This window comes from Emydura macquarii, unplaced genomic scaffold (assembly GCF_026122565.2).
Source record: "Emydura macquarii macquarii isolate MOO-44397 ecotype Brisbane River unplaced genomic scaffold, CSIRO-AGI_Emac_v2 contig_1045, whole genome shotgun sequence".
NCBI classification, from domain to species: domain Eukaryota; kingdom Metazoa; phylum Chordata; order Testudines; family Chelidae; genus Emydura; species Emydura macquarii.
Window position 1 is genome coordinate 13,070,466 of NW_027131182.1, and position 288,358 is coordinate 13,358,823.

A 288,358-nucleotide genomic window follows, 5' to 3' on the forward strand; every position below is an offset into this window, starting at 1 on the left:
TGCAAGAAGGTTTAAGATAGAGTAGGACAGATCTGGCTCTCTCTCTCATCCTCCTGCTGGCAGCTTTTCTATTCACAGTCGTGCCCCTCTTTTCTCCACCACCTTTAAAAATGTTACATCATTTTATATTCACTTGTGCTTACCCACCACTGTTGAATTTATACTCCATAAATATCTCCTCTGAATTGCATCCACAGTCTAGAGGTACAGTTGCTGCCAATGACAATTTACAATCACCTCCCTCCCCTCTTATATGACTTCTAAACAAATCACAAGGGAATTGGGCCCACAGAAATTAACACAATTTAGATGAAGACAAAGTCTTTCAGTGCTTTTCTATCTTTGGAATCACTACATGGCACAAACTGGTAGGGGTGTTATTTATACTTGATTAACAATTTGACTGGGGCCTTTGAGAGCTATTGCAATGTAAATGGTGTCCTGACCCTGAGCCACTGTGCTTGGCTCTGTACAAATGCACAGTAAAATAAGGCAAAAACAATGAGAGTCCTGTAGCACTTTAAAGACTAACACATTTAATTTCTGCAGGCATAAGCTTTCGTGGGCTATAACCCACTTCATCAGATGTAAGGAATAGAAATCAGATAGGAAGTATATATATAAAGTGTTCTTCTTGTATGGTAGATACTTAATGATGTGTTGGAGAGATTTTAGCTGGGGGCTGTAGGTGATGGCTAGTGGTGTTCTGTTGTTTTTTTTTTTTTTGTTGGGTCTGTCCTGTAGTAGGTGACTTCTGGGTACCCATCTGGCTCTGTCAATTTTTTTCTTCAACACATCATTAAAGATCTACAACCTATACTAGCAGATGATTCCTCACTCGCTCAAGCTGTGGGAGGCAGACCTATCCTTGCTTACAGATAGTCCCCCAACCTGAAGCAAGTACTCACCAGCAACTGTACATCATACAAGAAGAACACTAACCCAGGATCCTATCCCTGCAACAAACCCCGTTGCCATCTCTGCCCACACGTCGACTCTAGTGACACCATCACAGGTCCTAACCACATCAGCCACACCATAAGACATTCATACACCTGCACATCTACTAATGTAATATATGCCATCATATGCCAGCAATGCCCCTCTGCCATGTACATTGGCCAGATCGAACTGTCACTATGCAAAAGAATAAATCAGACATAAAAAATGGTAACATCCATAAACCAGTAGGAGAGCACTGCAATCTCCCAGGACACTCCGTAGCTGACTTGAAAGTTGCCATACTTCTATAAAAAAACTTCAAAAACAGACTTCAAAGAGAACCTGCAGAGCTGGAACTCATCTGCAAACTTGACACAACCAAACTGGGTCTGAATAGGGAGTTGGAATGGTTATCTCATTGCAAGAATTGTCACTGTTCACACATTCTCATCTTCTAATCAATAATTGGGAATAGGCCTCAACTACTCTAACTGAATGGACTTTGCTTATACCTACCTTCCCCATTGTTGTTCCTTACGGGGGGGGGGGGGGGGAGTGTGCATGCGTGCGTGCACCTCCTATCTGATTTCTATTCCTTACATCTGACAAAGTCGGTTATAGCCCACGAAAGCTTAGGCCTGCAGAAATTAAATGTGTTACTCTTTAAAGTGCTACAGGACTCTCATTGTTTTTGCTGTATACAGACTAACACAGCTACCTCTCCAGTAAAATACAGGATGACCTTCATCTCTGATGCAGCATTGGGGCTCACTGCTACATCTATTGAGACAGCCCGAAGGACTTAAATTGTTCCCACTCTTGTACACAACCCCCCACTCCAATGTCTTGTCTTCCTACAGGGGAATGTACCCTCCTGCCCTGAGCCACCAGGGTGGGGGGACCTTTTCTTCTTAGCCTCCCACAAAGGCGCCATCCTCTGCCTGCTCAAATTCTCAAGAGCCTCAACACCCCGCCCGCCAGGTGGGCTTTGCACACATCTTCCACGTTAAGCCCACTAGCATTGGCGCACCAGTGCCATTACCCCGGCACGGCCCCCCGCAGCGAGCATCCCTCCCAACCTCCTCTCACCACAACCGAGGGGCAGCCTTCTCCCCTCACAAGGGACTTTGTCGTGCTGGCCTATGCCCCAAGGCCCCTGCCTTTCTCTGTGGTGACTACACTTCCTCGCTCGCTCAGCCTCTCCCAAGCTGCCTCCCATTCAAACTGTCACTGAGTGGCACACCTACCCAGCCCACCAACAGCCAAGCGCGTAACTACAGTACGCATGCGCCACCAGACAAGCGCGCCCAACACAAAACCGTTCACCCTCAACCCGCCATGTAAAACACGCGCGCCTAGCAGAACGCACTCTCGCCAAACTCTTCAGCGTAGATGTTCCACTGCGCATGCGTACTTCACAAGGCGCCCTACTCCCGTCACGTACTTCCGAGCCCCATCTTTCTCCATAGCGCATGCGTTAGATACCGCCCGTTTGTCACCATGGTAACGGGACGCGGAGCCGGGGCCGGGTGAGTGGGGTTTGTCCGCAGCCGCCATGTCGGAGATTCTGTGCGAGTGGCTGAACCAGGAGGTGAAGCTGTCCCGGCCCGTGGGTAAGTTAGGGGTCCCGACGTCTGGGTCCTGAGCGCCGTGGCGGTGATACGAGGGGCTTGTGCCCATAGGGGACGGTACTGCAACTGGGGATGCAGGGCCCGTGGGTGCTCACAGACCACCGCGTAGAGTCTGCCTAGGCGGTGCCTACAGGGGCCCCCTCAGGTGTGTCTGTTCGTCGGGACCCTGTGGGTTGGAGTTCGTTCGGGCAGCACGTACAGATGCAAGGGAGTTGCTGCCCGCAAGGGAGTCCCAGATGGCAGTACACCCCGGCCTGCTCCACAGCAAGCCGGCCTCAGTATTAATGCACATGTAGAGAGATGGGATCCATGCGTCGACATGGGTGGGAGTCACTTTGAGGAGACTTTGAGGTCTAAGAGACTGGTGAGGTTGTCTCGGGGTCTGCAGGCAAGTCTGGGAACTGGAGGAAGTCGGGGTAGCAGAAGGGTTCTGCTGCTGGGCTGGGAGTTGGGTTGTCGGCAGTGTTATTCATACACTGATTATAGCTGGAGTAGGGTTTGTTCACTGTGATACATTCAACTGAAAATACAGTCTCCCTGATTTTCTTCCATGCTTATCTGAATTCTGAGATTTCAAACCAGGATTTACCTAGGGACCTATTGGTATACCTTCCTGCAGAAGCCACATGCAATATGGGAGTTACTGACCTTGAATAATGCTAATGGAAATAATAGTGCTACATGATAGTTCTGGCTGATCTATAAAGGAATTCACCCTCTTTCCTCACACCCAAATAAAGGGCTAAAACCAGTTGTGGATTCTAGTTTTCCCCCACAAAAAATTACAACATAATCTCTTTACAATCTCTAAAATAATTTTTGTGAGAAAAATGATGATTCTCCTCTAGGCCATGTGGACTCCAGTGCCATGAAAAGTTTCAATTACATCGATTAATAAGGACTTGAGGATAGAAAGTACCTGAATTTATATTTACACAGTAGTTCCTGCTCTTTGAATTATGACTTTTGAGAAGCACCTACTCCATAATTAGAAAGAAATATCCTACTTAAAATCAGACATATTAAAACATACTTACTGGCTGGTTTTGTTTCTGTTAGTGTTTTAGCACCAGGAGAATTAGTAACTGTAACCTGTCAAGTATTAGTTTTGCAGCCAAATGTAAACAATTAAAATAGTGTAATTTACTTTGTTGATATTGAGATTTAGATTTTGGAGTAGATTATGGAATTTGTCTCTTAATAGAGTTATATAACATAAGTACTGGCTACTTGAAGGCCATTTCTAATCCTAAAGTTATTTTAACATAGTAATTTCATTAACAAAAATTTAAAATTAGCTTACAATGTAAAGATTTTATAACCGCAATAATAAGTTGAACTAAAACTTAGATATAAGTCTCTGATGTTGTACAAATACTGTAATGATCTCTAATATTATTCATATGGTATTTTGTATTTTTTTTACTATTGCTTGTTTTTTAACCCAGATCCAAAATCATTCCCAAAAGAATTTTCTACTGGCTATCTGATTGGAGAAATTCTGCACAAATATGAGCTTCAGGATGACTTTAACCAATTTTCACAAAGCAGGTTTGTAACTTAAGGCACAGCTGATGCATGTAATATATCTCCTATGTAACTTATACAAGATTTTTATTTATCACTGAGGATTTCTTAGTGATACCTAACAGGATCTGATAAAGTTATATACCAGTCATTAGTTAGCTACATATCAGTTGTGTTAGTTGCACTAATTAGCTGCATACTTCCGAAGGATCTGATCATTCATGAAATGTTTACTGGGAAGATGTACTAGGATGATGGCAGCACAATTAATGTTAATCAACATGGTCCTATGGAAAACAGGTATTTGATTTAGTACTGCATGAACTTCTGATTAAAAAATTAACACTGCAGAAAATTGATGTAACATATTAAATAGGTTAAAAACTGGCTAACTGATAAATTGTAGATCCCCAAAATGGGAAAATAATCATTCTATGCTGTATTTCTAGTGGAGTCTTGCAAGGATCTGTTCTTATACCAATTCTATTTAATATCTATAAAGTTATTGCTGATAAAGTTTGCTGATGACACAAAAGTTGGTGGAGTGGTAATTAAGGAAGGGTTAGTTATACAGAGAGATTTGAATCACTTGGTAAGCTTGGTTTATTAAAACACATGTTCAAATGCAAGGTCATATATCTAGGAACAAAAAAAGTAGGTCTTAATTACAGGATGGGTGGCCATTATCCTGGAAAACAGTGACTTTTAAAAGGCCTCAGGGGTCATGATGGATAACCAGTTGATCATGAGTTGCCACTAGAATGCAGTGGCCAAATGGGCTAGCACAATCTTTGATTTATAAGCAAGAGGAATATCAAGTAGGGAAGTCGCATTATCTCCATATTCGGCATTAATGAGACCATTACTGGTGTATTGTGTCCAGTTCTGGTGCCCACACTTCAAAAAGAATGTTGAAAAGTTGAAAATGGCTCAGGAAGTGAGTTATAAGAATGGTTTGAGGTTTGGCAAATTTCACTGTCAAGCAGATTTAAGAAGCTCAATCTATTTTGCTTATCCAACAGAAAGTTAGGAGGTGACTTGATAACAATCTATAAGTAGCTATCTCGGGAGAAGATTTCAGATAGTGGAGGGCATTTTAATCTAGCAGACAAAGACATAATGAGATCCAGTGGCTGGAAACTGAAACTAGATAAATCCAGATGGGATATAAAGTATAATTTTTTTTTTAATAGTGAGGGAAATTTCTCTTTGGAACAATTTACCTAGGGATATGTTGGATTTTCCATCATACAAAGTGTTTAAATTAAAATTGGATGTCTTTCTAAAAGTTATGCTCTAGCTCAGCAATTCCTAAACTGTATTGGGTCATACACCACCTTTTAAAAAAATTGTTGTGAAGTGATTTGATGGAACATCAATCTCACATATCACTAGTGGTATACAAACCACGGTTTGGGGACCCCTGGGTTGGGGAATCCCAGGAATTATGGCTTCATGCATGAATTATTGGGTGAATATCTATGGTCTGGGTTAAGCAGGAGATCAGACTAGATGGTCATAATAGTCCCTTCTGGCCATGAAATATATTAATCTAGCATTCTCCCATAGCAGACCCTAAGCATTGAGGGAAGAGGTAACTCCAAAAAACACTGCACTTTTAAGTTCACAGTTGTTTCCTCTTAAGGACTGTATTAAACTTCTGCCTCCCAGGCCTAGTTCCTCTTTCTAGTGACTATATAGGTTTCAATCAGTCTTTTAAAATAAATAAATAAATAAATAAGGGAGAAAAAAACCCCAATCTCAGTAACACTTCCTTTCATTTGTGTGGTACCTGGCATGTCTATATCATGCTCAGTAACTAGCTTTCCTTCTCTTGTTTTTGGGACACTAAGAAGCCTTATCTGCTTCAGAGCTCCATCATTTAACTCTGGCCTGCCTGCTCTGAAGCTTCATGGGTTTCTAACTCTGTCACACTTCCTACCATTATGTCCCCTGATAGGTAAAATACCCTATCACAGATGGTAAAACACAAATAAGTAAAAAATCTAATAAGATCTTAATGTAAGTTTGTGAAAATGAAGGTCTGTTTGATACTGGTTACTCTGCAAGGAGAACTCTTCAGAATAGTATATCTTTACTGAATCATGTTATAGAAAGATCTTAGCTTCTCCATAGCTAACTGTGAAACAAAGTCATAAGCCTGATTTTCTCCTTCCCTTTCTTATATTTGCCAGATCAAAGCCAAACCATTTGAAATTTAACAGGGTGATATTTTGGCAGGGCTTGATTTTTGGGAGAGGTACTTTTGAAAGTGATATGACAAGGTGTTATGGGGTCTAAATGATGAAGTCCTCATCTACTTTTGGAAGTTTTTCTAATGTCTCTTTGGCTGGACATAATTCAAGTGGCTTGGCCTAGAAATTTCAAATTAATATTTAGTATAGTCTCCCTAGTCTGTTGCCTTTGACTATGTTTGGAAGATAATTCTTTTGTTGTTATTAGTGGTTTCCATATACTTCAAAAACCCACATGACCAATGTTTGCTTTAAAAAGCATATGTGGTCTCACAGATCTGTGAAGTTCTGCTGGTACTCATCCTCCAACATCTACTCTCAAACTTAAAGGAAAGGTACAAGGAGATGGACTGGAGGCTACCTTTTCCATGGCTGCTGGTGGTGATGTTGGAGGGTTATGGGGAATGTACATTGCTTTTTCTGTTTGAATCAACAAGCAAAATGTTGGCTCTGTTCTTCCTTTCAATTTTCTCACTTCTTTATATGACCATCCTTTTAATGTCTGATTTTTTTCACCTTACGGGATCTCCATACTACATATCTGTATAGATATACTTTATGTGTGCAATATATTATCCGTAGAGCTGGTGGGAAAACTGAATTTTTTTCGCTCTAAAAAATTCATGGGATAATTGTCCCTTCCAAATTTTTTCGTGGAAGAATTTGGGTTTTCAGCAGGAAATTTCAAAACAAAATGTTTTGTTTTTAATTTCATTTTGAAATATTAAAATGAAAATTATTGTTTTGACTTAATGTCATGTTGGTTTGTGGAAACAGAAACATTTCAGTCTCCTGCATTGGGAGTTTTCTCTCCAGAGGATGACTTTATGGTAGCAACCCAGAACTAAACCGAAGGCATCATCACATCCTAGTGTACTACACTTTTGTCTGCTTCTGAACCTTCATCCAGCTAATGATCTGCTGCTCTTCCTCAGATAAGCAATTCTCCCCACTTTTCTTAAAACACATGGCTGAAGTAAGCAACCACGTATCAATCAGAGGCATGTCCCTCATTCTTTTAACATATCCATCAGAATGCACTTCTGATGTAAATTAGGCAGAAATGGGAATCTATAATAAATTTCCCATTGACTGGGTAAAGGACATTGTAATAAAATATTCTAATGAAATTAATAGTAGGGTGGAGCTTCTATCTAATGACATATCCACATAACAAATTAAGGTGTGATTATAGAACAGGTAAGCATACTTATACTCTAGGTAGCGCAAGTAACAGTGGTAATGAAGGCGTGACAGCATACACTTCAGCACAGGCTATCTGCCCCAGTACAAACCCATCAGGGACCCTGGGTACATAATTGTGTTGTTAGTCTGCAGTGAAGTCCTTGCTGCCATGTCTTCACTATTAGCCTTGCTAGCTAAATTAAAGCACTATCCACAGTGCAATCTAATTAAAGAGCTTTTTCAACCAGTTGTATAGCTTTTTAAAGTCAATCAAACAAAAAAACCTAGATTGTTTTTAGACTCCTGTAAAGCTTTTATATTTTGAATTGTTTCTATTGAGAGTGTATCAATGAATAATCCATTATTTCCGTATTCACCATGCACATTACAACCTACTTTTAACTCATGTTCAAAGCCAGTTTTTTCCATATATCCTGATGTAGTGGTATATAACATGACAGTGCTTGCTGCAGCAAGCTGAACTTTCAGATAGTGTTTCTAATGGTCCATCCTGGCTTTAAGATCTATTAAACTAAACTCTATGAAGTGCAAAGTAACATAATATTTAGCAGTATGTATAGTATTTTTGAATAGCAAAACACCATACTACATATAGTTTTGTTTTTTAAACATATAGGGTCGCAAACTCTAAACTTAACAATTTTTCTCGCCTGGAACCAACACTTCAACTCCTTGGTGTGCATTTTGACCAGAATGAGGCCCAAAATATCATGACTGAACAGCATGGGGCTGCAACCAAGCTTCTGTATCAACTGTATGTTGCCCTAGAAAAAAAGAAAAAGGCAGGGCTCACAGGAGTAGCCATGGAAACAATGAGACCTGCAGCACCTGCAAAGCTCAAGTGTATTGAGAGTGAGTTGTATCGAGAGGTAGGTTAAGTTTGTCTGTCATATACATCACTAGATAATCATCCGCCTAAAATGCAGCACATTTCCATATACCTTTTGGGTAAGAAAAACAAAACAAACAAACAAAAACCTTTCAGTTCACTTAACTCAACATTCTGTTCACTATACAATACCTATGTGAAACATCTGAGAGAGATGCTTAGTTTTCCCTTCTCTTCATTGGTTCACAGGCAGGCCAATCAACTTCAAGATTCTCTGCTTCCCTGGCTTTGTCTCTTTCAATTTATTGCTTATATTCTTCCCCAGGCTTCTTTTTGCATCAAAGTAGATAACAACACAGGCCAGTAGTTTTATAGCAGCTGCCCTCTTATTCTTCTCAGCAGTAAAATTTGAATGCTGAAACTGAGCAAAGTTGAAGACAGAGAAGATGGTCAGGATTGTAGATCCTTCCAGAGCACACACTCCTTGACCTCATTAGTAGTGCTCACAGTGGGCAGACCACAATCCCGCATCAGGAGAGCAATTTGAATAAGCTGTATGTTGTGAATCAAATTCATCCCTGGTTTATATGCTGTTCGCTGGCACAAAATCAGACATAGATCTCCATTGGCAGAACGATCACCAAGGAGAGTGGGAGCAGCCATAATATCCCTTCACCAACAAGGTTGCATGTGGATAGTACACACCAAAAAGGGATAAGAGGTGCAACTAAAGTAACAATTAACCCCTGATTAGCATTTCCTGCAATTGTCTGAGTTCATCTGTTCAAAACACTAATTGACCTCCTTTAATTTACAAGTCTCTATGTCAATTTCAGCAAATCTGACAATTTTTCTGAAAAAAAAATTCCTGTATTTCTAGTTATTGTTCTGTGTACTTCAGTATATGAGAAATGCCTATTCAAAACCATTTTCTAAAATGTCCCTTTAAGACATTTTTGAGTTTTGGAGATAGATTAATGTTTAATTGGTTAAATGTAATATTTGTGTTTCTGTTCTATCTCTGAGATATCTTGATATTATTTCATTGTAGCGGCTTAGAAACCTAACGCCACGGCAGACTGACTTGAGACTGAAGCAGGTTTCGGAGCATTTTGAAATGAAATCTAAGCACATGGAAAATAAAACAGCACGTATACACTTTGCAGAACAACAGAAAGTTAAAAAATTCCAGGAGGAGCAAAGAGTCCAAGACATTGAAAAGGTAAAAAGTCCATTTATTTTTTCATACCAAGACTCCAATCCTACACATGTTTATTTATGTTAACTTTAAGTGTGTTGTTAGTTCTGTTGAAGCCAGCAAGTCTACTCATTAGGTCCCTTTATATTTCTCCCACACAATCATATATTGATGGAAAATCAGAAAAAAGTGAAACATCTTGACAAACATTAAGATGTGGCTGTGTAACCAATAATATTTTATAAATCATTTAAAATATTAATATTTTATACACACACACGCAACAGGACAATAGAGTGTTTGGTGTATTTGTATGTTTGTATATTGCCATTATTCAAGTGGATTGTTAGGAATAAGGACAAAGGGCAAATGCCACCAGCACATGAGAAGTAATATTCAAACCTGACACACAACATGAAGAGTTTTACTGTGATTATAAAGTGGGTCTTATCAGTGTAAGAAAAAGAAAAAAGTATCTTTATCTATCTAAACATTCTTCCCAAAAGCAAATGTAAATGACTGTTAAAATAAAAAAACCCACTTATCTTTGATATAATACTCTGTTTTGGGGTTGTTTTGTTTATGTATTTTTATATGTTTAATCTCAGGAGGTAAATTTGCTTTTTCCAATCATGCTCAACCTCTTACCTATACATGTGTATATATACCTAACCTTATGTAGTTTGCTTGATGATGTCACTTTGCTATTGGTCCCATTTCCTGACCCCCTGATTCAGTTTCACCTTTTTCCTGCTTTATATTCACAATTTATGGCCAAAATCTTGGATATGAAGATAGCTTCAAACAACTGATCAAAAAGGGACTGGAGAATTGGTGCCTGACTGTATTTGAAGTGCTGCTTGGAGATATCACATGAGGCACCTGTTGCTTCTAAAGAGGAAAAATAATTATTTTTAGAAGAGAATTGGAAGCCTGTCAGCATACTGTTGTCCTTCAGTTCAGACCAGCACTTCAGTATCATTGTACGGAAGCAGTTCTTCAGTCCTTTAATTTCAGATTCAGCAGTTAGTTTTTTATCCAATTTAATGCTAAAAACCTTTTGAGAGAGAGAAATAAGAATGGTGAAAGGGGAAAGCAGAAGAGACAAAAAAACTGCAAAAAGCAGAGGAGACATAGGAAAAATGATGAGGGTCTATGCCACTTTCTCTCAGAAGAAGAAGAGAAATGAAAAAAGAGAAATGTTAACACATGGAACTGTCAGTGAAACAATACAGTCTTTAATTATTATATTACCAGTTTTTAATGTTAAAATATACATATTACAAATTTTGATTATTAAAAAATCTTTCATTTGACAGATCACTAGTCATTTTTGTGGAGGCACACTGATATTATCTGTAATGGAGTTCAGTAAACAAAAGTAGTGTGACACTAAGGTCTATCTCCTTCTCTCCGTGGTGACACAAAATGGGGAAGGCCACAGAGTAGTGCACTCTCACAGTGGTGGGGAAGGGAGACATGTGGCTCTTAGTACTTGGGAGTGCAAGGTTGGCAGTGCCAGCAGCTTTCTGGGGTGCCTGTCTGCACTGGGTGGGGATGAGGTGAAGACCCTGATACCAGCACACCAGTAAAACTGCACATTGAGAGTGCTGGATGTATCTTTGGAAAAATGTAGCAAGGGACATTTCTTTGTGTACTATTTCCCACCCCTACCAGCACCTAGGATGCATTGTGCATTGTGAAGAGATACACCTTCTAATACAAATGTTTGAATAGTATACCTCCCTCCCCAACATGGACCAACCACATGGGTAGCTTAAATGAGGTGATAGTATGCTAGGATATTGCCATGGCTGTTGATCAGTTAGAAAGTTAGTTTACAAGATATATTTTTGGCCCAAAGAAAAGATTGTTTCACATGTATATCGGGGACTGACAAATCAGGAGAACTCAAAATGCAGTCATTAAGACTTAATTATAGACAGGATATAGAGATGGGCTGTTTGGTTTCACTTTTTTAATGTTCTATTTTTTGAAAAATGATTTTCATCATAAGTTTTTGTAGCACAGTATGCAAGATTGGAACTTCAAGTACTTTCTGCTTATAAGAATTTTTATATGGATGAATTACAATACTTGTCTAGAATATTTGTGCATAAATTCAAGTTACTGAACAGATTTATACTGGATGTTCAGCATCGCATAGGAAGAAGGAGACAAAATGAAATAATGGCCAGAATTCAAGCAGCTATTATACAGATTCCAAAACCACCACCAAACCGTAGCCTGAAAGCTAATGAAGCCCAAAAATTGTTAAAGAAGAAAAAAGAAGCAGAAGTAAGTGTTAACTTTAGTAACACTAAATTTTAAAAAGCAAGCAAAATCATAGTAGAAATCTTCTGTTACAGATGATGTGCATACCAAATGATACTGATAGATTTAACTGATTTCAGTAATTACACTAGCATAAAACTGGTCTAATGCAATAGTGAATCAGGCCCAGTAATCTCTAAGGCAGAGGTCCCCAAACTGTGGGGTGGGCCCCTGTAGAGAGGGTGTGGAGGAACGTTTTGGGGGATGCAGAAGTTTTGGGACCCCTGCTCTAAGGGCTTGATCCTGCCCACTTTACTCAGGGAAAACTCCCACTGACCTCAATGAGAGTTCTTTCAGAGTAAGTAGAACAGAATCAGGCTTTAAATTAAACCTTGGTAATGTTTTAGGATTCACTTTAGCCACTTTGAAATCAGTGGAAAAACACCCCTAGTCTTTAATGGAGGTTGGATCAAGCCCTTAGTCATTTCCTCATGATTTGTGACTGTTTTACTTCTGCGTTGTAATTTATTAACTCTTACAATATGCTGTATGTCATTTACAACAGAAACACTAGTAAGATTTAAAACTATAGTTGTCTCATATCAAAGCAAGGAAGACAGAAGATTTTTTTTTGGCTGGATTGTTTTATGTTACACTACCATATGTAATACATTTAAAGCTTGTTGGAGAGTGCTTCCCATTCAGAAATTTGAATCATGTACTTAGGACTAAGTGGGCCAATTCTACCCAGACTCACATTTTGTACAACCAAATCTAGTTGAGAAGTTTGAAGGGGGTGAGGGAAGAGAGAGAATTTAGTTAGCCTTATTCTCTTTTGGAATTACCAAATGAGTTGGGTTACACAGGTGTAAAATAGGACTGAATTTGGATTACTGAATCTAAATGACAACATACTTGGCAAAGAATAGCATGCTTCAAAAACCCTGAACGGGACTCTTCAACAGGGCTTGAACTGACCTTTCACAGTAGTCTAGCACAGTGGTTCTCAACCAGGTTGTACACGTACCCCTAAGGGGACACAGAGGTCTTCCAGGGGGTACTTATCTAGATCAGTGTTTCACAACCATGGGATTTTGATCACTACGGAGATCGAGGGACAGGTTTAGGGGGTTGCAAGTGCAAGGCCAGCGTTAGGGAGTGGCAAACAGGGCAATTGCTTGGGGCCCCAGGCCACAGGCGGCCCCGCAAAGCTAAGTTACTTGTTTCAGCCTCAGGCGGCGAGGTTTGGGCTTCAGCCCTTCCACCTTGGGCTCCAGCTTCAGACAAGGCTCACAGGTGAAAAATAGGCTCAAGTATCACACTGAAATGTACGTATAATACTTATATTCCAATTGATTTATTTTATAATTGTATGGTTAAAAATGAGAAAATACGCCATTTTTCAGTAATAGTGTGTTATGACACTTTTGTATTTTTATTTCTGATTTTGTAAGCAAGTAATTTTTAAGTGAGGTGAAACTTGGGGTACGCAAGACAAATCAGACTTCTGAAAGTGGTACAGTAGTCTGGAAAGGTTGAGAACCACTGGTCTCTAACAAAACATATTGTGCAGAATGGAAGACTGCAAAACTCCAGACGCTGTTTTTGCAATGGGTTGACTTGTATATAGGAAAAGATGAAAATACAGGAAAGTGAATGTGTAGGAGCATTAGATAAGCTTGTCTTCTGTCACCCCTAGACTAGTTGATGTGTAATATGTTCTCAATATAATTTATTCTTATTAAAATGATATTCAAATTCTCTATAATAGTTACAGTACAAATACAAATTAACAGTTGAATCCATCTTGTATGGTTTTAGTAAAGGTAAGAAAATTGAAATGTCTGTGCTGTTCCTCTAGCATGTATACCTGGAAATTAAGACATTTGAGAAGTTTATGAGGAAAGAGAGCCCTACTTCTAGTAGCACCCAAGTCATTGACAGGTAATGTTTGCACAAAGTTAATATCAGTGAAACTGTGGTCACCGAAAAAATAAATCTTCACCAGTTTTGTGGTTCTATTAATGAAAATGTTCACCCACTATTACCTGTTTTTCATTTTTATTTCAAAGTATACCTCATTTTTTACTTCTAAATTTTGCAGTCAGACATAGGCATTAATATTCCTAAAGAGCCTTTTTCACTTGCTTATAACTTTCACCTTTAGGCTCATGTTTTCCAGGTCTCGTCTCAATGTTGTTTGGAGAGCTATAGTACTTTTTTTTTAAAGTAGCCCACATTTTTTCCTCTCAAAAAAGGTTTTGTGTCTGAGATGTTTAGAGCAGAAACTTAATGTTTTTACAAAAGTAATCTGTAGGTTGTGCCTTCCCATGTGCCTTCCCATGATACTGTGATAATTTCTTTTGTTTTGGCCAACTGTTAAGAGTTTGAAACATACATCATATACAGTCACATTGACTTTAAAAAAATTGTTGTATTAACAGTCTTACAGTGTACTGTTGTCACTGTGCATTATGTGTGAAGATGCATAAGGATTGAAATCTTTCACTGTGTACCTTGAAGCCTCAATCCTGCACAGACTTACACATGTGCTTACTTCTACAGACTGTGAGTAGTTCCATTGACTTGAAGCTGATGTAAAGTTAAATGTATGCATAAGTCTGGAGGACTGGAGCTTGAATGAGGTAGGGCTACTTATGGGTGTACATGAACTTTTGCCTCACTGAAGCTCTGATCCTGCAAACACTTAAGCATGTGTTTAACTTTGCACATGTGAGTAGTCCCAGTGAAGTCATTGAGCCTGCCCACATGCATTAGGTTACAGGAATCAGTTCAGCTAATTTATCCACTAGTTCACCATGTTTTCTTGGGCAAATAATTCCTTAAATATGATAGAGAGACTAAGATTCATGTTTCCAGATTTAATATTTAGGCAGATATTTTATGCACAGGAGTAAATCCCATTTTTAATTGATTATTCCAAAACTTATATTTTGCATTGGAGAAAAACATTTTGTGTAACTAAGACAGATGAGAGCTGTTTCAAGCTATCTTATTCTTGAGTTTAATCACTGTATTTTGCACTAGTCATCTGAAGACTTTTTTCAACATGGACTTCTGCCTCTAATTTGGCCATGCAAGGAGCTTCCAATTTCATATTGCTAGAACCTTAATGCCTGCATAAAATAGCTGTAGAAGTAGGTGCTCAGATACTGCGTTGATGAGTATAGTATAAGAAGCTCTGTAGAATAGAACAGAATAAAATAGAAGCATCAGATGATTTGTCTGGTTAAGAAACTGTATGTACTGGGCATTGAGAAGCCTTGGAAGAAAGACACCTGCCATTGGTGTGCCCTTCCTGTGCTTTAGTAGGAGACTGCAAATAATATAAAGTGGCTTCAGGAGCCATTCAGTGCCTTTCTAAAGGGGATGCTTAGATTTTTCTGGTATGGTTTTAGGTTGAGGAAACATAAACCATGTTCCTCGTTGCCCAGTGTATCAATACATACTGTGTTGGTATCCAGGGCACATACGGTATGAGTGAGTTATTTTTGGGCCCAGTGCCAGAGTCTACTTTCCTTGAAAAGTTAAGGTTGGTGAGAACTAAGCACCAGCCACAGAAAGTTAAGGAGGTATCTCTGGCACCAATTTCATCCCCTGCCCAGTTAAGGAAAGCACAACAGAACCTGAGAGCTCCTGACAGGATAGTCCCTCCCTTGGAAAAGGTGTACTCCTTTTCTTTGCCCCTAGTGGGGCATAATAGAAACTCCTTTCCTTCCCATCCTACTCCTCTTCCTTGGGCAGCACAGTGGAAATCAGGAAGAGTCTCTGGACAGGTATCTGTAAGGTATGGCAGGAAATGACATAGGGTTCATAGGGAACATCCTTCTTGGTACCCCTCTCCCGCTGTCTGTCTCTAGCCTGAGTACTCATATCTTATCAGCCTTATTCCTACTGGCAGAGACTTTAGATATACAAGCCCTATAGTTCTACTATGCAGTGCCGCAGGAAACGACAGCAAAGGTGGATCCTTTAGGCCTGCTTAGAGAGGCTACATGGAAGCAGCCAGTCAGAGCCCAGCAGGCTCAGATCAGCAGTGGTGCAGAGGAAACCTCACAAAGTCCTGGACATCATGCACCCTTCTACACCTGGCAGGCTCACCATGCCTGTAAACAAAGGATGGTTGGAACCTGCAAAAGACTTGTGGTACATACCAAATCCATTTGGCTACATCCAAGTGAGCTGACAGGATGTACCAAGTCCACTAGAGCTCAGTCAGCCTCTGCTGCCTGTTTGAAGAATGTCCTTATTTCTGAAACCTGTAGGGCAGCTACATGGAGCTTGGTTCACATATTTACAAGACACTACTGTTTGTAGACTCTTCCAGTTTGATCCCACTTTGATAGGGCTGTCCTGCAGTCGTTATTTAAGTAGGTCCCCTCCAAGTAGACAACTGCTTGTTAGTCACCAAGAGTGGAATCCATGTGGACAACCACATGAAAAAAAAGAATGGCTACTAGCCTTACAGTAACATTGATTCTTTGAGATGTATTTTCCATACTGATTCCATGACTCACCTTCCTTCCCCAATCCTGTGTAGTCCTAATTCTCTGGGATTCTGTACTTGGCCTGCTAATCTCTCAATTGGGGGACACAAAGACATTTAGGGGGCAGGTGTGAACCCAAATGACACTGGTGGCCAAAATAATCTGAACTCGTGTGCATGTGGTACATGTGCACCAAGAGTGGAATCCACATAGATAGCATTTCTCAAAGAATCACACCTACTGCAAGGTAAATAGCCGTTTTTTTGATATTCAACATGTATCTTCTTAGCAATGTACAGGACACCTTGCAGATGCAGGAGTTAGACACAACAGCTCCAGACACCACAGCCCAGGCAACTTCTGAACTGTTGAGCACTTACTCAGATGATGAATATATTAGAAAAATTCAGAAACGTCTAGAGGAAGACAGTTTTGCCCGGGAGCAACGAGAAAAAAGACGACGGAAGATGTTAATGGAACAGCTAATAGCCCACGAAGCACAAGAGGTGAGGTATTTGTGCCAATGTGCTGTATTGAATGCAGAATTACCAATCTGCATGGAAAAATAAAACAACAAATTGATGTTTTAGTCACATCCTAACAGCAGTCTTTAGCTATCTTATTATTTTCAGAATTACAGAAAAAGCTGGACTTCTTATAATTCAAAAAGCTGGTGATGTCATCCTCATCTCACATTTCTCTTACATGGGAGTATCAGCAATGGTGATTTACTGCAGTCCTAAGAGGCAAATGTTTTGCTACTGCATGTAATGATGTTGGGAATATCAAATGGAAAGTTGCTGGTGTGCTGGAACTTTGCATGTTTGATCTCAGCCTCGCGGTGACATTATTGTTTTTGGAGTGTTTGAAACAAACTCTGTTCAGATGTTTTTATTTGGTAAATGAAGAAAAATATATCTATAAATATATAGCTATAGAGAGAGAGAAATACTTGTGCCCAATCCTCAAATTGTGTTTGCTGTCATAGTTCAACTGAAGTCAATCCAGTTAAGATGCTTTACCAGCTGAAGATCTGGACCCAGAAATACTTTTCCCAAAAAATAACAAAAAATGGTTGAACTTAAAACTTTCAAACTTTATTCATGGTCAGCTCTCACGAAAGGGTAGACACTTGCTAAGTTTAAAATAGATAAACAATGAAGTTAAATGATTAAAATCTTGCTTTTGTTCATTCGGTAAAAGTTGGTAAATATTTAGAGCTTGATTATGACTTTCTAAAGTGGCTGTGCAACAATGTAGGGGGAGGCAAGGATTTCCCATATCCCTTGCATAGCTGCATTAGAGCTACCCAGATCTTAGTGCAGGGTGCTGGTAAGGGATGGGAGCAGACAAAAATGGCTGGCTGCATGGAGAGGTATGCTGTGTCCCAAAATGGGTTTTGCAGGTTACTTCCCTTAAACCCCCCACCTCCCTCAGGTTTATTTAGCCCCAGAGAGTTGTCTAAGGCACAATGCCTCCCAGTGCTCCCCTCAGGACATTGGCTCTATGAACCTCCCCTTATTTAGTGCTGTGTCTAGAGGCACAATCTGATCTTTTGCTAGATTACTTTCTCCACAGCTACTACACTGATTTTTGCATGTGTGTCTGCATAATTGTGACCTTTAAAACTTGTGGAGCTGTACAAAACAACTGCACTTTACTTTAGTGATAGAGTCAAACTATAGTCTCATTGCTTTTTTATAAAATCAGAAAATGAAATATTAACCAGACATTGAATGCAAACACCTACATAACACAAAAAATATGAAAATGCAAATATTGAGATTCTGAGTCTCATTATTCTCTGACTTTTCCTGTGACTTCAATGGATTTTGCATAAAGGAGTGGCTATAAATAGCATGTTAGCTTGGCCAAATTTCATATATGTAATTTCTTTATTACTGCTTCAGCATGTAAAATCCATAAGGATTCAAAATACACTATTTTAATGTGAGTTAAGATTGACTTTTGTATTTCTTTACTTTTAATATTCATATTTTATCCTTAGGCCTCAATCTGCAAAAAGTTTCAGAAATCTTTACTGAATGTGTTCACAGGATCAGGGCCTTAATATTTCAACAGTTTGGGATTTTGTATACGTAGGGTTAAAATACAAATACACCTACATTTTAAAACAAAGTATTTGAAAAGCAGTCTCTTTGTCACTTAAGTATGTCACTTAAGTTTACATGATGAAATTCTGTCCTCATTGAAGACAGTGGGGCCACACTGCATAAAGTTAAGTACGTGAATGAGTATCTCTTGACTTATGTATCTGAGTTTTGGAATTATTAATAATTCAAGAAATTATTGATGTTAATATGGGAGACAATCAGACACTAATTTCACCATACATTCCTTTATTAAGGCCAAATGGTATTTTATATAATTGCTTTAAAAGTGCCTAATAGCCTAAATTAAGCAGTCGCTACACCGAATACAGTAGCAAGGTATTGATAAGCATGTGATCAGTATACTTACAAATAGGCCAGACCTAGGAAAAATAGTCTTATCCTGGCATGCTCCAGCATGATCAGGTAGCATCTGACAAAGAATGCTTAAATGTATAACTTTTTATATCAAACAAATGATGTCATAGACAATTACCTCCTTAGCTAACAACTAATTTGAGACAACTCACCGTAATTTTTAATTTTAATTCAGATAAAATTTACAACCTTCTTTCTTCCCAGGGTTTTTTCTCCTTATCTCTTCCCCTCCTTTCTGCTGACAAACAGCTTTTTTATTGCACCAGGCTTCACACAGGCTACTTTTAGGATAACACTGGTATGTGAGGTAGGAAGGTCCATATTGGCTCTTTTAAAGACAGGATTTTTTGGTCTGATTTAAAACCACCTGCAGTTGCCCCCATCAGTTAGAAACCCTCTTTTTAGAAACTTTCCCTTATCTTATGAATTATTTTTTGAACCAAACATCCTCTCTACTTCACTCTTTCTGGCCTTATAACTCATTATTTTCAAGGCCTTTCTTTTACTTGCTAGTTACCGCCTTTCTTTACAACACCTATTCCTTTAACCAAACTTAAAGTAACTTTAATTTTATAGTTTTATATTTATTCTACACAGGCCATATACCCATGTATTATTTATTACACTTGTTGTATGGGACTAGCCACAGTGCATTAACTTAAGCACATGCATAAGTCTTTGAAGAAGTAGGCCTTTCCTGTGAAGATCTGAGTTCAGATTTCTGTGCTTCCCCTTTCACAGTGATGACAGTGTAAATAAATAAAACAGCATGAAGCTGTTCCATTCATCTTTAAATTAAAGATGCAAATAGAAATATAGTAATACACAAAATATGAATAGTAATATACAGGTTTATGGGTGATACATAAACATAGACTTAATGTGTTTGGCCACTGGATGTCACTGTTATCCCAAATAGATAAATTTTAAGAGACTTGCCTTTTTACCATGTATCTTTCAAACAATCACCATTATAAACCCATTTCAGAAATGCTGCAATATAAAACTGAAGTTATGATTTTGTCCAGTACCATATTTTAGGTCTCTTTTACATTTTGGTTTTGATGGTTGTTAATTCTTCCTAGATTGTGCTACATTTTTTCCTATTTACTTGGTTTGTTTAATTTGGTGCTTAAGAAAGGGAGAGGCTACGAGTGTTGGCAAGATGCAGACATAAAGCAAGTAAATGCTGTACAAATTTCCATACAGTGGGCTTGATCCTGCACCCATTTAAGTTCGTGGCAAAACCCCCTATGACTTCAGTCCTCCAGGGTCAGGCACTGTATGCCAGTACACTTCAGTCCTGACTTGCAACACCACTATTATGCTAGATCTGGGTCTACTTTGAATAGAACATAGAGTTGATTAAGAGTTTTCTTATTAGGTTGAATGGAGCTAAGATAAAACCACTGAACTAATTTTTAATTTTAAACTAAATTGTGATTATACCCAGGTCTGCAGAAATGGCAGCGAACCTTCAAAGGGGAATGTGCAATAACCAGCTATGCTACTGAAACGTCAAGAAAATTGACAGGTTGCAAGTTTCATAGATAAATCCCCCATCAGTCTACATGCTACAGGGATGGGCACCCTTAAAATGATTACTTAAATGAGCCTTAGTAACATAGTAAAATAGCACTTGTGTGATTTATGACAATGTATCATAGAGTACAATCATTTGAAAATTTCACAAGACATGAACAAGACAAATTCTTTTTTGGGTGTCATCTGAGACACTCATGGCATGCACCAGTGGGTGCAGCCTAGTGCCCATTGAGCTCTCATATGTGCCTCTTACCTCTTTTCTCTGCATTAGTATTCTGAGGGTGAGACTATAAAATGAACCACAATGATCATCTAGTCTGACTACCTGTATAACAGAGCCATAGAACTCCTCTGAAATAATTCCTATCTGAACTAGAGCAAGTCTCAGAGAAAAAACATCTAATCTTGATTAGATTTAAAAATTGCCTGTGATGGAGAATCTGCCACAATCCTTGATAAATTGTTCTAATGCTTGCCCTCCAGATATTTTCTGGGATCAAGAAAGATAGAAAGATTAAACTGATAATAGGTTTTATGAAGCTCAATGCCTTTATCAGAAGTTTCAGTTTCTGTATGTTGATTCTAGCATCCAATATACCCTCCCATACCACTCTAGATTAGTTTGTAGCTCTTCATCCAAAGGATGTATGCTTGTGTATCTCCCTCAGACCAAGTCACTGCACGTATCTCCGTTTAATGGTTGGACAAGAACATTTCCTGTGCAAAGTCTTACCCTTTTGGCCTGTCTGCTGCCCCCAGGTGATTTACAAAGTACCCATCTGTGGTAGTGACTCTTTTAAGACAGCAGAGTATTTTCATTTACCCTTATTTAGACAATTGGCTCATCAAAACCTCATAAAAAGCTGCCCCTTTCAAAAATATACATACACATATTCCCTCTTCAAGTGGTTAGAATTCTGGATAAATATGAAAAAAATCCCTTCTGCTTTCTACACAGAGAATCCCTTTTGTAGAAGCAGTTCTTGACTCTCAAGAGGATAGAGTTTATCTGCTAGAAGAGAGATAACTGAAGCTTCAGTCTGCCAAAAGAAGGTTGTAATGGGGGACACCCACATCTTGAGCTGCTGCGTGCACTACAGTAGGGCTTTTCCCACTCCTGGCATCCCCTGTAGGTTGTCAGTCTCACTTGGCAGGTCTTCAGTGGCTCAGCCTTTCATCCATGTCATACAATCAAAATGAAACCCTTCTCGGATAGCAAAATTGTCTGTCTGCCCTCACCAGAGTCTTCAGCCCATGCTCTGGGCCCTTTAAATTCAGCCTTTTGCTCAGACTTCCAAACAAGACTTGTCCCTTTCTTGGGGTTTACACCACTTCTCCAAGGTTGATCCAATAAAAGATATTACCTCACTCACCTTGTCTCTCCAATGTCCTGGGAATGACATCGCTACTACAACACTGCATCCATCTACATTAGGCATGCTTCAGCCCAGGGCTGAGTAGGACTTTCCTTGCCATTAAGATCCAGGCTGCTGAAGGCATGCTGGGGCCAGGTCCAAGTACTAGAATGGAGAGGCACCTGTTCTTAATGCCCTTGCTGTATTGTGAGGGAGGAAGCTGCCTGAATCAAAACCAGAGGGGATGTAAATATAGAGAAGAGTAGATTAGGACAGGAACCTTTGGTGGGGGAGAACTGGGACTGAATATGAGTTGTGGGATGGGGTCAGGAGAAGAGAGGGAAACTGGGACTGGGAGTTGGGGAGTGGAACAGAATTACCTGAAGCACAAAAATGTCAAGTCAAAACTGCCGCTTTGCACATAGGATTTTCTTCAGTCTGTGTTTAAATTAATTTTAGCTGCCAAAATTTTAAGAAAATTGATTTCTGTTGAGTATCACAATTAAAAGATTTTTAAAGTGGACACGTATTACTTTATAAGACCAAAATTATATTACTTATAGCATCATAAATAGAAATGTATGTTTTAGCCTATATATGTTGAATAGGCATAGATGAAGACTCTCATGCTATTTTATATAAACCTTTATATCAGCATACAGAATTTTCTAACACTAATCCATGAAATAATTAATCCCTATTAACATAGTTTTCAATATTTTATTTTTTTAGGAGGCTTATCGGGAAGAGCAACTTATTAACCGATTAATGAGACAATCCCAGCAGGAGCGGAGGATTGCTGTTCAACTCATGCATGTTCGGCATGAAAAAGAAGTGCTATGGCAGAACAGAATTTTCAGAGAAAAACAGTATGAGGAAAGACGACTGAAAGAGTTCCAAGAAGCTCTTGACAGAGAAGCGGTAAAAGATTAATTATTCAATATATTATAATGGGGAGCTTTGTCTACCTCCCATACATATGAGCCCAGATTTTTAAGGTATTTAGGCATTGTTCCATTCAGTGTTGCAAGGCCTAAGTGACTTAGGAGCCTAAGTCTCATTTTCAAAAATGACTTAGGTACTTGGAAGCCTAAGTCCGAATGAATATGTTATGCCAAATGTTATGCATCCAGCAGGGCATGATACTTACACATTCACCCTTTCTAGCCCATGTCCCCTCACTCTCTCCCTCTCCCCAAAAAATAAACTTAATTTGCATGAGGAATCTCATGAATTCAGGAGTCTGTGGGTATTGATCAGGGTTACACCTCCTGGTCACCAGGGCCCAATGTGCCCTTGGGAGTGCTGATAGCCAAGCTGCTATTCCTCCTTTCTGATTTATATGCAAAAATTTTGGGAGGGTGGAGAGTGGGGTTATGTTCATATGGGCCTCTGCATACATTTCTAAAGCTCAAATAGCATCAGCATCTTTGTATTAATTCTTTGCAGATCAGGCCCTTGCTGTTTAAACTGTCTGTCACATCTTCTAAAATGTATTTAATGGCTGAAATCCTGGCCCAGTTGACATCGACAGATGTTTTGGTATTGACTGAACTGGAGCTAGGATTTCTTCCAGTATCTGCATGACTGTTCTTCATGAATAGCAAATGTGTTCTCTCCATGTTTTAAGGTTAAAATAGCTTTACTTCAGCATATTAGTAATAATTTTGCAAAAAACAGGGACTGAAAGTCTTCAGAGGTTATATTCAGACTTCTGCAGGTCTTAATTTGTTATTACCTGTTATATATCATTTGATTAATGCATCTGATAAAAAATGTTTTCAATTCTTGAATCAAATCCCGCAAGTTCATTTTCTTTTTAAAGATTACTTTAAGCATTTTTAAACTTTTTTTTTATTGCTATGCCCATGCAAGTTACTTTACAATCTAATTAAAAAGTTGCTTTTGAAAAAAAAATCTTTAGGCTCTTGCAAAACAAGAAAAAATTGATTATGAGGAACAGACTGGCAAAGAAAGAGACCTTCATGAGAAAATTGCAGCTGAAAGAGCAGAGGCTCGATATAAAAAGCATTATTCCATGTGTTGGGAAATGATTGACCAAATTATTGATCTGTCAACCAAAACAGGAGAATATCGAATGTTGACAAACAAGTAAGTACATTTCAGAAGTCAGAGAAAATGAATGTATAAGAAACAGAATAAAGGGAAAGGAAAATTTAATGAGACATTATTTCATGAAATATGTTCCCTTGTGAATGTCCTGCTCTGTAGTTGTGCTTAATACTGAAAACAAGCGTATAATTTAAAAGGTTATTATAGAATCATGAGTTCTGTTCCCATACACAATGTACTAGAGCTAATGTTACTATGGAAAAATTAAACCCCACTCCACAATACTAATTCCTTTCAAATGGAAATACTTTTCAATAATATTTCCACATTTTTGCAGATGAAGTATTAATAATAATAATAATTATAATAAATTATATATTATATTTGTAATACAACCTTTTGTTCTGAAGGATCACAATGTACTTAATATAGATATTAAGTTTACAAAGGATTTTCAGATCCTTCAGGATAAAAGGCACTAAGGACAATGTATACTTTACAAATTACTTCCCTCACATCAGCAATGGAGCCACCTGTAGGGTGGAACAGCAACTATTTAAGAAGCCCAAGAAATCAGAACATAATGCTTTCATGTGAAGCTTTCCTACCTGGTCTGGATCAAATGCTACAATGCCTTAGTTTCCTTTCAGATCATTGCTTCAATTTCCTCTTGCTTTCACGTAGCTGGATGCTTCAGTGAGTTGGCAATTTGGCCATCTGGCCAAGTCAAGTATTCCTCCCTTTCTAAGACAAATAAAAGTTCAAAACGAAGGATTTCGCCAAACAAACGTTCACCCATTCTGAGCTAAGCCCTTCTCTTTAATAGCTAGGATTCCACACCAGTTCTTTGCCCCTCCCTGGTCCACAGTTTGTCAGCCTTCAGTATTGGCTTCACTGATAGACTTCTCCATCCACAGGCTAAACAAATCTTTCAGCCACACTCAGTGTAGTCCTCAGTAATCCTTCATCCTTACTGGGCTAAACAGTCCTTTCTCCAGGGTATGCTGTCATCTTCCCCACTTGAAAGAGGAAAGTAAAAGAGAACTTCCTTTCATCCTCTCTGGAAGCCTTAGCCTGGGACCTCTAAACAAGAGCTAGTTTTCTCACTGAGTCTCCTGCCCGTACTGTTACTTTCTTATCATACTTTTTTCTTCCCCTGGTCTCTCCTTGGTCCAGAAACCTTTACCTCTCCTTAGTCCCTGGCTCATAGTCTTTTCAATCACACTCTTACTCTTCTCCAGTTCCTTCTCCTGCCTGCCTTTATTACTTCTCTAAGGCCCTCTCACTGGCTTTTGGCCACACTCCCCTCTCCTCCTGCTCCAGCAACCTGATCTCTGGAAACACCATTGGCAGTCTTGGTCTGCAACTCAGTTTGGTCCACATTGAAACATCTCTCCAACAAGCTGCTACACTCTCCAGCCTTCTCTCACTACTGGGAAAACAAGTGATTGTATATAATCCTGTTCCATTCCCCAAAAGGCTTTGCTGTAGCTTGCAGCCACACAATCCTTCTGAGGAATACAACCCACAGAGTAAAAACAACGAGAGTCCTGTAGCACCTTAAAGACTAACAAATTCCTGCGGGCATAAGCTTTCGTGGGCTGCAGCCCACTTTGTCAGATGCATGAAATGGAAATCACAGATAGGAGGTATATATATACTCCACCCCTCTGGAGCCCACCAGAGTGCTTATTTTAAAAAGCCGTAACTGGACCTCAATCTGCTTTGAAAAGGACAACACATTCTGTGACAGACTGAAATAATACTGTATGCATCTGAAACTGCAAGGTGAATATAATTAGACAAATTTGAATTGTTCAGGATACCAGGTTTAATGTCCTAACTCTTGCAAAAGAGCTATTGGATACCAGGATGTAAGTAAGCCATTTAGAAAATGGAACCTTTAGTGGCTTTCAGAAAAAAATCTAAGGATCAGCCCATCTTGGCTCAAAGACTGTGTAAGTGGATAAGATTATGCATTCAGTCATGTAATGAGCTAGTTGAACAGGGCTCACTAAACTAAGAGGATAGCGGCTTCGACAACATGTATAAACCATGTGCCATTATTTGAAATCTTTAAGGCTACTTAATAAGGCTTCCTTCTCAAATCACCGTTTTCATGACATGGTATCAAGATCAGATACTGGATTTACGAAGGCAGTGTTTCAGTTATTGTTTAACTAATAGGGATCCTCAACCCATCTGCCTGGAGAGATCACTGCTAGCTAGTCTTAACTCAGGATATAGTTAATAATGAGTTAACAGGATATAACCTCAAGTTGTTGTTCATCTTGTTATACTGAAATTTTAAATTAAATATTCAACTTTTAAGTGAAAGTAGAGGAAAAGCCCACATACAAGATGAACTGTCAAATTGCTGAAAGGTACTATGTTTTTAAAATATTTTTGATCCTTCCTTCATTATGTAAGTGTAAAAGCGTTCTCCCCTTCTTTCACCTCACCTTCTCATTACCTCTCTCATCTCCTTTTTCTCCTTATAGGTCAGTACAGCTCTTAAGAGACATTGAAAAATAACTATACAGTGATTATGCCGAGCCCTGCACTATGGCTTTTAGACAGTCAGAGTACATCCTGTATGATTTTTAAGAAATAATCATTCAGTTATTGTCTATATATCAACACTCTGGAAACTATGAGATTTCAGAGAACTGAGTATTTGGTAGACCCGGGGAGGACTGAATGTTTGTTTTTAAAACTGTAGAGTATCCCTGGACTCAGGCTAAGGCCATTGCATTTCAGTATAATTGGAATTAATACTCTTACACTGTGAAAATATGAATAATATGTAATTTTAATAAGATGTCCTTCTTTTGAATTTTTTATTTTTCTCTCTATGTGGAAAAGCAAACAAGTTCTCTAAGCAGCACAGGTCAGGCCCGGATGGGGGGGTTACAGTGGTTTAAATTTTTGTGCCCTTCCAATCCTATGCTGCTCATGTGGCTGTATGGCCCACAACATAATTTAGACAGCCCTGAGGGCTTTTCTACATTACAGCAACCTCCTTGGGCTACCATAAGGACCACAGTTTTGCTTGGAATCTCCACAGTGTTATATGCTATGTCCCCACGCCAACATGCCCACTGCATCAGGGCTTGTGATATGATCCTCAGAAAGCAGTCTTGCAGCTGTCTCCACCATGTCTGTGTGCGGGAAATCCTGTCCTGGTCGGATTTGGGGCCTTAAAGCCTCCTTTATATTGTTCCAGCCCTTTTACACAGCATAAAGGGGTTAGAATGGTGGTGAAGATTTCACCCTGGAATATAAATCTAAAACTCCATTGCCCTGAAAGAATAACTGTTACGTTAAAAGATTAAGAGCAAAAGATTAAAGAAAAAATATGCATTTATAAATTTATGGCCTAGTAGATATTTCATATGAATTGTATTTCAACATTGCAATATTCAACATCGCAGTCACATTTTGTGGGTGATTTTCCTTGTCAATGTGCAGCCATGACTCCAACGTAAATTAGTATAGCAGGTACGTGAACTGAATGGTGAATATGCTATATAATATGTTTCAAATGCATATACAGATCAAGATTGTATCACCATTCTCACTGTCACAGAAGGTAAATTTTGTCAGTATTTCCATACACTCCCTTGTGCAAGATGCAAACTGTATATTTTTAATGTTCAAAGGTAATATGCGCAAAACATATTTATAGCATAACACTCAGTTATCTCAGATCTCTAGTTAAAAATAAGAAAATCCAAATAGATGAAGTTGTTGTGCCAGAATGATAATGCTATCTGCTAACAGTTTTAAGCTGTGCCCTTTTATGGTCATATATTTAAATCACAGCTGTTTTTTAAAATATAAAGTGCAAGGTAATTATTATAAGGTATTCCTATGTATTTTGACAATAGTATAATTCAGCTTCAATTTGAGCACACCTGTTGAATACAGGCTGTTTGTGTTACTGATGTTACTTAGCCTGTTGATTGAGCAACCATGGAATTTCTACATATGATGAGATGTGTTCAGGTTCTTTGTTTTATCTTTAATAATAAAAACACTTATTCCATTTTTTATATCTTCTTTAGTTTATTTTCTATAAACACCTTTCTTTTCTAATGGAAACATAATGAGGTTGAATAACATATTATCATAGACTAATATTAGCATGTAGAGTAGGCATTTCTGGACACATCTTGCCTCCCTCCTTTTGTTGGTGTGGAAGACTCTGAGTGCAGGAAAACTGCAGAAGGAGTGGATTAGGATGTGGAGTCCACATCTTTTGGGTACACCAGGGTACGTCTCCACAGATCCTCCAATGAGTGTTTCCACATCAAGGATGTAAGTTTTGGAGTGGCAGTGGGGCAAGAGACAATAGATTTGCTACTACACAGTTTCAGCAACCAAATACAGCACACTGACACATTATGTGGTGATACAGAGGCCACTGTGTCTATGGTAACAGCTGCAGAGCAGGCTGGCTACAACTGTGCAGCCTTTAGGGAGCATTCTGTCTTCGACCCAAATCCCACAGAAATTCTAGTGTAATGCTTGTTTACTTCGGCTGCATGTTTGGTGCAGAATTGGGTCCATAATTCTAAAAATAGGTGACTTGTTAGTATTGTTTGACAACTGATTTGGTTTGTTTTTACTTCTGCAGCCTAATTCCAAATAAACTGATGCGTGATTGGAAAGAACTTTTTTTTAATGGAAAACCAATATATGAACAAGCTTTGATCAAACCTTTGCCAACTGAGCCAACTCCAGAACAACTTGTAGAGCTGGATAAAATGAATTTGCTAGATGAGAAAGATTATGTTGAATATAAGGTACCCCTAACTGACATGGCATAATGAAAGAAAATGCACCTTGTTTACTCATGACAGCCGACAATTTGTTGTGATGTTATAATACATTTTGGGTCTTTTTTTTACAGTTTATGATATTAAAATTTGATATACATTTTCATGTAGTTATGTATGTTTTCTCATTAACTTCATATTCATCTGGGAGTAAATAATATTTTATATCACTAGCATTTGAAAGCCTATGCAACCTTGAAAATCTTAATCCTTTGGCCTTGTGTGGAGTAATACATCTCATACTGTGTATGAACCACTGATGTTACTATCAAGAGTACCTACAACATGTGAAATCCCAGTGCAATTATTTTTAAGTGGAAATTAAAGTGTAAATTAATGCCACCACATTAGAAAATGTAACACAAAGTAGTCAGCAAAAATCCCAAAACAAAATAAAAACTGCCTGTTACAAAATCTGGTAGTCCTTTTTATACCATTTACAACAATTTGTGAATTAAACCTTTCTAGTGGAATTTTATAACATTTGGTAATCCATTTATTTTAATAAGATAACATTTTTAAAAAGCAGTTTTGAGAGAGAGATTATTACGGCATGGTCACAACAATATCAGTCAAGTGACAGTTTTTCAGATCCAATTATCTGTTTTCTGCAGTTTCAAACCACAATGTAATTTAACAATTGAAAGTAGGAGTAAGAGTGTTGAACTGCTTTGGCCAAAATATACTACATAGTTATTTCCCTCAAATTCAGTATTATTTATTCTCTTGTTTGAAAAAGAAGCCTTTATGTTTTGAATCATTTCTGACAATCTGTTTGGCATAATATAGCACAATCATTGTAAATAACTTGTGTTTCTGTCTTTGTTGTTTGGGAAATGATTACCACACGATATGTGCTTTTTACCCACATCCTGAACCAATTGGTACATACTCTTTTGCAGTAAGTAGTAAACTTTTGTTAGGAGTTGCTGTGGTGTATGTCTGACAGCTTAGTTTATTTTGTTTCAATCTTTGAGTATGTTCTTTGTCAAATGAAAGTAATTTACAAGATACCTGTTCATAGAGCATTAACCTGTATGATAAATTTGAAAATAACCTTCCTTAGAAGAACAAAGGCAAATGTACTCTGTGGTGGTCAGGGAGGAAGCTAGATGGTTGAGGGTTAGTAGTGGTATATCAAGTCTTTGAGTAAGTGTCTCATTTACCTTGAGAAGCTCTACACCAGTTTGACAGAATGCAGGAACATTAAAACTGATGTAAATTTAATTTATTCACCCTTTAAGGCCTCCTTTCACTGCAAGTGGTATAAAGGGATCTTAGTATAAAGAAAACCCAGGCCCTTTCACCTCTAGGTTTCCAGTCCTTCACCATTCCAGTCCATTCCAGTCCTTTACCATTCCATTCCATTCCTTGTCACTAAACATTTGGTGTTCTCAATTCAGTTTCCAGTTAACTTGCAATTAATTGGTAATAAGTACATGGCAGATTATTGACCATAGCTTTAATAACTGTTTAAAGTGACATGCAAATTTATGAAATGTTATATAAGTTTTTTATAATAACCGTTAATTTAAAAAAATATCTAAAGTAATTGCATAAATCTTAGCAGGCCAATCAACACATCAGTCATCATATAATGAATTAGGACAGACAGCAGTAGAACTTTGTTTTACATGAATATTGAGCTTATGCAAGAAAAATAATTAATAATTAGTGTAGCAATTTTTTTAGCTGTTTGCATTATTTTCAAGTGACATACTGTACAATAACTCATTTGTTCTAAAAAGAGCATAGTCACTATTCACTAGAATCATTTAGCAAATCAAGTTGGTTACAGACATTTGAACAGAGAGCAAACAGAAATAAAACCAAAGTTGATGAAAGAAGAGCATGATTTACACCAGCTAGCACAAGATTGAGAATCTGATTCACTGGAGTTCTAATTATGACTATGCTGTCTAAACGTTGACTCTGTCTGATCACGGCAAGTCACTTAACCCCAAATTTTCAAATACAGGCCTTAATTTTCATTGTGGCCCAACTTTAGACACTTAGCATCAAAACAGAAGTGGGTATTGAGGGAAGGATATGAAAAAGATATACCTCCCTGCCCTATCATATTTGTGCTTTCATCCTGATTACCCCCTATGCGTGCATCAAACATCAATCCTCTTTTCATTCAGATCCCTCCTTAAAATTTACTACTTCCACAGAGCCTATCAATGATAATCCATCTCAGTTAGTTCTGTTAGAAGTAAGTAACATATCACAACACATATTTGAAGAAAAAAAAACTTCAGAATCATGTATTTTCACCATCATCTGAACTTCCAGTTTCTTATGCATCTGAACCATTCTGTTTGTTTAAATTAGGGGCAAATACTAAAGACCTTACTATTTTTTTAAAATTAGGTTTTAGGCAAACTCCCATTAAAATTAGTCTCAGTTCGCTTGAATTAAAGACTTCAAAATTATAAGCTCTTTAATACAGGAACTATAGTTTGTTCTATATACTGTACTGTGCTGAACATGCTTGTTAAAGGTGAGAAAAATGTTGATCTGCTAAAATTATATATATTGGGAAATTGAATAGTAATGCACACAGTTCAAATGAACTTTGGTGTAACAATGGATTGTATAATTAGAGAATATAAGGAAGTCATCAGTCAGCAATTCATGAACATGTCTCCTTACAATATCATGTTCAATTCAGATAAACAAACATTTTTCTGGAGCTGCAGTGACCTCACCAAGCATGCTGACATACAAATAAGTATATTTAACAGCATATTTGAATTATATCCCAAACTCTTGTGCTATGGCAGTAACTTTTGATGTCAGAGATTGAAACAGTGATCTTAAGAGAATAAAAGTGAAGACAGGAACACAGGCAGGTATTTATTGGCTTACAAATATTGTGACACCAATATAAGAAGTACATCTGATAAAACAGGAAAGTATGGCAAAGCACTGTAATACCTGAACTAATTACTGTAGTGCATTCTACAATGGACTGCTCTGGAAGAATATGTGTAAGCTGCAGCACTTGTAGATTGCAGTTGCTTATTTGTTAAACAGAGTCAGTGACAATGAACACATTACACTATTTCTCCTAGATCTACACAGAATTTCAGTTCATTTCCAGGTGTAATTCAAGGTACTGACTTTGATCTATATATCCCTATATGACTTGAGTCCTAGCTATCTGAAAGACTGCCTCTCCCTTGTGAGCCATCATGACAATTTAGGGCAGCAGAAGCACACAAGCTAACAGTCCTTAGACTTAGAAGCCAAGAGATTGGTGCCTGGGTGATCTTAATGGAGAATTCCTGCAGTATGGAATTCACTTTTTCCAGTGGTCTGATAGTCTATGGCTACACTGCAGCTAAGAGCATGCCTCCCAGCCCAGGCAGACTGACATGCTAGCTCTGGTCAACTTAGTGTGCTAAAAATAGCTATTTGGATGTTGTAGCGGCATAGGCTAGCCATGTGAGCTCAGACCCAGGGGGTCAGGCAGGCTGGTACTTGGGCAGCTAGCCTGTGCTACCACCCTTGCTGCAATGTCCATGCTGCTATTGTTAGCACATGAGCTCAAGTGGAGCTAACGTATCTACCAGGGTTGTGAGGCATGCTCCCAGTGGCACTAAAAATGTATCCATAGAGCTCATGTAAGTTGACCCATGTTTTCTCTCATATATTGATGGAGGTGGTGTAGATAAGTGTGGGATTTGCTTTTCGGACATGTCCTTTCCATTTCCTGTTAAAAAGTAAAAGTTGTATGTCACTATTAAATTTTTTACATTTGCCTTGAAATATGTTAGAGGGCACATTTTATAACTCAAAATAAGTTTTGCCATTTAAAATATAGGCCACATTTTAATTTACACTAATAATGTAGTTATATTTATTCACATGTAGTTACATCTTACATGGGGTGCACCATATGAAAATGTCAGCACAAATCAGGTTTATATTTTAATAGTGTGAAATACATTGTGACAACATCTATTTGTTAATAGACATAGGACAATAACTACATTTTACCTGTAGTGTGATTGAATAAATATTGTGTCTTCCAGTAGTGCTCAGAAGTAGAACTGGCTGACATAAAGGATTGATAATGAAGTGTTTAACCTATAGATTACAAACCTGAATCTAGCTCAGGTTATTAATAGCCAAAACGTGTCCTTTAGAACCTGTTTAATGGCCTGTGTTCTCAATAACTCTTAAAACAGAGTTAGAATTATCCTGCCCTAATAAAATGTTCCTTTTTCTTTTGTTAGTATCAGCCACAACCAGTTCAACACCAGGAATGCTTTGCAGGGATAGCTGTACTAGTATAGTATACCAACAAAGTGCTCCTGGTGTGGACACAGCTGACACCCGTAAAACTATGCTTTTGCCAGCAGTGATTATTCTAACCCTCCCTCCACTCGCAAGCAGCAAAAAATGCAGTTTTGCTTCTATAACTGCATCATTCCTAGGCACTTTTGCCGGCTGAGCTTTGTCAGTCAGAGATTATACCTCATCACACCCTTGGCCGATGTAACTGCCAGCAAAAGTTTGAAGTGTGGACCTGGCCCACATTTCTCATTGGTATTTTCCTTCCTTAAAACACTGTGTTATTTAGTTTATGTAGATTAAACAAACACCTGTGAAATAAATAATTTACAATGTGTTACTGAAAGTTTAAGCAAGATGTTGATATATGGTAATAGGAAAGCAGTGTTGTCTAGTGTTTAAAGTAGGGGGCTGAAGTCAGGACTCCTGGGTTCTGTGCCTAACTCTGCCACTGACTTGTTTTTTGCATTGGTCAAATTACTTAATTACTCTGTAAAATAGATAAAAATGGAACAGTCTGTAAAATGGATAAAATAATACATGCCTACCTAAAATAGATTTTAATGAGGTTTAATTAATAAGTGTTTGTAAAGCCCTGTGATATTTTTGGATGAAATACAGCGCTCTAGCAGTGCAAAATATTCATTATTTATTTATTTATTCATGTATTTATTGTATTTATCTTTAAAAAGATGAAAGACAAAGCATAGTCACAAATTATTCTCTGATTTGTTTTTGATACAGCTTATGAGAGGGGAATGGTGCCCACCTGAAGAGCACAGTGGAAGCAAACCTCCACATAATAATAATATATTGGGTCATGCAGTTCATAGATTGATGGACATTGTCTACCCGCCAAAGCCTGAACCACCACCACCTGTATTTCCTGCATTTCGTATCCAGGGGTGTATTTTAGGAAAGCTTTTTAGTGGAAAAAGCACCTGTGTAAAGTTCTTGGAAGAAGGTAGAAGGTTGTTTTTCTCTAGACTTTTTTTATTGTTTGTTTGTTTATACTCCCTTAAGCCCCAGTCTTATAATGAGCTTTTTGTGGTCAGACCGCTGCACCCATGTAGCAGTCATTGAAAGACAGGATCCTCAGATGCATCAGAACTTACAAGGTCTGGCTCAGTGTAATTTATTCTCCACCTTCCAAAGTAAAATGAAAAGTTCATGAATGTAAAAGTTCATCATTAATTCATTGTGTCTCATAGCTTTACTATCATTCCTAGGCACTTTTGCCAGCTGAGCTTTGTCAGTCAGAGATTATACCTCATCACACCCTTGGCCGATGTAACTGCCAGCAAAAGTTTGAAGTGTGGACCTGGCCCACATTTCTCATGGGTATTTTCCTTCCTTAAAACAGAATGTATTAAGTAAAAAACATGAGAAATATTTTCACAGAACTTCTCTGTAGACAGATAGAAAATGGCCAACAGACTAATTGCATAGTTACCAATGTACATTGTACAGGCTGTAGTCTAGTGACAGTGGGAACAAACTCCAATAAAAACCCAAACCAAAAGTAGTTTGCATTGCATTTAATAAAGCTGCCTTGTCAGAATTAATTTAATTGCATTTAATAATCTCTCACATTCTTCCCAAAATGTAAACCTATCACAGTAATGTTTTTCTGTCTATTAGCTTGCAACATTCAGGTATTGTGTGTTGATACTCTGGTCCAGGAGACCATCAAAGCTTTCCATGAGAGTGAAATGAAAAGTGAAAGCAATTTGATTCCACAAGAAGCAGAGGGTTCTAGGAAACAAAAACAAGTAAGCTCAAGTACATTTTGGTTTTAACTGTTCTAAGGAGCAGTGACATGGGGTGGGTTAGGAGGAAAGTTCATTGTTCACGTTTCTCCCTTTTTAAGATGAGTCAGGTATAGACAACTTGCACGGGCAACTTTTAATTCTGACATTTCCTAACTTTTGAGTGCTTGGCTTTGATACTTTGATAATGTTCTTTTGATGTTCTTTTTACCATCAGCAGACTCTTTGTCCCAATCTACTTTTATTTCCCCATGTCCTGCTTTGTCCCCTCTATATTCAAATCAGACTCCTTCCTGCTCCCTTTCTGCCTGGGTACCAGCAGGGGGAGTCATTAAGAGCACAGGATAGACAGCCCCCTTGCTGTCTGTTCCAGGTCCCAGCCCTACTACCTTGACTCAGAGCAGTTCTCCAGGAACAACAGTTACCTCCGTAGCCCTGTAGCATGCTCAGTCCTTCTGTGGGGATGGCACATGCACAGTCTGGTCAGCACTGAGAGCTGTCAGAGACTCAAGCATGCTCAGGAGGATGTAGTCTTCTGAGGTTTTAACTATTAAGCTCTAACACACTAGCACACTTTTTTCAAAGTCTTATAATTTGCCTAAATTTAGGTGGATTGTCATGGGGATGGAAAAAGGACAGGCACAAGGACCAGAGCATTTCAAAGAAAAGGTCACCATAATTTTTTAACATGAGCAACACAATGTATTTTTCCTTAACCTCAGTCTTGGAAACATCTGAACCCTTTTGTCTTAAATTTTCCCAAATAGGTATATAGAAAATTTCAGACCAAATAGTTAAAGTTTGGAAAAATTATAAGTAACTGAAAACAAGCCAGATAATGAGGAGTGCTAGGCAAGGTGATGATACTAGTCCTGCCTATAAGAAAGTCTTGTTAGTCCACATGGTGTGGAAATGTCTAGTAATAATCCCACAATAGGATGTTCTGTTAAGAGGAGGAACCTTACACTGAATAGAGGCACGGAAAGGAATACAAATCTGATTGTCATTTATTATATGAATGCACTGAAAATCTTGAATCTCTGGAGAAAGGGATTATTTTTAAGAACCACAATGACAAAAAAATAACTTAGACTCATAATGGAAGAGTAAATCAACCCCATCTATAGAATTGTAATTAATGTGTTATTGCCATGCAAGAATGCTCCATTTGGATATGAGAAAATGCCAGAATACTCCTTTGTGCAGTGTGACAAAATGATGATTTCAATTTCAATTGCAAACCCTTCTTAGATTTATATAGAACCTGATCCTGCTCCCATGGAAGTAAATGGCAAAATGCCCACTATTTCAATGGTGCAGGACCAGGACCATAGTGAATAGAGGACAACTGAAGTGATCATTGCTTTTGTGTAAATTTGAGTGGTGTCATGAGAAAACAACAACCCTCTCTTTCCTGTCACTCCATCACCAACTTTCACTTGCTTTTAAGTTAGCATCTATTTCAAAATATTACTTACATTCATCTTTCCAGGCTGACATTAATAACTTTTTCTTACTGTCTTACTATAGATTGTTCTGCTGTTATGCACCTGGTGATCCATTTACTTATGTGTTTAAATAACTGTGAATATTCAATAAAATACTTTAAAACGTCCAAAAACTATTTTTGCTTAATGTTATGAAAACTAAGAAACATGGTTTGTGATTGTTTAATTTATAAAAGGTCCTGAAGAGTTCCCCTTCAACTTCAGCATCAAAGGTTTCTGAGACAGTGCCAAAGAGCACATCACTTGATGGAACCAAAGGTAAAAATGTGTAGAGTTAATTAGATTTAAAAAAAACATTTTGGTGGCCGTATTTGAATGGAAAAAAAGAGGATATCTCCATCCCTTGCTTTATTTTTTAGTGCCCACTACAGCTCACGCTTTGCAAAAGTTCCCTTTATAACTCTTATTTCCGCATACTCATAGTTTTCCAAAGTGTTCATCTTTGTGATTGAAACTTTTTTTGTCTCCTGTCTGAAGGTAATTTTTTTGAAAATTTGAGCAAAACTTTCTCAGCCATCCTTGTATTATGATATTGTGGTTGAAAATAATCTTTTCCCTTGGTCAGAAAAATTTAACCTCACATTTTTTGAATATGTCTCCAGCAAAAACTTTTTGAAGTTTGAAACTTGAAACTTGTCATGGAAATAGCCCCCAAACCTGTGAACACATACCTAACTTTAGAAACACGTGTAGACTCATAGAAGTCAATGAGACTATTTGTGTGTGTAAACTCAAGCATGTGCATAAGTGTTTATAGGATTGAAGCCATGGTCCCCACTGACTATTTGTGGCATCACATAGTGTGTGGAGGAGAAAAAAACCAAAATAATTATTATTTTATATTTGGAGAGTAACAACAGTATGTTGGGTGCTTTATAGAGAGGTATGAAGACAAGGATCCTGCCCTGAAAAGTTTGCAGTCCTGAAAACCCTTTGTCCTGTGGGTAGTCCTTACTAATGCAAGTTGCCCCACTAAAGTCAGTTCTCAGAAGTAAAGTCTATTCATGTGAGTAAGAGTTTGCTGGATTGTCCCTTAAAATAAACAAATAAATAAACTGAAAACGAGAAATTATAGTAAAATAATTACAGATAACAAGCTCCTTGTGATAGTGTCTGTGCTTTCCTCTGTGTTCTGACCAGAACAGATAACATTGACAGCATTTATTAAATGAAAATATTATGTAATGATATTATGTATTCATAATAATAATTATTAATAAATGTTAGAATAATAAAAGTCATATTTGCTAATGTTTTGCTATTACTAGGTGATGGTCTTGAAAGAAAAGAATCTTCTCATCAACAAATGAAGTCAAGCGAGAGTAAGGATGAATTATCCAAAGTATGTAAACTGATTTTGACTTCCATCATGTACAGATATTTGAAGTGTAGTCTTTGTCTGTATATTAAACAAAACAGATTAACAGTGCACTTTTATCTTACTATTTTTCATTTATTGACCATGCCACAGGCTCTTATTTCTATATAAAATATGAAAAGTCATAACTTTACTGAAAGTTACTAAACAAATTTGTATTTGTTTTCTTTGTTGGCTTTTGATAATCAGAATTATCCACAAATATCTCTTCATCTCATATCTCCCATGCTTTTAAATATATATATATAGCTACATCCAGAACATTCCCAGAATTTGTTAATATATTGGTCCTACCAATATTAAAATGTTTATTCCTTAGGGCTAGATTTTGTTAACCTTACACAAGGTAGTACTTTATTCAACAAGCAGTTGCTTTGACTCCAATTTGGGCATAAGGATATGGGAATATCCTGAAGACCTATAGAGAACATGCTTCTGGTGACACCAACCAAAAGAAATGTTGCTGTAAAAGCCTCAATCTTGATTCCAATCTTACAGTAGTATAAATCAAGACTGGGCTACACTGAAGTCAGTAGAGTTACATTAGTGTAAAACCAGAGTGAGATCAGAATCAGGCTTCTTAACTTTGAATTGCTGGATTTTTAAATGATTCATTTTTCAACCTTAACATTATCTAACATTAATTTTTTCATGTAATGACCAAGATCCTAGGGCACTTTACACTTATTGAGGAACTTGCCCTTTATTGATAATTGAGTAAGTGTTTTAAAAGTGCAGTATAATGCATACACTTAACATTTAGTGCTCTGAACTTCCTGAACATGATATTAATAGTACATATCATTTTAACTGCTGTTTTCCACAGCTATCTGTTCGTGCCCGTCTTGGTGCAGCATCAGAGAAATTGTTGAAGAAAGGAAAAAATATTCCTGATGAATTGCTAGTTGACATCATGGTGGAGGCTATTAAGTATGAAATAGTGTAGTTTGCTTTCAAATATAATTATATTGTTTCTCAGGGGCTGGTACTGCCATTTTTGCTCATGGTGAATATACCTGACTCCACGAGTAGTCCCATTGAAATAGATGGAGCTATTCATGGAATAGTTTTCAACTCCTTTGAACTAATGGGCAAGTCAATCAAGGCCTGCACCTTCTAGTTTGTCAAGATCTGAATACAGAAATCTGTTATTTACTACTGTAGTTCCACATATTGGTGGAGAACAAAAAATTGTCATCTATTCTCATGGTATAAAGATCAGTCCCACAATGGTTATTCCAGAAAATGTCAGTCTTTTTGTTTTGTTTGCTTTTAGTCCTGATTTCTGAATTTTTCTGTTTGGAAAATCTTTTGATTTACAATGTTAATTTTAATGACATACATTGATATTTTATGGAATGTTCAGGATATGTTGTTCTACCTAATTTAAAATCAAAGAATTACAGGAAAACCCTTCATTATAAATATTAATATTATATACATGTTAATATTAAGTTAAAGTAGTTTGTCTATATGTTTATAGTTCCTTGTTTTTGTTTAGACAAACACCACAGCAGAAGGGATGGATCATGGATGGATTTCCAATGACAATAAACCAGGCAAAACTACTTGAAAAAGCACTTACAGGGAGAGATCCGGACAAAGCAGAAACAAAGGATGAGAAGTCTAAAAAGCCCTCCCTGGTTATAGACCCAGCAGCCCCAAAAGATCCTCCTTTATCCCCACCTGCATTTGATTTTGCTCTGTTATTAGATATTTCAGACACCACAGTGCTGAAACGCATGACTGGCTTGAAGTGTGAGTTATACTTCACAGCATACATTTAAAAAAACTTAGTAACACCCATATCATGATAAAATGTGAAATGCAAAGTACTTCTGACATTAAGAGAGCTGAAGTCATTAATGTACTGCATGGTTGCCATACCTTTGCAACACCAAGGATCAGATTGGTTTTGTGCCATGAGTTTGTGGGCTGAATTTTAAATCACATAAAAAATTACATAATTTTTGTCACAAATACCAGAAAGTCATAAAAATGTACTTGTATCTTCCCTGATGATGATGATCATGATGATGGATAGGAATTATGTGTAGTTTAGATTCATCATCAGCTTTGTTCTCTACCTGCAGTTGTAAGAAGAGGAAAGCTATTGGCTGCATTTTAATTTTTTGCAGGCTCCTTTTGGCCTCTGGCTGCACATTGTGTGCTCCTGCTATAGTACAAAGCTAAATATATATGACACGCTAATCACAACAGTTATCTCAAGATTTACCAGAATGTCTCACATTAACTTATACTCAATGGAGCAAAAAGTCATTATTGAGAAATTTCTCTAAATCTCACTATATGTCAAACAATCGTAGACTTTTTTTCTTAATTTTCAATGTGCCTGCCGCCAAAAAATGATGTGTTTGTTTATTTGTTTAAATCTGCATTATATTGGCACAAACTGATATGCATTATCCCATGTAATTTAATGAAGTAGTACATAGAAAAAATATAGGATAGAAATCTGACTTATTATTCAGATGCACACAACATCATTCTTTGAGGGCCACATATTGCAATGAATGAAAACTAGGAAAGATGCAAAAGGAAGAGGGAAGGTGCAACCTGAGCTAGTGGCACCACTAATCCCCACACTGATCTCTGCCTCCAGAGTGTATGTTCATTTACTCCTGTAGAGATGTAGGAATAATTATTTTTGACAAAATAGCCAAAGCACACTGTATTGTAGACTAGAATCAAAGATAAGGGGGGCAATACATGGCCACCCCCACACTTCACTCAGACCACAAATTCTTTGTCACCTTACACATGATGGCTATGAAGGGACATATCTTGAAGAGAACCTTTGTTGTCCAAACTGAAAGGAAAATGCCCCTTAAACTTCAAAAGAATAACACGGGGCTTGTCTTTACTGCCACAGTTTCCTCAAGTTAGTGTACTTGACTTAGCCTGAGTGGAGTATCTTGTCTTGAGTGAAACTGGGTGATTGGGCAACAAAATAGCAGATGAAATTCGATGTTGATAAATGCAAAGTAATGCACATCGGAAAACGATAATTCTAACTATACATATAAAATTATGGGTTCTAAATTAACTGTTACCACTCAAAAAAGAGATCTTGGAGTCACTGTGGGTAGTTCTCTGAAAACATCCATTCAGTATGCAACAGTCAAAAAAGCTAACAATGTTTGGAATCATTAGGAAAGGGATAGATAATAAGACAGAAAATATCATATTGCCTCTGTATAAGTCCATGGTACACCCATATCTTGAATAATGTGTGCAGATCTGGTCGCGCATCTCAAAAAGATATATAGAAATTGGAAAAGATACAGAAAAGAGCAACTAAAATGATTAGGGGCATGGAAAAGCTTCCATATGATGAGAGATTAATAAGACTGAGACTTTTCAGCATGGAAAATAAATGACTAAGGGAGGGTCTGATAGAGGTCTATAAAATCATGGCTGGTGTGGAGAAAGTAAATAAGGAAGTATTACTTATTCTTTCTCATAACACAAAAACTAGGTGTCACCAAATGAAATTAATAGGCAGCAGGTTTAAAATGGGAAGTATTTCTTCATACAAAGCACAGTCAACCTTTGGAACTCCTTGCCAGGGCATGTTGCGAAGGCAAAGACGTAACGGGACTCAAAAAGGGACTAGATAAGTTCATGGAGGATAGGCTATTTGCCAGGATAGGCAGGGACTGCTGTTTGTCAGAGGCTGGCAATGGCTGATGGGATGGATCACTTGATGATCACCTGTTCTATTCATTCCCTCAGAAGACAGGATACTGGGCGAGATGGACCATTGGTCTGACCCAGTATGGTGGTTCTCATGAGATGGCCACACACAGTAATTTGAGTAGCAGCACTGAGTGGTTGAATTGGCAGCTGATGAGTTGCTGTTACAGGAGCTGCTGCATCCCTACTGTATTACTAGTTTAAGCATCAGCATCACTTGAGTTTCCATCTATACCCTTTGATCAATTAGCTCAGGCCAGCTAGCTTGAGCTTAAAGCACCCCTTAACTCTAGCTAGAGATTTTTGTGTGCATACAGGAGTTTTGTTTAAGGATAAAACTTGAGTTATAACTAGAACTAACAATAACTAGAGCTAACAAGAAAGAGAAGACAAGGCCTTAGAATGTTAGTCTTGCAATTCTCCATAATTTAACGGGATTGTGCTGCTAAAGCACTTTGAAAATTTGACAGTAAATCCATAGTCCCAGGAACCCAAAGAGAATGTATTCCTAATACATCTGTATTACCTGTATTACCATCTCCTTTTTGTTAAATGTATGGAGCCAGTTTTAAAAATAAAGGAGTGGAGTAGCCAGTTGATGTTTTCCTTTTGATGAACTTTTTAACAGGAACACAGAATAAGATTTTATACAGTAATTTGTTTCAGTGGTTTCTGATATTTTCTACTCAACAGATAAATCAGGATCATCTCAGATTCAGTTGGAAGACAGTGATCAAGCTTCAGATGTTGAACTCAAAGAAAATGAGAAAATTGATTTAGTCAAGGACCAGATACACCATAGGTTTGTTATATTTAGTACAGTAAAGCTCAGCTTCAGCAGAGCATTGAAGCATGTCATTAACTTTAAGCACAGAGTAGTCAGAGTATACTTCACTTCTAATTACACCATTCATGTGCTTAAAGTTAAGGAAGTCCTTAAGAAATTTGCTGAATGGAACCCAAGTAGGTATCCTCATTTATTGGTATAATATAAATGATTCCCAAAGATTATAATTCATATACTCTGCTTTTCAAAGTCTTCAAAATATTTTTTTTCCAAATTCACATCAAAACAGCCATTTACTTATTTATATTATGTGATACATACATGCATTCTGTGTCTAAATTTGGTTTAGGGGATTAGATTTCCAAAAATGCCCTTTCTTTTATCTTTCTCTTTTTATATACAAAAACAGTATTATACTTTCTTTTTAAATCTTTTGTACTAAATATTTAATTTTGTATAATGATCAAATTTAAAGGGATAACAACCTGCATTTCTGAATTTGTAATTAATTTATATTATATTAATAATTATTGATTTTTTAAATGATGATGTAATAGAAAATTTGTTTAACCTATGGCCTGATCTACACGGGGAGTTAAATGTGTTTGTTGGGTTGGGAATAAGATTTTATTTTCCACTCTTTGTTTTAAGATTTTGATTTTAAAGTTATACATTGATATGATTTCACAGAATTGCAGGCTTTCTAGACACCTGGCCAAAACTAGAGAAATGGTTTTCAGTGCAGCAAAATATTCTAGTGAAAGTCAATGGCGAGATGAAAGAGAACCTTCTGTGTAAAAGGATAAAGGAAATCATACTGGAAGAAATTGCCAAAAAACAGAATAAAAGTAAGCTTTTTAAATTTGTTTTTCATATAGAGACTTTAATATTAAAATATGTTGTTGGGTCTTTATAATTCAGTAGGGAGTTGTGTAAAAAAAAAATCTCAGTGCCATTGAAAGATATCATGTTTTTGCAGGTTTATGGAAAAGTGACACATTTTTCATTCTGACTGCATATTTTTTATATAGACAAACATTTTTTAACTATGTGCTTTATTGACAAAGATCAGAATTATACTGCAGAAGTAAACAAATTTACTTCATTAGATGGAATTGTGTTATTAGATGGAATTGTGTTATTTGCCCATTCACTGGCAGAAATGGCAAAACTTTGCTTTGGATCAGACTCACAAAAATACCAAAGTGGAAATTTTTATACTTGTTCAGTTGTTGTGTATATTGATTTAAATATATGTTAAACCTGGATCAGATTCTGTTCCCAGACACACTGGTATAAATTTGGAATAACTTAATTGAAGTTACTCTAGTTTTACACTGGTATAACTGAGAGAAAAAATTGTCAAGTTAACAGAGCATATTTTAGCAATCTCCACAAATATACAGCTTGTGCAAATGCAAATGGATGCACCCATTTTAAAGATTGCTTTCTTTTAATGATCATTCATTTAAATACATAAAACAAAAGTAAAAACATTTGTTGTTCACACAGGTATTTTATAAGATATGATAGTGAATAATCTTCAAGATTTTTGCTTACATTGTTGTTTCAAAAATTAATAATATGATTGCAGTGCCTTTTTTATCATATTGTGTGTTTTATTGAAATTATGTTGAAGGAAAAGAACTGGAGAAAAAAGAAGCTGAAAAAAAGCAAGAAATTCCCACCACTTTGCCACAAGCTGAGACACTAATTGTTCTACCAGATAAAAATAAGGAAACTGAATCTCCTTCTGAAGATAAGGAGCCTATGCCCACAAAATCCAAAACACCCAAAGGTTTGTGAGCCATAGTGAACTTATTTATAGAGCTTTTTCTAAGTTGTTTGGAACAGATCCTGGGAAATAAATACTTTCAGTATTTCAAAAAAGATTAACTAGAGCCTATTTCCTATTAAGTAACTGTCCCAAACCTCTTCCACCTTCTACCTTTTCCAATTATTAGTCAGTTTCATATCTTCTCATAGATAATTTGAGAAGAGGTTCTAAAATGTTCAAAAGCAGCTGTCCGGCAGATATAACTTACTTCCTTTAGGTAACTGAGTATTAATTTCAGCTTTTTCCTGTGTTAAACCTCAGAGTTAGTACCTCACTGTCTGGGACAGCACAATGTGTGTACAAGTTTTCATTATCAACATATTAATATACCAGTTTCTCTCTAATGCTAACACTTCAGAAATGCTGGTAACTCTACATATTAAAGGTATGTCTGTTGTATGTCTCTGTGTGGGTTTTTTTTTTAACTTTCCTTAGAGCCACCCAAAAAGTCAGAATCCTTTAAAGACAAAAAAGGAAAGAAAGATGAAGCACCCAAGGGAAAAGAAGCAGCAAATAAGCCAGGTTAAGTAAACTTTTGCATATTTTTACTGTTTTAACTTAAAGGATGTATAGTTATTACTTATCTTCCACTCCTCTCTTCAAAAATAGTGTTAACAGTTAATTAGCTTGCAAGGCATACTGAGATAGGGACAATTTGGTGTAGGGAGATTCAGCCATTTCATGACGAATTCTTGTAAATGTCACACATGACAAATAATTGGATAAAATGTTTCCAAAGAACCACATGCTTGACTTAGTCTTCTGCATTTATGTGCATGAGCTTTGGTGTGAAATCCTGGCCCCACTGCAATCAACAGTAAAACTCCCATTGATTTAAGTGGAGCAAGGATTTCACCCTTGGAGTCTGGAGGTGCTGCAGAGCACTCATGTCCTGTTGGGCAATAATCCTTTGGGTCACTCAACAACAAGCAATTCAGGTTTTGTGTTAATGGATTCCAAATGTAGTCCAATTCTGTTCTCATAGGCCAGTGGGATGATGTGAGCACAGCAGGGTTATGAATGCAGGGATGTTAAGATAGAGAGCTCTAGAAGGAGCTTTAAGGCATTGACAGGCACATGGTGTGGAGAAACGAGATATTCTCAACATGTTTAGTACAGATATCCTTGCAGTACTTTATTTTGGCCATCAACTTATCTGCTTTCTGTCACACTAAGTCAGCATTTTCAGAAGCAGCCGATACTAGCTATGCTATTATTGGACATACAGATTTGTCACATCTATGAGGCAGTAAACCAAGAAATGTCTTCACTAAAAATTTAAACACAAAAAATGGGACCATTGTATAACATTAAAAGAAGCTTATTGTACACAACATGGACCCATTCAATTCTCTACTCAGTATAGCCAACATTATTTTACCATACCTTATGTTCTTGTCTGACTGCTCCCAGAGCGAAATTATTTGACTGGATCACCCTCCTAAAGTAGTACAAAGGTGGAATGCAGGTGACAATTGCAAATCTTGCAGCACTTACGGTTCTCATGGATGGTTTTCTTAAATGGTTTTCCACATTTTCCTGCAGGACCCACTAGATTCTTTTTTTTCCTGACTCCCAGCCTGAATGATCTTTTCTGATTCCCTTCTTTACTTTATTAACTTTATCTTCCTTTATCTGCCTTTGTCTTTCCCCCAGTCCTTGTACCACTCACTTTCTGCTCCTTCCATACTTCTCAGTTTTCCCTCAGTGTAGGTGTTTTTGTTTCTTTCCCTTTCCCTATATATCTGTTTTTTCTTCTTCTTCATTTATTCATCTTCTTCTTCCCCCTTTTAATCTGCCAATACCATCTCCCTGCCCTTCCTGTTGCCTGTTCCTTTCTCATTCCTTAACAATTTAAAAAATACCAAGTCTTTAGAAAGTGAACCAGTAGTGAGAGTGATTGTAAGTACACATTCTTTCCTTTTTCTTGTGCTAGCAGCCTTTCAGACTATTGTGCTGTGTGTCCCCACTTGCAGGGCTATGACGTTTGCTTTACTTTACACTTTGCAGTACATGTAAAGTTAAGAGTGGAATGCATATCAAATGAAGTGCACTATGAGTAACCACAAAATCCAGGGGTAATTGAATTGAAAAACAGCATCTTCCCATGAAGTCATGAGGTACCTCAAAGGATTATTGGTTTTAGGAATTATTTCAGTCTGACTCCAGCTCTTCCAAGCCCTGCTGTGTAGAAACTGTAAATATTTACAATGTCCAAGCTCCATCAAGCAGTAATTACAAGGTGATACCTTGAAATCATGGTAACTATACTGTCGGTGATAATGGTAACAATACCATTTACCTTTTATTAACAGGGCAAGTAATTTGTTTCATTATTTTTCTATTTCTTCCACATCAGAGGCTTTAAAATTTCAACATTTATTTGAAGGCAACTAAGCAACTTAGGTGTCTAGATCCATGTATTTGTTCTTATGTAAAATATATTTGAGTGTACTAATTGTGCATTCATATTTAAGGTTCTATTCAAGGAAAATCACCAGGAAAAAAATCTTCACCCGCTACACCTGAAGATCTACCTCCTCCCACCTCTGTAGGACCACCAGCAATTAAACCAGGATCAGATGAATGGGTTTATATAGATGAGCCGCTTCCCAAGGTGCAACAATTCAAGATTAGGAATCTTTCTATGACTATACTTTTCTCAGTGTTTTTACATTGAGTTCTTCATAAACTTTTTGTCCATTACAAGTGAATTCATTTTAAAAGATATTTCTAATATGTAATGAATGCAGAAGAGATGGTAGTATGAATTATAAATACCTAAAGAGATGAATAGCAATTACAATTTTAATAATATGCTACAAGTCAGTGTAGAGGATTGAAAATATTTGATCATGACATATGTTAAACATTTATAGATAATTCCTCAGAGTGACAATGAACAATAGCACATGGTTGACAAGACGGTAACACTTTAATATCATGAAAGATTTACCCAGAGTAAACATTATGTTTTGGCAGAGTATTTGTAATACATTATAATTTAAAAAAAGGAAATACATTGTTAACTTGATGTCCAGAAATAACCTCTTTCCTATACTTGGTGGTGGTGTATTTGGACAGGCTGTATGAAGTATATGAACTAATGATTTGTGTATTTTAATAATTGACAGGAAATACCTCAATTTTTAGTACCTTATTGGGAAACAGTAGAAAATACATATGAAAATACCATCAAAACTATACTTAGATGTCTAAGAGAAGAATGGCATTCTGTGATTCATTACTTAGCAGATACTAGGTGAGTAACAGTAGTTTATTGCATTAGAATTCACATTTTATATGAATTTTATTTTTATTTTATTATTCCTTTAGCACACTATATATATTTTAGCACTAAAACTCTTTTGACTCACTGTTCACAGAAACCATTTCAAGGATTACCTGAAACGTCCAGACCATAAACAGGAGTTTGTATCTCAGTGGCAATCTGATTATAACTCCATTGCTGATGACTTGTGGGAAGATGAGGAAACAAAAGCAGAATTACATCAAAGGGTTACTGTAAGTAAATGGCAAATGTTTCAATTTATCTAAGCCTGAATCTTTGTATATCTTTTGTGATTTGAATTCACATAGGATAATATTCATAGTAATATGAATGTCCTTAGTTCTAACTTTTCACCATTAGTATTCCTTATTTAGAATACAGTACTTCTCTATTATTCCTTTGCTTTTTTATCCATTTCTTTCTCATTATGTGACTTTCCTCTCCCTTTAGTATTTAGATAGTACTGCCCTGGTAACCTTCTCTCCTTTTCTCCATACCCCAGCATTCATTCAACAATTTGCTCTATGAAATAGACATTTCTGAAGAGCGAGCAATTTGTGGAATAAGTATTTGTCTCTATTCTTTGTCCTTTAAAAACGAATAAAATGGTAAGGTTTTTTATTTCATGAATACTGTCATTTCACACTGGGGTCCCAACCTACTCGGGTCCTTCACAACAGAGGTAGGAGAGAGAAGATGAGAGATGCCTCAAGCTACATGAGACATAGATGCATGTACCCTGTCACCTTGAATTACAGTCCTCAGGTCCAATGCCCAGGCAACCCATGGGGTTACAGAGATCTTAGCTGGACCTTTACTACCTCAGCAGCTGCACTGGAATCTGGTGAAGATGCAACAGCTGTAATTTAAAACCCCAAACCAGATCTCCTAGATGGTAGATGGAAGGTGAAAAAACCCACATAGCAGTTTGCCAATTTTGGCATATGGGAAAAATCTCTTCTGGACCCCAAACTGGTGATCAGTCTAGGCTTCAGCATCACTAGAATTACAGTAACTAGATTTAAAGTAGGAAGGGGCTGAAACAGAGAGCCCACAATGGCTATCCTGCTTAAGCAACAATTATATCAACCCTTCTCATTCTCCACCATCACCAAACAGAACCAGCTTTGGCTCCACCCCTGCCACCCAATGGCAGCAGCAGTGGATGGTACAGGCCTCCGAGCCTACGCCTCTGATCTAGCATGTCCCCAGCCTCCCACACTAAGAATGAGGAGGGAAGGGAGAAGCAATCCCCACATGCTGAAAGAAAAGGGGTAGGAGGAAAGAGAAAGAAAAGTAGAAGGGCCACATGGAACATATCCTCATCCTTTTCCAGGTGCACTCTCACATTTAAAGGCCAGTGCAGGTGCAGATCAGCTCCAAAGCTGTTTGCCATAAGTGGCTTTTGGCCCAGCAAAAATGATATCCTGATTCCCAGAACTGTGAAGGTTACAGCCTCCAACACCACGAGTTCTCACTGCAGTATTGGGGAAAGCCAAGCTCATGCTAGTTGTGCATCCATACAAGGCAGGTTGTGTAATACACGTGGTGTCTTCTTCCTTCACAGTCAATCCATGCCTCTGGTGCGTCTCCAAGGCTAGATTTAGTGAGCTTCATGGCATAGTCGATAACTTTTTTGGCCAGGTTTTTTTTTTTTTTATTGACCTTTATTATACTGAGGAAAAGGTGTTTAATTATGGGATTGAAGTAAGGTGCCTTTGCCATGCACACCAATGTCATTTTTTAAATACATGAAAGATACCCTAAGATTTTACACATCAGTTATTTGCAATAGTAATTGTATTTGTACTTTAGGACCTGAGAGACCGTCTCTGGGATATTTGTGAAAACAGAAGGGAAGAAGCAGAGCAAGAACGTAGTGATATCATGAATGATGGCTGGTTACCAGATCATATGGGAATCTTGATGAACCATTTCTTTTCACTTATGCAGGTATGGTAAATAGCTAAATCAATATAGTCCTGATCCTGCCCAGGCAAACTCTTGGATTAATGCATTCATGGGACATACAGGACCTTGATCTCAATGGGACTTCACGTTTGTGGACCCTTAAGACTGCACAGTCAGGACCAAAATTAGCAAATGTCCCTTTAATTCAGTCCTACTAAAAAAGAAATCTGACTGAAGTGAGGAGTGAGAAGATAAAAAAGGAAGACATGCATGTGCACTCCAAGAATTGTATGACCTTTTGGGCAGAGAGGATAAAGAAAAAAAATTATCATAGTACTGTAAAAATACATTTTCAGACTATATTGCATAGTGTTGCTCTTTGCATTCACCTTACCAATCAAATGAGTTTAGTGGAATATTCCATAGTACTGGTTTTCTTTTTCTATTTATAATGGCCTCTGTTCTGAATTTGGCCTTCTAAATGCTATAATTATATACAGTGCTACCAGACCCACCTATTTTAAAGACCCTGTTTTCAGTTCCTTATAACTTTCCCAAACTACCATTTTCAGTGAAATTGCATATCACAGAATCATAGAAGATTAGAGTTGGAAGGGACTCAGGAGGTCATCTAGTCCCACACCCCGCTCAAAGCAGGACCAATCATAACTAAATCATCCCAGCCACGGCTTTGTCAAGCTGGGCCTTAAAAACTTCTAAGGATGGAGATTCCACCACCTCCCTAGGTAACCCATTCCAGTGTTTCACCACCCTCCTAGTAAAAAAGTTATTCCTAATATCCAACCTTGACCTCCCGCACTACAGCTTGAGACCATTATTCCTTGTTTGTCATCTGCCATTACTGAGAACAGCCTAGCTCCACCCTCTTTGGAAACCTCCTTCTTGTTCGAATGGTGTCCCTGTGGGTGCTCTACTCTAGGTGTTGGCACGTCCTCAATCAGAGATTTTTGCAAGCAGTTCTCGTCTGGGTCACACATGTGCCATCCCCATCTCGTGATGCCATTGATGCCTTTTTCAGCATGTGTGGCACGACTCCCCCAGGTCCTTCTCAACCGTCTGCAGTCCGAGACTGAGCCCTCAGCAGTTTTCCTCAACTGATCAGTTACCTTGTTATTAGTTAGTTTTACTGTTACATTTAGTCAGCTTTTCTTTTCAGTACTTATTCTCCCCTTAATCCCTCCAAAAAAATTTATTTTCGATTATATATTTCCCCTCTTCCTCTTCCTCATAGAGTAAGTTAGAATTTAATTTTGTTCCCTTTCACGGAATTGGGCATCATGCCGGGTTTCAAAAGATGCACCTCGTGTAAGGATGCGATCCCAGCATCTGGCGGGCACTTAATAAGTCAGATGCCTGGGTGAGGGATACATAATGCAGAATGTGTCCATTGTAAAAACTTGAAAGCCAGAGCCAGGCATGACAGAGACCTGTGGCTGAAACTTATTCTCATGGAGAAGTTACTCAGACCCGCCTCTGATCCTGGACAAAGTAATACCTCGACAGAGGGAAAATCTACTAGAAAACGTCACTAAATCCCTCCCCCTGCAACTGAGTTGGCCACGAGAAGGAGGTCACCAGCCACAGTGGGTAGAAGACCTGGTACCAATGAGGCTGTAGGTTCCTCAGGTACACCCAGTGTCTCGACACCGAAGGACTCCCAACATCCCAGTGCAGAGTAAAGAGGCAAAATTACGCAGCCCTCCTCCGATACAGCACTGACAATATTAATGGTTCACAAACCACTAATTAAAATGGCAGCAACTGCCATAGCATCAGTGCCCTTAGAGAGCACAGTACTGACCATGGCACCAAGGCTTGACTGGTCGCGAGAACTGCAACTGGAACAGTAGCAAGCCTCTCTCGAGGTTGTGGGCACTGCAGCCAGAACGGTAGCAATGGCCTTTGTCATGCTCAGGGCTTCATGGCTCCACTCTGCAGCTTTACCTAGACAGTTGCAATCCACCATAGAAGATCTTCCATTCAACAAGGCAAAGCTCTTCACAGAAAAAACTAATCAAGTCATGCACACAATGAAGGATTTGTGACCCACGCTGTGCACTCTCGGCATATATACACATGCGATGAAGAGGAAACAATATAGATATCAACCATACACTCAAAAATACCAACACTTATTCCCACCCTCTGTCATCTCCATTGGGCTTTGGTATCCCTACCCCCTGCTTAGCAAGTGCAGTTCAGTTGAGAGTGAACCCTCAGTCAGGGCGTGCCAAGAACAGTTTTGCTCCCCTTGATTCACACAAGGATAACAACACTTTATTACCGCTGCACCCAATAACAAAGTGATTTGCAATCCAACACCAGTGATCATTTGGGTAAAGCAGCTCCATCATACAGCTCACCTACGCAGAGTGGGTGCATCTGTGCAAACAAGGTCAGTTCCTGAAATCTTCTTCTCCAGCTCATCATTAGATGTCAGGGGAGTGCTCACTGAAGCCCTGCTTACACTCATAGTTAGTAGTTGTATTAGTGTTAGTTTTTTCATAGTTAGCAAATAGTTTTAATGTTTTCTTTCTTTCTTTCTTTCTTTTTAGTTAAATATTAGATAGCTCTTACTCTTTTCTTACTGGGAGGTGATGCCTGGTTCTCCTGGCTTCAAGTGCTGTCTGTCGTGCTGCTGTATCCATTGCCATGGAGAATTGCATCTTGGATCAACTGGCATCACCTACTCCCTCCAGGAGACCTGATCCTCCAGAGGAATCCTTCGACGAACAGGAGGCTAGAGCCAATGAAGCAGTCGTGCCTTCTTCATCTCTGGCAGATGATTTTAAACACTTTCAGGACCTCATCAAGAGGGTTGCAGACTCCTTGCAGATTCCCCTCGAGGGGGAATTACAGAGCTTCATCACAAGCTGCTTGACATCCTTCACTCACCCTCATCAGCCCGCATAGCCTTACCTGTCAATTAGGCTCTTTTAGGTCCAGCAAAGATCATCTGGCACACCTCAGCTTCTATTTCACCTACATGCAAAAGAACAGACAAGAAGTATTACATCCCAGCAAAATATTCAAAATTTTTATTTTCCCATCTCTCACCTTACTTACCAAGAAGTAAGGTGAGGGCTTGGTAGTGGATGCGGTGAATGAACATAGTTGGCAACACGACACTAAATCCACATCTCATGACAAAGACCACAAGCGCCTGGACCTCCTAGGGAGAAAGCCTTACTCCTCGGCCTCCCTACAATTCAGAATTGCCAATTATCAGGCTTTGATGGCAAAGTACCACCATGTCAATTATACCAAGCTAACTTTGTTCGTCGACCATCTACTGGAATAACACAAGGAGCAGTTCCAGGCAATTGTTGTGGAGGGCCAACTACTTGCCAGGACAACCTTGCAAGCCTCTGTTGATGCTGCTGCTACTGCTGCCCATTTCATGATTATAATGGCAATGATGAGACAAGCTTCCTCTCTGGTTTCCCACAGGAGGTTGAGAGTACAGTTGAGGACCTTTCTTTTGAGGATCTAAGTTGTTTGTAGATAGTACAGATGAGGCTCTGTGTATACTGAAGGATTCTAGAGCAACTTTGCATTCTCTTGATATCTACACCCCTACTTACAAGAGAAAACTGAGCAAATCTCAGACAGCCAAGAGATCCCATCCCATCCAATTCCTTCCCTCCCAGAGGACATATGAACTGCACCTGAGAAGGCAGAGGTTTCAGAGAAGGCAACCATCTGCTTCTCAGCCTCCTGTCTTGCACCCATCCACCTCCAAGCAGCAATTGTGAAATGTTGGTTGAGGGCCTGAATTACCATCCTCATCCTCTTCAGCTGCACCAATTCACTAGCCTTCCTCCCTTTGGTGATCGTCTTCATCAACTTCAGTTGAGCCTAGGAGTTGATCACTATGGACAAATGGGTCTTGGAGTGATCTAGGAACTACAGGCCTGTTAGTTTAACCTCGATTGTATGCAAGGTCTTGGAACAAATTTTGAAAGAAAAAATAGTTAAGGACATAGAGATAAATAGTAACTGGGATAAAATACATTATTTTACAAAAGATAGATCATGCCAGACCAACCTGATTTCCTTCAGTGGTCATCAACTCTATTGTATCTCTAATAGCCAAAGTTATGCTCAAAATAAAGAAAAAAAGAGCCAGAGTCATTCTAATAGTTCTGACCTGGCCCAGGCAAACGTTTCCTTACCTGATACAGCTGTCTGTTTGCCCTCTGATAACTCTCTGCACTGCTCCCCATCTCTCCCCGGAGAGACAGAAGATTTTTCATCCCAATCTCACAATGCTTTATTTTAAAGTATTGTTGGTCAATGGCTCATGGGGGGAGAGGCAGCCTGCTTAAGAGATGTAAAAAGAGTGCTGTTACACAATAGTAAACAATCTGTTTGCTACATGTGTTCTCAAAAACGAACGTAGTTTGCCAGTTGGTGTGATCTCAGACAGCTTTCCCTGGTGACTGCATTGCTTCCAGATATACTAGACTACATCTTAACTCTGAAAACCTCAAGCTTATCAATGAGCTCCAAAGGAGTCCACTTGGCAGCCATCACGGCTTTTCACACCCTCCAATTGAGAGCTATCCCATCTTTGCCCACTCAACCACAGAGAGATTCCTCAGAAAGAGCTGGGAAACCTCTATCCGCCAGTCCAACAGCCTACTCCAGTATGGGATCTAAATATGGTCCTTAAATGCCTCACAAGCCCACCCTTCGAACCTATGGCTACCTGCTCACTGCTCCATTTGTCAGTAAAGACGACATTCCTGCTAGGCACCATGTCGGCATGATGGGTTGGAGTAATAGGGGTCTGATGGCATCCCCTCCTCCAGTGTTATTTAAGGACAAGGTCATGTTGCGGTCCCACCCCAAGTTCTTACCTACGTTTTCTTCAGACTTCCATTTCAATCAGCCCATTCACCTGCCTGTCTTCCACTCAAACCACATCCACCCAGGACACACTGCTGCACATCCTGGATGTCAGGAGAGCTCTGGCCTCCTATCTACAGAGAACCAAGCCCTTCAGAAAGACCAACAAGTTATTTGTTTCACTAGCAGACAGATCAAAAGAGTCAGCAATCTCTAACCAGAGACTTTCCAAGTGGATATCAAACTGCATTAACTCTTGTTAACAGTCTCATAACATTCAACCACCTTTGCATATATACACTCATTCTGCAAGGTCTATCACCACTTCCATGGCCTTCCTCAAAAATGTACCGATCTTTGAAATCTGTAGAGCCACTACTTGGGCATCTTTACATACATTCACCAAACACTATGCAATAACTCACGACTCCTCCTCTGATACTGTGTTCATCTCAGCTGTACCTTCCACCGTACTGGACTTGACTCCAGAGCCCCTTCGCCTTAGAGGGTACTGCTCAGTAGTCACCTAGAGTGGAGCCCGTAGGGACGCTACTCGAAGAAGAAGAATTGGTTACTTATCCTGTACAGTAACTTAGGTTCTTTGAGATGTGTGTCCCTATAGGTGCTCCACTATCCATCCTTCTTCCCCTCTGCTTCAGAGTTCTCTGCAATGGGGCTTCGTGGTAGAGAAGGAACTAAAGATAGTTTGCCTGCACAATGTTATATAACAATGGCATGGAGCATGAGTGACTAATATGTACAAATGGGCCAAATGGACACTGCTATGAGGAATCTCTGATCAAAGACACGTAGGCTCTAATGCATCTAAGGTGGAGCCCCCATAGGGGGACACATCCCGAAGAACCACAGTTATTGCACATGATGAGTGACCATTTGTTCTCCCAAAAATAAATGCACATTTTTTCTCTCTGTTTTCTCTATATGGGGGACCAGATCCAAAGCCTATTGAAATTCATGCAGAGATAGATAGTGATTTCAATGGACTTTGGATCAGGACCATAATGCTCTTTCTGAAGGTTTCTACCAGGACATTGCCCTCCACATTCAGATGTCTGCGGAAGACACACTTCTACTGTGACACCTACAAGAAAGAAGCGAGAAAGAGTAATGTTTTCAAAAGTGCCTCTGTTACTTAGGAACCTAAGTCCCATTTCAAAAGAGACTTCGGCACTTGCAAGCCTAAGGGCTTGAACAATCTCAAACTTTCACCTTTTAAGTAAATCCACCCAAAACACCTTCCCCACCTCTGTGGAACCAATATGATATTTGCTACCATCACATTGTTCACTCTGCTTGTGGGTTACACCGCTTCCTCCACCCTGTGTCTCTCTTGTCTATTTAGAGTCTCTTCAGGACAGGGATCATCTACCACTCTATGTATATATGGTGCCAAGCACAATGGACACTCCATTCTTGATTGGCCCTTAGGCAGTACCGTAATTAACATGATTAATAATAATCTTACTTACAACAACCTTCATTGACAATGATGGACAAAATTATTGGTACTAAAAGTAGCAAGTCTAAAATTGTGATAACCTATACCTTTATGTTCAACAGCTTTGTCAAAGAAAGCAATAAGAATAGCAACAAAACAGGCACACAGTTCCTGATTCCTGAGATCCTCTGGTGTGGGTTTTACTCTGGGAGGCTATAGCCTTCAGGTAGCTATATTATTGTAGCAATATATATTTTATATACTCACTTTAGCAAGGTCTGATATCCCTAAAAAGTCTATATCAGATATCATCCATCTTTCTTTGTTTTCTGTAACCAGTCAGAAGAATTTTTATCTTTAATTTATGGCCAACTGGCTGTTTTACACTATGAGATTTTTATTCTTTTTATTGTGAATGTGGTTTTGTGCATTTTCCCATGAATATGCAGCACCGTTTTGACAGTTAGAGTCTCCTACACTACTGGTTTAATAAATCAAAGCATGACAGGTGCTAATGCTTTTTGGCTTCACTCTGAAATGAATAGATGTCTTGAACCTTACAAAATCCACTTGGTTTTTCTTTAAGCAGCTTGCCCAATTATAATTCTTTCTTGGACATTTAAACAAAATTCTTTATCTTTTTAATATTATTAAAGGTTTTTAATAATTTAGATTAAAAATGGTGAAAGTATTCAAATCTGTTGTTTAGTTACAGTATAGAAGCACGATAGATTTGTTTTCATGTAATTATATATATATCAGAATTAATATCAATATATTTATATATTCAAATTAAATATATTTTCCTATTTTATAGATGATATTGTTATTAAAGTTTAGAAATATCTGTACTAAAGTTTTGAACACAAATTCTGAAAGTGTACTTTTCCACTAAATGTTGAAGTATATATTTAATTTATTATGAAATACTTAAACAGATATGATTGACCAGTCCTATTTTCTAGCCTTCATCAAGCATTATCATAATGTAGTTATTGCTTTTGATATTATTCGGTAGGCTGGGAATGGCCAACGGGATGGATCACTTGATGCTTACCAGTTCTATTCATTCCCTCTGAAGCACATGACATTGGCCACTGTTGGAGGACAGGATACTGAGCTAGATAGACCATTGGTCTGACCCAGTCTGGCCATTCTTGTGTTCTTATTAGACTTCAGAGTATAAAAAACAGAAAATGCTTTGTTCCATCTTGTTTTGAATGTAAATTTGTATTTCCTTCTGAAGGTTGAAGTGGACCGTTTCCAAGATACAAAGAGATTTCTACATGACTATTACAGAGGAATGGAAGGCAAAATGCCAACAGAGGCCTGTCAAGAGTTCACTAGAATCCCATTACTAGATATTGTTAATGTAGAGCAATCTGTGGATCAAAGCAAGTCAAGAAGGTAAAAACTACTGTAAAAAAAAAAGTAACATAATTAATATAGCATAAGTGTGTGTATTCATGTGTAAACTGTTAAATAGATAGGCAATGGCGATCACAGCCATTTGATATATGTGGAGTATTGTAATGCATTTAATTTATTATGCATTTTTGGCTGCCCAATCTATACTCTATATAGTAACAAAAAAACAAATTGTCAAATGAAAGGTTCCTTCTTTCCCCCAAATTATGACTGTTCTCCAACAAACCTCCAGACTAATCATAGTTAAAAATTAAACATTCAGTTCTGGATCAGTGACAGAATTAAAATTTCATGAGCATGGCCTCTGAGATTGTGATCAACTGAATATAAGTTAAAGCAGCCTTGCTGAGTGCTCACAACTAAACACAATATTCAAAGTGAGAATATATCATCAATTGTATATAACAATGGCATAATACTGTGTATAACAACACCTATATCAGCATCTGAATGGTTTACAGTCCATCAAGACCCCATCAGTGTGTGTGTGTGTGTGTGTGTGTGTATATATATATATGAGTAGTTCATATTAGTCCATCCAGAGTGTGTTACTTGATGCCTACTCCCCTGGTTTTGTTTAGATTAGTCTTGGGGTCCACATAAGCCTCTCTAATCTGGGCTATCCTACATGATTTTGCATCATCCACAAATGTTATCACTTCTGATCAGTGGTAGGGTTCCTTCTTTTTCCATTGCTATGAGAGTCCGGTCCTCTTAATATAACTTAATTGTACCATGTAAACATATACTACACTATAGGGATAGTGAGTTATTACTTGTTTTGTTTTCAAGGATTCCCATGGTTCCTCGTAGACCCCCTTCTCCTGAAATAAACATCACCAAGCAGAAAAGCAAAGCAATTCAACTAAAGAGCAATAAGGATGAGAATTCCTCTGAAAGTGTAATATTTAACTTTGGGGCAGATGAGAAACTTATCACTGATACATGGCAAACAGCAGTAACAGCAATATCAAATATGGTAAGAAATGTTTTGTTTAGTAAAGATTCACAGATTGGTTAAACAGTTAGGTCTACATTTTTCCTGTCCAAATACCAGACATGCACCGGTATCTCAACTCGATGGCTGCTATTCCACTCCTGATGTTTCAGTAATCTCTGCAACCCTAATACATCCCTGCTATAAAGGGGAAAATAGCAGGATCAGCATAGTAGCAGTTCCCCCTCAGAGCTTTGCTCTGTGTACTTCCATTAAAATCTTGCCTCCCTCCCCCTTAGATGGTGGAACCAAACCATCCTGGCATTAGAAATGATCTATCCATCCATGGAAGAGGGATCAGTATTTGTGCCTTAGTATGATTTTTGCTTAAACTGTCAAAAGATTAATCCTCAAGCAGAGATTAGACTTCTCCAGCTTTATTTTATAATGACAAAAGTGTGCTAGTTGCTTTACAGATAGTTTCAAAAGGCAAGTCCTGGAGTAGTGGCTGGGGTTCATGGCTTTCTGCACTTTCACAATATAGTCAGACATATTGTTCTCTATAGTGAATGCCTTAAGATATCTTTACTCAATTCTTCAGCTTCTCAGCTTTTGCTGAAATCTCGCCCTGGTTTGGTTACCAGTGGGTCTTCTTCCCCTGCTGCCCTTTAATAATTAAATAATTTGTTCTGTGTAATATTGAATTATACCATCTTTCTCCTCCTTGCTTTTTTGCTTTAACAACTGTTTCCATATTTAATAATCATGTACCGATCAGATGGTGAAATCAAGAATCAAAATGTCTAATTTATTTTATACATCCAGCAGTAACTACTAGTAGAAAATAAAGGATAGTTCAAAATATTAATTATATGCTATCGATATTGAACACTTAAATTCAAATATTAATATGAATATTAAGGTAATTGCTGAAATACAATCAAAAGAAATGGAGGAAGAAAAAGAACGCCAGCAGCTAGAAAAGAAAGAACAAGAACGACAAAAACCTTCTCAAGCAGCAGGAGGCAAAGGTGGTGGAAAAGATGCCAAAGATGCCAAAAAACCACCTCCAAAATCACCCACCAAAAAGAAAGGTAACTGTGCTTTTCTTTTAAAAATAGAGCATAAAGCTATTCAAATTAAATGAATATATGTTTAAAAAGACACTAATGACAAAAGTTTAATTCTTTTTTCTTTTGATAGTTCAAAACACAGCATATCAGTGTGCTGAGATGGTAGTGATGAACAAATCCATAGAGTGTTGAGTGATAGTTGGGTGAATTAAATAATATGTAGGGATAAATGTCCAAAGTAGTACCCAGAATGTAATACTTGCTAATCTTTCTCTGTGCATTGCTTTGGAAATGTACACATTACAGCCATTTTATCAAATGATGTCAATTTTTGGAAAATGCTGGTTATTTTCTAACATTAATCTCCTGATGTAGTTGTAAGTATATAAATCTTACTTTATTAATAAGGAATAGGATAAAAATAGTCCAAGGCTATTATTCCATTATAATGCATCAATCTTTATAATAAGGTGGATCAGTCAGGTCTGTCCCTGCTCTATATATTATTCTGACAAGATATAAACAATTTATTATTTAATTGTACTCTAATAGCACCTAGAGTCCCAACCAAGATCAGGGCCCCATTGTAATAGGTACTGTATGTACACATAATTAGAGACAGCGAATTCCTAAATAATTTACAGTCTAAATAGAGAAGATGGACAACTGGTGGGGAAAAGGAAGTATTTTAAAAATGGACAACTGAAGCATAGCAAGATATGTGTAAGCCTTTCACAGCAAAAAAAACCCCTGATCTCTGCCACAGACTACTTGTGTAATCTTGGGCATGTCACTTAGTGTATGTCTACACAGCAAAAAAATATCCATGGCAGTGAGTCTCAGAGCCCAGGTCAACTGACTCAGGATTGCGGGGCTCGCACAGCAGGGCTGAAAATAGCACTGTAGACATTCGGGCTTGTGCTTGGAGTCCTCCCTGGGTTTCAGAGGCCAGGTTCCAGTCCAAGCCCAAGCCCAAATGTCTACACTGCTATTTTCAGCCTCATAGCACAAGCCGAAGTCTTTTGACCCAGGGTCTGAGATTCGGTGCTACGGTGAGTTTTTTGCTTTGTAAACATACACTAAATGACTTGCTCAAGGTTACACAAATAGTCTGTGTCAAAGAACAGATCTCTGAATCTAAATCAAGTGCCTTAGCCATAAGACCATCTTTCCTCACAATATAAGATAAGATACTAATGGATACATTTTTTCATTTTATCCCAAATAGAGTTCTGTTGTACATCTGCCTAGAATGGAAGAGCTGATCAGCTTTTATTTCTGGCTTTCACATCCTATGTACAGTGCACTTTTTTTTTATCTTGTAGGCAGTGCAGCACAATATTTACTGAAAGAATGATATAACTTACAGCACTCAATTTTGTCACCTTCAGATTTGATCATTAGCGTTATGTTCAATCTGATGTACTCGTCTGATATCATCCTGTTGCACCACCACAGCAGCTGCATGTCAGTTGTTGGGACAGAAAAGTTATTATTATCTGTACTTAACACTTAGCAGCACTTAACAATCAAGGTGCTTTGACTACAAATAAACTGTCAACTCAATATTCAAAACAAAATGATAAAATACCTTTATAATATTTAAAAGTATTGTTCTCATGGCAGGCTTTAGACCCATCATGTAAAAGCTACTAATAGAATGATGTAAAAAGATATAAAATGAAGTAGAGGAGGTCTATTTTTAATTGTACGCCCTGCTTTTCCTATTTCAGTGCTGTCCTTCCACCATTTTGGTGGTAACTAATATTGACTTACCAACATACAACTTTTATCATCATTTATCTCATCTCTGAATTCGGCCCTAAGACCGAAAGTTAACATTCAAAAGGTACTGTATGTACCTGCAAATTTTCATAGATTAATACATTTTAAGGCCACAAGGGACCTTTATGAGCATCCAGAATCCCAAAAGAAACAATTCCATTAGATAATGATTTCCCATTAGCAATTATATTTTGAGCTCTGTTAGTTAACCAGTTTTAATCCATTGAACAGGTGCTACACTGATTTTGTATAGTGTTAATTTTTTTAATTGAGCTATCATGCAGGTGTAAGTCAAATGCCTTACAGATGTCTAAGGATATTATGTCAACAGTTACATTTATCCACCAAATTTATAATCTCATAAAAATATTATCAGATTAATTTAAAAAGACCTATTTTCCATAAAACAAATTGTACTATGCTGTGGTCTATATGTATATGCAGTCCAAAGATTATAAGATTTTCTTTTTGGTGAAAATATTTTCTTTTCTTTGCAGGTGCTACTTCTCCAGCACCTGTAGTTGAAGCCACTCCTATTCCTCTAACACCAGAGGAATTAAAGAAACAAGAATTAAAGCTTAAAATGAAGCAGGAATATTTTAGTGCTCTTGAATATGAAGGTATGCAAATGGTTCAGTGCGCTACATTGTGGGAGTTGATCTTCATTCCTAATTTAGATTTTTTAATATTTGAAACTGTCTGCAAAGTTCTGTTGAAAATTTGCTGGGTGAATGAGGAAACAAAAGGAAGAAAAAGGGTCTGAAGAATCCTGGACACTTAAAAAAATAATTGTAGATAGTAATTTTTAAATAAATATATTCAAAATGGAAGAGAAAGGACTTTTAACCCTTTCTCTCCTCTTTCCTATCTTACTATCAGCTATTCATTGTGAGAGAACAAGTAAATAACATTGACATGAGCTGGTAACCAATATTCAGGTTCTTCTCAGTTGTTTCTGTTAGAGGGGGTCAGGTATTTGTTGGATGCAATCCTGTTTATTTACAAAGAATGTACAAAGTCTGTTTTCCTGAATACAGTAGGAATGAAACAGCAGGAGACAGTTCCTTTGCTCACAGTTCCAAACCTCTCTTCAGCCAGCACTGTATCCAAAAGTGCTCTCTCTCTCTACACACAGCTTCATCAAACCATAATCAGCCTTCTGCATTTATGTTCACATCTAAGGATAACCCCTCAGACCACCTGGCTCAACTCCCACACCAGCCATCCAGGTGGCCTGTGTTTTGGGCAGCAGTTCCTGTTGTTTCAGCTATATTCTACAAACAAGCTTATTTGTTTCCTACATTTATTCTGAATGAAGGGTGGCTGTTACACCCACCTGCTTCAATAATATTTCACCCAACCGCTACCCCCACCCCAACAGTATTTTTTTAAGATCAGATATTTGGGGGTGGGGAGGTGGGAAGGAGAATGTAATTAACTTTAAAGAGGTATAATTGCATTAAGACATGGCAAGACATGTTTTAGATGTCCATTAACACTCCTTGGTTGGTTGAACATAGTGCCTAATTTAATAAAAAAATTGAGAGACAAGATAGATGAAGTAATCTCTTTTATTGGACCAACTTCTCATGGCAAAAGAGACCAGCTTTTTGAGCTACACAGAGCTCCAATAAAAAATTGGATACTCTTTGTTCAGTGTTACTCTTTGGTCTTCTTTCTTTTTCGTCAGGTTTTCCATTCCTCTGTTTATCTGTTTGCTATCTTTCTCTTTTTCCCATTTTATACCTATTTGGAAGGCATTTCTCTTTTCCAAATACTCTTTCTTTGTCTATTGCCTCCATTTTTTACTCTCATTGTCAATGACAACAAATGTCTTTTAATCTTTTCTCAGTCCTCCCATTCTGAAATGCCACTCTTTCTAAGTTATGTGTAATTTTTTACTCATAGATCTCAGTACACAAATAATATATCCTCACACTATACCACCTATTTTCACAAAGAGGGAATTGTAAAAAGACATATAGATTTGTCAGATGCAAAAAAACGCTGGCTTCGAAGGCCTGATCCAAAGCTCATTGAAGTCAGTGTAAAGACTCCCATTGATTTCAATGAGCTTTCGGTTAGGAACAAAAGAGGAAACATTGGCTATGGTTTTGTCATTTGGGATTTGCTTTTTTCCTCTTTTGAAAAATCTGAGAAAGGAATTAAAAGTTTTCATTTTTTTTAAATTACCTAAATATTATTTATATAATTGTTAAATAAAAGGAACACTTCGTCTGTAGAACATTCATTCATGTTATGTTCAAGTCCTAAGGGAAATGTTTTGAAATCATCTCTAGTGGGTTCTCTGCTTTTTCACCTTTGACTTTCTAAATGTAACACTTTTGTCAGAAGATACTGTCTGAATTAGTCTTCTGATTATCTCTTGCCTCTACATCAGTTTGGTTAACATAGCTATATCCTTGTGATATGCAAATTTTGATATCAACTGTAGGCATATTTTGTAAAACAAATTGTGCAATTTGAGTGAATTTAAAAAAATAAAAAGTAATATATTAATAAAGGAAACCTAAACAGGCATTTTGATGCCTGAGTATAAGTTTTGGAGCTTAACTTTAGGAACCTAACTAAGTTTGAAAATAGGCCTCGGATTGTATACATAATAATTATTCTGCAATGACTGTTTCAACAGAGCAAGCTGCAAAATCTCGACTACAGTTGATAAAGACAAAGGCATTTGCGTTTGTAGAAGAACTAGTAATGAAAGCAGAAGAAACTTACAAATATATGGAAAAGTGGCTTGGAGCTAGGTTCCTAGCAGAAATGTCCAGGTAATATATGGCTAATTTTTAAGTAGACCTTGTATCTTAGAATATAAAAGTTATAGTAAAGCTGGTGAAAGTAATTGTTCACACAAAAAACACAAGCAAATAATTTGTAAAAATGTATAGCAATTAATAATTTTGCTGCTAATTTTACTCTCATGACTTGGGACTTGAGTCTTGCTTTATATGTGCCCTGTAGTGCTGCATACCTTGGAAAGTTAAAAAATCTAGTTAGCAATATTGTACACAGCTATTCAGCATCTTATTTTTTTCTTAGGCAATACAGTTAGACTTAGGAGCACCAGTAGACAACCAGAAACTTTGTTCACTGTAAGCTACAATATCAGAGTAGTGGCTCCTACACACATTGGAATTTTGGGATCTTGTTTGCTATGTTTCTGCCATTCCAGAATCCTCCAACTTTTATTAAACCCACTGTGTATAGCAATTGACAAAAGTTATTTTAAAAGATCATAAGAACACTAGGGCCTGGTTTGTGACACAAATTAGTCTCCAGTGCCCAAGAAGTATGTAGATTTGGGCCTAATCATGGCTCCTGGACTCTAATGTAGAGGGGATCTTCTGTGTGCTGGTCAGATCCTTCCCACTGTAATATCAGAGTACTTATGCCTCCACGGTAATATTACTCCTTTCACTGAAGAATGTGCTCACAGTTCTGAGAGTCCATGCAGGGGCACATGACAGGGAGGCAGCTGAAGTAAGTGGGTAGAGTGGGGTCAAGCAAATACACATCAACTCATTTGCCCTATGCAGTTCTGAAAACCCCCATCTATACTATCTTTCCACCAGGTTCTCTCTATGGCTGGGATTCCGCTTTTAAGTGCATTCCCCTCAGCAGTCAGAAATGGAGCATGGTACCAGGGTGTAATGGGAAATGACTAGTCATCGGCCCCTTTCCCATGATCTACACAGAGGATTTGTGGTCCTTAATGGAGAAAATCTCCCATTAATTAAAGATCTCAGAATTTGACTCTAAGTTACTACTGTCTTGCATTTTAAAGTAATAATTGCTTCCTGCATTTCAATTTTTAGTGTTGACAAATTAACTGAGGTTGCACGTCACCACATTGAATGTTCTACCAGAATCCAATATGAGCTAATTTTAGATGAGACAGACTTCTTCATAAACAGTGATGTAAAAGTAATTCCGGATCCTATCCCTCCACCACGACCTCCACCTGTAGAGACATCTGTAAATGGTACTCTAACTATTTCACAACTTAGCACACTCCATAAGCAGTTTCTACAGGTGGCACCTAAAGGTAGGAAATAATATTCTTACACATTCATAAGAGAATTAGTTACTTAATCAAGATTTAAAATAACTGTTAGAAGCTACTATGCTATTTTTTATACTTAGCAACAGCATTATATACACTAACTTATACCAGTAATTAAAGATGCTACATAAAGATATTGTTACTAAGAGCAAAGTCAGAATACTGGTATCCATTTTCCTTTTAATGTGAAATATCTGAATGTAAGTAATCTGTAAGAATCTTTGTTATGGGTTCCTGTATACTCAAATCTAAAATAACTCTTTAGAGTTATCAATATGCTGTGTGTGCTTTTAAAAGTGGTATTCATTTTGTTTAATTCACAAGTTCTGAAAATTCATGAGGTAAGAATCATTTTTATATACAAGTTTTTAATTAAATGAATACTTCTGAGTTCAGTGCAGATGGCAGCCATATTATTAAAAATGACATCATTTATGACACTGGTACCTCTTTTGCCAAAAAGCAGCAAAGCGTTAGTTGAAGTATCTTGAGCTTGCAAAACCTATAGAATGCCTCATATCAATATAGAGTTAACCATTCCATTAATTTACAAGTAGTAGGTCAGATATATTTCTTTTTTTCCCCACAAAATTTGGAGATGAAGCTTTTAGCTCAGTTAGTGGATTCAGCAACAGGTTATCCCGCAAACTGCTTAACTTTGGAGCCAACCAACAATTTCATGTAATCGTTGACCCTGCTCCAGTCTCTTCACTTAATGTAAACACACCCTCAAAATGTGGGAACACTGGTTAAAATATTTTAAACCAGTTTCCAGCATGATCTAATACTGGTTTAAGAATTATATGAAAAAATTTAAGTGTTTAAAAATTAAACCTTTTATTTAAATATATAATTTTTCCTTATTAATTACATCAATATAAAATTAGATGGAAAATAGTTCACAGTCTTTACACAAGTATTCATTACTGTCAGTGTCACAAATGATTATCTTTTGTAATAAATGACTGCTACCACCAGTAGGCTCAGAAATACCTTGTGTAGTTTAAAAATCATAATCAAATTCACCCAGTGTAACACCATTGAAGCTCAATAAGGCTCACTAATGATGAATTTAGCCCTTTAGGTTGAAATACATTTCACTGTATATTTACAGAGAAAAAGTGAGCTCACCTTTTGAACTTGCAAACTGTTTGACTGAGAAACATGTTTACAGTTTTCCTTTAAACAGATGTCTATCTAGTGTGTGTGTGTGTGTGTGAGAGAGAGAGAGAGAGAGCATTCCAAACTACTGTGCAGCAAATAAAATAACAGATAGTATTGTGCGTTTAACTAATTATAAGAAGCAGGGAATATCTTATATTTGCATTCATTTATAGAGTGCCATAGAAGTAAAGCAGACTTCACAGACATCAAACATGACTGGTCATGCCCTCAAGGAAATTTTGTTTTAGATTTATTTATTTATATATATAAGACTATAAAAAAGTGTCTAACACAGACTTTAACACCCTTGACGTTTGTTTATAGATAAATGCAGTAGTAATTTCCATTATATACTGATGACAATCCAGAGGGGTAGCCGTGTTACTCTGTATACAGCAAAAACAACGAGAGATCTGTGGCACTTTAAAGACTAACAAATTTAATATTTGTATACATAAGCTTTTGAGAGACTTCAGCTCTCTTCTTCAGATGCAGTAATATAGAAAATAGGTAACACAGATAAACTTAGTCTTCCTTTTTTTTTTGCTACAATCTCACCTTCCCCCAACGTTGACCCTTAGATAGCATCACCCTCTAGTAACAAGCCCCCATAAAAAAAGGTCAACAGACTCAAGCTATTCTCAAGTGGGAAACAAGTTTCAAAGTCAAGGGGCCATAATTGAGAATGCCCTACGAGCAGTTCCCTCTCTTTTAAAACCAAAGGGACTCCAGTTCAAGAGTCTCCACTGTTCTCTACAATGACAGTATAGCACAGAAACAGAGGCAATCTCTCAAGTAGGCAGGTCCCAGGCCATATGGGCTTTGTTATCATTATTTTATGTTATTGGTATATGGTAATGCTAGGGGCCAGGAACCTACAAGATCAAAAATAACTCTTTAAACTCTACCAAGAAACCCCCGGGAACGCAGTGAAGATAGCAAAGTACTGGCATAATGTCCTTACAGATACAAAGCTTGCTTAACAAGTGCGCTGCTGTATTCTGCACTTTGTTCAGAGTTTGAATGGATTGAAGATGTAGCCCCATGAAGAGCACATTGCAGTAATTTAATTCTGCAGTGACAAAGGCATGAACCAGGATAATAAGATACATATCTTCCCCCTCCCCTGTCCCAAAAAATAAAACAGTAATTCTCAACCTTCTGGCCAGACACAAATGAAAAGAGAACAGTCCTGGTTCCTGTTGAAATGTGATTATCCTACAGTAATTAGGAATCCAACTAGATACTAAATTTGCAATTGTAAGTGAGAAGTGAGAGACAGACACCTTAATCAGAAAAGCAGATATAATCCTCACCATATCTTCCGATATGGTTTCCCCAACCAATCAACGTATCTAAATTGAACATTACACAGCTCACTCTCAATTCAGCCAATCGTTGGGAAAGGTACACTGCTGTATCATCTGGGGCAGAAGGAGCAGAAATAAAAGACTGGAGTCCTCTGTCTGTTGAAGGCAATGTAGCTCACGGTTTCTTACTGACCGTCCTAATCATCCTATATAAATGTTGAACAAGAAGGAACTCTGCAGTCAGCACTTTCATGGAGTTTGGCAATTGCCAAACATTACTTTCTGGAACTTGGAGGAAAAGATTGAGGACTATCCCGTTCTTTCCCCCACAGTCCACACACGTGGTCCATAGCAACTTACTGAGGTCAGTGGTGTTGAAAGTAGTTGATATATCTAAAGATATCAGCACATACACCCTTCATTCACTGCTAGGATGAAGTCATCAATCAAGGAGATCAACATAATCTCTGTCCTGTATCCTAGTTGGTACCCCAGCTGACAGGAATCAAGGAAATCTGAGATATGTAGGTAATTTTAACCATGAAGAGAAGATTAGGTACAGGACTATAGTTAACCAGATAAATCAACATCAATTTTTGGCATCTTGAGCAAAAACCTTATAAATTGTTCTTTAAGAGAATCCAGCACCACATTCTTAAGAGAGGGCACTTGTGTTGTGGGACATTCGTTATGATCAGTATGAAGTTACAGGTGAGACATGGTAGACCCAATTTGCAGATCAGTAAGGTTTAATGTGTAAGGATTTCTTAGATAGTTAGTTTAATACAAAGCCAACAATTAACTACAACATATCATACTCACTAGACCCAAAGAGTTGTATGTTCACTCAGGACACTGTATACAGGAACACCTTGCCTCAGGAGCTCTGCAAGGGGATCAGGCCGACAGCATCTCCTGTGGAATCAGGCAGTGATGAAGCACACCCCCTTGCCTGGGTGGTGGCTTTTTATACTTTTCTGTATACATTGTCCTTTCATTCACTTATCTTTGATGAAGTTCTTATGTCCTTCACTTTCTCTATACTTTATTGTTAATACTAACTACATATTTATGTTTTCACCATGATAATTGGAGCAAAACAACATCCAGTAGTGGGAGAGGCGGTGGGAAAGAACATGACTTAATGTAAAATGTGTAAACTTTTGTCCTTGTTCAACTTTATCTATATACAACTATAAACATGCAAACTATTTGCTGTGTTGTACAAAACCCACACTATTTACTGTCTGCTGTGGTGTGCAGAAACTGAAATGCCACAAGGTTATTCAGCACTCTATTGGTCTCTGCCAGTTGTAAAAAACAGTCAAGCTGCTGAGGCTAGGTCTTAAACAGTGGTCAAGCAACTCACCAGTGGCCAGGCACCTTGGTCAAACAACTCATGCCAAGCTAGGCCTCCAACAGAGTCAGTTGGATTGACCAAGTTATCAGTCATCTCAAAAAAGTCTGTGGAACAAGATTTTGTGGAAGTTATGGTGGAAGAAAAAAACTCGCTCTTTGTCTCCTACACAGCCACAGTATAACAGCTTTAAAACCCTACTGAAAACAATGATAGATTGGGCTGTTGGAAGAATATTACTCTCCCTCAGCGCGCTCTTGTTCCATCAAGAACTGACCATCAAAACAAGCCCCTTACCATGAGGAAAAACATGTGCTGCAATCTTTTATTTCTGCAGGAGGTAATGATCCAAAGACATACATAGCATATCTAGTCAACCCACCTTCAATTCTTATCCAAACATTAGCTCAAGATTGCAGTCAGCCATGGCTCTCATGGAAGCCTGAATTTATTCAGAAAGAATAATTATCAAAATAGAAGTTGAAGTCACTGATCACAAACAGTCTGGGTGAATATAACACTACACTATCAGGGACTCACATAAGAACACTGGGGTGATCTGTGTGCTAGGATTAGTACCATCCTTTATCTGGGGTCTCACACACAAGATGGACATATTGTATTCAATATATTTTTGGTGAAAGACCTATTCAGTGGATTGGATACAAACAGCATAGACTCACCACATCCTCAACAATGCCATTCCATTCATACTGTACAAAATAGCCAAATGACACCAACTGCACCAATACAGATCCTGCAGTATTGTCTAACCAGATTTTGGTAATATGTGCAAAGCTGGGAACCTCATTCTTACTTATATCATGGATGGTGGAAACTTTATTGACTGAGTATGCAAACACACATCAGTGTGAGCCAATGATTTCGGTCCTTGTCTGCTGATACGCCATTCACTAGAGAGATGACTACAGGGAAACCATTGAGAACAAAACTAATTGGTCTTAGTTTACATCTATATTAATAAAAGTAACTGGAGTAGTAGTATTTGTATTATGATAATGTCTTCTAAGCAGTAAACACATATGAGTATAAAAATAGATTAACCCTGTCCCATAAAAGCTTATGTTCAATGTATACTGCAAGAAATACCAGGTGAATACAACAAAACAGACAAGGGAGGATAATCGGATGATAAGACTATTATGACTTGTATAATAAGAAGTGGTCACAGTACAACAACTCTTATCTTTAATTTGTCCCTCTCCTGTCTCTGCTTGTCTTTTAGCAGAAGAATCTAGGCTCCCTAGTCATTGAGGCCAATCACACTTGCCCAGACCACCACCAAACCTTAAACTTTTAGAGCTCTCATTGCCCCAAACAAAAATAATAATAAAGAATAATAATTATAGTGCCTAATCCTTCATTGCTTACTCATGTGAGTAACCCTCAGATTTCTCATGATAGTAGAGTCACCAGATTACTTATGAGTATTGGCTGTAGGATTAGGCACTAATATAGATACTTACAGATATACAATACCTATAAATATTAATCCTATCACCTCTGACATATGTACTATTCCCTGTCACCAGAAAGGTTAAGTGGCGAGGCCACACACTTGGATAAAATTAAAAGAGCAAGTCTTCTATAGTATGTAAATAACAAAAATCCTAAAATTGATCTGAATCCATGCAAAGGATTCCATGAATCCATGCAAAGGATTTAAGAATCAAAGTACCAAGTTGACTGGGCATAACATTACTGTGATTACATATAACAGAATTTTGAATCAACTGCAATCTCAATTAACTTTTCTGGAAAACTAGAGAAGAGAGAAAAAAATCAAAGGAGAAAGAATTAATTTTGAAATAAAATTATATGTAAAGTGCTTTTTCACATAAAATTTGGATGGAAAATATTTTGGAAATGGGAAAAGGCTTTCTTGGTGATATATGTAATAGAGTGACAAAATCAGAGGAGAAAGGACAAACCCAATATATTTTAACAATAGGGTGAGGACATAAAAATTCAATCTCATAACAAATTAAATTTTAAACAGTTTTATGTTTCCTAGGAATGTAAAGTATTAAAGAGCTGCTGGTGCTTCACAGACAACTTTATTTTGTCCTTCACCTTTGGTTCTCTATGGAGACACCTTACTCACAACTCTGAGCATCGATGGAGAAAAAACAGACTTTTACTGGACCTAGATACATGCTGGTGCAATCTTTCAGTTAACAAGGAGAACCTAAGAAACATTTTTGTTACTCAGTGTCATTGTCTTAATATGAGGTGAATGTTCAGTGTTTGTTGGCTCCATGAAGTCTTTTGATCAGCATTCTTATGGTAATTTAATGTATACCCCTGATGAATGTGCTACTTTGTTCTCTAGTAAGGGTGTTCCTTTTCTGTAATAGAAGACCCATGACAGGTCTGAAGTTGAACCACTAATTCCCAGTCAACATTTTTCTCTTCTTTTTTTTTTTCTGGGTTTCTCTGAATATGGTCTATCTTGTCAGCAAAATCAAACTATTTACATGTTTGACTGATCCGATCTCCTCTGATTTTCTTCAACAGCATCTTCTTATGACTAGATGAATTTCCAAAAATGTATCTTTGTTTTCTGGACCTTATCAATATAATACTAAATATGCCATAATGAATCCTATTTTGAATTCACCTGCTTTACATTCCCAAACTAACTAAAATAAATTATGTCCCAATTCTTTTAATCTGTTTATAACTGATATGTATGAGCATGTTCATAGTCAGATTCTGCCATTTCTTCACAATTATGACCTGTATGGACCATATCAATCCAATTTGTAGAGCTAGCTATTCAACTGAAATAGCCATGAATCAAGTCTTACTTCTCTATTCTACATTCAAAAATCATTTAGAATACCTGTAAGTTTAGACACAGTGAAAAATAAACAACTTAGACCTGAGCTTCCCTCTGGCATTCAGGGCATGTACAGTTTGAAAGTTATCTTTCTAATCAATCATCACAGATTATTTTTGGTAAAAATTTTCCCAGGCCTTATTATTTCAGCATGTACCAAATACAGGACAACCAATGGCCACTATCTTCTTATCACTATTAGTTTAAAAAACTAAATTATCATCAGTTTAATTTTGTCTCATCACTGAATTTGAAATAGCTAAATTTAAGACTGCATTTAATTCAATTGGAAGTCTGTTCTTCAGTGAGAGTTTTGCCTGAATAAGGAATTCAGAATTTGGCCCATATTTCAAATATCTTCTAAAATGTATGCCAAAAAGGGTTCAGATTTATGTCCATTTCCCAGCACTTTTGTGAGTACAAGTCAAGACCTTTAGAACAGTAAACCTATTTAGCTGCAATTTGATGTTAAATATGAGTGTGAGCTGTAGTTTTGTTTGTAGGGACAGGTAATCAGACCTCTAGTGTTGATTTTTCCAAGGGTAATTTTTCTTTCATTATATTACTTTCAAAAGTAGAAAATCTAGTAGGCTTTTTTTATTCTTATTTATTATTTACCTCTCCTGTTACATCTCTTACTTAATCATGTAGAATAGTTCCAGAGGAGTAGTCGTGTTAGTCTGTATACAGCAAAAACAACAAGAGATCTGTGGCACTTTAAAGACTAACAAATTTAATATTTGCAGACATAAGCTTTCGAGAGACTTCAGCTCTCTTCTTCAGATGCATCTGAAATCTGAAGAAGAGATCTGAAGTCTCTCGAAAGCTTATGTCTGCAAATATTAAATTTGTTAGTCTTTAAAGTGCCACAGATCTCTTGTTGTTTTTAATCATGTAGGTTTCATTTATTTAATATTTAAAAAATCTGCCCACATAGGTTAAAATCTTTGTACATAATTGCTTTTATGAAATGCCTTATATCTAGAAGAATCCCAAAGAGCTTTACAGAATATATTTGTATGCACAAACACACATATATTAAGATACTCATCAGCATAGTATACGAAAAACCTATTCCCCTCACTGCATGCACGCGCACGCACGCGTGCGCGCACACACACACACACACACAATTACTTCACTGATTTCTCCACTACTGAAATGCCATGCCTCTGATGTTGAACATACCCAGGCCTTAGTAACATCAAGACCTCATCAGAAAATATACTTGAAACTTGCTTTCAAATAAAAAATGTGTAGAGGGACTTTCATTAAACATTTTCCCCTTTTTCAGCCAAGTCTCATAATTCTTATCTTAATTGTTGTAAGGGTCTTCTTACTGGCTGCCTGCTTCATATTCTGCTGCTCATGTAATTTCTCATCTCCATCATTCCTGTTACATCATTTGGTTTCGGCAAATGCATTGTTTATTTCTGAAATTGAAAATTATGAATTATAGTTATCTATAATTGTTAACTTTTGAGGCTCTTTAAAAATTGAGCTTTGTATTTGCAGAGCTTGTCTCATGTTTGTCCTCTCTCATAATTCAGGCACTGTGATTCATTTTTATTTCTTCCATCCTTATTGCTGGCCCTTTTAAAATGGTATGCCTTATTCACTTGACACATGTGCCCAAAATTCTCTTTTGTTACTGGATTTTTTCAATCTCCTTTAAAAATACATTTTTATTTTGTAGTTTTATTTTATTGTTGTAACATGCCTAATTTAGTGGAAAGGACATATTTGTTATGTTATTTGTTACCTTGATTCATAACATACTGAAATGTGTTAACACTTAAAGTTGCTGTATACATCAGTAAATAATATTGACTTTCGAAAGTAGTCTATTTAAAAACAATTCTACATATATATCATTTTTTAACATTTATTTTCCCTCTGACTTCAATGCAAACATCCTTCAGATGAAACTAAAATACTTGGAAGCAGATCTTTGGCTGATGTAAATTATTAGAGCTCCAATGACCTCAAAGGAGTTATGACAATTTACACCATCTGAGGATCTGTCCATTAGTCTTTACTTCATAGACATTCATCTTCTGGTGCTGCTTATTCCCCATGTGATGTTATAATTCTCTATTTGTAAACAGAGAATATAATTTCAGTTGGAAATAAGGAGCTGTGGCAAAACTCTAAAACCATACCACCTCAAGTTGTCAACTAGTTGGACTGCATAACCAAGGAAGTGTGGAGCAGTCGGACCTGTTACATGTCTGGAGACATGAAGGAAAAATTTGTATACTACAAGAAGTGGTGACATTGATTCATTAAGTATCTCTTCCTCTGAGTCAGTATTGGCCAAATCTCCCAGCTTTGAGTTAGAGTGCTATGTGCTCGAGAGGCTGCCTTTCTGATGAGATCTACAACTGAACACATGATTACTTTTGATTGGTGAAAGTCTATAGGAATTTTTGCAAACATATCATAAAGTCATAGAAATGTAGGGCTGGAAAGGACCTTGAGAAGTCATGAAATCCAGACACCTGTCCTTTGGCAGGACCAAGTAAACATAGACCATCCCTGACAGGTGTTTGTCCAACTTGTTTTTAAAAGCTTCCAATGATGGGATCCTCATGACATCTCTTGGAAGTCTATTCCAGAGCTAACTACTCTTATAGTTAGAAAGCTTTTCCTAATATCTAACCTAAATTTCCCTTACTGCAGATTAAACCCATTATATCTTGCCCTACTTTCAGTGGACATGGAGAACAATTGATCACCATCCCCTTTTATAATAACCTTAACATACTGAAAAACTGTTATCAGGTCCCCCCTCAGTCTTCTTCTTTCAGGATTAAACATTACCGGATTTTTTTAACCTTTCCTCATACATCAGGTTTTCCAAATGTTTTATCGTTTTTGTTGCTCTCCTCTGGATTTTTTCCAATTTGTCCACATCTTTCCTAAATTATGGTACCCAGAAGTGGACACAGTACTCCAACTGGGCCTCACCAGTGCTATGTAGAACAGGACAATTACCTCCTGTGTCTTACATACAACACTCCAGTTAATACACACCAGAATCATATTTGCCGCCTTTGCAGCTGCAGCACATTAGCAACTCATATTAATTTTCTAGTCCACTATAACCACAAAATCTTTTTCAGCAGTACTACTACCTAGATAGTTATTCCAATTTTATAGCTGTAAATTTGATTTTTTCCTTCCTCAGTGAAGTACTTTGCACTTGTCTTTGTTGAATTTCTTCATGTTGAATTCAGACCAAATTTCCAATTTGTCAAGATCATTTTGAATTTTAAACCTGTCCTCCAAAGTACTTGCAATCTCTCCCAGGTTGGTATCATCTTCAGATTTTACAAACATACTCTTCACTCCATTATTCAAGTCATTAATGGAAATATTGACTAATACCGGACCCAGGACTGACCCCTTTGGGACCCCACTAGATATGCCCTCCCAGTTTAACAGCAAACCATTGATAACTACTCTTTGAATACGGTCTTTCTACTGGTTGTGCATCCATCTTATAGTAATTTCATGTAGACCAGCGGTTCCCAAACTGTGGTACATATACCACCAGTGGTACGCAGGCCACCTCCCAATGGTATGTGTCCACTGACTAATTAAGAATGCAGTACGTGGCCCCAGCTCCACCAATATCTCTGTGCTGCTGGGGGGGCCGGCCATGGAGCCTCCAGTGGTGCTTGGCTCTGCAGGTGCAGAGTGCAGCAGCACCCAGGGCAGCCCAGCCAGTCTGTCCCCTTCACCCCCATACACACTCACAGTGGCTCACCAGGAGCTGCTCTGGTACCACTCCCAAGCAGCATGCTGGCCAGAAACCGAATTTGTTCCAAGCAGCGTGGCAGCCACCCCAAGATTTCACCAGATATACACCAACCAAGATATCCACCAATTTTCCTCTGTCAAGCAAGCACATCCTTCTCATTAAAGGCATACCAGAAATCTCAGATGGGGTAAGTTTATAATGCATTTATTAATATTTTGAAGACTACAGGTTTTTATATACATAGCTATGCTATTGATACAATGTGTTTAACAACACTTCGATTTTTAAGGCAGTTTTCATACATAGTGTGTTTATAAAAAATTGGTGGTGATACTACAGGTGGTGGCGTTTTATGTTGGTGGTGTGCAATGTGGCAGAGTTTGGGAACCGCTGGTCTAACCACAGTTCCCTAGTTTGCTTAGGAGTATGCCCTGTGGAACTGTGTCAAAAGTTTGTATGGAGAGAGTTACCTTGATGTCCTCAGGAAATTCCAGTTTAAGTAATATTTTGTGTACCAAACTCCTGTGTGGCACTGCAAATAATATGATTACCTCATTTCTTGTCCTAAACTGTTCTGTCGAGTTGATTTGCATTGCTAAAAAGTTGATCCATTCCATCCCATGGGGAGGTGTGTGTGTGTGTGTGTGTGTGTGTGTGTGTGTGTGTGTGTGTGTGTGTGTGTGTGTGTGTGTGTGTGTGTGTGTGTGTGTGTGTGTGTGTGTGTGTGTGTGTGTGTGTGTGTGTGTGTGAGATCTACCTTACACAGTTACTGAAAGTTGTAAAGTGTTTTTGGATCCATCTGGGTGTATCACAATATATATGATATTATCATCTTTGGCCAAATCCTTGGCTTAAGCAATGCCAGTAAAGAGCATTGTCGTCCCTTCCTGCTGTATAAGCCAACTTTCTATCAATAGTAAGGACAGACAGGCCACAATAATGCAAATAATAATAAAAGACCCACACCTGGTCATAAGGAATGAGGTGCAGAATCACTTAGATCCCAGTCTTTCACTGGGCCCATGGACCTTAGGTCGGCAATATCTTCCATACAGCTGACTTCCACAAGGGAAGAGGAGTTATAACTAAACAGAAAGGTTAACCTCTTTATAAGTGGATGAGATTCACTGGGAAAAGCACATCCTTTCATTTCCTGAAGGCCCTGTATTCTCTTTGGGTTGATGACTCCATTTTAGAGCTGTCAGATAGGAGTGTTGTATTATGGAGATGTGTCCTCTTTAAGGTCCTTCTGATTGGCTGTTAGAGAGGAGGAATCAGCTCTTCACTCCAGAATAATGGTCTTCGCTCTCTGGGTATATGAAGGAATTGGGTAGGGCATAATCATTATGCAGCAACCTCTGAAGGGGGAGTTCATCTCTTCATGATGCTCTTAGGTGTTTGGCTGTAGGGCACAGCTGGGTCCCTAGCTTTGACTGTATTTTTACCACAAAGGCTTAAGGAGCCAGGATTTGAACAGCTAAAACAAAAATCACATCTTTACATTAAAATTCTCAGTTGAAGGGAACAAGGGAAATGAAAAACAAAGAATATGATAGCAAATGTAGCAACAGCTCTTTAAAATAATCATTGATAATGGAAATGGATTTAAATTATAAAAAGAGTTAAATGTGTGTATGTAGCAATACATTTTTTTGTAATATTGACAATTAGAACTGAGCAGGAAGAATATAATCTCAGAAGACTATGAGTCTCAAAGCAGAGTTCTGAGGTACTCTAATATAAAATGGGTCAGACTTTCTATGTTCCTAATGAAGATGACGGGTAGGGTGCAAGAAGCCTCCTTCCCACCCTCTACCCCCTTGCATGCCCTGTGAAAGAATCAGCAACAATTGCATCACCTGTAATTACATGAATGCAAGTACTGTTCTTCGCCTTTCCTTCCATGACCTCCCATGTTTTACCAGAACCATGAAATTATCTGCTGAGAGTGGGTGGCAAGTTTAAGCAAAGATAGGGTTCTAGGGATGAGTGCTACACTTTTTCTCCCTCTCAAAAGCGGTAATAAAATTGTACTTCAGATGAATATTTTTGAAGAAGGTCAGATCAATTAGGGATACAGTAGGGCATTTCGCTCATTCAACAGCAGATGTTTATTTTGCATTTATTGGCTTATGAGCAGCTGCTGGATGCTTATGAGGAGGAAAGAAAGAAGACTGCTAACTCCTGAGAGTTCTGATTGTATTGCCTTTTTTCAATTTTGAAAACCAAACAATCTCTGTATGAAAAGAATGGAATTTAGTGAAGAGTCTACATCTACATTTTCTGTGACTACTTTGGTTGTAGAGGCATCATTTTCATGACATTGCAAGGGTGTTTTATCCTGATGGCACTCATCTCCTCTCCTCTCCTTTTGCAGATGGGGAACTGAGGCATAGGAAGTTAAATGACTTGCCCAAGGTTACACAGGAAGTCTGGCATGCTCTGCATCGAACTCAGGTGCCCCATGTCTCTGGCCAACACCCAAACACTGGGCCATCCTTCCTCTTTAGTGAGGAGTCCAGTTTGAAATATCTATGGCCCTGATTCTTCAGACACATGCTTAAGGATTTGCAGGATTGGACCTATATCAGGACATCTTATGACACAAATACCAAAAGTTGAAGATGTAGATTTTGAGATGGAGGTTGTCCAGTGGTCCTAGGAACTATTGAATGAGCTCACATTCATAGCTACTTATTAATTTAATTATCCATGGGCAGAACTACCTGAAAGATTATCCCTGTGCTAAATGTACAGCTACTGTTAAAGCTAAATAATAAATTATGTACAACTGGAATAAAGCTGTTTAAAAGTTTTAATATCCCACTATTGAAAACTAAAGCTAAATCAATAAGTAGAAATTGACAGCTAGTTAAAAATTCCAGCAAAATCTGTACCGAACAGCCATTCAGACTGCCAAAGATCAGTTGTTTCCAGAAGATCTTCTATGAAAGTGAAGCAGAAGTGTATCTTAAGACAAAAGGTTGTTGTTAAGCATAGTCTGTTGTGCAGGTTTCACTCTAATGTAAAAGGTACTATAGAAGTTTCAAATAATCCAGTCCATTTATTTCACAAGATATATCACTGGAAAACATATAGGTTATTACAGTGGATATCTTGCTTTTAGTATTCTTGGGTCCATGATTCCAAACAAATTCCCATCATTCAAGTTTTCTGAGCTGTTGGAGCATACATACAGGGTGTCTTGTGTACCCTTTTTAAGTTCCATAGGCTGCACCCTAAATTCCAAAGTGAGTTCCTTTCTGACATCTATCAATAGGGAAGCTTCTCAGGATTTGTCTTTAATTCAGTGGTGATAGTCTGGTTTGCAGTGATGCTGTCCAGCATTTTTTCCTGAATCTTTTTCCTTGGTCAGGCTTCTAATATTAAAGGACTACTCTGCAACCAATACTCACGTTGGATAGTACTTAGTCATATAAATAGTCTCATGAACTCAATTCAGTGGTGCCCTGTTGCACTGCTGATCCTTTTGGAGCTTAGTTCTCATGTTACTGCTCCACTTAGAGAATTGGTGATTTCTGTGCCATTATTGCATTGTCCTGATTTTGTTTCACCTGATTACCTGGTGTTTCAACAAGACATTACTTACTGGCTTTCATGGTCCTGATTATACAGTGAGATTAGGCATCAACACATTGAATCCTCAATACTTTGAGCGTCGAGCCATGAATCTCTTAAATACAGAACTTGTTTCTTTTTTGATTTCAGTTCTTTCATCATACTAAGTATTCATTTGCTCCCATCCCACAGTTCAACTGTTTAGATTTTAACATCAACACACTTGCTGCATTAATCTCTTTTTGTCTTGCTGACATCACTTGTAGGATGGGGAAAGGAAGACATTCCAGTGGCTTCAGAAAGTGCCAAGATTATAATTACTTTTAATTCTTCGTGGACAGGCACAATTATATTAACTGTCTAAGCAAAGCCATGACTAACTGCAGTGTGTGATTGTATGTTACCTGATGTCAAAGGTTCTAGAGAGCATTTAAAAGCCTTCCAGGCCCTATCGAAATGGAAGGGAGTTGAAGTCAGAGTTTCCCATAATAGCAACCAGGTGCCCCAGTGTTCTCTTCAACTTCCACTACTGTGTCAACAAAAATAACTAAGTACATTAGCTAAATGTCTCTGCTAAATGATAAGCAGCAAATTTATTACAGTTTTGACACTTAAATTGTCATCACTGTCAAAGTAGCATAGCATTGACCTGTATGTGATACTTCACGCTTTGCAGAGCCATTTGTCAGGCTCTCTGTTTGAGGACTCAAGAAAAACACATTATACCTGTTTAAATTTTATTCACGTGGGAAGAGTTAAGGCAATTAAAAGGGCTAGAAACTTAATTTTTTAATGAAAGCTTAGATTTTACTGCACAGTTCTGTGTCATGGGATGGATTGAATTCTATATCAGATTCTTCTGTTTTGGAGTACACACTGCACTGCCTTTGATGACTCAATATACCATCCTGTTAGTGCTTGACCCCACTTCTTATTCGTCAAGTGAGACATTGCCTTAAACCATCTTGTCAGCCCATGTCAAGAGGGGCCAGCTTTCTGTACTCGATGGTACTCAACCAAGACTTCCGGTAACCATACTTGAATAGTGCTGCACAATTATATGAGACAGTAGATCTTAAAAAAGTAACACCAGGGGATATCACATGACTTGATGTCTTCAAGACAAATTGCTTTGATGATAACATGGATCTTTGTACTGATAATGATACCTCAAAGCACTGTCTTGATGACAAGACAGAAGAACCAGAGAGAGCTTTGTCTGTGTTTAGTGCTAGGGCTTGTGCCCTGTTCCCTCAGAACCTTTGTCATGCAGCCAGTGTTAATCTTAGCACACTTACCAATGGCATTCCTTGTGATGGTGTACTCAGTGGTTCCTTGTGAATGCCTGTAATAGTAATGCCAACTCTTCCACTGGCACTACAGCCTGTGATGCCTGTTTGGGACTGAAGATACACCAATGAGGAAGAAGACCAGGAGGAATGCTATTAGGGCACTGAGGAAACTAGTGACTCTTCAGAGGTCAAATATATTTTCACAAGGAAAGTTTAATGTAATGGCTCTGCCCTGCAGGATTTCACTTTCCCAAGTTTTTGGAATGGATAGCTAGGTCACCAGTTTTCCTTTAAGACCTGAACAGTTTTACAGTACTACTCAGCATGAGTACTCAATAAGTAATCCCATTTTCTTCAGTGGAACTACTTGTGCAGAAGACCTCTATTCACTCTGAGTAAGAGAATAGAACTGGTTCCTCAGTCCCTCACTAGAAGACACCAGGGACTGAGACTGATCAATTCTTCGATCATATTCTACTTTGAATAGGATTGCACTAACCATTATAATAGGATATAAGATGCTATGGAGCAAACTCACCCCCAGAGCACTTCCTTGTGCCAGGACACAGCATTGCGGGATTCTTCTGCTCTGGCACCCAATGCTGTCCATCATGCTGGTGCTGTAGCAGTCTGCAGCTTCCATAGCCTGCCCATGTCATCTCTCAGTTCAATCCCCTTCTGAGGGCAACAGAAAAGTCCAATGAGAAAAAATCCAAAGTCCATTGGATTTATGATAGGCTTTGACCCTCATGTGGAATTCATCTGTCTTTGCCTTTTTCAGTCCCAAGGCTTGTACCTCCCCTTTTGCTGGAGGAGAGATAGGGGAACCCAGGCATGCCTTCTCCTCTGGGTTCCAGCGTAGGGACCCTGTATTAGACTGCTAAGAACTGCTCCTTCTAATCACTTTCTGTTGCTTCAGGCTGCTCCTACCTTTTCCCCATTTGTCCTTGTCTTTCACAGGGGCTGCAGACTCCCCTCTTGCTGCTCTGGAGTTCTGTCTCCTCATGTGGCTTTTTCCGAACCAGTTATTGAGGAGATTCCTTAAGGTCACTCCCAGTCTCTTTGGCAGCAACTGGTCATATTTCATAAAGTCTGTTTCAGTCTCGCTCTGTCCTTAAAACAGGAGTCCTCTGTAGCTCTCTGCCTGGAGCAGGAGTTGTGGTTCAGGCAGTCCCTCTATATCTCTTGTGAAGACAGGAGTCCCCCAGCTCTTTTCCTTGTAGCTGGGGTTGTAATTTAAGTCAGCTGTAAGGCTTTTGCCTGCTTTTACTTCAGTTGGTCCCTTTCCCCCAATTAGTCCTCAAGCTTGGAGGGTTGAAGCATGCCAGCCTTCACTGGTATCTCCTCTACTTTGAGGGAGAAGACAGCATATATGCTGGTCTCCTTCTGAAGCTTGTCCCTGTTGGCTGGGAGAGAGGTGAGCTTTGCCTCACTTGTTGATTCTAGACACTTTGTGATCAGTGTGGATACCAATGAGACACGGTACGCCCGATTTGCAGATCAATAAGGTTTAATGTGCAAGGATAACTTGTTGTTCCCATCACTGTTATCTATGTGCAGCTGCAAGCATACAGTATCTGTATTTTGTCTTATTACGTGCCATGGTGTGTAGAAACTGAGACATCTATAAGGTTATTCAGTCTCTGCCAACTGGCAGATGTCATGCTACAGGGGTCAGAATAGCTAAGCAAGCAACTGAAGCTATGCTAGGCCTGTAGGACAGTGGTCAAGCAACTCAAATTGTACTGCACCTCCAACATCACTCACTCTGCAAGGCTTCATGTCCCAGGCCCTGAAAGAAATATTAATGGGATTTTCTCCCAAACACTGTATGTTTCCAGAACCACTTCCTCACTTTCAATATCTCCTATTTCCTCCATCCTTGTATATATCAGACCTCCAAAAATCTTAAAGGAACATGCCACATAATGGGGTGGGCTGACCCCTAGTCCTTAATACCCTTAAGGGAACCGACTATCCCATCACACCTATTCTGGCCCAGTTTGTGGCAGCATCCTTATTTCATCCTAGCAGCTGTTAAGGCAGTAGACAGGAAATATATGCTTCCTCAGACACTTCTAGCTACATCTCCCAATGGCCTACTAAGGTTGGTATAGTCTGCTATTGCTAAGGCTGAAATGGGCTGGATTTGTAGGGCAGCATCATCTGAACATGATTTGGGACCCTAGTATACCCATGCAGAAAGACCACATGGTTGCTTTGCAAATCTCCTGCATGGAAAGAAATCAGAGGCTTGCTGCCATAGTGGATTTACCTCAGACCTTAGAGTTGCAGCCTTGCCACACCCATAACAGCAGTTGATTTTTTTCAGACAGCCATGGAGACAGCATTCTCTTCTACTGTATTAGTGTCAAATATATGAAAAGATAAAGTAGTGTCAAATTAAACAAGACTGACTTGCTAGCTGACATTTTTCATTGTGCCTTTATCATCAAGGTGGATGAAAGACCCAAGGGAACAAAGGGTGGATTTGTTTTCTTTGCTCTTTGTCAAGCCTACACATTCTCCCTGAAAAGATTCAGACTTTATATCTGATATGATGTCTTCAATTCAGGCTTTTGTGTTACTTCCAAATGAAAGCCTGATGAGCACTAAATTATACGTATCTAGAAACATCGAAATTAGAGACAGTTGCACTCACTAGACAGTTGCTGTGTTTGAGCCCTCTCCGAGAAGGTATTTACATTTCTTATGTTTTTCCTAGATGAGAGAATCAGCAAAGATGTGAGCCAATTTCTAAGATAAAACTATATTGTTGCTGTAGGCAGTTTGTATTGTGAGTTCTTGCCAGTGCACACATTACCAGTAACTGTTTCTTTGCACATATTTGCCATTACAACTATTAGATTTTGGCTTTAGAGAGGAATGAAATTATAGGACTGTTGGTTGAAGCAGGTATAATTTCTCTGACATCAATGGACTTGAACCTGTATATGCTATTAGTGAATTTGGCCCTTGATATATCTTATCAGTGTTATGGAAACTCTGTTGAAACATTTCCAAAGTTTCAATCCATGCCTCAGTAATTTTATTTTACTTTTTGAGATCTCTAATAGTCTCTTATGTTGTTTTTGAGAAATTTATCCATGACCAGTCCCATGCATGAATTCTTTCCCACTCTCCCTGTCTCATATTGTATTATATGTATATCTATCTAGCTTGTGATGATAAAAATATATTCTTAACAACTTGTGAATTTTTTCTGTATTTATATTTTTATTTTAGAGACATCCCCAGAGAGTGGGGAATGTATCAGAAATGTATTCGAATTAGAGAAAATTGCTTACTTTTAATTGCTATTCTCTAACAATACATGTTGTGATAGACCACCAGTCATCCACCTTCCTGTTGCATTTTGAGGTTTTTGTTACTATTTTTAATAAACACATTGTAGAAGTATTTCATTTCCCACTAAGGTGGAACTGGCAGTTGAGCTGCGAAAAGGCAGTACTGCAGGGATGGTGTAAGATAACCAAGTTTATGGGGTTCCCACTATGCCCACATGCAGGAGCCTGGCTCCATGATGGTGATCTGTTACAGCATACATCTTGAAATAATAGTCATTTCAGGCAAGTGATCACCTCATGAATACATATCAAGAGGAGAATAAAGCTCTAGAAAAGGACACTTTATTGGCTAGATTATGATTTTAGGCACAGCTATGAGTAATAGGTGATATATAAGTTTCACTACCCCAGGAGTAGTACTAGACGTTGTACCTCAGAGATATCTCCTTGAGTCACATTTTCTCTCTCCTTTGTTCCATGAGAGTAATGATTTGATACTACCCTATACCAGCAGCAAATTTTCTGCTGGCCAGTAAGGCGCATAGGTGGAGCCAAAACTCTAAATTACCCATCTGCTTTGGGATGGAAGTAAATGAGCATGTAGCACAAGATTATTCTTATGGGTCCAGACCTAACAGGTGTAAGAGGAGCATTTATTCCACCTCTTTCTTTTGCATGATTGTATTAGTTAAATTGGAGAAGATGGGGATTAGTACAAGAATCGAAGGGTGGATGAGGAACTAGTCAAAGGGGAAACTACAATGGGTCATGTTGAAAGGTGAAATGTGAGGCTGCAAGAAGATTACTATTGGAGTTTCTCAAGGATCAGTCTTGTAACCAATCTTATTTAACATTTTCGTTAATGACCTTGGCACAAAAAGTGGGAGTGTACTTATCAAACCTGTGGATGAAAAAATTGGGAGGTATTGCCAGTACGGAGGAGGACCAGAATATCATACAAGAAGATATTGATGACTGAAAACTGGAGTTATAGAAATGGGATGAAATTTAATGGTGCAAAGTGCAAGGTCATGCACTTACAGGCTAACAGCAAGATTTTTTTTGCTATAATCTGGGGGCATATCAATTGGAAGCAACAGAAGAGGAGAAAGACCCAGGTGTATTGGTCAGTCACAGGATGAGCTGCCAATGTGATGTGTCTGTGAAAAAGGATAATGTAACCATAGGATGCATTAGGTGAGTATTCGGTAGAGAGAGTGAATTGTTATTACCATTGTACAAGGCATTGGTGAGATCTCATCTGGAATAGTGTGTGCAATTCTGGTCTCCCATTTTAAGAAAGATTAATTCAAACTGGAACAGGTGCAAAGAAGGGCTACTGAGACAAACAGAAGAATGGAGAGCCTACTTACAAGAGGTGACTTAAGGTAGTGGTTCTCAACCAGGGGTACTTGTACCCCTGGGGGTACGCAGAGGTTTTCCAGGGGGTACATCAACTCATCTAAATATTTGCCTAGTTTTACAACAGGCTGCATAAAAAGCACCAGCGAAGTCAGTACTAACTAAAAATTCTTACAGACAAAATGTGAAAGTAAGCAATTTTTCAGTAATAGTGCACTGTGACACTTTTGTATCTTTTTATGTCTGATTTTTGTAAGCAAGTGAGGTGAAATGGGTATGCAAGCCAAATCAGACTCCTGAAAGGGGTACAGTAATCTGGAAAGGTTGAGAACCACTGACTTAAGGAGCTTAGCTTGTTTAGCCTAACAAAATGAAGGATGGGGGAGAACTGATTGCTCTTTATAAATACATCAGAGGATAAATACCTGGAAGGGAAAGAAATTATTTAAATTAGGGCAGAAGATGTTGGTGCAAGAACAAATAGATAAAAACTGACCATCAATAAGTTTAGCCTTGAAATTAGACAAATGTTTCTAACCATCAGAGGAGTAAAGGGCTGGAACAGCCTTTCAAGGAGAATAGTCAGGATAAAAAATCTAACCTGTTTCAAGATTTGAGCTTGATAAATTTATGAAGGGGATGGTATCATTAGATTGCCTTCAATGGCATATGGCCCATCTGTGACTGCTGCTAGCAAATATCTTCAACAGCCAGAGATGGGACACTGGATTTGGAAGGCTCTGAGTTACCCAGAGAATTCTTCCCCAGGCTGGTGGGTCTCAGAGTCTAACTCATTGTCATATTTGGAGTCAAGAGGAATTTTCCTTCAGATCAGATTGGCAAAGACCTTGGGGTTTTCTTGGTTTTTTGTTGTTGTTGTTGTTTTGTTGTTTGTTTGTTTTGGGGGTGGGGGGAGAGTGGCCTTTCTGTGTCGGCTGAGGCATATGTCATTTGTTGATTTGAACTAGAGAAAATGATTGGTGCTCTTTACCTTTAAATCAAATTAAGTCTTTAAATCAAAATTTGAGCACAACAGTAACTCATCCAGAGGTTATGGGCCTACTGTAGGAGTGGGTAGATGAGGTTCTATGGCCTGCGATGTGCAAGAGTCAGTTTATGTGATCGTAACAGTCTCTTCTAGCCTTAAAGTTTGTGAACCTACAAGTTCATATCACAACAAAATCCCAAATAATGATTTTTTTTAATTATAGCCATAAAAGCATTGAAGCAATTTAAAGGCAAGAATATCCCTCCTAGCAAGAGTGAATTCAGTGATGCAGGAAAAGAGAAACAATGTTTTGAACATCAAGCAAAGGGGAATCGCCAGTTTCTGAAAACATGGCTAACAAAATACCCCTGGCTAAAGTATGACAGTAAAAGAGGAGTAATGTTCTGTGCCCTGTGTCGCAAGCATAATGTGAACTTGGGGGAAAACATACAAAATTTTTGTTCTGGGACTGACATCTTTAGGCTTGAATTTATAAATATACACCAGAGCAGTGAAGCTCATGCCTGGGCTAGTTGCATGGAAGCTGCCAGCAATGCTACTGGAGACCAAGCTTCTAGTGAGCAGATGTTAAAGAGCATGAGCAAAATAACTTTAGGAAGAATGGAAAATATTTTTAGAACATGCCATGCTATTGCCAAAACTGGACGTCCCTTCACAGATCTTGACTGGATGTGCAATCTGGATGACATGAAAGGTGTGGACATTGGTTCTATGTTTAGAAATGACAAGTCAGCAAGAACATTTATACATTATATTGCTGAAGTAGAAAGAAGGACCTTGAAAGAGAAACTCGAAAAATGTAAGTTCTTCTCCCTCATTAGTGATGGCATCTCAGACAATGCAATCAAAGAAGCTGCAGTTGTATATGTACGCTTTGCCTATGAAGGAAAAGTCCACTGCCAGATTGTTGGGGTTCAATCAGTTGACAAGTCTGATGCTTCGACTGTAAAAAATGCCATTGTGAAAACTTTGCAAATAAATCTTCAGCTCAATCTGTCAAGTCAAGACTGGTCAAGAAAACTAGTTGGATTTGGGAGTGATGGTACAGATGTCATGGTAGGAGAAAACAATGGGGTAGCTAAGCTGCTGAAGGAAATTCAGCCTTGTGTGCAGTCTGTGCATTGTTTTGCTCATCGACTTGAACAGGCTTATAAGGGAGCACTGAAAAGCATTCAGCTATACACCACTCTAAGTGGTCTCTTGCAAAATATATATTACTTTTATCATAACTCACCTCTAAATAAAAGCAGTCTCAAATCCACATATGAAACCCTTAAGCTACGCCCAGCAATTCCCTCTCGAATTGGAGGCACCCGATGGCTTCCTCGCCTACAGACAGCTCTCCAAATCCTCCTCAAGGGTTACCCTGCAATTCTCCTACATATGAGTAAGGTGAGTGCTTTAAAAATTATATGTAAATTGATCCTCCCAAGAACTCATAGCAACAAACTCATAGCTATTTGTTTATCACTGTTTTCATTGAGATGTATTATTTTTCTTGTTGAGTTCTAGATGCAAGGAGACCCACGTGCCTCAAATCATCAAAAAATCAAAGGCTTTCTAAAGCTCCTTCTGAAAATGGAGGTTGTCAAGTTCTCTCACTTCTTGCTGGATATCATTAATGTCCTCAACATTCTATCCCGTGTTACTCAGGATCGTAACTCTTCCATTGCAGATATATTTGCAACCATGCAATCAACGCTGGAAACACTCCACATGTATAAAACAAGGTCGGTGTGTTTAACCATTACACCAGATATTTTACCTTAAAATATAAGAAAAGGTTAATATTTGTTTTGTATTCTACATTTTTCAGATCGGGTCCAAAGGAGCGGCTAGTTGAGGCAGTTACACACTTTCATGGTCACCAGCTTGTAGGAAATGGAAATATCTTACCATTACGAACCAAACTTTTAAGCAATCTAGTGAAGAGGCTACATGATTGTTTTTGTGATGCCAGCCAAGATGTTTTGAAAGCTACCACCATTGGAAGTTTTAAACTCTGGCCAGACAAGATCAAACAAGGTACAGAAAACTATGCACTATTTATCTGAATAAATCCAAATTGTTTGTTTTTCTTTGTTATGCAGATGTTTTCTTTCACCTTTGCTACAGAATTTGGTGAAAGGGAGGTATCCATCCTAACTAAGCATTATGAAGCAGTACTGGAAGGTGCCAATGTAAAAGTTGATGTGGTTGACACTGAATGGAGCATGCTGAAATTAGAGCTATATGACAGGTAATAAAGATACTGAAATTGTGCAAGTTCATTGAACTAAAAATACTTGAAGTCAATGTGCTTAAAGATTATGGAAAATCTACAGAACCTTTCTTTTTTTGTTTATTTTTTGCTATGCTTTTTAGATTTCAGAACATTCGGAGCTTGACCTGGGATTCAGTGAACTCCGATTACTCGCACAAGTATCCTAACATCCTGATGCTGGTAGATTTGATCCTAACACTGCCTGCAAGTTCAGCTGAGGCAGAGCGTGGCTTCAGTCAAATGAAGCTTACCATGATGCAACTGCACACTAAAGGAATATCTGAAAGTGTGACGGATCTCATGATAATTCAGTTGAATTCCCCAGACATCAAAAAGTTTGACCCACAGAAGGCTATTCATTTGTGGAATAGTGCTTGGCAGAGAAATAGAAGACTACAGACTGGCTATATGATAACTAATGGAAGATCAGATTGCTCCTCAGACTCTGATTTTGATAGTCATTATGGGTGTGATTAAGAGTTGTGCAAAATACCCAGTTTTCATTTTTTTATCATGCATGTAAATTTTTGTAACATTCCTTGAAAATTTAACCAAAGCAAAAATTGCAATAATTTCACAAAATTTTAGTATTGCAAAGATGGCAGCCATTGTATATCCACTACTAAATCTCCAACATCTACCTATATACACTTGATATAAAACCAAAACCAGGACCAGAGATAATGCAAAAATATGCTACTCTAGAGTGCTTCATGTCATTAGTGGTTCCTGACTCCTCTCCTCTGTGTAACAGTGTGATGTCTTGTAGTTTCTTTCTGGTCATTTATCATTCATGATTGAATTATAGTACACTACATCCAACAGGGTTGCCTGTAATTTCAACCTCAAACTTGTTTTAAACAAGTGTCGTGCAATAGTTGTTTGAGAAAGCTTATTGATAAAGCCCATACTTTTTTTTTAGCAATCAAATGAGGAATACTAACTGACATTACTGTCAAATGATGCTTTTCCCCTGTATCCTGTGAATCTGGGCCACACCCCATCCAAAAATATTCTTTCAGGTTTTTTTTAGAACTGCTATAGAATCATAAAAAATGTAGTGCTGGAAGGTACCTCGAGAGGTCATCAATTCCAATCCACTGCACTGAGGCAGGATCGAGTAATCGTAGGTCATCGCTGACAGATATTTGTCTAACCTGTTCTTAAAAATTTCCAGTGATGGGGATTCTAGAACCTTCCTGAAAGCCTATTCCAGATCTTAACTACCCTTATAGTTAGAAGGTTTTTCCTAATAACTAACCTAAATCTCCCTTCCTGCAGTTTAAGCCCATTACTTCTTGTCTTACTTCCACTGGTCATGGAGAACAATGGATCACAGTCCTGTTTATAACAGCCCTTAGGTTATTCGAAGAGTGTAATCCGGTCCCCCTCAGTTTTCTTTTGTCATGACTAAACACACCCAGTTTTTTAACCTTTCCTCATAGGTCAGATTTTCTAAACCTTTTGTCATTTTTGTTGCTCTTCTCTGGGTACTCTCCAGTTTGTCCACACTTTTCCTAACTGGATTGATAATTATTTTTTCTGCTCTGTTTTGGCTGACAACTAATGGGATCTGATGTAGGTTTAATGTTTCTCAAACTTATCCTGCAAAAGACTTTTCTAGAGAGGCAAATTAGAGACATTTATACATATATAATTATTGATTGCCTCTGTCAGATGGAGACTCAGGATTGTTCAGAAAAGTCACAGAATTCATTCTTTAGAACTTTCTACTAAAAGTTCACTTCCAGCCAAGGAGAAAGACAACCAGTATCAGAAACAGCTTCCAGGAAATTGAGTTTCTACTCTCAAATAATGCCATCCAAATTGTATCACAAGAAAAATGGAATGAGACTATTCATGATATTCCTGTTCATCAAAACTTTCCAGACCTAGCCATGTCTTAAGAAAGTGAAACAACTTTGTGGTCAAAGAGAATTTCAAGATGTCACTCACTTCTAAATCGAGGAGATCAGCTGTATACTCTGGATATAAGACACCTCAAATGCACAAAACTGCATAAGGTATCTCAGATGTACATGTGTCGTATATACACAAAATACTTCTAGATCTGAGCAATTGTCAGATTCAATAATATAATAAATATAATATTGTAATATAGTTATACAGACTTTGAATCTATGCTTACTGTAATAGATGATAGGCTGATCAAACGTAGCTCATTAGTAGGGATCAGAACAAGAAGTCAGCAAAATGAACCAGAGGATGGTAAAGAACTTTTATAAGAGACACCTTTTATAAGACATGACTTTTCAAAGACAATCACAATGTTCAATTGACTGAGCATTACTAATCCTATTATTAAGTGACAAAAGATGACATGGTGATGTGTTGTGCCATGTGCATTATTTGGTATGTAGTGTTGCCAGTTCTCACAATTTTATCATGAGTTTCATGATATTTGGTGTGTTTCTTAAAGCACCAGCTCCTGGAGCTGTTAGATTCTCAGTGTTAATTTTATTTATTTTAAAGGAAATTTCTAGCCCTCATAGTTGTTGAGGAAAGCTGAAAAATCTCACTCCTAAAGGCTCAAACACCAGAAAACAAACAAAAAAATGAACCTGAAGTTTATAATTTTTTAAATCTCCTTATTTCTAAGCCAATCTCATGATTTTTTGTGGCCTGAATCATGATTTTTGAATGCCGTGGATTGCTGCAAAACAGTAAAGAAATGGTGCTGTCTCAACATAAAACATATTCAGAAATATTTCATTACGGTTATCAGATGATTCTGTGCAAATATCTCAAAATTAAATGAATAAAGATAATTAAATCCTTTTTGTTTTTTAAAATATTATCTTACTCAGAAGTAGTTTTGTCCTTCACTGGGTAAAAAAGGAAATAAATTTAAATTGGAAAAAGCTATCTAAAAAAAGTAAACTATTTTTTAAAATCTTTTTTTAATCTTTTTTTGAATACTCCCCTTTTCTACTCTAGACATCAGCCTCTCCTTATCTCCCTGCTCCCTATTTCCTAATGACACAGTTTGGGGGGAAAGGGAAGGAAAGGAAATAGACTATGCTATATGTGGAGGTACTGAAAGACTCACTCTGGTTTGGAGAGTCAGTTCTGAAACCATCAGAAGAGACAGGGCTTTGCTTTAGCCTACATGAACAATATGATTGCATAGGGCCCTGCTTATTTGGGGACGCCAGGCATCCACATCTCACAAGGTAGTCATAGTGCTATTAATAATGATTAGTGTTCTATATCTCTGATTCTCTTTCCAATACCTCTTGACTCAATTTCTTGAAATTCCTTTTCCTTCAATCACATTCTAGTACTGTCCATAAAGGGGTATTACAAAACTCCATGTAGCTTCGTAAAAGATGAAGCTAGGGAAGTTGGGAAGTTGTTGCAGATAGGCAAGAGGCAATTGAGTTTTAGGGAACATGGAACCGAGTGTAGTCCAGCACATCTTACTTCACACGAGATCTTATGAGGAGGAGATTAGGGGAGATGAACAAACTAAGCCATGATGTGATGTAAGGGAAAAAGGATGGCAGATGTCCAGAGCAGGAACGACCAAAGTCATAAATCAAGGTTAGGACAAAGTTGCTAATGGGTTATTTAAAATGACTTAAAACAGCCTAAATCATGGTCATGCTGGAAAAGGAGAAAAGATCAACAAACCTGAAATAAGAATTATGATATTCAAAATTTTTCATGATAAAGCACTGGGAAGTTCTAGCTTTTAATTGATTAAAATATATTAAAATATACTATATTATCTCAGTCTGATCTACCTACTGCTTTTCTAAGGGACTGTTGCTTCCCTCCCACCTGCACTCACTCATGAACCAGTAAAAGTAAATCTGGGGTAGAGTACCTGATTATCAGATTTATTAAGAACATGCTGAATATGAAGCTTCCCATTAAGGAGTACTTCATGCCACAGATAATAGTGTGGGTCTTACCAAGCTGATGAAGCTTCCTTTTGACCATGTGACTCTTGTAGCCTTGAGTTTTTCCATCAAAGTTATATTTCTGGGGAGTAATAAGTTCAAATTAGAGATAATAAGTAAAATCAGCGAACCTGGGATTCCAAGTGCTTTAGCAAATGGTTCATCAAATGATAATTTTTATAAGGTGTTCTTTCTGATAATATGTACCCAAATTTCTTCCAGAGGTGATATCAGAACACCTTTATCTGTCTATTATCCTACAAATATTTCTTTTCTGTTTCTCAGTCTACTGGAATCACTTTTATTGTTGAAATTCATGCTGGGTCATTGGGGGTTTCCTCCCTTACCTTGGCCTCTGCCAACAGACTTTATATTTCCCACAGTCCACAATCTATTTCTATCTTCCCAGCACGCACTCACGCATGCATGCACACAACACACACACACGACTTCCTACTGGCCCCAGGCTACCTCTGTTGCATTCGAATTTACCTACTGTATTGCTGACCTGTTTTCAAGATTGAAGCCCACCAGACAAGTTATCAGACCTTCTGATTCCCGTGATCAGGTGGATACTGAAAACTGTCAGGACAGCTGGGCAGTAAGCTGTGGTTGGAATTGATGCAGGAGCAGGCATAGGCTGGAGTAGGAGCAGGCACAGGCTTTGGCTGGAGAAGGAGTAGTCTGTCAGAACTACCAGGGAGCTGGGAGTATCCCCAACAAGGGGGGAAAAATATGTCTACCAGGCATCCTCAGACCTGGTTTATCAGGGTGTGACTGATGGAAGGCATCCTAAATAGGGCAGGTGTGTGTACATTGTCAGCCAGCTCCCACAAATGATTAGCCGCATCATAATCCTCCCAATCGATGTACATAAGCTTCCTCAGAGAACTTTGGAGTCCAAGATCTGCTTCATGTCCCTGGACCATGATGGATGCTGGTGGCGGCTCAACTCATCTGGAAAAGGAGTTCTTGATACCCTTTCTCAGCAACGAGACATGAAATACTGGATGCATTTTCATAATCTTGGGCAGTTGGAGTTTGAAAACAATAGGTACTGATCTGCTGGATGACCCAAAATGGGCCAAGGTATCAGTCATCCAACTTTTGTGAAGGTCAGGTCTGCCTGGAGAGCTATACTTTATCTCCAGCTATGATGTGTGGGGTTCCGTGCCAATGGAGAATGGCATAGCATTTGGAATCCCTTTTGGTTGATTCTAGGTGGGCTTTCAATTCCTCCTGGAATCAATGCAGGTGTTCCACTAGGTTGGAGGTGATAGGTACTTGGGAGACTTATAGCATAGATGGTGGAACTGGGAATGGAAACCATAGCTGGTGTAAAAAGGACTCTGGTGGGTTGATCTGTGGTCAGAAATTTTGTATGCAAATTTGGCAAAAGGGAAGAATGAAACCCAGTCATTCTGTTGGTAATTGATAAAGCAGTGGAGGTACTGGTCAAGAATTTGGTTTAGTTGTTCCATCTATCCATCAGTCTGGGGGTGATAAGCTGAGGAGACCAGTAGATCCATATCTAGGATCTTCAACAACTCTCGCCAGAAATGTGAAATGAACTGCAATCCTTGACCAGATGTAATGTTAGACAGTAGACCATGGACTTTGAAGACATGGTAGAAAAGCAGTCGTTCTGTTACTTCTGCAGTGGGAATTTCAAGGCGTGGTATTAAATTGACATTTTTTTAAAGTAGGTTGACAATGGCTAGCGCAGTTTTGTGGCCCTGGGAATTTGGAAGTTCAATGATAAAATAAGTCCTTGGAGGTGGACGCCAAGGGTTGAGACAGTTTGCAATGGAATCAAAGTGCCCAGGGGTTTGACGATAGGAGTATCACAATTCAATAAACAAATGCAGTTTTGATCACCAGAAATTTCAAGAGACCAGCCTCAACATTTTCCAATGACTGAATGGCCAGCCAGGCACGAATCGTGACATAGCTGAAGTATTGCTAGATGTGGTTGACCATCGGAGATATAAATCTGGTCTTTAAACAAGAGAATCTTGTTCTTGACCAAGAATTTTGAGTCAGGAGCTAGGTCCATTTCAGTCAACATAAATTTAGCTGCAAATGGATCAAGGGGTAGGAGGGACTTCACGAGAACGGCAAGGGTATTGTTCACCACCACATTGGCAAAATGGCACAGTTTCAAGATTATGGCAGGTTTTGGAGTCCCACCTCCTTTGTCCTGATACTTACTCTTACAAGACAACCATTCCAGGCATCCGGCAGATAAGTCACAATGAGGTCAAACCTGGAAAAAAAGAAAAGGGACCAATGGATCTGGCATTGATTGAGAGCTTTTGCAGTTCTCAGGTACTCTAGGTTCTTGTGACCTGTTTATGTCTGGACTGGGAAACATGCACCTTCCAGGTGATGGCACCATTCTTCAAAAGCAGCCTTGATGGCCAGCAGTTCTTTGTCACAGATTTCATAGTTTTGCTCCATATGCATCAATTTTTTGGAATAAAATGCGTAATATTGAAGCGTACACTGGGGTCCATGCCGCTGTGACCATATTACTCTAATCACATAATTGGAGACATCTGCTTTGACAACAAACAGTTTTGCTGGATCCAATTCTACTAGGGTGGGTGCTGATGTAAACACTTCCTTGAATTGATCATTGGGCTTCTTGTGTCCAAGAAAATACAGCATTTTTCCAGAGCAGCCAAGTAATCTGTATCACCACCTTTGAAAACCTCTGGATGAATCGTCAGTAAAAATTGGCAAACCCCAGGAAACACTGGATGTCACAGACATCTCTTGGGGCTGCCCAGTTTATGATTATGGATACTTCTCAAGATCATCCCTGTCTTTTTTAGGGAAATGACATAGCCTACGAAGTTCACAAAAAAGCAGACTTCTCAGATTTCCTGTAAAGGCCATTTGCTTGGAGGCACTCAAGTACCAGACATGTTGGTTGTGAAGGGCTTGATTTTCTGAAATGAGAACGTCATTGTCATGAATCCACTGGGTCTAGTATATACTGAGCCTGTAACCAGTCCCTTGGAAGTGACCCCTGTAGAGGACCAGGCCCTAAGTACCCACATGGTTCCACAGGGGCAGGACCATGGCCTCAGGACTCTGAAACTGAGCCTTCAGTCACCAGCAAATTGTGTTTCTCTCTGTGGTTCCCTATAGTGAATCTAGCCAAGGCATACTCCTGCAGGAGGTTTGTATTGTCCCCCTTCAGGGTTCAATGCTCTTAGTGAGTATTTACAGCAACAGCAGGTAGCCTTTTCAAAAGAAGGTAATAATTTTTAGTCTCCTGTTTATACAAAAACTGAAAAATCTTTGGGTTAGGACAGAGAGACAAAAGTTAAGCCATAGTCCGTCCTGACCAAGCCAAAGCAGATGTCAGCCAAGCTGTGATGGTTTCTATGTGTCCCTGTCTCTCCATTTTCCAGTCTCAGGTGAAAGCAGCCAGTCTCTTCCAGAAGCCAACCCTTTATCCCCTGCTGCTCAACTGTAAATCCTTTGTTCTCCAGGCAGAGCCATGCTGAGTTCACAACTGCACTTTTCTATTGGCAGGGCCTTTGACTTTGAATAGACTCTAAAGAGAAACTTGTCTGAGGATGGAGCTGGGAAACCTTCCCTCCTACTCCCAGCAAAAGCACATGGGCAGAAATGGGACAGAGATGGTTGTAAAAGGTGGCTCCTTTTCTAAGTAGGAGACCATCTCATTGCCATGTGTAAGCAGGCCAGTCATTGGTGCTTCCATTGTATCGCTGGATCCTCTGTTGATCTGGATGGTTTCAACCAGGTCCTTAATGACCCATTCATTTCACCCAGACAACAAAGTGACTCACACACCTCATATCTCCTGCTCTGTTCCAGAAGTAGTGTTAACCCTTTTGCCCCTTGAGTGGTAATGCAAAGTACAGAGGGCAACTGAACATATATAGGACTCATAGAAATATTACCAAAAAAATCCCAGTTCATCACAGTCATCCAGGTAGATCACCATGAACTGGTCTAGAACATCTCTGAAAATATCATTGATAAAAGTTTGGAAATGTGGCTGGGGCACTGGAGAGACTGAAAGGCATAGGTGCTCAAAATGGCCATAAACAGGTGCAAAACTCAGTTTTCATTTCTCATCCTCCCAAATGCAGACTAGATTGTAAGCACCATAAAGACCAAGCTTGGTAAATAACTTGTTAGAACCTACCCTTTCCAACAACCTATTGATCAAAAGCAAGGGGTACTTGTTCTTGATAGTGATTTTGTTCAACACATGACAGTCTACACAAAGATATGAGGACGCACCCTTCTTTTTAACAAACAGAATCATGGCTCCAGCTGGAGATGTGGATGGACAAATTAAATTCTTTGCAAGATTCTTATCATCATACTCTTGTAAGGCCTTGAGTTCTGGTTCCAATGGGAAATAAATATGTCCAAATGGAATTCTGGCCCCTAGCTGGAGGTTGATGGGGCAGCCATAGGTTCTGTGTCAGTTGTCAGGAAATACTCAAATCGTGTTTCTTGCATTTTCCAAGAGATGTTTGGAACATCCTCTGAGAGCCAAGGAATGCTGACCAATGTCAGGAAGTGTGCTGAGTTGATTAAATTAAACTGCAGAGTTTCCTCATGGTGTTTGGATTTTAACCTGGAGTGGTGCAGTTTCATGAGTGACCAGAGTTGAGAACAGCATGCTACCATCAGTCAACACCACTAGGTCTGGGGTGAGGTTCTTCCTCACTGCAAATTGGTTAGCTTTGGTGAACTCCACATCCATAAAATTACTAGATGCATCAGAATCCACAAGATCGAGCTGGGTGCAGTTAACCTAAGTTGTATTTGGTCTGCAGAGACGGAGCAAGACCTGCAGGTGTGGAGGGTGACAGTGTGCGGCTGCCAAGATACATGCTAGAGTGACAAGGTGGGTGAGGTAATATTTTTTTATTACACCAACTTCCATTGGTAAGAGAGACCAGCTTTTGAACTTATACCGAGTTCTTTTTCAGGTAAGCTCGAACGTTGGTCTATCTCACCAAAAGCATTTGGTACAATAAAAGATATTACCTCACCCACCTTATCTCTCTCTAATATTCTGGGATTAACACAGCTATGACAACAAGTTACATGATGGCAGAAGAGGGGGCCTGTGTGGCGGACTTTATTCCATTATTATGTACAGCTGCAAACCCTCTAACAGGGCTGGATGCAGTCATCTTCCAGGTTTTAAATCCAGTCTGGATTTAAAGGGGGACTTAGTTTTGAAGTGGCGTAGCATAGCCAGCAGTACTGGAGCTGCTGGGATTTGTGAGTAGACAAAGGTATTCACGAGTTGCAGCTGGGCAAGGGCTGTTAAAGCATAAGAAGTCCAGGCTGTAGCTAAGAGAAAAGTAAAGAAATGGCTATGTTTCTGATAGTGTTTGGTGAAGACATCACTTAGAGGTCATATGAAAACCAAGTCTTCCAGAAGCACGGCAGTAATACTATCCAAACAAAGATCAGTTTTACCTTTCCAAACTTAAATCATGTGAGGCTCACTCCATACTTTAAACTTTATTGGATTAACAATGTTTGCACAATAAATCCTAATTTAGCATGTCTGTGTCTCAAAGTCCAATTTTAAACTGAGGGGCTCAACTCATCTGTCTTATTTTTACAATCTAAATTTTTGCATATAATCTGAATTTTCTATTTATTCAAACAAAAGTACCTACTTGTTTATTAAAGACAACGAGATATATAGTAGTTTTTTCTTTGAATTTCCTTAAAAAAACCTTTCTGGGTTAGATGTCCTACAATTTCCAAAAGCTGGGCTGCATAAAGAATTTTTATTTTGAAATAAGGTTAAATTATTTAACTACAGCTTTTTCCGCAAATGTATTGTGATCTCCTCTAAAGTTCCACACTCTCATATTTACTTGCTTTCAAAGTGAGCATCTGATGTTTTATAATTAACCTAAACTGGAGAATGTAGGTCTTATGAATCAAAAATAAAGTGTTCATAGTAATGGTGATATTCATATACAAGATTATGTTGATGTGTGGTAGGTGACATTTTTGATGGCCTCATTACTTATTAATTGTCACTGTAGTCTAGTCAGAGATAGATTAGTGAGCATAGTACAGGTGAAGAGGTCAAACACGCAAAATGAATGCAATTTATAATATGGTTCTCAAATTTATCAGGTAGCTATTAAAGGGTTATCAGGACCATACATGTGGTGTAATTCACAACATGTGTATATTTTATATATAAAAATATAGGCGATGGAACTGCAGAGGATATCACTGCCTTTTGTGAACTACATTGACAGTACAAGTAATTTTTCTATAATCATAGAAAGTAACTACTAGAAATATAGCTTCTTTAATACCAATATTCCTATTCAGAAATTACACATCTGGTTTTTTTTGCTATCCATGTATATATTTTTATTTTTTCACTAGGCTTAATATCAAATAAAATATTTATTGATATTCTTCTCGACTTGATTACTTTGAACCTTGGAACAAACAACCTTCCTGATGTATGGATGCGCCTCACAGTTTCAGATGTAAGTTTCAATTGCTGTTTTCATTTCTGTAGATCTCATCACTTGAACATTTTGCCAGCTTGGCTGGTGAATATACAGTTCAGGATTATTCATAGTAAATGTGGCCTTATCCTTCCCATAAGGAAGCCAAGAAAGTAATTATTAAACAGTGTTCCCAGTTATTACTCCCATCAAGTCCTTTCTATAAGAGTAAGTTTGTGGGTGCAGCAATGACAAGGTTTAAATCTGTATTGTACCACTATATTTATTCATTCTTTTCTCACATATAATAATATGAGCATCTCAGACATTAATTCATTTATTCTCAAAACATCATTGGGGATAGGAATTATCTCCATTTTCAGAGTGGGGACTGATACACAAAGACATTAAGTAATTTGCCCAAGATTGAAGTGGAAGTCAGTGGCTGAGCTGCCAATAGAATCTACATTTCCTAAACCAATCCAGTGCTTAACCAGAAGACCATCCTTGCTCTTTATTTATTTGTAAATCCAAAATATGGGAATAAGCAGTCAGATATTGGACATGCATAGTATTAAATATGTTTCTCCAAGATTCTTGAATTTACTGAAGTCATAAATCATAATCTAATCTTTCTAAATGGTTTAACATTAAATTCCCCAAATGATTATGTTTTATTAATAGCACATGCATCTAAGATATGGGATAAAGAGTATTACCAGATTTAACACATTTGGATTCTTCTAGGAAAAGGCTTACTCTCTCAGGATGAAATTCACTTACAGTGGAAGAGGGTTCACATTAAGACTTTAATTGGGACTTAAGTGGTGCAGAGAACTTTGCATGGGCTCTCTGCACATGGGTGTATTTCACTCAGTACCTGATCAACCCTAAAAGGTTCTGAGTAACAGGAGCTCCCATTAACTTAAACTGGATTTGCAGATCATAGAATCATACAGGACTAGAGTTGAAAGGGACTTCAGGAGGTCATCTAGTCCAACCCCCTGCTCAAAGCAGGACTGACCTCAACTAAATCATCCCAGCCAGGGCTTTGTCAAGCTGCAGCTTAAAATCCTCTAAAGATGGAGATTCCACAACCTCCCTAGGTTACCCATTTCAATGTTTCACCACCCTCCTAGTGAAAAACTTTTTCCTAATATCCAACCTATACCTACCCCACTGCAACTTGAGACCATTACTCCTTGTTCTGTCATCTAGTACCATTGAGAACAGCCTAGCTCCGTCCTTCTTGGAACCCCCATTCAGGTAGTTAAAGGCTACTATCAAATCCCCCTCATTCTTCTCTTTTGTAGACTAAACAAACCTAGATCCCTCAGCCTCTCCTCATAAGTCTTATGCTCCAGCCCCCTAATCATTTTTGTTGCCCTCCGCTGGACTCTCTCCAACTTGTCCACATTCTTTTTGTAGTGGGGGGCCCAAAACTAGACACAATACGACAAATGCGGCTACACCAATGCCGAATAGAGGGGAATAATCACTTCCCTCGATCTGCTGGTAATGCTCCTACTAATGCAGCCCAATATGTTGAGTACTTCTTGCAATCAGGCCATAAATCTCTAATTTTTGCATAGTGAAGCAATTAAATAGAAAGAATGTGAGTCAGATGTTCAGTTTGTTGTTAGTGTAGACATGCATACAGGTTGAATGGAGGATTACATATATCACTAATATAAAGTGTGTATCTATTTATGTATCTCACAACACATTATTTAAGTATCTTTAGTCCTTACTGGTATTAGATTTACCAAACCAGGCTTTCATTGAAGTGCACCTGTAGACTTTACTGTTGTTTGGTGAGATACAGTGAAAATCTCATCTCCAAGAAGAAAGCAGGAAAACCCTCTGCCCCTTATGTATCTTTGAAATCTTGCTGCCAGAGACCTCAGTGATACTTGAACTGAGAGATGATGCCATAAAGCTACAAATCCAGTTTCTTAGAAATTTAGAAGAAGGATCTTACTCATAGTGGGGAGCCCTTTACTAGGTATAATATACTCCCCTTTTTGCCTTGCACATGGTGGACACTACCGCAAATAGGTAATAATTGACTGGTCTGTGGGTATGAACAGAACCAAGGCTCCACTTACTCCTCCCCACCCACCATCTTAGAGGGAAGTACAAAGTGCACAACTTCCCTCTTGCTGAGGGATGCAAGGTATAGGGATTCCTAAAATGACTGTGCAAGTTCTGAGGGGTTAACTTACTTATCTATGCAGCCACATGAAGACATGGCACAATCTGATGCTGGGTGTATAAAAGTGGAGAGTCACACTTTGATGGATATCTTCTGTCAGAGTTAATATATATTATATAATTCTATAATTATATGTCTATATGATTATATAAAATTATATTTTATTTTAATTATGCAAGAAATGTATATTAACACAAATGTAGTTTCAACTATTTATATTTTTTTTTATAGTTACAAAATCTGGCATCTACATTAACAATGAATTCAGAGCTTATTGATTGGCGCAGATTTTTATTAACAGCAGCACAACCATGGCCCGTTCCATCTGTGATACAGCTCCTTAAAACCCTGCACAGCTTTAAGACTCTTGATGAAGCTGGATCAGGCTTTGTTACACAGGAATACTATAATCAGGTTATAATTGTTTCTTCTTTTGAATGATACTATTTTTTATTTTTTAATCAAAAGGTATTCTACTACTTTTGTTCATTTAGTTTTATAAACTCAGTCTGAATTTTAATAGTTTTTGTATTTTGGGGATTTTTTTTATGAAACTTGTCTTATGCATAGAAAACATAGAAACTTTGTAAGATTTAGTCCAATATTTGCAAATCGCATCCACAGTTTTTTTTTATAACAAGAATCAAGTTAATTAGGTGGACTCTGTACATTCATTTATCTCTTTCCTCAGGAACTAGTTTCAAATTAAAACCCTCCCTGTTCTAGAGAATCAGAAACTGACAAACTGTTATTTGGTCCTTGTTATTTGTACTCTTAATTTATCCAGTATCATAGCTATGGGAAAAAATGTTTGCCTCCAACTAAAATAGGTGCAGGGATTTTTTTTTTGTTTTTGACAGCTCTACTTTGGCTGTAAAGTATTTGTAACTTTATTTTTACCTAGTTAAATAAACAATTTTTGCAGATGAAGATTGATTTTTCGTCCTGCAGCTGGTGGGAAATTACAAGATTCTTTGGTCCAAATACATAAAAAAAACTTATAATTTGGGTCTTTATTTTGCATGATTCAGCAAGGTTTTTGGGGAGGGAGGTTTCATGAAAGGGTGTTATATATACAAAATGTTGCCTTTTTGTTGTAGTAAGAGTCTAACACATTTTTTATTTTCATTAAAATTTCATTTAGTTCTACTCCTTAAGCATAACAAAACAAGTGTTAGACCAGCCCTAACTAAGTAATAATCAATACCCAAAACTATCCTACACACACAGACCCTAGAGTTCTGTCACTGGTGATTTCTTTGATGATAGTAACAGAAATTTGGGGAAGGCAGCAGCTGCCTTTCTATACTGTTCCTCTTGCAAACGTAATTGGCGATACAATTCCAGAAGCCTGTGATTTTCAGAATTTCTTTCTCCAAAGTATTACTCATCCAAATACTGTCCAGCAGCAAGCGTCCCAAGAAATTTGAAAAGAAACAAACCCTGCCAAAGCTGGAAAAAACGCAAAAAGGTGTAGCTATAGATGTTGTACCCACCTCCACATTATTGTGGTATTTTTCACTGAGGTGCTAGAGATTAAAAATATACCAACAGCTCCAAAGTCAACAGAATGTTAATGCAGCATTTTTAACACAGGATGCTAGTTTGAACATCCTTTTAACTCAGCATCTGATATGAATGCTATGAAATCTGAACATTCTAGCAGTTGCTCTGCAGTCATGTCAATGTGTCTGAATTAGTAAAATAAAACTAAGTTTACTGAGCTAAGAAGGTATTCTTTACAAAGGGTAAGACTGTTAGAATTTAGAGTTAAAAATATAGTGTTCTCATTTGTTCCTTTCCCCTCCACCAACTAGTTTCTTACATGGTAAATGGTGAGTGAGGAAGAATGATCTTTGAAAGATTTATTTTTAATCCCTTGAGAAATGTAGCTCCATTAATTAATGCCAGTACTATAACATTTCCTGGTAAGAGGTAAAAGAGGTGTTATTCCAGCCCTAGTTTCCACCTGGCTCACTTTTCTATTGAAGAGAACATAGCATGGACCAATAGCTATTCATCCATAAATACTACTGCTATATATATGCTTGGAAATATCAGAGCCCAAATCAGCTGGCACGGGCCAGCTGCCAGAATCTAATGGCAGAGTATACATACCCTATTGACTTTGGAGTCTTAGTCTCATCAAAAGTCAATAGCAGGTTCCTAAATACTTTTGAAAATGGGAAATAGCACGATTACCTAGATGCTTTAGAAAACTTTACCCAGAGCCTATTTAATTCTATAGAACTCCTGCAAAAACCTTCAGGATCACACAAATCATAACACAGAGATGCAATAATTTTGACTTACATCACTGTATATTGAAATTCTTGTAATTTTACAACATAAATATGCACTCACATAGGAGGGAGATGTAACCAGGAATTTTTTAGACTTGTGAAAACCAACACAGAAGTCTCCTTACAGACAAAGTTTGAAATGAATAGGCCAAATTCTGTTCTCAGTTACACCTTGAAACCGCATTGAAATCAGTGGGATTGTATGGGGGAAACGGAAGTCAGAATTTGCCTCTGTTCATTTAAAACTACCCTACAACAAACTTCATATCTTTTTCTGTGTCATTTACAATTGTTTAATCACTCTTATATGTTTAACTCTTTGATGTAGAACTACTGACTCATCATAGAACAGAATGCACCATAGGGTTAATGAGTCATTAGTTACAGTCCGGAAAGTAAGAGAAGAACAATAACACTGAGTTCATAAAAGAGCTGTTCAGCCATGTTAAGATATGTTATCTGTAAAGAAAACCCACTACACTCTGTTAAGGAAGACTTGCAAAGCTAACATTAAAATCCACTTAATCTCTAAATTATCTGCTGAATTCTCCCTAATAACCTGCCTATAAAAGGCATTCAGTACAGAAACATATTTCAACAACTTTTCACTACTTATGTTTCCCGTCTCTGAAATTGTCTTGGCACTTCCTGTGTTTTTGAAAAAACAGCTTAATACTATATATTAAATCTGTCTTTTGCAAAAAAGGAGATTAAATATTTTTATTCAAATGCAGAGAATGTTGTGAATGGTGGAAAATGTAGTGATCCACCTAAAAGGAGAGAAAAGAAGTTTTAATAAAAACCCAGTGCCAATAGGATTTGAACTCAATATATACACTGATAGGCTTTTGTCAATATTTCTGAAAATGTACAAGTATTATTTAGACAGCTTGAAAATGCCCATATTGTTCTATTAATCCAATGAGAAATACATTGAGAATATTATTTTTAACTGAAAATAAGGTTTATAAAATGTCAAACAAGGTTCATTCTCTATTTCATACTCAGAATGTCATGACAATCATATTCATTTACTCCAATTTTGCTATTCCAAGCAGCAAACAATGAAAAAATAAACTTCAGTGAGAATAAAAACAAGAATATTATTACATTATATCTATATCACACATATTTTTCCATAACAGGCTACTGACCAAAATTAATTTTAAAATATCAATTGGGAATTTTGCCTAAATAAAAGGTGCAAGATTTGGTCCATAATGACTAGGGATTAAATTGTGGCCTGTCCTGCATGTCCATGCAGGAGAGGAATGGCAAATAAGGTGTCCCCTTACTCCTTGCACCTGCTGACCTCTTTAGCTCTTTATGAGGCACCTTACCCCAGTATATGGGCTGGGAGAGAGAGGCAGGAATGGGAAACCTTACTTCTGGTTTGCAACATCCCAGCCAGCACAGTTGTATGGATGCACCAGGAGGGTGTACAGTGTGTCAGCTATAGGGCTAGCAAAGGGTACATCTCATTTGTGGAAGGGGGAAACCAGGAGGCAGATTGCAACCCTACCTCACAAACAGCTTCCTGGGGTAGTGCAGCTATATGCAGAGGCATCTAACAAATCCACAATTTATGCCTAGATGGATGCAAAAAGAATAAATTTTCAGTGCTTGGTATTTTCAGGGGACTCTCTAGGTACAAATTCATTGTTATGTAGATAGTATCAGTATGAGGTTTGAGTTGCTACCATAATATACAATATTTACTTGTTCATGAAAAGAGTTTGTTGCAAAGTGTCCAAGAGTCTAATTACATTATTCATAGTAGATTGTTACTCACAGCAACAAATTCTGAACTAAAATAAATGCAGAGGCAGATTTTATACTTTGTTAACCTATTCTGTCAGTGATTTTAGAACAGAACAGTCACTCTATTTTAAAGGGATGAAAATCAATAACTTTTTTTTTTTAGGTTGGTTTATGGTTTGAAGGCAATGAAGAACTAAAAATGCCAGAAAATCCTACAGACCCTTTGCCTTTTAATAGACTGGAGCATCTTATAATGGTAATTGTTGAAAACCGTAAAGAATTTAAGGTGTCACTTGTCATTTTGAACACAATGGTCTTGTTTTTCATTTTGGATGACTTTTTCTTTTGCAACGTTAATGCCTACTTATTTTACCTAGTCGTTATTTCTTCCCAGAAAACTATAAAAGAAGATCTTGAGTACAGTTGAGTTATTAATAATCACAACTATCACTGATAACATGTTACCTGTGAAAAACATTTGAGTCTAAAGATCTGCTAATGATTGGCTAAGAATTGTGCACACAGTTAATCTGTACAATAACATCCTATTATTTTTGTGACGTCTCCCAAACGCTCTGGCACATTTGTTTGTCTATCCACTTTTGCCAGGTCTTGTCTTTTAGATTGTAAACTCTTTGAGGCAGGGACTGTCATTTACTATATGTTTGTACAGTGTCTATCACAATAGGGCCCTAATATGGTTGAGGCCTCTAGGCAATAGCACAATACGAGTGTTAAATAGCAGTAGTAATAATAGAATAAGGAAACTGACGTGAATCACAATGGTTCACTGAATCAGTATTTTTTTGTGATGGCTTCCATCTTGTGCTCCAGAATCTAAGCTTTCATTTATTAAAAATTAAGTCCAAGATTTAAAAAACTGGGTGTCTAAAGTTAGTTTTCTGAGTCCATATTTAGGCATCTATATCAAATGTAAATCAGTCAGAACCACTAGGTGCTCAACGCTTTTGAAGATCAGGCCACATATTTAGGCAGCTATAGGTATATTTAATAGCATAACTTTAGGCACCCATATTTTGCACCTTAGCCCAAGCTCTAGCCCTTAAGTTTGCAAAAAAATAACCTTCAAAATGTACATTGGGTGTAAAGTGATGCAATGAGGTCTGTTTCAATCTGCAGACAGCCTAAAACAGTAGCTCTGAGAGGAAAAAACTAATCGCATTTGCCTTAATGCTTTCTTAATTTCTAAACCTAATTATGACAATTTATCGCAAAGGCCTCAGACATTACTGGCAACTCAGTATCCCATTTTCTGTGTGTGACACACAACAGTTTAGTCCCCTGAGTATTGAAATGCTTTAGTCTAACCCAAGCTATTGGTCTTAATATGGGGCGGGTGAAACTGGTTGAAATGTAATGGCCTGTGAAATACAGACACGATGATCTAATGGTCCTGTCTGACCTCAAACTCCATGAAACCCTGAAATATAACAATTAATTGTTTCACTACTGATTACAGCATACAGACACACTCAAAAAGACAGTCCTTTCTGTAGAATATACTGTGAATGCTGTCTCATTTTGGTGTCAGAACTGGGCAGCACTTGATTTACATAAGAGAGTGGAAGACTATTGCTGCTTTTTCCAATGTGACCCTATTCCACGATTATTTACAATAAAAAAGACGAAAATCCTAAGAATTGGAAGATGAACCTTGCACTCATTAATTTAAATATAATGTATATATTCACAGAGAGAGGGACAGTGTACGTATAAAGAAGAGGTAAAATGTCATAATTTTTTTGAAGATTTTACAGATTCCTACTGGTTCTTTGAGAATCCTCACTGCTGAAAACAAAATATTATAATGTAGATTTCCTTAATTTTCCCATAGAATCTCAACACTCTTTCTGAAAAGAATATTTCTCTTCAGCTGTCTTTACCTTGCATATACATTTAATCCTGTTCTCTACAGCCTTTTGATTTAAATTGGCCAAATATCCTTTGCAGGAATTAATTTAAATTTTTTTCCTTTTCTAGTTTTTCTTTATTTTATTTGCTGATACCAGAAAAAGTCCACCTCAACTTGACTACACCAAGATGCTGCTTTATTTTGCTTCCCATCCTGATGCTGTCGAGGGAGTCTACCGAGCGCTTAGTATTGCTACTGGAACATACATCCATAGAAGAAAAGAGGTTACACCCCCACATATGGTAAAATGTGATTATATGAATCAGTAAATAAACCCATAATGGTGCTAGCAAGTTATAACTTCTGATCTGATGACTTAGGATCAGATTCTGATAACCTTACCCATGTTGGGTAGCAACTTTCTTCAAAAATAGTACCCTTGGCTACACAATACCATCTTCAGTAGAAATACTCAAAATAAGGCGCTACTCAATATGATAAGGGTATGAAGATCTATTCCTTAAGCAATAACAAAATTGCAGGGCATTTCCTGGTAATTAATGTCCAGTACAGGTGAATTAAGGGCATCCTTTGGTCTAACCTCACTAAAGCCAGCTAGCTATTAATCTCCAGTAACTACACTGCACCCTGGTTGTTACTGTTGCTATTGTAAGCTAAAAAAAAAATTAAAAATCATATCATTACCATTCCTATTAACTTTATTTTCTGGTATGCCTCTTTGGGATCTGTTTATTTTTGTATTGTTTTCAAATATTTCAGTTCACCTGTTAGTCAGATGGATTAGTAACATATTACTGTAAATGCAGTAATTTATTGCAAGGTTCAGCCTAACGTTCAAGACCATTATGAATATATTGATATATTAAATTAAGTCAACATTTGGAACTAAGTTCATACTTCTTTAGTGTGCCGAGCTGTTTTCCAAGTCTTTAATGACCCAAAACTTTCAATACTATACTGATTACTATGTACAATTTTTACAAAAAGTATAAAAATCATCACTGATCTTTTAAGTCATGCATGCCACAATGCATTTCTATTCATACCTTTTAAAGCACTCACTACTTGTACACATGATGAAATCTCTCACCACACTTGCACAACCACAGTGACTACTATTTCCTTAACCTACTTAAATTGCAGTTCTACTCTGGAAAGTAATTATATAAAAATGGCATTGTTTTATGCCACAGGTCTACTCAGTGTGTATTTATAGTCACAGCTTCTCACTTTTGTGCCAAAATTAGCTTTTTTTACTACTCTTTACTCCTGTTAGTACTGTAGACCCAGCACAGCTTTGGTAAAGGGAGCACAAGTGTAACTGAGGCTAGACTTTGGCCAGCAGAATCTTACATTTGGTGAAGAACACAGCTTGACTTTTCATATCCCAGGTCAACTTTGAAAGGCTGGCCATTAAGGGGGAAAAAAAACTTTTTGCTTGTAAAGTGAGAATACATCATATGAAAATCTTTGAGACACTGTAAATGTGGAACCATACTTTCTCATTTTTAGAATTACTTTTCTGAGAAGTTTATATTTTATTCAATAACTAATGCTAATACTAATATAAAATAGACATTTCCAAATACATATTTGCATGATAAAACATTTTTAATTATAGTTTCTATAATTTCAGGATAAACATCTTGTAGAACACAGGGTATTTTTGCTGAATTTATGGAGAATTTAGATTGTAAAAGATTGACATAGTCCCTATGTGGCTTCTAGTTGAAGATAGAGGAAGGATTGCTTTGTGGTTAAAGTTATCGAAGTTCAAACTTGGTCTTGTCCCAGATTTCCTGTGTTACTTTGGACAGGTCACTTAAACTCTTTGTAACTTAATTCCTCATATATAAGTAAAGGACAATAATGTTCATAGTCATAAAGTAGAGGGGCAAATATCAACTGCCTCAGTACCTTATTCTTCTTGGTTGCAAGCAGAGGAATGCCTGAAGTCTGGCTTGTCAAAATTCTAATTAGTACTTTCCTTCCACCTTTTTCTTTCCTATTGTATATGTTCATAGGTAAGGATCTTGAGAGATACATTCATTTTTGTTTGTGAGGTGCTTAGTTATTATGGAAGGGGGCACAAAATATCTAGACAGATATTTCTTTTATTTAAGATAGCATTGGGTTTTGTTTCACTTTATAACAGCTATATTTTTGAGTTAGTGTTCAAAGAATGGCAATGCTGGAAAAATATTCTGTCAGGATATCCCTTCATCTTATGTTCTTCTTTGCATACATTTGTGACCAGATGCCTGAAATGTGCCACACTGAGAATGCCACACTCAGGACACACTGCAAGAAATAGGCCAGTCAATCCCACAAAACTGGTGGTTTATTCTATAATTAGATTCACCAAACCAGTAACAAAGAACTTCTGTATCACCACACGGGTTAACAAGAAGTCAAAACCAGTCCACTTTACACATTCCAGCCCTTGCCTCCCATCCAGGCAACCCAATCTAATATAGTGAGAAGTTATTGAAAACCTAATTCACCATATGTGAGGTTCTTTCGAATCCCAAAGGATCAGACACTGACTCCAGATCAATATCTATTTGAGATCTTACCCAAATATCATGCTGTCAGCCAATCCTTAGTAAACTAACTAAAGATGTATTAAGAAAAGAAAAGAGTTATAAATGGTTAATATATCATATATAGGACAAATGATTACAAAGTCCTTATATAAGGTTTGTATCAGTGATGGAATAGACTGCTGGCTTGCAAAAGTCTCTGGTAACTTCCAAAAGATTGGAAGGTCCTCAGTCCATAGTTCAAGATGCTCCTTTTAGTTGTAAACCCACAGTCCAGAGAATTAGAGCAAGAAAGAGGCAAAATGGAGATGCTCCAACTGCAATTTATATCCTCTGCTATGGGCATGGAAATTTACTGTAAAAAACAAAGCCCACCGCCCAGGTGTCTGGAAAGTTATTGACCCAAAATGGAGTTCGGGGTCACAAGTCCTTACATGGTTTGCTGACTCACAGGCGGTGGCCATTGGGTCCTCGCTGTCTGAGACACCTTCAGGAACAGCTATCTGGACGGGATACGTTTTTTTCCAATGGCCCATTGTAAGAGTGAAGTGTTCTTGATAGGTCATCAACACATAGCTGTCTAGCCCTGATGCAAATTTATCTGAGGGGATGTCACCCAAGAATACCATACATGCTTTAGATACAAGTATGTAGCCAATATTCATTCATAACTTCATATACAAAGATGATACATGCATATAAATACGATAATTATACTTAACAAATCGTAACTTTTCCATTGACACCTTACATGACATACTTTGTATAAGCTTATGGAAAATGTGTAACAGTGGTAACAACAGTGATATAGATGGTCATCTTTAATCATACAGCATCACAACATCTACAATTTATTAGTAGCGTTAAATAAAAAAAAGAGTGAATGGATGAAATCCTATTCCACTGACGTCAGTAAGAGATTTGCCACTGACTTCTGTGTGGTCAAAATGTCACCCAATCTGTTCAACAGCAACCAAGGGGCATGGAATAAAAATATATTGTGTGCTATTGTTGTAGTGTAAAAGGGTGTATTTAAGTTAATCAAAAGGGCTTATAAGAGAATTTTGAAGCTCTTAGTGTGTACATAACTTTTAAAAAATAAGACCAATTATAAATAATGTTGTTTAATGTAGTATCTAATTTGGAAATTGTTTATAAAGAGAAGTTAGTAGATGTTACAATTTAAGCACATGAACTGAAGTATAATTTACATGATAGACTAAAAGAAGTATTTCACTGCAGCTATCATTTATTGGGTATACATACATATCTGTATTGAAAGATGTATTCATGTGTTTATTTGATAAAGAATTAGGTCAACTGTTAGACTTTAATGAGCTAATTTTTCACTTATTTGTTTGCCCTTTTTCTACTAAAAAAAGTAAAATTAAAACTAAAAAGTTAAGTTGACACCAGTTAAAAGGCAAGAAAGTTCAGATATATGAAAAATAATTTACTCTGATAAAGAAATCAGAAACACACTCTATTCTACTAGACATTACAAACATGCCAGTCTCCACAAACCTAGTTGCCATATATAGTAAATTTAAGAGAAGCATCTTTTCTCCAAGTGTGTCTCCTGTGTTCAGACAGAACATACTCTCAGCTCCTTTGTTTTTTACTGGCATTTTAAGAACTTACAGTCAGCAGTTGAGTACTCCAAGAAGAGACTGCTGTGCCATATTGCAAATGTGCAAATATTCACTTAAATTAGTGAATAATATGAAGAACACAATATTAAGAACATGTTAAAGCAAATAGCAGTTTACATCTGTATGTATAATTGAGGAAGTCAAGACTATTTTGAAAGCAGCTACTTCCTCCTCTGAATAGTATTATTACTATAACAGATTTTTGGACCTGTTCCTGCCTGAATACTCACAATGTCAAGAGGAGTTGTGGGTACTCATTACTCTCAAGAGCGCTATAGTCCAGTTACTGATTTTGTTTGTATATGGTGTTTTCCATCATGAGAATGGTTATTTGGAAGTACATCCCCAATGACTCCTGTCAAACTGAAACGTATAACTAAGTGCTAGACAACTTACCACCGAATCATCATATATAAATGCTTTCTCTCCCCAGTCTCTTTCTCACACTGATATGCTGATAAAGGAGGAACCTTTGGTAGAAAAAGAAGAAATCCTGTATTGCACTGATGAAGGAAGAATTTCTATGGCAGCTCTACTCAAAGTGTTCCAGCATGAAGGAAGTAAAGCTGGTGACAACCATAGATTCAGTGGTCAGCAGAAGGCAGGCAATTATAATAAGGTTGGTTGATGAAGCTAAAGAAAGTTGCAATATAAGGACAACAACATTTAGTTCTTCTTTGAGTGCTTGCTCATGTTGATTTCATTCTAGGTGTTTGCGCGCATCCGTGCATGGTTACTGGAATTTTTTTCCTGTTAGCAGTATCTGTAGGGCTGGCTCCAGCACCCCCTGGAGTCCTGCGCACATTCCGTGGTATATGAGGTGCCGCCAGCCCTACACCCTCTCAGTTCTTTCTTTCCACCACTGATGGTTCCTGTAACTTCACTTTCTTGTTTGCTACTGCAAGTGCTTTAGTTCTCCTGTTTCTTATAGTTAATGATTAGGTTAATTAGTTAGTTCTTTTGTTAGTTAAGTACTGTAGTTAGTTAAGTCAGTTAGTGTTAAGTGTTAGTCCCGTTAGGGACTTCTGCTCAGGAGTGGGGTATGCCCTGGTCTCCAGACTTCAAACTCTGCACAGCTTTCAACAAGCCCTTCCTGCTCAGAGACCCCCACGACAGTTGCTTAAAGTGTTTGGGGGAATCACACAGGAAGGTTAAGTGCAGGATTTGCAAGGGCTTCAGGCTGAGAACTCAAAAAGAGAGGGAGATCCACCTGAAGGCCCTTCTCATGAAAGCAGCGCTGAGACTGGCCTCGGAACCACCATGTTCCACCTTGGTGCCATGTACATCATCAGTGCAAAGTGCCTGACTCAGGAGATCCTGATTCAGAGATCCTGACTCAGGATCAGATTAGGACCATGACCCCCAGGAGGGGACATCAACATCTGTGGCCCCACTGCAGGAAGATATGCCGCCACCCTCCCCCCCCCATGCTGGTACAGTTGTCCTCTTCATCCCCAGACAAGGCAACCATGGTGAGCCCATCTATCCCACTGGACAATTTTAGAGCCCACCAGGAGCTCCTTAAGAGGGTGGCCTCTAATTTGGGCTTGGAAGCGGAGGGGCTTAAAGAAACCACAGATAACCTGTTCAATGTCTTGGCAACTGCAGCGCCCTCCTGGGTCGCCCTGCCAGTTCATGAAGGGGTTCTCAAGTTGATTAAGGGCCTGTGGCAAACCCCATTGTCACTGCCACCAACTTCCAAAAGGAATGAGAAAAAATACTACGTCCCTGCGTCACACACCCTTCACCGGGATCCTTAGTGGTGGTGGCGGCTGCAAACGAGTGGGATAGGCAGAGTTAGTCCAGCTCCACATCGAAAAAGAAGGACTACAAAAAGTTAGACTTGTTTGGCAGGAAGGTTTATTCTACAGCAAGCCTTCAGGTTAGAATTGCTAACCAGCAGGCATTGTTAGGGAGGTACAATTACAACCTCTCAGACTCCCTTAAGTGCTTTGGTGAGGCTTTACCTGAGGAGCAAGTGCTGGACCTTACAACCATCCTGGAGAAAGGTAGAACAGTGGCCAGAGCCGCCCTGCACAAGGACATGGGGGACTTGGCGGCAAGAGCTATGGCTTCGGCTGTGGCCATGTGCTGGTATTCATGGCTGCAGTCATCAGGTCTGTCCCAAGATGTGCAGCAATCCATCCAGGGCCTTCCGTTCGATGGAAGCACACATTTTTTGGACCAGACGGACACCAAGTTTCATGGGTTGACAGACTCGAGGGCCACCCTGCATTCATTGGCCTTTACATGCCCCAGGCCTCGAGAAGGCAGTTTTGCCTTCAGCAACAGCCCAGATACCCAGCTCCGTGCTTTGGGCCCTGCAGATGTAGAGACAGGGATAGAAGTTTCAGAAGGACCTCATCAGGGCCAGCAGCACCTCATATACCGTGGCATGCCCCATATACTGTGGCATGTGGCATGTGCACGGGACTCCAGGGGGGAGCCAGCCCTACGGATACTGTTAAGAGGAAAAAAATTCCGGTAACCAGGCCCAGAGGCGCACACACAGCTAGAATGGAATGGACATGAGCAACACATTTTGAAGAACAAAAGTTACAAGGTAAGTAATCACCTTATTAAGCATGTCATTGTAAATTATTTTTAACAGTGTATTTTTACAGTAATGTTTTAACCCCTCAGCAAGAATATCTTATAGAAATACACACTGTAATATCTGTTTTTGCAGTGATTCTTTTCAGTTTTCTAAATAAATGAAGCAAGATTTTTTTTTCTTGAAGCATTTCATAAAAATATACAAGGAACTGGGTTCTGAGGATCTGAAACCCATTTCAGTTACCGTTCTTTTGAAGCATCCTTTCATTCAGGACTTGATTAACAACTACCAGGAATACAAACTTCCTGTAAGTATTTCTTCTCTGAGATGGTCTACTTGTAAGTGTACAGAAATCTGGAATGTGTACTAGTCTAGGAATTTAAATTTAGTGGTAACAAATACTTCAAATTCACCGGTGTAGACTCTATAATAGACATTGCAGATTGCAGATTGCTCAATCCAGATTGTGTCTGGCCATAGCATGGGTGCATGGTTTGGGGAAAGGTGCAAAGAGCCTTATCTTTCCCCATGCACAAAGGGTAGATATGCACTCAGGGGAGAGATGATCATCCCCATGGGCACAAGTCACACAAAAGGGGGCAGGGTCCTAGAGCTGGGCAGGTAGAGCTGGCAAGGCCAGCCCAAGGGATGGTGCAGCATGGACATTTCTCCTGGGTGCTTGAGATCTAATGGAGGAACTGTGACTGCTAAGGTACAATCTTTCTGAGCTCCTCATTGGGCAGAGTGACTTCGCTCCGCCTCTTACACAATTAATGTCTTATTGGCATTTTCTGCCATAAGTTACTAAGGATGAGATAAGCTATCCACTTGTATTGCATATAGCACCCCATATGTATTTACTAAATGAAACCATATAAGTAACACTAAAAAATTAAGTATTTAAAAAATAAAAACATGCTATGTAAATACAAAAAACATTTCTACTGTCATGTTAAAGTTTAGATACTGGGCAAGATTGTGGCATTTAGCCACAGGCTTGAGTAAGGCAATGCAAAACAAAAAGCTGTATCAGTAATCTCACTGTTGCACATAAAGCTATCAGAATGCTTTACTTGAATCAACATTATCCAAATGAAAAAGACAAAACTAGTTAAAACGGGCACATTAGGAAGGGAAATAACAGGAACCTTTGGTTCACAGCTTAGGAGCTGATCAGGTGCCTTCTTCATGCTGAGGAAAAAGGCCCAGTGGTGTGATAGTAAAACCCCACATCCCAACAAGTATTGTTAATCATGATGGGCGTACAGATGATGGTCAATGTGTTGGCAGTGATGCCATTCTAAAAGTTTCCAAGTGCTCCCCAAAACAGAAAAATATAAAAGGGCTGGCAACCTTTTCTAATTAAAAGCTTCTAATTGAAATGAATTTATTTTTGATATTGCTTAAATGCCCATGTCTTGTCATTTTAAAAATAATTTTGCCTGCTGTAACTGTTTTGTAGTTCCCAAGGCGATCTGAAAACTTGAAATAAGCAATTCTGTAGATCCAATTAACTGATTAGAGGGAATTCCTTGGCTCCATGGTGCTTATATAAGTAAAATATTTTTGTATAACTATATTTTATTTCAAAAAGACCTCCTTGTCACTTTACTCTGACTTTGGACAGTTTTGGCCAGATTCCTATTAACACTTTGGCCACTTTTCACTGTCAGACTGCTGTAAAATAGCCTTAGTGTAAGTGAAAATATGGCCCTACAAGATTTCAGCCAAGGGTAGGATTTGCTACAGCCTTCCCTCTTGGTGCTAAATAAGTGCACTGGCTTTAGGCTCTGTGGCTGTTTCCCTGTAAGGTGCTATTCATACTTTGAACTGTGGCTGAATCATGGGAGGGAACTAATTTTTTTCCATTTTCCTTTGCCCATTACTCCAATTTGGCGTGCTTCTTCAGAACTGATGGTTTAGATTTGAGAGTTATCTGGATCAGCCTCTGTGCCATATGGAATGGAGTGTGAGACTCACTGGGGATTCTCAGATCTGAGAACCTCGCCAGTGACTAGCCTTCCTCATCTAAACTCAGGGTTTGAGGTCTGTCTCCCATTTCTGATGGTAAACTAGGTTACTAAAAGCAGAGATTACCCATCTGTGCCCCTTGGCCATATTAGACTTTATAGGCTCCATCTTCTAGGGAGTCAGTCTTCCAGAGGAAAAGACTGTAATGTCTGTAAAGACTTCTTAGACGCCAGCTCCTTCAACTACTTTCCCTCCTGAGAAAACTTTGAAAGTATCTACGGTCTATAGTATATTGAAAAACATTCTGGTTCTTCAGATATAAATAGAAATGATCAGGATCCCAAAAGGATCAAGAGCAGGACCAATCAGAGTCTTTCTCCCTCAATGCAAATGTAGGATCTTCTTTACTATACCATCTGATGATTTCTAGAACTTTAAAGATGTGTGTGTGGATATAAGGTGGAAGCTCTGAATATGGAATTTTTGGTGGGTCAAGATGAGATTAACTGATTGCTCAACATATTACAGCTGAGCCGAAAAGGTATAGTAACATTTACAATAAACAAAGGTCTCCTGCAGACCAGCTTAAGACCTGTGGCTCACACCTGCATATGTGCCAGCTGTATCCGAGGGGATATAAGTACTATCAAGTATCCCAAAATAAATGTAAGCTTTTTCAATTACAGTGTTGTTGTAACCAAGTTGGTCCCAGGATATTAGAGAGACAAAATGGGTGAGGCAATATCTTTTATTGGACCAACCTCTGCTGGTGAAAGAGACAAGCTTTCAAACTACACAGACCTCTTCTTCTTCTTCTGTTTATTGGCATCCTACTTCTAGATCACTAGTAATCTTAACTGCCAACAAAAGAACAAAAACAGGGAGAACTTTCAGATCAGTGCCAAAGGAAAAGTAGGCAAAGTCTATTAATGAGCTAAACAGCAAATCATCAGCAAGTCTACAGTTTATAGATTCATAGATTAAAAGGCAAGAAAGGATCATTGTGACCATCTAGTCTGACCTCCTGTGTAACACAATCCGTAGACTTCCCCCAAATAATTGCTTTTGAACTAGAGCATATCTTTTTAACAAAATCCAATCTTAATTTAAAAATTGCTAGTGATGGATAATTGTACATTGCAAATGATCAGACATTGCTGATGAAATATTATTTCTGTTTGTGGGAACAAGCTTCTCCCCACAGTTGGACTATCTATGCAGGGAGGATCATAAGGAAGCTAAGACTATAGTAACTGAGGGCACAAATTGCTAACCAACATTGTTTCTTCCATCTTAACTAAACTGCTAGCCTCCCAGAAGACTAACCTAAATCTCATTCACTTCTAGGAGAAGCTGGTACATAGTTTAGGGCTCAGATTTTTAAATATGTTAAAATTTCTTAGCAGCTATCTAGATAATACTAAACATATGTAAATCACCTACATTGTTTGCAGTTCATAGGTTAAGTTAAAAAGGGACACAATCTCCAAAGTTTGCCCAAGAAGATCAAACTTTGTATGCAAACTTGCAGAGTACTTGAGGGTCTTAGGACACATTCTCTAGATCAAATACACTTTCACAGCATGTCTTGGGATTACTTTTATTATTGAAGATATATAAGCTGTTCTGGAGCTTAAGTAATACATTTATCTCTTGATCTGGCAGTTAGATCTGATGCATACATATCTTGACTTGGCAGCTAGATGTGATGCAGACTTAAAATCTTTATTTATCTATTATCCTCAGTCTTTCCTCTTTAGAGAGTTTTTACTGCTAATTAATCTCAACAGACATGGGGATCTGTCTCACAATACTGAAAAAGAAAGCAAAGTTATATCCAGCAACAGTGCTTACATACATGGTTCCATATTCTCTGCCCACAATCTCCATTTCTTTGGAGTCATTTTTTTAAATTCCATTTAAGAGGGGGGAATAAGTAAGGCCATAACTCCTTATACAACTTTGCAACTTTGCAAATGTGCATATTCATGAAGGAGCATACTCATGGTCCTAGTGGTCACTATATCCTTTCCATTTGACTCCAGTGTCAAATCACATGCACTCCCAAGAAAGTAGTTCTATTCTGACAATCTGTTTAAAGAACTACAGTTGAGAGGTAGGTAAACGTTCTTTTCCAAGGAAGCAAAATTAAGAATATTGTAGTTTTAACATAAAAGATTTTCCCATATATCCTCAAGTGAATATAAAAATCTTTATAAAAAATGAAGTTCAACCACAGTGCTGCTATTTCGAGATCATTTGCAAGATAAGTATAGCAAAGCTAGGGTGTGGTTTCTAAACTTAAAATGTTGCTTCTTCTGCTGTCATAAACACTAGTTGCAGAAAAGAATTTAGCTTGGTATAGATGAAATATTTGCTTTTAAATATAAAATACAGGATTTTAAAATATACATATTGGAGCACTGGCTGGTTTAGCAAACTGGTTATGAATAAGAAAGCCTTTCACTTCTGGATCACCAGTTCAAATCAAACCACTGGCATGTTAGTGAAAAATAATCATCTTCTGATAGAATGTTTCCTGATCTATTTGAAAAGAGTTTGTTGGCTCTCTCCAATTTCTTGTGGAGAAGTAACCCTATCATAAATCACCATCTCTTTGGTACCTTTTCTGTTAGTCTCAGCACAAAGACCGAGGACTGAATAGACATGAGATTTTATTACTCTTGTACCTCTGGCCTTTTGTGTCCAGATTAGAACTGTGGCGTAAGTTCTGTTTGTCACTACCTACCCATTTTTTAGCTTATCAGACAACTTCATTCTTTAGGGATGTCAGTCCACACCTGTCACCTGCACACACATTATATGTGTGTATAAGTTTTCTATTTTCCACAGAGCTCTTTTTCTGTGCAAGCACAAAAGCTTGTCTCTCTCACCAACAGAAGTTGGTCCAATAAAAGGTATTACCTCATCCATATTGTCTCTGTTTTTTATGTGTGTATGTGTATGTGTTTTATATGTGTGTATAAGTTTTCTATCTTCCACAGAGCTCTTTTTCTGTGCAAGCACAAAAGCTTGTCTCTCTCACCAACAGAAGTTGGTCCAATAAAAGGTATTACCTCATCCATATTGTCTCTGTTTTTTTACAGCATTTGACACCATTATTTTTTTATATATATATAAAACCATTTTTTTAAATAAATGTAACTATTTAGGACCTTCCAGGCTGCTCCTCCTAAAATAATTTCTAATTTAATATTATTATGAATCATCTACATATCAGTAGCACCTAGAGGCCTCATCCCATTCAGAATACCACTGTGCAAGATACTGTATTAACGTACAGGGAACAATAATCCCTGCCCCAAAGAGTTTACATATACCATTTCAAGTACCATTTGTAAAGTTTACATTAGCAGTAGCCTTTTAAATATATATTTGTCTTAATATGGATTCAACACTTAATATGACATTTAACAATGAAGAAATACACTGCTTCTACTCATAAGGACAATTCCTGAGTCCTTGTTTAATAAGGACAGTAAGCTGGGGCACACTAAATAAGTTATGTAATACTCAGGGTGGGAAGAGCATTGATGAATCACTGTCTACTCCTAGACAGTGCTTATGATACTTTTGAAACTCAAGAAACATTTTATATGTGGTGTGGTGTGATGGCGCGAAAGAAGTGGAAAATTTAGCTCAACACCTAAAAGTGATTTTAAATACATTTTCCAAAAATGGGACCAATGTGTGATCTCACTCCATCATGTATTCCATCAAGGAGGACATAAGAAATGTAACCATACATGAAAAAATATTTTTCTTCAGTTGCTAATAATAATTATAAACATTGGTTCACATTTACAAGAGACATTCTTGCATGAAACTGAAGAATAACACATTTCTATCTATTAGAGCTATTGATAAAGAGCAGAAAGAGTGAATGCTTAGGGGAATATTACCTCTGCAGTGTTTTTGAGGTCATTAATATCTTTGGTTTCTTTTGTAAGTGTTGGTTACATGCACTGAAGCTGCCCAGACAAAGGTTTCCTTTGAACACGTACCATTTTCTTAATTGCTATGCTGTCATTTTCCTCACTGCATCAGATCATAGATCATATGAATCGGTGCTCACTTTTAGAGTAATATTTAAAATATATGTATAGTATATCTTGTATGTAGAATTTCTGCTTCCCACCCACACTGCATGTCAGAGATGCCCCTCTGCACTTTTTCCATGATGATAAATAGTAATTTCTTGCATTTTTACTGATTTTTCACAACTATATATTTTATGCTACATATTTTAAAGTGCAAACTATAGTAATAAAACACACTCTAGAGTGTCAGAAGCATTACAATTAACTGGTATCAGCATTTACTTCATGTGGTAGTGATAAGTACTGATAATGAACTTGCTGAAGCTTCCATTTGCTAACATTTTACTCCTGTATAACCGGAACCGAAACGTCTTTTTCTGACTCATTGTACTGAAAAAGGACTGTTTTAAACTGAACTAATTTTCCAGCTAATCCTAAAGCGTTATCACTAATTTGTAAAACAAAAGGCCAATAAAACGAATCTTTCCACCTTTACTGCTTTTTTTCTATTGGAATATCAACAATTATGGGTAATTCTGTGGTTGGAAAAAAAAAGACTTTAAAAATTTGGACAGAATACATTAGCTGAGGCTGAAGTATTTGAACATAATCTGATTTATTTTATAAAACAGGTGGATGTAGCCTAAAACCTGGAAAAAATATTTTTCACTTATTTTTTCTGCTTAAGAAAAACTGTAGTCACAAACTTTTTAATCTCAAACACTAGAAAGCTAACATTCTGCTATTCATGTTTTTACTGAAAACTCAGTACACTATGTCTTTAATTTAATGTAATTGTTCATCTTCTTTGCACAATTGTCGGTGTTACCAAAATTGGAAATAAAGTAGTTTGTGTGAGATAACCTGACATAGAAAGTTAGAAAGTAATAAATTAATTAATATATTATAAATACTGCACAAAAATGTGAATGCATGCTGTTTTGATATAGATATATATTACTCCAAATGTGCTGCAGTTTTTCATTTTCCTCATCTTCACCTTCCATTTCTTTGAAGCTCTGTTTTACTCTGTTTTACTATAAAAGGAGACTTCTCACTCAACAGGTTTGCTCTGTGTGCTCTGTGTCACACTTGCTAAATTTAATGACAAAATAAGTTTTTAACACTCTTTACTCCTGTTAAAGTTAAATATATGCTTAAGTGCTTTGTTCAATTTAAAATCCAGTTAGTTATACCTGTGTAAATCCATTGAAGGCAATGAAATTGCATTGGTGTAACTGAAAATATAATCTTGAAGACACAGGAGTTAAACAACAATAATTGAGGCAGAATTTGTCCTAAAGAACTTTCATTTCTGTTCAAGCTGGCCTCACATAGTTATACCTGTAGGGTGCACTGCCAGCGCTGCTGAGCTTTGGGAACAAATCACTCTTAGTCAAAGAAGTTTCACTATGGAGTGAACTTCTAGAGGAGGTCAGGCTAAGCTGAAAATGGCCATTTTAGGGTACAGTGCAAGATCTTATTCTCTGACAAAGCTGTTCCACCATATTATTTATTACTCTATTGGTAAAATTGTATCATTAAGATGTTCCAGTCAGGAGCAGGGTCTCTACAAACACAGGGCCTCTACAAACACAGACACAGAATACAAACACAGAAACACAGAATAAGAGAGAAAGTTCCTAACCCTGAAGAGTTTATAGTCTATTTAATGGGGGCGGGACAGGAAGAGCAAGAGAGAGAGGAGTGGAGAAACAAAAACAGCAACAAAAGCGACGTATGTTCATATGCCAAGTAGAGCCTTCTCTCTTGGAAAAGAAGAGGAAAAGATCTGTGAAGCCACTAAGCAGTCCTAACTTACCAAGGAAGCACCTAGATACTATAGTGGAGAGTGCTCTAGGAAACCCAAAGTTAGGCAGATAGATAAGAAATCTATGGTGCAAATTCATACCATTAGATCTGTCCCATTACAGTATTTGATACATCAGTGGCATCAACCTGGGACTGTTTTTTATTGTTTTAATTACACATTACCAAGAATAGGGAAGAAAGACACTCTTCACAAAGATTAACTGTCAGAATTGAACCAGCAAAAGGAAAGGTTCTGAGTTGGCCATCATTTCCTAAATTCTTCTCTAGGTATTGTAGCATATGTAGTACAAAACATACACTGATTCAAGAACCCTCCAATGCCTAAATAAGAAGATGGATTTACGTCTTAACACTGAATTTTCTGGATTTGTTTACTTAAAATCCAAACTTGACATAAATTAAGCGAAGTGCACCTTGACATCCCCATCACATGCTTGAAGCAGCACACCATCTACTGATTTCTTTGAAACAATACACATAACAATTTCATAATGGAAAAGAAGTTACTGGTTTATTCTGTAATACAAATATTTAATGCCCATAGTAGACAATTATTCTTTAATCCATGACATGTTAACTTATAATTGTTCAGTCTGGTAATAATATGTTTCAGTACTATCGAGCTGTGATATTGGCATTACACAAATGATACAAAAAGCGGTAATTTCAAAACATTCCATTGAGTCTTCTACTGAGCCTTAGTCCAGTAACAGTGCCATTTTTTTCTTAAATAGAATATGTTGAGTATATGTTGAGAATCTTATTTGGATTTACATGAACAAATCCCAGCTTAAATGCAAGTTATACACCTACATCTCCTGCTCATTAATAGGATAGCCAGCTTCTGGAAAGACAGACATTGTTATTTACTAATTTATGACAGTTTTAAAGTAGATCAAATTGTAACCTAAAAGTTACCTAACATGTCCTTTTAACTTTGTTTTGAATTTTCTTGTCTGTAGGATATTAAAGTGATTCTACAAAGAGATGAACAGACACAATCAACTGATGGAGAAATATATAAAGATATTAAAATATGAAAAACTTTTTTTTAAATGGTAAGAGAGGTTTTTGTAAGAATTAAGATTTGTGGTCTACTCAACTGAGTAAGAATTGCAGGTCAAATCCTATAATAATTAAGCATATTATATGCTATCTATACTCTGCTTTAAATAAAAGTGATTTGATTAAAGAAGTTTGGTTATGTCAGATAAAATATTCTGATAACACTTGTAAATTAAATGAAGCTGATTTTTAGTTGTTGACTAATATGTTCTTTAATATTATTTATAGGAATAGAACATCTGCAACCCTTGTGTGCAAACTAAATTATCTTTTGTTAATATTGATGGATTATAACACAAACATTGATATTTTTTAATATATACAGTATCTCACAATTTCTAGTTAATAAACTAATAATGTAAATGAAAACAGAATTTTCTCTCAATTAAATGAGGATTAAACTACTGAAAAGCCATAATGTATGTGAAATCACAATACTTATTGACATTAGCTGAGATGTTGAACCCTTGTTTCCTAACCTTTCAATTTTTAACCTACCATTTCTAACTAAATTCTGATTACAACCTGTTAGAATATTTCCAAGCTCATTTTCAGTGTGAGCTTTCAAATGATTGTTGTCATGATATATGGAATCATTGAATCAAAGTTCTTGAATGGGAGTCATTTATTAAATAAAGCTATATATTACAGATACGAAGGAAAAGCTTCCAGATAACACAAGTTCCAGCTTTGTTTACCAGGGGTTGCACTTTATTTGGAACCCTACACAGCACACAGCAACATGTATTGGCTGTATAACATATGCTTTGTTAGTCTATACCAAATAAGATCTTAGTGAAACTTTCTTCTCTTTCACTTCTGCAGAAGTTGCCCATCCTTTCTCTCCATCCAACTTGACTTTTACTGCATCTTCTGGTTGAAGTCTTAGAAAGGTTATCATAGAATTGTGCTTGTCAATATGACTTTTTTATGTTCTTATTGTTCTTTTATCAGCGCTTTTTAAACTTTGAACATGTAGAATGCAAATTCTTCTTCAAGGTGAAACTATAGGGATTTTCTTGTCTCTTGAGCTTCAGTAAAGCTGAGCTGAATTTAGTTGTTGCATTCAGCATTGCCCTATAAATTAATTAAGCTAAAAATGCCTTTTCCTGACAAAATTTCTTTAGCTATCTAATTCTTTCAGCTTCTCCATTCTATTAAAAATGATAGTAATATTAAAAGATTTCTAGTAATAGAAAGGAAACTATTTTTTCATGAAATTTGTATCTGCAAATTGTAGACACTTGTCTGTAACTACTTCCTCTGAAATTCTCCAATGAGCAAATATATTCTTTAACTTTCCAGTGATACTGATTCTTGTGATATCTGCACATTTGTAAGCATTCTGACTAATGACTAGAGGTACTTGTGAATGGCTAGCTCACACAGATCAATAAACTTAGACTTTCATGATGCGACATCTTCAAGTGCCCTTCTTTTGTATTGGTTTATTAGCCTGGCAGCATGCACAGGTAGTATCCACTTTCAGGCTATCTTCTTATTCTTGGTCACCACAATGTCAGTTTGGCATGTTTTCTGCACTTGCTAATGCCCTGGTGACCATCATGATTTCCTCATTTAGGCCTGATTCAGCAAAGTACTAAAGCATGAGTTTAACACTATGAATACAAGTAGACCCTAAGTCAATGGGGCTACTTATAAGCTTAAAGTTAAGCTCATGCTTAAGTGCTTTGCTGAATCAAGGCTTCCAGTACTATTTCATCTAGCCTTTGACCTCTGTTAAGCAATTTCTGCACAGAATACTCTTACATTTTGAGATATATCTTTATTGCATTTTGGCCATATACCCCAGACATATTGTGGTACTAACTGAAGTTCGCTATTTGCCAGCTGTGACTAGAATATTCTCTTTAAGGTTTGTGAAGTGGTTTGCTTGAAGTGTAAAGCAGTTGTGTATCAAAAAGTAAATAGAGAGTCTATCTAGCAGAAATCATCACTGTTTTAGACTAGAGTCTTACAAGACATCTGTAACAATCTACATCAGGCCTGTCATGATGACTTAATAAACATGTTGCCTAATTTTTTAGACTTTCTTGATAACACTGACTCTTCTTGTTTCTTAGCTGATTTTAGACAATCAAAAATTTGAAAGGAAAGTTGTAGACTAGTGGCAGCAGATCAAAGCATCTACCTGTGACATACAAAACTCATCAGCTTTAAGCAAATAATGTGTGTCTGCAGTCTACAGGCTTCATGCTAACCACACTGATACAGTGTAAGTAGGTACTATCTTAGAAACAGCCATAACCTTGTTGTGCCCCCGCAAACCATGCTGAATCCACATCCTCGTTTTACTTCTGACAACAAATGGTTTGATGCATACAAACTAATCCACTCTGTTACCAACATCTTTTCTTCCCCTACCATAGTACAACTCAATCAAAATCTCATTTTATTTCATGCAGTATTCTTAAAACATCCTATTCCTATGTTGATAGCAAGACCTTGGCTTTTTTTCTCTTCATGTAAAGAATAGCCTCTAATTGCAACACAATTCTATTCCTCTTTCATAACATGGAGAATCTCCATCTCTTACTTTCATTCCAAATTTAGCTTCATTTGGTACAAGCTAGCTGGTATACCAAAGGTAAGGCTGTGATGTTACTGGAAAGCTTATACTCTGAGGTTCTTCTTACAAAAATAAGTGGCCTTATTTTCAAGAAGCATCCACAAATTCTGTTAAGGTCAATGGGGAGCGTCAGGTGCTCAGCACCTTTGAAAAATCAGACCAGAAATTCTTTGAGCTAGTGGTATGCACTTTCTGAGGGAAACTTTACATTTCTACAGTCTTAAATATTTCTTAATTGTTTCTACAGTCTTAAATATTCTGCTTTATGTTCCACAGCCCTCTTTTATAATGTTATCTTCAGGTAGTCTTTTGTATTGACCCAATCCTCCAGAAGGACTGCACAATGACTCCCTTGGGCCCTGAGTCAGCAAAGTACTACAGCATGTACTTAAAGTTAAACATAAACTTCATTCTTTTGCTGCATTGTAGCCTTAATCTGAAGTGTGCCAATCATAAATATACATACGTTGAAATTTGCACAAAAGGTGGTGGCCTCTTTCTACTTCTTAGCAACGATTTAATAGTTCAGTACTATAATAGGCCCTCATATTTCTCAGACAGTTGTTGTTACTAAAATTCATACAGTGCTTTTATTAAGTAATATCCCCACAAGAATGTCCATTCTAAAGAAGGCACATGCAGCCTGCCAAGACAGGCAGAATCAGCTAAGCCAGTTTTTTGAAAATGTAGCTAGCTTCAAACCATAAACCTGTGAGCAAGCTGGGTATTTTACCATATGCTGTATGTAGATTCCAATGTGGCATCAGTACCACCCAATCCTATTTCCACTGAAGTCAAAAGTGAAATTTCCATTTAGGACAATGGGACCAAGATTTGGCCCTTAGTATCCAACAAAGTACAGTTCTGTACAAATGACTAAACAAACTAACAGGAATGTAGAGAAGAGACAAAAACCTAGAAAGCAAGAATTATCTGACAGGTCCAAGGAAAAGCATGCTGCCTGGTGAACACCATTCAGAGCCGAGAGACCTGCATGGGAAACTGTGATTGGTTTTTTCTTGATGATAGCAATGCTAATGGGCCAAATCTTGTATGCCTTACTCCAGCAGTTCCCAAATTGTGGGTCATGACCCCAAATAGGGTCACACCATCAGCAGAGGGGGTTGTGGTGATCCCTACTGTGCAGAAGATGGTATTTTGCTCCACACAGTATGACCTTGCATGTACATATGAGGTCACGATGCATGGAGGATGCCATTTTGCAGTATGGACCTCACACATATGTTGCAAAATGGCATCCTCTATGCTGTCTAGTGTCCCAGCAGGAAATACTTCATTAAAATGGGGTCATGCCAGTAATCCCTCCCTTACTCACACTAAACTACTGTTGACACCAATAGGAGTTTTTACTAAGCAAGGACCATGAGATTTAGCACAATAACATTTAGTAGTTATATGATGCTTTATAATCACCTTAAACACGCTGCAATCACTTAATAACCATTGGACCCAATTCAGAGTCCATGGAAATCAGTGGGAGTCTTTCCACTGATATCAGTTGGCTTTGGGTCAGGCCTATTGGGTCAAATTTATTGCTGGTTTAACATGGCACATTGACTTTGGTGGAGTTACACGAATTGCACAAACAATGCAAATTTGGCCCATTCAGGAATCATTTAGAGTGGTGCCTGAATTAAGACAAATGCATTTGTGATGGTTTGTAGTACTCTCAGGATAAATCAAATCAAATTACACTTATTAGCACCTTATTTGCATGCACCACAGGCCCAGTCAAGTTTGAATACCATCACTTCTGCCAATTATTGCTCAACTGTTACACAAAGCTACTGTTCTTAGAGTAGGGTCCCTATGGGTGCTCCAGTCTAGGTGCATTCTTGCCTCTTCCACCTTAGATCAGAGATTTTAGGTAGCAGTGTCTGTTTGGCCCATGCATGCCCTCTCTCCGTCTCATGCCCTGCACCAGGGCTATGTAGTACTGCATGGGAGAACTGCCCTCAGTTTCTTCTCAACCTCCTCAGCCTGAGATGGTGCCTCAGCAGTATCTGAATTGAGATGACCTCACTTGTATTTTTTCTCTTGTTCGAGAATAGTGTTCCTAGAGTTGCCATTAGTTAGTGCTAGTAATCCCTTTCTTTTCTTTTTCAAGTTTATAAAACAAAACAAAAAGAATTGTTTTAAAATTTCTTTTCATATTAGAATAGCAAGCTGTTCCCCATCCATAGATACTTTTCTTTGTTTCTTCCCTCAGGGAAGTGAAACCTGGGAAGGATATGTCCAGTGCTTTTTTTTTAAACGTTGCCTTTCATGCCCAGAAGGTATCCCGATCAATGACGGACATGCCACTGTATATGCTGTCTAGGGGACTCACACATCCCTCAAAAGTGTAATTAAAAGCAAGGTCCTCAAGTCAAGGGCCAGAAAGAACCAAGAACTGAATCTGCATCTACTTATGATAGAGAGTTCACTCTAATCAGCTTCCAATCCCAATCCAGAGACACACCCTCCTCCTGCTCCCTTGTACAATAGTCCCCAACAAGGTCAACTCCATCAACTTCCTCGGCATAGCATTCCCCCTGCAGCTTTGAAGAGGAAATCCCTGGATTCTTCTCAAAAAGCCTCTGGAAAGTGGGCTTTAAGTCCCGGTGGTAGAGAACCTACCGCAAAATGATGAGCCCTGACTTAGTTGATCACCTCATCACGCACCGATCTCCAATTCAGTACCCATGAGGCTGCAGGCTCCTCAGATACCATCATCACCAGCAAGCCTAAGGACTCTAAGAGTTCAGGCTCTGGAAGATCAGCATTGATGGGTGAATGCAGCAAATGAGAGAAAACCAAATCCTATAAATTGGCACTGCTATAGTCCCCAGGGGCCTCAGTACCTAGTATTTTGGCTTCACAGAAGACCAGACCAACACCTATTGGTCATTCATTAGAGTACATGAGACCTCGAGTATCATCAGCACCTTCTTCCTAAATCACCTCTGCCCATTTTACCTCAGTAGTACCTCCTGCTGTTCTTGTACTGCAGGAATTTCGCTGTCCCGGGGATTTGGTGATTTCAGAAACATCTTAGTCTCCCCTGCTCAGCACTGACACATTCCTGGTACCGACCACCTTTTGCTCCCCAGAGATTGCACAGTACTGACAAAGTCTTTCATGACTGCTCCACCTCTGCCAAGTGATGAAGGGGAGGACGACGATGATTTTTCATCAGTCTCTCACTTTTCTGTCCAAGGCTCTCCTTTCCACTGTCAGGGAATTTTCCATCCTGAGACCTCTGCATGAGGTCTCCGTCATGAAAAACAGGACTCACCCAGTTGGTATGGATGCCCTTAGATGCCTCCCACCCATGCCTTTTGCACCATATCAGTGGCCTTACTGGGACTCTGAGGCAGCTTATTGCCAGCAATTCTCAAGGGCCCCTAGTGTTTCTCACTGGGAGAAGAGAAGGCAGTCCCCTCCAACTTCTCTCTCTGGGGTTCCTGATCCATAAAGGGAGCACTTTGATGAACAGGAGGCAAGATTAGACAAAGAGATTATTCCTGTGACCAACATTTCTTCATCCGCCCCTGATGAAGCCACTATGCTGCCTCTGCCAACCCTGGCAGATGATTTAAAACAATTTCAGGACCTTATTAAAAGGACAGACTCCTTACAAATTCCACTTGAAGAGGTTAAGGAGTTACAGTATGAGCTAATTGACATCTGCCCACATTGCCTTACTTATTAACAAGGCTTTGTGGACCCAGCAAAAATAACATGGCATACCCCCGCCACTATACCTCCTGCCTGTAAGCGAGTGGGAAAAAATACTTCTTTCCCAAGGACTCAGACTTTTTGTTTTCACACCCATCCCCAAACTCCCTTGTCATCAATGCTGTAAACAAATGTGGCAGACAGCACCATACTACATCAACACCATATGACAAGGATTTTAAATGTCTTGATTTATTATTTGAATGTAAATTATACACATCGGCCGCCCTAAAATTTAGAATTGCAATTACCAAGCTCTCATGGCAACGTATAACCATATTTAATGACTCCAAACAATGTTTGCACAGGGTTTCCTTTCACTCAACCACCTCCAACATTGGTATTAACAATGACCTCATCCTTATTGGGAGGGAGATCCACCTGGTCCCCCACACTGTTCAAGACAGGTGGTCTACACTTCAGTCCTCTCTACATATCAGCTTGCTGGAACTCAGAGCAGTCAGAAATGCCTGTACTCATTTCATCCCACTGATCAAAAGCAAGGATATAAAGATCAGGATAGCCCATGTCTCATGTACGTTTTTTATAAATTGCTGAAGCAGTGAAACTCTGGAATTGGTACATTTATCACTACATCAATATCTCGGCAGCTTACCTCCAGATATACAAAACACCACGGTGGACACATTCAGCATACACTTCTCCAGGATCATGAATGGAAAATAGATGCCTCCATTCTCCATCACAGATTTCTGTCTTGTCCCTAAGATAGATTTATTCACCAGAGTCAAAAATAAGAAATGCTCCCAGTTCTGTTCCATGACTGGTCTGGACCACCACTTTCTTGGAGATGCCTTTCTCCTCCAATGTAACAGAAGTCTCTTGTATGCATTTCCACTGGTCCCTCTAATAGCCAAGGTCCTGCTCAAAATAAAGAGGAAAAAAGGGTTATATTTGTAGTTCCCACGTCATCAAGACAAACATGGTTCCCCTATCTTACTCAGCTCACTGTTTACAATCAAAAACTCTCCAGCCTCTTCCTCATCTCCTCTCCCAGGGTGCCAGTCAGATCCATCATCCCAGTCTCCTGGTTCTCCAGCTCAAGGCACGATTGGTTGATGGTTCGAGGGGTTAGAAACTACTTGCCCTGAGGATGTAAAGATGGTGCTGTTATATATCTTCAATTCTAGACTTGATTCTGAAGCCCCATCCCTTCCTTAGGGGTACTGCTGCTGAGTCACCTAGAGTGGAGCATCCATAGGGACATTACTCGAAGAACAAAGAGGGTTACTCACCCTGTGCAGTAACTGTGGTTCTTCAAGATGTGTATGATGGGGTGCTCCACTACTCATCCTCCTCCCTTCTGCTTCAGAGTTCTTTGCAGTGAGCCCCACGGTAGAGGAGAACTGAGGGCGGTTCACCCGTGCAGTGCTATCTAAGCCTGGTGCAGGGCACGAGATGGGGAGAGTGCCTGCATGGGCTGAACAGATGCTGCTATCTAAAATCTCCTATCTGAGGCGCAGGTGACACAAGCACACCTACAGTGGAGCAACCACAGGGGGACACATCTCTAAGAACCACAGTTACTGTGCAAGGTGAGTAACCTTCTCTTCAGGCATCATGTAGGAGATGTGACAGGGTCAGACTACATGGCTGCCGGAGAGTGCTAGAAAGCCAACATATCAGCCCCAGGCTCAGCAAGTCCATTTTCCCTTGGTAGCTGAGCAGGGGTTACTCCAGGTTAATTAACACTCCTGGAGCAAATCAAGGCCCTGCCTAGGACTTGTTAAAAGCCTCTCCTCCAGAGAAAGGGTGTCATTGGAGTTGTGAGAGTGAGTGTGTGAGTGGGCAAGATGCTGTCAAGAGCCAGGAGGGTTTAGAAGAAGAAGCAGAAGGCTGGCAGAAGAGAACCCTGCAAATACAAAGACTGGGGGAGAGAAAAACCCTGCCTGAAGAGGGTAAAGGACTTTTCCCAGGCCTGGAGGCCTAAGGGAAGAGATCCTGCCAGAAGGGAAAGATTGAAGTGGACATTTGGTTTGGGCACTACCACACCCAGTGGGGCTGTTAGGGGTCAAGAGCCTTCCCTGGCAAGGAGGCCAGGAAGGACCCCTGTCCGAGCAGAGAACGGATATTAAGTCAAGGGGCACAAAGAAGTAACCCAGGGAAGCTAGCAGCTTTCCTGAAGTCACAGTGTGAGGCTGCTACTTGTAGGGTCCCTGGTTTGGGGCTCAGAGTCGAGGGTGGGACCGGGCCCCCACTACCCTCTACCAGCTATTCAGTGGAGGGGCAGGAGCCCCAGTGCAGAGGCAGGGACCTGTGAGAACCAGAGACAGGACCGGGAGCCAGCAGGGAGCGGCAACCTTAGAGAGGCTGTATTACTCTTCTCCACCACTAGAGGATGGAAGAACACTAAAGGGTGAAGAAGTTCCCTGACCTACTGCTAGAAGGCAGCGCTGGACCCACCAAGGTAGAGGAAAGCTTTGTCACAGAGGAAAGATACCAAAACAATCATAATCCTTCCTGAGCAAAGTCTCAAAGCCTGTTTCCTGGTTCAGAGCATCGATAACAGCCCCAATAAAACACACACTCCATGTTTACAGAAAATGTTATAGTATGGAGTCAAAGTGATTAAGACTGAAGGACAGTTTGAAAATTAAGCCAGGTTTTGGCCCTCCCTCTAGCACAAAATGTTTTACCAACATTTTCTATATGTTCCCCTTTTAAACGTATTCAGTTTCTACCCTTTCTTGCTTTCACGTAGCCCCAAGCTACTACATAGGAGACAGTTGGGAAACCGCCAGTGTTACCTGTCGCTATCTTCACTCTTGTTCCCCTGCCTCACCCCTGGGCAAAGTCTCAAGCCCTGCCCTAGAGACCATTATGAGTGCCAATAAAACATGCTGCAGTGTTTGTAAAACATTTTGTTAAATATTATCTATTTACTTAGGCTGCGGGTAGCAGGCGAATGTATGCTACTTCCTTAAACCCTCCTGGGCAAGTTCCCCGGCCTTATCAGCCTCAGTAAGCTACACTCTAATGACTCTGACATATTACAAACTACCAATGGCCATCAGTGCTGTGAATGCTGCTCCTTCTGTCCCCAGTTCATGTCCATTGCTGCTCAGTTTCTTTCAGCTCTGACTGGCAATATTTGTGAATGGGAGAACCAGATTTTCAAAGGTATTTAGGCACCTAAAGATGCAGATAGGCACCTAGTGGGATTTTCAAAATGCTTAAGACCCGGCATCCAATCCCTCTTGAAATCAATTGCTTTGAAATTGATTTGAATGTGAGCCAGGTGCCCAATTTACTTAAGCATTTTGAAAATTCTACTAGGTGCCTCTCTGTATCTTTAGGTGCCTGAATACCTTTGAAAATATGGCCTGTGGTGTCTAAGACTGCTGCAGAGTTTCTGTGGTAAAGGCGGTTAGTCAGTGAGATTATATAGCTGCCCATAGTTCTTGACACTTCTTAATCCCATAGTTCTTTGTTGATCCAGAGGTGATTTTTCACTCTTTGTTATTTTTAGAGGATGCAGGAGATGGGAGAGAGGCAGGGAGGCCCTAACTCAGAGGACCTGCAAAAAAAGAATCACTTGCTGAAACTAATGCTGGGTATGGAAAGACAAACAAAAGCCTTTTCTAGAGACCAGATCCATTACCTTCATAAAGAGTTCCTTTCATCATCTGCACGTGTTTTAGGCCTTGTCTCCACTGGCCATTTACTCCAGTTCCAGGGATTAATGGCCAGACACTGATGTAGCTAAATTGATACAAATGCCTACTGGTAGATATAGGTTGCTATGATTTGCACCACTTGCCTCAGTTTCTAACAAAGATTCACACTCATCATCCAAATAGGGAGCTCAGGGTTTCACCTCGATACATAAACTGCTCCCAAACGTGTTGGATACATCAGGGTATCCCATGGGATCTGTGGTAGGCCAGGCCTATCCACATGGAGGCCCTGCACCCTGATGAATCTGTAGTCCTAGCAGCCTCCTTCCTGCTTCCTAGCAGTCAGCCCCTTGAGAATCTAGGCAACCAGCAGCTCCCTCTGGCCTGTTTGCACTCAGAGCTGCAGTATAGATTGGGCCTATATCTACACTTAAGCTATTACAGCAGCACAGAATTCTTTTGTCAATGGAGTTCTGTCTATACTGGTTAGGTTGACATAGCTATGCCACTCTGGGGTGTGAACAATATCGCTGTGTCAACTTCAGTTTTTAGTGTAGACCTGTCCTGGGTTTTGTAAGTCACACCAAGTTGGGAGGGGAGGCGGGGACTGAGGTACTCACAACTTCAGCTTTGCCATCGTTTCCTATCCTCCTCCTCTGTCCAATTCTGACTGCATCAGGCACCGGTGTGGAACCCAGCTTGCAGAGAATCTTTCTCAGGCTCAGGGGCAGTGGTCTTGATGGTCCCTTCCTTCCACACAGAGTAGGGGAGATCAGCATATGCAGAGTCTCTCCACGTGCAAATCCAAGGGGGCATAATCTGGCCCAGTGAGAGGCAGAACACTCGTTAGGTAATACCTGGACTATTTTTCAAAACATTAGGGCCTTTTTCTCGCCTTAAAATGTGGCTGGATGCTGTCACACTGTTTCCATAATAGCTAGAAATGTTCCTCAGTTCACTCTGTGGTTCAGACCTCAACATTTCTATTGAACTCAAGATTCAACCACTGCCTTTTTCATGCTGTTCACAAGAGAAGCCTGTCACCGTGTTAAATAACACTTAGTTCTTTTTAATTCCATAATGAGTGAAAACTGCAAATTAATCTTTATGTGGCGCTTTACTATATACTTTGAAAGGACATTGTAGGTTAACTAAAATTGAAAATTAAATGCAAACCACAAATGTTAACATGACATTATGGCTATGAACTCAAACCAAGCTCAAGGAAGTCCAAATACTGTAGTGGAGTGGGAAATGGGGAACATACAGAGCTCCTGATATCTGGTTAGCACAGCCAGCAGCTTCAACCACTTCTGTAATTGTCTACAGACCAAGGAATTGGCTGATACCATTAATACCTTCTGGTGTAATAATAGCACCACCTCAGCTCTGCCAATAATCTTGATAGAGTTTAAAATGAATGTAGTTGTAACCATGTCAGTTCCAAGATATTATAGAGATAAGGTGGGTGAGGTAGTAACTTTTAATGGCCCAAGCTCAAAGCCTTGTCTCACTCACCAACAGGAGTTGGTCCAATAAAAGATATTACCTCATCCTCATTTTCTCTCTGACCCCCTGAATGACTTCTTTCTGAGACAAAAACAAAAGAAATAAGAATGGGGAGGAAATAAGGGGTTGTACATAGAGCCCCTGGCATGGGGGTGAGGGGGAGATGGTGGAACAATAGGTGACCTTGGCAAGAGTGGAGAATGGGAAACTCTAATATGTGGGGGAGGAGAGCATGGGGGGAAGGAGGAAATGGGAGGGCATGCAGAGCCTCTGGCATGTGGCCGGGGAAGAAGGAAATGGGGGCACATAGAGCCACTGGCTTGGGCAGGAGAATGGGATATAATAGTATGGGAGAGAGGGACCTGCAGGACACACAGAGCCCCTGGCATGTGGCAGAAGGGAACATGGGAGGCACACAGAGCCCCTGGCATGAGAGAAGTGGGAATGAGGGGGCACATAGTCCCCCCCTGGCATGGGGGGAGAATGGGGGACAATGGAGAGGGTGAAAGGAAGGGCACAGGGGGGGCCAGCTGTAGTCCCCAGCATGAGGGAAAGGGTGGGAGAATTGCAGGGAGTCCCTGAAATAGAGGGGGATGGGAAGTTGGCACTCAAGGAGATTATTGGGGGAGGGGGAGATGGAGGGATGCAGGCAGCCCCTGGTTTGTGCAATGGGTTTGGGCCACAGAAGCTATGAAATGTGCAACACCCCAGTGTATTTGTATTGCAGTAGTGCCTACACTAGGGTCAGGTTGGCTTAGCTATGTTTCTTGGGGCATGGATTTTTCACACCCCACAAATGACGTAGCTATGCTGATGAAAGTTTTCAGTATAGACCAGCCCTGACACAAGGGCTGGAGCGGAGGAGCCATGGCTTCAGACTCAAAGAGCTATAACTGGCTTCTAGGGGACCTCTTGCAACACTGAGTGGATTTTGCTATAGGAGAAGCTAACCCAGTAGTGTCACATGGGCATAAAACTGGTGAGAGTGAAAAACCAGGTCCTGAGTTTGCTGACCTTTAAGGAACATTGCAAGGCCTGTCTGTTTGCCTATTTGTTTGTCTGTTTATCTATTTGTTTGTCTTTCCTAAAGTGGGGGCTTAGTGGGTACGATCTTGGTCATTATTGAGGTATGTTCTTTGGCAGCTAGAAATACCTAAAGCATTATCATTTGCTGATAGCAGGTTAGGGTTATTATCAAGTGGTTTTAAATTTGTATTTGCATTGTTCATATAAATAAACATTCCTGCAAAAGTAAAATCATGGGTCAAGTCCTGCATGCTCCTAATGCATGAAATCAATTGGAACCCAAAGTCTTGAACACCCAGAGCTGGCAGGAAACTGACGAAGAAAAATGTTTTATAAAGTCTTTTGTTGTACAGTTCCATTGAAGTTACACAGATGGACATCACGTACTACGTGCTGCATTGGTTTAAATGTCATACAGTTCACACAGTGATTAATAGTGAGACAATGTGCCTAGCGTTTTTAAACCAGGCCTGTCATTCACATTGCTTCTGGGAGGAAGCCTGAAGGGGAAGAAGGATGGTCTTGTGGTTAGGGCTCTGCGCTAAGAGTCAAGAATAAATTATTTTAAAAATCTCTCCTATCTTCTCCACTTCCCCATTAGCAAAGGGGACAGGTAAAGAAAGGCAAACATTAGAGCCATTCCATATCACAGCATTCCCAAGCTTGGCACACTGACAGCTGTTTGCCAAGAGGAGTGTGAATTAGCTGAGTAGTTTTATGTTGTAGAGCCCTCTCCTCCCTCCCAGACACAGTAATCCAGTTTGACTTTTCTCTCCTGAGCTGTGATACAGACAGAAAGCCTGCCTTGCCCTTCATTCCTTCATTTCCCTTTTTACCGCCCCAAAATATCTGCGGTGAATGTTAGAAAGCACGACTTTGCAAAGGAGCCCAAGTTGAGCAGAGGGACAGCAATAAAGGCTTCTCAGAAACAGATGAATTAGACCTAAGAAACAAGTTTCCTCTCCTCTGCCACTACCCACATCTGAACATTCAGACAACAAAACAATGGAACAAAATGAGGACAACCTTCTTTCTGAGACCTGCTACTTAGATAATATCAAAGATTGTTTCCAAGCAACAGTCCATTTTGGGGCCCATAGATTCACAGCATGAAATCATGGCCCCACTGGAGTCAAAGGGAGTTTTGTCATTGATTTCAATAGAGTCACAATTTCAACCAGGCATTTTAGGGCAGAAGGGCCTATTCTGATCAGCTAGCTTTGCCTCCTGCATAATACATGCAAGAGAATTCACTCAGTAAGTCCTGTACAAAGCCCTGTATCTGCTTGAATTACAGCATCTCTCGATTTAAAGACTTCAGGGAACAGAGAGGTCACCACTTCCCTTGGCAAATGATTCCAATGGTTAATTACACTGTCTTAAAAATTTGCACTTCATTCATTTCCAGTTTGAATTCTAGCTTCAACTTCCAGCTGTTGGATCTTCTTATGCCTTTGTCTGCTAAATTAAAAAGCTCTATTCTCCTTATTTAGGCACAAAGATCAACAAACCTATTACCCTTCTCTTTGGTAAATGAAATAGATTGAGGGCTTGTCTTCACATACAGCACTATAGTGGTGCAGCTGCTTTAGCGCTTTAGTGAAGACACCCCTATGCCTCCTTCTTCCGATAAGATCATCACAAGTCCCCACTTAGCACAAAGGGATGTTGGACTGAGTAGCTGGAGCTTGCTACAATTTTTGAGTCATGGGTTGCTATTTCATTTTGGAGTGGGGGATGTAATCGTGTTTGTGTGTGTGTGTGGGGGGGGGGATTATACATGTGAATGCTTCCTGGAAGTGGAGGGGTATTAGAGGGTGGAGGGGTGGGGGAATAGGAAGACAGGGAGGTTATGGGGAGGGGGATAAATGGGGTTGGTGGGAGGTGAGGGAAGAGAGCTTGGAGGCTTAGATGAGGGAGACCTGGGGAGTAAGAGGAATTAAGGGGTGGGACATGGGAAAGGGATGTGGGATTGAGTGCCAAAAGAACTGGAAGGGGATAGGGGCAGGATCACCCGTCAGCCCCACATTCTCCCCTCCCTTGTGTGTGCCCAGATCTGGAACTTGCTCTTTTCGGAGTGTCTGAGGCCCCCGCTCTCCTCCCCAATAAGCCAGGGTCTGGGGAAGTCCTGCACTTTGTGTGGGACTGAAAATGGACATACTTCACGCATAGCACAAGCACTAAAACACTGGGAGCTATTGTTTCAGGTTGTATTCATCTACATTCATCAGGGTGTTCTCATTCAGAGCTTCAGGTGTTTCAGAGCCTTCTGTACTGGAGACCGATGAGGAGAGGAGCCCTTCCCTCCAATGTTCCTCTATCTTTCCTGTTTAAAGAATGATGTTTCCACGTGCTTTAAAATACACACGCTTGCACAATTTTTTTTTTTTTTTTTTTAAATTTGCTAAGCCTCATGGGGGTGCAGCATAGGGTTGGTGATCCAAATTTGAGGTAATGTGAGTAGAGATATAAGTCCCAAAGAAATAGCTATTTTAAAAAAAGTTTCTAGTGTGTTTTTTTTTTAACAGAGCTAGAGGCTAAAGTACTGCTGTGACAGGGGGTCTCAGTTGGTCAGGTTTTGCCTAAGGCAGTGCCTGGCACCTAAGCCTTTGGCGGACCTAAATGGTGAATAGTATTTAAGAAAAAGTTTGCTTCACTTGTGGAGGGGTAGCCAGGACAAAGTCGAATGACATTGTGACCCTGTGCACCAGGTCGCAAAGCCACTCAAATTTGGGGCAGCAGGCAAGTAACTTGGCCCCTCTCCTTAGTAAAATGCTAGTTGTGCCCCTACTTCAAAGTAATGCACACATGTCCTCAGATCACAAACACACTTCACCAAGCAGGCCCAACTATTGCCTCCACCATTTAGTGCAAGTTCACCTAACATACTGACTGCACCAGGAGTGTCTGCAGATAATTCCCACTGGCTACTTCCACCTTCAGGGGAATAGAGGAACGGTAGTGTGGGAACCTTTCCCCCCCACACACACACTTTTTGTCCTGTAAGTGTTCATCTTGTGGGTGAGAGTGAATGGGGAGTAAAAAGAAGCAAAGAGCTTATATGTTTCAGTAACGGTGAGGTTGGCAGAGTGAAGGTATGTGAGTTAATTGGGCATTGCTGACAGAGGGCTTAGGCAATCTTAACTCTACATATCTTGAGTTTCAGAAGTCTGAGTTTTGCTCAACTTAATGCAAGGGGACCACACACCACCAAGCAACTTAACTCTCCATTAACATAGTTTTTTTGCCATTGAACAGTGGTGGTGTATAGGTTAAGGATAATCCTGCATTGGCAGAAGAGATTTAGGTTACCTTTTCAACTTTTCACTTCAAATTTCTAAGGGCCAAATTCAGATACACTTGTATAACTCCCATTGATTTGAAATGGAAGGCAGAATTTACCCTACAATTTTATTTTACCATGTTTCATTCTGGATTCATCAGTTTATGTGGCTTTAGGGACCATATCCCCTACTGTAAAAGTGTATTGCATAAGCAGGATATTGCAGGCTGACCAAATTTGATCTGAGTAGGTCACAACTGTACGACACTCACAAACATAGGCTGACCTAATTCAGATCATGGATTAGTACACTGAAATTGTCCATACCTTAATGCTTCCATACATGTAACTTTGGAAATTTGTCTTGTAGTTTTTCAAACATATAAAAGAAAACTGCACAAAATCTTGCTTCAGCCATTCCCATAAAAATGAAGTGTCAGCAATGACTCAAACATCAGAACATAATCAAAGACTGAGATATATTCATTTGAATTTCTGAATTACCACAATCTGCTTTATGACCATGTTCGGAGCTATTTATTTCCAAATAAGATTTAAATACCACATGGAATACACCTAAGAAGGTCTGATCTTTTCCACTTTATTCCTTTGTCTGAGCAAATGGCAAAGACCTTTTCTGTCTAGCCTTTCTCTGCATTGTTGGACTACACCTTCAGCAACTTGGCACAATAGTCTACAGTTTTTTTTCAGATGTAGAATCAACAGTATTAATTAGGAACATATTTTTTCTGCCTGGATGCTTGAAGCCATTATTTGATCATTTCTCATGTTTGATCAAAAATCTATTAATTATTCCTCTAGTTCTTCAATTGCATAACCAAAGCATAGGTTAGTAACTTTAAATTTGTCTGCAGGACTATACCTAAGGTGAAATGATTCAATCTTTTCTTTAAATGTTTCTTTTTTTTTAGTGTTTCTTTCAAAGTGATGCTGTCAACCTAAAAGGAAGCTGCAGCTTTCTCAGTTCCAGTCTTTGCTGTTCATTTGTTTTATAACTTAACTACCAGTTGATCTTCACCGTTTTTTAGGTGCCAAAGATGAAAGAGCCTACTTCTCTAGGAAGCTGATGTTAAAGAGCCACTAAGGGTACATCCACACTGGAATAAAAGATCCATGGCATGGCTGTGGCTGGCCCAGGTCATCTGACTCAGGCTCCCGGGGCATGCTTTGGGGCTAAAAATTGCAGTGCAGATGTTCAGACTCAGGCTGGAGACTGGAACGCTGGGATGCTCCCCCCTTATAGGTCCCAGAGCTTGGGCTCCAACCCGAGCCAAAATGTCTACACAGCAATTTTTCAGCCCTCCAGCCTGAGTCAGCTGACTGGGGCCAGCAGCGGTTGTTTAGTTCCTGTGTAGATGTACCTTTAGAGGCCTTGAACAAGAAACAAGAACCTTGTCTAAAGCTTACTGAAATCAGTGGAAAGATTCTTATTAACTTCATTGAGTCACATCCAAATTATCATCATAGCTACGTTTCACTGATGACAACAGCTCAAGAATGTCTCATTTGAAGGATCATTCATCAAACTCATCAGTCATCTGCTGTTCTAAGTCAGTCTATTAAAGCTAAGATTTAAAGCTAAAATTAGGATCCTACATTCATAACTGGGCAGTAAAATAAATGCCCTGATTTTCAAAAGTGTTGAACATCCAAAAGCTCTTATTGAGGCTAATGGGAGCTGTTACAGATTTAGCACTTTTGAAAATCAGGTGCCTAAATAAGGATGCAGAATTGTAACTTTAAGCTCCTTTTTATGAAAATCTGGGCCAAAGTTTAATTCAGTGGCACATTTGATCTTGACTAATCCATAGAAAATTATTTTCTGCACTTTTTATGTTGAACACAAATCTTCTATCTTGCTACTTTGCACTCTTGACAATAGTTACCTTTTACTTTAGAAGAAATATGTTTTCATTACATCAATCTATTCAACTGTTTGTTTCCTATCACTTCCTTCAACTTTAGGCTTATTGAATCGGATACATTATCCAGCATCAGCATATTAATCACTAAACACTAATAGCCCATTTGCAATATTGTCCAGCAGATTTCACATTTTCCAGTTAGAATGAGAAACTACTGCAATGTGAATTCAAAAGCATGAATACTACAAAATAATATGACCTATAGCCAGCTTTATGTGTTATCAGAACTCCTGCCTACCTTCCAGAAGGTTCTAGATTTTAGCAAATCAAGGTCCCTTAATTTTTCAGGATCACAACCACTCCCTTTCTTCAATATCCAATGGCAGTTGATTCCATCCTCTAGTCTTGTCTTTCTCACCAGTCACCAGCAGCTCCCTCTATTCCCATTTCTCTTTGGGCTCCTATTCATGTTACTTTCTGATTGTATCTTTAACCTTGCCCTGTTCTACAATTACTGGGCAATTCAGTGGCAGTCAACAGGAGTTACGCAAGCTATGCAGAGTAGCTTTCATTAACTCCCGTCAATTGCTCTGCTTCCCTTCTGCGCGGCATCTTCACTGCACTGCGCCGACAGCAAATGCGTTCCCATCGACACAGCGCTATGCCACCTGAGGGGGGTGGTGTTTACTGCGATGGGTAGATCTGATGGCGGTGACTTTGCTGCCATCAGTGTAGACATATCCCTTGATGTTTTCATCACTTTCTGTTTAACTTTTTTAGAACTGTTATAGTTTGTATTCACAGACTCAAATTAGAGCTTAATATGTCCAGTGTAGGAAAAACTTTCAAACGTGTAATATTCATATTTTTTCTTCAGAGTGACATAGAATATCATAAAAATTAAAACAAAAAGCCCACACAAAATCTAAAAATTTCCCATGAGTTATTTTATTCTAGAAAAAAAAAAAATAGACGAGAGGGAGGAAGTTTTACAACCCAACAATATAAGGTCTCTGTTTTCACCTATGACATTTGAAACTTCTCCTGGAGACAGACCATTCTTCTTCTTATGCAATTAAGCAAATTCAGAGTGCTTATCTATGTGAGAAACATTCAGACCACAGTAATTCATTCTCGAGAGCCATATAACCAATAGCACGCAGACTATTTGCCAGTGGCTTGCTAGACAAAGCAGTTTTAACACACGTAAACCACAGGCAAAAGTGTCACGTCAAATCCACACCAAAATGGAACCTCTCTCACATTGTTAGGATATTTAAAAACTGCATTGGTGTTTCTTCAACATTACCTTTATATGTTTTATACCAAATTGTCTACGAGGTGGTGGGTTGAAAAAGGAGTGGAAGAAAACATGCAACGTAATGTTAGTACTGCTTTTCAAAGATGGGAAAGCACTGTATAAGAGGAGCTTATTTTTTAGGGCTGTAATGAACCTACAGCTTCTGACAGACACAGAAAAATCCAAAGGAAATATTATGGGCCACCTTCTTGTCTGCTGTGAATAGCTGTATATACTTTGGAGTTCATGGGGCTTTGTGGATTTACACCAGCTGCAGGGCAGAATAAATTAAGTGCTAAGCATAATTATCATGCTTCTGAAATCCATTAGTGTAATCACAGCTAGTCAATATATTCATTGCAAATAAAATTACCAGTCACATTTCACCTGTTTTTTCTGTATTTGCATTTCACTGTATTTGCAATTCACAAGAATTCATCAAATAATATATAATAACAATCTTCAGTTTATGTGTGGTTCACAAATGGTGTGCATTGATCACATAAGTTTGCAATTACTTGCACTGGTTGCATAAATCACATGAGACTATTTCTAATTAGATGACAGAAGTTTTTCAAACAGGAGGAAAGTGAATAACAAATACTCCAATTCACGCATGAATACCCTTCTTCACATACCAATACAGGTCTTTGTACAAACAAAAAGAGCCATTCCTCAAATATTCATGCAAATGAAACCATATCTCTGCCAGTTTTGTGAACAACTTATAAAGAGAGGCAGGAACATAAAATGAACAGGTACTCAGGGCTTGAATGGAACTTTGTGGATGCTGGTTGAAATCTTGGCTCCACTAAAATCAATGGCAAAATTCTCAATGATTGAGATGGGGCCAGGATTTAACTCACTGTGTTAGAGATATTCAGCCAACTCTACATATAAACGAAGCAACCTTTATTTCTCTCAGTCACTGAAATCAATTCACATTATTACATTTCCTCTCTCCCAGATACCTTCAGTCCGGATCTTCAGCTGCTGTGAATCAAAATAGCGCTGCATGCTGATGTTCCAGCTAGGTTTCCGATGCCCTGCATGGTCAGCTGAGTACTATTATTCTTGGGCCTTGGGTATTCTTGGGTCTTGGGTATGCAACACACAAAAATGGCTAAGTAGATATTAGCAAAAGTAACTTTGGGTGGTTTAAAGTTTAAATAAACATTTCAAGACCTGACTGTTTCAACTGTGTAAACAGGAAAACACAGTTTTTGTAAAGCTCCCTCCCTGAACACCATTTTCTCATTTATATATGCATGTGAATAAATCATCAGGAAACTTCAAGATGCTGCATATGTTGGTTAAAATACCACTTCTATGACAGTGTAAACCACTGCAAGATAACAAAGATGACTGGGATAGTTTCAGCAGATCTACATGAGAAAAAGCTTTATGTTAGCGGCAAAAGCAGAATGAGACTATGTCGTGTTTTGATACAGAATCTTTTTTCCACTTCAGATTGTTTAGTGCTGTGTATCATTACATATTCAAATTAAATTCAGATGCTGTGTCATGGTTTGAGATGGATAAATAGGTTTAGAGAAAACAGAAATGTGAACTTTAGTTAAAAACACAAACCAAACTTTGAGATTAAAAAAGTCTAGTTAATTTTTATTGCAATCATGTGAACTGTTGCACTTTCTATCTTTAACCAGAGATGGAAATTAAAGTTATTATTATTATTACATATTTTTATTAAGCACAAAAAGTGTGCCAGAGCTGAACAAAATATGGACAAGAACATGAGGTAAAATCCTGGTCTTAATGAAGTCAATGGCAAAAATTCTATTGACTTCAGTTGGGACAGCATTTCACCGCTGGTCTCTGGAGCAACGCTAAAAAGGCTGCTTTCATGGAATTTCCAATCTGGACAGTGCCAGATACTAAAAAATTCACATAAAATCTGTCTGAGATTTCTATCCTGATTTCTAAACCAAAGTTATTCAGGATCATTCAGACCCGCATCCATATTGTTGGATGACTATCTGAATTGAACCTTCAGCTCTTTTGAGATCTTAACTCTAATTCTACAGTACAAGCTAGTGGGATTAGAACTAGAGACTGAAAGTCAGGTTGTTTGGCCCTTCTCCAGATTCAGACGTAATGTCTCTGTGACTCAGTTTCTCCATCTGTGAAAATAGGGCTAATGATACTTACCTATCTCACAAGGGGTTTTGTATTTATTTAATCAATGAACTATATTGAGAGCTGGTGTAAGATAGTGCAAACTTCACTTTTTGTATATATGTAAGGTATTTTTATTATGACATGTATTTCTGCTTTGCTACGCTAAAGCTTAAAAAAATGAGATGAATCCCCCTTCTATCTGCTTCCAAATACTTCTGACTTCTCTTTTGTACAAGGAAGACATTATTACTCATGATTTCAGTACACAGTAATTCCAGACAAAACCACTACCAATCCTGGACATTGCTCATAACAGCTGTTTGCACAAGCATTTCTTGTAACTGCTAAATGAAAACATATTGTTGAAAGTTACAATGACAATCTGCAGTGACCATTAGTTCTGCTACAAGTAGCTAGGCAAAAGTACTGGAGAAACATCAAAGGTGCTATGGGAAGGATAGTTTTGCAAGAAATGATGGACAATATTTTCAAAAATGTGTCCTAAAGGCAGGATCCTAAATCCACATTTAAGCATGTAACTAAGTCGCTTGATTTTCAAAAGTACTGAGTACCCAGCAGCTCCTCCTGAAGTCACCCAGAGGTGCAAGATGCTCAGCAATTTTGAAAAGTGTAGATGTGTAAATATGGAATTAAGATGGGGTTTTCAAAAGCACTCAAGTGACCCAAGTGAGTTTCGGTGGGACTTGTGCTCCTAAATCACTTGAGCACTCTTGAAACTCCCACTCTCAGACTTAAGAGCCTAATTTTAAATGCCCCATTATGAAAATCCTGAGCTATGATAACCTAAAATATAGGTGAGAAATTAAAAGCTTATACATTAGAAACTACAAAGTTATGATTCCCCTAGCGCCTGTAACTCAGCCTCCCTGTCTACATGCACAGAGCTCTTCTGTGTCATTTAGGGCACACCCAGGTGAGTGGTGTGGCATGGCAAAGGATGATGCTTGTGGGAGAAAGAAGGCAAGACACTGAGGAACATGGATAACTATTAATCTTTTACATTTGATTTTGTTCGTAGGCAGACGCTTCTGATAATCACAGTATCATAGTTCTATAGACTACAGACCACCATATGCAGCATTACAGCTGTGTCCCTTTCATCACATACCCATGTCTTCTACTGTTTAGAACATTCTGTAGAATCATCCTTTGGGCTAAAAATGTCTCATGCTGCTTCTTAGCACAAGGATGAAAGTGGGGGAAAGTTTGGTAAATTCTGTACAACGTGAGATGCAAATGGGAAAAAAGGCAAAAGGACTAAATATGCAAATGGTAAAGGAAGTTGCTGGTGTGGACATATTTGTATCTCTGTACACAACAGCATTTACTGGAGGTGGGGGGAAACTGTTGTTTAACATGGTGAATGCCTAAGCTCTACTAGAACATGTTTGGTTTTGCCTGTGTGAATGGGACCCTATAGGTTATAACTAAATTACAAAACCATGATACAAACCTGCAATGACCCAAATACACCCCCCACTCCCTGCACTGCTCTTTAGGCTAGATTGTAACATAATGGTCTGCCCGGAGTGAAGAGGAGCCTTCCCCTGAACTGCCCAAGGAGTGTACCAAGGATAAAATTGTGGTGCTGAGTCACAATTCATTCCCTGCCTGCTCCCATTCTCCGAGAGGGAAGTAATCTGCTGTTGGTCTACAGCAGATGCAGACTACTTGCCTCTCAGTGCTGGCTCAGCTTCACTGGCCAGTGTGCTGTGGGGACAGAGCCAAGGCTCTCCCCAGCCCTCACTTCTGCCTGCCCACTCAATGCCTCCCTGTTGGGAAGGGAGTAGCAGCTCCATGGAGTCTGCTTTCCACCCCACTGTGTTGGTATCCATGTAAGGAATCAGGGGGGACCACATGTCTCCTCCCTTCCCTACATAGGCACGTTGGGCAAGAAAAAACTACCTTTTGTCTTACTTTATATACTTGCATTTTTAAATTTTCTCACACGGCGAAGAACATGCTCTTTTCAACAATTCAGCATCTGTTGTAGTTTGTTGTTTTTTGTTTGGTTTTGGTTTTTTAGCTGCTTGCTTTTTATGTTATTTCCTCACTCTCTCCTTTCTCAGCAAGGTAATGTAGTGCAGGTTACTAGAACATGATGGCTGCCAATAGAAATGCAGAGCTATAGCTACTGCAGAAGTTGTAACGTGGCCACATTGCCAGAGCTGTTTGCAGTGAAAAGTGAAACCAAATGAAACTTGCCTGTTTTCATGTTTTTGTTAGTCTCCGGCTCAGACCAAGGTTGCCAACGTGTTTGCCAAGCTCCACAAACACTCTGAGCAAACCTATGCTTATTGTTTTGCATGAACATTGCCCCCGTTTCAAATGAACATCGGCCCAGATTTGAATGCCCTGGATCAGTTTATGAGTGTGCTTTGATGTTTTCCCCTTCATTTGAATTTGAAATTTAAAGCAAAATTCAGGGCACTTGAACCAACATGGATCAAAAGCAATAATAATAAATATTTTTTTTCACCAGAAACTCATTGATATTCACAGCTCCAAGTAGTAACACATTGAACAGCATGTGCAGTGTTATAGGATTCTGTGCTTGGATCCTCCTGCAGGTATCTGGGCTGAAGGGAAGCAAGAATACCTCCCCTGTGAAAAGGCAAGGAACAACTGCAGTCCTCATGCTTGGGGGAGAACAACAACTGCTCCTTCCACATGTTCTTTTGATACACTTTGTCCCAGACAGGGTAGGGAATAGCTGGGGCCACTGCAGAATAAGAGAAGCAGCTTACGCCAGGGTTGCCCAACTTATGGCTCACGGGCCATACACAGACCACCAGAGCATTTCATAAGGCCCACAGCTTGCTTCAACACAATATACCAGTGTTTCGCAAACTGCAGGTCCTGACCTAAAACGGGTCACAAGCCTATTGTAGAGGGGTTGCGGTACTGCCACCCTTACTTTTCTGCTGCTGCTGACAGCAGCGCTTCCTTCAAAGCTGGGCGCCCAGCCAGCAGCAGCTGCTTTCCAGCTGCCCAACTCCAAAGGCAAAATCTGTTTGGCCACACAAGGTTTATGCTTAGGTTTACATGGCCCTCCAGTGTAATAAGGTTGGACATCTCTGTATTACACCATCCTAAATCCCCCTCCACACTAAGGAGCTCAGGAAGGATCTGTGTCTCCCTCTGGCACACTTCCTTTCTGAATGACCTCAGAGCAATAAATTCTGCTGCGCACACAGGCCCGAACACATACACATACACCCCACTGAGTTCATTTGTCCTTCCTTTTCCATGGGTAATTTGTTCTTTCTCATTTGAATCTCACTTAGCACAGAAACTACCAAGATGTCCTAAAATACTGCACAGAAACTACCAAACTGTCCCAGAAGCCTTACCCTAAGAGAAAGCCCAAGGATATTTAGCCAAATGATAATTCTTCAGAAAATTGGGATAATAATGAAAGTGCTACTTCAGTCACAACAGTATTATTGCAAGTAATGATGATGCATGCTGGGAAGTATGCTGTAAAACTATTACAGCATGATTTTGAGAAATATACAAACAAACAAGCCGACACAGGCCAGATTAATAGCAACTCAACCCTTTCAACACCCTCTTTGTTTCTCCTTAAGAAACATGGTACGCTTTTCATGCCACCCCACCACCCTTCCCTGGATTCTTCTCCTTACTCTGACCCATCAAGACACTATCGTCTATTCATTTACACCACATTTTAGCAAAGCATTTAACCATGTGCTGAATTTTAAATCCTGCTTGTGTCCCACTGAGAGGGGACTTGGACAATATGCTGCTGAGTTTCTTCTCCCCTTCTGCCAGTATGGCCCATTTGGTAACCGTTACAACCAGGACAATTTTGAGCAGCTTTGGATATCTTTAAATTGTTCCAGGGGCAAAACAGGCCCCCTGGATGGGTCTATTACTGGGGGCTAAAGGAATTGGTACAGCTGAGGAACTAGCACAGTAAGTAGGGAAAACTAAGATGTTCATGAAAGTGGCAGATTTGAGGCAAATTTCCTGCATCTTGGAACCAAAATGTCCTGATGACCCAATTGGCGTCCCTCTGTAAAAGGTATCTAGTCTGTGGTGGGATCTCAGGGTGATAAAACAGGGTCATAGTGGGAAATTAGAGCTGGACTTAGTGGCAGATTTTGGTTATTCAGGGTTGAAGCAAAACAGAGGCAATTCTGGCACTGACTCCCTCTTTGGCGTTTAGACTCAACCTCTTTTCCTCAGTTTCCCTATCTGTAGAAGGAGGAAAATAGAGAGGGAAAACCATCACAAAGGTGTTGCAAGGGTTAATGAATTATCTAAAGCACTTTGAGGAATACAAGTGCTATTATTAGGTGAGTGGGATAGGTCAATCTGATTCTGTAATTTTTAGGGACAAATCATGCCCACCACCATGGACACAGAAGATCCAGGAAATAACAAAAGCAATGTGGGTCCCCTGCTCCAAGGGCAGCATGCAAAGAGCCTATGCAGGGGGAACACAAATACAGCACCCTAACCCCGTTGTACAGGACTACTACAGTCTTTGAGCTACATTGCCACTCCATGAACTAATTCATAGGGTAGGTGCTATCCTCTAATCCCTATGGAAGCACCCCGAGTCAGCCCATGTAATCAGGTTGTACATAAGAACCAGGATTTTTCCCTTTGACAATCTTGTTAAATGCTGCTATGAATGCTACTTCTGTAATTCCAATCCACTGAAATGTGACAGGCACAGAAAATAGGGAGTGAAGAAAAAAAAAGAACCACAAAAAGGAAAAAGTTGAATTTTAGGAGAAAAGACTTCAAGCCAATGGGAATCCCCCAGTCAGCCTACGTATAGAGTCCCACACACTGATAATTTGCTTGGGCATTCCATGGGCAATTTATACACTCACCAATGCCCCAACCTCACTGAGATTTTAGGATCCCCACAATGTTCTCTTTTTGTTAGCAGTTCCTCCCTGGTTCTCTTATTAGTCCTAGCAGTGGTTCAGCAGGGTACATGATTAACCACAGCTAGTATTGCTATGATCCACTCTCACACTCCAGTGTGTCATTCATTGCTCAATATGAATATTTATGTGGACGGATCTAGGAGTCTTGTACTTAAACTGTGATCCCAGGTTTGATTTACACCAGTGTAAAGGCCCATTAGGAAACCAAGCCTTCTAGTGACTTTCCCATGTTGTACAATAGAAACCAGTCCTTACGCTTTTTCAGCAGCCCCTGAATGAGCTTTGTCCTGCTGTTTCCAGTAGTCCTAATCCGGGCTGCCGATGGAGATTTTTGATGAACAGGCAATTTGTTCTAGAGGCTGTGATTCCCCTCCCCCCCCCCTTTTAAATGCTGAATTATTTATCAAGGAAATACTTTCAGATTTTTTGACACAGACAAATTTTGTTTTTTTATAAAATGGGAGCAAATCTTATGCAACTTGGTTCATCATCTGTCTCAGCCAAAATGGATATTAATCCATTAAAAAAATAAAATACAGAAGAAAATATGGAATAAGTAAGAAAGTTCCCCTATGGGCAGATAATATCATAGTGGTCCACTCTGGGGTTTTTTTCCTCTTACTTAGGAAGCATCTAGACCAGTTGGACTACTGAACTGACCTAGTATGGCAATTATGTGTTCCTCTGTAATTATCATATTCATTTATCTATTTTTTCTTTCTGGTTTAAAAAGCAAAATGAGTGGGATAAGAAATGTGATTTTTTTTCTACTGTACATATGGTTTACGACTGTCTTTACATCCACTCTTTTGTTTATAGTGAAGGATGGTCTTTATTGTTAATCACATTTATATTCGTGATTTTTCTCACTTAAGGTGTTTAAATTTAGTGACACCTCAAATTCTAGTATTATTTAAATAATGTATATGACTCAGATGATATATGATTTGAAGAAATCAATATCTAAGATTATGACATTCTCTTCAGCTCAAATCACATGTTAAATTATACACATTTTTACACATATACATGATATTGTCTGCTTACAGTTTGGTATTTTCATTTCTAACTTTAATTACTTTATTTCTCTCTCACTATTTTTAGCAATTATTTTCCTTTTCGTCCTATTCTTAGAATTTTTGCCAGGGAAGAGTAATTTAAATACTGAATGATTTTTATTGATTTATTCTTCTTTAATTGTGATCTTTCTTGTAATTTTTAACTAGCTGTCATTTGCTTCAATGTTTTAAAATATTTTCAATATTTTTTTTGGTAAGTCTTTCTTTGGTAAGTTTAGCTTGGCTGACTAAACGGTATTCAAACCACATTTACATTAAGCAGTAAGCTATGGCATCAAAAAGTACCAGTGTGGCTCTAGTTTAGTTGGCCCTCTCGGTATGGCTTATCTTTCTCCCTATTAGCCAATGTAAGAGTAAGGCACCTATTCAAGACCATCTCACACCTGTTCTTGAATGAAACCAGGCATAGAATGAGTCAGTCAGGTAGAGGGTGAGACTGGCAAAATTCCCTTTGTAAGCGTTTTATGATGTGAAAACTAACATAGCTGATGGAGCTTTCCTCACCCATATCTGCCTCTTGTCACCGTCACTTGTCACAGTCACACTTGTTCAGTGACAAGGGTTAATTTCTGAAGGACAGTTATATTCATTCTTTGAGTGCTGACCTTCTTTCGGCTGCTTCCTGCACACTGAGTCCTCCCCAGTGCCCAGCTGCATGTTGCTGTCCCAACACAGCAGCCAGGACCCACTCCAGATGCCCCCTACCCTCCTTTTAAAGGGACAGCGCCCACTTCTGTCCTTACATAATTTCTATAGGTATTACCAAAAATGACAACTACAAACAAATGATAAAATAGTCAAACAACATTCACAATTATTACTAAATATAAATAATATGAACCCATTTCTGAAACAATCTATTCCAGGCTCCTCGCACTCTTGTAGCATTCAATTAGCATTAAATCTTTGTAGATTATTTCCACATCAATGTTTCTTTTTCTGCTGGCCCTGTTCTATCAGATTTTTGTTCTGTGGGGTAGAGAGGTTTTCTTCTTCTTCTCTCTCAGGCATGTTTCTGTTCAAATTTGAAATGAAAAGGAAGGAGGCCACCTAAACAATGACTGTGATTATTAATTATGTACTAATATTTATTACCTTCTTTGCTCCTGTTGGCTAGGGCCTAGACCTTCCACTTTCACTTTTGACACAAGTGCAGACTTCTGGTGACAGCGCTGCAGAAGTCATTTGAAGCATTGGCAAGTGGATTTCTAATGAAGACATATTCTACTAGCCCCAGTAGCAGTACACACAACCATCACTCACTACTGTAACTCCTACTGAAACTGAGGAAGCTGAAGGACTGACTGGGAAGTTGTCCAGCCACAGAAACAAAAGGGCTTTTCCATGTGACTCAGCCTTTTGCATTTTCATTTTGGACCACTTGCTCTAACAAACAGAAAGCACAGGTGAGAGATAGATATATACTCTGTAAGGGATAGTTCTCAGAATATGCAAAAGGCTCTTGGCACCTTTGCTCTGACACAGTTCTGAATAAGAGAAAGCTTCATCCGCTTCCCTCAAACAAGAAAATTATGCAAAGATTTAGGGGTTTTAAGGAAACTGATTTATTGACTTATGCAGTGTTGCCAGCTCTTGTGATTTTATAGAAAGTCTCGCGATATTTGATAATTTTCATAAAGCCCCAGCTCAGGTGAGCTCATGAAAATCTCAAGTTTCATTTTTTTCCGACGAGTACATTTCTATCCTGCATAGTTGTGGAAAAACGATTGAAAACATGATCCCGTGAGCATCCTAAAGACTCAGAAACCAACAGGTGCACACATGTGCACGCACAGGTGGTCAACAAGAATTTTTTCAATAAATGAAAAAAATATATATTCTGCAAAGCTTTTTTTTATTCAACTCCCTCACTGCCCTCCTTTTTTTTTTTTTTTTTGGACCAACTCTTTAGCTGGTCAGGCGAGTTCAAACATTTTGAAATTTCAATGAAAATGGAAAAAAGAAATTCTCATATAAATCCTGCATATGTGTTATTGTATGGTCTGACTGAATCCTTTTTGTACAGCTTACTCCTTTACCAAAGACCACTATTACTCTTTACTCTATACTCTATATACGCTTTACCAAAAACCACTATTAATTACTATTATTGATAATGTAGTTAGGCCCCAATCAAATTGTCCTAGGTATTGTAAAAACACATGTGAAGATTAGCTCTACTATGGTGTTCAGTAATCACTCTGGAACAAAGGTTTTTGAAGGAGATACTCTTTATTCAGTGACATAGTTACCAGCTGCCCTAAATAACAGAGCATGGGCTTCTGTAGCGCTCCTCTCTCAAACTTCCTGTCTGGGAACTTAAATCACTTAAAGGTACAATTCCAAATGCCACAAGCTTCCTGCCCAGAAAAGTTTATTCTACCTTATTTCCCTGATTCAGCTCAGAACTGCATGAATTCCCCCACATTTTCCTTCCACCTTTTAGCACTCAAAGACCCAGGACTTAGGTTTGTCTCAAAAAGACAAATGTTCCCCTTTTTCTCAAAGAGTTTTTAACTTTTTCTTGAAGCTTCATTTCAATGGGACTTAAGCATATGCTTAAGTACAGACTGAATATGGATGGACTTAAGCAGTAGCCTAAATATTTAGGTGGATCAGGGCCTTAGTGAAGGGAAACAAAGTCCCAGAGCAGATGGCTTTTGAAGCAAAACTCAAAAAGTGAAACAAAATATATGTTTGGTTTACTACTTTATTTTTTTTTTCTTTTCATTGTGGTCCCCTGCTGTCCCACCCAGAGAAAATACAACTGTGACAAACTGGAAATCCCCTGAACAACATTGTTCTGATAATAAGATTGTACAAACTCAACCAAAATATTATGCCAAAAAAACCCTTTTTCTTTCAGTTTGCTTTGCTTGAGACAGAAAAAGAGAGAGAGAAAGAGAGATAAAGTGATAGTCTACTTAAACAATAAACAAGAAGGATTTAAAGAGAGATGGTCTCATTTTTGAGTGATACATGATCAGAATACAATTCATTTATGAGGTCTGATACTTTGATAGTTATAGCTGGAAATGCAGCAGAAATGGGTATTAACGAAGGGGTTCATGTTCTTATAATTTTGTACATATTGTTGGGTCAGATTCTGGAATCCTTACACAATATTTCCTAAAACAAAACACCTTAGACCTGGGATGCAAGTAGAGTTGGGATTAAAGATATAAGAGATTACCTAATCAAAAGGACCTGAGGAGGGGAGGTTGCATAATTCATGGTTGCCTGATCCAAAGACCATCTGACATCAGCAGGCTTTGGATCAGTCCTGAGGAAACCCAAAGAAGGTACTAAAGTAATGGCTTTGTTGTCAAAGTCCCACTGTGAAGGAACTGCTGAGGCTGGTGACATCACAAGCAGTGGGGGTGGAGACTCTGGGAGTTGGCCAAAGAGACAAAGAGAGGATCTTGAGGAGGGAGATCTGGGAACGGTGACAGGGAGTGGAAGTGTCAGACAGGAAGTCTGGCTAGACTTGCCAGGAGAGGGGGGATGACTGAAGAAGAGTTAGTAGAACCTTGAGAAGGAACCTTAAGAGAGCTCAGCATGGCTCCCCACCTGCTAACATCACGATGGGCTCAGGAGGAGAGAGAGTCCTCAAGAAAAGTGAGGGTCTTCCACAGCCATCCTGGTAACACAGCATCATGGGCCGATGCTGAAAGGGACATCAGACATGGATAAGTCATGACACGTGTGTGTGTGTGTGTATTTGTAAATAGTTAAGAAGCTCAAGATAAACGAACATAGACAGGGGAAGATGAGAGGTTTCTGTATATAAAACTATTTCTTCCATATTAGATTATGTCAATTAGCATAATATAAATCTGTTATTTTCACTACCCCTACATCTTGGCCTGATACATGCTACTAAGTTATTTAGACTCCTGACTACCACTTCTTGAAGTGATATTACATAATAATTACCACATGCAACAGTGTCTCTCTTGGTTTTCCAATGCCTGGGGATAAAAGGCTAAAACCATTTAACTCAAAGTCTAGAAGAGATAAGGAGTGAATAAATACTAGATGGTGGCAGCAACAGTACCAGATAAAGAGTCGCTAAATAGATTTGTGTTTATGTGGCGGTGGTTCACTGGAGGGGAAGCGGGTCGTCACAGACGCTCACAAACACTAGCCCACATCAGTCAATGACTCGTCTGCACCCGAATTATTTTGGTGTGTGTTGGTGTGGAGGAGTTGGAGACACAGAAAAAGAGAGGAGGAAATATTTGACACCTCTTCTGTGTCTCTGCAGCATGATTTCTTTACCTGTAAGTCCTGATTCTGAAAACTGTGGGTAATTCCAGTTTGCTAACGGACTGTCCACATGAGGAAGAAGTTGCAAGACTGACCCCTTAGATTACAAACACTTTGGGGAATGTGCCCTGTACAGCATCAAACAAGTGTTGGTGTTTAGCAAATAATAAATAGTAGCATTTGTATTTATTAATAATAATACCTATCTCTTATCTACCACTTTTTATCTGGTAGATCTCACAACACTTCACAAATTCTCCCTCCTGGATAACCATGTATTCACTCTGGGTTCAGTGAGGTGACACAGCTGTAACCGAGGGCAGAATTTAGCCCCCAGCTATGCAGTGCATTGGGTCTCACATAAGTGCCCTATCTTGCTTTCACCAAAATCAGTACTAAAAATCCCACTGATGTCAGCAGGAGCAGACTTGAAACTTTAGGACCTGATCCAAAACACACTGATATCAGTGGAAGTCTGTTTACTGAATTCAATGAACTTTGGATCAGCCCCTTCGTTTGGAAGCAGGAGGCTTGTTTTAAAATAAAAGTTCCACGAGTATTTTCACTCTGGCTTCCTGGTTCGCTCTCTGCTGCTTGTCATCCTTTTCAGTGTGTTTACACTTCCCCCTGCCTGCGGTTGCTTTATCAGAGCAGTGGGTCCACGCTACACACTGGGTATAAAGTAACCGAGTGAGCTCCTCTCACACACACAGGCACGCACACACCAAATGTACTCAGAATGACATGGACCAGCACGTTTGGCATTTTAATCTTATTTCTTCTTCGTGCCACTTCTGGAGAAAGTGGTTCTTCCTCAGGAGATGACGATGGTGAGTCATTTCACATTTGCCTTCAGAATCATGAATAATCTTAAAAATGTGATTTTAATGAGATCCTCAAACTTCTACAACGTGCAACTGCAGCCGTTAAACAGAATCGATTAACATTTTAGCCTGTAGGTTTGGTTCTTTCCTATTCTTTATGCATGGGATTTGTGTGATCCTGGTGGATTACCTACACAGATATCTGTCTATACTTTTGCCCAGTCCTGTGTTCCTTGGGCCCCCAAACTCCTATTAAAACCAGTTAAAGCGTGGGATGCTGAAGGAATACAGGATAAGGCCCATTTAGCCTGTCTCATTATGGTTAGCTTTTGTTTAAGAATTATGATTGTTTAGGGCTGGTAAATAAAGAATTAGTTGGTTCCATTATGTTTTGTAAATACATGAAACGCCATATGAAAAGATGAGGCACTGATTATGCTCTCATAATTCTCTTAGGGAAAAATGTTTTAAAATGCCAGAAACAGTCCAATCTACTCCACTCAAGAGGCAAAAATTTCCTATTCAAAAGGTCATTTTTGAGCTCCAGAGATCAGTGGCCACCAGAAGGGGGATACAAGGGATGCACTCTAGCCTCCCCCTTTAAGCAAATTGGGGACAGAATTTAAACAAGTAGCTTCTAGGAGCCAGTTGCACCATATCACTGATGTATGTTTACCATATAGGCAAACACTGCTGAACTAAGGTCATTATTACTGCAAACTGAATTATTTCACTTTGACAGTTAAAAGTATTTTGCAGCAGAAATCACCAAATTTGTAAAAACACTACTCAATTTAGACAGTTTGTACCTAGTTCTGCACTACATTAAGGAAAAGTTCACATTGCCATCAGTGAGAATATTGTCTGACACACAACTTGAGACTCAGATCCTTTAAATTGCTTAGGACCTGATCCTGAAAACCTTTATTCACATGAATAATCCTCACTCATACAAGAGGCCCTTATTAAAGTCAATGGGGCCATGCAGATAAGGACTACTGACATAAGACCCGTGTCTCTCTCTCAATTACCAGTAATTTTGGTTCCTAACATTTTGTTATTAGGTGAGTAGCAGTATATTTTCTGCTTTTAGTGGTGAGGTAATTACTGTGTACCTATGCTATCTTTCAGATGTAATCCCGTTAGTTCCCTCTTTTTTCCCCATTTTATATATATATATATTTATTTATTTATTGGATATTTGTTTATTGGACCAGAACAAAGATGTGGTGCATGGCAGGCTTACTGGTTAGAAGAAAACAAACTGCTTTACAGAATTTAGACCTAATTATGATGTGTTTTTTCCTATTTTCTTGTATTTACAGAGTTTGCAGCTGATCAGCACCTGATCCTGCAATCCCTTAGTCAAGTGAGTGGTCCCATTGACATCAACTTTAATAAAAATACATTGAAAACAATGTCTCTGAAATCATTGGGATCACTCACCTCTGACATATATTATTGACCCTGCGCCCCTTCAGTCAAAATGGCTTTGCCATCAACTTCAAAGGGAACAGGATTGGGCCATTGGTTAAAAACAGATCCTGAAAACCCTTACTCATGTAAATAGTCCTATTAACTTCAATGGCCCTGCTCACAGGGTGCTTTTGTAGGATTGGATCAGCTCACATCAGAACTATTTCAGTTTAAGGGTTCTTTCCCTACATAACTTCTAAATACAGCAAATATTTTATCAGATGCCAGCAAGACCAGTAAGACTATTTAAAACAGCTCTCATTGTCCAGAACAGTGATCAGTTTGGCTCCATGGCAATTTAAGGTCTGGATCCTGGCAGCCATTTGCCCCTGTGTTTAACTTTATTGTTAACCAGTAAATGCCAGTTATTGATAATATGATTTATGAAATCTCATCATCAATACGTATTATGGATACTACTCTTATTAATATGTATTATGCTCAGAATATAAATATGACATTATATTGTGTCTATATTTCTAGCAGTTACAAGGCCTGCATTGCCCTATCTTATTATAATTCTGTTCACTTACGCTAACTATCCTGTAACACTTTGTAAAGCTGAAGTCAGCTTTGGCATTCAAAAATAAGAACCTTGTCAAAGGCAAAATACATTAATGTTTTGCTACAGTACAAGCTGGGGAGGTACCTTCACAGACTGAATGCTAGTATCCAAAACAAAGAAAAGGAATGATACAGAAAAACAAGTTAAGGGACTGGGACAAACTGGTGGATTGGATTTTAGTGGCATGTAAAGAGTTCTGTAACTTGTAAAATCATCCTAAAAACACTCCTAGCAGAAAGTGTAACTTTAGAAACACACTTTCTGTGTAAGGTGAATTTAACAATGTTGCACGAGACGGCTTCCCAGAACCTGGTATCTTATTGAGTCTTTCTTCCTGTACGTACTATTGTTGGCTTTTAGCAATAAACCTGACTGATAATGGTCATTTGGTCTCTTGAATATATTTCATAATAAACCAAAGTGTAGTCAAGCAATTGACTATACAATTTATCAACAGTATGTACTGTGAGTATTCCCATGAACTTCAGTACACAAAGTTATGAATGTGAATAAGTTTCTGAAATATTTATATTGTGGTGGTGCAAAAGTCCCCTATCAGAATGGGGGCCCATTGTGTTGAGTGCTATACAAACACAGAAAAGAGAAAACCCCTGCCTTAAAGGGTTTACAGTGTAAGTAATTATGAGCCCAGTTCTTCTAACACAGATGTTGAAACTAGAGGTGTTTAAATTAGTGTCAAAGTTCCCCACTGATTTAAATGAAATCAGGATCAGGTGTTCACTTTGAGTTACCTAAGATCTGGGGGAAAGGGTCATGATCCTGAAAATGTGTGCTGACATAAACAGACCTTACTCAGGTGCTTAGTCATGTTGAAGATACTGGGACCAATTCCATTATTAGGATTTGCAAGTTCAGGGTCCAACAGGGAAAGAAGTATATTATTGATTGAATATAAGTGTATTATTGATTGAGTATATATATGTATATACATATATATGTCAGATAGCAAAATTTAATTTCAAACTGTAGAATATGGTACATGAAAATTATTTTAAAATAGCATATTTAATGCTAATTGCTCATCTGATATTTTAACTGATCATTTTTACTGTTAGAAATGATTTTCATCAGTCAAAAAAGTTGCATTCACAGCGCAGGAGTTCAGTGCCAGACACTGCAAATCAGCTGCCCTACTTCTTTTATGCTAGTTTAACATCTGAAGAACTCCTTTACTATTTAAATATTCAACAGTTTGTTCAAATACTAGACAAAAAAGCTCATCTTCATTAGATTTTTCAATCTTTAGGATAACAGGATGGATTCTGATTTAAAATTTCTGCCACTTGATTCCCAGGCTTATGGGCACTAACTAAATACAACTTTTTAGATAACTGGTAGTAGCCATCAAGAGGATTTTTAACTCAGTGTCTTATTTGTTGAGATATCATCTGTGGATTTATACATATTATGGCATGGCCTTTATTTACATGCATAAGCCACCATGCAAAACAATGTCACTATATAACTAATAAACAGTAATAATAATTAACAGCAACTTTAATGCTACCCATGTGTAACCAGAATTATGGATAACTGAAGTCCCCAATAATTGTATAAGAAGTCTTAAGAGTGCTGCATAGTCTCTGGTCATATATGACATGAGTATCTATATGTGACTGGCTCAGGGGAATTGTGATAGACTTTCACCTCTATTAAACCAGTCCAAAGCCAGTTCTCGACTAGTACTGATTGGAAACTGTAACTCTCTTTAATAGTCTAGGTGAAATAAAAATGATGGTTTTACTCCAGGTCCAGATGTCCATGCTACAAAAAATATTTCCACTACAATTGGCACTAACTGGCAACCTTGGGGCTTCTATCTGCAAAGGAATCAAAAGTGGAATGGGCACAGAGAATGATTACTGTGATCATTGCTACTGATTGGCCTGTTGCACCAACAAATTGGGCATAGTGCTAGACTATGCGCGAACATCCTATTAGTATTGTTACCCTGTCCTGTCCCATCTCCCTGCCTTCTTGCTTGTTTCACCCACCTGTGAGGGCTTGTCATTTAGACTGTCAGCTCTTTGGAGCAGGAGCTGTCTTTTATGATATGAATGCACAATGTCTAGCACAATGGGGCCCCGACCTTAAAATGAGGCCTGTAGGGCACTAGTGTAATATAAATAATCATAAATAATACCTCATGTCCAGGGACACTCCCTCCAGGTTAGACTTGAGGCATAATGGCAGGGCAGTGGGGTGAAGTTTGCCCAGCTGCTGCCCAGGCTGTACCTGTACTGTGGATGAAAAGAGAACTTCATTCTACAAGGGCATCAATCCTAAATCTTTCTCCAGCATTACATTCCCTTAAATATTAAAAATATGTTGCATAAGCTTTCACTTTCAGTAGGAACTAGATCCCCCTGTGCACATGCATGCGCACACATACAAAATATAAATTCCCTTTTTTTGTGTCTTATTTTAAATGCCAAGCTGAGCAACAGGTGTCATATCCATTTGATCCCCATCCTATAGAAGAATTTAGTTTATCGATCACTAAGATGACAACAACATATTTTGGCCAATTAATTTGCTGTGGAAAAATAAAAGTTATTAGTAGCTCCCTGGCAGCCAATTGCCCAAGATTGAAAAAATCCACTGGATCTTAGACTCATGTATAAATCTGAGCCTCTAGAAAAAAAGCTCAAAGCACAGTGTTCGATGCAATGTTGAACACCCACCCACCTCCTGAGCTTTACCAATGATGCTAGTTGCCCATTCTTTCTTTTCTGCTTCTCCGATGAGTGTTTTTACACTTTCTTCTGTCCCAGTCCTTATGCATAGAGCATTCTACCCAGACTCCTGCCCTATTCTTCTTCAAATCCCTCCTCAAGATGCAGTTTTGCCTTGATGTCTACAGGAATCCCAGCTGATAATGTCCATGTACTGTTACCCTCATTTTTTCTTCCTTGCTTCCCTCTGCTGGTACACCCACTCACTGAGACTTGTACTTGATTAGATTGTATTCCCTTCAGGACAGGGTCCATGTCTTCCTACATATTTATACTGCATCTAGCATGGTTTGGCTTGGATTGTGAGTTTTGTAAGTACTGTTGTAATGCAAATAATAAGGTGTCATCGATATGGTTCATGTCATCCAATGGCTCATCAGCGATTCTACTCCAGGAATGGAAAATCAAAAATAATGATCAAGGCCTGGATTATTTCCATGGGAGAGGAAGAAAAGGGAGACAGCTACTGTGTGCACACCTTGCATTGCAGAAATGAGGTGAATGGGAGTGGGTGCCATCACTTCAACATTGTTTCTTTGCCTCTGTTGCATACAGCAAGTGCCCCAAATGATGGGGATTCCACATGTAAGGGAACTGGGTGGAGCTGAATCAAAAGAAGATGGGCCAAGGGTGGGACTTGGGAATGATGATATATGAAGTCCTGTCCTCCATCCCCAGAAATCAGTAGGGATCAGAAGTTAATACAGCCTGATTTTCAGACAGCTAATGCTCACAATGCCCATTACAAAGAATAGAAGTAGTATTTCTTACCCTTGCAACTAGCTTCTGTGCAGAGATGCTGAGGGGCAGAAGCACTTTCCATTCCTCCCTGGTGGATCTGCTCTCGGACCATTCACAATCTAACGTTTCATTATCAATTCAGTTGATCTGGGGTGGAAGTTAGGTTGTAAGTGTTTCTCTCTGCAGTTTATTTATTTTGCTATCCCTGGTCTGACATGCAAGAGCTTTGGATATGAAATATGTATCATCCAGTCAAATAGCAATTGTTTTTATGACTCATCAAGGCAAACTTTGAAGAGACTGTGTTCTGTGACAGAAAGTTTGAGATTTCCCTTCGAGCTTGATGGTATGACATTTGACAGAAATGGGTGGCACAGTCAAAATGTGCTGAAGTACTTAACTGCCTTGTGCCAGCATGAGGTGATTTGAAATGAGACCTTAATTTTCTAGCTCTTGTCAATAATCTGACACCAAAGCACAAATATCAGTTCCATTTCACATAAGAGATACCAGAGGTATGAAATGGGAGTTTGGGGGCGGGCATGAGCTATTGCGTAGAGATAGGCTGTTGATAAATTGTAGAGGGTTCAGAGAAGAGCCACAAGAATGATTAAAGGATTAGAAAGGATTAAATAAAACAAAAACATGCCTTATAATGATAGACTCAAGGAGCTCAATTTACCTATTTTAACAAAGAACACGTTAGGGGGTTACTTGATCCCAGTCTATAAATAACTACATGGAGAACAAATATTGAATAATGGGTTCTTCAGTCTAGCAGAGAAAGGTATAACATGATCCAATTGCTGGAAGTTTAAGCTGGACAAATTCAGACTGAAAATAAAGCACACTTTTTTTACTGTGAGGGTAATTTGACAATTGGAACAATTTACCAAGGATCATAGTGGCTTTTCCAGAAGTGGCGATTTTAAAATCAAGATTGGATGTTTTTCTAAAAGATTTGATGTAGGCATTATTTTGGGGAAGTCCTGTGGCCTGTGTTATACAGGAGGTCAGACTAGATGATAACAATGGTCCCTTCTGACCTTGTAATCTATGAATATTCTCAGACAACATGGGGCCTGTCTAGACAACTGCTACTTGTACTTGTTTACTACAATAATGTAAAGATGCTGATGCATCCTTCAGTGTAGAGGTGCTGCACTAGCATAATAAGGCATTTGTTCTAGTGAGGCTTAGCTCAGTTTGAAACACCAGTACAAATAGCCCGAGTATAGACAAACTCTTCAACAACTCATGGAGATTGGGGGAGGTCCCGGACAATTAGAAAAAGGCAAATACAATGCCCATCTTCAAATAAAGGGAAAGAGAAGGATCTGGGGAACTACAGACCAGTCAGCCTCACCTCAGTCCCCGGAAAAATCATGGAGCAGGTCCTCAAGCAATCCATTTTGAGGCACTTGGAAGAGATGAAGGTGCTCAGGAACAGTCAGCATGGATTCACCAAGGGCAAGTCATTTCTAACCAACTCTAATATTCTTTGATTCTGTGCTTCTAGGTCTTGGCCAGAAACTCCCCTTCTATTTCAGTCCTAAACTTTTCAATCAGTAATTTTCTTCTTGCCAAACTGAGTGATGGTGCTATTGTGTGAATAAATGGAGTCCAGGATGTGTCAAACTCATTTTCCATATATGACTTATGTTTAGAGATTGATGCTATATTCTGGGAATCCTGGTTTGTTACTGGTACTCCATACACATTTCTTGCTATGCCTAGCATATAATGAGATATTACACCTTCAAAATCACAATATCATGATTTCTAGAAAATGCTGACAGCTTTTGAAAATGGATTAGTTCCCATTTTTCTCTTGGTATGTGATTTGCACATGGTTCTTACAACTAATATTTGGCTACCTGTGAATAGTATGGCCATCTCAAATTCATGAAAATTAACACTATATACTATAACATCACATTGCACGTGTATTGCATACATCAAAGGGAATTCTATATACAGATGGCTTCCAAAATCAAATCAATACTTTTTCATACTATGAGTCCTGGTAAAAGCCAAGACTAGGATATCTAAGCCAATAAGTTAGTCCCTGAGTAATGTCATTTTATATCTTATACACTAGCTACCCTGTATGTCCTTGAGTACATGAGTGTCAGGATGGATGGAATTCATTCCTTGTGCAGAGGGATGCAATTAAATAAACCCAGAAAAAAGACTAATAAAAACCCTTTCTATGATTTTACAAAACTGAAATGTTGGCATTATACTACTGGATCCTTTTCCTTTAAAGCAACATCTAAGAAAGGAGTCTGTTTTATAATGAGATTGTTAAACTGTATTTCAAATCAACACCATCATTTGCTTCATTAATATTCCATAAATTTCTCCTTAGGGACCACAATCGATGATGAATTAGACAACATTGAGTGTTCCAGCCAGCTGGAAATTAAGGAATGCTGTCACTCCCTAACATGCAGCTTTATGGAGATGAACCTTAACAACACTAGCATTAACCTTACAGTCTGGTAAGAAGCTACACGATATGTCAGCTATCACAATATTATATACTAATAATCACTAGGCCATAAGTTGGAAAGCATGGATGGAAGACATGGGAAAAGTTCTGATTCTAAGTTTTGTACCGGTTTTGAATATGATATTCTGGAAAATCAAGCATCTGTGGAGCCAGAATCCAAACTCCACACAGGAAAACAAATCATCTGAAAGGAATTTGTACAAAACACACCAATATTTTTGTAATTAATGGGCCTGATCCTGCTCCCACTGGGCCAGAGTGTACCTGGTCATTATGCAGAATGGGAATATTGCCATTGACTTAATTGGGAATCACTGTGAGTATCTCAGGGCTTGTCTTCGAGCCGAGATTAGGTGGCAGTCAACCGGAGTTATACAAGCTACGCAAAAAACTTGCGTAACTCCCATCGACTTCTCTCCTTCTGTTCTGCGTGCCGTCTTCACTGCACTGCGCCGACGGGAACCGCGTTCCCGTTGACGCAGTGCTATGCTCTTGAGAAGGTGGTCTTAAGATGTTGATTTCTGGATCAACGGAGAGGGTCTTCACTGACCGCTCAGTCGATCCAGAGAAGTCTATCTGACAGTGACAAATTTGCTGCCACCAGTGAAGACGTAGCCTCAGTAAAATTCAGTTATGCAGGCTAAAGAGTGAAAAGGAAGTATCCATTATTTAAACCAAGTCAGAAATTAACCAATAATCTCCATGCACAGAAAACAGGCACTAAAATAAATATTGTGTAAAAAGTTGTGCACAGTTATCAATGAAATCATTTGCTTCTAGATGGGGCCATAACAATATTTTAAACCCTGTTTTTGTCACTGAGGCAGACTTTGTCAGACTTTTGGTTCTGGTGGTTTACCTTTGCTTTGTCCTTTGTCTTGTTTTTCCTGAAACTGAAAGTATGGTACCAATCAGTAAAAGAAGGGGATTTTTCAGCATCCAGTTCTTCTGATAGTTGCTTTACTTGTTTTCTCTTATTTGTTAGAATTTTTCTATTTTCCTGACAAGCTTAAAAAATAAAATACGAACTGGGACAGAGACATGATACTCCCTGTCCATGGAAATATTCAGATCTAAAAGTATCATTTTAGAAAATGGAGGTTCATTAACTGATTTGATTAATAATAAAAGTCTAGTAAAGTATATTATGTTTTCTTTTATCCTACACACATAATGATCACTAATGCTGCATGACTTCAAAGCGTTACGTCAAATTTGAGGTATTACCCCTATTCTACTGGAAATAATTTTCCAATGATGTCTGACATGACCTTTAACACCTATCAGACTGTTGGTCTGCCAAATTATTTTGTAGCTTCAGAACTGTATCTCATACTGTAGCTTGACCAAGTTCTTTCTCCTTGTCTCACCTTTTGAAAAATAGCATTTTCATTCATGGATCAAAAGTATTAATTGCTCAAGGCCAGGATGCAATTTATTAAATTAGGGAAGCTTTTTCTCATAACCATCTCGATCGTCAGTTGTATGACAGACACACACCCTGCCTCAGTTTCCCCTTTCTTCTGCCCATGAAAGAACAGAGTCTCTCAGTGTCCCATAGAAAGCCCACCTCTGGGCATAACATATTCGCATACATCAGTGCAGTAATTCCCCCAAAATCCTTGTAGTAAAACCATTCTCACTAAACTCACAGTAAACATATAAAAGATACAACAGTTTTTCCAGTCCCCTCTTCAGGGACAGCACCTCCTTGTCCCTCACCCTCGAATCAATGGCAGCACTGTGTTTCCAGTTCCTTTTGTCCCTGATCCAGGGCCTCATTCTCTAGGCCTGACTGTCAAAGAGTGACCAGTCTCCTGACTATTACCACAGCCCCTACAAGACAGCTCCCCAGTGTTCCGTTTAGGGTTGCCACCTGCCCAGGTTTTCCAAGCATAGTCCCTTTTTTGAGGTAGCGGTCCCAGGAAACGTGTCAGGGTGCTCAGTACACACCACCAGCAGTCAAGTTTTATGGGCCCAGGATCACATTGGATGTCTCAGTTTTCTGTACCTCAGAAATGGCAACTCTTGTTCTGCTCCTGAGGCCTTCCTGCCTCTGAGTCCAACCCTGTTCAGGGAACAACTCTCCAGAACTGACCCTTTGTTCTGGCCTCCTCATATACTCCTTCACTCAGGCTTTTACCCTGAGGGCTCCTCAGAGTGCTCCTCTCCCAATCTGAGTCCTACCCTTGCTCAGGGCACATCCCTCCATGGTCCACCCTCTTGCTTCCACTGACCAAGCTAGGTCTTCCCCTCTTGCCTAGGGCCACTTCCCAAGCCTTCCTAGGTGTCTCCAGCTTGGTTCTCAGCTGAGTTCTCATCCCCAGTTTTGCTCCATCTCTCCTCAGAGCTCAGCTCTCTCTACCAGATCTCCTGTAGCTCTTCCCCACTGCTTCTTGTCTCTGACTCCTCTCAAGCTCTGTCTCTGTCTCAGTCAGCATTCACCCGCCAATCTCCTCTCCCAGCGACCCAGGTGCCCTCTTTCAAAACTCAATTAGGAGGCAACTGACCAGTCACCAGTGCACTGGGCTCCTCACCCTCTTAAAGGAGCCAGTCACCTCACTGTAACACCTAATTTTTTCCAAGTTCCAATCTTCTGGACTAAACTTCCAAGTGTCTATTTTATGCAGTGCATTTTCATTGTTATATATCACTTGAATCTTCCCTTCCTCTACTGTTCTTCTGTCTTCCTCAAATTCTTTCCTCTACATCCATCCTTTAAAATCTCTAGTCTGTGCTCATTCTTCACTTGTAATATATCCCTACATTCTGTGATTTTGTTGAGCTGTGAACTGCACAGATAACCAGGTGTGGTTCAAAAAATGTAATTACAGCCAGCTTCTGACTGAAATCAGTGATTCTCTGTTTACTTTCCTCTCCCCTGTTGTTATAATTTATTGGGTTTAAATTTTAAATTTAAATTTATTGTGGGTTTAAATTGTTTAAATAAATTAAAAAAAAAAACAATGGCCATATTTTGATCCCCTTATTTACATGGTATAGTACCCTATTTCATAAGGAGTCTCACTGAAGTTCATATATATAAAGATAACAGAATCTGGTCCTTAATAAGGGATGTCAATGTGAGATTCTGAGAGCCAGCATGGGAAAAGAGCTGCCTAGATCTGGAGCTCCTGTTCAGCCACAATAAAATCCATCAACATCCACTATACTAAGGCCACTGTTTTTGTCTCTGGATAGTTCATCTTGTTCTTTAACATCATAGCAGAAAATGGATCCAGTTTTGACCACCTCCTTCTTCCCCAGACTCCCCACAAATTGTGAAGAAACAGAAGCTCTCTGACAGTCCTGTGCAGGGTAGCAGGGCATCATGGCAACCCTCAAGGAAGGCCCCCAATAGGCTGGAACAAGTCTATACAATGCTAAAGCAAAGATCTAAAGAGCATAACCTGACTAAGAAAATACCAGAGAATTAAATTAATCCTGAAATTAAAGCCACGACTGCAACACACCAAATCAGTTTGTGGGGGCTATCCTCTGGGAACAGATAGGCAGAAACTACATTAGAAGACAAGATGGACTCTGTTAGGATCACTACAGACCAACAACGATCTCTGATCCAAAAGCTACAAGATAGAATCAATGATCTGGAGGGCTGGTCCAGAAGAAATAATTTGAGGGTGCTCAGGCTCCCTCAGGAAGTGAAAAAGTGCAGGCCAGTAGAATTTTTGTCAAAAATCCTACTTCAGATTCTTTCCTTATACCTTGATACAGAGCTGAACATAGAAAGGTCCCACCAAACCCCTAGCCTGCAGTCCTTTAGCTAATGCCAAATCCAGGGGATTTATATTCAAATTCCTAATATACAATGTGCAATAATCCATCCTTAAAAAAAGCCAGAGAAAAAGGAAACCTGAGTTGGAATGGGCATAAAATAATGAAATTACAGCTAAGATGTAGTTAAATAAAGAGTCAAGGAAGATGATCAAGGAGAAAGGACTGCCCTATTTTATAGCCTTTCCAGTTATTTTTAAGATCAAACAGTATGACCAACTCTGTAGCTGCTTCAAACCGGGAGAAGCAGAAAACTATATTGCCTCCATATAATAAAAGAAGACATATTTATGTTGCCATGGAATTTACCTTTGTTATTCAATACCTTGTGTTGCTGGGTTGTTGTCACCAGAAGCAAAGAGATTAGGTGAAGTGCCCACCTTAGCTCTGCACACACACTCCCATATCCTCCATCTTTCCCATATGTAAAGCCAGGCAGAACCACTGGACATTCACAGATTCAAGTCAACATCCCTTTGAGCAAAAATCCAGTAGAGACGTAACAGTATCCTATCCTCTCACTGAGACACTGGAGGGTGATTGATTTGCCTAGCAAACTATTCAAATTGGGATTGGTCCGCTATCAGTCCAGATCTCCTGACTCCATTTCTAATAATGGTTTGGTTTGGTTTTGTGGTTTGGGGGGAAGAGGGATTTGCAGTCTTATTGTCTTACTTATAGTGTTTTTAAGAACAGTATACCAATAATATATTCAATTTAAATTGTGGCTGTTGATATTGGGTACCCAGGGATGAGGCAATATCTCATTACTTATGGATCTTTAAATAGCTGGCCATTGGAGAGCCATACACTGAAATTTTGGACCCACTTGTCTAGAAGAGGTGGTGGGGTGGTTTCTTCTTGTTTCCCACCTCTCAGATATTTCCAGTGGGTCCCCACTTGTAGGACTCTAACCTCCTATGCATAGTTATATGTGTATTTTATCCCAGAAACCCATTTAAAATATACTCTGGGCTGTACACCACATCTCCCACATCCCTTCCATTTGTAGGGTTGGGAATATTCATATATTTTGCATTCAACTTGGGACAGAGGGAATATGTTCATTTGGGCAACCTCTTATCTAACTTCCTGATCTTTTGTCCCACTCTGACTCAAGAGGATTTTTCTCTTACCTTTGCCTTTTCTTACACTTCCCCTTGTCCTACCTCCTCTCAGCTCTTTCTTATCTATTTATCCTCTTGTCACTCTAGCTTCTCTTCTTCCTCTTCTCCATCTAAACTCCTTATGAACTCCCCAAATATCCATCACATTGGACTCCTTGCTTTACCCATAGCCTTCAGTCTCGGTGAGTATGGCATAAGATGTTTTTTGGGATACTTCCCTTTGTAAGTATCTATGGCTAATTTAGTTAAACGAGTTTCTCGGAACATAAAAGGAATTGGTAATCCTATAAAAAGAAAAAAATTGTGTCTCTCTTTAGAGAGTTGAAAATTGATATAACCTCCAGGAAACTGACTTTACAGAGTCTGAGACTGAAAAGCTTTAAAAAAGCTTGGACTGGTGAAGGCATTTTTAGTAATTACTCAGATCAAGTCAGGGGTGGATACTCACCAATCAAAAATGTAATCATCAAAAATGTAATTAAAAAAATGGGAACATGAGCTATTAATTTTCCTTACCAACATCCAGTGAAATCAGATTTGTTTAAACATAAAGCATTGCTCACTGGATTTGGGGTTAAGATTGACCAATCAGAAAATCCTTTGAACGATGCACTGGACTCCAGGTAGACTTTTCAGCTCCAGTGCAGCTAAATCTGTGAAATGCTGGTGCTGCAATGCAGAAGGCTATAACTTATACCACATACTATGAGATTGCCCTGTCATCCATCTTTTTTGGACAGAGATCAATATTTGGGTCAATTTCTTTCTGTCCACCAATGTGGAACTTCATGCTGGCCATGTCATCTTAAACCTAGCCAATCCATCTTGGAAATTGAAATCCTTTGAAAAACTGGTTGGGTAGAGCTCTGGTCATAGCCTAATGTCTAATTCTACAATGACAGAAGTCCTAAGTGTGCCAACTATCAAAGAATTGTATTGTCACTTCAGCCTGGTGACAATGGAACGAAAAAAGTTTTCCAATAGAAACAACCATTCACATTTTTTGGAAGTATGGGAATAATCAATTACATTTCTCATCAAAGTAACCTTTTTTTTGCAGTCCCCTTGAGGCCCCAGGCCTCTCCCATTCTCCTCAAACCATCCCCTCCCTCTATTCCCTTTTTCTCTTTCCTCCTCTCAGTCCTACCATTCCTCTTCTAACCTCTTTTACTTATCGTTCAGGTTTTTCTTTAGTCATCCTTTCACACACACACACCCATATCCTCCCTTCTGCTTCTCCCTTCCCTCCCCCCAAAAGGAAGTAATTCTGGAGATTAGTTTATGATTTTACTTGGTCATGAAACCCACACTGGGGCTGAATGACAAAATAACAGTTATTATTACAGAACTGTACAGGCAAATCTCCTTAACCGGGTAACAATTGCCTTTGTTACACTATTCTTTGCCCTTAATAATGAAGAAGTTTGATCTTACCTACCTCGTTGTATAATCTGATCATGGTTCTCTACTACATTTTAGACACCCCTCTTTTCTTTGTTATCTTTATTAGCTGTGTTAAAATAAACAAAAAATAATTTTAAAAAGCTCGATTATAGGGCCTGATTGTTTAAACCACTATTGCAAAATTACTTGCTATTGTGTATCGTCCCTTTGGTTTGAAAGAGGTGATGCTTGATAGCAGCCACTTCACTAAGGGCTCAGTAAATGCAGGCTTGAGCTTGTGTTCTTCTCTGTAGGCCTAGATGTTCCTGGAACCTGAAAATCTGACCTCAACTATCGTTAGGAAAGTATTTAAGAATTTTTTAAATTATGATTGAGAAGAAACTAACTCTGTGTCATATTGGATCAGCAGCACCACAACCGATGAAGAGTGTTTATGTTCAATTATGGAGAAACGGGAAGGCACATATTTTTTATATTTCTATGAAATACTCTTACCGAAGGACATTTGCGTGGTCCTTGAGTCGCAGAGAAAGTCCTGCAGGCGTGTGACTGTAACCGATATTGGTAAGATGCTAAGTGCTTTTATATAGTACTAAGTGTAACTGGGGGAAAAGTTGGTGAAAAAACCAACATTCACTCCAGATAAAATGGAGGTAATGATGGCTGGTTGAGGGGTTCAGACAGCTGAGTTAAGGTAATTTGTGGCCTTCGGCCCAGAAAAATTTGGAAATTCGTTACCAATCCCTCCCATCAAACCAGAACATGATTGAACTGCATTCAGAATAGGGGGCTTACGTGCTAGCCTATTCTACTTTGTTTTTAATCTACCCCTATGTCTGGAGAGACCTATGGATAGCACAAGCTGCTTTGAAAAGGTTTGTCCTATTTTGCCAAGGAGTTATGCAATTTAGGGCTGTTGTTACAAAGCCAGATCCTCAGCTACAACTGAGAAGCACACAGCACAGTTCTGGAAGGAGGTACAAAGGTGACATGAAGCTCACTGGTGCACTCCCCCAATCTTGGGCCAGCCATGTACTGGGATGGTCCCCTAGAGCAAGTGAGAACTTTCTAGCAGTCATTTTGAAGTCTTTTTATAATAAATATATTGACTTATTAGAAAGTTACACATTAAGGTCCCATTTACTGTGTAATACATTGACTTGTTTTCCCATCATTATCTACAGTTAAGCCTGAGACGCCATTTAACATAAATATCACATTCCAAAAGGATGCAAATGAGTATCTTATTCAATACAGTACACCACATTCAAAGAAGAAATATCTAAAGGACAAATTAATACACGAAATAGCGTATCGGCAGAAAAACGGGACTTGGAGTGTAAGTAAAAATGTATAGTGATTTTCTTACTAGCTGATAAAGTCCATGTTAGTAGAAGTACTAGTAATATATGGGAGGGGGGGGGAACTGCAGTAATTGTCATTAGATTATTTCACTCTAGGTTGCCAGTTCAAATCCATTCCAGGCTGTTAATGACTGAAAATGGTCTGAATCCATTATACCATTCACAATATTTCCTTCACAGGGCAGTCTTGGATTGATTAATTAATTAATTGTTTACAGCACTAAAATAGAAAGCATGAAAGTGTTAAATATTAGTAATTGTGATCATTATGTTTTATTTTAATTTTAGATACATATTGATATGTAGGTAACATTAGCTGTATGCAGCATGCTGTACGTTAACGTATTTAAATGTACACAGTTACAGTGGGCTAGATTATGATTTGGATTAAACACCAAAGCAAGGGAATACAGGAACCCGCATTACCATCCAGCACAGGTTTTGAGTCTGTTGGACAACACAGCTGAGCCAGTGCAGGAATCAGTAATAACTGACTTAGAGGACTACAGAGAAAGACCTCTATTTGAGGTGGGAAACCAAAAGTGGTTATTAATTCAATTATTCTTTTGTATGCATTTGTATAAACTAATATAGCACAACCAGAGCTTTGGAGAGAAGATGGATGCATTGAAATCAGTAGATAATATAAATAAATATTGGTTTGCTAAGTTTACAACTCTCTGAGATATTTTGTGATGAAAGGGATATATATATTAGAGAGATATTCTGTATTAATTATTATTAATTATTATTGTTGTTATAAAATACACAGTCGTGGTTTTGAGCTAGCTGCACTACTGTCCCTTGTTCTGGTCTTTTCTGAGTTCATCCCCTCCAGCTCTTAGGCCTCAAGATCTTCTCCTCTCTGGGGCAGAATCCTGCAATTCTCTGACTTTCAGACTGGGCCCTGGGCTACAGCCCCCCTTGGTGCCAACCGGAATAGCTCACCAGGCCTGGCTGGGTTCCGTGATCTGCAAGCCTTCCTTTTGGGAGCTGTGACCAATGGATAACACAGAGACCCAAAATAGCATTCTTCAAACAAAATTACATTTACTCTTGACAATAGGAACACAGAATAACAAGACAAAAGGATTAAAACAACAAAAGGCTTTCATGCATATGTGCTTTACCTAAAGCTTATGTAGGCCTCACTTACTAGACACCTCCACTTCTGGGGTTAGGATTCAGTCTTCTTCTCAGCAATCTCTGGCCCTGTCACCCTTGTTCTTTAGGGCTTGTCCTTCATCCACCCCAAAGTTCTTTGTCTGCCCTCCATCTCTTGAACCTAGTCAGACTGGGGGGAAGGTATCATATCATAGCTAATAGTCCTGGGTGTTTGCTGAGAAACAATTATCTGAGCTATCATCTATCTCCTGGGTAGTTTCCTGATCATCAAGCTATTGAATTAATTTTCTATATGCATACAGTAAACATCTTTGCAATACTCAGACAAACATATAGAGCAGGAGTCGTCAATAGGCAGATCATGGGCCAAATCCGGACTGCAAAACACTTTTAAATGGACCCCGAAATTTTTTCATTTACTTATTATTATCACTATATTTTTAATTATTATTTTATCTGGAGTTTGGACCTAGACTATACCTTGACTAAGAAATGTGGACCTTGACAAAAAATAATTGACTACCCCTGATATAAAGCCTGAAGTATTCATACATTAAGAACAATAAGAACACAAGAATGCTATACTTGGTCAGACAAATGGTCCATCTAATCCAGTACCCTGTCTTATTGGCCAATAATGGCCAACACCAGATGCTTCAAAGGGAGTGAATAGAACAGACAATTATCAAGTGATCCATCCCTTGTCATCCAGTCCCAACATCTGACAGTAAGAGGCTGAGGGGCACCCAGAGCATGGGATTGCAACCCAGACTACCTTGGCTAATAGCCACTGATGGACCTGTCCTCTGTGAATTTATCTAATTCTTTTTTGAACCTAGTTATACTTTTGGCCTTCACAGCATCCCCTGTCAACAAGTTCCAAAGGTTAACTGTTCATTGTGTTTAGAAGGACTTCCTTTTATTTGTTTTAAACCTGCTGCCTATTAATTTCATTGGGTGGCCCCTGGTTCTTGTGTTACGTGAAAGGGGTAAATAACATTCCTTATTCACTTTCTCCACACCAGTCATGATTTTATAGACCTCTATCATATCCCTCCTTAGTCATCTCTTTTCCAAACTGAGAAGTCCCAGGCTTTTTAGTGTCTCCACATATGGAAGCTGTTCCATACCCTTAATCATTTTTGTTGCCTCTCTCTGTACCTTTTCCATGTCTAATATAATGTTTTTGAGATGGGGTGACCAGTATTGCACTCATATTCAGGGTGTGGGCATACCTTGGATTTATATAATGGCATTATAATATTTACTGTCTTATTATCTATCCCTTTTCTAATGATTACTCACATTGTGTTCACTTTTTTGACTGCTGCTTCACATTGAACGGATGTTTTCAGAGAACTATCCACAATGACTCCAAGGTCGCTTTTAGGAATGGTAACAGCTAATTTAGACTCTATCGTTTTGTATATATAGTTGGGCTTATGTTTTCCAATATGCATTACTTTGCATTTATCAACATTGAATTTCATCTGCCATTTTGTTGCCCAGTCACCCAGTTTTGTGAGATCCCTTTGTAACTCTTGGCAGTTTGCTTTGAACTTAACTATCTTGAGTAATTTTGTATGATATGCAGACATTGCCACCTCACTTTTTTCCCCTTTTCCAGATCATTTATGAATATGTAAAACAGCAGTGGTCCCAGTACAGACCCCTGAAGACAACACTATTTATCTCTTTTCATTATGGAAACTGACCATTTATTCCTGCCCTTTTGTTTCCTATCTCTCAACCTGTTACTGATCCATTAGAGAATCTTCATTATCCTATGACTGCTTGCTTCGTTTAAGAGCATTTGGTGAGGGACCTTGTCAAAGGCTTTCTGAAAGTCCAAGTATGCTATATCCATTGGCTTACCCTTGTCCACATGTTTATTGACCTCTTCAAAGAATTTTAATAGACTGATGATGCATGATTCCCCTTTACAAAAGTTGTGTTGACTCTTCCCCAAAAAATCGTGTTCATCTGTGTGTCTGGTAATTCTGTTCTTTACTATAGCATCTACCAATTTACCTGGTACTGAAGTGAGGCTAACCAGCCTACAACTGTCAGGATCACCTCTGGAGCCTTTTTTAATAACTGATACCATATTAGCTATCCTCTAGTCATCTAGTACACAAGCTGATTTAATTGATAGGCTACATACCAGACTCGTTAGTTCGGCAATTTCATACTTGAATTTCTTCAAAACTGTTGGGTGAATACCATCTGGCCCTGGTAACTTATTACTGTTTAACTTAACAATTTGTTCTTAAACCTTCTCTATTCACTCCTCAATCTGGGACAGCTCCTCAGATTTGTCACCTAAGAAGAATGACTCAAGTGTGGGAATCTCCCTCACATCCTCTGCAGAGAAGACTAATGCAAGGAATTCATTTAGCTTCTCTGCAATGGCCTTGTTTTCCTTGAGTGCTCCTTTAGCATCTCAATCATCCAGTGGCTCCACTGATTGTTTGGCACACTTCCTGCTTCTGATGTACTTAAAATGTTTTTGCTCTTAGTCTTTGTCTCTTTTGCTAGTTGTCTTTCAAATTTTTTTTTGACTACTCCTTTTCTATTTGACTTCCAATTTGTAAAAGATGCCTTTTTGCAGATAACTGCCTCTTTTACTCTGTTTAGCCATGGTGAAATTTTTTGCTCCTCTTACTATTTTTTTTTTAATTTGGGATATAAATTTAATTTAAGCCTCTATTATGGTGTTTTTAAAACGTCTCCATGCAATTTGTAAGCATTTCATTCTTATAACTGTTCCTTTTAATTTTTGATTAACTAGCTTCCTCATTGGTGGGCTTCTTTGGTATTTCCTGAACCCATTCACAAAGATTTTTAAATTTAATTATATTATGGTCACTATTACTGAGTGGTTCAGGTATATTCACCTCTTGGACCAGATGCTGTGCTTCACTTAGGACTAAATCAAGAATTGCCTCTCCCCTTGTGGGTTCCTGGGCTAGCTGCGCCAAAAAGCAGTCATTAATGGTGTCTAGAAATTTTATCTCTGCATCCCATCCTGAGGTGACATGTACCTAGGCAATATCGGGATAGTTGAAATTCCCCATTATTTTTGAGTTGTCTATTTTTATAGCCTCTCTAATCACCCAGACCATTTCACAATCACTGTCACCATACTGGTCAGATGGTCAGTAGTACATTCCTGCTGCTATACTAATTATTCAAGCTTGGCATTTCTATCCATAGAGAGTCTATGGTACAGTTTGATTTATTTAAGATTATTACTATATTTGGCTCTATGCTTTCTTTCCCATATAGTGCCACTCCCCTACCAGCACAACCTGCTCTGTCATTTCTGTATGTTTTGTTACCTGTTATTACTGTGTCCCACTGACTGTCATCATTTCACCAAGTTTCTGTGATGCCTATTGTATCCATATCCTCGTTTAATACCAGGAACTCAAGTTCACCATCTTAGTATCTAGACTTCTAGCATTTGCGTACAAGCATTCATAAAATTTGTCACTTTTTAGTTGTCTGCCTTCATGTGATGTAATTGAATGGGACTCTCTCATTAGACTGTTTCTCTTCAGTTTCTACATGTACTTTATCAACATCTATCTTCTCTTATCTAGGAAATAGAGAATCCTCATTAATAGAAGCTCCTTTAAAGTATGTCTCTGTCCAAAACATGTGCTCCTCCACACTTGTCAGCTTTCCTCCTGTCCTTAGTTTAAAAACTCCTCTACAATCTTTTTAATTTTCCATGCCAGCAATCTGGTTCCATTTTGGTTTAGGTGGAGCCCATCTTTCCTGTATAGGCTCCTCCTTTCCCAAAAGATTTCCCAGTTCCTAATAAACCTAAAACCCTTCCTCCCTACCCCATCATCTCATCCACTCATTGAAACTAGGGCTGTAAAAGCCTAACCGTTAAAACAATAATCAGTTGTTTAAACGTTTTAAACAGCTGATTACGTTTTAATTAGGGGAAGTTTAAACTGGGCAGCTCTGGCTGGCAAGAGGTGCAGAGTCCAGAGGGCGGGGATGGAGTAGGGGAGGTGCAGAGCCCAGCGGGGGGAAGCAGGGTAGGGGAGGCGCAGAGCCCAGTGGGGGGGTAGCTGCAGCTGGGCTTGAGCCAGAGCAGCTGGGCAGCTCTGGCTGGCGGGGAGTTGTGGAACCCAGAGCAGTTCCCCACACAAGTGCAGAGCGGGGGAGAGCCACAGCTGGGCTTGGCTCAGTTCCCCGCCAGCTAGAGCTGCCCAACTACAGCTCTGCAGTAGAGGAGCTACAGCCAGGCAGCTCTCACTTGGCAGTGAGGAGCCGAGCCCAGCACAGCTCCTGCCCCCCACATTTATTTTTTACATCCCTAATTGAAACCCTGCAGTTCTGCCCGTCAAACAGGCCCTGAGTATGGAACTGGAAGCATTTCAGAGAAAGTTACATGGAGGTTCTGGACTTTAATTTCTTATCTAGGAGTCTAAATTTGGCCTCCAGGATCTCTCGCCTACCTTTCCTGATGTCACTGATACCTGCTTGTACCATGACTGTCGGCTTCTCCCCAGCACAGCACATAAGTCTGTCCAGATGACTTGAGAGAGCTACAATTCACCATATAGTTCTCCCAGTCATCACAAACCCAACTATCTATATTTCTAATGACCAACTCTGCCATTGCTATTACCCATCACTTCCTAATAAGATTCCCTCCCCTGGAGAAGTATCTTAAGTGCAAAAGGATAACATGGCATCATCTGGAAGGAAGGTCCCCACTATGCGGTCTTTTCCCTCTGCTTTTGATGGTCTCCTCTCCCGAGACTTTCATCCTCTTCAGCAGCAGAGGCCATCAGAGTGGGGGTGGGACTACTCTACTATGTCCTGGAAAGTCTTCTCTATGTACCTCTCTGTCTCCCTTCATTCCTTCAGTTCAACCACTCTGCTCTCAAGAGCCTGCATTCACTGTCTCAGGACCATGCACAGGCTCCTTGCACAGAATGGACACATATGCCACCTGCCCACAAGGCAGGTAATCATACATGCAGCATTTAATGCAACAAACTGGATAGCCCCCCACTCAGGCCGAAGTCCAGCAGCAGTATTCTTTTTACTCCTGCGGTTTTTTTTGGTTTGGTTAGGTGGGTGGGGAGGAGGGTTCTGTCAGGGAGAGGGAGAATGTTAGGTGTATCTGGCTTTCTTGCTCATTCTCTAAACTCCCCTCGCAAAACTCCCCTGTTTGTTGCTCCTGTTTACTAGCCTGATTATTCCAGGCAGCTTCAAATCCCTCATGTATGAATGATCTGAGTATCTAGCATTTCAAATAAAAGTGTCTCATAAGAGCAGAGTCCATTCCTCCAGCCTTATTTCAAGAAAGTGAATGGTCCTGCCCATTTGGAAACGCTCAGGCTGGGTAGTATCTGCTCTGCCCTGTGAATAATTGATTGTGTATGGCTCCCCGATGCATATGTGTTTGCCTGGGCTACTATTGGGACGCACTCACATATAAGGCAGGGCAATTGTCTCTATTAGATAACTAAGGTTTCAGAGTCTGAAAAATCTTCTCTACAAACATGATTTGTGTATAAATAACCTTTTCCTTGCTGGATCTGAAAAATATAAATTTTCCATTCTGACAAAAAATGATCAGATCTTTTTTCTGTTTAGACAATACAGTCTCAATATCTTCAGATAAAATTACTGGGGAAAAGCCTTCAGATGGGTGCAAGTTATGAAGTGAAAGTGCGATCAAAGCCCAACGGAAACTATTTCAAGGGTACCTGGAGTGAATGGAGCTCTTCTCAATACTTCCAAACTGCAGCAGAACAACTCAAAAAGAAAAGTAAGCGGAGGGAAAGCTCTTCCTCACATTTGCAAAAAGCCTAAAATCTGACTAAGTCACTTGGTGCAGCAGATCAGGTGTGAGGCCAGGCAGAGAATCCGGGGCTACTAATGACTCCCTGATTCTCTACCTAGCCCCAACCCCACTGCCTGTGCCAGAGGCCACTGGTCCTCAAGGGATTATCCACCTGCTGAGTATTGCCAGAGTGCTGCACACTGCAGCCACCTCTCCACCCTTCACATGCCCCTGCCTACTCCCTGCACCAGCAGCTAGAGGGAGGGTGACATAGGAGCTGGCTGCCCCAGTTCTGGGTCTGTGGGGGACTTCCCAAAGCCAGCTGCTTTCCAAGCAGGAGCAATAGGGCCAGAATGCATCCTGTTTATGCACAACATGGACAGAATGGGGCAGAGAACATGGCACAACATGGACAGAATGGGGCAGAGAATCTGGCCCCTTCATTTTTGCTGATTACCCCATGAGCCACCAAGGATAAAGAGCAGTTTGCATCAAACATTTTAGCCATAGCAGAGTCAGAGCAATGCAAAAGGATCCATTTTAATATTGCCAATTGTAACATGTATTTACCTCATTTTAACCACAAACTACATTATAGATGAAATTTCAGCATTTCAGTTGTGAACAACAGCAAAGCTTTTGGTCACTACGGCCCTGAGACAGATACAGACTGGTGTTCTACAGAAGTAAGACTGAAAATATGTGCTCAGTCTAAGGGGCTGATCTTTAGTTCTAGCTGAGATATGCTCAGCGCAGCCCCCACGGCAGATAAGCAAAAATTGCTATACACCACCTTCAAACTCCTCAAATTCCCCAAGGCAGCTAGGGCATAAATCAATGGATCCCTCAGGCTGTTCTAATCTGGACTAGGAGACTGGCCTGGACTGCAAATACACTTTCCCCCACCAGACAGATGGGCGAAATGAGGCAGCTGAATCAATATACCACTCCAAAGACAGGACACTGTATAAAATTTGTCAATGTTCCTCAGTAATAATAGGCTGGTGCTTTCTTAAAAGAATACCTCAGGGTAGTGGAGAACAATACTGTACTTATAAACACACCTAATATGGTATTTATTCTTTATTTTTTGTTAGATATTATAACTACAGTCATGTCATTGCTCATTGTGGGCTTCATTGTGTTGGTTATCGGGCTTGTTCTGATCCTAACATTTTGGAAAAACAGGTAATTTTAATTTCTTTTAATCAAAAGAATATTAACCAATCATATTATGGAGATCCCATCTCCTCCTTTTATACTAGCCAACAATTCTTACCCTATCCTCTGGCCTCTCACTCAACAGGAACATGTACAAATCATAGAACTAAGAATGGGAGAAAAGCAAAAGAGGTATGGGAAAGGAGATTGTCTAGTGCCTTTGTCACCTCAAGCTTGCTGTCATGTGCGCTACGTCCCGGGACCATTCAGAGGCTGAAGATAGTGCAAAATGTTGCAGACTGCTTATTGAATAAAAGTGCACAATGGGAGCTCATTAGACCAGAACTCTGTGATTTGGCCTGGCTTCCAATAAGCTTCTCAGAGGAAATCCTGGTGTAGGTTTTAACCTATAAAGCTCTGGATCTATAGTCAGGTTTGAGAGCTGGTTATGGGAGAGATTGCCTTTATTCCCGTGATACACTGCCATAGCTGAAATCAAGAAAGATGGTCAAAGCTGGTGCTTGTAGACTGTTCAAAAGTGGCACTAATTTTGGGTGCCTCAAAACTTTTGGTGCCCAACTTGAGAGCCTGATTTTCTGTGGTGCTGAACATCCGTGGCCTCTCATTAACGTCAGCTGAAGTTCCAGCTACTCTGCACCTGTGAAAAAAAACCAGCTCTTAGATGTCTTACGTTGAACACCTGATAAACGAAGTATCCAAAATTTCTGACCACATTGATAAATTTGGCGTTTAGGCCCTCTGCCTCAAATCCCTTTTGGAAAAATAGGAGTAATAGGTACCTAATTAACTATATCACTACATTGTTTTGTGAACTAATTAGTCAATGTTTTGTGAAGTGTGTGGAGGATGAAAAGTTCTAGCCACATACCAGTGGAATATTATCATTCAGAGGCAGTAAGATAAAACATAATCCACACCACTCATATTCTTCCTCTACTTTCACCCTTGGAATAAGAGTTCAGAAATGGCCTTCTTAGAACAAATATCTCATGCTGGATAATGCAAAACACACAGAGGTCTACAAGAATTAGTATGATGATATAAAGTCTGTTACTACTACTCTACTACTACTAATATAGTGCCTTCCATTATGGCCGTTCCAACAATCCCTTCTTGAATACTGTTATTGTTGCTACATATCTCGTTTCAGAATCAAGCCGCTTTTGTGGCCAAAACTTCCTGATCATAAAAAAACTTTGGAGCAACTTTGCAAGAAGCCAAAAAAGGTGCGTGCTTCCACTGCTTTGATTATCTGAGTTTGTTTACAGGGAACATGAATAATACTCATACAGTATGATATATTTGCTGTATGTACTGGGCCATGTTTTCAAGTGAACTTTTAAATTTGATTAATAAAAAGTAACATTTGCATGTGTAAATGGTATTTGCACCAGCAAATGAAATCGTCAGCCATATAATCGACTGGCAAATTGAGATTTTGCTTGTGCAAAACAATGATGGTTCTTGATGGCAATGAGTTGAAAATTCCTTTGAAAATTTGTACCATGATCTCTTTCCACTTTTATGTACTCAATACAGTCAGTGTGTAAAGTTAAGCATGTACATTATCCTTTCGCAGACTGGGGCCTAACTGGCTACAGTTCCAGATTAAGGTGTGGAATTAACTCATAGATAATTGTAAACAATTCTATTTTTCCTCACGGAGAAAGTTAATAGTGCTGATTTGTACATGGAATAATGTGTTCCAGATAGTGCGTTGTTTGAGTCATTTAGCCTTTGGCCTCACATCTTATTTTTACCCTAAGTCATAGGTGCTCAACCTGGGGGTCACAAACAGATGGCAGGGGGTCATGACTAGCCTGCTCTTTCCTTGTTGTTAAAGTGGAAGGGGCCCTTGATGACCCTGGCTAGTTGAAAATGGGTTCGTGTGCATACAAGGTTCAAAGTCACTGACCTACGTGATTCTCTCAAAATGAATGGTCAATCTGTTATAAGTTAGTTCCCAGTTTTGCACCTGCGTCAGATTTTCATTCAAGATCTTTTATTTATTTGTAAGGGGAAATAAATTAATAAAATCTTTTTTCTTTAAGAAACGTTTAATATGCATAAATGAAAATTCTAACATCTGATGAGTTATGGGAGTGTCTTCCTTTCACTTAGTACCTGTAGTTAACTGAAATTATCCTTTGTCACACAGAATTATGATATAAGCTTTAACCCTGAAAGTTTTGGATATGTTCATATTCATAAAGTGGATGGCATTCAAGCCAAAGCAGAAGTGGAATGTTTTCTGCAGCCGTCGGCTCCTCTCGAGGCAGATGTTTCAGAAAATGTTAGGAATGGATCAGACATGAAGAAGAGCATCACTGACGTAGACAAAAGCATCCTAAAGCTGCCTGTGACTTACGGAGGAATCTGGCCATCTGACACCTTGAATGGGCACTTATGTGAGACTCGCCTTCCCATGTTAGATGGATTAAACAATGTCATCCCATATCAGGAGTGCAGCAGCAATGATACACAATTATATAATTATGGACCCATGACCCATTCCACATCTTCAGTGGACCCCACTGTTCAGCCCAGATCAGGACCCTTAAATACTGACACAGTGTCCCAAATACAGCCCAATAATGGAATTAGGTCATCAAATAAAGATGAAGCATATGTCACAATGTCCAGCTTTTGCAAAAACCAGTAAACCTCAAAAACCATAGGATCATAGGATTTGCTGTAGCAGAGCAGACTATTGGTCCTTCTTGTTTGGATCTCCTGCTGGTTGATTCAGTGAGTAATAAATTTGATAATGTACCTATCCCATTTTGCAATGCTGTAATAATTGGAGATGGATTATAACGGACCAAATTCTGCTCTCAATTACACCACTGCCAATGTAGAGTAAATTCAGTTTAATTAAAAACAAATTTAGTTCAGTTTAAGACCTTAATCATGAAAGGTGATTACTCTACAACAATGACATACTATTACAGTGCACTTCACTACTGCCCTCTATCTAAAGGAGTCGTGAGTGCTTCATATGTTTGTTAACTCACCTATCAACATCTCAGATTACATATCTAAAGATTTTATTGATGGTCATAAAATCCCTATCACAAAATATGGCTGCAATGTCTATGTAGATTATGATTTCACTTAAACTGGGGTGAATGAATCAGGAATAACATGGCTAAAGTAAGTAGAGTTATACCAGTTGTTAAAGCAGAATAAGTGAGATCAGAATCAGCTTGTATTAGTTTGGGATTCAGGATCTGAGCTTGGTCACTCATTCCCCATCCAGCAACATCTGGAGGAAGACTGCTCAGCTCCCAGACAACACACAGAATCACTGTCTAACGACCTCTTTGATGACTTCAGTGCTGCTGCTATACACCCAAGATAGCTGCACCCATCCTAGCACAGCCACAGCAAGGGCTGTACTGATGCATGGCATGTGAGACTGTACAATAATGATAAAAATAGACTGAAAGGCTTAAACCAGATCAATTAAGCCTGGAAATCATGTGTGTAAGCAAGTAGAAGGTGGGAGCAGAAGGCCCAAGGGAACCAGGTTCAACACTTGTAAAGAGAGTCATAGTGATTTTATGTAGGGATGGACTCCAAACAACCTCCCCCCCAGTTTGACCCTCCCCTGGATTCTGGGAAAGATCAGACCCCAAGCCAAACTTATCAACGCAGGCCCAGCTTCCAGTTTTCTGTATTACCTGTCTTTATTTCTACTGTACCGACCGCTTTTATTAGACAAACAATGGGCCAGATCTTCAGCCGGTGTAAATTGGCTTAGCTCTGTTAACTTCCAAGGATTAATGCTTATTTACACCTGTTGAGGGTGTGGCTTGTTGCTCCATGCCTAGGAGATAAAAAGGTGCCTGGGGATCAGTTCCCCAGTGCCAATTAAAACACACGGTTACAGAACTCAGTGTTACAGCACAACCAAGTCACTGCCCTATTCTTTAACAATCTAAATAGAAAAAACACATGTAAAGACAGAGTAGTACAAATACAGCATCAGGCAAAACACTTGGCAATATATTAAAGGGGTGATTCTCAGCGATGGTTGTATTGATGGTGTGTTAATATGTAGGCTGGATCCTCAGCTGGTATAAATAGGTATGGCTCCATGGAGATGGATAGGTGACATGTGGGCACTTTTTTCTCTGCCTTCTCATGCACAAATTAATGCAGCCTGTGAGTATTTCCCCTAGCAGTCTTTTTGTCATGGGTGCCTGAAATATCTTTAGTTTTTCCATCATCACCAGTCCCTATGTGGCTAAGAGTGAGTCAGCAGATTTTGTGCCTGGGCTGGCAAATTTTCCTGAATAATTTGTAAAACTGTTACCACTATAAGATCCATTGTCTTGTAAATTGTCCAGTAACAATGTCAGAGTAGTACTCAGCTTTCTCCAATAAGGGAAACCCTGGTCCCTTCCCCTTTCCTTACTCCATAGCTCTATGGGGTTCCTTGTATTCTGTTATCAAGGGATGTTTGATCCATGATGTAGTTCCACTGGCCTGACCATTACCCATTGGCTGGCAGGAGCATGGGAGCTGCAGGAACTGCTACAGCCTCATAGTTGCTCGACAGCCAAGGAATATGGTCTGAGGAGAGAAAAGCAGCTTTGCTATGCTTTAGGATAAGGGTTTGCCCCTTTGTGAGGTATCAAGTCCTCTAGCTGCTTTAAATTCTCATTGTGGGAGTGATGGCCTGATTAGTGCAATAATAAGTAACCTTTTCAGGCAGTTTACTTTTTAAGTATTAAATATCATGGGAAGTATTAAGACAAAAATCCTCCTTTTATCCATTTCTCAAATTAAATTAAAGAAACAGAAAAGCAGTTATTCCACCCCAGCCAGACCAGAATCTAGACATCTATATTTAATTTGGTCCTGATTCTGTTTTAATTCCAATATAAATCAGGGGTGATTCCACTGAAGTAAAAGGGTTTTGTTTGGATGAGTTACACTTAGCACAGAACCACAGGGATGGAAGATGTGACTCCAAGATGCCAGGCTGCTCTTGCACTGGCTAGTAACAACCCCTGAGAGGCTATTACATCAGCCACGGACTGCTGGAGTACAACAGCACTCTAGTCATGAGCCCCATCTTCCCAGCCAAGCATGTGGCCCGAAGTAGTCAGTGTATTACAGTACTTTTTTATTACTGTTTAGCACATAGTAGTAAGAGGATATAGTCTGATAAAACTGAACTAAAGCACTGGACTTTAATTCCTTTGCTTGATAATGCTTCTATTTCATAAAAACAGCTGCTAATGCTTGAAATATGCAGACTTGCACACTGCAACTGTAGATGCCGATTGTGTCAGGAAGCTATTCTGTTCTTTTACCACATTACGAAATAGAAAAAAGAAGCAAAAGAATGCCATATAAAATAATAGATAGTACGTAGGTCATGTTATACTTATTTTGACCTCACACATACAATGTTAGAAGGTAAAAGGATATACAAGCATCTGAAATTTTTAAACAGTAATGAACATATAAAAGAATAGTCTTGCTATTCATACTAGAAAACCATGTTGCTATTTTATACTGTAAGAGTGGATTATTGTAACCATTAACCACTACTCTACTTAAGAACAAATTATCATACATATCTTCCATATGCATTAGATATCTTTTTTGCATAGCTGCTAATGTCTGAGTACCATCATATTTCTGTTTTATTTAACAAAATAACATGTAAACCTGTTTTGTAATGTTTTAGCATATTAAAAGGATGTCTATTTGCATTATATGTTTGTGGTTCTCTCTCATCTTTGTTGAGATATAACTGTCTACCACCATACAAGCTGACACGTCTGATTCGGGGCTCATTGAAACAGGTTTTTTATGAGTATAGTTCCACTGAACCTGATTCTAATCCTACTTCAGGCACCATATATCAGGAGTAACTCCAGTCAAGTCAAAGGAGTTAAATGACTGCGAGGCCAGAATTGGGCCCAGTATGTGTGTCCTTACAGAGTATGGTGCATTGCATGGTTTTTAAATGTGCTTTATACCCTATATAATCAATAAGGGACAATGGGGTTTTGACTCTGTGAAACCCCACACAAACTGGTTTTACAGCAGTGTCACTACAGGGAGTTCAGAGTCCTTACTCATGATTTACACTCTTGTCCATGTGAGGGAAACTGGGCTCTATGACTGTAAAACTTCTCCATGTAGCATATACTTTGTGTCTACTATTGGTAATGATCCTGGGCTCAATCCTTGGCTAATGAAGGTTGAGGCTCTCAGCAGCTTTCCCCTCATACTTAGTGAAAGTCTTTGGGCTGTGAACTGAAGATTGCACAGCCCATCTTATTCCCCCCAATGGTAGAGAAGTAGCTGGGTTGTACTGGAAGGAGACATTTAGACCTATCCAAGGATAAATGATAGCTTTGACTGTTAGACTCTGCACACTCTTTTAGGGTCTGGATGTCAGTCACACCACTATGCCCATAGCCTCCTGGCAGAAGAATTTGTGAATAAAAGTTGGTGAATTACACTCATTCATTAATGTTATGGCTCCTGTCCTCTCCTTTTCCCTCCTAAAATAAGTACATGCACAAGTCTAATCATCTTTAGGAATACGTTAGTGACTGTCATCATTTGGGGTGCAGTTCAGACCAGTGAGAGGTTGTGTCACAGCTTGTCCTGAGTGCCTTAATATGCTCTGCTGCTATAGCTGTTGGTATTGCTGCTCCCAGCAAGCATACAAAGTGTCTGTGTGTTGAGCAGCTCAGATTCAGCACCTCTTCTTACACCGCAGCCACACTCCGGCCTCCCTCAACCTTGGTTACTACTAGCCACGAGAGCCTAACATACCCCTTCCCCCACTTCCAAATTCCCCCAGAACCATCTGCCCTGAAGTGTTCAGCTTGCCCCTGGAACTTTCAGCAGAGTAATAAGGTCCATTGCTCCTTTAAAGAGGCAAAAAGCACAGCAGCTTGTTGTTTTAACTGGAGTGAATAGTCAGCTGACATCAACACAGTACTGGGTTGATGCAGACTAAAAATAACACACATGTTTTTAATCACTAAGAGAGGTTTTAAGCAAGTCCAAAGATAAGGATTGTAGCATACCACTTCACCAGACCCTCCTGTTCCCCCTCCAGTTCTGCTCCCCTGGAGTTAAGGGCTCCTCAAAAGACTCACAACCCTGTTGTATTTGTCATCACCCCTGCTTGTTTATTTTCAGAGCTTACAGTTCAGGCCTCACTCCTGCCCCAGGGGCTCAGAGTTCTACATCCCTCCTAGCCAGCAGGCAGTCTGACTAGCAGTCTCCTCCTAGTCTGCATGACCATGCCTTTCTCTCTGGTTTCCTCTATATCTCGCTGGCCAGGTCACCAGCTGTTCCACTTCACCTTGTTAATCCTGGCTCTGACTGAGACTAATCAGTATTGCACCTGCTCCAGCTCTTTGGGCCAGGGCTGACAGAGACAACTGAGGGGTTCATCCCCTCCGCTCTGTCACAAGGATAAAGTCAGAAATGGTTAAAAAACAAAAGTGAAAAATGCATTTTGGTGACTAAGACTTAACAAAACTATGGTCTTGGTTCAAAGTGAGATTCTTACCACACTTTCTTCCAGCAGGATGGCTGACCTCTCCCTTGGTCAGGCTCTCCCACAAAGTCCAAAGATCTCAGTTCCATTGTCTTCTTAGTTGAAAGATTACTTGGTGTTCTTTGCCCCTTTCTTCTATAGTCCAGTGAACTTTTGAAATATCTCCTTCTCAAAGTTCAGTGCCTCTGCTGTGAGGCAAGGTGCCATGCAGTCTGATGAAAAACATTTCACCCTGGTTTCTTCCCTGCTAGTGCTTTCTGCAATGTAAATTGATCTGTCCCTGCAGCCTCCAGGATGCCAGTGAATGGCCACTTGTCTGTGATCACATCTGGTTAACTTCATTGGTATTTCCTCTGTCTGGAAATAGCCTGTTTACCCACTCCCCAGACTTATTTGGTTCAAACACATTTTAGTCCCATATTTCCTTCACCTTTGTACACTCCTTTGGAAGCTTACCCTACATGCACTGTGCAAGAATATTAATGATCAGTGTGCTACTGGTTTTCCAATAATACCTTACATAACATCTATTACATACAGATTATGATGTAAGTGAATTTGGGTGCACTGAACTGGTCAAGCCAACTGAAACTCACTACCTGGTACCAGTGAGCCTCTTGCCTTCTGGCATTGCGATGCTCATAGGGTCTCAGTGACTCCTACTGAATTATGCTTGCAGTCCCTATTAAATGAAAAAATATTATAGCTGATGGTGATGCAAAATAGCATCAGTAAGATCAGTTGGTTGGTGCTACAGTTCCATAGACTATCCCTTTGTACTGATGTTGGTATTTCTATTCTTAATTACATAACAATTTGTATATAATTAATACCTCCAGGGGATTTCTGAGCCAAAACATTAAAAATTCTGTGCACAATATTTTAAAATTCTGCAAAATACATTTGTCAAAATAACAATATATAATCATGCCAGTTTCAATTATTTTGGTAATTTATTTCAAAATACCTGTCAGCAAGTATGTCTGTAACAATACAGACAACAAAAAAGATTCAGAAAATGTTTTTTGACAAATAAATTCCTTACTAGGCATATTAATACAGAACTTTGGGTAATAATTCATTTAAACTACAATACAGAAACATATTTCCTTCATCCCTCAGAAACAGTGCAAAGGCTTGGGGGAGTCAAGGGTAACAGAGGAGCTGAGGGAGAAGGAAGTAATTGCTGGGAGCCTGGGAGTGAACTTGGAAGGTTATTGGGTAGGGTTAGAAAGTATGGAACAGAGTTTTTTGGGGGAAAGGTATTGTTAGGGAGTTGGGGAGCTTCCAACATGCAGACCCTGGCTGACCCCTAGCTACTCCCATTCATTCAGGCTCATCAGCCCCATCCCCGTCTTTCCCTGCACCTCCCTTCCCCCATCATGTTTCCCTGCAGCACCTCCCATTCAGCCCCTGGCTCAATGCTAAAACAACGAGAATTCTGTAGCACTTTAAAGACTAACAAATTTAATTTCAGCAGGCATAAGCTTTTGTCATCCCACTAGCTCTTGTGCCTCCACCCCAGTCTCTCCCCCCCTAACCCTTCTGAACTCTAGTCTATGTGACCCCCACCCAGCAGCCCCATGCACCCCTCTCTGTCTGTCCCTCCCATATCCCATCCCCCTCACTTGGCTCCACAGGCATATCACTATGAGAAAAAGAGCTTCTGCTTTGTCTGTTATGTAACTGGCTGCTCTAGCTCGTAAGCTGGCTGCCCTCTCTTCTGGTGTCACAGCATCTCCTTGTGGATAAAAGGTGTAATTGCAGTGCCACTCCAGCAGAATGTATTATTCTGCAGAGAAAAAAAAATCTGCAGGGACATGAATTTTGCATGTGCACAGTGGTGCATAATTCTTCCAGGAGTAAATTAAAGTTGTAATAAGCAGGCAGATCCTTGCTAGCCCACTTATTGTGCATCTGAGAAAACCTCATGTGTACTTTCTTTATATGAGGGGTATATTAAATCTATTGTGCTTTAAATGTACTCCTGCCTCATTTGTTTCAGGCAGAAGAATTCAAAAGGCTGCTATGGAGAATTCAGCCTTTGCACTAGTAGTTAACTGTTCTATATCATTCCTCAGCATATAATTTCACACACACATACACACTTTTTTCCCTAATGTTTTATTAAAATCTAAATGTGAAACAAAGGAAAGTTTTAACAAGCAAACTTTTAAAACACCAAGCGAAAGGAGCATGCGTGCAGATTTCTTTATTTACAAAATCTATGTAAATGTAGCAAACATCTTTGTACCAGGAATTAAATTACCCCTAGCCTTGATCTTTACAAATGGTAGAAAGACCCTTATGAAAGTTATGTTTAACCTTTATATCTACTTAAAGTAATGTATTTTTATAGCCTTTTACATTTACTGGAAAGTAGCACCTGTTGACTTTAGCTGTAAGGAGGCCTTTTAATTTAAACTTTGTAACACTGGTTTACAGAATCTCCTTTGTAAAGTGTAAAGATTTTTGGGGGGAATGTGATATGATTCACATAAATGGTGAATGATCATTTACACTAAAAGTTTAAAAAGCCAACCGCCATGTAGATTGAATAACTGCATGCAGTGAGATAAAGACTAACCCCTTCTCCTGCCCATCCTTTCTATCTAAAGCTAACTTTTGCAATAAAATCATTTTTTTTCAAAATCATGCTATATTAGCATGCCTTTATATTGGATCTAAACATGACATTAAGAAAGCAGCATTTTGAAAGGAAGAGGGACCACTTTGTCACAAAGCTCTATTTTTATATCTGTATGAAGGAGTAAGATTAAAGACTGACTCTGCTCACTTTTGTTATTTGAAGAAACAGCCTCAAGACCCTCCCCTACTCATACCCCCCCCTTGACTTTTTTCTTAATTTAAAACTGTCATATTCTTTTGCTAACATACAATTTTTAATCATAGCAAAATTTAGCAACAAAAAATCATCATTGATCATTTTTATTGAGATTGTACTATAACAAAATGGTCTGTTTTAGGGGTGTTTTGTAGAGGTTTAGTGAAATAAAAATGTGTACAAAGCACTGCTTTATCCTTTTAAACTGCTACTCAAAAAGGCCCTGTCCTGTTGGATAAGTGCGAAGTCAAAATAAGAAGGCAGAAAGCAGCTTTGCCTGCCTGAGGTAACCTCTAATGAAGTGAAAAATGGGCCCCAAAATTACAGGAAAATCACTTGCATTTTAATGTTTAAAGTATTTAAATTAATGTATTTTTACTATGGAATTATTTTATACTTGCTCAAAATATTAAAAATCTAACCAGATAAATAAGGTTCACAGCACATTAGCCAAATCCTCAAAAACAAAGGAAATCTGAAATGAGAATAAATGTTATGTTTGAAAGAAGCTATAGTTTATTAATTTAGTATCTCTCTATAAAAATACACACACATTCAGTCAAAAGATCCTAAATTTATATATCATATCATTATATTATATTACACACACGCGCGCGCGCGCGCACACACACATATGTATCCAAAAGATCCTAACCTGAAGAGGGTAAGGGGGAAAAGCTGAGAGAAAAACATGAAATTAACACAAGTCTGTAGAGCTGTAATAATCAGCCCCCTACCCTCTGTCCTCTGCACACCTTTGTATGACTCCATCTGAGGGAACAGGAACAAATCTTATCTTATGTGGCTTTTTTTGCTTTTAAGAAAAACTTTGATTTTAGGGCTGATACTTAGGAACCATCTTGCCCCAATCACCAGTGAGGGCAGGGTGAGAGGCACCCACTCCTGATAGGAACCTCAAGCACCACACACACATGGACACAGCAAGAGCCTGGAAGAAGAAATTTCTGAGCTACCTGGCCTGCTGTCCTTTCCAGTTTGACTGAAAGATACTCAGGGAAGAATCCATCCCCCTCATTACTTCCAGTGCTACATGGACCAAGATGAACCAACAGTGGCAATAAATTTGCAGGTCTGTAATAATATAAATATGCCTTTCAGTTTATTACGGTACATTGTGTTGCTGGATGCTGGTCTCATAGACTATGCTTAGTTGATGTGTCATACTATAATATATTTAACTTTAAATATACATTTAAAAGAAAAACTGAGAACTCTGCCATTCAATAAACACAAATTTAAGACTGACCCCCACAGTAGAACAGTAGTGTCATGCTTAGCTAATGATATGACCTACTGTACAGCATCATTCAGCATTTGAAATATGAGGCTATATTTTTCAAGGGAGGCAATCTGAAACAAGTAACATAGTCTGCATTCAGGAAGACATTCCATTAGAGCAGTGACCAATGTTTTTAAAAGTGGATGCCCAAAGTTTAGCACTAATAGGTAAGATCTTCAAAAGAGCTCAGCACCCGATAGTTCCCAAGTTCCCATTTATGCACTGTAATGAGGTGGTGCGGCCTCCCTCTGAGCCAGAGGGGGAAGGCCCTCTGTGGCCGCATGGGTGGAGTCAGGCCAGGCCCACCTCTCCTATTAGAAGTTGAGAGGTGGGACAAGAAGTATAAAATGTGGGGCCTCCAGCTCAATTGAGTGAGAGTTGTGGAAGAAGACAGATGTGTCTTGCTTGGTAAAGGCCTCTGACTCTGCTATCAAGCCAGGTAGTGCCCTGACCTGGGGAAACTGAGTCTGGAGAGCTGCTACTGAGACTGCTAGTGGCTGAATACCCAATGAGAGTGAGGATCCCTGGATGACAGGACCCCCTCCCCAGACTGTTGTAAGTAGCTCAGGGAAACCAGACTTCAGCCCAGTTCTTGCTGTAGGCACTTGCATCAGCGTGTTTCGGTGGGATCCCCACTGACCAAGTATCAGAGCCATCTGCCACTGTTAAGGCTGTGGGCTGGGACCTGGTGAAGTAAGGTGGACCTGGGTCCTCCTACCCCCTCCTGCCACCCCACCCGTGGGGTGATAACCTTCCCACCTGTAGCCAAATGGCCTGTGTTTCCCTGTAGCTCTGCCCTGCTTGAAGGCCAGGCTCCTCTCAGACTACTTAGTGTTCGGCCTTGCCAAAAAGGTCAACACCTCAACACTTGTGTAGCTAATTCCCCTGCTGACCGACTGTGATCTGAGTGACGCAGTGATGCGATCTGAGCTCCCTATAAGCCAGAGGGAGAGGGGTGACCACCACCGCACTACAGGCACCTAAATAAGCATTCCATCCAATGCCCACTGAAATCAATGGAAAGGCTTCCATTGATTACAAAGTTTTCAAAACATCTCAGTTCCTATCTGGGCATTAATGTGCGTGGTTGAGATTATCTGAAGAGCTTGGCACCCAGTGTCTGCCTCTGGGCTGTATTTGAAAATCTGGCCACAGACCATTATTAGTGATTTTTCAGAGGTGCTGAGCACCCATAGCTCTCCTTCCATTCACTTTTGAAAATTTCTTTGTGTGTTTGAGCACTTAGGGGAGTGTAGAACTGGACATGCAAAGTATCATCATAATTATAAAAAAATAGTGTTCAGGTACATTTTCAGTTCCCTTTTGAAACAAAAACCCACTTAAAAAAAGTGGCACTATCAGGATTTTGGATGCATGGCCCCAGTTCTGGATGACATAGAATCGTAGGACTGGAAGGGACCTCAAGAAGTCTTCTAGTCCCCTGCATTCAAGGCAGTACTAAGTATTATCTAGACCATCCCTGATGGATGATTGTCTAACCTGCTCTTAGAAACTTCCAGTGACAGAGCTTCCACAACCTTGCTAGGCAATTTATTCCAGTGTTTTAACTGCTCTGACAGTTAGGAAGTTTTTCCTAATATCCAACCTTAACCGCTCTTGCTGCAGTTTAAGCCCATTGCTTCTTGTCCTAGCCTCAGAGTTAAAGAGAACAATTTTTCTCCCTCCTCCTTGTAACAACCTTTTATGTACTTGAAAACTATCATGTCCCCCCATGCCAGTCTTCTCTTTTCCAGACTAAACAAACCCAATTTTTTCAATTTTCCCTCATAGGTCATGTTTTCTAGACCTTTAATTGTTTTTGTTGCTCTTCTCTGGACCTTCTCCAGTTTGTCCACATCTTTCCTGAAATGTGGCACCCAAAACTGAACACAGTACTCCAGATGAGGCCTAATGAGAACTGAAGAATTACTTCTCATGTCTTTTTTACAGCAGTCTTGCTACTACGTCCCAGAATGATATTTGCTTTTTTTGCAGCAGTGTTACATTGTCGACTCTAATAGTGGATCACAACTAAATATCTGTCAGATTCCCTTCTGCAGTACTCCATCCTAGGCAGTCATTTCCCATTTTGTATGTGTGCATCTGATTGTTTCTTCCTAAATGGAGTACCTTGCATTTGTCCTTATTAAATTTCATGCTGTTTACTTCAGACCATTTTTCCAGTTTGTCCAGATCATTTTGAATTTTAATCCTCTCTTCCAAAGCACTTGCAGTCCCTCCCAGCTTGCTATCATCTTCAAACTTTGAGTGTATGCTCTGTGCCATTATCTAAATCATTGATGAAAATATTGAACAGAAACAGACTCTAAACTGATCCCTGAGGGACCCCAAACAATGCAAACCATGCCGCTGTGAGCAATGATGTGAGGGTGTGTTCCCACAAACCCCAATGTGTAACAAGGTTACACAGCAGTTGTAACAATTCATGCAGTTGCCTTAATTCATATGAAAGATGGAAGAGTTTGCTTAGCTGCTTTTCATAGATCACTATGCAGCCTCAGGTAGTAAATAAGACTGCATATGCCAGATTAGATATATGTATACCTTTTTTCAGCACATCCTGCCCAAACCACACTCCTTTCTCTTATGCTACATACTTGTGGGCAGATTGGTTCGCCTGTCAGCAGAGTTTGGTGAGATTGTTTGACTGGTGTATGGCAAATGTATGCTATCTACATCTGACATAGGTCCACATTTATACAGCTATACATCTGTCAGGCTCCTCAGCTGGCTTGTTGTACTAATATCACATTCACCAGTGAATGTTTCCTTGCTCATTAATGCGCCCACCTATTTGCAGACCCATTTGCATTGTGTAAACAACTTCTAATAGCCCATGTCTATCAGTGAAATAATGGCCTCTGTAAGTCAAAAGATCAATAGTAAGTGAAAGGCTGTTTTTAGTGACACTGAGATAGAAATGTTAATTACCTCCCAAGACTCAGTTAATTCCCTGAAGATATTATTAGTTTGTTTACCAAACCTATTCCTCTGGTGCTTGTTCACCAGAAACTAGAGCAAAATAACCTTTGCTGGAATGCCTGGTTAGGAGGATAAAATGCCTTCTTACCTTAGTGAAATATACAGGAGCCAGTCCTGCACAGGATTAAGAAGCTTGTAAGAGGCTGAGATGCAGAAAATGTTTGGATCAGCAAAGTAAACTCTATGTAATGTAAAATCTTGCCCCATCTTGCAAGGGACTGAAGGTCAGACTTAAATGGGTATTTAAAGCACCTAAAGATTCAGATAGGAGCCAAATGTGATTTTCAAAAGCACTTTAGCAGGTTAGGTGCACCGCTCTGCATCCCCATCCCCTATTGAAATTACTGGGAGTTTATACTAAGCAGTTGTGCAAGTGCCCTAGTTTCAAGGCTCAGTCCTGCAAGGTGAAGAGAAGGAAGCACTGAACACCTTCTCCTCCCACTGAAGGCAGTGGGAATTGTATAAATTCAAGCCAGAAGTTTTGATAGATGCTGTGACTCTGCACAACTCAGCTCAGCTCCTTACTTAGTTTTCACTTAGTCCTTCCTCATGCAAATTCCATTTGACAGGCAAATCATGAATGGTGCTGAGCAACGCTGACTTCCTGAATGTCGCAGGTGCTCCACACCTCACAAGTGCATGGTATTGATCGCAGTCTCTGGCAGGGAGAGATTATCCAGACACTTCAAGATGGAATAGTGTGTCAGATGTAGGGCTTGGATCTGAGATGGGTGATTGGTGCAAAATAGACCACGTACAAAAGGAACAAATGCTCCTCCTCCTGACATCTCTCCCTCATTTGTCAATTAGATTCACATACTAGAATCTGGGTGCGTGTTACAGTACATCCAGGAACCAAATCAGTGCCAGCATTTGCCATTATAGCAATCCCGAACTAGCTCTCAAAGCTCAGAATCAACCCCATGATGAAAACATATACATGAATTTGTTTGGATCATAAAGACAAATTTGGCAGTCTTTGCCTATTTGCTTAGACAGAGAGAGAACTTGATTGGGAGCCTTTTTTCCATAAATAAATTACCTGTTATATGGAAAAGTATATTTTCTTAGAGGAGCAAACCTGGATAAGAGTTTCAATCTTGCATCCATTGTAATCCAATATCAAAACTCACATTGACTTCAATGGAAGAACAAGCAGGCTTAAAGAACATTTACCATAACTATGGCCCCTATCTTGCATTTGCTTATGCCTATGGGTAACTTTACACGTGACAAGTCCTGCTAAACTTCTCAGATGCTAACTTATTTGCAGCGTTGGGGCCCATGTTTGTAAAAAAATAATGTACATTGTTCTATACGGGATTAAACAGCTGGGATTTGTTCTTTGTTCCGTTAATTTGTTCTTTGTTTTATGCATTTATTATTTTGGTTGCAGGTTTTTGAGGTTGTCCTTTTAAACTTGTAAAAATGTAACATGAAGGAAACTTTTAAAATAACTCTTCAAATTATTTCAGAGTCAAATAAACCCCTTATTATGATGATCAGTAAATAATGGAGAACAAAACGTTTCAAATCAGTGCTTTTATATATAGCAGGAATATCTACATTACTAATCGAATACATGGCCATACAACAGAGCAAGTGATTATGTTGAAAATGAAATTGCAAATGTAAACAGATTATCACATCCCCTAGTTCAAATCAATTCTTTTCATTAAGCACTGTTTGTTTCTTGCCTACTAAGAACTACCTATTAAAATATTAAAGCATGTGCAAGTGTTGAGTTATTTGGAAAACCGCTAATTTTGCAGGTGCATGTAGCCCAAAGAATCAGCTGAAAAATCGCAAACCCATACTGAGCTCCTCAAAAGCATCACACTTTTTATAGTCTCTGATTCTGAAAGTAGTAATAGCAAAAATCATAGATTCCAGGACTCTTCATCATTAGATGGAAGTATGCATTACTATCCATAGAAGCACTAACTCCAGCGTAATAGTTCAAAAACTCATCTTATGTAACCTATAAACAAGAAAGCCAAAGTTAACTATTTGCCATGCTGACACTATACATTGCTATATAACATAGACCAAATCAGAAAGCTTAACACATTCCAAAAATGTTTTAAACATTTGATTATTATCTTTCAGTTATGTCTCATTGTTATGTCCACCTGTCAACTATTTCAATATTGAAATTCATTGTTACTGGTAACTTTTGCTTGTCTGCAAAAATCTCTGTTCACATAGGTATCAAAATGGAGTTTGACTCAAAATCCCACTGAAGTTAATGGAAACACTCCCAGTTCTTCCAGTAGGAACTGGCTCAGGACCTGAAATAATGAACATGAGAAAAGTTACCAGATGTTATTATCCACAGAAATGTAGGAATAAAATTCACAACTCAGACATCAAAATATAGTAAAGCGATCCAATAGTAATGCCACTACCAGCAGGAATATGAAGAAGAAAAGAAAAGGCTGAACAGCAACACAGATTCTTTCAAAATGAGACATTAAGAGGAAATACATTTTAGAAACATATTAAGAACTGAAATTATAGTATAAAACTAGAGCTGGACAGAAATGTTTTCCCTCTCAAATATAATTTAGACAAAAATGAAAAAAAAATTCAGCACAAATTAAAATACTGAAAAATATTGGCCAAAACCCCCAAAATTTGGATTTTGGATAAAATATTTTTGAGGGAGTTTTTTGGTTTTGTTTTGGGGTTTTTTTGGTAACAATTTTTTTTTGCTGTGGAAAGCAGACACTTTTCATAAAAAAATTCAATTATTCAAAACCCCACTTTTGAGTGCTAACAGGGTCCTGCCACACCATTCCTTGGGCAGAATTTCCACTGACGTCAATGGAGTTTTGAATGCAGATCAGTAGCAGAGCTGTGCCCATGTTCATTTAGCAGAGTATTCTCCTTATTCAGAGCAGGTTCAATATAAAACATACAGAGCCAGATTTTTAAAGGTATTTTGCTGCTAATGCCTATTGAACTCGATGTGACTTAGACACCTCACTACCTTTACAAGCTGGCCCACAATGCCTAAGCTTCTACATTATGAGCGCAATCCATGAAGGTACTTTGGAGGCTAAGTCCCAGTTTTAGGCATAGCTGCAGTGCACAAAACTCCAGCTCAGCTGCCGCCTAACCCTCTGTGCGCCTAAACTCACTCGGCACCTATGTTTTTGCAGTAACAATTCTCTAGACACTTATGTTTTTGCTTCTCAGCATGCAAACTGCTGACGCAATCTGTGAACCTATTTCCTGCCTAAGTCCCAGAGCCATTAGCAAACTGGGGAACACAGGCATTTGGCTGCCTAAGTCCCTTTCGGTAGGTGTGCTCGGAGGTTGCCTACTGGATCGATTCCCCTCAAATGAGTGCACACAAAACAGCTGGGGTGGGGGCGACACTATGGAACATTCTGGTAGGAGGCTCTCTCAATCTCTCCTATTGAAGTTGTTCCACTTTAATCAAACAATTGAAAAATTAAATATTAATTGGGCCAGTTTGAGAGTTAGAATGGCTATAACCTAATGGTTAGAGCACTCACCTGAGAGGTTACAGATCCCTGTTCAAATCCCTTCTCCCCCTAAGGCAGATGGGGGATTTGAACGGGGGGTCCCCCATACCCTGGGTGAGACCTAACCAGTCAACTACAGGTTATAAGGGAGAGCCTCCTTTTCCTCCAGCCCCTGCCTCCTTGCCCCCCATGCGTTTAGTAACCTATCTTCCCCGGGTTCACAGATCACAAGCAGAGATAGGCACATCCCTACAGCCTGGACTTAGGTGCCTGGCTCTGTGAGAGGGATGGGAATTAGCACACACCCCTCTGGTCAGCATTTCCCACTGGCTAGCTCGGGCAGCTCTTCTCCCAGAATGCTGCCATTCTGGATCACATTTGTAGTTGCCTCTCTCTCCCCATTCACTGGATAGGGGCTTAGGTGCCTAATGCAGGCTTTGTGGCTCATAGGGCTGTTTCTGTAATTTTCCAGGTGCAGTGCATAACATTGCCATGCTTGCTTGTATCCTTTCATGAATCTGGGCCCATTTACTGCTGTTGGGTTGTTATTCAGTTACTAAAGGTATTGACGTGGACACAGCAGCAAAATGAGGACTGACACATGCATGTCAGCCCATCACACTGCTTGGTAGCACAATTTCTGGCTAATCCATTCCCTCACATCCTGAAGCCATATGTCAGCGCCTCCTTCTGACAAATGCACACTTTTATCTCGACAAATTTCTGGATAATTGTAACAGTCGTCCCTATAATGTATCACTGAACCCCCTGTGTCCAGCACCATTAGTCACAAGGGGCCTTTGTATCAGCCACAGACTGCTAGGAAATCCTTTTTCTCCCAGCCTTACTGCCTGAGCTGGCTGGGCGAGGATGATGTAGGAGCAACTACGATGGTTCTGCACCAGCTAACTATTTCCATATGCAGAGGAAATCTCTGCCAGCTTGATCTGCCAGTTTTAAGGCAGCTTTGTGTGAGGACACCAGCACAAAGGGGCCCAAACATACCAGAAAGGCTGACTGGAATATATGTTTAATTATTAATTAAGCTCTCATACAATTGGGTATCTTGAACCAGGAGTATCTTTACGATTTACATATTAACTGCAGGCTTCATAAGGAAAATGTGAACTAAACAAGAATTTTTGATCATATCAGGCCATATGTTTCTCTCTCCCCAGGCCTCATGACCACACACACAGAAACCAAACACACAAAGAGGAAAAACTAAGTGGAAGTTTTGATATTGTTGAGGAATTAGGGCCTATGGCAAGCCAGTCAATTAAGAGCTAAGGATCAGTGGGAGAATTCTGACTCTAAATCTGTAGATTCTGTGGTTTCCATCTGGGTGACTAGTCTCTCAGTGTGATTTCCAGTTCCTCCCACCCCACAGGTAGAATGGCTTGGTTAGGAGCCCTGCTGCCACTATCCCCACTGCTCTATTTGCTTATCAGATGTACAAGGTGAAGAATGAAAGTTAATTCTGCTTGCACTAACATTAACTCCTGCTGTGTTTTTTACCTGTAAAACCATTTTCCCTAGGGAACATGCTGTCTGGAGCAGCTGTTCTCTGGCTTTCTACCTCTCAAATGCCAGGGGAGCTCAAATGCATGGTGTTTGTTTGAACCAGAGAGTTCCTGTGGGCTCAGGCAGAGGGAGGGAGCTTCTATGAATCAATGTAACATTTGGACAGAATTCCTGCTCCTTTGTCCCCTGCACAGATGGGAGGGGACCACAGAGCTCATTGTTTACAATGGTTTTCAACTGTGGCTTGTGTTCCAATTTAGAACTCTGTGCTGCCCTTGATCCACACACATAACTCCTCCTGACATCAATGGGAGTTCCATATATCGACTGAAAACATGACATGCTTCAGACTAAGATGTTCCCCACAATTTATACCCTCCTGTGTAGTTTGACTTTCATGATAAGAAATAATGTCATAGAACAAAGTGCTAAATAATATTTTAGAATCTTAATTCCAATTCCAGATAAACTGGTGTATTGCCATATATCTTCTAATACCTGCTGCTGTGCATATTGCCACATCAAACTCTAGAAGATATATAGTACGGCTACACAAGCCTCTCTGCAGCATCTCTTGGGTATTTACTTTATTTAGACTAAAGTGCACAAGAAACTGCTATTTAATGGATTCATTCAATGCAACTTTACAAATATCCCTGTCTACAGAACAGCATACAATAGTGCTAGAGACTGCTCGTAGACTATAAGGTCAGAAGGGACCATTATGATCATCTAGTCTGACCTCCTGCACAATGCAGGCCACAGAACTTCACCCACCCACTCCTATAATGGACCCCCTAACCTAAGATGGAGCTATTGAAGTCCTCAAATAATGATTTAAAGACTTCAGGGTACAGAGAATCCACCACCAAGTGACCCAGCCTACTGGCTCCAAGCATACAGCATTATTTATAACAGCATCTGAAACCAGATTCAAGCCCTTAGGTCCATACTTCCTTTGATCTACGCACTGCACTTCTCTTAGTCAATGCAAATTTTGCCCATAGGTCAAGGGTTGCAGTGTCTGGGCTTTGGTATATAACTTTTTCAATTTAGCTGCCAATTTGCTGTGTTTGTTTATCCCTTGATTTGGCATATCTTCAAATAAAATTACATTTATTACAGTATTCACAATTCTATTATATTTACTAGAGGGTAACAAATATTTCAGCTCAGCTCTGTTTTTTCCTGTGTACAATGTACTTTTTCTGCAGTTACCAGTTCTGTTTTAAAAAGCTGATTGAGGGCCTGATTCTGCTGAGGTGAATGGGAACATTGCCAGAGGGATTAGAATCAGGCCCTCAGTAACAGTTCCACAGAAGTTTTCAGGGTTATTTATTCATGTACAATGACTTCCAGAATGTGCTTACAAGAGAAAAAAGTGTGCAGCAGGGGAGGGGCTATGGGCCTTACTGGCCCAGCCTTTACTCAGAGAGAATCCAGAGGGTGATCAGTTGGTATTCCAGCCTATAGCAACAGTGGCCACAGAATCCTGATGCCTGCAGAATGAGATGTACCAATGCTATCCCTGTTCACCTCACTCAGTTCCCTGCACAAAGTCCTGTTATTCAGTATCTGTGCAGAAAGAGAAGGGAAATCTAATCTCAAAGCAGTGCTCTTTCATTAATCACAATGGTCTTGATCCTTTGCTCATTGAAGTCAATGGCAAAGTTCCCACTGACTCTATGAGTGCATGATCAGGGACAATAAGTTTTGCAGTGTCAGAGCTTTTCATCCATTTACAAAGAAACAATTGCTTTTGAAAAGGCACATTGCACTTGGCATTCAATAAATGTTAGTAGAATTTGATATGGTTAGTATTAAACCAACAAACTCATCAAGAGTTAAGGTTAGTAAGACAGAACTCTTCACTTCACTTGATTAAATGTCAGCACAACCGATTATTGGGGATTCTGGGAGTCTTTAGATACAGCCTATGCCAGAGTGGGATCATTTTTCACTTTGTGATCCCCACAGCCCACTAATGTTATATCTTTATTTAAAATGTGCAAGGTAGATAATATACTTGTTACAGAACCAATTGTGGCAGCCGTCGGCTCCCCTCTAGTGGGTCCCACGCTTGCACTGTCTCTAGTGGGCCAGGGTGTGTCCGGTCACCCTGTCTTCCCTAAGGAGGGGGGTAGGGACCCGGGCCCACCCGCTCCTCCGGGTCCCAGCCCAGGGGCCCTATGAGAGGCAGCTATGTGCTGCTGGCACCGTGTTCCCAGCTGCACTGTCTTCCCCTGGGCTAACTTTCCCCCTCCTTCTGGCTCCTTGAGCCAGATAGATACCTTCGTTCGTCCACAGGACTCTGCACTCTGTTCTGCTCCTCCGCTTTAAGTCAGCACTCGCACTCCCTCTCCCACTCCTCCTGCTTGTGCCCTGACTGTTTGCGGTGGAGGGCTTTTATGAAGCTCCTGGCTGGTCCTTCATTGGCCCCAGCTGCCCCTAATTGCCCCCTAATGGCACTCAGTTAATCAACAGGGAACAGAGCCCTGAGCATTTTTGGGCTCACATACCTCCCTTCCAGCGCTCTGCTACTGTCCTCTGCCCTCGCTATCTCACACAATACATAAAATAATAATAAAGTGGCCACATATAACTGCCAGCATGTGAAATGGCACATGTATTATTCACATAAGGCACCTTTCTATGTCATGCAGATGAATTTATTTGTTGGTCCACAACAGCATCACATTATATAAACAGTCCTCATTTCCTTGATAACAAATATTTTCTTATCAAACTAATTTCCCTCTCCACTCACATCAACTTCCATCATTGTTAATTTATGCGATTGGGCAGAGCCATGCCAGATCAAGGAAAACACTGAGATTGCACAGCCTGTGGTAAGGGATTCCAGATATCTACAGTTGTGATGGTAGGTCATATTTAAACAAAATAGCAAGCGTGTTTCCCATAAGACCAGTTATCCAAACAGCCCAGGATCAGATTTTCAAGTGCTCAGTAGCTACTAATTCCCATTGCGACATTTAAGTTCAGATTTTTCAAAATCACACACTAAACTTTTGAACATCAGGACACTTAGTTTGGTATGTAAATAGGAGCTGAGTGCTTGAAAATCTGGTTCCACTTGTGGGTGTTAAGCTCCTGTTAAAATCTGGCCCATAGCAACGTTTTGTTTGCTCTGAGTATGGTTCGATTTGTCGTCAAAACCTTGAGTCTTTTACTAAGAATGAAGACATTGAAAATACAAGTATATGACACATTCACAAATTAATGGGAGTAAATCCTGCTTCATGTAAACCACTTTAACAATGACAACAATTTACTCTGACACAAGAGAAATGGAAAAAATAAAAGGAAACAAAGCAGGGATAATTAGAAGAAGTACATCTTTCAGACAGGCCCCTTCTTTTACCATCCCTCTCCTCACAGGTAATTGACCAGACATCAGCTCTCACAGCCATTGATGTGATAGGAGAATCCTATTATCTCTTCCAGTTCACTAACATCCTGTCCTTTTTTCAGCAGCAAAGCCAGGAAATTATAAAATTATAAAGTTATATATATTTATTTATTTATGATTATATATATTTATGTATAATAAAGTTCTTTAGTTCATAAAAATTCCCAGGAGAAGTAGCTTAGGTATAGTCTTTCAGTTTAGGTCCAGCATAGACATTGGATAGAGCATAGGTAAGTGGTCCAATTACACAGTTACAAGAGAACATTATAAATCATCTATGCCCACTGGTGACGTTGATAAGGGGAACAGTAGATAGATAGCCCCAGAAAATGAGAAGAAAGTCAAGAAACAAAGGAATAGAAGGAAAAAGGAGAAAGACAAATCTACGAATCTCTGGATAGAATACATGCTACAAAAATGCCCACACATTTATACACTGAGTTACATATATCCCAGAATCCTCTGCTCTGGTGCTATCTGACCTCCTTCGAAACACAGCTGCAGCTTGGGCAAAGAATTTGGGGACATGTCTGGGAATGAAAGGTGCCTATCACACATCAGAGGAGAAACTGGTTACCCATATGAGAGAAGAAACAACACAGACAAGGGAAACAGGAGGAAAAGGGAGGGGAGTGATGATTGGCAGGGCTGCCAAATCTCCTCTTGGCCTATGATGTCAATCAGCTCAGCATGGTCCTGACAAAACAATGTGGTACGGTGTGTATTGTCTCCTCTGATAGGCTGAAATCAGCACAGTGACTACAAATTACTATTACAGGAAACGTGACCATATTATTGTGCACATATTTAATCCCGTGGAGCTAAGAAGTTGGAAATAAAGTCTTGTTTCCTTAATCGTACAGTTAGAGTTTCCAAGCATTTCTCATCATGATAATGAAATAGACATCAGTGTCTATTGAAGCGCTGACTCCTGCATAGTAGTTCATGAATTCTTCTGTTGTAACCTAAAGTGGAAGATTTTAAAACAGAAAAGAAAACCTTCATTCTTCATGTCATAACACATATATATTCTATACATAAATAAACATCTATAAATGAGCAAAGACTGAAGTCATACATTGTACACTTTGTGCTTCAAGTTATCTTGAATTAGGAAGGAACCTAAGACAGGAGGGAAAATGAAGAAGGTGTAACTCCTTCAGTAGTAGAAAGTCCTAAAATGTAGAGGTCCTGTTCTCCAAGTGAACCTAGTTAAAAACAACTTCTCATCTTCCCTGAAAACTGAAAGATAGAATCAGTGAAGCTCTGGTCCTTCAAAAAGACAAACCTTGTCATGTAATTTTCTCATTGACTTATCTGAATTGAATAGCATGTTCATTACAATGTAATGGATGAACTAGAATGTGTTCCTGGTGCAATTGGGAGATTTTATATCCATTTATCAAGCTAAAAATGCTATTTTTCAGAGCAGATCTGACTAAAAGAGACAAAGCAGTTTTTAAATCCCAGCTGAGTTTTGTTTATTTCAATTTGCATTTTTGGGTTGAATCCATTTACAAAAACAACTAACTAGCCTGCCCATCCACTTTTTAAATTGGCATGGCCTTTTATATGTGTAAAACTATTTTTCTAATCCCCATTCATATATAATTCTTGCGAAGTTTTAATCTTTGGACCATTAATACAGCACTTTGAATAAAGATATTATACAAAAAGATATCTCCCTATCTAGTTCTTTCAGACAACTTTATTCAAACAACTAAAAGAAGTTTCTAGATCACAGCCTATTCTTCTCATGGGGGACTTCTATCACCCTGACATCTGATGGGAGAATAATACAGCAGTGCATGGACAATCCAGGAAGTTTTTGGAGAGTGTTGGGGACAACCTCCTGGTGCAAATGCTGGAGGAACCAACTAGGGGCTGAACCCCTCTTGACCTGCTGCTCACAAACAGGGAAGAATTGGTAGGGAAAGTAGAAGTGGATGGCAACCTGGGCAGCGGTGACCATGAGATAGTCGAGTTCAGGATCCTGACAAAAGGAAGGATCGAGAGCAACAGAATAGAGACCCTGGACTTCAGAAAAGCAGACTGACGACTTGAGGGAACTGATGGGCAGGATCGCCTGGGAGGCTAATATGATGAGAGAAAGGAGTCCAGGACAGTTGGCTGTATTTTAAAGAAATCTTATTGAGGGTGCAGGAACAAACCATGTGCCGAAAAAATAGCAAATATGGCAGGTAACCAGCTTGGCTTAACAGAGAAATCTTTGGTGAGTTTAAACACAAAAAGGAAGCTTAAAAGAAGTGGAAGCTTGGCCAGATGACTAGAGAGGAGTATTAAAATATTGCTTAAGTATGCAGGGGTAAAATCAAGAAGGCCGAAAAGTACAATGGGAGTTGCAGCTAGCAAGGAACATGAAAGGTAACAAGAAGAGTTTCTACAGGTATGTTATCAACAAGAAGTTGTTCAGGGAAAGTGTGGGCCCTTACTGAATGGAGGAGCAACCTAGTGACAGATGATGTGGAAAAAGTTGAAGTGCTCAATGTTTTTTTTGCCTCTTTCTTCACAGACAAGATCAGTTCCCAGAATACTGCACTGGGAAGCACAGAATGGGGAGGAGCAGAGCAGTCCTCAGTGGTGAAAAAACAGGTACAGGACTATTTAGAAAAAATGGATATGCACAAGTCCATGGGCTGGATGCAATGCATCTGCGAGAGTTGGCTGAAGTGATTGCAGAGCCATTGGCTGTTATCTTTTGAAAATTCGTGATGATCGGGGGGAGGTCCCAGACAATTGGGAGTGCCCATCTAGAAAAAAGGGAAGAAGGAGGATATGGAGAACTAAAGACCAGTCAACCTCACCTCAGTCCCTGGAAAAATCATGGAGAGGTCCTCAAGGAATCCAGTTTGAAGCGTTTGGAGGAAAGGAAGGTGATCAGGAACAGTTAGCATGGATTCACCAAGGGCAAGTCATGCCTTACCAACCTGATTGCCTTCTGTGATGAGATGACTGACTTTGTGGATGTGGTGAAGGCAGTGGACATGATATACCTTGACTTTAGCAAGGCTTTTGATATGGTCTCCCACAGTATTCTGGCCAGCAAGTTAAAGAAGTATGGGTTAGATGAATGGACTATATAAGGTGGATAGAAGTTGAGCAGGGTGTTGGACTAGATGACCTCCTGAGGTCCCTTCCAACTCTAATCTTCTATGAGTCTATGACAGAAAGCTGGCTAGATCATTGGGATCAATGGGACATCGAGATCAATGGCTCAATATCTAGTTAGCAGCTGGTATCAAGCAGAATGTCCAAGGGGTCGATATTGGGCCAGTTTTGTTCAACATCTTCATTAATGATCTGGAGTCTGGGGTGGATTGCACCCTCAGCAAGTTTGCAGATGACACTAAGCTGGGGGGGAGTGGTAGATATGCTGGAGGATAGGTATAGGATACAGAGTGACCTAGACAAATTAGAGGATTGGGCCAAAAGAAATCTGATGAGGTTCAACAAGGACAAGTGAAGAGTCCTGCACTTAGAACAAAAGAATCCCATGTACTGCTACAGTCTAGAGACTGACTGGCTAACCAGCAATTATGCAGAAAAGGACCTGGGGGTTACAGTGGACAAGAAGCTGGATATGAGTCAACAGTGTACCCTTGTTGCCAAGAAGGCTAACGTCATTATTGGGCTGCATTAGTAGGACCATTGCCAGCAGATCAAAGGAAGTGATTATTCCCCTCTAGTCCGCACTGATGAGGCCACATTTGGAGTATTGTGTCCAATTTTGGACCTCCCTCTCTAGGAAGGATGTGAACAAATTGGAGAGAGTCCAACAGAGGGCAATAAAAATGATTAGGGGGCTTGAGCACATGACCTACGAGGAGAGGCTGAGGGAACTAGATTTGTTTAGCCTGCAGAAGAGAAGAATGAGGGGGAGATTTGACAGCAGCCTTTAACTACCTGAAGGGGGTTTCAGTGAGGCTGGAGCTAGGCTGTTCTCAGTAGTGGCAGATGACAGAACAAGGAACAATGGTCTCACATTGCAGTGGGGGAGGTCTTTGTTGGATATTAGGAAAAATCTTTTTCACCAGGAGGGTGGTGAAACACTGGAATGGGTTACCTAGGGAGGTGGTGGAATCTCCATCCTTAGAGGTTTTTAAGGCCTGGTTTGACAAAGCCATGGCAGGAATAAATTAGTTGGGGTTAGTCCTGCTTTGAGCAGGGGGTTGGACTAGATGACCTCCTGATGTCCTTTCCAACCTTAATCTTCTATGATTCCTCATTGTTCCAGCTCTTGTGTTTGGAAGACACATAAAATGTTTTGATAACTGGAACTTAAAGAACTTAAATGACTTAAAGTCACTTATTATAAACAGGCATCCACTTCCCCAAGCTTGGCTGACTCGACAAGCTCAGTGTTAAGGCACATTGGCTAACACAAATCATTTCTGCTCACTAAGCCAGACATCTTTGCCAACTCCATTATATGAATCTCGCTTATCTGAAACCTCCAGTTAACAAAAACAAGGCCATGTCCCCACTGCTGGAGTCAGGAGACACCCTAGTTTGAAACAACAGGAGGCTTTGGATAACTGAGGTGAGTTTACATCAGTGGTGTGGCTTAGATCAGATGTCAGCACAGACAGGTCAAGGCTGCTGTTCAGCAGGAACTGTGGTATAGTGGATTAGGCACAAGGCTTAGAAATAAGAGACGCAAATTCTGAAATTAAAATTTTTATCACCTTGTGCTTTTGTAAAGTCGGGACAATTGTATTTACTTTCTTAATATGTTTGTATGCTGAAAGCATTTATTTATTTATTATTATTACTATTATTATTTATTTATAAAATGCAAAACACTGCTAAGGTCAATTAGAGGCACAGGGAGTGATAGAAATCCCAACTCTGGTCCCAATTCAGAAAAGCACTGAAGTATGTGCAGAAGTCCATCCTTATTCATGACTGACTTCAATGCCAATTGACCACAATGGGATTTAAGCACATGCATAAATGCTGTCCTGAATAGCAATGACTTCCTGAATCTGGGACTCTAGGCTTAAACTAGACGCTGTGTTGTAGTTACTTAGGGGGTGGAGAATCTCCTCCTCACAAGGGGTTTGAATATCGGGCTCTGTATATTAGCAATAATTACACTTTTCTTTATTGTGTCGAGTGCTGTTGATCTGAGGTGGAATGCATAGTCTGATGCCATATCACATGAATTGCAACTCAATCACATGTAACTACAAAAAGGCCCCAAATCCTATGATTTTGCATGTGGTCATATTTTGTTCTGTATGCAGTGGGCTTGGGGTGTGATGGAAGCAGGATGGAGGAGAGCTGGAGTCAGTGGATCTGCTGCTACATGGCACCACCAACCATTGCCACTGGTGGGGCAGAGGTGCCATAGCAGCTGTAGAGTGTCTCCATTCCAATCACAGAAGATTAGGGTTGGAAGGAACCTTTACCAGTCCTTCACTCCAGGTAAGGCAGACACAGGATTTAGCCTAGTATAATTTGATTACCCAAATTATTCAAAAAGATAGGCCTCGGCATTAAAAAAGCAGTTGGGTATTAATGGAGGGAAAGAAAAAAAAGAACATTATCCTCATGGCTGTGCATCCATTTTACTATTAATCCAAGGGATGTATCAATAAGTATGGCATAGATGCACTATACTTGCTTTCATTTGTTTGATTTGGGCTTGTTTTCACAGATAGCAATTCTAGCTTTGCACAAATGGAGCGCCTTTCAATTGCCTTGGGCTATTCTACTTACCTTTCCATCTTTTTCATAGGGTGAATCAAAATTATCTAGAAAGGCTCTAAAAACTTGATCTTCTGTCCATTCGCCATTCTGATATTTGGGATGATGCTTTGCATTATATACCCCCCGTAAGTCTTCAATAGTTACAATACCATCGCCGGTTTTGTCAAACTTCCTAAACGCTTGCATGATGACCTCTTTTCTGGCATTAGACATTGGCGGCTGAAAGCAGATATTAACAGATGAATCCTATGTCTACCTGTTGCCTGTCCAGTTTCAGCTTCCAGCTATGCTGCTGCTGTTACAAGTAAACACACTTCCACAGAGCCTGGGACATGGTTTGCACATGAATGCCACCAGAGCAGAGTGTGACAGTTATCTTGCTGGACAAGTATTGAGACAGGAAGTGCAATTCACCATTGACCAAATAGTGCAACTGACTGTACTCAGACGTCTATCAAAGTGTTAGAAACAAACTGAAAAAAGAGTTAAAATGTTTTTAGTATATTTCTGTTCTCTCCATATTAGACGTCACTTGTAACAATGATAGGTACAAGATAACGCTCTTTTTTAAAATTTGTATTTTAGCAGTATTTACAGGCCCAAACCAAAATAAGGCCCCTGCTGTGTTAGGCATTGCACAAATACGTACAAAGAGAAGGCCATGCTGCCTTAATGAGTTTACAGCATAAGCAGACGAGAAAGATAAAGGAAGTATTATTATCCCCATTTTAGATAGGGAAGTGACGCACAGAGAGATTAAGTGATTTTCCTATGGAAGTCTGTAACAAAGCCCTGAAACTGAACTCTGAAACCCTGGGTCCCAGAGACTTACCCACAAGACCACCTTTCCCTACTCATTTTTAGATGGAAATGGAATTCTTCAAACTAATGTTGCCCCTTTTGATATTTCTGTAGAAATCAATAATACTGATAAAACAGAACTGTACTGACCTATGACTTGACTGTTCAGCTACTCATGGAACAGAATTCTTCTCATTTAGATAACAACAAAAAAGTACTTTGTTTGGAAACTTACTCTTAAAGTTACAAGAAATTCATCAAAGTCTATTGTTCCGCTGCCATCTTTATCAAAGATCTTGAAAAGCTCTTGAGCCTCTTCCTTGTCAATCGTCACGGCATAATCATTTAACCCTTTCAAGAATTCTTTGAAATCGAGGGTTCTGCTGTTGTTGTCATCCATAATCTGAAATACTCTGTGGAAAAACGTGTGTTTCTAATTAATTAATTAAGTAAAAGAAATCATATTATCATAAAAGATTAGGGTTGGAAGGGACCACAGGAGGTCATCTAGTCCACCCTCCTGCTCAAACCAGGACCAACCCCAACTAAACCATCCCAATAAAAAATGGGGGTGGAGAATCTTACACAGAAGAATGACAGTTTATAAGGACTAGAAAAGGACTCCACCTTTTTACTGGGATAACGTTTCCCCTTCCTCAAGTCTCTTCAGAGAAAAGCAGGGCTGCAGTTATTGAGGCGGTAATGAGCAATGCCTATCAAACAGCACTGCTTGCCCCACCTAACCAGTTTGGCAAGGTCTATTTTCCATTCCCTCTATCTGAACATGAAACATGATCTTCACAAAACACAAACTACTAAGTTCCACATAGAAGATGTTTTACTTTTAAAAAGGATTGCAGTAAAGGAAGTATACAAGTATTTTTAAAAATCCAACCCCAATATAATAATCATTACTATTATTGTATTGAAATTGAGCCATCTGGAAAATCATAGCTGTTGAGAATGATTGAAATAATTGTCAAACTCAGCTCCGATGGAGAAAAGAACTATATCAGTGATGAAACAGAAAAATACATTAAAATGTGGTGTCACACAGATATATTAATGCAGTTGTGATACAACATGGCTCATACATGATGTCATTACTAAAACAACATTTTCAGATTAAATGACTTGCCCAGGGTCACACAGGAAACGTGTAGCCATGCCTATTAGTCATTTTAGTCTCTCTGTGCCTCACTTACCCATCTGTAAAATGGAGATAATAATACTTCCTTTGTCTTTCTTGTCTACTCAAAAGCTCATTAATTAATATACACATGTAACTAGTGCACACTGAGGCTATAGCCACTCACTTTGGTCTGATGGCCCTACTCCGCATTCTCGGATCAAAATTTTAAACAGGAAGCTTAACGTATGAAACCTCCTGCTTGTGGTCCACACCATCACTGGGTGTAACTCAGTGTCATTCCACTGGATCTGTCATTGGATCTGTCATTGGATCTGGCTCTTGTATCTTTACATCCCTTTGTTTTGGTGTTGGGGATGCGGATGGTGGCATTAATTTCAATTCCTGGCTGTTTGCATCACTTTCTTTTGGTTGGTGGGTGGGTTTTGTATTTTTATTGAAAAATTATTGAAAAAAACAAACAAACAATATTGAAGTTGCAGTTGTACTTCCCAGATCCAAACACCCATTTGCTCTGGGGCATTTGAAATCCTGACTCCGTGGAAGTCCATTGGAGTGGTGTAACTGACTTCAATCTATAGCTGATATTTTGCAGCTTAAACCCATTATAGCCTTAGTTCTATAGCACCCTACAATTCATATTATTTGCTTTAATAATGTGCTTGACTTCTTAGATTTACCTGCCAAGTCCTTTGATGCCTGCAGACCCCCTTGCTAGACATTGCAGCCGCAGCTTCTCAATTGGGTCTGTGGTTTTGGACAGGTTTTTTTTGGCCTGGATTGCCATGTCTCGGTCATGCCTCGCTGTACCAGGCATCTAGAAGAAGAATTTCCCCCTTTAGCACAGATTCACAAACCTAAAAAAGGCTTAATCTGATGGGCACTGATTACCAAGTACCAAGTCTTTAAAATATGTTCTTGAATACTGAAACCCGTCTTACTTCCTCTACCAGCACAAATACCTTACTTGTAAGTGCTTTCTTCTAGTTAATGAATTACAAGAAAGACTTTTGTGGCCTTTTGATATTAACAGTCAAAAATATCATTGCACAAAACTGGAAATGCAGCCGGCCCCTGGGAGGAAATGAACAGCTAGCAAGAGTCTGATATATACTAGCCATGTGCAAACACTGGTACTCTGTGAGACAAAGAACACCACAACGTAGCACAGTGATATGCTGAGTTATAAACATACACAGATGCTGGCCATCCAGATCTCTTCCACATTTGAGCAAATATGTAACAATAATATTTAGTAATTGTATAAGATTGTAACAGGTCTCAGGTTCTAGGACCCTGTGCAGAAATGCAAAGTAATTTAACTCTACCTGACAGCCAAATCAGGTGGGCCCTACTAGTGCTACAAACGATTTCTTGTTCAAGCGATCCATTTCCAACACACCAGAACAATAACACATACTACAACAACACATGCTACAAAAATTCACGATTCATAGATTTTAAGGCCAGAAGGGACCATTATAACAATCTTATCTGACATCTTGCATTACAGTGACCCCACCCAATAATTTCTGCCATGTGCTCTATGAGCACACTGGAGTGAGCATGCAGCAGGAGCTGATTTCACTCAGGGAATTGCCAGGTGGGATGCATGCAGTGCACTTATTCCCTTCACGTTCCCTTCTCCCATTCCATGCCAATTTTTTCCTCTCTGACAGGGTAAGGGCTGGGGACCATTAATTACTCTGTTCCCCAGACCTCTACGGCAATCAGTGCCTGGAGACACAGCCATCAGTGGAATTACACCAGGGATAAAGCTGGCCCTTGTACATTCCCAGCAGAAACTTGATTAAAGCACAGTAAAAACTGATCAGACAAATAATAAACATGCTGACTTAGGCCATGAACCTGCAGTTGGAGACACTGATGTGGATCCCATGTTCATATGAGGCCCACTGACGTCTACGCAGATGTAGAGTCCATGCTACTGAATCTGATTGTAGGATCAGGCCCTTACACCATTGGTTCCCAACCTGTGGCCCGGGAGCCCAAAGTGGCCCCTGGGATCTTTCAAAGTGGCCCGCCGCTCCCCTCCCCCTGGCTGCAGAAGGGAGCCACTGCCTAGGGACTCGGAGTGCACAGGGCTACAGGACATGTGCAGTTTCTCTGCTGCAGCCAGGGGGATGGGAGATCAGCAAGGAGGCAGCCCCTTCGCTGAACTCCTTCCATCTGGCTGCAGTGGGGGAGGGAGGGGAGGCTGCTGGCAGAGCCACCAGGACCTACCATGTTTAAGGAGGGGCAGGACTCTAAAAATCAGCGCTTTACAGTTTGGCCTGCACTTTGCAGGTCACCCACCGTGACTTAGCTGCCAGGCCATGTGCTTCAGTGTGTAGTGACAGTTACTCATCTACGCTAGTGCTTTGTCTGTGAGTGTGTGACATACTGTGAGTAATTTGTAGGTGTAACATAGTGAATGTAAAAATGAGCACAGTTGCATCAAAATGTTTACTTTAAACATGCAGTGATTTGTAGTCCTTAATGGTGTATACGTCAATACATTTTTTATAAGTTGATAGACTGGCGGCCCTTCAGGGTTGTAAAAATGATATTTGTGGCCCTTGAGCCAAAAATGGTTGGGAACCACTGCCTTACACTGTGCATTTTGTTTCACTTGTTTTGTTTGATAGTATCATAGAGATAGATGGGAAAGCCCTTCTAAGTCATAGAGTCCAGACCCCTTATGGGTCAGAGTTGTTCCCTACGGTAGATCTTCCAGTCCCACTTTCTGCACAGGTGATGAATTCACAGCCTTCTAGATATTTCAAAAATCACATGACCACTGCAACAGTGACTGCCTGATGTAGCACATAGAAAAAAAGGGGTAACAGACCCAGCAAGGATTTATGGATAACACATTACATTATTATACCAGAGATCTGAAGGTTAAAAATATGCATGATTACTAAAAGATTTAGTGACTATATATACTTTATATATGCTGAATAGCAGCTCTACAGGTTCCTTATAAACATACGTTAATAGCCACTAATAAAGCAGGAAAAGGCCATTATACTGATCTCATATGACTTTGTTTCCTATCCCACTGTACAACATCATCAACTGTCTCCCATAAGTGAAGAATGACCTGTTCATGGAATTGTTCCATTCGGTAACATTAAACAGAGTTTTGCACTGAATAATTGCTGAAATTTTTAGCAATTACGGTTGCCTGAGTTAACTTTTTACTGGCTATGGTGCTTCACATAGAATGGTCAGAGTAAAAATAAAATAAGATTTATTTCTATAGTAAAAATAAAAAATGAAATTTCATGCTGGGTTTTTCAAAGAATTCTTACAGTTAGTCACCCAAATCCCAATGAAATGTAATGAAAATTTGATGCCCAACTCCCTTAGAGTCATAGAGTTTAAGATCACAAGGAACAATTAGATCATCTAGTCTGAAATCCTGTATATCACAGACCATTACTTTTTACCCAGTTACCCCTGTATTGAGCCTATAGGACCCTTTAAAGACCACCGCCTTATTTCTCTGAAAAACTCTAAAATGCATGTTGTGAAAGGTGAAAAAACACATCATTCTTTGGATTATAATAGTGCCCAAAAAGTGCTAGTCTCTGTCAAAACACATAATTACATGCCATTCCTGCCCCAAACACTTTACAATCCATGGAGACCTAAAGATCCAAAGTCAAAATGCCAATCTCTTTCACTTGTTTTTCCCAGTACCACCGCTACAAATAATATGAACATCAAATCCCCACACTTGTTTGCCAAGTTTCTAACTTATCGCTTTAAAAGCACGGCTTTCTGAAACCACAGACTCATCTATAATTTTGCGGTGTTTGAATGCCCCAGCCCCCTACCTTTACATTCTTAAATTAAATTCTTTACCTTTAATGTTACTCAGTAACCTGTTACTTCTACCTGAAACTACGGACACTCTCTTGTTCAGCTTGGAAAACTGGTCCTGTCTCTCCCCACCACCTCCTCCTTTTCTCTTCCAAGTCACACCCCTGTTGCTTTGATTGGATGGCTCATGGTAACTGATACAAGGCCATAGAAAGCTCCCAAACTGACTGGTGGGATTCCTTGTCTGTCTATCTCATTTTACATGTTTACATATCCCAGCCCCCTCTTTTTCAGGAGCTTGGAGTTTACCATCCTGTTTCCAAGGAGACATTGATCGCTGTGACAGGCCAAACCTTACTGACTGAGCCAGCTGCTAGGAGTAGTTGTGCTGCGCCTGTGTTGTGTGATTAGCAGATTTGTTTGTTTTGTTTTTTCTTTTTGACTTTTAAATTGCCTCATCCTTCGCCTTTCCGCCCACGCTGGTTGTGCGCAGCTCTTCCTGCAGCATATGAATTAACAATGGAAGTTTGACTCTCCATTTTCTTTGCCCATCCAAATCCCCCCTTTATTAAAAGGGTTATGTAAAGATTACAAGAGAGAGCACTATCTAAACATGCATGTATAAAAAAATCACATTTATTCAATACTTGATATGATTTTAAAAAATTCCTGTGGCCAACTAAGACAAGAGAAAGTAGTGAAGAATTAGTCATTTTGGTTCCACAAAAATCAAGGTACAGACATATTCTCTGCAGCTGATTATTTCACTATTCCCAAGAATTACTCAATGAGAGTCTGTATAAAGCATGTGCTGCACGTGAATGAAGGATCAAAACAAAATGAGCTGAAAACAGGAGAGACTAAGATTGAGGTCCTGATTTTCTGTTGGTGTAACCTGACTCCATGTGTACCAGCAAAGAATATGGCCCAAAAAATCAGGAGCCACCCCCTCAGAAAAGTAATTCTTCTGTAAGCAAAATTCCCAGTCACTTCCACAGGAGTTGCAAGTGTGTTAGGAAAGAGGAAACATACCTATAAATAGGAGGGGAATAAGAGGTGCTAGTTAAATAAAAGTCTGGCTCGTCTTCCCCTCTACAACAGCTTGTGCCCCTCAACACACACATATTAAACAGATCCACATCCAGACCCCAAACCCCACATTCAGTCTACCTTCAGCACATAGTTTGCACATTCCAGGTTCCAAAGGAAAGTCCCTGTTAATGATTTATGAATTTGGACAGTAACTAGAGTGCCTACATGTATTTTGTATAAGCTGGGCTGTGATGTAAAGTATCACACTTGCCTTGCCATTGTACACTCTACCCATAATAAAGCCAACTGGAAAATTTCAACTGTTCATCAAAAAATGGGAAAGAGATTTCATCAAAATGTTGGAGATTTTCTTCCTTGTTTTCTAACAATCTCTAAACACATATTAACCTTTGCACATAAACATCAGCAGGTAGAGAATGAGCGTGAGCTGCCCTGCTAGTCCTCTCTGTGTAACTCCCCTTAATTCAATAGGATCTCAGGAGCTACAGGATCTCAGTCTTAGCCTAGTAGCCTAAACAAAGGGTTAACAGACAAAGGATGGACCACCAAAGGAGAATATATTATAATCCCACACAAAATTTGGAGTATTGTGTCCAGTTTTGGGCCCCCCAATACAAAAAGGATGTGGAGAAGTTGGAAAGAGTCCAGCGGAGGGCAACAAAAATGATTAGGGGGCTGGAGCACAGGACTTATGAGGAGAGGAAGTCTACAGAAGAGAAGAATGAGGGGGGATTTGATAGCAGCCTTTAACTACTTGAAAGGGGGTTCCAGGGAGGATGGAACTAGGCTGTTCTCAGTGGTGGCAGATGACAGAACAAGGAGCAACGGTCTCAAGTTGCAGTGGGGGAGGCTAGGTTGGACATTAGGAAAAAGTTTTCCACTAGGAGGGTGGTGAAGTACTGGAATGGGTTACCTAGGGAGGTGGTGGAATCTCCATCTTTAGAGGGTTTTAAGCTGTGGCTTGACAAAGCCCTGGCTGGGATTATTTAGCTGAGGTTAGTCCTGCTTTGAGCAGGGGGTTGGACTAGATGACCTCCTGAGGTCCCTTCCAACTGTATGATTCTATGAAAATCTTTGTTTAAATTTTTTACAGAGCTCAAGTGGCACAAAGGATTCATAGAGGTTAAATCTTTCCTAAGCTCACCAATGAAACGGGTCTGAAAATCTCATTCTATTCCGTTTGAAATTTGCTCATGTAACAAAGCCACTGCACAACTGAGAGTCTGTGTTCAGAAGATGCAGAGAGGGATGTGCTGCGAAGCATTGACATATCTGTGGAGACGCTTGCCTTGGGCCTGCCCTCTATGCCTGGCTGTGAGCAGGACTATCCAAAGTTCACTATAATGAGCCCAAATTCATCCAGATTCCAATGCCTTCATGGGCAAACACTACTGTTTTCTACAGAGGGCTACATGCGCATGTTTACTATTATAGGAAATGAGAAAATTCTCCTTCAATGCTTCCCTCTGGAGCCCATTATGTGTTCAGATACTAATATGGTGATGGACGCTATTATAAAAAACTAGGATAGAAAGAACCCTTGTAAACTACAATGTTTAACTGAGCTACATGTTTTCAAGGAGCTAATAAAATTGCAATCTAAAAACAGTTAGATACAGTGAGAGGCTTGCAAATCATAAACTGCTAATATTATATGTTTCTTGATGTCCAGCAAAGTAGTACTAATGTGCTGCTACAAGTCTTGATATCAAATCATAGAAGGAAAATCTCACTAGCCTCACTATTTCAGCCATTATTATTATTTATAAATAGTGCTAACCCATGAAACAGTCATGGTTGTACAGCAATAAGATTTATAGCCTCTGAAGGCTACAGCTAATAGGAGTAATGTCATAGCACATACTTAGAAATGTCAGGACTGTAGCTTTGTGGTAATGTGTAGCCAATGGATGGAGAGATGATTACTCATGTCACGTACAACTCTGCCGGTTAATTACAGTAGTGGTGCTGATGATGGCAGAGTTCTCTAGGTAACAGGCTTGCCATCTATGGAATTAATTCCCGTGGAAATAGGACTAGGCAAGTATTTGTCTAAGTTTAGAAAGTGCTCTTTGTCCAGGCCTTCCCAAATGATTCAATCCTGCTCTCCTAGGTACTTGTAAAGCTGCACTCAGTCAGGAAGCATGGCATTTGTTTGATCCTCTTAGTCAGATGATGAATGTCTCAGTTTGGCCCAGTGAAGTGCCCTGATACTACAATAATGGGCACCAGAAAGAAACTTGTAATGAGATAAAATCAATGACAACTAATAGTAATATTAATCTAGCAGAAGGCAGATGTACAGCTAAATGTAACATACTACATAGATGGAATATTTGAACAGCACTCGAAGCATCTATGATGCTTTACAACTGGCAATGTGTTAGCAGAGAAACAACCTAATGGCTGGAAGTTGAAGCTAGACAAATTCACACTGGAAATAAGGTGTAAAATTTTAATAGTGAGAGTAATTAATCACTTGAACAAATTACCAATGGTCCTGGCGTAGTCTCCATAACTGAACATTTTTAAATTAAGATTGGATATTTTTCTAGAAGGTCTGCTCTAGGAATTATTTTGGGGAAGTTGTATGGCCTGTGTTATACAGGAGGTCAGACTAGATGATCACAATGGTCCCTTCTGGCCTTAGAATCTAAAGATCTATTAAAAAGAAGGACAGTATAAAGAATTATCTCTAGATTCTGAGGAGGCAAGTAACTTACCAGTATTGATTGTGGATCATGTATGTCCACAAAGAAAATCACTGTTTTAGTCTACTGGCATTTTTCAGAGTTTAGTGTTAGATAAAAGAACTCTCTAGTGCAGAGATGTCCATCATCATGACCACAGATAAATTCAACTTCTTGGATGTGTTTGTGAGGCCCGCGTGGCATGTTTAGAATGGGAAAAATCCAAGTTTTCATTAAAAAAAAAAAGTTTCTAGCTCTCATTCTTGCAAAGTTAGCCTTGCAACTGTAGAGTGAGTATAAGTGACACAGGGCTGTCTTCCTGAGTTTGCAGACAGCCTGAATCAATGCTCTGGAAGATGTGAACTCTCACATCCTTACCTACATTAATCTTATGGGATGTGACTTTAAAACTTAATGTATCTTTATGAATCATCCTTAACTATACCATGTTTGATTATTTTATCAGGTAAGATGAGGAATGAAGCGCGAATGAAGCTCACCACTAGGGAGGGCAAAATGGAATTGAAAGTTGCCACATGGAACAAAGTGCAGAGGTAAGAAAAGAGGATCTATGTAAATAAGAGATAAATGGAAAGGGGGATGGGGAAGGAAGAGAAACAAAGGGCAGAAACGTCAATGGGCCTTTAAGATGGAGAATATTTTCCCATTTAGCCATGGGCCACTGAGGATCTTGCATAGACACCTTCCCTTTTCTGCATCTAGTACTGCCCATTCCTGCAGCATTTCAGGAATGTGTTCCAGCTAGGGTACAAACACCTCTTCCCCAGGTATTTGGTCCACACCCCCAGAGAATAACCTTAATTTCTGATAGGGGCTTGGCTTAGGATAGGGCTACATAACTTTTTCTAATGCTTGCCCCAGAGCTTTTGCCCTCCCATTGGCTGAGGCTGCAGCCACCAGGCTTGGGCCTGTTGTGTCATGGCCCAGCAAACCTGGTACATCAGCCATGATCTTTCCCTCTTCTCCTAAGAAAGCTAAAAATTCTACATCTGAGGCATGAGGTAGTGGGACTGACTGCCAGAGGCTATCAGCTTCCACATGATGTCCACCACTGTGGTCTCACTTGGAACTTGGGAGGGTTCCATTGCCTCTGGCAACCCGGAGAACACCTGCCCACACACTGTCCACTTGCACTCAGGCACACCATAAAGTGGATTCAGTTGAGCCCTCATCCAATGCCTCAGGTATCCCTATTACTAGAGTGCAGTTCTCAGGGTCACCATTCATCCTCTTGCACCAATCCTCTAACATGGACACAGCTGTTACACAAATGGTAATTTCCCAAAAATATAACAAAATTGTTTTCCAAAATTAATGATTAACTCAAAATGTGCTTGCAAGGGGTATTGATCCAGGATCCCGGACAAGTCCCCAAAAATGTAACCCTTCATTGCCAGGTTGTGTAGGCAGCAACAAGGATCAGGTTCAATAGCTATGGTATCTAGAGGTTCCTCTTAACATTATAAAACAGAACCAGCTTGAGCTCCCACCCAGAAAACTAAACATCACCGTGGGTTGCCTCTAAGAGCCAATACTTCCCCATTCACAAGCACTGAGTCTGTCTATAACAAAAAAACTTTTATTAAAAGGGAAATGAAACTCAGCATTCCTTTGGGAAAACACCACAACAATAATTAAAAAATATGTCAGTCATAAGTAAAGCCACCCCCCCAGTATCTTGGGCAGTAGTCTTTTGCCTCAGTTTCCCACCTTTCACAGTCAATTGTGGCAACTGCTGGAGAATTTGTTGGTCCTTTGGTGGGGATTGTGGAAGGGGGACTGGAGAATTCTCAGCACACATCTTCACTGCAAAATAGATGGATTCCAGCTGAATTAAACCAGAGCCTTGAACTAACCTGTACACCCAGCCAAGTATGCTAGTGCAAGCTTAAAAGCACCTCCAAACCAGTCAAGACTTTTCTATATGGACCGTAGGAGGTTTGGGGCTAAAACTTGGGTAAAAGCCCAGAGTAACTGTGTCACATTGACATACAATTTCACAGCTACAAAACTGAATTATTATTTTTGTTCAGTTAAGTGGATCTGTTAAAGGACGATCAGCAAGGCCTCATTTAATTGATTTTCCCATGAAACATAAGCCTGAAGTACTTGTGCTGGATGGTGATCAGAGAATCTGGTTTCTTGGCAAATTTCAGATGAGAGATGTGACGAGTTTAAAGCATTTCTGAGAAAAGGGAGCGTCAAGAAATTCCTTCAGATAAACATCCCAGGAGCCAACTAGGAGACACAACCCAGGCAAAGCCCTTGTGAAGAGAGCCAAGTGCAGGCAGAAGAGTGCCCTTCATCTCTTCCTGGAATGCTGAAATCTGAGAAAGGAGGAGGCAAAAAGGTCTAATCGCTGTACAGAGAAGAGCAGAAAACAAAGGAACCAGCTTCCTTTGTTGTTACAAACTAATTACATAGGGTAGTGCTGTAAATGTGCACAGTGCTTTGCGAACGCAGCTAAAGAGAGGAGTCTAGTCCTCAAAGACAGTACAAGCTTAATTCATGAAAAGAGCCCAATTCTGTGAGGTGCTGACCACTCTCATTGACGGAGCTCATGACGCCACAGGATCAGGCCCTGGATGCGGGTAAAGCATGAGGTAAAAAAACAGAGGAAAAAACATATCCTATATTGGAGGCTCAAACGCAGGAGGAAAGTAACCTTGAGAAACAATCTGAACATCTCTGACTCAAAGCCTTCCAGGGCAGCCCATAACCTGGGCCTCTGCAAAACAATACACTCTGATCAGATTGGCTGAAAGCAGAGACATTTTTTAAACTCTGTGAAAAACAGACTGCATTTAAAGGAAAGCATAAGCAACCCCACTTGGACCAACTGCACAGCTTAACAGGGATCTTCTGTGTTAACGTGCATGCGCTGCTGTTGCTGGAGCTAAAGGGTTCATTTTAATAGCTGCATGCAGTAACAAGAAGTAAACTCAAAAACCTTTTATATGGACCAGCCACCAGAGGGGAACAAGAAGGGGTCTCTTAGTATGAGTTCAGGGGCCAGCTTGCCAGACAGTGAACTGCTTGGTGGCTATCAGCAGCTAGTTGTCCTTTCCTAAGCTCCATGGGATGGGGGAGATGGATGCATGAACAAGAGTACCACGGTCAAAGCCTGTAATGAAGCAGCACTCAGTTCAACTGTAATACACAAGTAGGGCAGAGGAAGAGAGGGAGGGAGCTGACACACACAGTTGGATTCAAACTGTGCTTTCTGGCCAGCCAGCTCTTCCTTGTGATTCACAGAATTACCGATCCAATTATGGCTGTTCCATTGCAAGAGTCATAACTAAACATTTTGGAAGCCAAGCCCTGGAGGAGCAGAGTGTTTACAGAAGGTGGGTCCATACACCCATGACAATGAAATCACAATGCCTCACATGCTGGAGCTCTTCCCGATAATTAGCTCTGGACAATGATAGCGTTGGAGCATCACTGTTACAACGACTATAAAAAATATTGGTCTAGGGCATTTCCTGGAGATTCGGGATTACAATTACATCGAATAAAAACATAACTTCTTTTAGGATGGCAAAATTTGAATACCCCACCCAGCACCCACAGGTCACCGTGTCTGAGCTACCAGCTGACCCCTCCATGCTAGGGCTAAGGCATGTTAGGCTGGTGAAGGATAAAGCCTGTACTGCTGCTGCCCATGCTGTAGCTATTCTGTGGTTAAATGGGAAGGATTCTGATCGACTGAACAATCACTGCTTTCTGCTCAGTGTCCCCCACTGAGTCCCTTATTTTGACCCTGTGACCTTCACTCTCTCCCACTTTTTCATCCTTTGTCCCCCGTAATCAGTTAAATTCTGGATTCTGTGGCCCTTGCCTCATATGTGGAAAGGGCTGTTTGTTGTTTTGGTGCACTTTGACAACCATCCCGAGATTTAATTGTCCGGCACCTTTCTCAAGAAATATAAAGGTAATAAAACTTTTAACATTCTAATCCCAATTTTCTCTGTATGCAAAGATGCATGAGTCATAAAGGCTGGATCTACAAAGGACCTAAGGGAGTCAGATGTCCAACTCCCAGTGAAATGCCTAAAATCTTGGGCACCAACTTTACAAATGTCAGCTAAAATCCTAGTATTTTAGGACACTTTTCTTTGAAGTTGCCCATAGGGGAAAGTTCACTACAATGTTACAAAGAAAAATGTAGAGTGGATTAAAATTCAGAATATCCATTTCATGAGAAAAATCTAACATTTCAAATTCTGTTTGGAGTCTGAATCAGAACAAAAACAAAAATAATTTCAAAATCTCCCGTGCAACAAAAGTTTCTGAAAAAATTTCATTCCTGATCAAAACATTTAATTATGATAAAATCAAAATATTTCAGTCTGAGTCCATATTTACTTTCTATATTAAAAGTGAAAAGTCATTTCAAAACAAAAATCAAGATGCGTTTTTTGAATTTTTTTTCTAAATGAGTTTATTGAAATCAACATGTTCCTACAGAAACATTCAATTTTGATTTAATAGTATTTTCAAAGGCTATAACATACAGTTTGAACATTTTCTACCAGCTCTATAAAAATATTTTAATGTGATTTTTTGGTGTCTGAATTTAAAACAGAAAACCATAAATAATGTGTCTCAATACATACAAATGTTCTGTCAAGATTAAATAGCTTTCGTCTGTCCCACAAGGTAGAATTATTATAAGTGTAGCCTCCTGTTAAAGTTACTTTACAACAGATCAGGGTGGCTTCAGTTGCCAAGAACTCAGCTCTACTCCAAACTCATCACTAAAGGTTTCTTTACTGGCATACAGTCAAACCATATGGAGCTGAATGGCCTCACATGTAGGGGATGGGAACTGGTATACCACACATTATTAATCAACTTAATCAGATAAAATTTCTAGACTGCTTCCAGCTAGTCCTGGAACGCACAAGGGGAGAGGAAATTTTTGATTTAGTCCTAAGTGGAGCATAGGATCTGGTCCAAGAGGTGACTATAACTGAACTGGTCCATAATAGCGACCATAATATAACTACATTTAACATCCTTGTTGGGGGGATATACCAAAGAAACCCATTACAACTACACAAAAGTCAGGCAGCTATTTAAACAGAAATTAAAAAACACAGTGAAGACAGAAATGTCTGCAAGCTGCATGAAAACTATTTTAAAACACCCTTACAGAGGCTCAGACTAAATACTACTTATACGCCAAATTAAAAAGGAAAAAAAGTAAGAGGACAAAAAAAAAAAAAAAATGCTACCATGGCTAAACAGAGTAAATGAGGCGGTTAGAGGCAAAAAGACATCCCTTACAAGTTGGAAGTCAAATCCTTCTGAGGAAACTAGAAAGGAGCATAAACTCTGGGAAGTCAAGTGTAAAAGTATAATTAGACAGGCCAAAAAAGAATTTGAAGAGCAATTAGCAAAAGACACAAAAACTAGCAGCAAAATGTTTTAAAGTACATCAGAGGCACGAAGCCTGTCAAACAACCTGTGGGGCCACTGGATGATCGAGGTATTAAAGGAGCACTCAAGGAAGATAAGGCCATTGCAGAAAAGCTAAATGATTCTTTGCATCAGTCTTCACTGAGCCATTCTTTTTAGGTGACAAATCTGAGGAACTGTCCAAGATTGAGATATCAGTAGAAGAGATTGTTGAACAAATTGATAAATTAAACAGTAATAAGTCAGCAGGACCAGATGGTATTCATCCAAGAGTTCTAAAGAAACTCAAATATAAAATTGCAGAACTACTCATTGTACTATGTAACCTATCACTTAAAGCAGCCTCTGTATCAGATAGCTGGAGAATAGCTAATGGAATGCCAATTTTTAAAAAAAAGTCTCCAGAGGCAATCCTGGCAGTTACAGGTTGGTAAGACTACATTTAGTACCAGACACACTGGTTGAAACTATAGTAAAGAATAGAATTATCAAACACACAGATGAAAATGATATGTTGGGAACAGAGTCAACATGACTTTTGTAAAGGAAATCATACATCACCAATCTATTAGATTTCTTTGAGGGTGTCAACAAGCAGGTAAACAAAGGTGATCCAATCAATATAGTGTACTTGGACTTTCAGAAAGCCTTTAACAAAGTCCCAAACCAAAGGCTTTTAAGCAAAACAAGCAGTCATAGGATACAAGGGAAGGTCATCTCATAGATCAGTAACTGGTTAAAAGATATGAAACAAAGAGCAGGAATATGTGGTCAGTTTTCACAATGAAGAGAGGCAAAGAATGGGGTCCCCTAAGGATCTTTTCTGGGACCTAGGCAATTCAACTTGTTTATGAATGATCTGGAAAAGGAGGTGAACAGTGAGATGGCAAAGATTGCAGATGATACAAAATTACTTAAGATAGTTAAGTCCAAAGCTGACCATGAAGAATGACAAAGAGATCTCACTAAACTGGGTGACTGGGCAACAAAATTTCTGATGAAGTTCAGTGTTGGTAAGTGCAAAGTAGTGCACAAGGGATTATGTATTCTAAACTATACATACAAAAGGAGGCAGTCTAAATTAGCTGTTACCACTCTAGAGAGATCTTGGAGACATCCTGGATAGCTGTGCTGTGGCAGTCAAAAAAAGCTAATAGAATATTAGGAACTATTAGGAAAGAGATAGATACCACAGAAAATATCATAATGCCACTATACAAATCTATGGTATGCCCACACCTATGCCCACAATAGTACGTGCAGCTCTGGTTGCCCATCTCAAAAATGTTGCATTAAAATTGGAAAAGGTACAAAGAAGTGCAATAAAAATGATTTTAGAGGTATGGAACAGCTTCCATAGCGATTAAAAAGGCTGGGCCTGTTAAACTTAGAAAAGTGATGACTAAGGGGGGGCTATGATAGAGATCTAGAAAATCATGAATGGTGTGGAGCAAATGCATAAGGAAGTGTTATTTAGCCTTTCACATAGCACAAGAACTAGGGGTCACACAATGAAATTAATAGGCAGCGGGTTTAAAACTAATATAAGGAAGTACTTCTTCACACAACACACAGTCAACCTATGGAACTCGTTGCTGGGGAAGTTGGGAAGGCCAAAAGTATAACTGGGTTAACAAAAGAATTAGATAAATTCAAGGAGGATAAATCCATCAATGGCTCTAAGCCAGGATGGTCAGGGATGCAAGCCCACACTCTGGGTGCCCCTAAACCTCTGACTGCCAGAAGCTGGAAGTGGGTGACAGGAAATGGATCACTTGATAAAAGAACTTATATGCCCTTTCTAAAAATAAACGTCCCTATGCGCCTTCTGTTCTACATCGAATCACATACTCTATGATTTCTGGGACTCAAATCTCTATATAGATCATGAGCTGTTCACACACTGCACATATACTGTCTGTTGCGCATTTGCTTACTGCCATCTTTTTTCTAGTAGCTACATAAATTTACACATTTACAAGGATACAAGACTACTGTGATTTTATGCTTTGGTCATTATTTAATGTCCTTGTTCAGAATACACCTACCCAACATTGCTCTCTCTATTTGTTAGGTTAGTTCTAAGCTTGTCTTAAATCAAACTGATCTTATTTATAAAGCAAGTGTGCAGGTCCTTTTCTTAGATTTCGGCGCAGGAGCAACTGCTGGGATTTATGCAGACTCCATGTAAGATTAGCTCTACGCTGCTTACTACTCTCCAGGTTTTGCAAACATGAAGTGTGGTGCTGAATGAGTTATACTTGGCGTGAGGTTTCCTCCTGCCCGTATCACACATCATACAAGGCATAATTTACTGACTCCAGTTTGGCAGTGCAGCATTATGAGAGGTTGAGGGAAGTCTGCCTATTTGTGCTCTGGAGGTGTGGCTTGCTGCAGGATGATGTCTGGAGGGAGAGGGCTGCTGCTCGCTTTGCTTTTCCTGCTGCTCTTCCTACTCCCTGAAGCCTTCAAGATCCTGATTCTCTCCTTCATAGGTGAGTGGTCAAGGGATAGCCAAGGGATAGCACAGCACAAAAACCTTGCGCAATCTTCCAAGCTTTTTAAAGCACGTGAATGTTTTCCTCTGACAAACCAAAAGGGACTTTTTGTTCTCTTGAATGGGACAGTTGGCAGTGCATGCATTTAAAGGAGTGCTCAGGCTGGGCAGTTGTTTTGCTCTGAGTCAGAGGAAAGAAAGGCTGATGAGTAGGTAGGAATGGGAAAGCGCAGAAGTGATACTTCAAACAAGCCTCACATTTGCTGGCCAAAAGACACTTTGCCTGGGACATCCTGTCCTGCCCAGGGGAGCCTTCTCCATGCTGTAAGCTCTGTTTACAGGACATTCACTGCAATGCTCTCTGTGATTTTTTAAAATCCCTGTGACTGCACAGCATTCAGATCTACTCTTGCCCTGGAATGTGAGGGACTGTATTTTCCTTTGTTAACTTTGCCTTTTTCAGTATTTCCTTTGAAATGTCACAGTTGTTTTCTTAGCTGGGAATTGAGCCAAGTGAACTTTCCCCAGATTACTTTCCCTGTCATTAAACTTGTTGCTGAGGTAGGGATGTTATTTCTGTCATACAGTAAGGGGGAGTATTAAATCGAGGTTACTGCAAACATTTGTTAAACCCAGCAATTTTGGCATTAGTAATTCAGATTCCATGGACCTTCCTCTAACCAGCTGGTTAGACTTGTGAGGAAATATCCCCTGGTTGTACCTCACTCCAGCCTCCAGAAAAGCAAGCACTCTCTTTGCTATTTCATGTACTGACTAGAGAAAAAGAATAAAGATGATAAAACCAAATTAACCCCTTCACAATCTTCTTTCCCCCCATCCAGACCAACCACAAACCAAGCTCTTTGGTGGGAATTCTGCCTGAGTAAAGACTCAGGGCCTTCCGTTCCGCAGCTCGTAGGGGAGGAAAAGGAATGGGAAACAGGGATCTGTTAATGCAGCATGCTCCCCCTTCTCTAAGCCTCTCTCAAAGCTCAGTGGGTTTTTCCAGAGGTCCAGTGAGGGATAAAAGTGAGATGCATCCCCATTACAAGACATGAGCCCTTCAGAAAGGTCAGCTTTCTGAGCAGAGTTAAGGATGCTGCTAAGATCTCCTCTGCAAGTCCACTGATATGGAGGAGGAATGTGTGGGTCAGTCTATGGCAGCACAGTGTTATGTTCACAGCATACAACGAGAGAAATTAGATTAAAAAACATGAAATACTCTGGCTGAAAGGTTGCAGTGTAGCACTACTTTTATTAGAAGCCAGGACAAGAACACACAGTAACCAAAATCAGTCACACAAAGCAGGTTGCTTTGTATGGCAGAGAGGCACAACCCACCCCACCTTGTTTGAGGCTGTTTTTTCCCAGACTAACTGGCTCCTAGACTAACAGCTCCCATCCCAGACCAGATACTTTATACTACAAAGCGTCCTAGCCACCAAGTGGGACCAAGAACATCACCCTCCACCAGTGGCGTACCATGGATCTCTAGCACCGGGGAGGAGCAATGCTTGCATTTGCGCCCTTCCCCATCCTTCTCGTAGTAATACTTAACCTTTCACATAAAATCAGTGCTCTGCGTCCCCAGCCCTGCGGTGCTTTTGGTTCCCTGTATGGAGGGAGGGTTTTGCACAGGGGGGCTGGGTGGGTCCCTGCCACCGGCACGGGAGCTGCAGCCGCTTCCATCGCCTTGTCCGGGACAGCACGGTGACCTGTTGTTTTTCAGCCAATGAAAACACAGGCTGTGAAGGCAGCACCCTGGCTTTTAACTCATCACCCCTTCCTTCAGCGGCAGGAGCCAGCTGCCGAATTGCAGCGCCGGAACTGGTCTGCGGGATGCCACCAGGTGCAGCAGTGGCGCCAGCCACCCCCTATGAGGCTGCCCGAGGGGCGCCCCAGGGTGGTGGGCAAAGTGGGCCTGCCTCACCTTGTGGTGGGAGGAGGAGGAGGAGGTGGGTGCTGGCGCTGGCAGGGCAGCACAATAGAACTCTGAAGGGCCCGGCTGGCACCCCAGCCCCCCAGGCCAGCGCCTGGAGGCCATTGCCCCCTACCGCCACCCCACCCCCTCATTGGTCCGCCACCGCTCTCCACACCCTGACTCTCAAAGTGATAAATTACAATTCCAACACAGTCCTCAATATGCTGCACACAGCTCCTAAGTGAGCGTGGGCCCAGCAGACCAACGCAGAAGAGCAGCAGAGGTGGCAGAACCGGGGGGATGGGGGCAAGCTAGTGCCCCTGTCATGGAAATATTGGGGCAGATTGGATCTGTTTCCCTCACCCAATATTTTCCACTCACTAGCGCTCTTGCTGAGGCAAGAGAAGGACCCTGCTATGGTTCCCCCCTCCCCCCGCCCACACGAGATAAGAGTGAAACCCAGAGGAGGGGCTGGAGTGGCCACTGTATCACAGGAGATGAGGTGGCCACTGGGGGGCAGGTAAGACTGCCCAGCCTGGTCCCTTCTTCCAACCATGATGGGTTCTGGCAGAGACACTGGGAGAGGAGCAGGAGCACTTGTGCCAGCCGCTGGAGTGGGGGATGAGACAGGTGGTGTCGGTGAAGAAGGTGCTAGCTGCCAAGGAAGGCTGGGGGGAAAACAAGGCACCAGCCACCTAGGAATGGCAGTAGCAACTGCTGGGATGCCCTTTCCCAGCCTGGAGCTGGCTGCCCCACACCTCTCCACCACTAGTCTCAGTAGCTCCTCTTGCTCCCCCTTTGCACTCCATTCGCAGGGAGCTTCCACCCATCTGAGGAACAGCCAGACCCTCTCTGAGAAGGTGGTCCTGAAATCCACTGGGTTGGTAACAGAATGCCCTACGAATCTCATGGTTTTGGAGGCTCAGGTTTAGAGCGCTACATCCCCTAACTCTTCTGTTCCCGCAAACCTTTCCACACCATCTAATCCTGCTCCCATTCAAGCCAATGGCAAAACTGGGTTCAGTGGTACAGGATCGAGCCTCGGGAGTTTAGGGCCCCATGCTGTGAAGTGCTGCTTAATACTCTTAGGTCCCACTTAAGTTAAGCAGCACCTGGACGTAGCTCCAGGGACACCAGCTAAGGTTGTGGCTTCACATCTTGTCACAAGGCCTGTCTTGCCCTAGCACAATGGGGCCCTGATGCTGATTAGTTCCACTGCAATACAAATAACTCAGTGGGCACTATAAAAAATGAACAGCTAGATACTTACAGTATGAGCATTTTACTTAGAACACTTACAGGGTTAGCATTTTATAGTTTATGCATGTTTGTAAAAGAAAGGGTAGGGCAACATTTTTCTTTAAAACACTGGACTCTATTGGGCCAATTGTCTTAAATGGAGTTACCACAGGAAAGAACTTTAGCCCAGTTCATTTTGTTTACATGTCTAAACTATAAATATCACTGTAAATGTCTCCATTTACTGCTGTTGCTTCTGAAGCCAAACTTTGTATTTGTCAGCATTATCTACACATTAAAATGGAAATTGTATACACTGTCATGTTTTTTTTTAATTTTAGGAGGAAGCCATTATCTTATGATGGATGAAATCTCACATGTTCTTCATAATAGAGGTCATGAAGTCAGGATGTTGTTACAGGCAGGAGTTCTAATGATCCCAGGTAAAAACACCTTTCCCAGAAAAGCTTATTATCAAAGTAATATAAATATTATATTATAACTAGTAAAAGTGTATGCATCACAGGTACAAGGGAGGTTCTTTGATCATTCATATAGTTAGTTCCTGTCATATTTAAGACACCTAAACTTTTCCATTATAAATCCATTTTCAATTTCTCATAACTTTTCAAAACATTCAGCTCCTGGGATGAAAATTTCCTGCCTTCTCCGGTGACTATTTTTGAAAAATGTGAGCAAAAATGACTCAGCCATTAAAATTGTTTTAAAAAAATATTCTTGCAAGATTTTTTTTTTCTGACAGCTTTAATGGTGAAAGTGCTGAGGGTAAGGAGACGAATTAGGCAGGGCAGTAGCCATCAGTGAGCAGAAACATCTTGTAGAGTTCTGGAGTACTCTGGGTTTATTTAGGGTGACCAGATGTCCCAATTTTATAGGGACAGTCCTGATATTTGGGGCTTTTTCAGATATAGGTGCCTATTACCTCCCACCCCATCCCGATTTTTCACTCTTGCTAGGTTTATTAGGGTTTTAAGACCATAGTGCACACAAAGTACTTTGGGACAAGGTTTAGCTGCTTCTAGCAATGTTCTAATGAAGAGAGACTATACATATGTGTGGCTAACTCACCCAAACTCATGGTGAATGTTCATGTCTCCAATGGAACTGTGGTGCCAAGTAGCCAGGAAGCAAATGGTCCTGTAGCCTGAGGAAAAACACAGGGTCTTTGCATACATGATTCTGGGCCCTGACACTGCACTTTTTGCCCAGGATGCCTCCTAGGGCCCAAGATAGGCTTCTGCATCCACCTGGCTTCTAGTCTGCAACGTCCAGGCATTCCACCATGCCAGTCCAGTCATAAGATGCTCAGCCCCAGACAGTCTGCCCTTTCCAAGATTGGCAATGAACTCAAAAAGAAATTAACATAATAAACTGCCCACTGGTATGGTAAAGCTCTCTTCTGTCAGAAGGCTTCTGGTAGGCTATGGCCCCAACTGGGCTTACAGGCTAATATACAAGAATTGTCCCACCAAAAGTGGATCAGCATGGGGGCCTCCTTTCCTTTAGGGAGGGGGGGACATCAGGCAGCCGTCATCCAAGAAGCTCTTGCCTTCAGCCAGCACCTCTCCAGGTGCTGAGGACTGGAAATCTGCTCTCCTCTCAGTTGGTCACCAATTGTGCTGTGTTCTCCCCTTTTAAGCTCCTGCCTCCATCTCTGACATCCTTCACAGGTGCGGGAGGCAAGGCTGACTGATCCCACAATCCCTCATTAATCCCATGTTGCCAATTGTGGAGTTTGTATAACCCATCATGGCATTTAGCAAATCCTGAGATTCAGATGAATCTTGGGGGATCCATGTGTTATGTGGGCCAAATCAGTGCCTGTTCCACTGTGGAGGGAACAATTACCAGACTGAACAATTTGAGTAAACTCTATAAGAGTGAGTTCCCAGAGAGTTTTCTTCTCCTCCTGCAGGATTTCCTGTGAGACTGGGTGATTTCCCATCTTTATGAACCTGGGTGCTGAAAAAATAAATTACTTATTAATTTCTCAATAGGATTCAATTTTTTAAAAATTGTTTATCTTATTTGCCAAAAAGGGTGCATTAAATTAAGGTTTTTGTATTAAATGTAGGTATGCTTAAGGAAAATATCTGATTTTTAATTATATGTATTTTTAGGGTTTAAATATGAGCGGCCCAATACCTATCAAATTACAACTTGGTCTGCTAGCCAGGACTACATCAGTGATTATGAGAAGTGGTTTGCTGATAACATGGAGGATTTTCTGAAGGGCAGGTATTACTTTATCATTATTATGCACAATGTCTTAAGGAGTTTAAATTGTTTGGAAAAAGTTCTGCCATTCTTGATAGCTAAAAAATATCAGCTTCTTGTACATCAAAGTTGGGATAATGAAGAGATTTTAAAGAGAGAGATTTTGAGTAACTGGATGCCTGCTCGCTCGCTCGCTCTCTCTCTCTCAGACACACCACACGGTTCAATATAGTGTTTATGCCTGGATATACTTGCTGCAAGATAAAATTACATTGAATTCATTAGAACCAGAATCTTCATTTCAAAATTAGCCCCATACCATGCACTGTTTGCTCTGAATAAAATACAGACGTTTTCATGGTGTGATGCTCAGGATGGTCATTGTAGTTCTCAATTTGTGGCCACGGCCCAAATGTGGGGCTGAGCCCCAAACAAAGAACAAAACAAAGAAACAAGAGGCTGCATGACATGATATGGAGTTAACTACTTCAGCTTGTATGAAATTTTCTACCCTCTGCTTCAAGGTTCAGCGGTACTGGTTGCTGTGTTCCTGGTTACCAGAATTCATCCTTGCACAGAGGCCCAGCTCAAGACCTATGAACCTCTTAAGTTCCCTGCATTAATGCTCAATAGAGCACTGACTAAACTGGGAGAATTTGTATCTGTCATAGGGCTTTAGGATGGCCCCAAAGCAGCCAAACCACACACGTAGGGCCGTAGGCGGCACATGACACCTGCCTTTGGGGGCCTGGCAAGGGCACCGGCCCTCCCCTCATGATCCTCCTCTCTTGCCCAAGGCCCCACTCCTCCACCCCTGCTCCATCCCTAGCTTCCACATGCTGCCACGGGGCAGGAGGAGTCAGCCCAGCCTGCCCACAGTGCTGCAGGGAAGGCAGCTTGGGGCCCAGCATGGGCGGAGCATGGGCTGCACCCCCAGAAAGCAAAAGGCTCCTGCCCTCCCTGCCTGATGGTATGAAGCCCCAGCTGGCACACGGAGTCCAGGCAGGCCCCGCTCCTACTCGTCTCCTGCCCACTACTCATGCCTCTGAGGGAAGGGAGGGAGGGGCCTTGAGGGAGGGGACTGAGTGAGAGTGGGGCCCATCTGGACCCCCGCACCAACTTGGCTTTGTGCCACTAAGCAGGAAGGGCAGGCTTTCTGCGCCCTGACTCCGCTGGGCCCCCTCATGCTGTGTTCCCTGTGGCACTGGAGGGCGGTAGGTGCAGTGCCGGGCCTGTCCCAGGCAGGGTCTGCCACACACAAAAGCGGCCACTGGGGATGAACTGGGCCAAGTCCTTCCGTGGCAGCATGTGGAGAATGGGGGGAAGTGGGAACATGGGCAGGGTTGAGAAGCAGAGGAGTTTCTGCCGGCGGCCGGTTGGGGAGGTTTATTCCCACCGCCTATGTGTAGTGCAGAAGCCTCCTGACTAGGGTGACCAGATGCCCTTATTTTATAGGAACAGTCCTGGTATGTGGAACTTTGTCTTATATAGGTGCCTATTATCCCCCAGCCCCGTCCCAATTTTTCACACTTGCTATTTGGTCACCCTACGTCCTGAAAAGTGAAAAGTCAGCACCAGGAGCCCTGAGTCATGGACCAAGGCCCAGTGCTGGTCAAATCACTCATTGCAAATGATATTCATGACAGATTGTGACGTTTTTTCCATTAAATAATTCATAAATAATTTATTTCATTGTTCAATCAGCTCTACATTTACTGAACTTTAAATAAGTTGACAAAGCAGAAGGTTAAGCCCAGTTCTCTTTTGTAGATGTGAAGTTACTCTGCATTTTTACTAGCCCCGTTTCAGAAGCGCAGTATCAAATTCCCTGTATGTGGTTTCATCAACTGCAGTGGAGTTTCATCCATTGACAACAGCAGATAATTTGATCCTTGAATGTAACTGACAAACATGACAATGCATTGTCTAACCATTCAGAGTTCGATCCTGCATTGGGGAGGAGGAAAGGAAACAGCGGCCACGGGGACAGTTCACCAGTGTGACCTGACCCACTTTGAATCCCGGCTCAGCAGCTCTGCTATTGCCAGGTCCAGCAGATCTTCATCTGGTTGCATGATGGAGACCCCTGGCTGAGTGTGATGCAGGGTTCTCGGGGCTGTGCCAGCACAGAGATACAGTATTGACTCAGAGCCTGCAGTGAACTCCTGAGCACATGCCTACCAAGAACTGACGTCTCAGCAGGCTCAAGCTCTAAAATTGCAGAGTTTGGTGTGGGATATCAATAGTAATTTGCTGCAACTTCATCCAGTTTAAGCAGTAGCACAAGCCAACCAAAATGAGAACAGACTCCAACTCTGTGTTTGCACAGTGCTCAGGACAAGAGGACCCAAATTCAGATGGTGCTTCTAGGTGCCACCAGAGTACAGGCAACGCCACTCTGTATAGGACAAAGTTGGGAAAGGATACCTGAGCTAAAAGTTTATCTGGAACAATGGCAGCAGGTTACTGACCTCTTAAATTCCACTTTGCTATTCAGAATTATCATATTAGGAGCTGTTGCCACTTTCTGTGTATGTGTAACTCCCTTTCGCTTTAATAAGAGTTCTGTGTATGCATCATGTGGAAAATATATGAGTGGGGTTTTCAAAAGAGCTAAGGCCCAGATCCAGATGTTCAGGTACCTAACTCCCACTGACATCAATGGAAGTTAGGCACCTAAATATGTAGGAGGACCTGCGCCTAACCCTCATTGAGCTTTTTTGTTACCCTTTACATTTCTTTCCCCTGGTGGCATAGAGTTTAAAGCCAGACAGGACCACCAGATCATCTAGTTTAACCTCCTGTATATCACAGGCCAGCAAACACCACCTGCACACTAAACCCAACAATGGTGTGTTGTGTTTAGTGAATAGCGCACTGGACAGGAGATCTGAGTTCTATTCTTGGCTCTGCCATTGGCCTGCTGGCTGACTATGGGCAAGTCACTTCCTCTCCATGCTTACGTTTCACCATTTGTAAAATGGGGACAATGCTTATTATTTCCTTTATAAAGGAGATCTACTGATAAAAAAGTGATATATATAAGAGCTAGATATTATTATACATTTAAATTCACATGGCAGATATTTATCAATGACAATAAAGTACATAGGGAAATACACTCTTGGCCATCAGGTAAGAATATCACTTATATGGAAATTAAGGCAGGCTTAAAATAGAGTACTTAATTAAATGGTCTTATTTTTTCTCAGAGAGGACCTCAGCCATTACTTGGATTTTATGAACAATTTGGCTTACCAGTGCCGTGTCATACTAAATGAATCAAAGATGCTGAACTCCTTGAAGGATGAAAAGTTTGACATAACAGTGATTGATGGTTTTAATCCCTGCTCCTTCCTAGTTTCGGAGAAACTAGGCCTGCCTTTTGTTGCGGTGTTTACTGGAACTTTTGCTAATGGACTGCGGGTTGGGATTCCTAGCCCTCTGTCCTATGTCCCAGTATTTCATTCCCACCTAACTGATCACATGGACTTCTGGGACCGTGTGAAGAACTGTCTAATGTCTCTTGTTTCGACCATAGTAGAAAATCAAGTCCAAGCCATATTTGAAAATGTCATCAAGGATTATTTCCCAGCTGGGTCCAGACCTGTTTTACCTGAGCTCTACCTAAAAGCAGAACTATGGATTTATAACACTGACTTTTCCTTTGAATTTGCACGTCCTCTTCTTCCAAACACTGTGTATATTGGAGGTTTACTGGCCAAGCCTGCCAAACCACTCTCTCAAGTGAGTAAACTTGTATTAGAAGATGAAGTCAGTGCGAGCTGTGGATACACAGCACCTTACTAGATTGGTCTAAGTAGCATATACAGAATTTAAGGCACCCAAAATTAGAGGCCACTGTTGAAAATTTGGCATTAGCCTCTCTGTGTGTTAGATTATTGTTATACCCATTTTACAGCTAGATAGTTACCCTATCTTGGAGGAGCATTTAAAAGTGTAATAAAAGTTTGACAAGTGCTTTGAGATTCTTGGATGGGAAGTACTGTAAAATGAAAAACTGTAATAAGAACATAAACTTAGTGAAAGCCTATTTAAAGCTTGCAACTACTGTATTTGAATGTAACTGAAGTCATTTTAGGACCTAAAGTTGTGTTAGTAAATGTGATGTCTTGTTTGTGCAGGAGCTTGAAGACTTTATAGCAAAATCAGGAGAAGATGGTTTTATCATTGTGACATTCGGCTCAATGTTATCCTCAATCCCGCTCTTGGAAGTACTACAGGAGATGAATACTGCTTTTGCCCACCTGCCCCAAGGAGTGATCTGGAGGTGTCAGCATTCCAAATGGCAAAAAGAGCTAAAATTGGCATCTAATGTGAAAATTGCAGATTGGCTCCCTCAGAATGATCTGTTAGGTAAGGAATGCAGTAGCTGAAATCTAGGAGAAATCCTGATATTTGGGTTTATTGAAATGTGCTTGTGCATTCAGGCAAATTGGAATCCCTGTAAAGGCTTCCAGTGGAATATCCTTTGGAACAGACAGGGTAATCCTCCACTATGAAGGCTAAAGGCAAAAGTCCTATTCACTTCAATGAGAACAGGACCAGACTTATAATTTGTAAGGCTCAGAAGTGCTAAATAGGGAATGAGCAGCTAATTTTATTGTTTTTAATTTAATATTTTAGCGTGTGTGAACAGACTAATGTATGGTTACATAAGAAGTAAATCTATTTTGCTGCATATGCTTCTTATTTTTTAATTATTTTCAAGTATAGAGCTATTCAAATAGTTTAGAAATTGTATGAGTAAGTGGTTAGCTATGGAATCCACTAGCAACCAGTGGTGGATTAGCTGTGAGGCCAGAACTACCACGGACTTTAAGTTGGGTTGCATTCCCACCAGTTTGACAATGCAACCACATCAATCAAAGTACCCATAACACTCCTGGCTCCCTGCCCTGCCAATGCTGTCTTCCGTCCCTAATCCCCGTAACAGATCCGCTCACTATTTGCCAGTGGGCCCCCACCCTTTGTGCATCTATGGGCACTGCCTAAGCCCAGGATCGGCAGATCCGTGTATCCTGACATAATCCACCTGAGTGCAATTTGGGTTGTGCATATACAATTTAAACTCTCTTTTCTTCACCGAGAACTGTGATTAGGCTCTCTCTCCCTTCCTCCCATTATAATAGCAGACAGAAAAGAACTCTGTTGCTCAGTGCTGACAGTTTGTATGATGTAACAAAGGCTAGAAGCCATTGCCTGCCTTACCTTACCATCTGCTCAGGATTTTCCTCTCCTTGCACCCTTCCCTCTCAGACTCTTTCAATAGTTGCATTTATACTTTCTATCTGCATATTTCTTTCACAGAACTGGTCACTCTTACAACATACTAGCTCATCTGAAAGTATCTAAGATCTACTTCAATATCTCTCCCTCCAATTTGGTGCATGGAACAGGATAAAAACATCTAGTACAAAGAGCAGCTGTTCTATTAGATCTTCATGAAATAAAGCTAATCACTTCAGACCCCACAGAGATATAGCAGACATTTTGAAAACTTGGAATTCACCATCACCTTGGAAATATACTAACTTTCTGGTGTCATTTTTTACTATGATCATTGTCACATAGTCTAGATCTGGTTGAACGCCCACTGCTGGATACTCAACAGGCTGTGGTGTTTGGATCCAAGCTCTAGATCATGCATGCTTTTAAGCCACTGAGATTGAGCAGCATCCAGGTACCTCTCTGGTTCTAGTCTCTCAGGCTTACTCCCAGGGTGCAGAGCCCCGATCTTGATTGGAGCCTCTAACCACTATGGTACTACAAATAATAAATAATACACTTATAAAGCTACACGTTTTATACATTTATGAATAGAAATCAAAAGAATTATTACTTTTAAAACCTGTGCAAATGTGAAATTTCATCAGCTGACAATGTTTTATTGGTTTGGACCAGGACATCCTATGGCTCGTCTGCTTGTTACCCATGGGGGGTTGAACAGTCTGATGGAAGCTATCTATCATGGGGTCCCTGTTGTGGGGATACCCCTTTTTGGAGACCAGTATGACAACATGGTCCGAGTGGAGGCCAGAAAAATGGGCATTGCTCTCCGAATAGACCAGCTTAAGGCTGACAAATTCACTTGCACAATGAAGCAAGTTATAGAAGACAAAAGGTATGTGCCTGTCAGTAGTTAAACCTTGATCCTGCTCCCTCTGAAGTCAGTGGCATGAGGGTTACACTGTCATAATGCAGACCCATAATTTTCCACTATTGTTAACAAAAGCAGCAGCTGTAGTGTAGATAGGGTGCAGGTACTTTTGTCATCATGTGGTCTACTCCTACAGGCAGTTGTTAAAGTAGACAAACAGGATGGGGGAGATCTCACCTCTCCATTCAAGGAGGGAGAGTTGTGAGGAAGCACTGCGTCCTCAAACCGAGGAGAAGAGGTGGGAAAATTCTGCTCCCCCAACTCCCCTATACTTCAAAGCCTAACTACAGCTCCCACCATTGCTACCAGCCATGCAGCTTCAGCAAGAGGAAGTTATGGATCTGAATTTTCCTAATGTATTTAAGGCCTGAGACTTTTACCATAGATTTCAATGCGAACAGGATGAAGTCCTCAGAAAGCTGATTCAGAAAGTCCATTCCTGCTCCCACTGAAGTCAATGGCAAAAATATCAGTCAGATATATGTATGAATTTAAATGTGGGAAGTCCTGAGCAGCCAAAACTCCAGTTGACTTCAATGGGAAGTTGGGAGGTGTCAGTATCTCACAGGATTGGGCCCATAGTATACATCTGTAGCCAGTAAAGTTATTATATGTCACAGATTTGTTTCTGGAACAACAATTTAGATGTTCAAAAGCTGTGTCCCAGTTTCAGGGCTTTTTGTTTTGTTTTCATTGCTCATGTTGGTTCTGAATATGCTCCTTCAAAACTGGATCATTCAAGGATAGGATTGAAGACATCTTCAAAAGTATAAGTGTTGAAAGCAAACGTTGTGGGAAATGAGGCCAGTGGGTTATTAGATGCTGATTCTTTACATTAAGTTTTCTGTACATGTTTTTAACATGAAAGTTAACCCAGAATAAATACATACATTTTCACAATGATTAAAGAGCCTTGTGCAGGTCTAAATAAGGCACAGACATTACAAACCTTTGCTTGGGCACCAGCTCCTGGGGTTCCATGATGAGATGCAGCTTTAATTTGTTTTTAAAATTATCTTTCTAACTTCTAGGCTACATCTCCACTAGAAGTGCTGCAGCTGTGCTGCTATAGCGCTTCAGCATGGAAACTCACTACAGCGATGGGAAGGGTTATTCCAGGAAGACAGAAGAATTCTTCTGTCAACCTAGCGCGGTCTACACCAGCGGTTAGGTTGGTTTAACCACGTCACTCAGGAACATAAGTTTTTCACACCCCTAAGTGATATAGCTGGGTCTATCTAACTTTTTAGTGTAGACCTGGACTTTCAGATGCAAAGAGAACCTACAAAACACAACTCAGGCATAACTGCGCAGATTCAGGCAGGCATGACCCCTTGAAACAGTAGCTCCAAGAGCTGTGAACTGCCCCATTCATCTGAACTCTGATTGCTGCCAATCCAAAAATAGCCTGAGCAAGAGTGCAGAGATGAGGCCAAGAAGGGCCCCATAAAGGGTGTGGCTAGGGCCCCAGGTTGTTTTAATTTAGCCCTGCCCAGGAGTAGTAGGCTAGAACTTCATCCGGCCATGCTTTCAACCACGGATCATTTAATCACCACACATCTCTGCATTTTTAATCTCTTCACACAGGTATAAATCTGCAGTGATGTTTCTGAGCACAATTCATCACTCCCACCCACTCCCGCCAGATCAACGCCTGGCACGATGGATAGAACATGTTCTCCAGACAAGGGGAGGTGCTCACCTCCAGCCTTCTGCCTTTCAACAGCCCTGGTATCAGCAACACTCATTGGATGTTTTGTTGTTCCTGTCAGGGTCCGTCCTGGGTGTTACCTATATTTGTGTTAAGCTTATAAGAACTGCTGTCTTTAGGATCCACAGCTCAAGGAAACAGAAACAAACATAATTTTAAACATTGCATATTTGGTTAGAAATTATAAGCGGCTACGAGTAGACACTAGACTCACTTTCTTGAAGGAAACAGTGAGGGAAATGATACATTTCTTGGATAAACCAAACTCTCTGTATGACCTGACTGTAATGGAATAATGTATTAAACATTGGATGAAAAAACAAAACTAGCTGCAGGTTTTTTGGTTTTAAAAACTCACACTATCGTAAGTTCTGTTACTGCTTTTAAGGCATGACTTAGGGCTCCATCCTGCAAGATGCTGAGTACTCTGGTTTTGATCCAGTAAAGCACTTAAAGACTTGCTTAACTTTAAGCATGTTGGTATTCTCACTGACTTCAATGAACCTACTCACTTGCTCAAAGTGAAGCACGTATGTAAGTGCTTTGCTGGACTGGAACCAGAGTGATTAGCACCTTGCGGGATTGAGCCCTCAGTGACGGATGATGTAGTCTGTTTCTTTGCTTAATGGGATTCTGAAAGTGTGTGTGTGATGCTGCATGTCTGGAATCAGAATCCTTCCTGTCCCACATAACTTCTGAGAGGCTAAAAGGGGATGGATACAGTTGAATGGAAGGTAGCTTTCTGAGCCTGCAACTTAAAAATGAGCCAAACTGCTTTAAAAACAAATACAGAAATCCATTTTAAAGGCTCCATGATTGAAAGACAAGACAGGCAGACTCAAAAATGACACAAGTTGTGAAATAAAGTATTTGCATTTTATCTTGTTTTATGTGCCATGACCTGTGTCCTGATTCTGAGCTTTCCTGCAGGAGGTGAATATATCACAATGTCATAGTACCCTGGAGTTTGTGAACTGATCTTTGAAGTTTGGTTCACATGAGACTGGCCATGAATCTACTCCTTAAATCTCAACTGTGAGCTTGGCTCTGGGCTACCCCATCAAACACTGCACAGAAGGAGGGAAAGCAGCTGCTAATCACACTCCCATGAAGGAGAGAGATGCAGAAGAAGCAGCACACCACCACACCACAAAGAAGGTTTGCAAAGCTGGGGGGAGCAGGATTGTGACTCTCAGAGTCACAATGGGGCTCCATGTCCTGTTCCTGGGGCAGTGCAGCCTAAAAGGTTGAGTTGCTGGCTCAGAGATTTCTCATCAGAAGACTAATTGCTGCCTGCTGAGATTTCTTTAGGACAGGACTTTATCTTTGTGTGTTTCTAGAGCACGTAGTACTATGAGACCATGATCATGTTTGGGACCTCAGGTTGTGACAATAACATAAATAGTAAATAACTCCAGCCTCTCATTCAGGCAAAACTCTGGAGTCTATGGGAGATTTGGGAAATACAAGAGCAGGTCCCGCAGCTGGTGCTGTTTACTTAGGCTTATGTTCTTTTTCTAACTTGAGTCAATTGTTTGACTTTCCAGCTTTGCTTAAGTTAAATAGTTGGAGGGACTGTATTGTATTTAAGCATCTACATTTGAAAGAGGGAACAGATGACTGTCCCATGACCTTTATTATGATAATTTGTCAGTAGGTGACCAAGAATTAAATACTTTTGTCTTTGAAACTTTTTTGAAGCAAAGAGAAATCTATTCCCTGTCTTAATGGGAGTTTAAGGTTATACAAACTCTCCGCTATCTGCCTTTCAGCAGCAAAAAATCTGAGCACCTTTTGAGCACATCATTCAAAGGCAGCCTTGACTGAGTTTGGCATATGATTGTCCATGTGAATTGCCTCTCACAGATGCATATCACACAAAAATGGCTCATTCACTGGTAAAAGATCCTGCAAATCCACAGGGAATTACACCCAGAGCCCTATGAATTGGGAAAGGGTGGGTACTTCAATTAATCAGGTTACACGGGGAGCCCTATGGCTAGGAATGGGTGACTCTGAGACCTAAGTGTGAATTGGGTAAGGGTAGGTGCCTTTCCCCCAAACCCCTATGGATTGGGAAAGGGTGGTGGTGCCTTAACAGGGTTATGCCTTGAGTCCTATGGATTGTGGTAAGGTGGGGTGCCCTACTGTGTGGGTAACAAAAGAGGGACTGGCCTATAAAAGTGAGAGGAAAAAACATCACAAGTACTTTCTCTCCTTATCCATCTCTCTCATTTCTCCTAAGATGACAGAAGAAATAGCCATTAGACTTTGGGAGCAGACCTGGTCTGAGAGTTTGGTCAGCAATGTTACTGGAAATATGTGGTAAGGAACTTCACCTTAAAACAAATCTAGTTTGTTAAGTTTAAAAAGTGTTTTATCTTTATTTTTCTTGTAACCATTTCTGACTTTAACGCCTCACTACTTATACTCACTTAATCTCTAAGTAAATAAACTTGTTTTATTCTTTAATTAAAACTAATCCAGTGTTGTGAATTGTTTGAGTAACTTCATTTAAAGTTGAAGACTGATGTATGTTGATCCCCACAGAGGGGTACCAGACCTAATATATCTGAACTGCCTGTGAGAGGGCTGGACAGTGCAGGACATACTTTTTTGGGGAAGACTGGGAGCATGTTGGGTCACCGTGCAAGTAATAACCAAGGCTGCTGGAAGCCAGAGTGTGACGGGTGTTTGTTGACAGGCTGCTGAGGTTAGAACTGCTTGACCAGAGCTGTAGCCATACACAGACGTCAGGGTGTGACCCGCCCACTGTTTGGCTGTTTGTGAGGAGCTCAGGTTGACAGCCACAGGAGCAAAGCACTGTCAGGTACCCCAAGTTGCAGGGGAAATGGTGACACTGGTCTGGATTGCACCCCGGAATGTCATAGTGTCACAGAAGAAACTGGTCTTTACGAGGATATAAAAGAAGAGAGGATAATAATCAAGACAGAAAATGAGAATTGCCTGGAAGAGATTTGTTTGTCTAGAGAGACAGAAGAGGATGGATCATTTAATATGTTATCCAGTTACTGATGATTATGAGCATTTTTGACCTGCTGAAAAGTAGAGGTATTGCTTGTCAAAAGGAAAGGCTTTTCTATTTAGGCCCAGATGCAAGATTAAACACTAAAGCAAAATTCTGTATTGGCAAAAAGGAAATGAACAGTATTATGTCATTAAGGGCTTTGTTCCAGAAGTCTTCATGAGTAGAGGTTACATATGGCTACAGGTGTGGTTAAACATGAGCTGTTGTCCTCTGCATTGAGTGGTAGTATGTCTCAAGATTCTTTTGTACCTTTTGTTCTTGACCAACGAAACAAGTAAAGAAGTGCCAAGGTGTGGGAAGAGAATGGATGTGTCTAACAAGACACAGGGGTAAGTGAGATCCTCAGCATGCAAGCAAATAACTTAGTTAAGCATTCCCTCCTTAGGCTTTTAGATGCTGTTCTTGGATGACCATAGCAGCTATTATGAGTCACAAAGTTACACTCAGTGTTTTCACGTATAACCTGTCAATGCTTATCCTTTTTTACCTTGTGCTCCTTTGCACATCATTTTATATCTGCACAATGCAACATTGAACTGTGAGAATCACTGGCAAAACAAGCATATGCAATACTTAGAACGTATACATCTTTATATGAATGGACAATATTATACTAGCAATTCAATGTCATTGTACTGAATGGGAAATTTCTTACCCAATAATTTCCTTTTTAGTAGAATTGTGACATACCACTTTGGTATGCTCCCCGCCTCTCTGTAGTTCTGGAAGAGTTTCAGTGTTGCAGTGTAGCCCATGATATCCACATATCCTTCTCCAGCTTGCTGACAGAAGATTCATAACAAAGCTGTGTAGAAACTCTTAGAATACAATTAGTAACAATAGTCTTAATACCTACCAGTGAACTATGTACAGTAGGCTAACTGGCCCACAAACTGCAGACATAAAATATTTAATGTTTTCCCTTACCTAATGAAGACATAGCAGGGAGGTTAAATATGTGGGAGATGCTACTAGAAGATAAATTCTTGAGTAAGGAATTTCCCATTCCGCAACCCAGTATCTTCCAAAATTTTATGACATATGGGAAGCAGCAAGCAGTGAACATTAAGTAGGGAGGCATAAAGAAACAGACTGAAATAGAGAAATTGCCTCTTGAAAATAAATGCCTGAATGGCAAGTTAGTTTTGGATCACCACATGTAGCTCCTTCTTTCCAACGGAGGTGCCTATGCATAGGATAGAAAGTCCACCTTACAATGTTTTATAAAAGTATTGATAGAAGACCGTATTACTGCCTTACAGATTTTTTCAGCCAAAGCACAAGATCTTTTTGCCCATGATGTCACCAAAGATCTTATACAGTGGGATTGAGATCTTCAGGAATAGGTTTGCCTTATATCTCCTGTCCATAGCTAATTTGGATGCCCAAAGACTTTGGAAGAAAGGACACAAACAAGGAACCTTATCCTGTTGTTGAACCACTGAGGTTGAGATAGATCTTCAGTGTTCTAGGAACATCTAGATTATACCACAGATTTTCAGTAGGAAGCTGTGGATTTGGACAGAATGATGGGAGGACCAATTCCTGCGAAGCATGAAATGAGGAATTCACCTCTGGTAAGAGATTCTTTAGAACCACCTTGACACTGTGAAACACACTATTACCGCCAGCTCGCTTTCTGCAGTACTCCTCCTAGGCAGTCATTTCCCATTTTGTATGTGTGCAACTGATTGTTCCTTTCTAGAGTGGAGTACTTTGTGCATTTGTCTTTATTGAATTTAATTCTATTTACTTCAGACCATTTCTCCAATTTGTCCAGATCATTTTGAATTTTAATCCTATCCTCCAGAGCTCTTTCAACCCTTCCTGCTTGGTATCATCTGCAAACTTTGTAAGATTAAAAACTTTAACTACACTAAAATACTGAAAACTATTTACAGGTTTGATGAAGGAAGAAGCACAGAGAAATTTGTGGACAGAGAGGACTCCAACTCAGGACATGTGGGAGTAAGAAGGAACTGGAGAGGCATCACTCTGCTTTGCTCTGCTCCACCCCACCCTTTAGATCCTTGGTTTAGAGAATGAAGAGGACAAGTGGGCAGACGCAGATCAACAGACACTATTTGCTAGAAATAAATCTCCAATCTCAGGCACATGAAGTGCACGCATGCCCACATGTGGACTGCACATAGGGGACCAGTACTTAAAGAACCATTACCTTTGCTTCTTCTAGTCTTATCTCCTGAATCACCCTCCCAAGAAGTGAGAGAGGTGTGAATGTATGAAGCAGGGCTCTCAGCTACTTCAGCCACCTATGTGCAAAAGCATCCACCCCCCAGGACCTGGGAGCTGCTACCCCTTGAAAAGTATTTCAGCAGCTTTCTGTTCTTATGATTGGCAAAAAGAACAAACTACCAGAATGCTGAATTTCAGGTTGAAGGCTTTGTTTCAGACACCCTTCTGAGTTGACTGCATGTCCCTGAATTCTCCCTTTATTTCTTTTACAGAAGCCAGATTTTCCTTTGGCCTTTCTACTATTTCCATCACTTTTGAATGTAGGATTGAGTTTGACCTCAGTGTTTGTGAAGGTGGTGGTCTCAGTCTCAGACTAGACCAGAATGTGATTGCCCTAGAGGTGGCTGTACAATCCTCGTAGGCTAGCTTCATCACTCTGAGCTACAAGATGTTGATGCTCTCATTCTGGCTTATGGAGCTCCAAATGCTGTGTTCTGTTCTGTGTCCCAGTTTTAGCAGGGAAGGAGAGCTAATAATGGATGACCCCAAGAAGGCTGACATGTTTAATTCCTATTTTGCCTCAGTCTTCACTACAAGATTAATGGTCACCAGATACTCAACCATTAATATTAACAGTAAGAGGAAAGGAATGCAAGCCAAAACAAGGAAAGAACAGGTTTAAGAATATGTAGGTTAGTTAGATGTATTAAAGTCGGCAGGGCCTGATGAAATTCATCCTCAGCTACTTAAGGAACTAGCTGAAGCAATCTCAGAACCATTAGCAATTATCTTTGAGAACTCATGGAGGACAGTCCAAAGGACTGGAGAAGGGCAAACATAGTACCTATCTTTAAAAAGGTGATGAAAGTGGACCCAGGCAATAATGAACCAATCAGCCTGATTTCAATATTTGGAAAGATACTAGAACAAAATTATTAAACAATCAGTTTGTAAGCACCAAGAGGATAATACAGTTATAAGGAACGGCCAGCATGGATTTGACAAGAACATATGCCAAATCAACCTAATTTCTTATTTGACAGGGTTATTTGCCTACTGGTGGTGGTGGAGGAGGAGGGAGAGGGAAGCAGTAGACATGATATATCTTGATTTTAGTTAGGCTTTTGATACAGTCCCATACAACAGTCTCACAAGCAAACTAGGGAAATGTGGGTCTAGATGACATTACTATAAGGTGGGTGCACAATGGTTTAAAGACCATACTCAAAGAGTACTTGTCAATGGTTCACTGTCAAATGGGAGGGCCTATCTAGTAGAGTTCCACAGAAGTCAGTCCTGGGTCCAGTACTAGTCACTATTTTACTTAGTGACATAGATAACAGAGTGGAGAGTACACTTACAAAATTTGTAGGCGACACGGAATTGCAAGCAGTTTGGAGGACAGGTTTACAATTCAAAGTGACCTTGACAAATTAGAGAATTAGTCTGAAATTAACAAGACCAAATTCAATAAAGACAAGTGCAAATTACTACTCCTTTGGAAGGAAAAAAAAAAATCAAATGCACAACTAGTAAATGGGGAATAACTGGCTGGATAGTAATATTTCCAAAAAGGACTAAGGTATTATAGTGGATCACCAACTAAATATGAGTCATCAATGTAATGAAGCTCCCAAAATATATAATTCCGGGGTGTATTACAGGAGTGTTGTAAGAAAGACACTGGAAGTGATTGTCCCGCTCTACTCATCACTAGCAAGACCTCAGCTGTCCACTTCTGGGCATCACAATCATGGAAAGATGTGGATAAAACGAAGAGAGGCCAGACCACAAAAATGATAAAATGTTTAGAAAATCTGACCTACGAGGAAAGGTTAAAAAATCAGGCATATTTGCTCTTGAAAAAAGATGACTGATGGGGGACTTGGTAACAATCTTCACATACGTTAAGAGCTATTATAAAGAGGATGTGATAAATTGTTCTCCCTGTCCACTAAGGCAGGAAAAGTAGTAATGGACTTAATCTGCAGCTAGGGAAATTTAAGTTAGATATTAGGAAAAACTTCCTAACTATAAGGGCAGTTAAATATTGGAATACGTTTCCAAGGGAGATTGTAGAATCCCCATCACTGGAGGTTTTTAAGAACAGCCTGGACAAACACCTGTCTGTGTTTACTTGGTAATGCCTCAGTACAAGAGGCTGGGCTTTATGACTTCCAAAGGTCTCTTCCATCCCTATATTTTTTTTTCTATTTGCTCCCCACCCCATTAGGTTGACCTCTGTCACGAGTACGTGAAGGTTTGAAGGGAAGATAGAAAAGCCTCAGTGCATGATGTGGAAGACACTGCAGCTGTTGTAAAGCAGGTAATGATCAGGAATGCTCAGAGTAGCCAAGGAAGCCTCAAAAATCCCTCGAAAAGCTACCCTCAATCTTTCAGTCAACTATATCTTTAGGCAAGAAATTCTCTTTTGCTGGGATCATCGTGTCCTTTACTAACACTGCTGCCATCACAGCATCTGTGTTCAGTCTTTCTATTATGGCATTTTTTGGCTCTTGCATCTTATAATAGCTAAGTGTATGACTGCTTATACCCTTTCCCTCATCAGGATATTCCCATTCATTTCTGATTACATCTATAAAGGAAGGGTACATCAAGAAAGGGAGGAAACCTTTGTTTTTAACTCTGTGCCCCGGTGACAGCCTGAAGCAGGAAATTCTCTCTCCTCAATAGAGAAGAAAAAGTGAATACAAAAATTTCGTAGATCTTTTATATTTTCTTTCCCTTTTTGTGTTTTGGCTCTTTTTGCCTGTTTTACAGGAGTCCCAGCCTTGCTATAGCCAGGGCAGTCTTTTGTGACCCTTTTTATTGACAGCCTTTAGACCTCCAGCTAAAGTACCTACCCTCTGGGTCCCATTTAAATTGCTTATGAGACAGGGTCTTTTTAGGAATTCTGCCAATTATCTTAGGAAGAGGAGCTGTGTAGGAGTCCTGCTTCTTTCCCCAAGGAAGTGAAGACTGGCATTAGTTCTGGGCGGGACTTTGGATCCCTTAAGGGTTTTTTCCTTGCAGCCAAGGTCTTTCATAGGACTGACTGACTACCTTAACTGGCCTGACAGCATCTTCATCCTTATACTCTCTTCCTGAAAGTCTGGGAAGTTCCTGACTGGGCTTTTCTGCATTGGAATCATTGCTCCTCAGGGCAGGTAGGGTATCTATTGTGCCAGTTTTCTTGCACGTGTCAGCTTGCTGTGAACAGGAAGGGAATAATTTTACTCCTGTAGAATCTGTAAATACTGTCTCACATAGGGAGATGCTGCATAGACTTAGCCAGGTTCCTGCCTTTATGCTCTGCCATTGCCCAAGGAGTTTGAGAGAGGATGTTTTTGCAGTGGCGGATCTGTGTGGATGAAACCATCATGCTTCCAAGTACCTGTTCTAGGGGAAGAGGAAAAGGAATTATAAAGTTGCATGCTATTCCTTGAAAAATGATTGAAAGTAAAGTTGACGAGCAAAACAAACAGCCATTAAATGCTGCCCTGGAGGTAGAAATTCCAATGGACAACCAGAGAAGGGGGCATGACCAGCAGAGACTACATTGCAATGCTCCTGGAATAGCAGAGAGGAAGGAAACAGCCTACTATACATTCGAATTGTGGGAGATGTGAGGCTGCAGAAAAGCAGAGGTCCAGATCACAATCTTTAACAGTGCACTTTGGATGGACTACAAGGGAAGATTCATACTTCAACAACTTAAACCTTCCCAGTGAAGGTAGTTATCAACTGTGGTACTTCCCATGTTTAACGAGTTGGGCTGAAGGAAAATAAAACTAAATAAGCCCAATGTATAACTGTTCTTTTTCAGAATACCTTTGTAAACTATTCCAAAAAGTATCCATCCCCTCTTAAAATGTGTGATGTGTGCATACAAATCCTCTAAGTTTAGTCTACTATTTGAAGGAAGTTAAAAAATACAGAGTAAGGTTTTAACTCTCAAATCAATTCACAAATGATAAAAAGTAAAATTATCTGAAAAAGATCAGTAACAAACATTTCTAAAGGAAGTTTGAATGCATAAAGCACATACAAGTAGTATTGTAGAAATGCATTTTATTTCATGCAAACAACTTTATTTCACTAGATATTCAAACGTACAATTAAAAAATATATCCAGTGCAGCAATAATTTAGAACACTACACAGGAAACAGCAGCAATTCAGCGTGGGTCAAAACAATACAGCATGATATTATGCACACTTATTCCTGTATCATTAGGTAAAAAGCTAGTCTATCCATAACCAGCACTCCTATTCCCTATTTTTGATACACATTTGAAAATGGAATAAGGTCTGCAATTACTAAAGCTGTATGAAGAGAAATAAATTAATTTCCTGCCCTTCCACTTTTGTCTATAGGAATGAAAGTATTCAAGTAAGAGTTTTGACTAAGAAAAATTCTGAGACACCATCCTCCAGCTACTAAATTTTATGAGTATGTCATCTAGTAAGACATAGTCATGAAGTAATAACCAAAAGTTGCAAATTGGCATTGCTCATGTTACAATCAACACTAAAATAGTTAGACATATTAACGTGGTGAGGAGGAGCGCACCGTATTATATTTGAAGGTTACAAAGAATAAACTCGCTAATCTTGCTTTATGACAAACAAAACTTACTGAATGTAATACAGCATAATTAATGCCAGGAGTTCATTAATACAGTAGAGTGAGGGTCTGGTTCAAGGTGTAACTTTTTTGTTGGTAATGGTTGGTCCATATTAAGGGAATGAAAAATGTAGGAGTGTCTCAACTTCAGACTAGACTACCTGCTAGAGGCACAAGTAGAATTGGCATAGTACTGCTGTGAGGCAGTAGATATCCCTCCAGAGCATACTAGAGAAAGGGGATTTAAAAATCTCAATCAAAATGTTACAAGCTATTATTTACAAAGAACATTCTGTAAAAATTACAATGATTTTCTTGCATTTTAGAGAAATCAAATGCTAGGACACCGAATACACACAGCATCAAAACTAGTATTTTTTGTTAACAGTTAAGATATATTTAATTATAATGAATGAATCAATGAGAACTTCTTTCATAAGCTTCATAAAAATCACTACTTCATAAAATTATCTCTAATATTTTAAGTGCACATTAGGTCTCAAGTAATTAACAGTGATAGTGAAAGAAGAGAACAGGAAACTTGCACTTGTTCTCATGGAACAGTTACAGAATTTCAGATACTTTTATTAAATTAAACAAGTTACAATAATTACACTGAATTGGAGTAGAAAAAACCCCACAATTATTACACCTTCTAGGGTAATTGTGAGGGCTATAAAATAATTGTTAGGGCTTTGCAACAGTAAGAACATAAATAGTGAAAAGATAGCAGCTTTCCCCAGTCCTCTTAATACTATAATCATAGCTGTTTAAATTTACGTATACTACATTTGTGTTTAATCAAATAGTAGACATTAAGCATTCCTCAGTAGTGTGAATTATAGCAGTATAGAATTTGTTCCAAAAGGACTTTTTCCTTAGCACTTCAAAATCGTACCTCAAGGACAACATCATATCTCCCCGATACTAGATATTGGTATTTAGAACATCATTGTTTCTATAGTTATTTTAGTTTCTCCCTAAACTGTTAAATGATTCCCTTTATTGAATGCTACAGGCCAGACCCATGTAAGTAAAGTACACAGAACTCACTTCAGAATGCAGCTATTTCTACACACATTTTTAAATACCTGATAATACAGATTTGCAAATCTAGCAAAGACATTAAGTTTAACTAGGTGTAAGTTTCCCTACCCATACTTAAAAAAAAAAAGAAGAAAAACAAATCAACACCGCTGGATTATTATTCATGTTGAGCATTATGATTTTTTTTAAAATGTATTCAAAATTTGCAAGGATTATTTTCTACTATATCACTGACATAACAGCATCCAAACATGGTTTGTATTTAATTTTCTACCTTTTTGGCATATTTCACAACTATAAAATCAAACAGCATGACAAACATGATGCAAGATAGAAAGTATATATTACTTGTAATTTAATATAGTGAAATTTTAGTTTAAGAGAAAATATGATCTACATTCTCTTTAGTATGATTATGAAGTGGCAGCATAAATACATGTTATTCTTCAGTCTCCCAAATCACAGTAGTTTACAATGCAATTATTTTTGGACTTTCTAATTTTGAATATCAGTGGTGGAGGAACAGAATATGTACATATCTATGAGGTTTACGAAGTAAAATAAATTACTATTTTAGAAAACAGCATGTACTTCCACAGTTGTATTCTCTCACAAAATGGTAACACTGATAAATCTTCCAGGTTTACATTCACAAGAAATCATACAGGATTCTTTTTAAACAGAGTGTAAATTAATTAGTACAAGAATGTTTATTAAAAATTCAATTGTTGGATTTAAAAAAGTCAATGGGAGTTTTGCCATTCACTTCAGTGGGGGTGGGATCTCACCCCAGTCATTTAGCTAACACTCAAGGAAACTCTGAAAGCAACACTTTAATACAAAAACATCCTATCTGTGATGCAACTACTTCTATGCTTTATGGACAATCCCTAGACCATCAGTTCATTGCACCACCACCTGAAGCAGACCACAAAACCTAAGAAATTCCCACCACAGTTGGGGGTTAAAATTCCATGTTGGTGTTTGTATTTTAGTCTCTGGAATCCCATTAACATTAGAGTCACCTGGCTAAATCCTTATGCACCACTTTGAAAATTATCAGTGGGAATCCAGACAGAGGGTCTAGTTAAATTTACTATTATATGGGTCTGACCATGCTTCCACTGAAGTCAAAGAAAACTTCCATTGACTTCAACAATAGCATGAGTAGGCCCCATTAGGGCTAAGCTCTACTTGCACAAAGACAACTGGCTCAGACTCTTCGTGAACATCCAGCATTCCTTCTGTGAAGTTTAGTCTATCTTCCCTAAACAGCAATGGAATTAAGTTAGAACAGATCTCTTTCAAATTGACTTGCAATGCATTAATGAAGAGCATGTGCTTTTGAGGGGTGGGGTGGGAATTCTTTATGAAGTTTAAAAATAAGCTTTCAGGTCTTCAGGTAAAAATCAATTTTTTTAAAAATAAAAGAAAATAGAAATGCCAAATTTAGTCTCACATGGTTTTGCTGGAAGACTTAAAGGGGGAGGAGAGAAAAGGAGAATGTGTCGAAGAGCCTGAGTATTTTCAGTAATCATACCTTGATTCAAGGGGAGGGATAGAGAGAATTTAATGAAGATCCTTTCTCCAAAATGTTTGCTATTGGAGTTAAATAGGTGCTTTTCTTTAGGCACAATAAACTAAGTTTTAAACAATCTGAATAAACATTTCTTTCCTCTCAATTGTTCAGCTTTTAGTCTCTGGTGCTGTTATTGGTTCTCCAATGATCAGTCTTCCAAGGCTCACAAGACCTGGATTTCTAATGTTAAAAGTCACACACAAGAGCAGGAACTCCCCAAACTCCAGAACACTTTAAAAAAAAAAAATTATCCCAGGACATTTTAAAGAGATATTTCTGTGTTTGGATGCAGGTGAGGTTCTCACTGATTTCATTAGGAACAGCACATATATCTAAAGAAAGGATTCAGAGTTAATCTACTGTATGTCCATTTATTTATGTAATTGGTTCCATAGAAGTGGATTAGAATTTCACTATCCTTCAAAATAGTTACTCAAATCATTGTAACTAAGCAGATAATACTCCTCTACAAATAGCATTATTTTCTGGACTTCTGAATTACCATTCACTGAAGCAAGTTAGAATCATATTAACACAGATTGTAGAAGATAGATATACTAAATGGATATCTCATCCATGAAAACCTACTTTTCAGTGTAACCCCATTTCTAGATGCTTTAGGAGTTGCCCATCTTTCAAGTATGAGAAAGAAAAATAGTTATGAGATCTTATGCTTCAGCTTTCACCATCATTTTGCAATGAGTGCACATGAGAAAACTCCTAAGTGATTTAAAAATGTCAACTTAAAACCTAACTGACTGAAAATTGCAAACAAAGCAAATTTTTAAGTTGAGCATATTTCCCAAAAAATCATTAGCATGACAGCATTTTTTCACTGCTACTCACTGGAATTTTTGGTGGAGTTTGTGTGAATAAGCATTTCTTCTTTTTACAATGAAGAGCCTACTTATTGCAAAATACAGCCACCTTAAAAACACAGATCCCTTATGCAAGGCTGTGCAGTTGGGATGTCAAAAACATTTACCAACAATGAATCACACCATATAGTTAAATTAATCAAATGGAAAGCTTCAGGAGTTTTATACCGTACAGGAAGTTTTTGAAAATTGTAAAATTTAAAAAACTGATATTTCACATTATAATTTCTCTTACACATACAGGACCATTAATGTGCCAAGATTTTCAACTGCTACTACTGTAAAATGTCGTCTTAAACAGTCACCATACCTTAGAGGATGCATTCTTGTTATTACACACATGCTTGAATGACAGTGATAGCGAAAATATTTGTTTATATTTAATCTTAATTACACATGCTAACATCATTTATCTGCATATAATATTAAAACAGAAAAAATCTCCAATTCTATGGCTCATGTGTAAGCCTTCCACATTTTATGCCAACATGTTTATACAAAACTGCCATTCAATTTCTTCTGCTCATAAAAGGCCTAATTCAAAGGCCACTGGAGTCAATGGAAGACTTTTCACTTCAATGGACTTTGGTTCAGGCTCAAAGTTCAAACAGAAAGATGTATAATAACAGTGTGCGCTACAGTAATTGTTAACTGCATTTAGGATACCTAAACCGTATTATATTTTTGAGAGTAACCCCAAAAAAATCCATCCCCAAAATTTTAAATTTCAGTTCAATTTGAGCCCATTTACATGTATAAAAGTTTAGTCTACATTAACATTTAATTAACTAAACTAGGGTTTTAAAATCATTTTATTGCCCCCCCAAAAAGGACAACAAACCAAAAAACACTCTAACAATACCTGTTAATACAAGTATACTCTAGCCCACCCTTAGTGGGAGAGTTATTATACAAGGTGCATTTCCAACTATTATTGTTCCTTTGTTTTCCACAATTTTCTCTCTCTCTTTTTTTTTTTAAAATAAAGAAAAGGCTTTTTTTGGTTCAGAAATGTTACAAATACAGTATTTTCCAAATAATGAATAGTAGACTTTGATTTCTATTAAGTTTTCATAAGCTTTGAAGGAATTAGACATCATCAAATATTCGGCTTCGTGACATTGACAAATACCTTCCACCAGGCTGATACCTATAGGACATACATAAAGAAACCATATAAAACCTCAGAAGGAGAAAGAAAGAAAACATCAATAAAGCATAGAAGCAAAGTCACATCTAGTGTGTACTAAAAAGAAATCTATTCTGCCCATGTATTGCCACATGAAATATTTTAACTGCAGAATAACTTACATTTACAGTGATTTTCATCCTGAATGATCCCAATGCATTTTATTCACTTATATATAAGAAAAATACATGAAAAATCTGTACAATGAAATTACACTAAAATTGAGATTCTAGTAATCGAACAAATACTTGCATAAAAACGTTACACAGTTGTTAGCTATTTGAAATTAAATATTTTAAACATCAAATGACCAAGAGAATATTTAAACATACGTGAGGAGGTCTTGTTTCTATACTACCTCTCTCATTATTCCATGAAGAAACCAAAGTATTATATTTTAGTTAAATTGTAAGGAAAACACTTTTATTGATATCTGAAAGTCTTTAGATTGTACTATCAGCAAAATAAGATAACAGCCTACATGCTATCCAGTGAAATAGCACCACCCAACACCCTTAAAAGGTGAATAGCAACTTTTGAGGGGGAAAAATTATGGTTACCCAAATCGGTTGCCAAATATATGAAGGCTTAAAAATACATATATTCAAAAGAGTTCCAGAGGGGTAGCCGTGTTAGTCTGTATACAGCAAACACAACGGGAGTTCTGTAAAGACTAACAAATTTAATTTCAACAGGCATAAGCTTTCGTGGGCTTCAGCCCACTTCCTCAGATACAGTTGGCACAAATAACAGAGCAAATATTGGCAACATATATAGGAGGCAACATATATATATCCATATTCTACCAACTGCATCTGAGGAAGTGGGCTGAAGCCCACGAAAGCGTATGCCTGCTGAAATTAAATTTGTTAGTCTTTAAAGTGCTACAGAACTCTCATTGTTTTTGCTATATTCAAAAGAGCATCACAACTGTGTTTTTCCCCTTTGTAATAATTAAGGATATGATTTAGTCACAGAAGTCAGGAAGTCATCTCTCTGTGGCAGTGAGGCTCTGGCTGTCCGTTCCCCCTGCTGGTGTTTCAGCCGTCATCCCCTCCACCCTCCCCCACATTCCGGTTATTTTTAATAAAAGTCACACAGACAAGTCAGGGGCTCTGTGAATTTTTGTTTAATGCCCTTGATCTGTTGGTTATTCTTAGTAAAAGTCATGGTGACAAAATCTTATCTTTAGTAACAACTAATGAAATCCTGACCAGACACAAAAGCAAAGGGCACTTCTAGCACTGTTCTACATATTTTAAGATGCTTTAAATTGTTGCACTGGAAAAGACACCGGGCTTAATTCTCCCCTGACACCAGTTTTAATAACCAGTGTGGTTTCAATGGAATTAGTCCTGATTTCACACTGGTGTGAGACAAACCAATTCTGTCTAAGCAGTAAAAATTGAAATTTTAAAACAAGTGTGCTAGATTCTAATTCATACTGGCTGCTAGATTACCAGCAATGTGGGAAACAATTAGCCTAGCAACAGTCAGCCTATGAAATGTCCTTCATTCTTTACAGGATTGTTCACCCTTTGTTGTCCTTCACCTTTGCCTCTATGAAACATACATTTCAGATGTATCCAATTTATTTATTTTACATACAAGTCAAAAATATTGACTGAAATAAATAATTTTGACCCATTAGGCATTTGGGAGATTGAGACGGAATCACTAGCACTAAGTTTCAAGTGGTTTCAAACACTGCCCTAGTTATCTTAAGACACAAAAACTAGGGGAGATTCTGAATTCTGTTCATCAATGATAATGCTTGTGAACTGGATATAGTTGCCATAGGTCAATGAAATAATAATAAGTAAGAACACTTCATTTAGATAAAACTGAAAATTTCTCACCTTCCTGAGTCCGATTCAAGGGGATCATCATTAACTGAGTCCGCGTTAAAATCCAAAGGTTCAGCATCTTGGAGGAGTTCTATTCTATCCCTTTCAGTCCTGCCATTTGACCTGGTATACTTAGACACTGCTGAATATTTTTTTTAAAAAAAGTAATTATATTTGCTTATTCTATAAACATTTTATTATCCCATGTCTTATAAATGTTTTCTCCCTAAGATCAAACAAACATAATATACATATTACTTGTATGTCATTGAAAAAATAAGCCTGACTCTAGATAGATTCAATATTTGGCTAACCTAGTTGGATGCTCAGATTTCCAACCAGTACCACTGTGGAAACTGCACTCACTCCATATGCACAGCTTGCAATTTTTCAAAAGGGCCAAAACTCTGCCCAATCTACACCCAGTATCACCAGAAAACTCCAAAACACTTTTCAATTAGACCTATTTTGACACAGTTTAAAATTGAGCTTTTGTAATTGGAAAAATATATTCCTCCCACACCCTGATTCAAAAGTGGTTACACAATATTGGTTGAAACTATGTTTCTTAAAACAAACACCAAATTAAACCCAAACCAAGCATTTGGGCTAGACTATGCCAGAAAAAAAAGTAAAAAAGTTTCCAAAAATGATTGGAAACAAGTATTAAAATGCAATCTGATATGCAGTCTTAACATTAGTTGGTGCTCCTCCTGTTATAATATTGGAATGCTGCATATTTTTTGGGTATCATTAAAATAATTTCAGTTAGTCGTCATAAATATTGGATTTCCAGGTGGGAAAAAAATTATAACTCACCACATTTCTGTCTCAAAATTTGTACCTAGTTACACATATTACTATCACTGAAAGTAGTTACCTAGGACAATTATTTCTCTTTACTCAATATATTTACTTTATTAATTTAATAGCACTTCATGCATATTCAGTTTCACTGTATTGATGGTCAGCTGTATTTCCTGTATTAGCATATCAACATTTGTGTTCTACTCTGAGAAGCTTATGGGCAAACATGTAAAAATTCAGTAATGTGTACAAGTGCAAAAAATAAAGGGTAAAACTCTCCAGTAAGCGTAAAAACTTATTGCCTACACGTTGAAAGTTTGACCAATATTTTACTATTTTCCCTCAAAAAAATACATACTAAACGTCAAATGATTTAACATACTGTAGTTTAATACATTATATAAAAAATTTTGAACTACAAGTTTGTACAGTAGGTTATATATTCAGTATGTTGAATAAATATTCTGTAAGTCTAATTACTGTGACAGTTTACATTTGAAAGGTTATCTGGGCAACTAGAAGGGTTACAGATTATAAAATCTTAGATTTTGTAAAAAAATTTCAAGCATCCCTATCTCTCAGAATACAGTGTTACAATCCACTTTGTTGTCAATCCCAAAGCTGAGGACTGCTGCTCAGGTCATAAGACTATAATCAAAGAGTTCAATAACTGATCTAAGAATCTGTGACTACTCTCAGAACATACCCCATGGAGTGGAAAGAGGAAATGTCAAAGATTGCCAGACCCAATGGAAACCTACTGTCTCTCCTGTAGCAAACATCATGGCTTTGTGCCACAAAAAGAGGTAAACTCAACATGCTGACACAATAAGTAGAAAACAAATTATTGCTACTTATACAATTATGCCAGTGAAGGTTTTAAGAAAGTATAGAAAAAAAGTGTATTACTTACATCTGTTTGCATTGGTCTCTGAGAAACTAGATTCTTTTTGGTCAGTGTGAACATTTCTATTTCTAGTGGAATCTTCTCGGCTGTTACCATATCGTTCTTTCCATTCCTGATCCAAAACCCCCCAGAACAAAAACAAAAAATACATCACGTCAGCAATACGAGCAACATTACTTACCCAGATCATATCTGGAATCCTAAATCTATTATCTTGGGATATTCCCCCTCACACACTAGACTAGAGGAGCTGAAACTTTATACATAAAATGTTCTGAGTGCATACTGTTAGACGTATATCTGTGTCTTCCTGAATAGATACAATTTTAATCAGTGTGTGTCCTTTCATGCTAAAATATATTTTACTTGCAAGCATTCCCTCCCAATAGTTTTTTTTAAGATATTGAAAACCAAGGTCCTAATGGAAAGTTGTAATACATACCAGCATACAGTACACAGAAAATTAGTAAAATACTTTTCTAAAATATTCTCATACCCTTCTTCTATTTTCACCTTCTTCCTGCCTTTGTCGTTTTCTTTTCTCTAGAAAAGGAAAATTATTTTAATTTAACTACAAAGTAATAAAAACCGCCAGTGATTATACAACAGTTAAAGAAGCAAGGATTAAAAAAGGTACTGAAAAAAATTCGACCAATGCTCTTAAAGAGATTAATTTTTTATGAAGATGGGACTCATCTGAGGAAAAAAATTGAAGCTTAAATTTAACTACATGCTTACTTCTGATACATTTGAATGAAGCTTAAAATGAACTTCCCCTATATTTAATAACATGGCACAAATTTGGGAACTAGCAGATGGGAGCAGGGAGGAAGAATGAGTAATTCTAAAATTATAATGCTGTACTAGACGGAAGGATCTCTGTCAAAGAGAAACTGAGATGTCACCTAAAATATACAAGTGTTTTGGTTTTGTTTGAAGGCCTGGCGGTTCTAAGAATGAATTAATGGGACAATGACAATATTCAGCTCTGTAAATTTAATGAAGGGATGTTTAAGGGTCCTTTTAAAAGATATTCTCTGCAAAATACATGGTGCCATATTCGCTTGCTATGGGGTAGAGGTGCATGGACCTTTCCAATAAAAAAAAAAAAAAGAGTACAAGTAACTTCATATTATACTTTATGACTGATGTACAGAGTCTTTATATAACTTATTAAAAACTGATTAAACATTACTATAGCACCTTCCATTTGAGGATTTCAGCTTTATAAATCTTAACTACTTAAGAATCACAATGGCCCTGAAATACGCCTAAAGAGTATCATACACAGGGATTGTGTCACCTATTAATGAAATACAGGCTTCCAATGTAGCTGTTTAACAGTACTCAGCAACACTACAAAACATTTTATGAGATGACATGAATAATACAATATCTAATTGAAACTTCAGGGAGAATTAAGGGAGAAAACATTTATGAAAGTTGGAATTTGGATAGGACATCAGAACTAACATTCCTACTCCTATGAAGAGTGAAAAAACCCAGTTATTAACCTTCCATAACTGTTGTTCTTTGAGATGTGTTGCTCATGTCCATTCCAAGTAGGGGTGTGTGTGCAGTTCACAGTTGCTGGAAGGTTTTCTCCTAATGGTATCCATAGGGTTGGCTCTGGAGCCCCCTGGAGTCGCTCCTTCATGGCACTGTATAGAGGCCCTGCCGATCCCTCGCCTCTTCAGTTCCTTCTTGCTGCCTGGCTCAGACAGACGGATAGGCGGGTGGGTGGCACTGGCGGAAAGAAAGAACTGAGGGGGCGTAGGACCAGTGGTGCCTGATATACTGCGGCATGTGCGTGGGACTCCAGAGGATGCCAGAGCCAGCTCTATGGATACTGCTAAAGAGAAAAAAATTCCGGTAACTGCACAGAGATGTGCACACACCTAGAATGGAATTGACATGAGCAAGCACTCGAAGAACTGGTTTTTTCCTTCTTTGAGTGCTTGCTCCTGTCCATTCCAAGTAGGTGACTCCCAAGTAGATCCATAGGAGGAAGGGTCAGAGTTCAATAACCTGCAGCTTGCAGTACCGCTCTACCAAATGCAGCAATGTCTCTGGCTTGTTTTGTAACAGCAGAGTGTGCCGCAAAAGTGTGAACAGATAACCACATCACAGCTCTACAAATATCTTGGATTAGGATCTGAGTGAGGAACGCTGCTGAGGATACCTGTGCCCTTGTGGAGTGAACTGTCAGCACTGGGGCCAGTATTTTCACCAAGTCATAACACATCCAGATACATGACATGATTCATGAAGAGATTCTTTGTGATGACACTGGAAAGCCTTTTATCCTGTCTGCTATTGCTATGAAGAGCTGCATTGTTTTCTAAAGGGCTTTGTTCTCTCGATATAAAAAGTCAAAGCCTGTGAAATGTCCAGAGAATGCAGCCTCTGCTCTCAGCTGTTGGTGTGTGACTTCAGGTAGAAAACCAGAAGGAATGTGTCCTGGTTTAAGTGGAATTGTGACACCACCTTCAGAAGGAAAGCTGGATGAGGGCGCAGCTGAATCTTGTCTTTGAAGAAAACCATATAAGGAGGCTCAGATGTGAGTGCCTGAGTTCCAAGACTCTCCTGGCTGACATTATGGCCACTAGAAAGACAGAAGTGAGCATGTCACTAGAGATTCGAAAGGAGGACCCATCAGTCTTAACAGTACAAGGCTAAAATCCCATTGGGGAATCAGCTGACATGTTTGAGGGTATAACCTGTCTAGACCTTTAAGAAAAAGTCCCACCATCAGGATGGTAAACACCAAACTGCCTGCAACCCAGGGATGAAACACCAACATTGCAGCCAGGTGGACCTTGACTGAGGACACCGACAGCGCCTGCAGTTTGAGATGTAACAGATAGTCCACAATTAAATGTATTGACTACAGTGTGGGCGGAGTACCCTTCTGAGTTGACCAGATGGAGAACCTCTTCAACTTAGCTAAGTAAGTGGCCCTGGTGGAAGGTTTTCTGCTCCTGATGAGGACCTCTCTGGCTGGTTCTGAGCACTCTAGTTCCAGAGGGCTCAGCCGCAGAGCTTCCATGCCATGAGGTGAAGAGACTCTAGACTGGGGTGATGAAGGAGGTCATGGTCCTGAGTGATGATCAAGTCCAGAACTAGTGACAGACTGATAGGCATTTCAACTTACGGATTGAAGAGTGTGGTGTACCAGTATTGGCATGGCTATGTTGGGTTACCGGAATTACAGAGGACTTTTCCTGACCTTCAGCAGGACCTTGTGAAGGAGTGGGATAGGAGGAAATGCATAGGACAGACGACCTGGTCAAGAGATGAGGAATGGGTCCATGACTGATCTCGGGCTGTGATCCTGGAAGGACCAGAATTGCATGAATTTCCTGTTGTGTCTCATCACTAACTGGTCTATAAGAGGAACTCCCCACCATTGGAAGATGTCTTTCACCACATCTGGACGGAGAGACCCCTTGTGGTTGGAGAAAGACCTGCTGAGGTGGTCTGCCAACTCATTCCGAGACCCAGGAACGCAGGATGCCTCAAGATGAATTGAGTGGGCTATGCAGAAGTCCCACAGTTTGAGGCCTTCCTGGCACAGGAGAGGAGCGTGCTGTACCCTGTCTGTTCATACAGAACATGGCTGTTGTATTACTTGTCGTGACCAATACACATTTGCCTTCCAGGTGGGCTTGGAAGGTCTGACAGGCCAAGTGTACTGCCCTCAATTCTCTTACATTGATGTGGAGTGAGAGCTCTGCCTGTGGCCAGAGACCTTAGGTCCGGAGCCCCCCTACATGAGCTCCCCAGCCCATCACTGAGACATCAGTGACCCGGAATAGCAATGAGTAAGGTATGGAGAAGGAGATTCCTGCGCAGACCCACTGCGGATTGAGCTACCAGTGGAAGGCTTTTACCACAGAGGAAGGAAGCAAGACTACCCTGTCTATGTGGTCTCGGGATGGATGATACACTGAGGCTAGCCAGGCCTGGAATGGTCTGAGATGTAGTCTGGCAGGCTGAGCGGCCTATGTGCATGCTGCTAGAGTGCCACAGCAGTTTCAGGCCATGGTGGTAGATGGGGTACCATTTTAGCTCTTATGATTGAGCATATAGTCCAGAATCGACATTCTGGAAGAAAACCCCTGGCCTGGTTTGAACCTAGCACTGCCACTATGAACTCTATCCTCTGAGTGGGAATCAAAGTTGACTTCTCCACATTGACCAGGAGGCCCAACGTGGCAAAGGTTGACCTTATCAATTGTATGTCTACTTCCACCTGCACCTTGGTGCGACCAGTTGTCGAGGTACAGATACACTTGTACCATCCGCTTCCTCAGGAATGTGGCGACGACTGCCATACACTTGGTAAACACTCAAGGGGCCGCATGGAAGTACGGCGAACTGGCAGTGAGACTGGTTGACTATGAACCAGAGAAATCTTCTGTGACTTGGAATTATCAACACGTGAAAGTATGCATCCTTCAAGCTGAGGGCAGCATACCAATCCCCCAGATCCAAAAAGAGAATAATCGAGGCCAAAGAGACCATGCAGAACCTCAACTTCTTCATGAATCTGTTGAGGTGTCATAGGTTCAGAATGGGTCCAAGACCACCGCTGGCTTTGAGGATTAGGAAGTAGTGGGAGTAGAACTTTTTGCCCCTTATCTCCTGAGGAACCTCCTCCACCACTCCTATCTTTAGGAGCGCCTGTATTTTTTGGATTAGAAGTTGCTTGTGAGAAGGATCCCTGAAGAGCGACAAAGAAGGTGGGGAGTGGGAGGGAGGGAGGAACTGAATTGAAGGGAGTATCCCAGTTTTACCATGCATGGCACCCAGCGATCCAACGTGATCTGGGCCCACACATGGTAGAAATGGGATAGTAGGTCTGAAAAGAACAGAGGTGAAGAATCCAAGTCCTGAATTGGTACATCTCCCTCAGGCACATCCTCAAAAGTTCTGTTTGGAACTGGAGGATTGCCTCGACAGTTCAGGGCCTTGGCTGGTAGGATGCTGAGAGGGTCACCCTTTCGTTCCTGCCCCTCTTGCAATTATACTCCTGCCTGGGTTGGGATTGGTAGAACTGAGGCAGGGGTGAGGTTTGAAATGCCTCCTTTGCGGGGCTGGAGTATGGACTATAAAGAAGCCCAAGAGTCCTTAAGGATGTGCAGTTTCGAGTCTGTCTGCTCAGAGAACAGCACCAGACCCTCGAAGGTAAGGTCCTGGATTGTCTGCTGGACCTTGTGCAGGAGGCCCAAGGCTCTAACACATCAATACTGCCAATGAGATACTGGACATGGCGGATGCCGCAGCTTGCACTGTCACCTGAAGCAAGGCCTTTGCAACTGCCCTGCCTTCCTCTATTAGGGCTGTGAACTCTGCCCTAGAGTCTGATGGTATAGATTCTGAGAACTTTGACACAGACCCTCCCAAGAGTTTAATTTGTATCTGCTCAAAATTTCCTGCTGATTCGTGATACGGAGTTGGAGCCCCCCAGTAGAATACACCTTTCTATTGAAGAAGTCCAATTGCATCCTTTGCCTTTTGCATGGGGCCTTGCTGACCTTGCCTCTCATGCTCATTGGCCACTGCAACTATGAGTGACCCTGGTGGGGGGGTGAGTATACAGATATTAGTGGTCCTTGGAGGGTACAAAATATTTTCCTCTACCCTCTTTGCAGTTTGAGGCAGAGAAGCAGGAGTCTGCCATAGTGACTTTGTTGTGTCACAAATGCTCATTATTAGTGGCAGTGCTTCCTGGATGGGCCTGCAGGGGCTAGAATGTCCACCAGAAGGTCTGTGTTGTCAGAGACACCTGACAGCCCCAAATTCTGCACCACCCTCCTCAAGAGTTCCTGATGAACCCTGCTGTATCCTGCAATTGGTGCTGCTGAGGACACCGTTACTGCTTCATCTGGGGACAATGAGGATGACACACTGACCGGGGCAGGCTCTTGAGCTTCTGCTCCCAGAGGATCCTGCGGTGATGGTTCCTCAAACTCGGTGCCAGCATCGATGTCGTGCTCAGCGTCATATTCGGTCCTGGTTCAAGTACCATGTGGTAGCATATCACCCAACAGAGGTTGGTGATGTCTGCTCCCAGAGGTGAGAGATAGTGACTGTCCTGATTACAAACTCTGAGCCTGGTGGAACACCCCAGGGGACTAAAAAGGGCCACTGAGCTGGAATTTGCCACTGTGGCAGACAAGGCATGGGGAAGGGCTGACTAGCCTCAATCCTCTGGTGCTGCCTCTCTGAGCGGTACAAGCTTATTCTAGCGGAGTAGGATTCCGCTTCAGAGTCGGAGCCTGACAACTCACTTAGCGGAGACCAGGGTGATGCGATTCCCAACGGTGCTGGTGAGCAGTGACAGGGAGATGACGACCGTGGCATCATAGCTGGCTTTTCCCTGGATGGCTCTGGGTGCTTTTTTGGTAATGGTGGTTTGGTGTCTGAGCACGCTTCCACCTGGGAGGGGACAGTGGCGGTGTGCTCTCTATCAGCTCCCTGGACACTTACAGCTCCTCTCCATGCTGGAGGCTTTTGAAGTCCTCCTTCCAGGTCTCCTTGAGGAGGAAGTCCAAAGGCACCAGACTCGACAGACCCTCTTCCCGGGGCTGGAGTCAACGGTACTGTGGCTGAGGATATGGCACTAAGTGGCCCGATGCGGGTCGTACACTGCTCAAGCCCTCACGCTCTGTTGTTCTGGGCGTCAGTGAGCATCCTTGGTCCATCTTCCTCTGTTTCTTATGCAGTACAGAGGATTGCGAGTGGTGCTGTAACCATGAGGTGTGTCTTGGTGCCAGTGTTCTGTGACGGCGGTCTCCAGACGCAGAGTGTTCCTTGACACCATCTCTCTTATGGACACCACTGCAGTACATCAGCTTCAATGTGGATTAAGTGTCAGCTCAGCACGGAGTATGGTCAGAAAGCAGCCTCTATTAGGATGAACTTAAATCTCTGACTCCTCTCCTTCTTTGTCTTAGAGCAGAATCCCCTGCAGATCTTAAAGAGATCCTTCTGATGAGGTCTTCCTGAGACACTTTAGACAAGTGGTATGGGAATCACTTCTGGGCATGGGCTTTTTGCAAGCCCCACACAGTTTAAAGCTGGGGGAACAAGGCATGCCCTAGCCCTGGGGAAGGGGAGGTGACCCTGATAAGCAGGGTCCTAACTAACTAAACCAACTATAACTCAAACTATGACTATTTACAGGTATCAGTTCAAACAACCACTAGGAAAATGCTTGCAGAGCAAGAGAAGATCAATGTTCCAGTGACCGTCATGGGTGGTAAGAAGGAACTGAAGAGGCGGGGGATGGCAGGGCCCTATATATTGCACCATGAAGACTCCAGAGCCAACCCTAAGATATCATTAGGAGAAAAACCTTCCGGCAACCATGCACCCAGTACGCACACACTTACTTGGAATCAACATAAGCAAGTACTTGAAGAAGAATGAGGTCCTTCTTGAATGAGAAAGAACAGAGATGCTAATTATCTCATGTGAAATACTACACTTCTACACTATATCTTAACACCAAATTGGTGCATCAGGTCAGTATTGATTCCAAAAGAAGATTATTGCCTACTGATTCACAAACACTGGTTCCTGAAGCATCTAAGATTTCCTTAGACTCTCCCTTAGGTACTGATCAAGCCCTATAGTGTTCAAATTGTGAGAGGTGATGGATTTAGACCAATATGGCTGTTAGCTATATAAACTATGCTTGCAATTTTAGGACAAACTACTAAAAAAGCCATAAGCAATATGCAGTTTTAACACAGAATTTTAGACACATTTATTGTACTCGTATTACCTCTTCTGATTAACTCCTTTCCTTCATCAATGAAGTCAGAGGTCATCTCATTGTCTCCCATGAATTGCTGGAACCCCAGCAGATTCAAACAGCGAGTTCCTAAACTGGTAAAAACAAAAAGGATAAAAGAAAAAAGTTTTAATTAATAAAAATCAGTTGAGACAAACAGTGTTGTAGCATGCAAAGTTAGCTACCCCCCAAATGCAGGAAGAAGTCCTTACCATATTGGCAACCTACATTTTAAAAAGGACATTATTTATTTTGCTGAGTAAGCAAGTTGAAATTCAGAACATAAAGGACATACTTAGACCCAGACTGTGAATTACAGGCATGCGTGAGCCCATAAAAGCTTTTTTAGTTATATTAAATCAGAAATACAGCAGAATGAAAGTGTGTTTACAATTTCTTAGAACCATTCCCTGCTATCATACTGCAAATAACTTAAAAAATGAAATCCACCTGCTGCAGTAATCTTACAAATACTAAAATTACAGCTGTTGCATCAGATCTTTGATACTACTGTAAAAACAGTAGATCTAATCTACTGAGGATTCCCCTATGTGTAAAGGAAAAGTCAGGAGGATGAGTTACTACAGAGGAGCCTATGTAACTTCACTTCTGGTTCCAGTACAGGAGGCATATCTAGGCTATCCTTATGCCATAGTGATCCCTGATGGCTAACACAGCCTCATGGGGCCACGGGCAACCAGATGAGAATGCTGCTCTAACTTTTATTGGGAACTGGTCTGGTCCTGGAATCAGGAGACCTGAAACTATCTTTGCTTTCTCTCCATGGTGACAATTGTTCTGTGCTCAGAGCAGAGTATCTGCTTATTTTTAAGTAGATTTAACAGGTTATTCATGGTGTTAAAGACCTTTTATTGTAACTTCTGCACTTTCAGACTGCTGAGCTCTGGTGAATGGTTCAACTATTTACTGAAACATTCAGCTTTTTATGCATTTTAAAAATAATTTATTCCCACCTAAAAGCTGCAGATTCTAAAACGCTAAAATGATTTACAGTCTCATCTTTAATAGTTTGGGTTAACATGATGTTGCAGCTGGGGATGGGGAGGAGTGTCTTACATTTTGAAATCAGTGATATCTAAGTAAATAATAAAAAGCAAAAGATTATAGATCTGTGAATTACTCACCTGAAATAAGTAGCAATACAGAGAATAACAACCAGCATGGGATAATATATATAAAACCCATCTGCAATGAAGGACAACACTCTCAAGGAGCCCATTATCTGAAGAGAAAAATACTGATTAGTACAAAGACAAGACAGTTGCATACATTCTTTTTGTTTCTGTCTAGAAGTTACCACCTTTTCACCCATAGAGCTCAGTTACAATACAATAAGTTATCAGCTCTCTAATTATTACAAATATTTTATATAGATATTTGTAATAAATGCTCACAAATGAAAAATGAGTTCTCTCTCTCATGTCATACTGCCAGAGCTACAGTTAGCAGGGGGCATTTGAACTGTACCCTCCTAATTATAAAAGAGATGGGTGGTCTCTGAGGGCTCCAAGACTCTGGAACTCTCTCTCTCTGTGTCTCCCCCGCTTTGGCCTAAAATAGTCCAATTTTATAACTTTCTGAGTATGCTGCAAAAAATACCTGTGTGATAAGGTCTCTGGAGAAGCTGAGGGTAGGGAGATGGCTGGCTGAGTTCCTGTGGAACTGATTTTAATGCAGCTGAGATTTAATTGTATTTATTGTAGGACTCATTATTTTAGGGCACATACAGCCGGGGATAGAAATCTTATTTTAAATCTAAACAAACTAACTACACTCACAAGATTATAGTCTACCACCAAAATAGTAATTCTACCAATGTCAAGTCACCTAAATGTTTAACAAAAACCCAAATTTACTGTCTTCGGTCTCAACTTATGTTTGCTACTGATACGTACAAATTTAGAGAGTCCACGTACAAAAACAAATGTATATATATAAATATATATTACTTGGAAATTACAAGGAGGTTGCATTCATTTAGCTCAGCACAGCTGTTTCTCACTGTACATAAGAGTGAAAATGATCACAAGCCTCAATTACCACTGCCAGTGATAAACTAATTTGAGAAGAAGTGACAATGAGTATCTTGACCTTGCCCAATGAATGTGACTAGAGAACAGTTTCTATTACTCCTAAGGGAATTCTGCACCACTGTGTGCACATAGAATTCATGTGAGCAGTAGATTTTTTTTTTGCTTCCCCACAGAAAAATGACTTCTGACAAGGAAGCAAAGGAAAGCCCCAAAAGCAGTCATGCACCTCTCCCCAGCAGCGCAGGCACATCATTTCAGGCACCCAGAGCAGCTTGCAAAGAGGGCTAGGGATACCCTGGACGGTGGCTCCTACCCTGCCCCGGGCTCAGTTGCTAATCCTGGCAGGGCTGGAGAAGGATGGGACTGTCTCTTCCCCTGTGAGGAGCAGCCGAGGCCGCAGAGTCGACCCACCGCCAAAAACCTGCCCTGGCTGCAGGAAGCTCCACATCCCCTGCTTTCTGCCCCCATTACTCCTCAGCCGCAGGGGGGAGGGGTCATTGTAAGGGAAGCTGCTCCCCCAGTTGCCCAACCCTCGTGCATCCAGACCCCCCCCCATATGAAGAATGCCCCCACCAAGCCCCTCGCACCTGAACCCCCATCCATCCGAGCCTCACCGTCTGCATCTGGAGCCCCCCTACACCAAGAGTCCCCTTGCACCTATTCCCCATCCCACCCCTCATTGAGCCGCCCACACCTAGACCCCCACCCTACTGAGCCCCAACCAGCTGCACCTGGACCCCCCCACTGAGCCCCCACACCCAAAGCGCCTGTGCCAATCTCCATCCCCCACATCTAGATCTCCCTTGTTGAGCCCCACCCACCGTCACCTGAACCCCCCTGCAGAGTCCCATTTGTCCTGCATCCAGAACCCCCCAACGGAGCCGCCCACACCCAGATTGCCCCAAACAGAATGCTCTCACCCCACATCTGAATCCTCCCACCCTAAGCCCCTCCACACTTGGATCTACTGGACTGAGCCTGCCTGCCCCACACCTGGATCAGGGACATGCATGCTAAACTCTGTCCCTCTCGCTTGCTATCTTGGTGGGCCTGGAATGGAGGGCCCGGCCCTTGCCCTGTGTTCGGGTCAGATGCAGCCTCACTGCCAAGTCCATGTCCTGGGGGAAGCTGCAGGGTGATCTCCCACCTCTATGCAGCCAGTGGTCTGTGCTCCCTGCTGCTGGAGCATCCACATTTATGTATTGACAAATAAAATATGAAGAGTTTTGCACAATTTTAAAATATTGTGCACAGAGTTTTTAATTTTTTGGAGCAGAATTCCCTCAGGAGTATTCTATCCTGCTTTTATACTGAGTAAGCAGCAAAATAAAGAACTATGTTCTATAGTAAACATTTCATAATTAATTTTTTCCTGACTGTTAGGCCATACTGCTTCAAGAGAAATCTTCTCTGTACTTACGGATGTATATGCAGTTGCCTGAGTGTTTTTGTGAGAGATTGATGAATCCATGTGAGTCAAACCCAAGAAATTCAGACACAGTGGTGGAGTTAAACGGCAGAATAACCTGTATAAATTCAATAGTTAGCAGCTTTTAAGCAGTTTTCCCCCCTTAATAAAATAAAATCTAAAGAATAATATCAAAACTAGATATGAGGTGGCTTTTATTGCTGAATAAGTTGTACCTATCTGATCATCAAGGGCTATGTCTGAAACACTCTTGATTTAAAATTCATTTATTATTTAAGAGGCAGTTCCAGAAACAGTATATATACACCCACAAAATATATGGTGTACTTACATGCCACTGAAAAGGAGACTGTATGCATCAGTCTGATGGTGCGAAGCTAAGTAATAATAATTAAATACACGAATCCTGAAGACAGTTGAGTAAACACAGATACTTAAGAAGAAGATCGTAAGAAAGCAAGCCATCTAGAAACAAAATATTCCTTTTTTACTATTTCTCTCAAATTTACAATTATATCAACATAACTGCTGCACTATTAGACTATAGCAATTAAAGACATTTGAACACATTTTTTTTGTTTTTATTGTGTCATAGAATTACATAACTAATTATATAACTAATGCATAAATTTAGCCTATACAGGCCTACGTACAATGCTGTCAACATACAAGATGTACTTAAATAAATACAGCAGTGAAATCATATTTTCTGAAAAATATGTTAGCTCCACTAAATTGCAGAAGTATGAAGTGTATTTTTAAATAGCTAAAAAGGATTTGAGGGCTATCCATCTTTCCTATTTCCATAGTGGGTTTTTTACACATATTATAGGCTGCATTTACTGATGTAGTTGCAGTTAAACTGGTTCTACCTACAATTAGACAATGGTGATGAGTTGAATAAACAGAAAAACAGATGAACAGTAAACTACCAAAAGTAGCTTGGGAGCTCTTTCTTGACGTATACGGGACATAATAAAACAGGTATTTTAAAGTTCCTTGAGTTTTGTCACCATACTGAAAATGTTGGGCTAAATTCCTTCAAGGTAACTGTCTCTTTAACCCATCCAGAGTTCCTAAGACTACAGACTTGTCATTTGGTGGTAGGCTGTTATACTCAGAGCAAATATTGCATGTGTGAGAACTCAAAAAAAAAAAAAAAACTAGCCCAGATGGTAAGAGAATAAGGAGTCCCATACACCATGCCACCACATTGTGTCTACATAACTAGACCAAGTTACTTCAGTTTTATGTTCCTACATATGATTGAATTGGGACAGATTCCTCCTTTTGTAATGGAGTGGTGCACAAAAGAGCAGAGATCTCCACAAAATTAATTTTAGTGGTTGTATAGCTTAGAGAGCTTCTGTGGTTCAGTAGCCAGAGGTTAATTTTTCATAAATAATAGTTTACAAGTTTAATAAACTATTACTTTAAACTACTAAGTTTAATAAGTCATCATCATCATCACCACCACTCTAGGAACTAAAATTTGTACAATAAGATTGTTAAATGAACATTCCAAACTGACCTCTATATAAATATAGTTGTACGTTCTTTCTGCCAGTTGTATGAAGACAGCAAACAAGGACAAAACAGGTTTAGTGCTGAAAAACGTGCACTCTGACCACACAACAATTACAGAGAATGTGGCCAAAACAATAGCAAGAATTCTGTAAAACCACGGCCGAAGGAGACACTCCCAGTACCATTCTGGAAAAAAACCCAATAAATAGCAGATTAATAAAACGTATATAAGAAATGGGAAGAGATGGGCATTTTAAAAATATCATTTCAAAATAGCATTGTTGAGGCATAGTGCCAACTGACATGGCTAGCTGAAAAGAATCCTATCTCAAGCATATGTGCACCGAGAGTGGAATCTGTGGGGACAGTAATTCTAAGAACTCATTTGTGATGCCTGTAACTTTGTCTCAGGTCTAAATTATTATTTCTGAATCAATGCAACAAATATATAGGAAAAGCCAATTTCATTTTTAAAAATAAAGTGTGCATATATGTACAACATTCTAACTGGACTGGTAACATGAAGAACTACCTCCTCCAAAAACAAACAAAGATTCTGTGGTTTATCTTGCCTATAAGAATTGGATAGTATATTTGGAGCCATGACTGATTTTCAATGTTTCAACTAAGGGAGTTAAATATTTAATATTCAACTGCAAAGATACTGTCTGTGTACAAGATGTATGCTTTAGTATACATTAGCATAATTACAACTAGCATCTTTGCTAGTTCAGACTGTATTTCCCACTCCTCACAGCCTCAGTCTTGGGGAGGCTGTGTCCAGATCAACAGAGGAAAGAAAACTCATGGGCTTAGGGAGGAGAAAGGGGGGGGGAGGGGGTGTGCTCCTTGGCTGGTCAATAAAGTGCAAAATAGGATAATTAGCTCTCCCCAACCAAGGAAGGGGCTTATTAATCCTTCCCTGTAGAGAATGAGGCTGGGGCTTCAAGTATCTGGTACAATGAGAAAACAATACCATTTCCTCAAGCCCTTAACTATTGTATGAGGGGAGGGTGGAAGTGTCACAGCAATGGTACTGGGACAACTTGATATGGAGAGCTGAAGGCAGCCTTCTCCAAGGTGTTACGGATTACAGAAGGCAGGATAACCGCACTGGATGAGTTATTTCTGGATAATTTTCCAGATGTGTTGCTTGATAATGTTGCAACTTGTTTTTTCTTCCTGCAGTGTCCAGCAAAAAGCTTTTGGAATTTCTATAGAGGTTGCCATTATATAGTATAGAAGTGCTGTTAATTTTCCTGCAAATTAAGTTTATGATCAGAAATAAAACTGCATTTTTTGATGACTGGGTGAGGTGGTTTGTCTATTCCATCATGTGAGCACAGGGAGATGTATATTTGCCTACTACTACAAGTGAACATTACTCACATAGGAGAAAAGATGCCATGCTCTACAGGAAAGCATGAGTTATAGTCATTTAGGTACTCATCATTTGCATGACAACACATACCAACGGTTGGTGTGTAGAAATATCGAGTAATTCTGTTTTCAGGTTCCTGGAACTGAAAAGTATGAACAAACTGACGAGTTGCACTGGTTTCATTTTTCGCCACGTCCTCCAAGTAGAATGCTTGTTCTAAAAGAATTCGCCATTGTACCTGCGTTCGACGGTGTCTCTGAACTGAATATATTACCTACAGTAAACAAACCCCAAAGTTCCAGTTATAGTATGCTTTTTTTCAAGAAATGGGAGAAAATTATTAAACTCTACACTGACTGCTCACAGTGTCATATAGGTGTGTTTTGAGTTGAGTTAAACTGTGTTATGGGCTGAGTTAAAACCTTGTTGAAGCTCAATGGGTGTGAACGTAAGAGAGCTGTAAAAGACAGTAAACGGGCCACACCTAAAACAAGGCTTAACAAAGTCTGCCCATAAACTAGGACCGTGTGGGCATAGGGTTCCAAAGGCTGTTTTGATCAGGTCTGTTTGTGGGTGTGGAAAAGGCTAGCAGGAGAAGGGCAGAAAAGAAACTGAGGCCTGGTCTACACTAAAAAGTTTAGTCGACTTAAGTCAGCTTGCATTGACCTAATTGTGAATGTCGACCCTTATATTTGTCTTCCGCCACCACATGCACCTCATTACAGCAACAAACCACCACCACCTCCCCAAGCAATGCAGAGGCATGGTTAATCTACTTAGGTCAATGCACTGTGAGTGTAGACACTGCGTTATCTGTGTTGACCCTAATGGTTCACCAGCAGTTATCCCACAATGCCCCTGCCTCCACAACGGTGGCTAATCTAGTAACAATTTTGAACTGCACTGCCCAAGGTCACAGAGACCAGAAGTCCGGGTTCCCCCCCAGCCAAGAGTCATTTTGAAGTGCCAAGTGAGCCCACTGATGAAGGAGAAGGAAGCTCTGGTAAGCATGAACATATAGTGCTTCATCACATCTATTTACAACATGCTATAACTTATCATGGGATAAGCAGTTTTTACTTCTCTAGAAATTCCTTCTGAATTTCATATATCAACATGTTTTGTTCTATCAGATATAGAACAAACAGGTATGCTCTTACCAGCAGAATAATAAAATAATGATAAATAAATAATAAAATGCAAATTAAGGTTCTCAGTTTATTTTAAATTTCAACTATTTGAGAACGGATAGTAGTCTTAAATTAATGTGCTAGCAGGAGAAGTGATGTTGCAACATAAACTTATCGAGTTACCTGTTTGTGAAGTTTGACCAGACTTTTCTCACTTGGATAGCTGTTTTGCTGGTCATCAAAATCTTCATAATCATCCATGTTTCTACCCATTCTTTCCTGGTATTCAGTAGGACACTTGCAGGAAAAGGAAAATAATTGAAATACTTTGTGTATGGAATCAGAGCACAAATTACCAGTAAGCTATGCTCTTTTATTAAAATCTTAAAATAGTTTTTTTTGGACAGTTGATGCAACTGAAATGTATTTCACTTAAAAAAAGTCAATATCTTTCCCCTCTGACCCTGCAAAGTATTGTAGAAGTGGGGTCTGCATTTCCCTGTATGTAAATGATCATGTTCTAAGAATATCAAAAAAAGATATCTTGTAAAAGAAAAATGTACTTTATTCAAATTTGTATGACTAAATTCAGAAGATACAGCATATGTAGAAGCAGAAAGAATATTTATCTTTTTCAGTTATTCTTTACCACACCATTTTAGTGCTAAATATGGAAACAAAAATATATAGCAGCCACAAAAGAAAGAACAGTTACTTACCTCGTAACTGTTGTTCTTCAAGATGTGTTGCTCATGTCCATTCTGATTTAGGGGGGTGTGTGTGTGTGTGTGTGTGTGTGTGTGTGTGTGTGTGTGTGTGTACACCCGTAGGGCCGGCTCTAACGCCCTCTGCAGTGGTGCACATATGCGCTTGTATATAGGGTGCTGCCGGACCCCTCCCTTCCAGTTCCTTCTTGCCTGAACCCCGAAAGAGGAGACAGAGGCTGGGTTTTGGAATGGACATGAGCAACACATCTCAAAGAACAACAGTTACGAGTAACATAACCGTTCTTTCTTCGAGTGCTTGCTCGTGTCCATTCTGATTTAGGTGACTCACCAGCTGTGTCTCTGGAGGTGGGCAGGAGTTCCTGGCCGTGAAGATTGCAGTACTGCTCTGCCGAATCCCGCATCGTCCTGAGCTTGTTGTGTGATGGCACAGTGGGATGTGAAGGCATGTACGGATGACCATGTAGAGGCCTGACAAATATGTTGAATAGGCACATGTGCAAGGAAAATCGCTGAAGACATCTGGGCCCTTGTGGAATGGGCTGACAGGGACGCCGGAGGTGCAACTCCGGCCTGTTCATAACAGGTGTGAATGCAGGCCATAATCCAGGATGATATTCACTGTGAGACCGGTTTGCCTTTTATCCTGTCAACAAATTGCCACGAAAAATTGTGTGGAGCGGCGAAATAGTCTGGTCCTATCGATGTAGAAGGCTAGAGCCCTCCTTACATCAAGCGAGTACAGGCACCTCTCTTCACTAGAACTGTGAAGCTTAGGGTAGAACACCAGAGGGAAGATGTCCTGATTAATATGAAAGTGGGAAACGACCTTCGAGAGGAATGGAGGATGAGGGCAGAGCTGGACCTTGTCCTTGAACACCGTATAAGGCTCTCTAACCTGAGGGAAGAGCTTTTCCAGCCCTTTAAGGAACCTGGTTGTCATTGGTTGTATAGCCTCTGTTTCTCTATCTATAGGGCTCTCCTCTGGACTGGCCTCCGAAGCGCTGCTGCTGTGAGGGCCTGAAGTGTCTCCGTGAAGAAGACGGGGTATGAAGGCCCAACGAGTGCAACGTGTCCCTAGAGTCCTTCAGACCGTGCAGCCTGGAGTCAGTCCGGTCTGCAAGCCATCGCACAGAAGGTCCTGGATGGACTGCTTGACTTCCGTTGAGACCAGACGACTGAAGCCACCAAGTCCTCCTCATAGACACCGCAGAGGCCATTGCCTATGCTGCCAAGTCCACCGCATCTGAAGCCGCCTGCAGGGAGGCCCTGGCCACAGACTTACCCTCCTCCAGGATAGCCTCCAACTCTTGTAGGACTGGGGGAGGGAGTCAGTAAACTTCTCGAGCAATTGCCAGATGTTAAAATGGTATCGCCCCAGCACTGCCTGCTGGTTAGATATCCTTAGGTGCAGGCTTGCTGTAGAATACTTTTTTTGGCCAAATAAATCCATTTTCTTTGCCTCTGTTCTTTGGAGTGGAGCTCATTTGCCTCTGCCTGTCGTGCTCATTAGCCGCCATGACCACCAGCAAGCCCGGAAATGGCTGCATATATAGATATTTGAAACCCTTGGCAGGCACATAGTACTTTTTCTCTGCTTGCTTGGACATGGGCAGCAGAGATGCCAGGGTTTGCCACAAATTCACTACTTCATCATGCACCAGGAGGGCCATCTTGGAAGGGCTGCAGATGCCAGGATGCCAAAGAGCTCATCCATGGGTTCTTTAAGCCCCTCTATCTTAAGGCCCAGGTTAGCTGCTACCCTTTTCAGTAGGTCCTGATGTGACCTATAATCGTCCAGCGGGGCAGCATGTGACAGGGCAGCGACGGCCTCATCTGGGGAAGAAAAAGGGGAGGCTGGTAGCAGGGGGGCTACTGGCACTTCTTCCCTAGTTGGGGTGGTCACTGATGGACTGCCTGACAGTGACTCTCCCTGCTCAGAGTCAACGTCTAAGGCTGGTGCCAGGACGGAGTCTTTTGAAGAACATGGCACCAAAGTTCCCGTAGATGAGAGTGGGTAGAACACTGCTGAATGGGGAACCCCCAGAGGTTACAGTATTGCCAAGGTCCAAGTCCATTGTCCTTGAGGCCATCCCCCCGCATCTGAGGTAGCATGCGGAAGATTGAGGGGGGCTTTGCAGCCTGCCCCTCGGGGGACATGGGGGAGGGGGAGAGACTATGAGGCTGCTGTGCCGATGTTGGCATCCCTTTCAATGAACCCGTCCGCTCCTCAGTGCGTAGGCCTACCCTCCTGAGGATCCTGGCCAACAGGTCCTTCATCGCCTCAGGCGTGGAATGCCTCAAGCGTGGAAGGGACCAATAGGTGGCACAGGCCTCTGCTGCTCCCTGGAGTCAGTGGCAACGTGGGTGCTCGGCTCAATACCCACCCGGGCAGAGACCCTTTCCGGGCTGACTCCAGCTTCTCTGAAGTTTTCTTAGCCAGCTTCGGTGCCAGTGAGAGATTCCTCTCTGAGTGCAACTTCTTTCGGCGCTTTTTCGGCACTGGGGATATCGAGTGGTGCCAGGCTGACTCCGACGCCAGAGGAGTTCTTTTTAACGATGCCATGGTACTTGGTCCAGAGTCCAATCTCTGCTCCGACGCCAGTTTGAGCACCACTTCCATCAGAAGGGCCTTAAATATCTTATGTCCCAGTCCTTCTTAGTTCTGGGGTGAAAGCTCCTATAGATCTTACCCTTCACGGAGAGGTGAGCTTCTCCCAAGCATCTTAAACAGCTCTGATGTGGGGTGCTCAGTGGCACAGGCTTCTTGCAAGAAGCACAGGGCTTAAACCCTGGGGAATAGGGCATGCCCCAACTCTGGAAACTTACTAACTATGAAGTAACTACCAAACAAGCAACTATATACACTAGGAAAAGTGGAAACCACTAGGAAAACAGAGACTTGCAAGAGCAAGTGAGTTGTTCCAGCACCGTCACGGGCGGTAAGAAGGAACAGGATGGGAGGGGGGCCGGAAGTGCCCTATACACAAGTGCATACACATGCCGCTGCAGAGGGTGCTAGAACCAGCCCTGTGTGTACCAGTAGGGGAAAAACTTCCAGCACCAGTGCATGTGGTGCGCACACACACCTAAATCAGAATGGACATGAGCAAGCACTCGAAGAATAGTTCAAACTACATTTATAGAAAACAAGCAATTATATATACCATACTGCAAGGATGTCATTGCATAGAGAGGTTGACTCTCAAACAAGTATTAGGTCAGCAGATCATCAAATTAAAAAATACTGTATGCTTCCTTTCTATATTCCAGAAAAGTCCTAATACTATAAACATAAGCCCAATTTAATAATTTCACATCAACAGAATTAGGACTGCTGTTATCAATTTAGCTTTTAAGAATAAAAGCTTTCAAAAGATTTTTTAAATTATTTATTGAAATGAAATAAATCAAGAAAAGAAATGTGAATACTGAATGAAAGTCTAAAGAGGGCTAAAAAGTCAAGTTTTGATATATTCAGGAACTTACAAAAGGGCAAGAATCTCTAAAATGATATAATTAGTTACCTTTTTCAATATTGTATCAACACATTTTCTCAAAGGATGATTATACTTGATACTGTCATTCACTTTACGGACTTCCTGTTTAAAATAAAACAACCCACAAACGTTACATGTCATTTCAGTGTATGAAGTGGCTAAAAGCTTGAGTGGAAATCTCATGTAATCCACTAGAGGTTCTTGCCAACCCAAATGATTCTTTAAAAATTTTGAAACTCATCAGTGAACATTGCTGAGCTTTATTACGCATCCAACAGTATAAAATAATTTCTAGATATTCCTTATAGTTTGGGAAAGTTAATCAGAAAAACTGTTAGCATCAAATAGACCTACAAACACTATCGTGTCTGTGTGCGCACACAGAACAGAAATGGACAGTCTGTTTTTAAACCAGGCACATTGAGGGGAAAATGTTCTTTAGCTTTAATGTGGGGATGGGAAGCAAGTTTCATTCTTGCCTGATTTGTTCTGATTTTTTTTCATATATTGTTTAATATTGGTTTGTGACTCAATGTGAGTGGGTTATAAGGCATACAAAATGAGCAAGGGTGCATTGCTAGTGGCGTTAGATATTTGTTGTGGTGACTCACGTGGGAAATAAACTTGGAAGTGGCAGAAATTGTTTCATCCATGTTTCCTTCAGAGAATCCCCTTGTTGCTATTAAGGATTTTTTTTGAATATCCCGAAATCCCTCTGCCTAGGTATTGCCCTCTCATTGTTGCTTCTGGCTGCTACATTTCAGAGAACATTTGACAAGCATCAATAATAGCTGAGTACATGGAAGATACTGCCTACCAACAAGCCAGCCAAGTTTTGTCACAGCTGCTTCCAGACAAGAACTCAGTGATGCACCAATCTTGGACAGGTCAAAGAGATGGGGGAGAACCTGGTATCTTCCTCCATTCTATTGGTAATGCATGAAATAACTATTTTATATGAGTTTATTCAAGGATCTGGGTGTTTTCTGTGCTCCTACAGGAAGATGAAATCTACAGTTCTTCTGATATATCAGCAACAAGTTTATCTGAAGATGTATAGCTGAATTCTCTGAGCTGGTGACAGCATTGTTAGGTGTTCTCAGGTATTCTTGCCCTCAAGAATTTCACCAATGTCAATAGATGTGTTATATCATGTGAATCACAGATTTCCAAAGCATAGGTAGCACATTCACTTTCAGAATAAGTTCATAAGATTTTAAAACTTAAAATCACAACAAGCTTTCAGATACTAGACACCTTTAGCATTGGTTTTACTTTCTAGAACTAATGATGCCCTGAATGTTGTAATTCTTGTGGCTTGCAGATATTGGCCCTCAAAATCTGTCTGCAGTGTCTCCAGACAGGAGTGCTTTTTAGGCAATAGTCCATGACTGAATACAGCAACTTCTAAAGCCTCAGAAAGTGTAATTTTCAATTCATAAATCTATAAAATTGTCATTTTTTTCCTATTAAATAATATCTCTATTGCCACCAAAACATCCCCAGAATAAGGAAATGATTTGCTGCCATTTTATCACACCCCCTATATATGTAGGAACAGTCACCATACCATACAAATCCCCACAAGTGTCAAATGCATAATTTTATGGTCATATGCACTAGAACAGGACAGTAAATACTAGTTGTTGAATTTGTTTGATTCACACTTTATTCTTAATAGTGGATTTGATTCTATTGCTCAATGGCAAATCATAGGAATAAAGAATAATGATTGATTCTGCTGAGAAATGCACTATTTAGAAAACATATATTATACCTTCTATTCACTCTTCAGAAAGGAGTATAAATAGAACCAAGAAATGGATCCTGAATCTCTTAGAAGATAGATTTTTAAGAATGAAAGTTTTTAAGTAGTGCACAGAAGTGTTAAAAGTGTAACCTGTATGAACATAAATGTGTGCTAAATCTTCATGCATGTACCCCTTATTGATCAGCATTGTTCCAACAGTCAACATTTGATGTTTTCATTCCTGACATACATACCAAATTACTATCATGTAGCAGTTTGTAAGATCTTCAGAACAGATACTGTTCCTACTTCTGATTTTATACAGTACCTAGCAAGCTGATTGGAATGAGGCACTTTCATAATTTCATGACAATAACTTTCTGAAGTAGGCTCATGTTACTTAAGATATTCCACCTTTTGAGGAAATGCAGAATTGAAGATGAATAATAAAATCCTCCCAAACTTTATATTTCTTAATGAAAATGAGCTTGTTCACCTCCATAATATCCTCTAAGTTCTCCTCTGCATCTGCTTTTTCAGTCATCAGTTTGGCAACCTTGAAATAAGTCTTCATGAGAAGATACCCCCTTTTTGCTCCATTCCAGTGAGAACGTGGAATTTCCACCAAACCATATCCCAACAACAACACAAGAAGGAAAAGACCCCATGTGTTGGCAGCTGCTATCCCAATAGTCTGAAGCTGGTTCCTAAAACAGAAGAGTGACTTCCAGTAATTAATTACATTTTCATATATATAGAAACAAGATTAGTTTTCTATCTGTAATTTTGTCTGCTCTGAAAGGCAATCCACTACTTAATCACACTTGAAACTGCTGGCATTGTCTACATCTCCCAAGTCCCTGAAACAGGCCAGAGGTTTCTCTTGAAGATTCAATGCTTCAGCGTGGGAGGCAGCCAAAGGATTGGGTATCCATCACTAGGCTAGAGAAGCTCCCATCTTTTCTTAAAATGGTGTCTCTGAAGATCTTCTTCTTGTCTATCATTCAGAGACCAAACTGGGGAGAAAAGGAGAAGATGGCGAAGATATCCTGAAACAGGAGCCCTCAGAAAGAGCTACTGAGAAAACTCTGCCTTTAAGGAGCAATGTGAGTGCAGTTCACCACGTGTACCCATACAGAGTGCTGGCAGGCACATTATACACAAGAACCTACTCTTTCCTGCTTCCAAAGCTTGGGGAGGGGGGCAGGCATGCAGAGGGAAAATCAGAAAACTCAGCAGCAAATCTGCTGGAGCAATAGACTACCATACTAGGGATGATGGTAGAGGTTTATATTAATTTTGGCTATTTTTCATGTATTCAAGTACCTTTTTCAATGCTAGCAAGTTTCTTTGTAAATAATACATTCCCAGAGTCAAAAAGACATTTATTGATTGAAGGCTTACATTCCAAAGTTAACTGCAGATAAAGTCCCAGATCAAAAATTTAAATGGGATCCCAGAAATGTTTAAACAGATAATATTACCACAAGCCTTTCTAATGACAGTCTTCCTAAAAAAACCTGACTAACAAAAGTTTCACCAGAAATGACATCTGAAAAGCAAGTGCTATAGAGAAAATGTTGTAAATCAGAATAAACAACCCACCCACCCTCGAGAAAAGAATCAATAGAATAGTAGTATATTCAGGGAAAGTCTAGAGCAAGGATGGCTTTTGCCTACACCACAAAAAAATAAAATCACATATCTGCAGAACTCAAGGTTAGAGTAGCACTGCCCAACTTCTCTATTGCAGGGATTGTGAGAAATACAAACATTTTTTTAAAAAAAGACAAATACTTATAACAGTATTATTCTTACCATTGTAGATGGAAAATTGGATTTACAGACGCATATATTAAAAATGCTCCAAAAATCAGCAAGTAAGTGCCATAATAGATGGCATTTTCGATCAATGCAGTTTTAATCTTTCCAGTAATGGAGAACCCTCCTGATCTAGCATACGACTGCATGAAAGGTAAGAGTATCCTAGAACCAAACAAAAATACATTAATGATGTAAGATTTTTCCATCTTACTCTATTTGTCAATTTTCCCTTGGTTAGGCAGAGTTCTCCTAGTAAAATCTGTTATCTATTACATTTGTGTTCTCTTTAGATACATCTATTTGACAGTAAACACTGAAATAACTTGTGTGTAGATTAAAACCTATAGACAACATTAAGGTGAAAAACGACCATTTGAGAGCACTATAAGCCTTTGCTCTTCTCGCTCAGTTTCACAATAGTGCACTCAATGTGTAACAAGGCACACACATACTGTTTTTCCCTTAAACATATTTGCTGCAGCTCTAGCAGGTATGTGTCTTCTCTTATGTAGCTCTCAAATTCTCTTAACTCCTTTTTTAGAGTCTCTCATAATGATGAAATGTATGATTTGTTTTATACACACATTTCTTGGAAGACTTCACCCTAAAAGAGAAGACCGCTAAACAGAGACCTTCTAACATTTTGGGCAATAATGGTTCTGTTTGTTTTGTGCTAAGATTATCTGACTCAGAATATTAGGTATAGATTGTGGGGCTTGCTCCTCAAAGAGTAAACAGAAGCAACAGCAGCAGAGAATGAAAACATTTTTATGAGCATCAGAGTGGCCAGTGAAAGGAACATTCATTTTGCTAAGGCAAAACTCTTTAATTTTGAACTTAATAGAAGACAAATATACTTAACTAAGTTCTACCGTCAATGCTTTGGTTTATTATTGGATATATTCCTCATTAAATCCCCAATTAGTTAATGGGAGTTAAACATGTTTAAATGCTTTACTGAATTAGGACTGATTTAAGCACATGATTAAAGCGAAGTGCATACTTAAATGCTTTGCTGATTTGGAGCCTAAAACCCACCTTTCCAAATGACCTTTCCTACAATTTCTGCCTGTTCAGTTGTAGGCGAAAATTAGTCAATTGCAAATTCCAAAGCTAATCCCATTATAAATGGCTCCCACCTAAGTAGTGTAAGAAATGTAAAGCCAGTTTAATAAAAAAAAACCTACTGAAAAGGAGAATGTTAAATAAATTATATCATTCCAAAACCAATTTTTAACAGTATCTACAGTAGGTACCTATGTTGAAAGACCACCAATAAATTAAAAGTCATTGCTAGAAAATTATACACAAAAAAGAGAAACCTTACAATATTGTAGGCTATTTGATTTCAAAACAATTCTTTTTTGCGAGACCATCAGATGACAACGTAAAATCACACAGAATGAAAGCTTTAAAAATGTACTGTAAATATTAGCAGATTTTATTTTCACAATATATAGTGTGATCTTTGACATCCATCTATTTGCCTCACTTACCAGGTTAAGAACTGTGATGTCCAATATACTACTCGCCAGAAGATTGGCATAATTCCATCAGGGATATAACTCCATGGTTTGAAACACTTCTGTTTTCTGTAAAAAGATCAGTCACATATTAATTGTAAAGTTTAAGTATCAAAATATTAATCATTTCTATCCAGAAACTATTTTCAGTCTTGCCACCGAAGAATACAATATTGTTTCAATTAACTGTTTTTGCATGACTAACATGTTACGCAAGAGATTTAATTTATAGCCCACTTTCAAATTATGCTGACAAATACTGGCACCACAAACAGCACACATCTGGACAGGACAATTTCTCTTTAGGAAAGAAAAGCATAGTTCAGTACTGACATTCTCTCAGAGATTTTCCAGAAGTCAACTAGTCAGGCAACTTTTTTGGTTATGTTCAGTAAAACATGTTCATATTTTTCTCTCACAGAATGTTTTTTTTTCCCCCCAGAGAAAAAGATCTTAGAAAAGGAAGAGCCAAAGTGAAAAAAAAGTAAATAGTTGTTTTTCCTTCTATAGACTATTTATTGCTGGAGGATGGGATTTTCCAAAATACCTAAAGGAGTGGGCTTTTAACTCCTACTGACTTTCAATGGAAATAGGGTGCATAACTCCCTTAGAAGCTTTTGAAAATTCTACCCAGAGCAGCTAGTAATAACATTGTGGTTGCCTAATCATTTTCATTATAATTCAGTTTCTGAGTCACTCATCTTTATTAAAAAAAAAAAACAAAAAACTTTGCTCGTGGGGCTGATATTTTCCAAATCTAGTCTCTGCCTCAAAAGGCTGGAAAATTTGGCAAAACCACTCAAGCTGCTGAGTATAAGGAGTGTGAAAAACAAACCACCAACACATTCCCCATTATAGAATAACTTTTTTTATCTGCTTCTGTGACAAAACAGTAGGAACAGAAGTGGTAAAAAAAATTACTGTTTGAAAGAGATCGTCGTTACTGAGAAGTGTTTTGAAGTGTTCCAGTGAAAAGTTGGTTTTGATTTGCCAGATAAGCAATTTGCACATGTAGAGGTGCTTAATCACAGATATTTTTAATAATCTGCCAATCTCCCAAACTAAGGTAGGCTGCATGACTACCATGGTAGCAGACTAAAAAAAGTTATATTTAGTTAATTCCTGTGTGTTGCTCCCACACAGAGCCTGCCTCATTTATTCCTTTCATGGTCTTTTCTTCTAGCACACCTAGAGTAATAAATACAGTAAAAAGATGCTATAGCGGTTTATTTAGAGTTGCAGAAGAGACTAGGATAATGCATTATTTGAGAAATAGAAAGCAGTCTTATAATTTAAGACTGTTTAGCAATGCATACCCAACAAGGTGAAAAATGTTGTGCATACCATCTTAATTTTGGCATTTCCTGACTTTTCAGGGTTAAAAAAATCTTAATATTCTCCACTTTGGGGTGATGAAATAATAAAAACTTTGCACATACACATCAATTTGCATCCTAGAATCTCAAGACAGCTTACGGACAATTAACTAAGCCTCACATCTCCACAAGACAGATAAGAGTATTGTATTACATTTAAGACATGGAAATAGCACACAGAGGTTAAGAGATTTGCTAAACATCAAATAAGGAAAAGCCAGAAACAGAATCTGGATTTTACAATTTCAGTACTCCAACTATCACATTACAACTCAGACACTATAACCAATACATATACAAAGGAAAGACTACGTATCTCTGAAGTATACTCTCATGGTCAAAAACAAATAAGAATTAGGTCTGTGGAATAGGGAAAAAAATTCAAAATAGCATCTCTCTTGACATATTTAAATTCCTTCTAAAAACCTCAGTTCTGTTGTCTTGTCTATGATAAAGTAGAGGGAGGAAAGTTAACATTAAAAACTGAAAATAAACTAAAGTGTTGAGATCTGCAGATACCTTAATCACAAGATCTAATTGTCATGTTTGGCCTTCCTCACAACATTGCCTGATAATGACTTTCAATCACCATGTCATGTTCAATTTACAGTGCACTCTCTTCAGCACAGGTACTAGTTCTTTACTTGCATATTTCTGCTTACTTAAAAATGAATGCTAATGCTTTTAATATTTTGATGCAGCAAAACAAAATTGTTCCTAGTACCTTGGAGCAAGAGTAGTATCAGATCCATTGTTGTTGTTACTTTCTGGAGGGCTGGAATTAACAGCAAGTTTGCATCGATTGTATATAGTCTAGGAGACAATGAAATAATTATGTAAACAGTTAGAACAAGGTGAAATAGTTATTGAAGAAAAAACTAGAATAGGGATACAAATCAAATTTGGCACCAAAATAAAGTTCAATGCTAATGTTTCCATGACATTTCACCCTTAATTCTAGTGAGATGGGTTTAAAAAGAATTCCTACAGTATTTGAATCCCAGCGCCTAACTAATGCATAAAAAAAACCTAAGTGAAACTGACTGGAAACTGACTAGAAAAAAAGAGTGAAATCAATGAGTTCATTGTTCAAGGTGAGAGAAATACTAAAAGTAACAGCATAAATTATGAATTTTAAAATTTGATTCACTTATTTTTAAATATATCATTTTGACTTGACAGAACAGCACATTTTATTCAACCATTTTTAAAGGATCCTTTTTAATTGAACATTCTTTTTGTCTTAGAGATATTTTCTACTGATTTACACAACTATATTCTTAGTGTGTAGTGTATTTTGTGATATTTTCTATTGAGCAATATTGTACTAAGCGTCACAAAAATGGAAAATCTTACCGTACTAACATCCAGAGGCAATATAAATACTATAAGAAAGCAGAGATACCAAGCCAACAGTGTTGCTATGATCACAAGTCTATGTTGTTTCTTGAAATCTCCATACCGATGAAGTATGAATAAAGCCAGAAAAAAGACAAATACTATCTCAATGCCCAAAGCTGCACCACTCATTATTATATATTCACTCCAACCAGCCAATGCAGCTCACTTATGAAAGTGGATCATAACTGTAAGACATGAAGACATTTCATTACATTAAAACCTCTGGAAGATATGTATGAAATACATGAGCACTGAATGCTCAAAATACATTTCTGTGGAAACTTGCTGATGCATATTTTTTAAAGTTTATACAAGAACAGCTTAGTAGGATGCTTCTGAAAGTCAGATGCTTCAATTTTTCACCTAATTTTCCATATAGTTTTACTGAGCCAGGTGAGCAAGTCATCTGTTAAAAAAACTACATGATGAGTCAATGGCACAATTGGTATTGGAAACCAAGATCCACCTGGCTCACAGTCCTTTACTATAATCACAAGACAACATTGTCCCACAGTTCTGTTAGCAAAAAATAATACATTTCTTCAGTCTCATTTTGTAATATATTTACAAGGCTCTCTTTCCTCTGCCTTCTTGGTCTCAAGTACTTGATTTCAGACAGGAGGAGTGACAAGTTCCTGGTCACTGGATGAGAATATAGCCCTAACTTTTTAATTCACTCAACAGCAAACACAATCCAATAAGAAATTCCACTCTTATTTCTAACAGTAAAACATACTATCTTACTATTCTTTATTTCTACCATAATAAACTAGATGGTTTGAACAAAGAAAAAGATTTGGTAAGATACCAACTTCATTTTCAGCAAGAGATTAAGAATTGTTTTTAATTAATGATATATACCTTGATTGTGTATTTAATTATTTACTAGAGAGACAAGGTGGATGAGGTAATATCTTTTATTGGACCGACTTTTATTGATGGGAGGGAGACACAAGCTTTTGAGTTTACACAGAGCTCTTCTTCATGTTTGGGAAACTTACTCAGGGCTTGTCTATACTTACAATGCTGGTGCGGTGCAATTGCACAGCTGTAGCACTTCAGTGAAGACGCTACCTAGGCCAATGGGAGAGCTGCTCCCATCAGCGTGGGTACTCCATCTCCCCAAAAAGTGGTAGCTATATTGATGGGAGAAGCCCTCCCATGAACATAGCACTGTCTACTCCTGCGGTTAGGCCGTATGACTATGTTTCTGATGGGTGCAGAGTTTATACAGACATAAGTTTGTCATGTAGATCAAGGCTCCGAGTGTCACAGCTAAATACAAGGTGGAACAGATTGTTTAATGTAAGTAGTTAACACATAGTTCAAGTGAACATTCAAGGTAAAGCGACCCATTAACACCCCTCCACTCGTAGTCAGGAGTGGGGGGGAAGGAGGGACAGGGGAGACAAACGGGGGAAGGGTTGCTAGTGGGTTACAGATTGTTGTAATAAGCCATAAATCCAGTCTATTCAGTCCATGATTTTTAGGCCATGTCTCTATGTGCAGCACTGCAACCGGTGTAGCACGTGGTGAAAATGCTGTGTGTCGACAGGAGAGAGTTCTCCCTTCGGCATTTTAAAAAAAAACAAAAAAACAACCCACCTCCATAAGTGGCATAAGCGATGTCAGCGGGAGAAGTTATCCCGCTGACATAGCACTGTGCACACGAACGCTTATGTCCATGTAATTTATGTTGCTCAGGAGGGTAGAATATTCACATCCCTGAGCAACATAAGTTTTGCTGACACAGGCTCTAGTGCAGACATAGCCTTAATGTGTAGCAAAATTATGAATTTAAGCTCCCAAGCTTGTCTTTTGAAATGATAGGTCAGATATAGAGTGATCACTCTGTGAACAGTATTCACTCACAGGTTATATGGTGTTTTTGTCTTTTACCATTTTCCTGTGTGAGTTCATTCGAGAGCATAGTGACTGTCTGGTTGCTATTGGGGCATTTAGTGCATGGGATGAGTTACGCCATATGTTGTGATAGGCGTGTGTAAAACCCATGGATCTTGAGAGGTGTGTTATGGGGGGTGTTGATATAGCAGTGGAGTTATGTCTGCACGTTCTGCATCTGTTGTTCTAGCAAGGCCTGGTGATGCTTTGAATTGGTGTGTGCTGGTCTATGGGGGGTTTGCTTTGCAGGATGAATTTGGAGAGGTTGGGGGTTGTCTGAAGGCCAGAAGAGGGGGTTCAGGAAAGTTGTGAATGCAAAATTAAGGTTGCCTATGGAACCTTAATTAGGTCTCTTGTGCATATACATTATGACAGTTTTTAATTACATTATCACATACTACTTTTTCCACAGGACCCCTGCCTCATTCGGTGAGCAGAAGTTGCTTATTTAATGAGCAGCCATTCAATATTTTGTTTTCTCCTTGTTCAACTGTGGCCCTTTCCTTACTTAATATTATTCAAATGCTGCTTCGAAGACATAATTATTGATTTCTTCTTGGGCTTTTCTAATGCACTCATCGCTATATTATCCAAGTGCTTCACACATATTTATTTTCACAACACTCTGAAATGCATGGGTATTATTATCCCACTTTACCAATGTGGGAGGCAGACACAGATTAAAGTCAAACATGTCAACTAATTTTGGGTGTCCCCATTTGAGATGTCTAGGACCTGATAAATTCACAGTACTTAGCATTATAAAGCATTTTATATGTCCAAGGCACAACTCCCACTGACTTCAGTAATTTACTCACCATTTCAGCACTTGTGCAAATCAGATCCTAAGGTCTCAGCTTGCACACCCTGAAAATGAAGAAAAAAAATTAGTGATCATCTGGGAAAAGTTTGATTTAAATGACTTGCCTAGCATCATCCAGGAATTCTGTCACAGGAGCAGGGACAGAATCTAATTCTTCAGAGCAGCATTTAACTGCTTAACCATGGGGCCATGGTTTCTCTTCCTGCAAGCTGTTTCCTCATTCATTACACACCTTCCAGCTTCTGCAGTGAATTAAGCAGATGTCCTATGGACAACAGTCTCCTTCACTACACAAACCTGATTCTTGCTGTCCACTGCATGAGGCAGGGTCTGGTGGAAAATATCACAGAATCATGGGTCTGGAAGAGAACTAGAGAACTCTTCTAGTTCAGTCCCCTGCATTCAATAAGGAGTAAGTATTATCTAGACCATCCATGACAGGTGTTTGTCTAATCTGTGCTTAAAAACCTCCAAAGACAGAGATTCCACAACCTCCCAAGGCAATTTGTTCCAGTGCTAACTTAACTAACCTGATAGTTGGAAGTTTTTCCTAATGTCCAAGCTAAACCACTCTTGCTGCAATTTAAATCCATTGCTTCTTGTCCTATCCTCAGAGGTTAGTGAGAATCATTTTCTTCCTCCTCCCTGTAACAACCTTTTATGTACCTGAAAACTGCTAAGCCCCCTCTCAGTCTTCTCTTCTCCAGACTGAACTAACTCAGTGTTTTCAATCCTTCCTCACAGATCACATTTTCAAACCCTTTAATCATTTCTGTTGTTCTCTGGACTTTCTCCAATTTGTCCACATCTTTCCTGATATATGGCACCCAGAACTGGACACAATATTCTAATGGAGGCCTAATCAGCACAGAGTAGAGCGGAAGAATTGCTTTGTGTGTCTTGCTTACAACACTCCTTACAATACATCCCAGAATGATTTTTTTTTTTTTTGGAACAGTGTTACACTGACTCACATTTAGCTTGTGATTCACTATTACCCCCAAATCCCTTTCTGCAATACTCCTTCCTATCCAGTCATTTCCCATTTTGTATGTGTGCAATTGATTGTTTCTTCTTAAGTGAAGTACTTTGCATTGTCATTATTGAATTTCATCCAATATATTTCAGACCGTTTCTCCAGTTTGTTCAGATCATTTTGAATTTTAATCCTATCCTCCAAAGCACTTGCAACCTCTCCCAGTTTGGCATCGTCCACAAACTTTATGAGTGTATTCTTTGCTCCATGATCTAAATCACTGATGAAGATATTGAACAGAACCAGACCCAGGACTGATCCCTGTGGGATCCCACTTGATATGCCCTTCCAGTTTGACTGAGAACCACTGATAACTACTTTCTGGGATTGTGGGTGGTTGGGGGACCCAGAGCTCTGAGCTGCTGGCCCTGGAGCTCCCAGCCACCATCAGGGCTCAGGCTCTCCCCCCCATATCAGCCCCATTTTGTCACGGTTATTTTTAGCAGAAGTCAGGGACAGGTCACATGCAATAAACAAATATTCACAGAAGCTCATAACCTGTTCCCTGTCTTTCTAAAAATAACCATGACAAAATCTTAACCTTAGTCATTGATCAGGTCCTGCTGCAGGAAGAATCCCCACTGTTGTCCTCTAGAAGGAGAGAAAATGTAAACAACTCAATTTTTTTATCAGCTCATTTCTTAAATGACAATGGTTTCCATTATCTATAGCAGTGTTTCTCAATTAAATTTGGCCACGGAACCCTTTTGAACTCCATAAATAATTGCGGAACCCCCCAAACTCTAAGCAGTCTTCAAATATCGAAATAAGCAAAAGTCAGCATTTCTCACTTAAATTACACTTACACTGGATACCCTCCGCCGGAAAATCCGAGACATCTTCCCTTTTCCGGCGGCGCGGAGAACAGCTGCTCTCAGCGGCACGGAGAACAGCTGCTCGCAGAACCCCAACAGTGTTCCCGCGGAACCCCAATTGAGAAACACTGATCTATAGTGTA

At 39.6% G+C, this 288,358-nt stretch overlaps 7 protein-coding genes across 13 annotated transcripts in view; 5 read left to right on the forward strand and 2 right to left on the reverse strand.

Moving 5' to 3' along the window:
- The first annotated feature begins 2,325 nt into the window (after positions 1-2,325).
- LOC137151202 (sperm flagellar protein 2-like) lies at positions 2,326-40,798 on the forward strand. 2 transcript variants are annotated; one of them, XM_067545515.1, is made up of 16 exons: positions 2,326-2,555; positions 4,022-4,124; positions 8,178-8,430; positions 9,442-9,612; positions 11,746-11,886; positions 13,724-13,806; positions 16,660-16,876; positions 22,492-22,680; positions 23,684-23,871; positions 28,472-28,640; positions 33,720-33,939; positions 34,617-34,747; positions 36,429-36,510; positions 37,521-37,594; positions 38,457-38,560; positions 39,132-40,798. In XM_067545515.1, exons 1-16 carry the CDS (start codon positions 2,498-2,500, stop codon positions 39,415-39,417), a joined length of 2,469 nt encoding a protein of 822 aa, XP_067401616.1. In that variant the 5' UTR covers positions 2,326-2,497; the 3' UTR covers positions 39,418-40,798. The 2 variants fall into 2 exon arrangements, with proteins under 2 accessions (XP_067401616.1, XP_067401617.1); XM_067545516.1 differs by lacking the exons at positions 33,720-33,939; positions 34,617-34,747; positions 36,429-36,510; ... (1 more) ...; positions 38,457-38,560; positions 39,132-40,798 and having other exon boundaries at positions 28,472-29,116.
- A 1,188-nt stretch (positions 40,799-41,986) lies between these two features.
- Positions 41,987-48,887, forward strand: LOC137151130 (sperm flagellar protein 2-like). Its single transcript, XM_067545351.1, has 8 exons — positions 41,987-42,149; positions 42,825-42,982; positions 43,774-43,932; positions 44,407-44,493; positions 46,449-46,588; positions 47,106-47,233; positions 47,358-47,496; positions 48,831-48,887. Exons 2-8 carry the CDS (start codon positions 42,910-42,912, stop codon positions 48,885-48,887), a joined length of 783 nt encoding a protein of 260 aa, XP_067401452.1. The 5' UTR covers positions 41,987-42,149; positions 42,825-42,909.
- Positions 48,888-48,999: 112 nt separating this feature from the next.
- Positions 49,000-122,636, forward strand: LOC137151201 (sperm flagellar protein 2-like). Of its 2 annotated transcripts, XM_067545514.1 has the most exons (19): positions 49,000-49,216; positions 56,752-56,912; positions 57,726-57,912; positions 58,793-58,964; positions 61,226-61,348; positions 63,382-63,520; positions 64,568-64,797; positions 86,028-87,217; positions 87,338-87,555; positions 87,642-87,850; positions 87,941-88,064; positions 88,190-88,374; positions 98,438-98,544; positions 100,952-101,134; positions 104,948-105,040; positions 106,786-106,959; positions 111,307-111,492; positions 113,615-113,737; positions 122,258-122,636. In XM_067545514.1, exons 1-19 carry the CDS (start codon positions 49,151-49,153, stop codon positions 122,333-122,335), a joined length of 3,948 nt encoding a protein of 1,315 aa, XP_067401615.1. In that variant the 5' UTR covers positions 49,000-49,150; the 3' UTR covers positions 122,336-122,636. The 2 variants fall into 2 exon arrangements, 1 of the variants encoding a protein (XP_067401615.1); XR_010919205.1 differs by lacking the exons at positions 100,952-101,134; positions 104,948-105,040; positions 106,786-106,959; ... (1 more) ...; positions 113,615-113,737; positions 122,258-122,636 and having other exon boundaries at positions 88,190-90,112; positions 98,438-98,534.
- A 30,448-nt stretch (positions 122,637-153,084) lies between these two features.
- Positions 153,085-184,124, forward strand: IL7R (interleukin 7 receptor). Its single transcript, XM_067545352.1, has 10 exons — positions 153,085-153,118; positions 154,465-154,599; positions 162,503-162,635; positions 169,382-169,536; positions 170,157-170,311; positions 177,090-177,264; positions 177,943-177,954; positions 178,392-178,467; positions 179,612-179,687; positions 180,620-184,124. The coding sequence occupies exons 1-10, from the start codon at positions 153,085-153,087 to the stop codon at positions 181,121-181,123; spliced, it is 1,455 nt and encodes a 484-aa protein (XP_067401453.1). The 3' UTR covers positions 181,124-184,124.
- A 10,555-nt stretch (positions 184,125-194,679) lies between these two features.
- CAPSL (calcyphosine like) lies at positions 194,680-213,220 on the reverse strand. Of its 3 annotated transcripts, XM_067545520.1 has the most exons (8): positions 213,158-213,220; positions 209,965-210,101; positions 208,370-208,547; positions 207,343-207,552; positions 200,462-202,565; positions 199,541-199,745; positions 195,357-195,443; positions 194,680-195,133 (listed from the first exon to the last, which is right to left on the reverse strand). In XM_067545520.1, the coding sequence occupies exons 2-5, from the start codon at positions 210,099-210,101 to the stop codon at positions 202,464-202,466; spliced, it is 627 nt and encodes a 208-aa protein (XP_067401621.1). In that variant the 5' UTR covers positions 213,158-213,220; the 3' UTR covers positions 194,680-195,133; positions 195,357-195,443; positions 199,541-199,745; positions 200,462-202,463. The 3 variants fall into 3 exon arrangements, with proteins under 3 accessions (XP_067401621.1, XP_067401619.1, XP_067401620.1); XM_067545518.1 differs by having other exon boundaries at positions 194,680-195,443; XM_067545519.1 differs by lacking the exon at positions 199,541-199,745 and having other exon boundaries at positions 194,680-195,443.
- An 11,466-nt stretch (positions 213,221-224,686) lies between these two features.
- Positions 224,687-239,151, forward strand: LOC137151303 (UDP-glucuronosyltransferase 3A2-like). 3 transcript variants are annotated; one of them, XM_067545667.1, is made up of 8 exons: positions 224,687-224,798; positions 228,302-228,403; positions 230,102-230,219; positions 233,411-233,945; positions 234,344-234,575; positions 236,124-236,343; positions 237,967-238,110; positions 239,021-239,151. In XM_067545667.1, exons 1-8 carry the CDS (start codon positions 224,702-224,704, stop codon positions 239,025-239,027), a joined length of 1,455 nt encoding a protein of 484 aa, XP_067401768.1. In that variant the 5' UTR covers positions 224,687-224,701; the 3' UTR covers positions 239,028-239,151. The 3 variants fall into 3 exon arrangements, with proteins under 3 accessions (XP_067401768.1, XP_067401767.1, XP_067401769.1); XM_067545666.1 differs by lacking the exon at positions 239,021-239,151 and having other exon boundaries at positions 237,967-238,376; XM_067545668.1 differs by lacking the exons at positions 224,687-224,798; positions 228,302-228,403; positions 239,021-239,151 and adding an exon at positions 229,781-229,861 and having other exon boundaries at positions 237,967-238,376.
- An 8,238-nt stretch (positions 239,152-247,389) lies between these two features.
- LMBRD2 (LMBR1 domain containing 2) overlaps positions 247,390-288,358 on the reverse strand; it is a 46,508-nt gene continuing 5,539 nt past the window's right edge. The window contains exons 2-19 of the mRNA XM_067545521.1: positions 286,360-286,408; positions 283,595-283,824; positions 282,963-283,051; positions 280,836-280,931; positions 279,334-279,501; positions 278,012-278,222; positions 275,793-275,867; positions 271,724-271,837; positions 270,501-270,684; positions 269,034-269,215; positions 267,834-267,967; positions 267,494-267,599; positions 265,165-265,262; positions 264,011-264,114; positions 256,712-256,758; positions 256,222-256,327; positions 254,514-254,643; positions 247,390-252,615 (exon numbers count right to left, since the gene is read on the reverse strand). Of these exons, the coding sequence (XP_067401622.1) occupies positions 252,555-252,615; positions 254,514-254,643; positions 256,222-256,327; positions 256,712-256,758; positions 264,011-264,114; positions 265,165-265,262; positions 267,494-267,599; positions 267,834-267,967; positions 269,034-269,215; positions 270,501-270,684; positions 271,724-271,837; positions 275,793-275,867; positions 278,012-278,222; positions 279,334-279,501; positions 280,836-280,931; positions 282,963-283,051; positions 283,595-283,768 (2,079 nt within the window). The 5' untranslated portion in view covers positions 283,769-283,824; positions 286,360-286,408 and the 3' untranslated portion in view covers positions 247,390-252,554. The remainder of the gene's footprint in view (positions 252,616-254,513; positions 254,644-256,221; positions 256,328-256,711; positions 256,759-264,010; positions 264,115-265,164; positions 265,263-267,493; positions 267,600-267,833; positions 267,968-269,033; positions 269,216-270,500; positions 270,685-271,723; positions 271,838-275,792; positions 275,868-278,011; positions 278,223-279,333; positions 279,502-280,835; positions 280,932-282,962; positions 283,052-283,594; positions 283,825-286,359; positions 286,409-288,358) is intronic.

Bases quoted from the DNA above. Each gene is read 5' to 3' on its own strand.
- LOC137151202 (XM_067545515.1), top strand. From the start codon at position 2,498: ATGTCGGAGATTCTGTGCGAGTGGCTGAACCAGGAGGTGAAGCTGTCC. The intron at 34,748-36,428 runs GTAAGCTCAAGT...AATTTATAAAAG, and splicing joins GTTCTAGGAAACAAAAACAA to GTCCTGAAGAGTTCCCCTTC. The intron at 36,511-37,520 runs GTAAAAATGTGT...TGCTATTACTAG, and splicing joins ATCACTTGATGGAACCAAAG to GTGATGGTCTTGAAAGAAAA.
- LOC137151130 (XM_067545351.1), top strand. From the start codon at position 42,910: ATGAAAGAGAACCTTCTGTGTAAAAGGATAAAGGAAATCATACTGGAA. The intron at 44,494-46,448 runs GTTAAGTAAACT...TTCATATTTAAG, and splicing joins AGAAGCAGCAAATAAGCCAG to GTTCTATTCAAGGAAAATCA. The intron at 46,589-47,105 runs GTGCAACAATTC...AATAATTGACAG, and splicing joins TAGATGAGCCGCTTCCCAAG to GAAATACCTCAATTTTTAGT.
- LOC137151201 (XM_067545514.1), top strand. From the start codon at position 49,151: ATGAATGATGGCTGGTTACCAGATCATATGGGAATCTTGATGAACCAT. The intron at 64,798-86,027 runs GTAGGAAATAAT...TTTTAATTATAG, and splicing joins TCTACAGGTGGCACCTAAAG to CCATAAAAGCATTGAAGCAA. The intron at 113,738-122,257 runs GTAAGTATTTCT...TCTTGTCTGTAG, and splicing joins ACCAGGAATACAAACTTCCT to GATATTAAAGTGATTCTACA.
- IL7R (XM_067545352.1), top strand. From the start codon at position 153,085: ATGGGCTCAGGAGGAGAGAGAGTCCTCAAGAAAA. The intron at 154,600-162,502 runs GTGAGTCATTTC...ATTTCTCCTTAG, and splicing joins TTCCTCAGGAGATGACGATG to GGACCACAATCGATGATGAA. The intron at 162,636-169,381 runs GTAAGAAGCTAC...TTGGATCAGCAG, and splicing joins AGCATTAACCTTACAGTCTG to CACCACAACCGATGAAGAGT.
- CAPSL (XM_067545519.1), bottom strand. From the start codon at position 210,101: ATGCCTGGTACAGCGAGGCATGACCGAGACATGGCAATCCAGGCCAAA. The intron at 208,548-209,964 runs GTAAATCTAAGA...GTTTTTCCACAG, and splicing joins GGCATCAAAGGACTTGGCAG to AGTATTTCAGATTATGGATG. The intron at 202,566-207,342 runs GTAAGTAGAATA...CTTCCACTTTAG, and splicing joins CCTATGAAAAAGATGGAAAG to GTTACAACAGAAGAATTCAT.
- LOC137151303 (XM_067545666.1), top strand. From the start codon at position 224,702: ATGATGTCTGGAGGGAGAGGGCTGCTGCTCGCTTTGCTTTTCCTGCTG. The intron at 224,799-228,301 runs GTGAGTGGTCAA...TTTTAATTTTAG, and splicing joins CCTGATTCTCTCCTTCATAG to GAGGAAGCCATTATCTTATG. The intron at 228,404-230,101 runs GTAAAAACACCT...ATGTATTTTTAG, and splicing joins AGGAGTTCTAATGATCCCAG to GGTTTAAATATGAGCGGCCC.